At 39.7% G+C, this 263,038-nt stretch overlaps 3 protein-coding genes across 12 annotated transcripts; all 3 read left to right on the forward strand.

The window, feature by feature from the left end:
* Nucleotides 1–1,076: 1,076 nt before the first annotated feature.
* LOC129204024 (protein scribble homolog) lies at nucleotides 1,077–21,206 on the forward strand. Its single transcript, XM_054819232.1, has 7 exons — nucleotides 1,077–1,220; nucleotides 1,356–1,562; nucleotides 4,286–4,516; nucleotides 6,444–6,533; nucleotides 7,210–7,287; nucleotides 9,039–9,134; nucleotides 20,622–21,206. The coding sequence occupies exons 1-7, from the start codon at nucleotides 1,077–1,079 to the stop codon at nucleotides 20,772–20,774; spliced, it is 999 nt and encodes a 332-aa protein (XP_054675207.1). The 3' UTR covers nucleotides 20,775–21,206.
* A 6,892-nt stretch (nucleotides 21,207–28,098) lies between these two features.
* MLIP (muscular LMNA interacting protein) lies at nucleotides 28,099–149,253 on the forward strand. 7 transcript variants are annotated; one of them, XM_054819058.1, is made up of 15 exons: nucleotides 28,099–28,280; nucleotides 77,784–77,942; nucleotides 79,954–80,322; nucleotides 85,603–87,231; nucleotides 92,684–92,755; nucleotides 103,247–103,312; nucleotides 103,395–103,478; nucleotides 103,574–103,633; nucleotides 105,336–105,380; nucleotides 110,558–110,602; nucleotides 119,177–119,302; nucleotides 124,038–124,226; nucleotides 138,520–138,573; nucleotides 146,772–146,806; nucleotides 148,912–149,253. In XM_054819058.1, exons 1-14 carry the CDS (start codon nucleotides 28,218–28,220, stop codon nucleotides 146,796–146,798), a joined length of 2,988 nt encoding a protein of 995 aa, XP_054675033.1. In that variant the 5' UTR covers nucleotides 28,099–28,217; the 3' UTR covers nucleotides 146,799–146,806; nucleotides 148,912–149,253. The 7 variants fall into 7 exon arrangements, with proteins under 7 accessions (XP_054675033.1, XP_054675034.1, XP_054675035.1 ...); XM_054819059.1 differs by having other exon boundaries at nucleotides 92,687–92,755; XM_054819060.1 differs by lacking the exon at nucleotides 124,038–124,226.
* A 7,409-nt stretch (nucleotides 149,254–156,662) lies between these two features.
* Nucleotides 156,663–207,909, forward strand: TINAG (tubulointerstitial nephritis antigen). 4 transcript variants are annotated; one of them, XR_008576224.1, is made up of 12 exons: nucleotides 156,663–157,147; nucleotides 162,551–162,614; nucleotides 164,743–164,832; nucleotides 166,456–166,570; nucleotides 173,241–173,364; nucleotides 175,531–175,681; nucleotides 184,277–184,457; nucleotides 184,940–184,985; nucleotides 189,966–190,071; nucleotides 205,697–205,731; nucleotides 206,562–206,607; nucleotides 207,689–207,744. XR_008576224.1 is itself a non-coding variant. In XM_054819066.1 (11 exons), exons 1-11 carry the CDS (start codon nucleotides 156,778–156,780, stop codon nucleotides 207,797–207,799), a joined length of 1,404 nt encoding a protein of 467 aa, XP_054675041.1. In that variant the 5' UTR covers nucleotides 156,663–156,777; the 3' UTR covers nucleotides 207,800–207,909. The 4 variants fall into 4 exon arrangements, 1 of the variants encoding a protein (XP_054675041.1); XM_054819066.1 differs by lacking the exon at nucleotides 205,697–205,731 and having other exon boundaries at nucleotides 207,689–207,909; XR_008576225.1 differs by lacking the exons at nucleotides 205,697–205,731; nucleotides 207,689–207,744 and having other exon boundaries at nucleotides 184,940–184,990; nucleotides 206,562–206,593.
* Nucleotides 207,910–263,038: the final 55,129 nt, after the last annotated feature.

The following is a 263,038-nucleotide window of genomic DNA, read 5'->3' on the forward strand; positions in this document are numbered from 1 at the left end:
CAGAAATCCTGGCTATTTATTAGTGAACAGTCGTATCATTGAGTGTCAGTGCAGTTCAAAATGTAATTTAACAGCAGGTTTCTTACAGAGGCCAATCACGCCTTCTATGTACGATGCAAATAATCCTTGGTTTGGGCTATGATCTTTTCAAGACTCACAGAAAGGTCTATAATCTTTTCCAACGAGACTCTGAGATACTCTCCTTGTCCCTTCCCTAGTCTTTTCAGCCATCCTAAAATGAAAAGCAAATGAAGAATCCCATAGGGAGTTCCTTCGGCAGCTGAAGATGAATCAATATGTCCAGCATGGACAACCGTGTCCTATCTCCTTTTCTTTCTCAACATTAGATCTAATAGAGGTCGTGACATCTGGGGTGCTGATAACAGCAAGAAATCTGTCTGTGTGAACATCACCATTTTGCATTAAAAAGGGAAAAACAGAAGCTTAATGAATCGTTAAATCTGAATCAAATATCTGTTTAAACAACGTGAAAGTCACTGTGTGCTGCTGATTGTCCCACCATAAACATGCTGATAATTTTTTTCATTAGTTTATGTCCTCCATCTCTTTGCCTTGTTGGAGCATGTGTGTTAATGTATCTATTGAGATGGTGTCAGGCTGCTTTCTGCCATTCAATTTGTATCATTTTAATAAAATTTAAAGGCAGGTTTAAAATAAAGTTTAAAAGAAAGATAAAGATTACTGTGGAAAAATAACTTCAGTGAAATTAAGGTTTGTAGGCAGCCATGAAACAACTTGTATATGAAGAAGAGACGTGGGGTTTTTTGATGTGAGTAAGTAATGGGTGTTTGGGGAAAACTGGACTATAATTACTTTGAAAGTCAGCAAACCTGAAAATATCAATTTACTATTGTACCTTCTATTGGGGCCATTCAATAAATGGAACATTTTATTTAATGAATAGTGAAAAAGGGGGAGGTGACTTGATAGGTTTTGTAACTTGGGACATGAGATGAAACGATCACTAAAGGTCTAAGTGCTCTTGTTTGTTTTCTTAATAGTACAGAATATAACATTATTGAAGACTGTTGTTGATCTTTTAATTCTTCTTTACAATGCTGAAGGTGGGCTTGTTTCCACGCTCGTGTAAGTCCCTGAAGGCTTCCACTATTTTCAGCAGCCTTTGCTTGCTCTTTGTATCACCAGTATTGCCCATTGTCTGGCAAAGTGTGTCTCTGGGACTAAAGGTACCTCTCAAGGTAAAAAGGGGAAACCCAGTATTTACAAGATACTAAAAGACCTTGCAGAACTTGCCAGACAATTTCTGCACATACTTACTTCTATCACTTTCTTAAAATCTATTCATTGCCTTTTTTTTGTCATCTTCCTCTCAGGACTCTATTAAGTGGCTTCCCAAGTCTCCTAAACTGTACAGTGGCCATAACTGGAGCTCCCAGGGCTCTCGCTGGGCCTCGTTGAAAGGAAAGGAAGGTTTTCATGGTGGTAACCTGTACAAATTCAGCTCTGCTAATGGAAAATGGAGGGAAGGAAGGATCAGTCCTGAGCAAGAAGCGGAGGAACTGGAGGATCCCGATGAGGATGTAGGTAGTTTCCTTGAAGTCAGGAGGGACAATGTTGTGTGTCTGTCAAGAAACTGTAACCTGCTCAAAGCGGTATGCTGCCGAGCACTTTGGGTTAGCAGGAGACCGCACTGCCTGTGCTTTCATGTCCCTGCTTGTGCAGAGGGTTCAGAATCATGTTCAATGTTTTATTTGATTCTGCTTGCAATTAAACAATCCATCCAACCCCCAAGAGTACAGTGCAACTTGCAGACTAAGACAAGTAACCCGAGCAAGGACAAGATACAAACATTTTTTATTTTACTCCTACTTATATCCTGTTACCAACATCCCTCCGTCTCTTTCAGGTAAGCAGGTTGTTAGCAGTGCTTGAAGCTCAATGTCTCCCAAGGACTGGATGGTAGAAAAGTGAGGTTGCAGTGCTGCTCCACTGCATGTTTAGTTTTTGGTAATGGTCTTTCAGGGTGCTGATGTCTGGGAAACCCTGGATGCTGCGGTTTCTCTAACCTGCGCGCTTGGCTGTCTTCTCGGTCACAGTCTGGGAAGAGGAGGCTGACCGCACTCTCAGGCTTTCAGGGCATTGCTCACCAGTCTTTTCTCCAGATGTTTGCTGGGAGTTGTGGAGGAATGTGGGGCTCCTGCTCCTCTGCCAGGACCTCCGCTCCCTTCCTAGCCCCCGACTGCTGCTGGTTTGCTCGCTCCTTTGGCCCCCACTCCCAGCCCTTGCTCCTGGCCTTTCTCCCCGGCACCCGCGGCACCACAGCATTATGATGGGTCCGGGTTAGTCAGCCCAGCGCCGTTACAGAGGAATCTCCCGCAAGAGAGAAAAAGATAATGAAAGTTTTATGTGAGTTAAATTCCCTTTTAAGTGAAAATAGGGAGCGATCATGCCTTGCTTGCTCTCCCCGGGGTTGGTGATGCTTCTTTCCATCCCAACCGAAAAGAGATTCTGAGAAAGCTCTGAAATAGATTGAAAAATAAAGTGTCCAGTGGGGTTTATGCACAGCTGTTCATGGTAATGTCACTGCTTTTTATTTCTGGTATTAAACTTCTAAGCTTAGGAAGACATTTATGGGGTTTATTTTCAAAGGTGTTGACCTTTGTTTGCTGCATCATTTTACTGCCAACAGAAGATATAATGATTATGGTAATATGAAGATCTGATTCAATCTCACCCATCAAATTAAGGAGCAAAAATCAGCTAAATATAAATAAAACATCCATAAAATGTGAACAGAATTTAGACATCACGGCTGAATTGCATTTAACTACCTTGCCGAGCATAACTGTGTCCTGGTTTAACCCCAGCTGGCAACTAAGCACCACGCAGCCATTCACTCAGCGCTCCCCACAGCGGGATGGGGGAGAGAATCAGAAGTGTAAAAGTGAGAAAACTCATGGGTTGAGATAAAGACAGTTTAATAAGTAAAACAAAAGCTGTGCGCGCAAAGCAAAACAAAACAAGGAATTTGTTTGCTACTTGCCATGGGCAGGCAGGTGTTCAGCCATCCCTAGCAAAGCAGGGCTCCATCACGCCTAACAGTTACTTACGAAATCAAACACCATCACTCTGAATGTCGCCCCTTCCCCCTTCTTCCCCCAGCTTTATATGCTGAGCATGACATCATATGGTACGGAATATCCCTTTGGTCAGTTGGGGTCAGCTGTCCCGGCTGTGTCACCTCCCAACTCCTTGTGCACCCCCAGCCTACTTGCTGGTGGGGTGGTGTGAGAACCAGAAAAGGCCTTGGCTCTGTGTAAGCACTGCTCAGAAGTAACAAAAATGTCTATGTATTGTTATTATCAACACAGTTTTCAGCACAAATCCAAACCATAGTCCCATAGTAGCTACTATGAAAGAAATTAATCCTATCCCAGCCAAAACCAGCACAACTGATAACTGGAAAACATCATTGTTTTGCAGTCAAACTTGTCTGAAGCTTTAATTGTTTGGTGGATGTGTGTTAATTGTGTATTTCTCTTTTCAAGCCCTTGTGGTTTAGCTAAGCATAGGGTGACGTTGTCAGTTCCTTACTACATCTCAAGCCTGGAGCCAGGCTTCAAGGCAAGCTTTGGGATGCCTCACCTTTGAGGCTCCATTTCCAGTGGATCACTAAATCACTAAGTTTGCAGGTCTCCACTCACTGCCATTTGCAGCTAAATACAGTCAATCCAATTACTTAAAATCTTCTCTTAGAGATGTAGATGCAAAGTAGGGACTTGCCTTCCCTCTCACACCTGTGCTCCCCAAAATAGATTGTGAGCCTTGAGAAACTATGAGAAATGTTTTATTTTCTGTGCAGAAAGCCCTTTCCTTTGCCTCATATGTGCTGTTCCTTGCCCTGGGACAGTGGATTCGGTGCTACTGAGCTGCCAGAGGCTGCCCAAAATAGTCTCGTTCCCATGCTCCATCCTTTTCATAGGGCATCACAAGATTTGGTTGGGTATATGTGCTTGTGTGTGCCAGGGCATCTAGAGAAAGGCCGTATGAATCCCAGTTTCCCCCTGTTCCCACAATTTCTACCCCTATATTGAGGGAAAACTATGCCCAGATAAATAACAAACAGTAAAAAAGATGCTTGTACATTTGCTTTTAAGTTGTAGTTTTGTTTTCAGTGAAATAAATCCTAATGTACAACAACGTGATAGAAACAAATCCAATTTACCATGGGTCGGGTCTGGGTATCAGAGAGGTATTCTCCTTGCTGTCGCTGTGTTTACCTTTTTTTATCTTTAATCCCCAGGAACCTATTTCCAAGTTTTCTGGCAGCCTTTTTGATACTGACAATAGCATGAGAGAGCAAAGAAATACCAGAACAGCTCTTCAAGAAAAGCACAAGTCAGCAATGAAAGGGAAGACTCTTCCAGGGACTAAGGCGCAGCCACCCGTTTTGGCAGCGGGCAGCTTCCTCAGTGAGAGCAGCCGGTTCCCGGAGGAACTGAGAGCGGTGGAAGTGCCGCAGCCCCCGCTGAAGGTATTGAACTGCTGCGTGGGCTGGGCTCACCGATGGCGAGGCTCCGCGTGTCTGTGGGGAAGTCCGTACGTCCATGGGGAAGTTTGCTTCTTGTGCGAGGCAGCTTATAAAAGATGCAAAGAAGGGGGACGTTGCGTGGTAGATATCGTGAGACTTGCCTGTCACAGAGTGTAAGCTGAGGTTTGTCCTTGCTCCCACTGACTTATATGGATAATGAGTTTTCCATTAAAAAACCCCAAGACTTTCTTTGTAGCCATTTGATGCTGTCTCGTTTTGTATATCCAGCTTTGCACTATTGTAAGGTCAAGCCCAGGGTGCGTGCAGGTGGGCGTTCAGCTAAGTCTTCACTTAGTCCATGGTTTAGGAGCAGAGGCATGGCCTTACCCTCACAGCATGAGAAAGCCTCAATGCAGGTGAAAATTTATCAGAGAGAACTGCAAGATTTGGGTTGAGGTTTATGGAGAAAGCTGTACTCCGAACTCAATGGATATAGCCCGTCTTGGTGTGCTTTGGAGCACATGAGGAGGAAACGTGCCTCGTGGGCTGGCTCCCAGGGGTGGCCCAGTGCAGATCGCACCTCTGCTGACTGCCCGTGGCGGGGAGGGAGGGGGCTTTGGGGCAAACAGCCATGGCTCATCAGCCGCGCTCTGGCGATAGCGGAGATGCGGAATTGTGCTGCATCCCCAGGGTCGCAGATGCAGCGCCAGGAAAGGTGGCTTGCCCGGTGTGGCATCTGTGCTGGGACCTGTCACCAAAGCACGGCTGGTAAGCACGGGCTTGTGAAGTCTCCAGCGTGCAGGTAATGCTAAGTCTAAGCTGCGTTTGGCAGGGTGGTTTTCATTTGACTGACAGGGTATTTTCATGCCTTTTTAGGAATTTCAGATGAGTATCTTATATGTGCAAGGGTAACTGCATACGTTTGTTAAATTTCATAAGGCAGCTGTGTTGAAATATTCTTAATTATAAAATATAAAAAGTTATTCGACCCTGAATTGTCTCAGAGTTATGTGGTAAATCAATGAAAATAAGAGCATTTTGCTAATGTGATACGGTGAAATGCAGTTTGCATTCAGATTCAACTACTTGAATCCTTAATTCCTTAAATTTAATGTGATTGTTGTTTTAGCAATTAGCAAATTATTATTTACTACCAAGCATATTCTATGCTAAAGAAAAAACCCCAACAACTGGGGGGAATAATTCTTAAATGTAAGAAGATGTTTTTGGATCTTGAAATGAATTTTATTTGGCCTTTGTTGTGAATTATGTAAATTCAAAAAATTATCTGAGATACTGAGCAGTTGTACTAAATTGTCACCAATACCAGCAGGAGAATAGAATAGACAGATTACAATTTATGCTGCTTTTTCAAAAGCTTCCAGATATTTTTACTTTTCAGTCAATAGTTAGAACACTGTCAGATCTTTTGACAGAGTAACACATACACACAGAAAGCCTGTTTAAAGAAAAAAAATTACTGTAATAGTGCTCAAATTCAGTTATTTGTTCTCAAAGGAGTTGAGAGTAAGCAAATCAGACTGTAGATGAGGTTCTAAAGCAAAGGTTTTTCATAAACTTATAAAAAAAATACTTACTTTTCACTCCTCCTGTGTACTGGCATTCCCATCATGAATGCTCAGTAAATCAGTGGGTTTTATGAAACAACTGGTTTGGTCAGCAGCCTTATAAACAGCTTTATACAGTTTTGTCATGGCTCTAAAACCTGGAGAAATAATGCATACTGAAGAGTAAAGACTAGTCTTGCATGTGCCAGTGTGGAAGAATAGCACCATTTTTCTCTGGGTTGAACTCTATAGGAGCAAATCTGCTGGTGTTCAGAGCGGGAGGTAGATTTTCATTGCTCATGTAATTAATAGGCAATGTTTTTGATTAATCAGGCCACTTATCCATTATAATTCTTTTCCAGATAACCATTACTGTGTGCAGTCAAATGGGGAGTCTTGGTATTAGCATTGCTGGTGGAAAGGGCTCATCTCCATGTAAAGACAATGATGAGGTGCATTTCATTACTCAAAATTTATCTAGTAATCGTTAGAAAGAGACTGACGAGCAGTTCTTTGAAGCTATTGTGTTTTGTTGTTTGCTTTCTGAGGTTGTCCTCAATGTAACATTGCTGTCTTGTTAATAAAGCTAACAAGGGGAAACATGGGTAAATTATTTCCCAAAATTAGAAGCTGTCAGTAGATTTTGATGGAGAAGCTCATGGAGGGATAATTTTGAAGAGAAAACCTGATGTAAGCCAATGATTTTCCAAAGGCAGCCTGATGGCTGAAACACTGTTGGCTAGTTTCCACTTCCTACTTTAATTTGGGGTCGCTCCCTTGGCAATCCACCTGCCTCTCCCATCCCATTTGCTCATTCCCAGGAGTTAACTTGATTTGAGAGAAGTATTTCTCACATCTTCTAACTTAATTATCATTTAAATAAATCTTTGTTTTCCAGTCTGTCCCCCATGGCACAGTGTAAACAATTAATGACCTGTGTTCATTGTTATATGTGTCAGCCATGGAGGCTTTTTTTTCTTCCTAATGTTCTAAGACACTTAGTTTTTATTTTAATAGAGACAGCAGAACAACAAGTCTTGAAAATTAATTACTTCCCCTTTGCTTTTTGCATCTAAGAACAACGGAAGAAACTGTGTCAGGTCTGACACCTGTCTTTTGTGTTACCAGGGGATTGTGATCGCACGGCTGCCGAAGGATGGTCCAGCAGACTTGGCTGGGGCACAAGCAGGAGACAGAGTGGCAGAGGTAGATGGGTTGTTTGTCAATGTAGAGCTTGTTGTCATCTTTAAATCAAATCACTCGGAGTTGGGGAATTTGAGATCTAGATCTAGGCTTGCTGTAGCTTTTTAGACACTTCCCAAACTACATTATAAACAAACTATAATGACATTAAATTGCTGTATTCCTTCTTATTATATATTCTTATTATATTCTGGTTTTCAGATCTTTATGTTCAAAGTGCTAAACAAAATATTATTCACTTAAATGGAAAGGAAAATAATGGTCTTAGTAAGCAGTTATGTAAGCATAAATGCAGTTGTACTTGGTCCAAGAAGCTTTCTTATGACATTTTATTAGATTTACTAGATGAGTTCATTGCAGATGTTACAAAGAAATTTAAACTAGATGAGCTTGTTGCTCCAGGGTAATTTTTTGTTGGGAGAGAACAGCTCAAAGTCACTCCCCTGATGGAGTGTCAAGGGCCAAGGGATAAATGTGTGTCTCAGGCTGCTCCACTGCAAGCCTTGTCTCTCCTAGCAGAAGCCACTCTGTTGAGCTTCAGATGTTCCCAAGAGCAGTGGTGATCACGTAGTTTTGTGATACGTACTCTTGACCTACTGTTTGGTTTCCACCTGCTGAGAAACGTAGAGTGGGAGGAGAGCCTCTACAAAATTACTTTGAGGTGAAACTGGTACGCAGTTTTTTTCAGCTCTTGTTCACTTAAACTGTCATTTATACTTGCTTAAATTAATAGTTTTTACTCCAGTATACTCCTTGTTAAATTAAGGTAGAGTAGAGCAAGCAATATTGTGTGTCCATTAAATTGCCCAGAATAAGGCAAAGACAAATTAATTATAAATTAATCTACTAATTTTGTAAAACTATACTATAGGCTTATTAATAGAGGATTGTGTCCTACAATCCACATATGGAATTTAATTTAACATTTTTTAAAATGTTAATTACGGATAAAATTCTGTATCATTTTACCTTTTTTCTTTTATGAAGGGATTATCCTTATCTGATTTTTGTATTTTAACAAATGTGAGAGAATTTAAATAACTCTCTATATATTTCACATTATCAGATCATTAGGGAAAAAAGAATCAGGATTTTTAGTTGCTGTACCTTTAACTTCTGAGCGGAGTTTCTGGTAAAGTCAGTATCTTAGAAATCAACCACTTTGCTCACGTTCCTCCATGAGGCTGTAATTCATTCTTAGTTTTGGGGCTATTTGAAATATACTAGCTACTAATGTCTGTTCGTTGAAGGAATAGTGAAACAAGTAAAAAAGAAAAGAAATTTCTGTTCCATACTCTTCTGTCCTGCTGTTGTTATCCTACAAAGAGTTATGATTTCTCTGTCTCCCACAAGATGGCAGAATCATTCATCTATTTGAAGAATGTAGAAGAAAAAAAAAAAAATCTCTGCTTTTTGTATGTGTGGGAGATGAGAAGGAATTATGCATTCCAGTGTGCTATAGGAGTCCTAATGTTTTGACCACAGGACTAATCTGTGTACAAATAACCAGTATTTTTCTTTTGATACCATGTGTTAGAAAATTCTTATTCTTGAACTGACCATTTCAGCAGTTCAAATACACAGTGTGTTCATAAAAAACAAGGAACAGCAAGAATTGCAATTTTATTTGCTTTCATTGTGCAAACATATATAATGATAGCGCCAGGCATTTGTATACTAACCTGAGAGGGAATTGCTCTTCTTAAACAGCGTTCAGAATAAAAATATGCATTTCTGCTGCTTTGTTTTTAAAGGCATCCCTCGTTTCAGAACCTGATGCCCTTGATGCTGTTCCTACTGAAGCTTCAACCAAGGGCAGCCCCTTCCCGACAGTAAACCACGTCATAACAGTAAGTAAGATGGCCCCAGCAAGTACCAAATCACGCTCAGCTTTCTGTCGCCTGTCATTAATGCTAGCGAGGATGGTAAAGACTGGCACAAAACTTGTGAGTGGCTGTGTAAAAGGAGAACACGTACCAAAGATCAGTGACCCCACCGTGTGTTGACTTGGCTGTCACTGCAGCCAGGACATGGCTTCTGGAGGAGCTCAGCTCCCGGATGAGCACCAGCATAGCAGACCAGAGCTTTTGAAGCACTCTGGTTTGGGGGCTTTAAGCGTGGTCTCCATTCCCTCCAGCTTAAGTGTTTATTCTGTTGTCTGGACTCCCCCTCTAGCTAATGGAAGGAACAGCATCTCCAAGGTGCCTCTTTTAGGAGGGAGAGGTTGAGCTGCTAACTGGAGGTGACCATTTTTATCTTTTGACTCAAGGGGAACTTGCGTGACAGGCTAAGACTGCATGTCTATATTTTAGGTGACTACCTAAATACCTATGCAGGTGACTGATGTCAGATGTCAGACAAGATAAAGCCTACCACACATGTCACTGAAGGAAATGACCAACCCCGCAGGGTGGCTTTTAGAAATCTGATCCACTTTTGTGAACTTCTCTAAAAAATTCAACTCTCTGAAGACCTACCCCAATCATGGTCACCTGCCTGCACACCTGCAATTACGGCTTTACTAGGAAGATAAAATAAAATCAAGGTATCTGAATGACTAAGGTCAGAAAGCACCCTACTTACATTAAACATGAAGTATCAGGAAGCAACAACTGTTTCTCCTACAGTAAATGCCAGGGGAGTGCTTTGTTCGATTCCTCTTTTTCCAGCCTTTTTTTATCTTTTTCCAGGAATACCATTCACAACCCAGCTAACAGCAAAAAATTAAAGTTCATCTACTATATAAAAGACCGTAATCAAAGACCACATTCAGTTTTTATTAACATTTTTAAAAATAATGTGATTTGTTAGTTGACTGAAAAATAAGCAAATAGACTGTGCAAATCTGGTTTCCTCTGGTTTCCCATGTGGATTACTGTTTAAGAAGGGTTGAGCTGCAGCTTTTGTCTATAAGATGGACTAACAAAAGTTTTCTATTCAGTTGCTTAAAGAAACTTATTTTGAGGCCTCTGATCTCCAACATCATCTTGTGAAAGATGATTCCAATTGAAAATTTTTTTTTTTTTTTTTTTTTTGTCCAGCTCTACTTGGTAGCTGTTTCTTACAGTCTTGCATTGCAGGAAGCACGAGGCTTCCTGTTGGAGGAACCACTGTTGAAAGGGTTGATTCACATGTTGCTGGAGGCCTGGATCTGTTGCAGTACTATCTGACTCTTAGTGTTTTCAGCCAAAAAGAGGAAATGACTTTGTTTTTAATGTTCTATGTCTCTTGGAAAATAGTACCTCCCTCTCAAGTTCTTCAGCTGCAAGGGGAGGAGGAGTCAGATTAGACCAAGCTACTTACCTTAAAGCAGAGTGTGCAGGAGGAGTCAACTGCCTAAAGATGTTCCAAGTGTCAAAAGTAGCCAATGTGCTAGTTCTTTCCTGGAGAAACATTTGTATTGCTCTTTTTTGGGTTGTTTGGTTTGGGGGTTTTTTTGGGTTTGTTTTTTTTTTTTTAATATCAAAATCTTTGTGCTGTAGCAAATTTTGTGTATTATTGCCTTTAACTTAGAGCAGCATTTGTCAGTCTTCGGGATTGTGGGCTTTTGAGGAGTATCCTGCTGACTTGGGAACTGGTCAGTATCTCATCTAGTGTCGCTCTGGCTTTACTCTGGTGAAGGTCCTCTTACTCCTCGGTAACTGTCTTATCTGAAAAATGTTTACAGCCTGGCTTCTTATGGAGGACACACTTTGCATGTTCATATACGCAAATGGCAGTAGGACCTTTATACAGAATCTTCGTCTTTGCTAGGAGTCTAGGAAGGTTTGTTTCCTTTGTATTTCTACCTAGGTTTCAAGAGAAGATGGGTGCATCTACATCAAGGGAGGGAAGGAGGGAAGCATGGTGGCAAAGCAGCCAAAAGCTCCTATTATTCTTCTTCCTGCAAAAGCTGAATTATGTGCTGGATGGTGCTCATCTTCCTTCTCCCTCTCTTCCATGTCATCACTGCTTTCTGCCTTCCAGCAGAGACTCTGTCTTCATCTATTTATTTTTATAGAATTTTAATAAACATCCTCTTTGCTTATGCTATCTGTGATAATATTTGTCTCTTACTTGCTAGCCATAGCCCTGCAGCCATCTCTTGCCATCACCCATCCCGTCTCCGAGCCTGGTGCTCTGACATTACAAAGGGCGATGCTGCTGCCAGATTCGAGTTTCCTCTGTTCTCCATTGCCCTGGTGGCTCTGACTTCTTCTAAAAAGGCTCATTTGAATTGTTAACTCATCCAGCCAAACTTTGTGCTTTAAGATTTCTTGACAGTGTGAATGATCATTAATTAATTGGACAAACATTGAAAAGTTCTTTCACTCTGAATTATTGTTTTGCAAAGGAAAAATGAGAATTGCCTTTGGTTTTAATTATGATTGAGTATTTTATTGAAATGTAGAGGCCCCAGAACTTTAAGTGCAGTTAGACACTTTTTTTGCATACCATATTTTATAGACTTGTCTCAGTTGTGCTAATCACAGCACAAAAATATGGAATCTTTGTACTTTGTTTAATACGTATATATCAAAATAAAAATATTTTAATTGAACTTAGACCGAGTCTTTGGATTTTAAAATGGTAATCTTAAAATAGGAGTATCTATATAAAGATGTACATCAAAATATAACAGATTAGAACCACAACTGATATGGCAGTCTACATGCAGACTGTGTGCAAAGTATTGCATGTCTAACTACAGAGGAAAAAAAAAAAAAAAATCAGTGATACAAACATTGCCAGTAGTGCCCCATGCTGACTTTTACAGAAGGAACTTTAACTTGGTTTCCGGACTCATTATTTCCAGTTCTCTATTTTTTGATCTTCTGCCCTCTGCTCCTTATTTCCTACTCATCCTCTCAAACATAGAACCAACACTGCACAATCTTGCTCCATCAAAAATATTTTCATTCAAGTTCTGACTGAAATTCCCAGTGGATTTTGTCTGACTGAATTGAGAACGTTGACAGGTTTCAGCATCTCCTGTCACTTCATGACATGCATCATCATGTCGTCTTCTTTTCAGGAAAAAGTCTTGATGCATTTATACCAGTTAAAAATCTTCAGAAATCGAAGTATCAAATCATTTATCTAGTCATCTGAACAGGTTAGTTCTAGCCATATCAGAAAATTGTAATCATACAATTTAAACATAATAAAACTTCTTTCTTGTTTCTTTAGTCATTGTCCTTTTTTTTTTTTTTTTCAATTTTAAAAGCCAAACCAGTAGAATACTCAGGTCAGAGAAGCACTATAAAAGATAACTAAAGTGGGATTCAGAATTTCCCTATCATCAACAAAGACAGATTTCTTCTGAAACTTGTTTCAAACAATAAAGACCTTGCTCACAGGCAGTGTTTGATTGACATGTTCCCGTAACATCATATGACCTAATATTTCAGTCTTCAAGGTTTTTTATTAAGAACTGCTTTATCTCTTCTCCAAAACATTTTCATGACTCTTAATCTTGTCGGGTAAGGGTGTTGGTATTTGTACGTTATTATTTTTTGTTCTGACAAGGTAAGTTAGTTTTAGAAGTCAGGAGTCTGACTCCTCACTGCCTGGCCTCTTGCGCAGGTTTATACACGCTTGCAAGGAAGCCTGCGTGCACCCGCGTTGGCTTCGCTCGCCCTGTGCTGATCGTGTGGGCTTCAGCGGAGTGTAAGCACCCATCTGCCATGGGATCTCCTTCTCCATTTCATCTGCTGGTTTGATCCTGCTTTTATCTCAGTAACTGAGTGTTTCTGAGTCAGGAGGAAAGATAAAAGGTGTGTGGTGTAGGCACTGTATTTACCTCCATAGTGTAGCGGTTAGGGAACTTATTTTGTGAATTTGGGATTAAGTTCCTGTTCCCAGCAAATGCTGCTGTTTGCACAGTGTGTCTTTTTTCCTCTCTTCCTTTGAAGGAGTTTTCTCACAGGACTCAGTCAGAATTGACTCACTTCAAACTTTAAATTCTTGGATTTTGCAGAGCTTGTAATTAACAATGCTAAATAGGAAAGACCTTTAAAAAAGAAAGTCATTAATTGATCTTTTCAAGATACCATATTCAAACACCTCAAAGTTAAGTTAAAGGAAAAAAACCTACAAAGTAAACCTGTCATATGGTAGACAATACAGGAACTGCAGACAATATAAGCACAAATACATACAAGAGACAAGTAGACTCAAGCAAGGCACCTGGAACCACGCTGTAGGACATAGCATACTATTTGAGAATAAAAGAGGATAAATATTTGAACAACCACACAAATGATCAGCAACATCTCCCCTTGTGAAAGGCGTCCTCATGGACTCCGCAGGAATTCAGCGGGGGGCTGTATTGAATGCAGCAGGCGTTCAGGTACGACGGCCGCCTTTCACAGGGGTGATGAGCTTTCTTCAAATTCGAAGGATTGGTAACTTGGGCCGTGGGTAGCACTGCTTATGGGGGCAGTACCTTTTAAGTCTCCCGATGAAGAAAATGCATTGCTTTGATCACAATGTTTTTACAGCATCAGGCCATAAATGATTACACAGAAAGCACTTAAATGAAAATCTATATCAGGTTGCAATGTCAGGGAAGTCACTATCCAGTGGTACATTAGAAGATGAAAGAAATGGAGCAGGGACCATTTTCATAAGCAGTTTGAATCATATAAAAGCTTTTCGTGTCTGACGCCATTGCAGATCTGACACGATGGACATTGATCTTTCACTTTCGTCTACTATGAAATGCGATGGTGAGTTTGAACTCCACCTTCCTTGCCTTGTGCATTGCCCTTGGGAAGGCACTGACCTGCCAGGTAGGAAGGACAGAAAGGGGCTTTGCTCTATATGTGACATGCCCAAACATTATATATACTGCACGCTGGGAGACAGATAAAACATTCTAGGTGTTCTCTTGCTATCCCAATAACAAGTGGAGAAAATACCTAGTTTCAAACCTGGCCTCTGAAAGATATCAATCTTCAGAAAATTCCCAGAGGAAATTTTAGGAGAAAGCACCTGGAGCAGCTTGTCTGGTGCATCAAACATCCAGCAAATGACACTGAGCCGAAATAGACACCGGAGCAGATCACCAGGCACAGTGTGGGAAGAGCAACGAGCTTGGTGAAGAGGGATGGGCTGGTGGGGTACCCCCTGCTCAGGGCCCTCACTGGGCTGCTGCACGCAAAACTGGGGCAGCGCCTTCAAAAATGTGGTGCCAAAGCTCACGTGCGAGTCTTCGGCAGCGCGCAAGAGCAGTGTGGCTGCTCCGAGAGTAAGGCTGAACTGAATTATGTGCTGCCGCCTCCCAACCCCGAGCAGCGACAGGCGCTGTCACAAGCCGGCTGCTCCCTGAGCACAGTGGCACGGGCCACCCTGCTTTCCTCATGCAGAGGTCTTCTGCTGCCCTGCGTGACGAGGCGCTTCCTACGTGCCTGACCATAGACTTATCTTCCCCAGGGTGCGGGAGAGGTTTATACCTCTCTCTCCATCTTACTTCACAATTCCTGGAGTTTGGCCGCAGGCCTTGAAAGCAGTGAAATATCACTGTAATGCACCCAGGAAGGCGATGCAGCCAGGGATTTCTGAGACCAGGAGCGTTGAGGATGCACCATAAAACCCATGCAGGTTAAAATATTGCTAATAACATACCATAAAAGGAAAGCTGTGTTGAATGCCCAGATGGGGTTTGCAAATTCATATGGTTTTGTACACATGGCTGTATGTTAGGAAGTTTTTGTCATGTCCCACTCACCCCCCTGACGCACCCTGGCCGGCTCCCGCGCTTCCGCCGGGCGCTGTGATTGCTTGTGGGTAATAAATTCACAGGGAAATAATTAGATCTCTTTCTCCCTCTTTAACTTGTATTTCCTGTACGTTTTCTTTTGGGGAGAAGGTTGCTTTTATCTGTTGTCTCTGTCTTCGGGAGCAACGCATTGCGTTGCTTTAATTAAAAAAAGCCAACAGATGCCAGTTTTGTCTGAACCGTGCAGCAGTTGATCAGCCTGTTCTCTGCTGTTCTTGATGGATACATTTTGGCGTCTTCTTTTTAAACCTGTTATTTAAAAATCCAGCTATGTAACTTTTTTTTTAGGCATGACTAAACACCTTCTTCACTCAGACCCAGAGAGGAAATTTGATTTAGGCAGTTTCTTTTATGAATACAGTCATTATCAAATGCGACCTTCTGCATCTAGCAAAGGCATGTTTTCATTGTGTAGCAAGAAGTCTGAATTTCCTATTTTGCAAGTCTAAAATGCTGTTGCCATCATCAGTGATGACAAAAAACGTAAAATCAAATATGAAATCATAACATTATTCATGAGGTTTATGCAAACCCCTGCAAATGCTCTCAACTGGGTAGATTTCTACCCCATGCTCCCGTGTTTCCACCAGCTGAAGGGTACCAGCCTTAGCACTGGTGTCAGTGAAGATCAGATGTTAAGTCAACTTTCAAAAATATGTGCTATTTAGATATAGGGAGTTGAAGTAGGCAGGCTTCCCTATGAGAGGTATTTTCTAGCTGGGGAATATTATTTTCTTTAGAATGTGATCTGTTTGAACTAGGGTTAAAAGTATGTCTGGTTTCTTCCAAAAGGCCAATCCAAATCCTGTTCCCCTACCCCTATTCTTTCAAACTTGGGCATTTCGTGTGTCGTACCACCTTCTGATTTGTAGCCTCTGTCCCCGGCAGCTGGCCTTGCTCTCAGCCATGCTTTGCCCTGCCGTTGCTGGTTATGCCTTTCGTGCAAAGCTCGGGCTTTAGCCGTGACACTTCCCTTGAGAGCTTTCTTCTTCTGCTGAGATTGGAGTATGGACCTGCGAGGGGGGAGGTCAGGGGAAGGGGAAGGCTTCTAAAAGAGAAAAAAGATGATAGGGTTTGTTCTGTTTGGTTTTGGTTTTGAAAAGGTTATAAAAAGACATAGTGAACTGTCCTTTACGGACTGTTCTGTAACTTTTTGGACAAACATTTTTATTAGAAGTGGAAAAGGAAAGCATATGCGTACAACTGGAAGTTAAAAATTATTGGATGTTAACCTGTTGGCAGGACGTCTCATTTTTCATGCTTTAAGAAGATACTTTCAACTGAAGCATCATAGCTAGTTGTGCATTTACTCCTATCCTGTTTCGATATGAAGAAATATTTGCAGCCAACACGGCAGCTGAATTGCCCCAGGTTATTTAGATGGGTTTGTTTTACTGCTTCTTGCAGCAGACTAGGAGTGCACACACGTGCCTGTGCTTCAGCTGAAGGACTCCAACTTTCAGTGGAGGGTGGTAATTCCTTTAAGTGAGAGTGTCTGAAATAATTTGATTTTTAGCTATGCCTGATTTAAACAAAAATGAATTTTTTTAGTGAATCTTTTTAGTGTCTGAAATCTTAGTGTTTATGTTAAAAAAGTGTAAGAAAAACTCAAAGAAGGTAGTGAAAGAAATTCCCATACCCATTGGTTTTGGTACAGGACATGTCCTTTGTGAAGTTTACTTTTCAGGGACTGAAAATATAATCTCAGGAGAATAAAGGAAAATAGTAACCTGTTTCAAATGATTAATCATACATTTTTCTGAAAAAGTATTCTACGTATTTTGATGGTTTGGGATTGCCTTGTACTTCAGGTATTATTTTAATGAGTGCATGATGATGGAAAGTGAGTAGGAGGACTTTGCAATTTCAACAGAAATATTTTAAACAAGTTCAGACACTATTCAGTAAAAACTAGTGGAGTAAAACAATGGTACAACACAGGATCCTGGATAATCTGTCCTCCTACACCAGGATCAACAACTTCTGAAGAGGTACTGGTAAAAGATGGAAATTCCCCACCTTCCTGCATGCCTTAGAAAAGTGACTCTTGAGCTCAGCTGCCTGTGCTGGAAAAGTTTTCCTTGATTCCACCCTAAATGCATCTGTCTTGCCCTGTCCGTAATGGGCAGTGGAAATAGTTTGCTTCCTCTTTGCTGTGACTTTTTTTGCACATGAAATCTGTTCTGTCTTCCCTCAGTCGTGACGCACCAGGAAATGTACATTCAAATATGAATATTAAAGAAAAGCTCCAAGAGCAAAGCTTGCCTACTTAATAGGGTGAAGCTGCAGGCAATGAAGATAAGAAGATAAGCACGGAAATCTGAAAGCAAGGGTAAAATCCCCCTGGGATTCTGGGAAGAGAAGCACTGGATTTGAGAAAAGGAATGAACACACGATAATACAAGTTTAGAGTTGTTGAGTTTTGTTACTTTGGTTTGTTTTTTAAAAAACAAAACCAGAAGAGGAAAGGAAGCTGATAAAGCTTACATTGTGATTTTCCCAGAGGCAGGGTGAATTTGAAGGCAGTGCTGGAGAGTGCGGGGTTCCTAGGGGATAGTTCGGTGGGAACGGAAAGGCCACTGGTTAGAACTATGATGTGTGTTTCTTACATCCATTTTGTGCCGTGTTTTTTACAGGAGATTAATCGATAACTAGAGAAAGCAGAGCCCTGAATCTCTTTTCGCTGAATTAGATCTTGTACAAATGCATGCTCTATTACTTAATTGGGTTTGCTCTCAATCTGCAGTTGCGTAGGTGGCACAATTCACAACGAAGAGTTGTTTTGTCATCGGTACCTATGATTCAGCTGTGAGGAAATCGGGGCTCCTCCACATCCCACTGGGGAGGTGGGCGTGGAGCAGGACAATTGGCCACAGAGGAAGGAGCAGCGGTGGGTTTGGGGACAGCAGCAGTTGGTCGGTCATTTGGTACTGGTTCTTTATCTGCAGCAGCATGAAAGATTAGAACAAAGACTTCCCCCAACACCACTTATCTCATGGAAGCGGTTGATACCACAGAAATGGTGAACAAACATGAACCGGTGGACAGGAGGTCATCTAATGTGGAATCTAACTGGGGGTGTTGGTAGGAGAGTCGTGCTGCCGGCGAGGAGGGGATGTCCTCCAGAGGCTCAGGCACTAGAGGTGTGCAGGCTATCAGACCGTGGGCGTAGGAGAGAGCGTGTCATCGAGGAAATGAGATGAGTTTTCGGGAAAGTTGTGAAAGCCTAACTACAGCTTGCAGCATATTGAACATAGGGAGAAATGTGAAAGAGTATTCGTGCCAGAATTGAGCATCCCATGGGATTCATTCCTCTAGCAATATTGTTACAGTCTCAGATTTATGTTTCTTTCAGATGTAGGTAATTAATTAGAAAAAAAAAAGGACTAATTTTTTTGTGATAATTAAAATGAATAATGGTCTCTAAAATAAGAGGTATTGCAGAGTGCCTAAAAAAAAGTCTCCAAAGGACCTTCAGGCCAAATCAAAACTCTGAGTGTGTATGTTTGAGGGTGGTGGTGGAGTGGAATAACCCACAAGAACTTCATGGTATTAGTTTAAATTTTTAGGGTTATGCCTCACCAACACCTAGATTTTTTTTTTCTATTTTCCATTTCATCAATGAAATTCACTTTGTGATTGTTAGACCTAGTCCCATCATAATATTTGAAAGATAGTATGCAAGAAACGGGCTCCAGAAGTCATGAAACATTTGAAAAAAATCTTTTTTAGAGAATTAGATTTGATTCCTTGCAAGTGGGATTGCTGGGGAGTAGAAACCATGCTGATAAAGAGTATTTCAATAACTGACATTCAAAATGGCTAAGGGTTATTCTTCAAAAGGAAAAAGAAGTACTGGCAACTCTTCCTTCATACTTGCTGATGCAGTGCATGCCTGGTCATGGGGAAATGTGCACGTCTATTTTTGAGTGGCACAGTATGCAAAGAAAGGTCCGCCCTGAGCTTTGAACAGCTCAGTGAAACGCAAAGCCTGGTCCTGGATATTTCTGCAGGTAACTTCAGGTAGAGCACAGACCTCCACCCCAGTTTTTCAGGTGGCAGCATTTCAATATATGACCCAGTACACCACCTGTATGTATAGGGTGTGCATTTGCTGTAGCACAAAGCAGCTGCCTGCTGGCTATCGTTAACAAACAAACATCTTTCAGCAACGAAGGGAGCCAAAAGAAACATCCAGGGCATGGAAACCTTATCAATGCTGTCAGGTGTGCATGGCAGAAGCAAATCTTCCCAGGAGTTATTAGCTTGGCCAGTACTTAGGATCTATAAAGATTATTTAAAGCTTCCAGAAATGTGTTTTTATTAGTGTTAAGCAAAAGGAAAAGATCAAAAAAAGAGATATAATTGGGCATTCGGTACACCTGGGAACATAACTAAATTTATACCTGGTTTTAGAATTAGTTTACAGCTATCATGGGTGAGATTCAGCATTTTGGTCCCTACGTGTAGTGTGCCTGCCCGTGAGCCGGGGGGGTGCCAGGGCCCCCAGTAGTCAGTGGAGCTGGAGCTAATGCAGTCGGGGGAGCCTGGAGAATAATTCATTTTATTTCAATGGAGAAACCTACTGGCTGGCTAGCTGAACAGCCACACAGCATCTATGTGCTTGTGTAATTTCCGAAATCAAATAATGTACAGCAAGGAAATAATATGTAAGCAATTAAATTGTGCGGTGTCAACATTAAACATTCTTATAAAGTGTGAAGAAATGCAGTGAAGTAGCTGACAGATAAGAAATACTACCTTTCTCTAAAATTTTCAGACTACTGGTAAGATGGACATTTTATTTATTACACATTATTATATTACCTACTTGTTAGATGTATTGACTTACTGTAATATCTGTTTTCATTACATGTTAAACTTTTTGGGAGAAAACAGTAACAAGTAGGGTGACTGTGCATCAGAGTTAAATTTGTAATAATCCATTCGTTGATACAAACCATTGACTGATACATTATTTGTCTATACATAAAGAACCTGACATTCTTCTCTTTTCTCAGCTACAGCATTTAAATTAACTTTAAAACATTAAAATACAGCTCTCAAAGAACACAAAGTTCTTGGCCAAAAAATTGGTATGAATCAAATCCACGTATGCATATTTATTAGCTAACGAATTTACACATTGATATTTTGTCTTAATGTTTCCCTTAAATATATTTTGTCAGTAGAAAAGCCAAAACATGTCATTTTTCAAAGCTCAATAATTGATATAATTTATGGTCCTTAATTAAACCTTTATTGCTTTCAGGTGCATGAATTTAATGAATAATGAAGTTAAATAGAAGTAGATGTATATTTTTCATATTTACTTTTCTATTTTTTAAAGATCTTTTTTAGCTTTTTTTTCCTTTTTTTTATATGGACTTTTTTTTTAATTAGCTAATGAAAGGAAAAGGCAATTGATCTCAATTCTGCTTTAATTATCAATGCTACATCTCTCATGTATTTTTCTCACCATCTGCTTCCCCCGTACCTTTAAAATATCCCCCTTAAACACTTCCCTGCTCTTCATCCGACTCTTTTCTCTGCAATCTTTCGCATCGTGCTGAAGATACCTCGGATAATCCTCACGCGCCCCTCCACTTCTGACGAAGATACCGACCAGTTGCCCCCAGACCCGGACGACTTTGAGCCTGAGGAGCCCGACAGCGCAGGTGGCTGTGCCTATTCGGACTGTCTGAACAGTGCTTTTTATCCTCCCTAATAAAGTACTTTTCTGGAAAGTGTTCGCGGGTTGTTTTCTTTCCCATTGTTCGATTACATTTTTATGTAGTATTGGAACCGCTATGCCTTATTTGTAGGGAAAACCATTACACGGAGGATGGATTTGAGCTGGGAGAGCTGAACCTGTGTTTGTATTTCTTTGCCTTGAACTTTCCTGCGGCCAGAACTTGTGCGCTTGCAACAAACTGTTCTGGGTGAGGTTGTGTGAATGTCACCACATACTTCAGTAGCCACTTGTAAGGGCATCCCAGAGCACCTAAATGCAATGGTGAAAAGAACAGGTGATTTTTATTCAAAAGGTACTAAACCCATTTGGAAACCCACTGAAAACAATTGTATAGATGTTTCTTTTTTTTAATCTTTTGTCTATGTTTTGTCTATGTAGCTCACCCTTTTGTCTACCACCAGGTTCCTTTGAATTGTCCCTTTTAATGTCATTTTCTATGAGAATAAAAAATCCTCTTCTGTCTTTTAAATAGTGCTGGCTTTTTTCCCCGCAGAGAAATGTTATTTCCATTGGAATTCTGTATATCGTTGTAGCATAAAAAAGACTAGTTTCTCCAGATATACTGGGAATGCAAATGTATATCAGGTTTGAACAGGACCTGTAAGTTACATTTTATTAGATCTAAATGCAGAGGGCATCTTATGCAACTGTACACCTGAGAGTGAACAGAGAAGCAATTTCTTACACTTGAGGAACTGTCTGAGATTCTCTTATTCCTCCTCCCGATTTGCATATAGCAGAACACCTTAAATACGCCTTACTGTGATATACCAGTATGTCATGTATATACGTATGAGGTAAGCATTTAAGAGCAAATGTTCTTGTGCAACAGTGTTCAGTCCTTTAATTCTCTTCACTGCTATTCAGGTCTTAAATGCATTTTGAGGTGCTTAAGAAGAATCTTTTGGGATTGATCTTTATTTGGGGTTCCGCAGTGCTGCCTTAACTCAGAGGTGGGGTCTGGCCCTGCTAGGCTGGGATGTCGTGGCTTTTTTTTCATGTGCATAAAGTGTTCATTGATGGGTTTTATGATGTGTATACAGTTTCTTTTCCTGTAAATACAATATAACACAACTCAGTGACCTGGTAAATCCTCATCTTTTATTCACATTCTGAAAAATTTCTTAGGCGATCTTTCATATATGACTTGAATGAATGCCGGTAGCTGGCTTTTCTGGAATTAGGAAGTTCCCAGGAGAGTAGGGCTGTCACAGAGCTCGAACAGTATCTCCTACCAATAAAAGGGATATTTTATTTTGGAAAAAAATAGGTTTGCAATAACACTATGATATCAAGTTTTCTCTTGACTCTCAACTGCATGCACTGTATCTTTTTCATTATCTTATACATCAGCATTGTAATTGAAGATAATTTATCAGCAATAGGAATATTAAACTAATTTTCATTCATTTGCAAAATGAACATTACTTTAGAATCTGCTATGACTTTAATAATAAAGACTGTATTATGTGAATAAACATTCCAATATGAATTAACTTAAATGATGTCGATAAATGAAATTATATTTAAAAATATTTGCTTCCCATCCCTTTGCTTCCTCAAAATTACACAAGGTTCTTCCAGCATGACTTAATGTTTGCTCAATGCATATTGCAACACTATCATCAAACTCAGAACCTAGAAATGCTTTGGCAATCCAGCTTGTAGCATACGATTTATTATTGCTTTATTATGTCTTACTAGACTGCAGAAAAAGTAAACTCATTGTGCTGTTATAAACCAGCCCTGGGCTGCAGAATAAGTTGTAGTTGAGAGTCTGTGAAATAAAATAGGTGTCCTGTTGAGAACTCTGTCTTTTCATTCTTTTTCCTCCTCATGCACAGGTATGTGTTTTAGATTCTTCATTAGGTCTTGGGAGTCAAAATGTTTGCTATCAAAATTACGCATTCTTAACCAAATGCTGTCAGCTTTCAGATAACTTTTGAACAATTGGACCTTTAGCTGTCCTTTTCAACTGAATTTGGTTTTGAGGCAAATTTCATACTGCGGTGTAGAGAATTTTGCTGTGGGTATAAACTTACAGAGGTAACACTCTCTATGGAAAAAACTGAACAAATGTTGACAAATGAACCCAAATAGTTTCGTAAATGAACATGCAACTCTACAAAAATCTGTCAATCCAACCCTCTGCTACACATTTATTCAGGCTTCGCTTTAGCAAAAAAATGCTGGGGCAGGTGATTATGTTTCACTTTTGTTCTGCAAAAGAGAGGCAGAGGTGGAGGTCGGATGTTGGTCTCCTTATCAGCACTGAGTAATGTCTCTTTTGAGGTTTGGTTTTTGATAAGAGTGGGCAGAGACAGAAGGTGGAAAAGGTGCGATGGGAGTTGGTCTGTAATGACAGCTCATGTGCTCTTGCTTCCTCCTGACCTGGGAGGTGCCTAGAAAAAGCCCACTGCCTGACTACAGAGCAGTCGCTTGTTTTCCGTAGGGAACTGGCTTCTCCTTGTTCCCAGCTGCCACATCAGTTAAAAGATAGCTAAGAAGGTATTTAATGCTTTCCTAATGTATTTCGTTAGCCATGTCTCATCATTGCCACATCCATCTTTGTGGAGGAAGGCAAGGCAAACAGTACCACCCAATATGGGAGGGAAGATTTTTTTTTTTTTTTGGTGATGCATCTGTTGAAATATATTTTACAGACTGGAATAATTTAGTTTGCTGGGATATAGCAGTGATATTCAGGGGCATCATGTGTCTATAGCTGAAACAAAGGATATCCAACAGAAAAGAGGTCAGTTGTTCCACTGCTGTCTGAACTCCTGGAGGACAGCAGATTTAGGACCTTGCCAGCACAAGGATAGTGCACTTTAACACAATTGACTTAAAAGACCCATGGAAGGAAGAAAGCACAGCTTCCATGGACTGCCATGTCAGAGAAGGCTCAGAGCCCTCAGAATCAATTTATTGTAATGTTGAAATAACTTTGGTTTTATCCTCAAACGTATTCAAACTTACCCCTTTGGAGAAAATTTGTCAGGGAGCCTCCTGCTCCCCATGCATGACATGTAGGGCTCTGCTTCCTCATATGCCAAGCAGGGACTTGCCGTGCCTGTGATGTTTCCCTTTTTCCACGCCTGCCACCTCCTGCTCCGTGAGTGTTTGCAGAGCCAGCGGGGTGGACCAGGGAGCGACAGCAGCAGCTGCCGGGTGCCGTGGCAGGAATGTGGACCCACCTCTCCTAAGGATCAGCTTCCCTCTCTTGGCTCCCGGCCGCCTGGAAGGTAAGCCTGCTCCATAGACAGCCCCCGTGGCTCCAGCGTGCTTTTCATTTCTGCAAGGAACATGCCATGAAATACTGGCTAGAAACGCTGCTGAGGTCCTGACGTTTCCAGGCATGTGCATGTGACATCGGGTGGATGTGCTGGAGTAACGTCGGGATACTTGCTGGCATGGCGTGCTGGGGCTGAGAAGGGTGGGCACCATAAAGAAGCTGGAAAGCTTAACGTGTGGCTACAAGTAGTGAGGGATCCTACTGAGTTTTGTGCTTGTTTTTTTTTAATTTTAACTTTTTTACTGGTTTTAAGTGTGGGACAGAAACTGTCTTTCCAAATCAGACCTCTAAAAATGACTGTGGATGTGATTTCTGTATTAGTCTCAGGGTCTTTAACTGATATATGTGACTTAAGTAGGTGATTTTCAACTGACTATAATACAATTGAGCACATCATGGACAGAATTATTACTTCTGACTGTTGAATGCTTATGGTGTGTCTGATGCTGAACAAATAAAAGCTACCAGCTTAGGAAAGAAACGGTGCAGGTGTATGACATGTGATACAGTCGTTGGCTGGCAGCCCTGGGTGTCAGCCATGTCAGGCTGAAAATGAAAATGTGCAAAGTAAAAGAATTGCAGTAGCCACATGAGTGAAAACACAGCTGAGAGTAACACACAAACATTATGATAGATAGTCCCTTGCTTCCTTCGCCAAGAACAGCAGATCAAGTGAGCAGAGAAAACACATCTGCCTAAATGGTTTATTTACACAAAACTACTATTTTGGATATTCAGCACTTGGTTGTTACAAAAAAAAATAACTACAACCCTTCCCCTGCCATCAGCTTCATCTCTTGGCCTCTTGTTAGATCCTGCTCTGAGAAGAAAAACAGGTGTCAAGAGACCAGTAACTGTAATACAAAGAAGTAATTGAAAATAGCGCAGTAATTTAGGCAATGTCTATAACATGCTTTTTACTTAACACCTGTTTACTATGTTTTCCCTTGCACAGTAAAACAGGAAATATACAGTTGCTAACAGTGTTTTAGAGAATCCTCGGAGTAAAATAACCATTATTTCTATGTAGGAATAAGAAATGTACTCCCCTAATTATATAAACCCAAATTCTCATATGGTTAGGATCATGGTCTTTCCTCAGGTTTAGTGTTGAAATGCCATGCTGAGCAAGGTGTGGTAGAAAACAAGATGATGTCAGCCTTTCCTTGCTGTCTCCAGGGTCCTTGTATATTGGCATCCTGGCTACGGAAGAGCCCTGCATCCAGTGTTTCTTATGCTCCCTGATTTCATTGTGATGGCATGAAGTTTGTTGTCGTATTCTGTTGCATTCTTAGCTTTTTGCTTCCATTCCTATCTCCCATGCAATCTGCTCCAACTCCCTAGGACTTGCACAGTCAGCAGTATGATGCAGCCGGAATACAAATTTCCATTCACAGGAAACGGAGCAATTAGGTTTTAATTGCTTTAATATTGTTTTAATAGTATTGTTTTAAGAGTATTTGTATATTAATAGTATATTGTTTTAACAGTATTTTAATTTTCACCTTTTTTTTCCCTTTCTTTTTATGGAACCCAGTGTTTGGGCTGTAGGAGCCACACAGTGAAAGGGGAAGGTGTCATTTTTTTTTTCTTGTGTTGTTAGATATCTTTACAAGAATAATGATGGAAAACCTGCTTGTAAAACTGAATACTCTCATCAGAATCTTATGTTGGAATTATTATGAATAAAGTCACTTCATAGTCACTTCCTTGGGTTTTTCTGTAATGATCACCTTTGATGTTCACGTGGGTGAGCTGACACATGAAAACAGTATCTGGAAGTAGAGAGTGTGAATGTGATTGAAGATTTAAGCTTTAGGGTAGTTAGTACTAAGTTACACATCGCATAAACTCCAGACAAAATGCACCAATGCTGGTGTAAGTCTGTATGGACTTACATATATGTTGGGTCCTACGTTGCTGGTTCGTTGCACCACTGACAGCCTGCTCTTTTACCGACACGGGTATCCATTCCCCAGCACGAGGAGGGAGCGACTCCCCTGGGAGCTGCCGTTTGGGAGCCTGCCGAGAGCCGGGGTATCCCAGCCACCGGTGGGACAGGGCTGGGGAGTCACTGAGCTCACGCAGCTGGTCGTGCCACCTGAGATGCTCTGGTCCTTGTCCGTGATTTAAAACCTGTGCAAACGGACAGGTCAATGGCAGCAGAGGTGCTTCAGGTTTTTCACCTGCGCCGCAGGAACGGTCGGTAATGTAAGCAGCAGCGTAATGTAAGCTGCTGTTTGGATCCCACTGAAGACCTCCTTTGAGGACGTTAAGTGGTACAAAGGCATTATGCAAGTCCCTGGACACAGGGATAAGTTTCAGCCTCACAGAAAAGATTTTGGAGATACGAACTTCTTCATACTGTTTGCCTTCCTGCTGAAGAGCAGGGAAGTACTACAGCTTTCCTCTGGGTATTATGTCGCTTACTCTTGTTCCTTTTCTTCCAGCATTTCCAAGAGATGCAGTGAGGTGTATTTTTACTCTTGTGACATCAAGCTCGTATTTATTCCCTCTACTACTGCAGCCCTTGTAGGTTTGACTGTTTCTTTGTGCTTGCCTTGCCGCACTCTCTCATCTGCTGGCTGCCTTACACTTCTGAAAATGAAGGTAAAAGAGACACTAAAGAAAAATAATTGTCAGTGGAGTAACTTTTTCTTTGTTCTGAAGAGTGTTTTAGAACAGGAACACTCTAAGATTTGTGGGTTTTCTGGTCAACTTTTCATATGTGAACTGTATAGACTGTTGTGTGACCACTTCTTTGACTGCCTTTTCTTCCTATCCAAGGCTCTAGAGATCATGTGCGCATAGCATCTAGCAAGAAACAAGCAGAGTGGAAAGGAGTGTGCCCAGTTTGGGCTGTTATTTCCACAAAGATGACTGAAAAATGATAGATGAAAAAAGGTTTTTGTAGTTATCTATCTATCTATCTATCTATCTATCTATCTACCTACCTACCTACCTACCTACCTACCTACCTACCTACCTATTTATTTTAGAAGAGTCTTCTTTTACCAATGTGTTGAGAGGAAGAGAGGGAAAGGAAGTGTGTTTTCTTTACCAGGGATTTAGTGAAGTGCTTAAACTGCCAGCATTACAAAGGGTTACATGTTTCTTAATGAACCACAGATTGACCAGAGAGCATCTTCTCATTTAACAGTAGCAAACATTTTCTGTGTGATTCTGTCACGTCATGCTTCCCCTTCCCTTGCTGGTACACGGAAAACCAACTTTGCGCGTGAATCGCCCCTGAGAAACCGCAACCCAGTTGATGTGGCAACTGGCGAGTGTGTTATAAACTGTGGCATCCACGGCAGAGCCGCTGAGAGATTCCCCCCGCGCCACAGTTTCTAATATTGGCCTCTTGACTTTGTCGTTGTGAACTAGAGCCAGGTTATTCTTCTACAGTCAACTAACAGACTCCACGACCACCAGCTATATGGGTATTAACTCCATTTTAGATGCTCACTGGTCACTTCTTGTGTTTAGGGGTGCTCATAGTGCCCACTGAAAGTTTTGCAATTTCTTCTACGTTTTGAAAATCCAAGATGTTATATCCTGATATTAGAAAAGGAGAGTACACTCTGCATGAACGTGTATTAGAGTACTCAGTCCCAAACGCTCAACAGGGAAAGATGAACAGCCAGGCTAAAGCACCATTTTAAAATACTGTTCTGTACGTTGTCTGTCTCTGTGTAACAACATGTGGTGCCAGCTAATCATATTTGTCATTTTATTTGCTCAGTAATCTCCATGAACACAAGCTAGTGCTACAGAGACATAGCTATTGTTTGCACGGACTTTTTAAGTATGAGCTTTCAGGGTAGACGGGGTGAGGGGGGAGTGAATGGGGCCAGTAACCAAAATCGCTCTTGAGCAATTTGCTGTGATGCCAAACCAACATTTATTGTTATCGGAGGCAGCTGCCTGCCCTCTCTCCACACTTCTATTTGTGGATTTTCGACGGCTATAAATGGAAACACACGCTGACCAGAAATCACCACCAGTGCTGCCTGACACTTCTCTCTCCCGGCTCCAAAAATACAGAGATATCTAACATGTAGTCAGGTTAAATCACTTCTGCTTGGGATATTAGGGTGTTGGGTTTTTTTCCCTGGGAAATGGAGTTAGGAAGACATGAAAGAAAAGTCTCAGGAAGAGGAGCCTTAGAGGAAAAGCAAACGGTAAGACTTGTTGAGAAATGTTGATATTCTTTTTTTTTTTTTTAATTTGATGATAAGAAGGAAAGACAAATCAGCTGTTGTACTTTATAGGAGTATTTCCCAGCTTCCTTCAACCACTGACCTTGAAGATTAAAACTCCATTCATGTACGTTAAATTAATTACGATGATACATGTCTGTGGAAATTATGGAAATTTGTGAGTGCATTTTCTGTGCATGTGAAGTCCAAAAACTGAAATCCAGTTCAACGTCGATTTGTTATTGTAACCCAGATTGATAGCTAATAGTCTTTAGTTTGCTTGAATTTTTTCTGAGGGACTATTTCATGTCTTTGCACATTATTTTCCATAACTTTGGATCAGTAAATGGCAGAGGAAATTGTTGGCTTGTGTCTGGAGATTACTGAAAAGAGGTGTGACTAAAACAAATTAAGAGAAGTGAAAACAGTCAAAACACAGCTTATATCTAATTAGTGTAGACTTGAAACACGAATCATAATTTGCCTTGCATTACCAAGGTTATTTTCTTGATATCACAAAAAGGACAGTTTATTCTTGGCTTTGCAAAGCTGTGAAGAAAGGAGGCCATCATTTTTGTTAAGAAACAAATTAGCACTGAATTTTTCAGCACCTGTCTTAAATAGTGGTGGTGTTGGCATTGGTTTGGTTTCATGGTGCACCAACATTTGCTCGTTTAATCATGAAGTTCTCCCCTACTAGCCTCAGTTAAGTGAGAATTGGAAAGCTTGTGTGTTAGTTAATAGTTTGAAATACAACTTCACCAAGGCAAGGTACATTGTGTAGCAAATATGGGAAGTGCTGAAACAAAATAATGACCTGGCTTTAAAGTACTTATTTTTTAAGAAAAGAAGTATTTATTTAAAGAGTAATATCTGAAAGCATTGCTGAAACTTCAGCATGAAGTTATAATATTATATTATACATATATATATTATCTAATATTTTACTTGTTCATGTTCTTATTAATAAATTAATACTTTAGACAGTGTCCTCAATTTCTGTGTTTGTGGTTGATATATAAAATATGAGAAAAACTAAAATTAAAAGCAATTATAAAACTAACAAAAGCTTCAGGAAAACATTCAGAGGGAACCTATGAAATTTTATTCTAGCTCATGTTTGAGGGAACTATATAGCAAAGTAATTAGATAGTATGATTATCTAATTGTGGACTGCATCCTGATGCACAAAGAACTGAGCAGGCAACCTTAAGTGAGGCTTTTCCAAAACTCAGAGTGCTTCATTTGGAACCCTAATGATCTTCTGATGGCTTTCTCAGCGTGCATCATTTACTAATTTTAAAAATGGCAAACTGGAGCAAACAGGGACCCTGCTGATGGGGGCCATGTTAACGCCCATGCCTGGTCACCCGCTGTTTGGTTGTTTCAAAGCTGAATCCCGCTAACACATCAAGCTGAGAGAGTCCCTGTTAGTGGTGGCAGGTCACATCCCTGTGGGTGCTCGGCGAGGGGGATAGAGGAGGCCCTCGCTTGGCGGGTTTCACCTTGCTCTGCTGACAGCGGAGGAATGCCCTGGCCCTCACCAGTCCTTCTGCCCCTGTCCCTGTCCCCTTCCAGCCAAGCCCTAGCCTCCTCTCCATCCCCTCTCTCTCTTTTTGCCTGTTTAGTCTTAGTGCCTTTCCTTCTGATTGCTAGATGGATTTCACTGCGCCCCCACTTTTTTCTCCTGGTTTTGTACCTCCTGGGCGTTTATTGATTCTGCCCTTTTCTCTTTGTTACATGCAGGTCACATCAATATTCAAACACTGCATGGGAGCAGTGTCAGTCTGTGGTACAGATACTATTTGTACATGTTATTGTTGCTGTCTCCTCACATATTTAACTTCAGTATAGCAAATACATAAGCTATTTAATATTATAGGTGCCATGAGGTGTCCATTGTCAATATTATATCCTATAAACTGGATGATATTTTCTATATGTATAACTGGATTTTTTTTAAAAAAATATATTTCATAGGAGCATAGGATAAGTTGGGTGCAAAGGGAGCTCTCTCTAGCCCAACCTCTTGCTTGAAGCGGCTATGGGATCAGATCAGGTTTCTCAGGGCTTTATCCAGTCAGGCCTTGAAGACCTCCAAGGGTGGAGACCACACAAACTCTCCGGGTAACCTGCTCCACTGCTGGGCTGTCCTCATGGGGAAAAGGCTTTTTCCTTTTATCAAGTCAAAATCTCTCTTGTTTCAATTTATCTCCATTTCTTTTTCCTCCTGCTGTGCGTTGCTGCAAAACACCCTGGCCCTACCTCCTTGATAGCCTCCCACAAGGACTGGGGGCTGCTGTTAGGTCCCCCCCAGAGCCATCTCTTCTCCAGGCTGAACAACCCAATCATCTCCCTCAGCCTCTCCTCACAAGGCAAGTGCTCCAGCCCTGACCATCTTGGTGGTCTCCACTGGACTTGCTTCAGTCCTTCAAAGTCTTCTATTGCAGAACCCAGAACTGGATGTCATATTTTGGATGTAATCTAGTGAGTGCTAAGTAGAGGAGGATAATTCCTTCCCTCGGTCTACTGGCCATGCTCCTGCTAGCACAGCCCAGGATGCTGTTGGCCATCCTTGCTGCCAGGCCCAGCTGCTGGCTCAGGCTCAACCAGGACCCCCATGGCCTCCTCAGCAGAGGAGGATGGCTGACGAGGCCCTCCCTTCCCAGGTCCATAATGTTGGCCCATTCCTCCAGCCTCCATTCCTCAGGCCCCTCTAAATGGCAGCCCTGCCCTCAGGCAAGACTCTTCCCCCTCAGTTTGGTGTTATCTGCAAACCTGGTGAGTGCCCTGCATCATGTCCTCTGGGTCACTGATGGAGATGTTAAACAAGACAGGTCTCAGGACAGAGCCCTGCAGCACTCCACTTGTTACTATCCTCCAAGAAGCGTACAAAGCATTAACCATGAACCTGATTGTCCTATAAGCTTCCAACTGTCTACTTGTCCACCACTCAGGCTGTCACATCCTACCATGGATCTGAGAATATTGTGGGAGACAGTGCTGGAGACGAGTCAGAGTAAATGACATCTGCTGTTCTCCCCTTGTTCACAAATACAGACACTTTATCACAGAAGGCAATCAGGGTGGTCGGTATGATTTCTCCTTGGTAAATCCATGTGCTGTTCCCAGCCACCTTCTTCCCACAGGTGGGTATAAGTTGAATCATCTCAAGTCATCCCTGCTGGATGCTATCCTCGTCCCTGACCTCTGCTGCTAAGCACAGATGCCTGGGAGACCTTGCTGTTGAAGGCTGAGGCAAAGACATCACTGAGTCACCCCAGCCTTATGCATACCTGTTTCCACCTCCTCTGCTGCCTTTTTGCACTGGAGCCCAGTTACAAACTCCCTGTTTAGCCACACTGATATCCTGATAAATCTGCTTGTCTTCCTGAATATCAGCATGGACAGTCTTGCATGTGGAAGAGGCTGTTTTCATAGACATGGCAGCTTTCCTGAGCTCCTTGTGTTTCCAAGCTGCCTGCCATGAGATCCCACTTACCAGCTCCTGGGTAAGCCAAAGTCGGGTCTCCTAAAGCCCAGGGTCTATGCTCCAGTACTTGCCTTCCTCACTCCCCACAGGAACTTCAGCTTCATTATTTCATGGTCACTACAGACAAGGCTGCCATTGAGCATCACATCCCCAGCCACTTTTTCCTCATTTCTGACTAATACATCCACCTGTGCACAACACTGGTTGGCCCATCTGGTGCCTGTATCAAGAGGACATCCTTGGCAAATCCTGGTTTTGTGTACCTTGTTACAAATATTTCTCCTTATTTTCAAGTCTCTAGTCTGTATTATCCTGACAATATTCTGATTGCAGAGTGTTAATTAAATTGAGACCAGTTCATGCTCAAAGTATAACCTCCATAGAGGACAACAACAGACAGTTTTATTTATTAAGTGGTATTGTACCTTTACATTCACTGCTTACTGTGGATGAGATAAATAATATAAATTCTCTACCACTTCAGGCTATTTGTGAAATTTATTGTTGAAGAATTCTTGTCCTTATTTCCTGGAGGAAGACTCCCCAGTGGCCAGAATCCTGAAGAGAGGCTTTGTGTGGATCTGTCTGTGGAAATGGAAGATAATGGAGGGCCCATTTTGTGATGGGAAAATAGAATGACTCACTATAAAATAGATTGAACTAAGCAGATGGACTCCATTTTCCTTTTCATCATTTTGATTTTAGCATAGCTCAGAAGACAGAGTAATTCTAGAGTTTCCCTATTGAAATGATGGCTCAGCTCAAAATAGTCTGTTTACATTCTGAACTCATCTGCCGTTAATGCATACTTCCTCTGTTATTTGAAATTATTTTAATTATATTTCACACTTGTCTTTTTCCTATTATTTGATCTATTCTCTCCCCATGAAAATACAGCACATGAAGTATTGTGTTTAAAATAATGTTTACATTGGTATGTTTAACAGGGAACATTCAGTCTCTGTGCTTTAGTTTGTGTTATAAGGGGTTTTTTTTTAACTGTCTTGTTACATTAAGTACTGACAAAAGAAAAGTTATATCGAGAAAATAAACCAAATTAATATGCAGATCAGAAATAATGCCACACACTGCTTGAAATGGCATTAAGGTTAGTTTTTGGATGAGAGGGTGTACTCTGTAAGAAAGGGCTGCAGGATGTTGTTCAGAGAATTAGTGTTTGTTTTTCACAAACAATACGTGGATACAGCTCCTACAGAGCGAGGCAGTTCAGATCAATCCCACCCAAGTGAAACAACGATTAACCTTTTTCCGCTGGCAGCAACAGAAGGAGTCCTGTCAAGATCTCTGGGAAGTGCTGTGGTAAAGACTCCTGGGAGAAGACAGCCCATTTCCTGAAGTTTGCCACCTAAGGGAGCCCAAACAGGATGGAGGGTGGTGACTGATATGGTGATGACTGGCCCTGCTCGCAGGTTTAGTTGTTGATTTAACAATGGTGTAAACCAGGTGAGAAATGAGTATGGGATGGGAAGGGTTGTCTGAAGAGCAGAAGTAAAGAGGAGGAGAGCTGGGTGGAGTCTGGTGGGAGTGGGCATGGCAGGAGGCACCGGGTCCAATCACCCACCCACGGGGACCTCTTCTACCAGGCCACTCTTGCTGTTGTGCTGGTGAGGGCTGGTGTCAGAGAGGCAGAGATGGCAGCACAGCCTCCTGGCTCAGGCTGTCCCTTCTTTGCCAGGGGCAGGACCCCGCAGCCAGTGCTCTGTCACGCTACCTCCTGGTATGCACGGGCCACTCCGAGCAGGCACTGCCGCTGCCCTATAGCGGCCATGGTACTCAGAGCGGGCAGTTCAGTGAGCAGGGCTGGCCACAGTACTGGTCGAAGAGGTGTAGTAAAAGCTCTTAGTGAAAAGCAACAGGGAAGGAAGAGGAGCTGAGGGAAGAGCACGTGTTTCTTTGTGCAGATACAGGGAGTTAAATGGACAGCAGGATCATCTCTGGCAACAGCAGAAATCTCTATGGCTGAATAACGATGGAATAGCCGATCCTGCCCACAGCATCCGAGGGAACTGTGCTTACACCTGTGTGACACACCAGCCTGTGAGCCTCTCCTCCTGGTGCCCCTCCAGATTCACTGGGGCGGGTGGGTAAAGTCAAGATGGGAAGGATGTGCTTGCTGCTCAAGGGAGGCAACTTGCTTTAGCGTCCTTGAGAGGGGCAGGTCCGTAGATTCCTTGTGCATTGGGCATCTCAAATCCATGCACAGCTCAGGGTCTGCATGCTTGTATGTGTCTAGCCAGGACAGTGGTGTAAGATCACAGAACAGCACCTCTGAGGTCAGCTGGGCATCATCTTTTTCTTTGGAGAGAGAAGGTGATAATCACTGTGGGTGAGGATGGCAGAGATTCAGAGGAGGTGAAATACAGTGATACAGCCCAGAGTGCAGAATGTATAGGTGCTTCAGCAGGTTACGCTCTGTGAGAGCAGTGGCACGTATACAGAGAACTGCCAGGCACAAACCCGTTGTCCTCTTTGCCTGTCCTCTCCCCTAACAGAGGACAGGCTGGTGGCTGCTAGGCTGCTGATTTACGTGGTTCAGACGAGAGGGTAAAGGTGAGAGGTAAAACGAGATTTTTTTTTTTTTTTGTTTAATCCTCTTTCTTAACTGGTTTACTTTACACCTTGATGTTTCTACTTCTGTCTCTTGTAAGAACACACCTACCCAGAACAGAAACTCATAAAAATACGTTGCCTGCCTGAATCCATTCCTCAGTTTGATAATTCGGTACTGAAGTATGAGCATTGTGCTCATCTCCAGCATAGCATATGAAACTAAATAAGCACACAAACTTACTATATAGTCAGAGAAGGTTTTATGTGTGTATACATTTACATGATTCCTGTTTATCTAAGAGGAAAGCTTCATTTCTTGCTCTGGAGGTTGTTTGTGACCTCCTCTGGGAGCTTCTGTCATGCCGCTGAGTTCAGCTCGCACTTAAGGCATTTTGTACTACCTTGTCCCAAATTACAGCATCCTCAGCTAAAAGGATTGGTCATGGGAAACACTTTCAAATATCCCTGAGCTTTGAAGATCAGGACTGAGGCTTTGTAGTGGCTACAGCAAGAAACTGATAAGATCCTAGCATGGAGGCAATCACATATCACTGTGCAGGTACAAGGAGGTGGCCAAGGTGGCACCCCAGTTAGAGGATCAGCATTTCCTCTTGTGTACCTAGAGATGAGGCATTCCTGCCTAGATGTGAGGAGGCATGGATTACTCCAACAAGTGATCACTGAGGAGGAAGGAATAAACTTGGAGGCTGACAGTAGCAGCATATTTTTAGCACTGTTGATGTGACATTAAACAGGACCAAAGCAAGCGGGAAGCACTGAATCCTGGTCTGCCCTCCTTTCTAATCCCATCACTTAGCTCCAGCCTTACTTGAGTTTATGCTACCTTTTCTTTAACCTAACAGCAGTCATACAGAGGTGCTGCTAGAACGCTTGAGGTAGGCTCTGGTTGCATCAGTGGAAAAAGAGCTGTGTTGGAGACATCAGCACATTTTTGGCCAGAGGTTATGCAAAACATTACCATGTAATCTCACCCAAGGATTCAGAAGGGGAAGGCAGCAGAATCCTGCAAGGATGTGAATGTGTTGATAAAAGAGCCTTTCTAGGAATAAGTAACAGTTGCATATTTGACTTTTTGGCATGAGGAAAGATAAGAGCCCCAGCTGGATCAACTGCTGCAACAAGTCATACAGGGCAGTTCAAGTTATTGCATTATGGGGGAGGCAGCAAAGAAAGGAGTATTAGCATGGAGAGACAGCCCATGCTGATGAATTAAAACAGTTTTGGGAAATATTTCTAGGCACTGGAGCTCTCTTAATTCAGTTAAATCAAAAGTTTGGTCTGCAGTATGGTATTGGTTTGGTATTTGCCTGTATTGAGTTTGCATGGCAAGGTATTGGTAGTGGTGGAGCTACAGAGGTGGCTTCTGTGAGAAGCTGTTAGAAGCTTCCCCTGTGTCTGATAGAGCCAATGCCAGCCGGCTCCACCTCTGGTAGCACCTCTGTGGTAACATAGTTAAGAAGGGGAAAAAAACCCACCAGGAGCAATTGTAGTCAGAGAGGGGAGTGAGAATATGTGAGAGGAACAGACCTGCAGACACCAAGGTCGGTGCAGAAGGAGGGGGAGGAGGTGCTCCAGGCACCAGGGATGAGATTCCCTTGCAGTCCCTGGAGAAGACCATGGTGAGGCAGGCTGTCCCCCTGCAGCCCATGGACGTTCATGGTGGAGCAGATATCCACCTGCAGCCCATGGAGGACCCCACGCTGGAGCAGGCGGATGCCCAAAGGAGGCTGTGACCCCATGGGAAGTCCACACTGGAGCAGGTTTGCTGGCAGGACTTGTGACCCTGTGGGGGACCCGTGCCGGAGCAGTTTGTGAAGAACTGCAGCCTGTGGGAAGGACTCACGTTGCAGAAGTTGGTGGAGGACTGTCTGCCATGGCAGGGACCCCACGCTGGAGCAGGGGAAGAGTGTGAGGAGTCCTCCCCCCGAGGATGAAGAAGCAGCAGAGATAATGTGTGATGAACTGACCGTAACCCCCATTCCCCGTCCCCCTGTGCCGCTGGGGGGGAGGAGGTAGAGAAATCGGGAGTGAAGTTGAGCCCAGGAAGAAGGGAGGGGTGGGGGGAGGTGTTTTAAGAGTTGTCTTTATTTTTCATTACCATACTCTGATTTGATTGGTAATAAATTGAGTTAATTTTCCCCAAGTCAGGTCTGTTTTGCCTGTGACAGTAATTGGTGAGTGATCTCTCCCTGCCCTTATCTCGACCCATGAGTCTTTCTTTGTATTTTTTCTTCTCTGCCCAGCTGAGGAGGGCAGTGACAGAACGGCTTTGGTGGGCACCTGGCCTCCAGCCAGGGTCAACCCACCACATTGCCTTAATGGTACCCACAGGAAGCTTGAGAGTTAGAATGGGCCAGAGACTAGTTCCAGAACTAAGTCTGGATATAGAGACCATTACTAAGAAAAAATCAAAACATATGTTTTCAAAACATATCCCTCAGGAATGTGGGGTGGTACTTGGGAAGATGTTCACTGTCCATTGCTGCTGCTAACACTGAAATTCAGGATGGACACTAGGAAAAGCTCCTTCATTAGAAGTGTAGGGCAGCACTGGAACAACCAGGGAATTTGTGGACTATCCACTCTGGCAAGTTTTCAGGACTCAAATACACAAAGCCATGGCTGACTTGACCTTGCTATGGCAGTAGTCTTACTTTGAGCTGGAAGCTGGAGTGGATGACCTCTCAAGGTCCCTTCCAAGAAACATTTCTTTCATTCTTTCATTTCGAAGCTGCATGACTGCACTTGTCAGGAAACACGCTGACAGCTTTTTCCATCTGCAAGAGACTTTTAACACATTTAACGTGGATACAGAATGAGACGGTGCTTATCATTAAGACCTCCTCATTCTTGCATTATAACCCTACTGCTTTCAATTCACTGTCCTTTGAATTCTGAAAGCACTCAATAACACAGCAGTGGCATTAAATTTGTTACTTTGATATGAATTCTTGGAAATAGAGCTACTTGACAATGAACAGAATAAAAGGAAAGAAGTGATTAGTGAAAGGGAGAGAGAAGGTGGACCTTAACTGAGCTAAACTTTCAGGTCATCAGGTAGACAAGCAATAACATGCTTCCATGTTTGCTTTGTATCAAGTATGAAATGCATGACATTTCAGTTTGTTTTGCCCATATTGCCCTCCCTGGATACACCATTAGATTATCTTTAAAGGCTGGTAATTAGTGATTGCTTCTCACAATAATTTTCCTAAATGCATTTTAGACATTGAGTCTAAACATCTTAAGCACTAACTTACCCAGAAAAAACTAAGTCTTCTGAAGGAAAATGATTGAAATATCAGGGCATCTGTTTTTCTGCTTGTCTTTGAAATAATGTTGCTTTTGTGGCAGAAATGACACAATAACTTCATTGATATTTCTCTAAAAAGTAAATTAATTTCATCAGGGCATTTTATCAAAAAAGTCTCTCCCAAGGAAGGCAGTGGTTACTTTTTCTCTCTCTTTTTATACAAAATATGGTCATACCATGTACTGATGCCTGTTAAAGGAACTCTAAATAATGCATCAAGTCTCTGTCAAGTGAAGTTTGTTTTTTCATCTCTCTTTGAGGAGAAGATTCCATTGGATGAGGAGAAGTGGGAGTAGGGTGGCTTATATTTCACTTTTAAAATACATAGTCTGCTGCACTGGACAGTTAGCAAATGCAGGTTGAAGAAATGCAACCTGTGTGTGGAATGAATTTGTGCTACAGGCAAATGATGATGTGCTGGTGAGTACCTACCACTTCCTAACAGGATGGAAAATGGAGCATTACCTGGTGGTCCTTAGTTTCTGGGACCACCCAAAACCTTTGATTCCCATTGTTTCTCCTTTAGAGTTGAGCCTACTTGCCTAATTAAGTTCTGTTCTATCAAGGGAGCAGAGCTGCAGCTCTTTCCTGAGTGGTCTTCTGGATGTCTGATCTAGGGGACATCATGATGAAACCTTTCCCTTGGGCTAAAACTCAAAGGAAGTCAGAGGGGTGCTGTCACGCTTTTGTGGTCGACCTTCAGCTGAATCAAAGCCCATTCTGAGATGACATTTTTGTCGTTATAAAGCCCTTATGCCATTATCAGTGCATCTAAGCATTAAAGCTGGGTGAACAGATATGGAACAATCATCATCATTCTCCTTGTATGATTTTATCAACATCTGTCATTGTTAGGATGGTCTTCCAGAGAACACACATAGCTGGACTGCTCTTAGGGCTGTGATCCTGTAACACGTGTCTGTTATTGTATTACATTTCCTAGAATCACTTAATAGTACAAGAGTCTCAGCTTTCATTTTAAAACATATCAATGGTCTCACCACTGTGGTTGCAAAGAAAAGGTTCAGATTGAGACCTGAAAGCAATACTACAGTGAAACTGCCTGAAACTATGACATGGTTGGCACAGTGGCTCCAAAAGGTGTGATATGTCAGTGCAGTTAGGAGTCGGGCTGTGGAGATGGTGATAATTTCATTTTAGAACAGTTTTCAAGATTTCAGAAAGTTCTTTTTAGTCTTCTTGAAAATGGAATTGTGTCTGCAAATCTCTTTCCCTTAAAATCTGGAGTGTGTTGAATGAAGTATGATGCTGCAGGCAGGGGATAGCCAAGGCACTGGTTTGGGATGTGCCCAAAGATCTGAAGGGCTTTTCTCTTCATATCATCATGGACTCAGGCAGAATAGGGAACTGGACCTCGATAATCTCTCTGAAAGACTGATTTCTTCTCATGAAGCTCATGTAGGAATCCTCAAGAGCATAGTAGATTCAGATGAACATTAATTTTTCTATGGATATTTGGAAGATGCCCATTTTTCAGCTTGGCTTACATTGGCACAAAGGCCTTTCTTTGTCCATGACAGCTGACCAGAAGACTCTCTATGGCAGAAAAACAGAAGTGTGCTAGCTTGTCAACCCGCTGCATTGCATCCTAAATGCTCTAGTAAGCACTCTGCAGCCTTCCTTGCCTTTCTAAGGGTCAAATGCTGTGCCAATCCAAGTGGACAGTGACCAGGGAGCATATTTTGGTGTGTCAAGGCAGGGCAGTTACTGTAATGCAGCCCTGTGAATGCCATCACAGCATACACAATACTGCACAACCAAATGTGCAGGTCAACGTCTGTTCAGAAGCAGAAGGCTTTCCACGATGGTTCTGTGTTTTCACAAGAACTTTTTGTTCACAGCTAATTTGTTAATGTTTATTGTGAAATAGCTGAACTATCAGATGTCTTGTCCAGTAGCAAAAACTGCTTCTTATGTTTTGGCAGCGGTCATCCTGTCATCAGATCTATTTAACAATGTTGTTTTAAGACAACATTGATCTTGATTGAATGTGATGGTCATACAGAAAACCTTTCTGCATTAAATACTTCATTGTTGAGAGTTAACTGGTAGCTTTTTCTAAAAGACTGATGGTAACATCTAGTACGTACTGCAAAATACTTTCTGATGGCATTTTTATTATATCCATCCCTACCTGGTAGGCTTAAAAGGATTAATTAAATATAGATTGAACTAATGAACATCTGTTCTTGAGGAAAAGGGACAAAAGCAGATTTGCTGAATTTAGATGAAAAATTTATTTTTCTCAACAGCTTTTAGTTTGTTCAGGATTCTGAAAAGTGGAAAGCAGCAGGCTGAAGCTTTTCACATCTTGAATTGTACAAAAATGAATGTATTCATACTCCAGAACTGACATATTTACAGAAATCCAAAAAACAATTTCACATTTGTCTCTATGAGGCAGAAATTGAATCATTACCATTCTGTCTTTGCTGTTTCATGTTTCTTATCTTGATGATGAAGAAAATTGGGAAATCAAACATGGGAAAATCATAGGAATTTTTAAATGTTATGTTGTTAAATGATGTGAAATACATCATGTGGATTCACGTGAACCACTTAAAATTGAAGATTCTGGAAAGGGCCATCAATTTTTTTCTCCCTGTTGAATACATTTAAAATTGTTTTCGTAGTCATTCCATATATCTCATAAAAAGTTAATGACAGCGCATTTATCATCATTTTGCTGCTTCTTACAAATATAGCTGTTGGTGATGATTTCATATAACAAACATGCTAGAAAAAATCAGTAGATTTTTCAGCCTCAAGCAAGAACTAAAAGTCATTTAATATCCTTCTTTAGTAAATGCACCTTGAAATACGTCCAGATCAAAAGCCAGACATCAGCCGAACTAAGTGATAATCTAGCAAAGAGATGGTAATTCTTAGCAAAGCTCCTGAGCCAAAACCCTGCTCTCTCTTTCAGTCTGAGACAGCAATAGCAAAATGCAAAGTATTTGTGTTTGAAATCCCAGGAGACAAAAGGACATGATTTGTCTTTGTTTTTCTGCAACATTATCATGTTTTCACTCATGTTATGAAGCTGATCTCAGTTGAAAATAGAGCAGATTTCATTATAGTTACGTTATTTGCAGTCTATTAGGTGAACTGGCACTGATATTTGCACATAAAAAACAATTCCAAGAAACTGTCAGTGGTTTATTTGTCAGGAGAGGAGTAGTATCCTAGTTTATAGTGTCTTTTTCTGTGACAGAAGGTCTATGTGCTGAAGGATTACAATGATAAATTATTCCTGTAATGAAGTCAACCTTCAGTTCCTCCCCAGTTGCTAAGGAGCGAAAGTCAGGGCTGAGGGGCTCCAAGGTCGCAAACCTTGCCAATGACTTGTGGTGACGCAGTGCCGCATCATGTGATGGATTGCCTGAGGTTTTCAGGAGCTCCAGTATTTGTTGCTTCTGATAATCTACATCTGAAATAATGTACTTTAAAGTTTGGAAATTAGGATTATCAGAGGAAATTTAATTTTCCCTTTGTTTTATTCATAAGTGCTATGACATCAACATCAATAACAGGATTATGGGCTATTTCTTTCTTCTTAAATGGTGTTTGTGCTTAGGAATCACCACCACCAGCTACATCAGGATATGATGTGATCAGAACAAAAGAACAGTTACCCTCAGTGATCTTATAAGTAAAATGCAGTAAAATAAAACCTAATATTTCATCCTGCTGTTTCCAATTGAATATTTTTGCATTATTCAGAACACATGCTTCCTGACATATGCGGAAAATGTAAGGCAAATGGTTAAGATGTCCAAAGAAAAGGAAACTTGGCATTTCCAACCTTCCACACAATGGCAGTCAAAGGAATGAGTTCAGAAAACGGTTCTGCACACTGCAAAGTGCTCTCAGAAATTACCCACTGGCAGGAAGGGGTGAGGGTTACACTCTCAAAATTACTAGGGACAGTTTAAAGCTGTTTCTTACAAATGACACATTCAAAATTTGTAGGTATTAGTCATTTTTTAAAAGTAGAAATGATCAGGCCACTTGACTTCTTAGGAACACTGTATCACTGTCTCTGTGAAGTGCTCAAGTACTGCAGATGTGAGTGTCATGAAAAAGTCTGGAAATTTCCTGATGCTCTCTGCAGTGTAGGGCTTGGGAGGGGTGTGAGACCAGGCATTGCAGTGTTAGGATGTGCTTTGACACATGTTGATGTTGATTTTCAGAACATACTATGCTGTAACAACATTATTTTAGAATTCAGAACTTAATCTCACTTGAAATTTTGACCTTAGTATTCTGAAAGCATCTCTTTTCTGTTTTTATGCATAACTTTCTTGATAGGAAATGCTCTTCAGAACAGGATTACTTATATAGTCTTATTTTTGTTGTATATTGTAGATACAATGTAAAACATTATTTGTCTATGAAATTGTATATTATAATGTTACAATTCATGTTCCTGAGTTCTGTTTCTATTACTATTTCTCATACAAAATCTTAAAGATGTTGGTGTTCCCTCATTACTGATGCAGGAGAAGGTTTAAATATTTCAGTTGTCGTCTTTCAGATTTCTTAAACAAGAACAATTTGTTCCAGTAGTGGAATTATTTTTTGAAATAATGGCTTTTGCATAAATATAAATAGTTACCAATATGTACTGGGTTTGCATGGCCAGGTTTTGGTAGCAGGGGGGCTACAGGGGTGGCTTCTGTGAGAAGCTGCTAGATTCCCCCGTGTCCGAGGGAGCCAATGCCAGCTGGCTTCAAGATGGAGCCGCCGCTGGCCAAGGCCGAGCCCATCAGCGACAGTGGTAGCGCCTCTGGGATAACAGAGTTAAGAAGGGAGAAAAACCAGCAGGAGCAATCATAGTCAGAGAGAGGAGTGAGAATATGTGAGAGGAACAACTCTGCAGACACCAAGGTCAGTGAAGAAGGAGGGGGAGGAGGTGCTCCAGGTGCCAGAGCAGAGATGGAGCCCATGGAGAAGACCACGGTGAGGCAGGCTGTCCCCCTGCAGCCCATGGAGGATGATGGGGAGCAGATATCCACCTGCACCCATGGAGGACCCCACGCTGGAGCAGGTGGATGCCCAAAGGAGTCTGTGACCCCATGGGAAGCACGGGGAGCTGGAGCAGGCTCCTGGCAGGACTTGTGGCCCCATGGAGAGAGGAGCCCACACTGGAGCAGGTTTGCTGGCAGGACTTGTGACCCCGTGGGGGACCCACGCTGGAGCAGTCTGTTCCTGAAGGTCTGCACCCCATGGAAGGGGCCCATGCTGGAGCAGTTTGTGAAGAACTGCAGCCGTGGGAAGGACTCACATTGGAGAAGTTGGTGGAGGACTGTCTGCCATGGGACGGACCCCACGCTGGAGCAGGGGAAGAGTGTGAGGAGTCCTCCCCCTGAGGAGGAAGGAGCGGCAGAGACAATGTGTGATGAACTGACCACAACCCCCATTCCCCGTCCCCCTGTGCCGCTGGGGGGGAGGAGGTAGAGAAATCGGGAGTGAAGTTGAGCCCAGGAAGAAGGGAGGGGTGGGGGGAGGTGTTTTAAGAGTTGTCTTTATTTTTCATTACCATACTCTGATTTGATTGGTAATAAATTGAATTAATTTTCCCCAAGTCAGGTCTGTTTTGCCCATGACAGTAATTGGTGAGTGATCTCTCCCTGCCCTTATCTCAACCCATGAGTCTTTCTTTGTATTTTTTCTTCTCTGCCCAGCTGAGGAGGGCAGTGACAGAGCGGCTTTGGTGGGCACCTGGCCTCCAGCCAGGGTCAAACCACCACACAATATTTATCTCAATGAGCTATCTCAGGGTAGCAGTAATTCAGTTCAATAGTTGTCTGTCTTCCTTTGTAAGTGCAGACATATATCATAGTCTTATATTGTAGCTACCTTATTTTTAATGTCTGTGAGAGCATCCAGTTTCTAAACATATCCAGCAGCTTACATGTGTAGTCCAAGAGTTTATCGAATATCCATTGCATGTAAATGATTTAGATGGTTAGTCAATGACCCCCAAAATATTTAACTCCCTTCGACAGCAGATTACCCATTTCAGTCAATGTCAGTGATTCCAGTAAATGTGTTATTACTTACATATATGTATATATCCTCTCACATAGGGACTATATTAAGTGATGATCTGTGTGGCATGTCTGAAATACTGCCCTACAGCAGAACAGATGCCAAACCATGAAGAACAGTATTTTTGTATTCGGCTATGCAGATATGGGACAGTATTTGTGGAAGAAAGTGTGAATAGAGCTGATAAGATGTTTTGTAAACTAGCATTCACTTTTGAAGCAGAACCCAAAGGTATTTTGAAGCATTATTAGGTGTTTCTGAGTTCAGTGTGTTAGCTTTTGCTCTCAAAAGAGGAGACCATGAGTTGTTTGGAGCGTGGCTGTGCCTTCTTCTGAAAGAATCTGGCCATTCTGGGACATCTCCGAGCCACATTTTCTTTTTTTTTCTGCACTGGTGGAAATTGAGAGAGATATTTTAGTGCTCCAGCTTATTGAATGCAGAGTAAAATGGGTCACATAATATTCAGGATTCAAAATGGTTGTTCTGAAAACCAATGGAGACTCTACATCATCGCATAAATATTAATAATCTTTGCATCATCATTAGCATTACTAATATTGTAATTTTATATGATGTATGTTGCAAGTTCATCCATGAATCGTCTACACGAGGGCCTCTTAGCTCAAGGTTAGGAGCAAATACGTAACCAATGACTACTCTTGTCTCCAGAACACATTGCAGATGCTATTGTACACGGAATTCTTCATGTGAATTCTTTGTAAATGTCTTTCAAGTCAAGTTAGATGTTTATTTTAAGCTGCTATTGAATATATGGAAAAAGAACTATTTCAGGTGATCTTGAAACGATCTTCAGAAGATTGAGAGCAGCTCATTTTTCCCCTCTAATTCATGACGAACCATCCCAACATTTGTAATATTCTTGAATTCAATAAATAGTTCTGTAATTAAATGTGTGTAATTTTAAATCTGTAGATTTTATAATTGCCATAAATTAAAATTTATGTGTATTTTTATGCTGGAAAATGAGGTACATTTTAAAGCAGTTTTAATGAAGTTTTAAAAGTAGTTATATCATAAGTTTAAGATGTTTTCTTTGCTTTTGCTTTCATTTCAAAGGAATGAACATATCTGACTTTTAGAGAAAAATCATCAGAAAGTACATTTATGTCTGTCAGCCTTTTGGTGAAATCAGTTATTCAGAAAATGACTAAAATGACTGGCTAGGTATTATGTGTCATGGGGAGTACTTAGGGTATTCGGAACTATTAACCCACAAAGAAATTGAAAGCTACTTTTTAACATTCAAAAATAGACACAGAACAACCATTTATTTCTCAATGAAGGCTATTTGCAACAGCCAGTTACTTTTCAAATTTGTTTCATTATATTCTCACCAGTTAAGTTTACATTTTTGGTCCATGAGTGCGACGTTTCATCCCGCTCTGCCCTCCTCCCGCTGAACAGCAGTGCTGCACTGTCGGGAACGCCTCCGGAGTGTGGGTGCGCTCCGCGGTGCCTGGTTTCGTAATGCGCTATCCCTCCTTTTCCTGAGAATTGCGTGCTGCCTATCACGAGATGTGGATCTCTGACACCTGATGAATAAATCATAGGCTGGCTTTGGGCATGAGATGAGCACCTCAATGCTGAGCTGAGCCAAGGCGGTAGCACCTCTGGATAAGCCATAGTGGTTGCATAGGTACCTAAGGACATTTTAGTCCCCAAATTTAGGTACCCATGGGTTTGCAGATGCTGAAAAGGGCTGGACAATGAAAGGAGGAGGAACAGGAGTTGAAAAGTTGAACCTAGGAGCACTTTTGAGGCATAAGCGTTGTTTTGAATTGTTAAATTGGTTTTGGTGGGAGCTTCAGCACTTAGTTGTTTCCTGACGCAATGAGACTTGGCTAAATCATTTTACTCCTTCCCTGCGTGGGCCAGTGAAATTGGTGTTGTAGGGAAAAGTACTGGTGAAGTCAAAAGTGGGGTGAGTCTGGGGGGTCTTTGCACTCAGCAGTGCTGCAGCAAAATGTGAAAATTGCAGTGTCAGTGGCTGCATTAGTCCGGTTGAAGTCCTGCACAATGTGGTGTGTACACCGCAAACATTGCAGGTTGCAGATGTACCTGTAATGCAGACATTAGACAAGGCTTAGGAAGAAAGCTGGTGGTAAGAAAGGAGAGGTAGGGAGTCCTAAAAATCATTGTGAGAAGGTGGAAAAAAAGTGATACCAGTCAGACATGGGAGAAATGAAAGAAAATAAAAAAGCGAATTAATACAGAAAAAAAAGAAGTAAAAACACTAAAAGAGAGAAGAGATGGTGGGAGTGAGAATTAGATAACTGTGATGAAAAAAAAGTTCAAGAAACATTGGAACAGAGAAAGAGAACAAAAAATAGGGGATGTGATGGGCTGAATATTCCACAGGCTTATTCTTTGTAATAATTGGCATGTGTGAAGTGAATAGCTGCCTTTTATTGATCAATCTAATACTTCATCTTTTGCACCTAATACTAAGTTTCCTCACAGTTTTGGTAAATAATTTTGTAGAATTCACAGATTACTTGCCAGAACACCTGTAAGGAGCTTGTAAGCTTGACTTAACAGGAGAAACTCCTTCTGCTAATGTGTTTATAACAACCTTTCGCATTGATGAAGTGATTCTCCCAACATCTGTTAATTCCCCACTGGACACTTAAAAGCCTCTTCCAAGGAAAAGTTTAGTTGTGCTTTTTCACATATTGCAGGATAAGGAATTTTAATAAGGAGACCAAACCTTCCTGCTGGAAGGTTTTGCTGGCTTCATTAGCACAACTTTCCATGTAGGTTGATATGCAAGAGACAACTCTTTTCTTTCCGTACAAACAAGTTTTGCCATTGACTCCCGTGCCAGAGCCCAGCTGAACTGTAAACAAGATTTCCCTCCTTTCCCTCCAGCACTTTTATATAAAGCACTTGACTGCACTTGTTACTCAGTCTTACCCAAATGATTTTATATTGATCTATATAAATATAGATAGGTATAAAGAAGACTTTTATATCCCAGGATGGCTGTATAACTAGAAGATACACTTCTACTCAGGAAGCCAGGAGTGATACTTCTCATCGTATCTTCAAGTGAGAATGCTTCAGCTCTTTGCTTGATTTATTTTGCTGTTATTATTTCCATGGTTAATATCTCTCCAGCATCTGCAGACAATCCTCCTTTGCTGCTGCTCTTTCAGTGCCGAGGTTGCCTTCTCACTCATCAGCGTGAGGCAGTATGTCACATTTTTGGTTGACCTCTTGTTCTCCTGTAGCTTCTGAAGTGTTTACAGGATTTGTGTCGCTCTGGCTCGCTGCACGCCAGGCACGTGAGGCAGCCGTTGTGCTCCAGCCTGACAAGAGCTTTGGGCATAATCACAAGAATTGTCCTTTCACAGCTTTGCAGCGCTCTTCAGTCCCGTGGTTGGGTCTTTATTTGAGTCTAGAGATAACCTCACTTTTTTTCAGCATTAGGAAGCCTGGAGTAATATCAGATAACATAAATTAGATTGTGCAGTTGCCCTGGTTGTTTGTGGGATCTCACAAGGTTATGTTTTGGTTCCTTTATTTTTCTTTCAGTTGTCTTCTGTCACTTACAGCATCAACAGACTGACTGTTATTAGTCTTTCATTTCTGACATATTATTTATTTTTTTGGCATCTGGTCACCAGCCCGATTCCTGTCTGATAAACACTCGGGGCTAAGACTTTGTGTGGATCTATGCACACACTTCATTAGAAGCACTCCACTGATTTTGTTTGGATTGCTTCTGTGATTTAATCTCCATAGGGATCAGAGTTTGCGGTTGAAAAATTTGATAACTCCATGGCAATGATTGTTGTAAGCACTGTGTGATTGGCTGCTAATACAGAGATGAATGTAAGCCCTGACTGTATTTGCCATTAGAAAAAGCACTCACGCTGTTATTTGCTAAAGCTCAGCTTCATGTGGCTCCCTTTCTACAAATGTAGCCAGTTTTGATAATATACTGCCGTGTTTTGATTTTAAAAAAGCAACAAAACCCAAAACACTGAAACTTCAAATATTTTTCTAAAGCTTACCGCTGCCGAACACAGGTTTACCCTAGCCAGCTGGCTTGCATATTGAAATAGTCCCTGGTCCTGGTGCTGTCTGTGCTTACGGGCTCTCTATACAGGCTTGGTTGCAGTAAACACAGGCAAAATTTGGAAATAAAAAAAAATAAAAGAAAACATTGAGGGTTTTTTGAGGGATTTTCTTGTAAACTGCTGTAACTATTTCCTGATTTTAGCAGCATTTGAACATTACTGTTTGGAGGGGGTGTGTCTATTTCTACCTAGTTTCGAAATAATTAATTTACACTGCTTGTACTGGAAGATAATAGTAATTCATTGCTCTCTGGATTAGTGTGGGACAAATGGAATGGTAGTTATCTAGTGCAAAATATTTTTAGGATTCTTGTGCTCATTTGGATTTTTTTTTCTTTTTCTGTAGAGCCGATTTAAAATGGCTCAAAAGAGATTGTCTTAGCTTAATATGACAAATTTTCTTCCCTAACATACTTCTCTCAGTTATCTAGGAGAAGTATTTAATGTGAACAATATGTGTCCATTTCAGTTTGTCATGAGTTCAGATTTGGTTAGGCATAGCAACAGTCACTGCTGAAATACAGTAGTTAACTGGATGGCTAATTTAAAAGAAAAGGGGGAGAGGTGTGGGAAGAAGAAAGAATATGCCATACATCAATATTTTTTATCACAAACACGTCAGAGCTTATGTGCTGTTTTGTGTTGCAATGATAGCTCTCCACTGAGATCCAGAGTATTGTTGGGAAACCCCTATGTGACTGGTTCTTTGGAAAAATAGTTGCAGGGGTTTTAGGAGATGGTTTTGTGTAATGATTTCGTATTTCACTACCTTGAAATGAAGAGACAGGGACAATGCAGTAGAAAGAAGGATAATAAAAAGCAGCCTTATCTCTTACTGTTTGTGTTCTTTCCTAACAAGATGGAAGTAAAAATTCAATTAGCAACATTAGTCACAGTCTAAGAGTTGAGTTCCCCAGAAAAAAACACAACAACCCACCTCCACAGTCAAGTTCTGCTTCTATTCTTACCAATTTTTCAACCTTGCTCAAAAGGGTGGAAAGTGAGACTACTGCTGATGAGTCATATTGATGACAAACAGAATGGATAATGTCAAGTAGGTGTTTGGCTCCTACACTAACTGTCCTCACCGGTAAATATCTGTACTGAAATTATCAGGAATAGAGAATTGGAGAAAGCACAAGTGTTTCAAAGTAGGATTTTAAAAGCAGGTGGGGTGATGGCTTGCATTTTGTGTTTGTGCTTTGGGTGTGTTTCCTGGTGTAAAACAGGCTTAACCTGCATTCAGTAATTCTAGGAAAAATGGTATGTGTGAGGCAGGGTTATAATATTCCTTGCTTGGCTCTCTGCCATAAGGAACGTGTTGGCTGTATTAGGTCAGAAAATGAGAATGGAAATACTGATTTAATTGGAGGTCCATCTAGCCCAGCGTGCTGTCCCTGACTGTTGCCTGCAGTTCAGGCTTAAAGAAAAAAGGCATGGGGAAAAGGATGGATATTCCTGCACCTTCCTGTTCCTCCTGGCCTTAGTGTAAATGAGTCGATCTATTCACCATAGATGTATTTTCTTGGTTTTTTGAACTGTTTTTCTTTTTGGCACCTGGAGCTTCCTGAGGCAGTGATGTTCATAATGCAATTATGTGTTACATGAAACCCTACCGGTTTGCATTGTGTGACAAATTCATGTGGTGCCTCATGGCAATTTCGATCTTATACCAAGAATCCATGACATTGTAGTGAAAACTGACCTTTATACATATCTGCTTTTCTACACGTTGCAGTAGGCATAGTCTTCCCTAGGTACCACTGGCCCACGTTTACAGGGAATCTTGTACATGAATGATCCAATTAATGTTGCTTAAGCAAGATTCATAACTCCTCTTAGATGTCTATAATTTACATCTGAGTGAAAAACTCATCTGAGTTTCTTTTACAGTCAATTAAAAAAAAAAAGCACAGGAACTGTAGAGCATGATTAATCTGATCCATATTAGACATTTATCTTTGAGTAGGATGAACTGCTGATTTCTCTCTATGGCATATAAATGAGCACAACTCAGATGGAGATTTCTAGTCTGGAGACCTTTGCGTTTGGTCAGATGAATATCGGTCTTAGTGAGGTCATTCACTATGGAAGAAGGAATATACCTAATCCTGGGAAACAACTGGGCTTTAGGAAATCAGTCACCAGGTAATAGGCTGGTAAAATGTATTTTACTTGCTGTCCTTCCTCAGACACCCTTTGGGCAGGGGGTAGCTAGACCCTTTGGGCACGAGCTAAGGTGCTTCTGCTGTAGAGAAAGAAATGGTAAGGAAATTTCATCCAATTAAATACTCTTTAAACTATTTTATTTTCTTAATGCCTCATGGTGTGCCCACACTTCTTTTGTGAAATTGTCTATAGTCTCAAGAGAGTCCATTCCTGGGATGTATGTGTTTCATTTGGACTGTAAAAAGGGTTCCCAGCACAGTGTTTTTTAAAAGGTCGCCCAGAACTTTTTGATTGTGTTTGACAGCTGGCAAAAGAGAGGAAAAGAGAACATGAAAAAAGCAAGGCAAGCTGAAAAAAACCACTTTGCTCCTTTAACTAAAACAAGGTGGCAGGTAAATGTTATCCTCACAAGCACATGGTGCACGGTGGGTTGAAGAATAAGAGATAATCCCAGGGGCGGTGGAAGAGGAGAGTTGGTCCCTGCACCCGGGAGATAGCCTCAGCTTGCAAATGCCTTGGTGGTGTGCCTTTAGCTGAGAGCTTGCCATCTCAAATCCATTCCAAACATTTGATCTCCCTGACGGCTGAGGAATCTGTCGCTGCCATACCGCACGTTGGCACAAACATACTGCCTTGCGATTGATGTTGCCCTTTTGATGTCAAGTCTTTCCTGATCCTGATGCCAAATCCATAGTGTTTGATTCCACTAGGTAATTGGAAATGATATTTTGATTTTAACTATTTTCCAGTGAAAAGATAGGAGAGGAAAATTGATCCAAGGACATAAACCATCCTAGACTGAGCCAATAGGTAAGCATTCAAGAACCTCTAGCATTTGACTTACCCTGGTTTTGCAGTTTCTGTAACTAACATCAAATGACATTTAGTTTCTAGTAGTGCTTTCTGGCATTTTTGTGCTGTGTTTTCTTCAAAACAAACAAAAAAGGCATTCATGCCCACTTCTTGGTTGTTCTGGCATTCCAGCATTCCTTCCCACAGAAATTTCAGGTGCCAGCATGTGATTTCAACACAGAAATTGCAAAGAAACTATCAGTGTACAATTTTAAGTTTATTTAAGACCTATGCTATGAACTTTGTATGTGGAAGTCAAGCTCTAGTTCTTTGAGACCTACAGGAAATTTCAATATTCTACTTGCTAGTCTTCAGGAATAATCAAAGAGATGAGAGTGGGTAGGCCCCCAATTACAATCCTTTTTCTCCTACTAATTTAGAGTCTGATCTTGCTTTAATTACCCACCCTTCATTGCCTAAAATAGGAAATTTGGAAATTCTCATTTTAATAAGCATGGCTAGTCAATAGGTTGTGATTCGTCTCTCCTGAGTTTAGAAGCTGCATTTACATCTGAACAGGTTGTCTAGACTCCTGTTGTAGTCAGTGGATGGAAATAGGGACTTCTTGGGCATTGTTTTCTGATGTAGTTTAGATACCTATCTTATGGTGAAATGAATCATTTACAAAGATGTGCCTATTTTCTCATCTTTGGCCATAATGGAGCCTTGAACAAACTCAAATGTAGATGTGGTAAGTACTTACATTTCCTTAACTGTCTGTGCAGGAAACTGCAATTTATGTCTGCAGAAACTTTGGCTTTTCGGATTATTGCAATGCTATTTTATTGCCTTTCAAATTATTTCATTCATCACTCAGAGTTATCTTTGGTGAGGAACAGAGGTATCAGCTGACACATCAAAATTTTATACGGGTAGTTCAAGATATACACAAGTGAAAATGCGGAGAAAATGTAGAGTGAAATATAGGCAAAGTTCTAAGAAAGAGCCAGTGACATTTCTACTCCTGTGAAAAGTGTTAGACTATTTTAAGAGCCACTCTTTTTGACTGATAGCACAAAGCGTTTCAGTCTGAAAGAGGACATTCACCATGTTAAGTATGTCAGTGGCATTTATTGTTTTACATACTTTTGTCTTTCTTTCATGTTTTCTGAAGTCGTTCTTTCAGACAACCTGGTTAAATATTCTACTACATCCTGAATATTCTTTCTGATACATTTGGCAAGCTAACAAGGCTCTGCTCATGTTTCTCACTTGAACAATATAGGATAAAATGATTAGGAAAGTATTCAATTTGTGTTGTTAATTATATGAATTTAAGTACTGCAGTTTCCAATTTGTAATAACTATAACCCCTTCCTGGTAGGGCATATTGCCATTTAGACGTCACTACCACAGTGGGCTTGACCCACACAGTTTGTATACTCCTTTATTGTCTTATCAAAGATAATAGACCAAGAAGGTTACTCTTTTTGCTGTATTTGTGAATTCAGGATGGTCTCTATGGTTTAGGAGTTACTCGTGAGGAAAGAGAAAAATGTGAAGGGACATGACATGCCCTGAGAGAGGGCAATCACATGTTCAGAAAAAAATTGGCTGTGTGATAAAAGGAACTATCTGGTTTTTCCTTGGAAACTCTATTCTGTTTTTGAAAAATAGAATTAAGAAATACAGATAAAAGGTCTTTATACTAATGGGATGAATTACATATACTTAATGAATGTTTTTCTCCCAGTAGTAATTTGTCAGAAGGAGATTCAAAGTACTTAACTAGTAGGTATTCACAGATCAGACAGGTCAGTCCATCTTCCTGCAAAGAATCAAGGAAAGTTTAACTTGGGCTGTAGAGAACTTTTCTTCTTTTTTTTTCATGAACGTGAGGGACAGAAATATGTGGAAATGTCCCACTCTCGTTGCTTGAATTTTACTTGACTCCGTAGTCTATATACTCCATTGAGTATGAATTGAAGTTAAATTATGCAGGAAATCTGCATACTTTCTTGCAAGAATTTACTGGAATTACAGCAACAGAAGATCCAGTTGATTGTTCTCATTCAGCTTTCTATTTCTGTTAGAAAATCATAATGCAGAACAATTAATTTCTAGAAAAAAGTGCCTTGCAATATAAAATATTTACCGAAAGAGTAACTTTTCTCATTTAAACAAGATTAACTTCACAAAGGGCACTCTATCCACAAATAAAGAAGTAAGGACATTCCTTTGTAGGAGGGAGAGGGACTGGGTTACATCTCACTTGATAGACATTATTAGTGCACACTGCCATGCAGTGTCACCAAGAGTGATGGACTCTACGAACCTGAAGCCTCCTCGACAAGAAAAAATCAAACATGTTATATGCAAAGCTAAGCTGAAGTGTGACTTGCCACATAGTGACAGAGACAGGAATGAAATCCGTGAAATTTGTCAAAGATATCGAGATATTGACCATGGTACCCATAGCAGGTGAACCCATTTAGTAGCTGTATAACTTAACCAGATACTCTGCCTCATTGCAGCTGGCCTAGGATTCATCTGATTTCCTTCATGATTTATACTTATTGGGATGAAATCAGGAGTCATTGGCAGTATTTTTTTTTTTTTGGTAGACTCTTGTGCAGAGGAAACTTAATTCTTCAGGGGAAAAAATATATTACTTAACGAAAGGGAGAAAGCTGGACAGTTGCGCTAAGGAGACAAAGCACATCATCTGCAGACGTGGAGTCGGCCACAGGGGAGCTGCAGGCATGGCAAGAAGGGCAGGGAGGTTTTGGGGAGGGAGCTGCTGCTTCTCTCAGCTACATTGCCCACTGGATTGCAGCTGAGCAATTACCTGAAGTTAAGTAGTATGAAGTGGAAATAGCGTATATTAAACTGTTAGCGTCAGTTTGCTTTGCTCAGAACTTATTAAAAAAAGTTAATCAGTTTTACTGAAAGCTGACGTCAAGTTATTCCAGGCTCTCTAGAAAATTCTGTACCTCCACTTGACCCTAAATGTGCATGAGACCATGAAGCTGGCTCCCTTCTCCTCCCCATGCTGCCTTTGTAAAAAGACATCTGCATTTATTTAATTCACAGACCCAAAGGGAAGTCTTGGAAGAGCATCATTTTTGTCTGCTTTCACAACCTGATCCTTATGAACACAAAGGCTTAGCGTCATGCGTGCTACTGGCAAACAGTAGGGACAGTTGGGACAAAAGTCCCAAACCTTTGCTAACGTCAGTGGAAAGCAGCCATGTGCCCTGCAGGGCTGGTGGAGGTGTCGATGGGGTACATGACTTCCCAGAGTGCTGAAGGGCTTCCCAGCATGACCTTCCCCAAGCAGAGCCTGCGCATTCAAATCCTTGCCTTTGGTGATTACATTCAACTCAACATTACAGGAGCAGAGACAATAGCCATTTAAGGAGAAAAAAATATTTAAGAAAGGAGGGGGCACAACCCATGGCAGTAAATCCACAGCCATATCAGTTTTGACAGTTAAAGCCAAGCTGTAAGTGAATAAGCATTCACACGGCAGCTGGCATAGGGTCCTTGGTGGCTGCGTTTGAGAATTACTTCTTTAGACAGACACATAGGTTAATGAACTTGGCCATTTTTTTTTCTGAGAGGAGATTCATAGGCATGCAAAATCTCCTGCTAATGCTTTCATAGATAGGTAAGATGAAAACAAGCAAGTGCTATTTAATAGCCTAGGCTGGCTGAACAGCCTTTCTGCTACCCGGTACCACAGCCCTTCCTCTGCACAGTGCATACAGAATAGCTATTACATATTACATATTATTATATGTACAAACATTTATCTCAAGTTTTCTGACTGACCAGGGGTACTGAGCATCTCCAGGGCCCATTGTACACCAGTTGGCAGAAGCGCTTGGTACTATCATAACAGAGCATCATATGTTCATTGACTGGCTTGCTGTCAGGATCAGGTTGCTCTTCTTCTCCACCCCAAAACCTCCATTCTGAAGAACCTATGAACCTTAGGATAATATATCAGCAATGTATCAAATCAGCCCCTGTAATATTATGGCATGTAGATTATTTTTAGTCTGTTTAGTCGAAGCCAAATCTGGTGTCTTCCTATTTATTTTTGAGATTTATATCACAATTCTTTAACTCGAGATGGCAGAAGACAAAAAAGTAAACGACTCTGACCGTAGCTGCAAGCTGGCTTACTGCAGTGCAAGGCAAGGAACAGTCTCCTACTCTGGGACTGGAGCTGAAAAGCCTTTCACATCCAGAGTAGGATTCAGACAGAATTTAAATGTTTCAGTCAAAATTCTGGAATAGCTCATTTTTAATTCCTTGCAAGTATCCATGTAAGGGTATTCAAGGCTTTTTCATATTAAAGTTTCCCCAGCACATAAATTTCAGCTTCAATGACTTTGTTTTACAGTATAGCCTGACTATTTTGGTGCCTGTCTGAAACTGTAGCACCAGCACAAATGCAGAACGCAGGTCCTCTGATCCTATGGGTTTGATCTAAGCCCACTTCACAGGATGGAGATGAACAGGGTGGCCATTTCTGTTTAATGCAAAGGAAAAGGAAAAGTCATTGGCTCCTTTTTGAAGACATCCTAGTGGGGTGGCACTGGTGGGTGGGAGGCCTCCAGCATCCTGGAGACCCAGCCATTGCATAATTTGTTTAAACGAACCTTAAGATGCATCCCAAAACCCAAATTTCACCCTGTATTAAGAATGTGTCCTAAATGTCAACAGACAAAAAGGAATCATAAATGATGACTAATTTGTGAATATAAAGAGCTGTAATAGCAGAGTGAATGATCATTACCTCTTGCAAGAATGGCCTCTTGGTTGGGGAATACACAGGTTTAACTTTCTTCAGACAGACTTTATTCAGAAAGCGTGTTTTAAAAGGAAAACCAACTGCCTTTATTACACACTCATCTTACTGTTTAGCACTGTAACCATCTCTGTTTTACCAGCCTTGTGCTGTAATGGAACGAAAACTTGAGCATTGCAAATACTTATTGAATCAAAGAAGTTATAAATAGCTTATGGAGGATATTAATCGGATCATAGAATCATAGAATGGTTTGAATTGGAAGGGACCTCAAAGATCATCTAGTTCTGACCCCCCTGCCATGGACAAGGACACCCTCCACTAGACCACGTTGCCCAAAGCCCCATCCAGCCTGGCCTTGAACACTTCCAGGGAGGGGACATCCACAACCTCTCTGGGCAACTTGTGCCAGTGTGTCACCACCCTCACAGTAAAGAATTTTTTCCTTATATCTAATCTAAATCTACCCTCCTTCATCTTAAAGCCATTATCCTTGTCCTATCACTCCATGCCCTTGTAAACAGTCCCTCTCCAGATTTCTTGTAGACCCCCTTCAGGTACTGAAAGGCTGCTGTAAGGTCTCCCTGGAGCCTTCTCTTCTCCTGGCTGAACAACCCCAACTCTCTCAGCCTGTCTTCATAGGAGAGGTGCTCCAGCCCTCTGATCATCTGCTAAATAAGATTTAGGAAGGTATTTAGAAATGGGGTATATGCTAAAGGAAAACATTTTAAGAAATAAATAATAGTCCTTACTATAGATTCATAAGTATTTGAGATAGGAAATACCTTTTTGAGCCTTACCTACTTTCCTGTGTTACTAAAAACCTGATATCTGAAGTTTGGCACAGAATTTGCATTACTGTCCTGGGTAATAGATGGTACTGGGAAATATTTCCTGATACACAGCTTAAATATTTTCATGCTCCATTTTTTTCCCCACTGCTGCTGTGGTGTGGACCAGTGAAGCCAGGGGGACATACAAGGAGTGGTGCCAGTTCATACCAGCTGAAGCAGCAGCCCACAGTCCCTTAATCCTCCCTCAGATGAGTTTTACCTCTTTCATGAATTCCTCCTCAGACACTTCAGACTTTTATGTCTTTCTGAAGCCATAGGAATCATTCTGTCCAACAGCACAAATTTAGCTCTTTATCAACTTTGGCCCATCATTACTTTGATGTTTTCTCCTAGGAAAAGTGGTGTCAGATTTAATTTTTTTGCTTACTACTGCCAGTATATCTAGACAGCTTTAAAGAAAAAAGAAGGGGCTTGCAATGTTTTGTAGCATCCTGAATTGCTGCTCTGCAGCAGAGTATTCTACAGGAATGGTGCAATATGGTATATAGTGTTTTATATGGGGTTATATGTCAACACATAGCATAGAAGATAAAAAGGCTGAATTTGACCACTAGGTGATCACTAGCTTAACCCAGATCTCATCAGATATTCTCATCTGTGCTAATGAACAAAGTTTTTCTTTTGCGATTATCCCTCCCAAAGGAGTTAATATTATGGTGATTTTGTGGTCATTTGCTACTTTCTTTCTGTATGATGTTTGATGTATAGTTTAGGACTTGCCTAGAAATCATGGAGACTGAATCAGAGTACAACATCATTAGCATTTCCATTCTGAGTGCCATGTCATTTGTCAGTTTTGAGGTTATTTTGTTTAATTTCAAGTTTTCTTTCATTACGGTACTTATTGCATGGATCAAGTATATTTTCTGGAAATGCTTTTAGAGAATTAAGGTTCAATAAGGTGCCGTAATATTTATACATATTTACATATCTATAAACATGAAATTGATTCTGTTTGGCGATAACGGATAGACAGATCCCTGAGGCTATTGCCTTTAGACCATTGGTATTCTGTATCACTAGGAATGAACTTGGCTGGCTGTCATCAAAAAACTTCACTTCCATAACAGGCAGAGAAATGTAATTGCTTTTGCAGTAGTGCATACAGTAAGCTCAAGGGCTCTCAGTCTGTTTTATTACAGTTGCGGTTGACTGATGGAGATTAACCTTATGCTAATCGCTGTAAATGTAAAACCTGGTCTTAGATAATACTTAGTACAAAGACTACTGATGTAATTCCTTCCTACAAACTTAGTGGTGAAGCAGCCATTTTAGAATCTGAGCAATCAATACATTACTTCTGACCATCTGTAATACTTATGGTGCACTTCCAACCACCACAAGACATGCTGCTCCTGATTTTTGACAGCATAGAGAAAATATATTACAAGTTGACCACATTTAAACTTTTTAAAACATCAACTTCTTGAGATAAAATATTGTTAGCACCTTTATCAGCAATTCTTCAAATTTTTTAGCACCTATCATGTGTCTTACTTAAGGAAATGGATAGTCATGCAAAAAATAATAATAAAAAAGGTTGTTTTTCTGGAGTCTCGTGTAGAGAGTAAGCTATAATGTATATTGGACATTTAGTGCCAAACGTTGCACAGTAATAATGTCTAACTTTGCTTACAGTGTAGTCTTCTGTGTATGACTTGGGAGGATCTTAACCAGGATTTGACTAGGTTTCCGTTAGAAGATCCCACTACAATAATTTCATAGTTAAAGGAGAATTCGTATGTAAGTAGAGAGAAATCACAGTACAGAACACAACCCAAGTCCAGTCTATGCTTTTTTTTTTCTCATTAGAGAAAGCAAGAACAACAGATCTCCCTTTGACCTTGCACATTTTCATTAAAGTACTTTGGACAATATTGGAGGACATGCTCTTTCTTCACTGAAATCAATAGTGAAAATCTCAGAGGCATTTCTGTCCCACCTCTCCCTCCCTCAGGATTCATACATTTATTTAAGCAGATACATCGTTATGTTGGCAGCCTTCTATCTGAGTGACACACAAACATGCTGGTTAGTGACCATGACATGAGCATCCACTACCACCACTGCAGGCAATGTTCAAGTAGAGATGAGATACCAAGGACTACTTCCAAGTCGTTAGAGATTTATGGGCTTGTCTTTCCTGAAGGTGATACCTAGGCACAGAAAAGTTGCTGTTATTCACATTAGGTTTTTTAAGGGGTATTTCTATTTTTATTTTGTGAAAGCTGTCACAGCTGGAAAATGGTACTTAGGCTAGAATGATGGTACAAATGGGTTTCTTTGTCTCCTTTACTAACAATGAAAAATGTGACATGTCTCTTGCATACTTCTGCTGGGGTTCTTTAACTCTTATAAAAACTTCACTGGGAGTAAATCTGTAAAAAGATTTCAAGGTCTTGTGTAGACAATAAAATATTTCTGTTATACTGCCATTATCATATTAATAGGTGCTGTATGCAGCACTATGAAGCTGAGGTATTTTCCTAATATAAAAATGATTTGAATGTCCAACTGTGATCATGGTCAGTCTTTTATAATATATACATGCGGAGTAATCTTAGTTTGCTTGTAATGCTTGAAGGTTTATTATTTATTCATCAGCTTCTTAAGTTAGCCTCAATATCTCAACTTTCTGTAGCAGAGCATGTTGATTAGTGTTTTCTAGAAAGATTTGACATGTTAGGTTGATGTTGGCAGAGAGGGGTGGGTAGCATATGTAGTGCATTCTCACTATACATTTTAGCTGTTGACAGTGACAGAAGCAAGCTGACATTAATGCATCTTGATAAGTGATACTGCTATTACTAGTGTCACTTTTATCATCAACTACTCAAAACATTGACCTAGGACTTTGATTTGACGTTATAATAAATTTGGCATGTATTAACATATATATCACGTTGACTTCTTCATGACCTATTCCTTGACAGGAGTATGATTATTGTATATTGCTTCAGTTCACTTGTTAGCATTGCCCTTAACATCTCCCTCAGAAGGCAATAATCTGATATTTATTTTTGTGCTTTTTTTTTTTTTAAATGATAGAGATAGCATTTATTGGCTTGGATATGAAATGCCTTGTAGGTAACATTTCTTATGAGAGACTGTCATACAATTAATTTCATTGCCAGCAATTCAAGATGTGAACAGATTGAACACCATTCAAGGCTTTTTCTTCTTTCAAAGAGTACAAACCCATTTTGGATGTTTCCGTCAAAATTAAACATCTGGAAAACCATACATTTGCTGTTGAAAATGGAATTCTCTTATTACTTGTGTAATGACTGATGTATCTTTAAAATGTGCTAATTGTTTGTTTGCAATTTAGATTTAGAGGATGCTAACTTCTCAATGTGAATGACCGGTATCAAAATAGTAGGCTGATTTAGCAGGGATGTTCTGGAAAAAATGCACTGCAAACTGCATGACCCTCCAAAGTACAGGAATTTGAGGGGAATATAGCTGGCATGGACTCTGAATGCATGGTGGGAATCTGAGCTGTGAGGGTTGAACTTGCAGAAGTCCATGATGACTTACCACTCTGGATCTCACTGGAATTCATTTGGCCATAGATTTTTAGCCTATTTTCACCATATAGGTACTGTGGAAGGATAAAGTAAGCGTGGGACTTTCTCTAGAGCATAAACAGTCCAGGAGCGCAAGAAATTTGAACAGAAAAATCTTTTGTGAGAACTGAGAGGTGCTTGCTGGGACCTGTGAGTCATTCGGGGTAGAACTACAATGGCGCTTAGCCCAGCGTTGCCTTTGCAGCATTAACCTTCAGGTGCTTCGGGGTCTCTTGCAATCCCGGGGCAGTGCTCTACGCATGCTCCCTCCATAGCCTGTGGGGCCATGTTTCAAGAAAAGGACGCAAGTGCCTCCCACCGTGCTTTGCACCATCTGGGTGGGAGCCACTTTGGTGTGGAGGACGAGTCATTTGGTTAGCACAGCGCTCTGCTATACGTATTAAATTAAGTGATGTGTTACACGATTAGCTTGGGCTTTGCGTGGCTGCTGACCCAGACTGGCTCAGGTCTCCCGAGCTCAGGAGCTTAAGCAGGGGTCACTTGGGTCTGCTGCAGCAGTCACCCAAAAAAGTTATCACCCCGAAGTCATGATAAGGAGCTGCGTCGGGGAGCCATCAGGAAAATCCAGCTGTAGAAAAGAGCCTAAACCCTGGCCTTGTGAGCATCTGACGCTGGGCCACAGGGAAGCCGGTCGCCTTGTTCAGCATTCTCAGCTGTGACACTTTCCAAATTTAGGCCTCTCAACTAGATATCGGTTTCTTACGAGAATAAGGCTATAAAAACTGCCATGCTGGGTCAAGCGGAGTCCCGTCTTCTCTCAGGCTGTGGCTGGTAGCTGATGCCTAGAGAAAAGTGTGAGAAAGGGGCAAGCATTGTGAATTGAACTCAGATCTCTTCGTTTGCAGGAGGATTACAATGCTTTATCATTAGGCACAGAGCATGAGTGAGTTTCCCCTAATGAAAGTCTTTCATGTTGTTTAACTAATTGAATATTTAGGGGGACCTCAATTGTCCTGTTCATTCCCATGTCCTGATGATCAGCTAGTCCTTAGCTGCTTCTGCATTGCCCTAAATATTATTTACATTGATGTTTTTGTAGAATTTCTATGTATTTTTAAATAAATCCATCTGTGCTACTTCATACTAAATTAGGGTGTTTTTTGTATTTTAACATTTTTTGTTTCTAAATGTTCTTATTACGGGCTTTTTTTTTCTTTTTCTTGAATGTTTCAGTTTTCCTCTGAATTATCTGCTTTTAATGGTTCTTAAAATATTCTTAATTCTGAACAGTATTTAGTTGACTGTTTGAAAATCTTTTACATTTGATGGCAAGAACTAACAGCAGACTAACATTTGGTGGCTTTTTTTGTGCACTCTCTTTTGCTGCCACATGAGCACACTGCATTCTTTGCTCTCACCTTTGTGTGCTCAGAAATGTTGCGCATTTATTTTATTTTAGATTTCATCTTTCAATAGTCATGTTGTTATTTTATAATGAAAACCAAAAAAAGTCTGTGCATTGAACCAGCACTGATTAGGCTCCCATAAGGTCTGTGTTTGATAACTTGGTTAGTAGACATTGTGCAGCTGCTGCAAAACTGTGAACTTAATCTGAATAGAGAAGAAACATGAAGCCTTACCAGAGTGCTTATTTTGCCAATCTGGTGCTATGAGGAATACAGTGTACAAAAATTCTTACCCAGAATATACTTTCTAAGTCTGTATTTGTATACTAGTTGTTTTAAAGTGTTGACAAACAGCAGAAAAAAAGCTAAATATATTAGCAGTGATGCAGAATTCAGTGCTGCTAAGAAATCTGGCAAAAGAGGTTTTTTGTGATGTTTCAGGCTTGTTTTACCAGATATGAGAGGTCACATGATTTCAAGTTCTTGATTAACACATTCAAACTAGTTATCCCTTGTTAGTGGAGACACATTCTCATGCTGCCCAGGGAAGAAGTGATGGTGGGCTATTTAAATAAACCTATTTACTTCATGGTGATTTTTTTATTTTGCAGTTGCAGATGTCCAACAGCCCATAGATGGTTAGTTCACTATCTGTACCCCTGCTGACAGATGATAACTTTTTAAAATAGACTCACAATCATATGCACATGCTCCGAAAGAGATAAGCTGAGTTTGGATGAGAAAAGCAACTTCTGAAGTGTGCCACTTAGGTAATTATGAGGGCTGAAACAAGCTGATCATTCAGAATTTGATTTTTTGACGTGATATGGCATAATTCTTGTGGGACTGTGCCTTTAATTAGTCTTCATGGGATGAAGTGTATTTTTAAATAGGCAGGTGTGAACGTATCACAGCATATTTTATTTTTGTTTTTACAGGATCTCAAAAACTTCATAAAAACCGACTCAAAATCTAAATTTTTCCTAGGTAACCATTAAAAACTCCAGAGTTTCATGTGAGCAAGGTCTAATTTCTTTTAATAGGACAAGTATATAGTCTGCTGCCATAGCTATTTGCAAAAGCAAATCCCAAATTCTTGACACTTCACCTCCACCCACGTAGCATTCTCCTGACTTCCATTTTACAAATACACACACAGAGACACTCAATTTCTACAGAAAGCACGCCAAAATCCTCTAAATCCTGAATGCTCTAATGAATGTTTGAGGTTCTAGCAAACCAGAGGGAAAGTGCAATGAATAAGAAGTAGATTGTGCCCTATGAAGCAGACAAGGAGCTCTGAAGCAGACCTGGTTATGTTTTTGTAGCAGAAATCGTCTGTATAAGCCTTTTTTGCTGTCAAATTCTTCCAAGAACAGCTATGGGCCAGTGCAGCCTTAAAACTTGTGTTTATTTATCATTAATAAGAAGCCAAACAAAAAATGTCTGGCAATTACTTCACATCTATCTGTGACCGTGTGCGTTTCTCAAATGCTTTATTTTGGAAGAAGAATAAAGGCTGAGACAACCCGTCAGTCCAGACCCTGCATCTGCAGCCTTCTGGTGGGTTTGTGAACTTCAGGTGCTGCAGTGCGTCTCAGCTGCTCTCTGGAGAAAGGCAGGTGCCAGTGAGTGCTGCAGAACAAAAGGTGTCCTCTCAACGTTCCCTGAAGCTCCTTGTTTGCTCCTCAAATCCTTCACCCAAGGTCTTAGCTTCAGGTTTTATGTGCTGATTGCTTCCCTGACCCTGGGAGGTCATATCACCATTATAAGGTTCAATGACTGGGTTTAACATTTCTGGCTAGGGAAAAACTTTATCTGAAGGAAAGTTTCAACCTTTGGCAATTTGTTTTCTGATGCTAATGGTGGAAGACATCTTTCAAACCTTATGCTGAAAAACACATCTGAGAAAGAGACATCTGAAAATAGCCTGGTAGCTGGGGCATTCATCAGCCCTGTAGGAAACTTGGGGTGAGTTTCCATCTTGTCCTTCAAAGATAGGCATATTCAAAAGCAGTTCTGCCTCTCCATCCTGGTCTTTCCACTAGTCAGTTCATCCTGGATTCAAGGAACCTTCCGGATGAAAAGTGAGTAAAAGCAAATATATTCTGTTAAAAGTTTTTGTTCAAGCAAACTGACTTTTTAATGTGGAAGAAAATACTTAAATGAAAAATTCCTGGTCCACTTCAGAACTGCAAAGGAGATGAGATTTCCTATGTAAAATGTCAATATAGAGTCAGCTGAGGCAATGCTATATGCAACAAACACAGCCTTTGACTTCATCTACCGAAATTAAAGGCAACCTTTTAAATTAATGAAATTTTACCGGTATATTGGGTAATTTCCTACAAGGATCTTTTCTGGGAAGCAGAGGAAAAATAAGTGCTTGATACAAGAGAGCTTTTGAGTCACTTCCAAAAATAACTTTCTTCCTTAACTTTCAAACTTTTTTCTCCATGCCAGTTTCTGGCTAGTTAACAAACAAGACCTAATAGGCAGCAAAGATGCAAAATCAGAGACTGGAGCTGTAAGACATATATCGCATGAGGTAATTGCTTTTTTGGTAAAATTACACTTCTTTTAGAAGCCAGAGAATGAGCATTTCAGAGAAGAGGACCGATCCTGCAGTCACATCTGCCTTGTGCTTTTCTTGAGTGCCTGAGCTCTCCCAGTGACCTGTAGTCTCTGCTGTAATCAAAACCTCAGCTGGATAATGATGGCAAGGCTGAGCTCCTAATCACCGTTTTTCCTGAGGAAACAACTGTAGTCAGTAGGAACATAAAATCTAACACCATGAATAAGACAGAATTTGACAGAAATAGTACAGCAATGCCCTTTTCTTAAAAACTAAGTTAAGACAATTTTAAAATAACCTGAAGCTTTAGTACGAAGCGTGCATAAATGTAATTAGATTGGATTGCCAATACATTGCTGTTAAGATGTCCTTAATGCATGATTTACAGTTTTAGGGGTTTTAATTTTTTTTTTTGTTGTTAGTTTGAGACTAGATATGCTTCTGCATTATGTAAACCTACAAAGTTGTTCAGAAGACATTGATTATAAGCTTTCAGATTGCATGATGCCTCATGCATACATATGTGAAAGCTTTATTAAAAATGCTTATGATTTCTTAATATTGTTCACATGACTTATATAATCTCTGGAATAAAGAATCCTAGCAAGAGTTATTTGCTGAAACATAAGAAGGAGTTTTATTAAGTCCAAATCTGTTATTATCAGTAAATCTTCTAACTTGTCACAACACTGGGTGAAAAAGTAGTACATGAGTTATAGGGTCTTTCCCGTTGAATTTAAATGAGGGAAATATATTTGATGTCTGGTTTAATGATCCTTGCTAGTGGAAGTTAAAATTTTGACTAATATCTCGAAACAACAAAATGGTAACTGAAACACTAAGTTTTTTAACTTTTATATTAACCTCCTAATTCATATAATTTGAATTGCAGTCTTCATTTCTACCTGAAACATGTTTTTCAGGAGATTGATGAAAAATAGAAAGCAGTCTCTGTTGGTAGTGGTAGCAAATTATGCATATATAATAATATTTTCCGGAGCTTTGAAGTTGACTCTAAGTCAAAGTTGAGTCTCTTTTTGAAATAATGTACATTGTTATAATTGGGAGCATGCTGATAAATGGTGCTGCTCTATTACTAGTAATGACAGAAATAATGTTTAATTGACATCCAAGATATATTTCTTCCCTTTTCAAAGCTAAGACCAAGTTCAGAAATCACATCCATTTTCACTAATTTTTCAAAATTTGCCTTATTGCAAGTAACTCAGCACAGAACAGTCTAAAGCGATAAAAAAAATTTAGCAGTTCTTCTGAAGTCTTGCAGGACTCTCCTCAATCCAGACATTTTAGAATATTGCAGTAAGAAAGCAATGTGCTCCCTAAATCTGGCAGCTCTGCTCTTGTGGGACTGCAGAGTCATCTGCCACTAAGGCAAAAGGAACAAAAGTCCTTTTAAGAGGCTACAAAATTTTGGAATATAAACCTCATAATTTGAAGCAGAAGGTATGTGTCTTTAGCTAGTACAAAAACATAGCACAAGATAACCTTGACTTAAGAACACTCTTAACATAATCAAAATGCTCAATTGCTGGACAGGAGGAGAGAAAGAATACATCCCATGTGGCATATGTTAGTTATATCCTTTAAAGCACAGCCTGAAGGTAACCTATTCTCCCTGGTGATGAAGGTAGTTTAAGGATCTATATGGAATATACTGGAATTACTATCAGGGTCAGTCTTGATTGTACTGAGTTTATTTTGGGGTAGGTTATTTTCTAGCCCATAAGAAATATGGGCTTTGAAATATTTTAAGGTGATAAAAATGTTTATAAAATCTCTGAAACTGTACTTCTGGTAATAAACTAACACAATTGCTTCTTTAATCTAAAACTAGGATTATTACACCCATGCCTTCCTCCAGTTGCTTAGAATGAAGATGCAACATGAAAGTACAAATACATAGGAATCAACTACTGAATCCACATTCTTTGTTTCTACGTGCAAAAGAGTTTTATACTGCATTGTCACCTGTAGCCTTATACTGGGAAATTCTGAAGAAAATCTTGGTAGGAAATAAATGACAACATGCAGATTTTTGTTCATTAAAATTAAGTCACCCGACCTTTTTATAATACTGTCCTTTAATAATTACTGCCCTTTTGGTTAGTTCATAGTCTCTAGAGAGATGGTGTTATTTACACATTTTCAGCTGAAAGTCTAAAGTATTCTTTATAACCTTGACAGGGTTTTGTTTAAATTTGGAAGATTCTTCTTTATAAGCCTGCTATTAGTAGCATACTTGATCATGAAGCCAAACCTAAACATACTGTGTTTTCTCACTTTTCTAGAAGTCTGCTTCAGATGTTGTAAACTCTGTTTGCCATAACTTAAAGGTAGATTGCAAACTGGAAGTGGAGAGGACAGTGACCAAGAGAAGCCTGCGTGATAAGAGATTAGTAAGGACAACATGAAGGAAGGAAAGAATCACTGATCAGTAGATGTGTTAATTGACACTGAAACATAAAACCAAGAGTATAAGTCTAGAAAGAAGGAAAATCTGATTTTGAAAGTAAACAATATCATTTATATCTCTGTTCTGGCAGGAATATGAATTGTAGGGCAAAACCATAACTTGACTTAGGTGAAGATGGCCATCTGAACAGGAGAGTCCCAGTTATGAAGAGCTTCTTGGCTGGACTCAGATGGGAGCTTTGATAGATGCCGTATGTCATCCCTAGGTACAGAAACCAGAGAGTTGTCCTAAGTTAAGGCTGGCACGTGCTAACTACATGTGCTACCTTCACCAAAACTAGTCAAATTATGTCATGTGGATGTAGGATACCTGGGAATATATGGTGAAGAAGTTGCAGTTACCCATGAACTGTCAGAATATTTTAGTAGAGACAAGGTTATAGGCACTTAGTCAGGGCTGCACAGGAAGCCTGAGGCAAAGTATAGATTTCAGTTTGTAGGCTGCCCAGATTTGTTGGCTAAAGAAATTACGCTTGTTCTTGGTACAAAATGTACAATCTGCTATGGAAAATCTACTCCTATTCTTTCTCCTACACTCTGAAATATCTGAGGAATGGTACATGACTGTATTTAGCTGTGTGATTATGCCAGAGTGCAACTCAAAATGTTTTGGGGTTTTTTTTTGATGAGACAAAGTCAAGTTTGTAAAATGGCAGTTCTTCACGCAAATGCTTTTGTTGGAAAAAATAAAAATAAAATAACTTAATTGGGACAAGTGTAGCTATTCTTCCAAATAGATAAAGTTGTATGAAAATGACCTTGGCACTGTAAAGACGCAGTATTCTTGACATCTGGGAAAGCTCAAGTTAAATGTTTAAAGACAGCTGCTTTTTAATTATTAATTATTAATTTAATTATTAATTATTATTTAAAATTATTAGCACAGAGAAGAAAATGAGATCCTAAGTTTATCATCCTGCCCTCCTGTGAATGTGCAGAAGAAGCCAACAGCCCTTCAGCTTTACCTTTTTGTTTGTTAGTAGCTGAGTGCCAGAATAATTAGTCTTTGTAGCCAGCATTCTTCTGGGCCCACACAAGGCCTACTCAGAAAATAGTTTGTTAAAAGGACCTCTGAAAATCCTTGCTGAGAAGGGAAAAATATGACCTCTTCTTCAGTTTCATCACACACATTTCTTCACTGCTTTTTTAAGTTCATTTTTAATTTATCTTCCAACTGTGCTCTACATGCTATGGACAGCAGCCTGGGGAAAGAGACATCCAAATTATCAGTCCACTGAGTTTTATTAGCAGAGGACAGGTAAGAATTTGTGGATGGGCTCGTATTGATTATTTGTTAAATCCCTTGTGCAGATGACTGTAGAGGATGGTGCGGCTTCTCATGGGAAGCCTGATCCTGATTATACAGGATGAAATAATCCATTTTGTAATGATTAAAATACCAACTGCCTCCTCCTATGGTTGGTTTAAAAGCTGAAAATTTCCAAAATACTCTGTATATCCCTAATGTACCATCAATGAGAACTCTGTTCCCTTCCTTATGGAAAGGAGCTGAAGGATTTGGGCTAGCTGGTATTGTAAGACTTTCACTGGGTGTGACAAGACTTTCACTGCTGTCTGCTGGAATAGCATCAGAAAAAAATGAATGACAGCAGAAACTAGAAGTCCTCAGTCTGCTCATACAGAGAATGGATAAAGACTAAGATTTTAATTTGCACTTCATGAAACCATCTCTCTCTCTCTATTTTTTTTTTAAATACCTTTTTCTGATTGATCAAAAAACTTACAAATCCAGATGCCAGATGGCTTTTTGGATCTTGAAAATCTTATCTGAGAGTATGTCATGATCAATTAGTGAGATAACTCTAAAATGTGAAAGATATGCTATTATCTGTCATTGATATGTGGGTGCCAGGTGTATAGTCTTTGAAAATTTAAGCTGTACAGCTTTATGTGTTTCTTTACATCCTTTGGATCCCTGCTCCAAAAATACAGTTCCTTAGCAAGACAAATGCCCGGACACAAGATGTAGCAGTTTGGGAAAGGAGGTATCTATTGAAAATGTCATGCTTCAGAGATTTAAAAGAAATAAAACTGAAAGTTTTATAATAATAATAATGGAAGAGTCCAAACACAGGAGACAACTTGATAGAATCTGTGCTGCTAAGAGGAAATCACATCAACCTTTTCTTTCCACCTGTCGGATCAATTATTTTTAAATGAAAAGTTACTTTCCAATTAAACCAAACTCAGCCAAAATGTTTTAACACTCAACCCCCCTTAATTTTTACAATTTTAAAAAACATGAGAGTATTTTTAAAAAACTAACCTGAAAAAGCTATCAAAAAATTAAATATATTTTTAACATAGTTGAGCTGAGAACAGGCAGAAGTAATAAAAGAGGGAAAGGAGAGGAAAGGGACACTTTTAGGGAACCAGAAACAGTCAAAATGAATGAGGATAGAGCTGTTAGTGGAGAGCATATGCATATGGTACCTACAGGATGCGCGTGAGTAACAGCATCTCCCTGCTTTTTGGTGTTCCGGTGAGAGCAGGTGGAGCCGGGTGTTCGTATCTGGAGGCAGCAGGTGACGAGGGGAGCTGTTAATCTGGGGCAGAGAGAATGGGCGTATTTGGGTGGCTGAAGCCTCTGGGCAGGGAGAGAGAGACCTCCCGGTGTTTGAAACTGTCTTGTGTCCTCTCCTGGGAAGAGGTGGTTTTCTTTGCTGAAAGTGCTGGAAGTGAGAATGAATTTGAGCCTGAACCTGTGGTTCTTCAGGTTTGAGGAGAGGTTTTTTTTGGAGTAAGTGCTACAATACCAGGTGACTGTGGTATGAAGGGCCATGGTTGTTCATTTCTTGCTGTTGGATTTGGATGATAGGGGTGTTCACACTCTCTGTTGGAGTGTTTTGGATACAGTTAAACCTGGGAAAACATAGACTGCTGGTACTATTGCCTATGCCGAAATACTGCTGAAGTGCTCTTGCTAACAGCAGGTTCACAGTGAAGCACTGAGAGCACCAACATCCAGCACATCCTCATCAGAGTCCATGATGGATTTCACACACAACTGTTAACCTGGAGCTGTTTAAAACATAACTCAGCTGCCAAAGTGAGTCCTCCTTCAGTTGTGTGTAAACAAAGCAGGAAGGCGTTTCTTCAAAAATGGACAGAAAAGTTGCACAAGTGGCAAATGCTCAATCTCATCTGCTGCATCTAAATCACTACCAAGCCTCAAGGGTGTGGTGAAGACCAGATACCTTGTGCAACTTTTGTGAGCTAGAGAAATACACACAGAGTTGCAAAAAATCTGTAGTTAGTCTAATTGAAGTATTAGCAGTCTAATCACAGCGTTATAATGTTAATTCCCTTTTCCTTGGCAGGGGGTCAAGTTGGAGGAGGCACTCATCACAACTAATATTTATCGGAACACTTTTTATTAGCCAAGCTATTATCATTAATAGAATGAAGCTGTTCTTATTAACAGCGGATAACTATTCACATGGCGCATTTAGTTACTCATGCAGGTCTCTCGTACACTCATGCACTAACTCATAGCTACCCAGCTGGAGCCACAGCAGGGAGGGCAACCCTTTGTGCAGAAGCAGAAGGTTCTACTGCTATGCCTTTGGCTTCTAGGTGAGGGATCAGAAAGTTATGTTAGAGGCCTCTTGTTTCTTTGTGTGTATAATCCAGCAGTCTTTGTCCATGTATAGCAGCTATGGCCTTCTCGGATGGGGTCCAACTTGTTCACTGCTGATGCCAGTGTGTCCTGGTGGCTTTGTGCAGATTGGGTTGATTCTTGGTATTCTGAATTTATAATTTCTTGTGTATTCAACAGGACCACTAACGCCCTGAATTTATCAGGTTGGGAGGGACTTTCATGCACTACTTCTCATACTTATCATCTCTTCAATCTACTGTTTTCTCTTAGCACCTCCTCATTGTACTGTTCACAAAAATGCACACAAATTCACACATACTCGGGCCTTATATGATGACTGCTAGTCCTTCTCCAGTGCTACTTTCACTTAAAGTCCAAATGGGCCAATTATTACAGCTCATTCCCAATAATTATACAGTTAAAACTGACCTAGACAAACTTGCTCATTTCTACCTCTTCTTTTTTTTTTTTCCTATGTATTTTTATGGAAGCTGCCAGCATCTGCAGTTGTTTGTAGGAAAGTGTATGATGTTGATGGTGGGGCTTACTGTCCCTGCAATTTTAGCCAACTTGGAGTTATTTTTATATCTTTGCTAACAGTTTGCTTGTTTGTTCTTCATTGGCCAGCAAATTCTACGTTATATTGAAATTCTGCTGTGTTCTATATGTTTTACATATCCTGGATACTGGTTCTTTGGTTCCACTGTTATCCTTAATACTAGCACACAGGGCTGCATTCCTGTAGTGAACAATAACTGATTATTAATGACTTGTGCTTGTAGCCCTGGGGCCCCTATCCTACGCTTGTACTTTCAAGGCTCCTGCTATTATCTTGTGCTTGTACTGTTGGAGGCATCTGTTAAAATTCCTTTGTTTTCTTCAGCAGCCTTCAAGCTGTGGTTTCCTGATAACATGACATATGTTTTATTAGCACATATATATCCTTTTTCTGGAGTCAATCAATAGTTAGTTCGCTGTACAAAAATAATGGTCCGTTAGAAGACACATGCAGGGATATATATAGACACAGATGTGATGCTGGGCACCACTTACTCCCAAAATGTATTGCTTGCAACGATACCACTGGCGTGTTACCAAACTTGCTTTGCAACGCTTCGCGGAAAGGAGAACTGCTGAGGCTTGATCCTCCTGCGGTGGCGAGGGCAAGACCACCAGCGCTCAGCGGCGTGGTGGGGAAGTCTTACCACGTGTGAGCCTCAGCTGCATGGCAAGGGAGCTGGTCTGGCTGAAATCCCTCCAGCCCTCAACCACTCAGACATCTCAAGAAACCAAAGGGCAGATGGCTGATGCATGCTACTGTAAAGTTGAAGTTTCTTGCTAGCATCATCCCACAAGACTGATCTCTCAGCTCTGACAGATGTAAGCAGAGATTTATCTCTATTCCCAGTGCTTGATTTGAAAATTACACCTGCTTACTGGTAGGTGCAGCTTCTGGGAAAAGAAAATAAAGGGACATTCATGAGATTGTGCTCCAAGTCTGCTGTGAGGACAACAGCAGCATCCTGGGACTCTGTTGCAGGCCTGAAATGGCAAGGAACTTTTACAGGAAAAAAAGAATAAATTCAGGTTAACTTTCAATTTCTCACTGAATAATTGAGATGGAGTTATTCAAAAAAGGACTGGAAAATTTGGATCTGTTGTGCCTTGCTGCTGTTATATGACTGAGCAGCCTGCAGCCTTTTCGTTGGGCAGAAGTATCGTGGCGTTGTATAAGCATATATTATGTGTGTCAGTATGTGTGCATGTCTCTGTGTATACACTAGTATGGATACTCTACTTATGAACTCGTAAGTCCTATAACCTTGTAAGCACATAAGTTTAGATGCAAATATTTTTATGTATCTACAGGCACTGGACTTGGTCTGAAGTCTCCCATTTTCCAGGGAGTCTCCTGACCATTAATGTATTTGATAAGCGGCCTATGTGCATGCTAGACAGCACCAGGTTTGGGGTTTTTAATTTTATTGTATTTTTATTTCATTTTGCAGTCAGCCTTCAAACTTTTCCTGTCTACTTTTGCCAATCCTTGACTGCCTTCTATGCAAGATTGGATGGCAAGCCTGGCCATACTACAAAAAAAACCCCCACCCTGTGCAAAATTAGCAGCAATATTTCTGTGTCATTTCTGATTGATCCACACAGTATAATGAATGCAGGACAGACAGAAGGAAATGGTGATTACCTGGAGGCAGTCTAGGTGTGGGACTGCCTAGCTGGAGGTTTGCGTGCGGGTGATGGACTAGAGAAGCTTGGGATGTTACAATAGAGGTGTTTGTAGCTTGGAAAATGTTGCTTCCTAGGAGATTTAGGAGACTGTGGCAAATAAGGGCTTTAAGGATGCCAGTGATCCTAAAATATGATATCAAGACCCAAGTTACCTTAGGGTCTAATGTTTTATGACTGTTTAGTGAAACTGCATTTAATTAAATCAATAAAATGTAGCAAGGAAGGCATTTTACTCCCTCTTTGCAAAGGAGGAAATTAAAGGTTATCTTTTCTTACTTTCCACCATGCTTAGCTGCGTATGTGTAGACCAGTATGAAAGGGCGATTACAGTTGTATAGAGTTTGCCGGGCTGAAGAGCTAATTAAAATTATTGTTGAAAGAAACACTTCAGCTGAATGAGCTCTTGCATTTTGAATAATAAATTACAATTTCATACTATTATTCATTTGCTCTTTCTAGTGCTTCACACACATAATTTTCAAAAGATATTTGTCTGCGTGTGCGTTTTGGTGTGTGTTGCTGTATTGAAAGAAGCAAAAGTGATTTGCTGAAGGTGATGCAGTGGGCACATCACAGAGCCAGGCGAACAGCTTGGGGAAGTTCCTGGACCACAGCTGTCGCCGGGAATTTTGGCACAAACTTCAGCTGGGCTGTAATTTCATCCTGGACTTTTGGAGTGGATTTAGCTTTTCCCCTGAAGTTTCACAGATATAAAGTTGGTGTTCAGATGATCATCTGCTGCTGTTTGTGAAAGGTTTTAGATAAGCCGGAGCTCATATTACCCAATAATCAGCTAATCCTTATTAGGTTACTGTGATAGCTATAATAAGTCTGGATATGAAGATACGCTGAAGATTCTTACATCTCATTAACTGTTAATTTTGTCTGTAGTAGACTAGCCTTTTTTCTCTGTCTTGAGGAGGAGACAACGTCTCTTTGTGGTTTGACTTTAGACTGAACGCAGAAAAGGAATTTAAGGAGAGGTTACACAACCCGGGCCGTGTTTTCGGATGGCCCCTCTCGCTGGCTGGGCGCGCGGCTTTAGCTGTGCTCTGTATGGTAGAGCTATATTTATCACGTAGGAATGGCGGGCATGTGAATTTGTGCTCTGACCAAAACAGTGTCAGTCAACATGTTTCTATGATACCATGCACATGCTTGTTATTTTGCTATTATTTATGCATATGCTTCCTTTTCTGTCCTTTAAACAAATACATGAAGAGCCTCAAAAGGAAGTGCATGATATTTCAAGAGCGAGGTTTTCTCAGGGTGTCATTTTGTTAGCGAAATGACTTAAATTAGCAAATCAGTTCAAGAAGTGGTAATGTGAACCAGCATATTCCATTTCACTTTAGCAATCTGTATTCCAGAAGGAAATCCTGGGAAGCAATCACTGACAATGGGACCTCAATTTAAATTACAAAATAGGCAGTATGCTGAATGCATATAGAACATGTGAGAGATTAAATAGAAGTGTTCATTTGTCTTCATAAGGTAACCGAGACAATAAAAATGTGCTCTACAAGTAAGGACTGTGGAAGCTGTGGTAATGAAAACAATAATTAATATAATTTAAGTTACTATCCCCGGGGCAGTTGTAAATTGATGTTATTAATTATGCCACAAACCTGTTTGTAAATTGATGACATAGGAAGTCATGGAAGTCATCTAGAATAAGTTTCTCCTTTTTGAAGCTATTCGGCAATGTATTATGCAGCAGCCTATAGCCCCCAATATATAGTCAAAGGTTATTTATATTAAACTCTATAATTTATATTCTTCAAAGAACTAAGTAACATGAAAGGATGCAATTAAAAACAATCAATTATTTCATTGTGCATAAAGTTGATTATATATTATAAACCAGAGTTCATTAGTATTAACTTGAGTAGACATCACATATGGTATTTTTCTGCCACTGTAACTCTATTGATTCAAATGAATTACAGCAGCAGGGAATGTATGGCATTGAATTCCTTCTGCAGTTACTATTGGGTCTAGAGAAAAGATGATAATCTGCATGGAAGTTTCATATATATATTAATATATATTTGAATTTTAAGGTTATTTCTTATTTGCCTCTACATCTCAGAGTCGCTTTTAATAGATGTAATTAAATGCTGAAAGTCTACCCTGTTCATTTCTTTCAGTTCTTCAAGGATAGAAACATCAGCCAGAGAGATATAGTAAATGAGATGAGTATATGAAAAAAAGGTGCAAAAATCCTTTCTCTAACTTAAAAAAGAAAGTATGTAATGGTTCCTTCTGCTGCACATTGAACAATTAAAATTTAAATTTTAAAATGTCAAAGTATTTTTAATTATTTTTTGAAATCTGTAAAATGAAAACAACCATTTAAAATATATTTTTAAACAAGAGTTTTTTTCTCTTTTGTTTTCCCCAGTGGAAACATTTGGGTTTTCTGACCACTCTTGTGATATTTGCTCATTGTCTAGGTTTCTGTGATGCAGCCTAGATTGCATGACCAGTTTTACCTGCTAGAAGTTCCTGATTCCCACTCGCTCTGAGTGAACCTCAGTGGAGCACATTCCTCTACCCTGCCTCACACAATATCTGACAACTTGAAACTGTCTGAAATGCAGTAATTCTATTTGCTGGTTTCTACTTTCTAAACTCCAGGAAAAATAAAATACGCTAGGGGAATATAAATAATACCATGCTTTAATGGCATCCTCCACCTGAAAAAATATTCTAGCTTGCGCATCTTTATATGTATTTTCCAATCTTAGTTTTAGCTTGCAAGCAGTTTTGATCGTTATTTCCACAATGTGTTTAGGCCAAATACAGCAAGGTTTTCTTCATGTATTCTTTATTTTTTCCACTAAAGCAATAAAATTGGAGAGACAGTACAGAATTAGGTGCTGGCAAGTTCTCCCTGTTACTTTGAAATGGTCTAGAGCCTCATAACAAAGCTTTTCATTTGTATTTCCTCGTTACAAATATGCAGATAAAGTACTGGGAGTTTAGCAATGTCAGCACATTTGATTGATTGAAATTTTCTATTAATCTGTTTGTGTGGGGTCTTTCTATTTGCAAACCTTTTCTTTCTCTCTTTCTTTTATAAGGAGTATTTTGTGCTCTGACACAAGAATACCCACTGATACATACCAACTGATGTCAAGTGTCAAACGAGAGCGTGACAAGAGGGTGAGGTAGAGGGGGAAAATGTTAGTAAAGACGACCGAGGCAGTCAAAGTCACTAACTGCATTTCCTAATTAGAGAGAGAAGATGAAAGCACAGCTGCAGACCTGCAGGAAAGCAAAGGTCATCTCTAGCTGATTTCAGTGGAGACCCAGGTGCTGCGTAAGACTGTAATGGACAGTGTCAGCTGTACAGAAATGGCTAATGCCAATATGATGGCATTGCCTGTGTGCAGGTAATCCTGCTTCTTGAAGAGCACCTTTGAGTGCATCAGGAGCTTGGGTGGAGGCTGCATCCCTGGTTGCATTGTAGGGACTGGCGGCAGCTCGTTAGTGACTAACGTCCTTGAGTACTGATGTACTGCTGACTTCTGTCAGGAGCAAGGACCAAGTGTTTAATGTGCCAGCTATTAATATTTTTAAATTGTGCTGCTGCTTTATGAAGAGCAGTGATCAGACTTGGGTACCTTGGCTGCTGAGAGGGACAGAGCTATGTTGTTTCTCCGTCACACGAGATAGCATCCAGAGCTCCTGACGTGGTGGAGCAGTTAGCAGCCACCCTTTTGCCACTGATTCAGGCTATTCTTCAGGTGCTCGGGTGCTTGGCCACTTCTGTGAAGTGGAAGGGGGGGGAAGTAGGAGACCACCTTGTCCCTCCACCCTTGCAGTGCACACCTCTAACTGGATAGCAAGTCTGCAGTGTAACGTAACATACTTAGTGTGAGATTGTGAATAGAAAGGTCCAATTTCAGAACCGAGATGTCTGCCATTTATTCAGATTTTTCACTTTCAAACATCAAAACACTTTATTCTTTCAGAATTAGAGGTGGACATGAGGGAATTTATTCTGGGTGTGTCTGAGAGCATAGTTCTACTAAATTCTAGAGAAAACAGCAGTTGGCAGTGTTTGTGTAAATAACCTGCCTCTGTTTTTCTCAAGCCCTCCAGGAGACAGCTGTCAGTGGAAGTAACATTTGCTTAGATTTTTTACAAACTGGAAATCCATGTCTATCATTTTTAATGTTCCAGCCACGAGAAGGCTGACTCATGTGAATGTATTCCATAATCCCAGTCTGTTCTGTAATTGCTATTTACTTATGGATGCAAATTACAAAGAAGCGTAATGAGAGCCATAGCTCTCCAATTTGTTTCACTTTAAACAAGTAAACCAAAAAAAGAGTCAAAGCAATGGCCCTGTTTTTCTCTATGATTCAATGCAGTTGAAGGTTCTGCATATTAGAGTTCATTGAAAATACAATTAACTGTCATAAGCTTTAAATCAGATGATAAAACATGGGAAAATCTATACATTCCGTAGTTTTGAATCAGAAAGAAGGATTTTCTATGCCAACAAGTAGTGGGAAAGTCAGCATATCAGGTTCAGTGGTTTGGGATGTGGTTCCCTATATTTACCTTGCCAAAGATTTTGGAGTTCCTCTCCCTGATAACTGGCAAAGCAACTGAGAGCTTTACCATGGTTTGGACTTCTTTTTCCTGTCCATTATCTCCTGTGAAGGAGGTGGAAATGATGGGAAATGAAAGTTTAGGAGAAATTGCCTTCTCTTAGTTTCTCTTCTCTTCAGTGCATTCAGGCCCTACGTACATGGTCCTAGTGAGAATGCAAGTTGGGGAGGGAGAAATGAGAAGACAGACACAGAATTATTTGGTATATGTGGCTGAATGGTCCAAAGAAAATGGGAGAAAATCCTTTTCTTGAATCAGAATTCATCCCAGATGTTGTTCAGAATTAGCTGCGTTTGCATTAGAAAATGTAAACATGTTTTGCTTTCTTTTTGCAGAGCAAAGGTTCTTCCAATTTGTTATAAGTTGTTAAGCAAATACTCTAGAGGCTATATTATGTCCACATACAGTGGGATAATTACATTGTTGTTCTACTAAAATGGAGTTAAACAAAGATAAAAACAGCCTTGAAATGAATTGAATATGGTTTTCTGTTTCTGGTATGGAAAATAGAAAGAATAACAAATTATTGAACAAATTTTCTCCTGTCTGCTGTGCCACACCATTAGAACATATAGGATGAGGATGAATATAATCAAGGCAGTATTCTGTCTGTTAAAGAAGACCTTAATATACAATAACCTGTTAAAAAAGCAATGACCAATATAGTTAATCATAGACTTGTAAGTTATGTAGACGAAGTAATTAATGTTATTTCAACTCTGACAAAAATAACTTTTATTTGGACAAAAAAATTGAACTAATGGTGTGTTTTGTAGGTCACTTCTCAAGAATCTGGAACCAAACCATTAACCTTCACCTTTGTACCATCCATTGGAAGACTTCCAACTCATTTTGAGGTTGCAGACGTCTCTAAGTTCCTTGTGACAATTCCAGAGGAGCCAAAGGATCTGAGCAATCAAGAAATTATAAATAAGGTAGATTTTTCTTTGTGCTAATTTTTTTACTCTTTCAAAAGATACAGAAAATTGTCCTGAGCATCACTGAACTGAAGTCCTTTCCCTTGAACTGTTTCTTGGCTTCCGCTTTGCTTTAATTACCCAGCCTACCAGAGATGCTGAATCGTTGCGCAAGAGAAGGCTGATATCTGCTCAACAGCCTGTTTTGCCTTTGGCAGAGTTTATATTGGAAGGAAACCCTTGCCCATCTCAATACTGTCCTCTGTCAGTCATGCAAGGGCTATATTCTTGGCAGACAAAGGGGGATTCCTTCCTGATCTTCACAGGAACGAGAGTGGTGTGTGAGGAGTGTTATCACATGGGAATCGACCAAGAGCTGGTCACTGGATCCTGATTTCTGCAAATGCCAGTGCTGCGGCTTCCAGCAAAGGTGCCAATCTCTTTCATAGCTGTGTAGTAACACATCAAAATGAAAGCTTGCTTTTAATTTTTGCAAGCTTGTCCCCACGATTTCCTGTGATGGTGAAGCTCGCAGCACAACATTCCTGGTCCTCCTGCCTTTAGCCAGCCCATAGTGTTTGTTATGCCTTTCCTGTCTCACAACGCTTAACAGCCTCTTATTTTATTCCATGCTGCTTGAGAAGAAACTGGAACCCTCAGATTAGTAGTAATGCTTATGGTGATTCTGCTCTTGTGCAACAGCCCCTTCCCCGGGACATTGCTGGGGCTGCAGTTCCTGGTGCTAATAGACTTTTCACAGGAGTTCACAGTCCTCTGACCTGAACATATTCCAGGATTTTCAGTGACTGTACATTATCTGACTAAAACAGGGGTAGGTCTGGACATGTTTGAAGAGACGTGCATTGGAATGTTATCCTTGGGATGTTTAACTCATGAGTTACATTTCCAGCCACTCAGTATTGGTTTTGCTGTAAGTAGTGCCCTGGGCAAGGCAGAATCAGGTATTCCTGACCTCTGTCTCCCTGTGTCTCTCTGTAGGCAGAGAAAACTTTCCTGGCAGGTGATGCAGTACTGAGGCCTTCATAGCACTGATTACTGCCTTTTCTAAAATGTATGGAACCTGCACAATATTTAAAAAATCCCGACCAACATCAGATAATGAAAATAACACCTCCAAAGTCATACTGGTGGTATTTCCCTTTATGGCCCAATATTTTTTTAAAGAACTGAGCTACAGGGACTCGTGGAGCTGCCGGTGGAAATTTGTCATTACTATATTCCTCAGGCAGGATTCAAATATGAGCCCCATCTACAGGCTATGTCTTGCCGTACACTATATTTCTATTATTTTACCTGATTCCTCCTTTGAGAGAAGTATGATTTACCGTAGCAGTTTCAATATTGAATGATTTGGTGATGTGCGTGTTGTATGCCCATTTTGCACTACTCCTGCTCTCATCCAAACCATGCTTGAGAAGTTACATACTGGAAGTGGAAATTGCAGAAAATACTAAGAACAATTGTGGTCTGTGCTGAGAAGCTTGAACATACAGTAAAGGTCTCTGACCTCAGATTCTTTGTCTGCTCTCTTCAGAGAATGCCCTGTCTTAAAGGCCTTTGTTTCTTCATTAATATGTATAGGTTTTGTCCCAGATTTGTCTGTCAGACTCCTCTGAGGAGCATTGTCCACTCCCGTGGATCCTGCGGTCGGGATGCCTTCCCATCGTGTCTGGCGTAGTGGGGTCTGACAGCTCATTCGGCTTGACTGCACCCTCCTTCTCGTTTCCCGCGCCAGCCACGGGCTCAGGCCATCGTTGTGCTCACAGTCCCCCGTTGCTCTGTGAGACGCTGGGAAGGTGGCCCCCGCAGCGTTGGCTGGGGGGCTGGAAGTGGGGGGCTCCCTGGGGAGCTGGTTTCTCCGGGGTGCTTGTGTCCAAATTCTTCATTCACCCTCTGCACTTTTGGTAGCGCAGTGGCGGCCACCGCTGCAAGCCAAAATTACTTTGCGTTTTGGGGAACACAACTAAAATGCAGCTAATTGGGATCTTTTTCCTGGTATCTTTTGCAGTCCCACGCAGTTTCTGATGAGCTGGCCTTAAAGAGCAGGGCCAGACGAGACCGTGTGTCTGCCATCTGTACAGACGGCACCCGAGCAGCTTTCCAGTCCCTGGGCTGTAACTCGAGCAGAGGAGAAATGCAGGAGAATGACCTTTTCAAGGCTGAGTTTATCCTGATTACAGACTCTGGTGATGAAGATGAAGTAGCCGCTGCCTCAAACAATGTTCATCGGCCTTCCAATGGCTACGGTCCCATCAGCGCTCAGCTTCTGGCCATGTCCCACGTTTCCCCTGGCACCGGGGCAGGAAAACCTCCTGGAGATGGGCACGTTCCAGGTGCTGCACTTCCCCACAGCACTGCTGATCCGCAAAAACATCAGGTAACCTGCTCTTTAAACTCTAGAGCTAACCTTTGCTTTCTAAAGCTTTCAGGATATGGGCACTGAATCAGTTTGTAAAGCAGCTTGGCCAATTTATTCTTTAATTAGCATTTTTGTTGGCCATCCCTGTAATGTTTCAGCTCTAAGGAGTTGTCCCAACCCTTCTGACTTACTGCCTCTCCCCGTGGCTGAGGTGTATAAATGGAGCAGGTAATGCAGATCTATTGTTCTTTCCTTTAAGAGCAGGTCATCATGACAGCAAGTTAATCAGAAGGCTTTAGATTCCTAGCTAGTCTAAATTGGCTGAGGTTGTTGAAATCAATGGAGCCTGTAGATCATTTGAATTATTAGCATCAGACTTCCCAGGCCTATTTTTATCTCAGCACCCGCTGCAGCCCTTTATGCTAGAGAAAGAAGCTGTAAAAATCCTATTATTCTGATTGTTAGTTAGCACTGACTTTGCACAGGTATAACGAGCTAATGAAGTTGAAAGGTCCATTTTATGTTGAACATTATAGGGCACATTTATTGATTTATTCAAATTTTAAATTGTCAGTGGGAGAATTCAAAAAAGGGCCTTTGAAATGTTTCATTTCCTTTGACCTCAACAGGGTTTCCATCAGTTGAAAATGCCATTCTTCATTGATAATTTAAAAAGAAGTTGAGTATGGCTACTTTGTCTCTGAAAATGAATAGGACTTCCTATCTTGTGTTGAAATACTTGTGCTACTCAATTTTTCATCAATTTCAGTGTCAATTTTTGATTGAGGAAATTGTGAATGAGAAATCCAATCTGATTTGGACTTTACAGCATTATGAAATATTCATTTCTTCCAAGAAACTCCCAGTGGTCAGTGAGAATTTTAACTGAGGGAGGTGTAAAGGCATAGATAAATCTACGTAGGGAAAGCAGCTTGTGAAAGAATAATTGTCCTAGGGAGATACAAATTTACTTCAGCAATGTTCAGTATGTGGATTCTGCCAGGCTTACTTCGGTGGTTTCTTTAAAAGTTAATACAGAAATTGGGTGGATTTTTTTTGTAAGACTATGCAGAAAAATCCGTATGCTGTAGCTTTCCTAAGCTTTTGATGACTTGACAAGTAAAGAGAGATTTGCCTGGTAAAGTAACAGAAAATACAGATTGCACAGAACAAGGAATTATAGCCTGACTTTATTAGCTGTTCATCCGAGTGTGAAGAGATAGTATCTAGTATGGGCAATGCATATCTCATCATTATTCTTAAGTCACAGTTTTTCAAGACTGTAAGTACTTCCTCAGTCTTAATTCTCTAAGTATCTCTAGCTGTCTGTATCTCTTCATAAGACAAAATGTTTTTTACTAAGTTGCTTTTCACTGATCTTCTAATTCTTTGGTGTTTCCTTGGGCATCACTCTTTCTGGCTTACTATCTAATGAAGTATCATCAGTTCAGAAGTGAAGGAAAATTATGAAATTATTAAATATATGCATTATTTATCTGTTGGTAGATTTCCTGTGTTCAAAGGATTCCATATAGGGGCAACCTTGTCAGTTCTATCATTATAATGGCAGTATCATGTCCTACTTAAGAGTTATCGTATATAATGTGACGTTCATTTAAAAGCATAATTGGACTGTGGGTTTCCAGTCAGAGATGAGAAAAACAAGAATCAGCATCGGGGACTATTGTGTTGTACAGAGCATCACTCTAACTGAACCAGAGGGCTCCTACAGTTTCATTTGTTTCTGACTTTGTTTAAATGAAAGAAAAGCAAAAAGAAAAAAAAGAAAAAGAAAAGCATGGAAAAACTGGAAGATTCTGTTGTTCTTTGAGATGTAAAGGTCTTGACTGATGTTGGAAAATGCTATGCCATATTTGAAGTCTGAAAGAAAAAAATCAGTTATTCTGGTCTTCTGGTCATATTTGGAACTTTTTGGTGATAGTTTACTGTTTATATATTGTACTTTTTTTTTTAATGTTAGAGTCTAGTCAGGCATATCTCTCTCAGATATGATTTTTGCCTTTTGGGCTCTCCATTTGTCACACTCTTTCCCTTTTCCTGTTTGACCAGCACATCTCTCATGGCCTCACTGGTATAATAACCACATTTTTTGTGCCCTTCCAAAACAATGTGATCTCACCAGAAAGACCACTTGCCTTGTGTCCAGCTCAGCTCTGCCATTTCAAACGTGCTGAAGGTCTCCTGGGCAAGGCTCAATACTAAGATTATAACCTCTTTGATATTTCTGGGATCATCATCTATGAGGCAACAAGATCTTTTTCAAGTTCCTTGATCCCTTCGTGCCAAGGTAACCTTGCCACCTATTTCAACTTTCTTTATATGCTTTTGGGAAATGTATATCTGAGGTGGTCCTGAGAAGAGAAGGCTTGCAGTTGAATCACAGACCAAAGGAACACAAATCTACTTCTGTCACTCACTTCCTCTACACTAATCCGTTGCATCTACAGCAGTGTTTTAAACCAGTAGAGAAACTGAACAGAAAAAAAAAGCCAAAACAAATCCCATTGATCAGTGGAAGTTTTTATATCTCATCTGCTGGCAACGATGAGGCTGCACCTGTAAACCCCTGTTCAGTTTGGTGGCCCCTCACCTCCAAATTCAAAATAGGTGTGAAGAAGGGAATGAGAGTCCATCACAAAGCTATAAAGGTGGCCAGAGCACACGTGGGCTAAGGCTGAGGGAGCTAGCTTTGTTGACTCCCATCAAGAGGCAGTCAAGGAGGTATCTAGGAACAGCCCACAGGTACTTGAAAGGCAGTTAGATGATAGAGCCAAACTCTTCTCTGCAGTGGCAGGTGAGACAGCAATGGCTGCAAATAGAAGCATCTGGAGATCTGGAGAAAGTTCCTCACTGGGAGGTGGTGCAACTCTGACACAGGCTGCTCTGGGGTGCTGGAGCCACCTCCGTTAGGGGCATTAGAGACTTGGTGAGACATGGCCACAGCTGACCTGACCCACTGGTGTTGGTGAGAGCCTTGCTTTGAGTAGGAGGCTGGACTAGATGATTTTGAGAACTCGCTTCCAACCAACTTTGATATGATTCTCTGATCCTGTAAATAAGAGGGTGATAATCTATAGATGTAGTTAACACTGTAATAGAATAGCAAAATCTTTTCAGAAGATTTGAATAATGGCTCAATTAGCTTGGCATGTAAATGTTCAGTGGTGTTCAGACTGGAAGAAGACAATGGCAAACCATCTTTATCATACTTGCAGGAGCACATTTATCATCTGTTACCATGAACATTTTTGTACCTGCTTATAAGTCTTTCTTACTAAGTTTTAGCTAATTAGAAGTCATTGCACATCCTGCTCTTTCATTACAGAATTTCATATTCATTCCTCATTTTCTTTTAATCTGTTGTATTTGTAAGGGAAATTTATCTATTCTATTTTGAAATACAGAGATTTCATTCCCCAATTTTGTTTTGGTAGTTGATCAACTTCCAGAACTCATTATTAAATTCATCATGCTGTTCCAAATTATCAGATGTATTACTATGCTGCTTTTTACTTGTTAAATATTTTTATGTTTCATGACATAGTTAATAACAATTTTTCATAATGCTTAAATACTGGTAAATTATTCTCAATTTCCAGTATTTTTTCTTATTCTTAATTAGCAGCTTTTTCAACAAGAGTCATAATTTCTTAATTCAATAGAATAGATGGCATAATTGTATCAGGGATATTAATTTTTATATTCTAATATTTGCACTGTATACATCCATTGACTTTCCACTTCAAAATGGGACACCTTAACACACGTATAAAATAAGGGGAAGGTAGTGTGGTTGTAAAGGCGTTCTGATGGCTGGTGGTTTTTTTATAAATCAAGGCATTGCCTTGGCTTTTCTGAAGTTATTTTATACAGAAAGTATCTTTAGTTTACAAGGCTTGCTATTTGTTTGGTACCATTTAGCAGGAAAAACTCTTTTTTTTAAGTTATACTGGCTAATAGGTTTCTGCTGTGCATATTTAGCCTATATTTAGCATTTTAGATATAGTTTAGCCTTTTAAAGCCTGTAAGTCTTTCTCTCCCGTCACAGCTTCTTCCAGTACGTGACCTCACTTGAAAATTATATGTTTTGTACTTAATTTTGTTTTGTGATGTATCAATACTATATGATGGAATAATAATAATAATTCCTCTCTCTTATGGGGAAGATATTTGTATTAAAATACATAATTCACAAGCTGAACCAAAGCCATGCGCAAGTCATGTAGGTAGAAACGGGATGTTATAACTGTCTTTTATAGAATTGCGTAATCTTTTCAGGATATCAGACAATAGATAAATAGATGTTCTTATATTTACATGAAGTTTATAGGGATTAGAGTAATTTTCCCTGCTTTCAAATTGTTCAGTCAAAAGTTAGGTGATAATTTGTAGCCTTTTGGTTTTACAGTTGACTTAGCTCACTATTTCATGCTGATATGTTTTATTCATATTGTCTATACCCCAGTTTTTAATTTCAACATTATAATAACTTGGAAGATTTTGAAATAATTTATTTCTTTAGAAGCATAAAACTGAATAAAAAGGTTGATAATATACTTGTATGCTCTAATTAGTTTTGACAAATCCTAATTAGAATAGACCTAAGAAAAAAGACACTCATGAAAGAGCTCATTACTGTTTTATTAGTGTATTGTAAGACTGTGGAGAAGGGGATAAGGACTCTTATATGCCTGCAAACTGTCAAACGCACTGCTCTGTGAATGACGAGAAAAGTGAAAAACAAACTGGATGTCTGATTTAAGTAGTTCTGAGCAAATTTCTTGTTCTGATATCACAGTGCTGCAGAAGGTGTTGTTTACTGAATGAGAAAATGAGTACTCGACTTGAATCTCATTTACAGAAAGGCTACTTTCCACTGAACTGCTAAAGTGAGATGGGACAGTATTGCAATTTTCTCACTTTCCGTTGTGTTTGCACAACGCGAATGACGTCACATGGTTCTGGACACTGATGGCACAACTGCCTTGGATTTTACTTAAAATGAAAAATACAGTAGCCTTGAACCTTGTTTATGCCAACAAAACTGAGGTCTCATAAAAATAAAGCAACGTGTAACTTGTCTGCACTCAGTCACCTCCCTTGAGAGCTGTATCCATCAGGCTGTATCCCCAAGTTGAAGGCAGCCCTGTGCTTTTAACCCACAGAGCAGTACTAATGGAAGCACTAGATGCATGACCACAGGACTGAAATATGGGGTGCTTTACAGTTCCACAGGTTCCACCTATATTAACATTTCTGTTTTTCTTTTTTCTCCAGTTAATTTCTACTCTTTCCACCTCTGATCATCTTTCCTCTAAACCACCTGCTGTCCACTTAATTTCTCCAACTAATCAGAAAGTAGTGTGTGGTGCCATGGTTAACCTGAATCAAGCCTCTTCGCTGGAAGACTCCCGTAACAACTGGCAGTCAGCAACTGGGTTTTCTAAGCAAGATTCATCTCTCTACTTTCAGTCTGCTTCCCCTAGTTCACCCTTCTCCATGTCTAAAATATCCTCTTCTGCATCAAATAGTTGTTACTCCACTCCTCGACTGTATGATAACCTACAAACACCAAGTCTCTATACCCCTGGTTGTGTTTGCAAAATGGGAGACTTTACCACATGCTCCGTTCCAGCAAAGAGCCCGAGTCTTTCCCCTGATCCTCCACGTTCAGCTGACATTCAAGGATCTTCAGCTCGACCTTTGTCCCCCAGTTCCTCCAAAAGTTTGAATGCTTTATCTCCTGTCCCTGTACGCATAATAACACATTCATTATCTCCTAGCCCTAAACCTTTGTCTCCACCCTCTCTTTATGGCTCCTCTTCAACCATATGTAGTATAAATGAGCCTTGCACACAAATGTCATCTAGAGGAAATTTAGCAAAGTCAGGGGTGAGATCCCCTCTGCCAACCAGACTGACCCTTCTAACTGCTATTTTGAGATCAGGCTCTTCTCAGCGGAGACCACTTTCCCCTGCTTCTTGTCCCACATTTTCACCTAGCTCCCTTGGTTCCTCAACACTCGCAGTAGATCAAAAGTTCAAAACAACTCCCCCAACCACCAAGAAATCTATTTCAAGCCCTCCTATAAGGCCAGATTCTCCCAGAAGAGAGGAATATTGGCTTTCAGGATGGGCTCGGCATCTGCCTTTACCCTCCAAGCCTCATCCCACCCCTCAGGCAAAGTCTCTTTCTCCTAAAAAGCACCGTCCAGTCGGAACACTTTCTCCAGACTCCCAAAGTCCTCTGTCATCCCCCGTCTCCTCCCATAGAAAGTCAGGTGCCTCTCCAGGTTTGCAGTCTACATTGCCTCCTCCTTGTGCCCCAGCACCCTCTTCCCTTGCACATCCTACCTCTCCTTCTCCAGAAGGCCTGCAGTATGCTGACTCCAGGTCCCAGGCACCTCAGAAATCTCAGAGAGTACACACTTACTCACCCATCTTTACCTGCCGTTCATATCCTTTGCTTTCTTCTACCAGTCTTAGTGGTGTATTCTCTCCCACCCTAGAAAAACACTCATCTCCTTCCCCAAGTCTTTTGCATTCAGCTTCTAGATCTAAATCAGATTCACCCCAAATGTCTGCTCAGGAGATGAGTGACTCCTCTCCTACATCTTCAAGTCTCTCAAAGCAGTGGTCTCTCTCACGGCCTCATTCTACTCCACCGGTTCCACAAACTGGTAATATTAATTCCTATCCACTGCAGCTTAATTCTTCATTGGTGCACACAAATCGTGGGTCTAATTCCTCCTCTCCAAAACCCGAGCAATTTGCCACCTCACCGGTGTTAAAGTGCAGATCTCCTGTCTCTGACAAGTCACCAGGCACACTACCATCAAGACCCAGAGAGCTGACTTCACCACAATCTTTTTCCCTGCCTCCTGACCATGAAAACATCAAACCCAAGGTACTCTTGGTGCATGCTTATTTTCTAATAGTTCTTTGTCCCTGTGGGAAACATAACATCTGTGTTGCACAATGCTAGTAAAATAAATGAGCTGTGGAAAAAATCTTTAAAAAAGAACTGTTTTTGTATTGATAGAGAAGATAGCAGAGACTAAACCTAGCATATCAAATTGCTAGCAATATGTTCTATATTATGGGGAAGCTGCTGTAGGAATCCTTTAGCATAGAAATAAAATACTTTATTCATGAGTGGGAGGAGATACTACTAAAGATGGATTTGTGTCCAGTGGCTCTGAAATACATTTGGTGCACTTATTTTTGAAGCTCACTTAAAACACTGGTGTGTCAAAAATAAACCATATGTTCTATATGGTTTATCTATATGTTCTATACAGCATGGTCTATACACCCCATGCTAATGTATTCCCACTGAAAGTAATAGGAGTACGGTGATCTTAGGTGCAGAGCTGAGCTAGAAGCAGCCTAATCTGATTGATGTGACAACCAATTCCCAAGCACCCCATCCCACCTGTCCTCCCTGTCCCCAGGAGGCTGTACTCACCCCAGCCCTTCTGCACCTCTCTGGGACCAGCCCAGAGGCATGGCTAAGCTCAGCCTGAGCAAGCACTATAGGACCAAGAGCCAGAGAGGGAAGACAAGGACAGTATCCTGCTTTTTCCCTTTCTTTGGTACTTCTCTCATGTTGTTGCGCTAGACAGAGGGCGAGGGGAAAAAAGAAAACAAGCTTCCTACAACATGGGCTACTGCAAATATGAAAGTCTCACACTTGAGGGATCAGTCACGCTCCTGCTGTTTGTCATTCACCCAAAGGCGGGAGAGTCCCAGCAGAGTGAGAATGAGAATGATGGCGATTGCTGCAGGAGGGCTTGGGAACCAGTCACACTTTAAACCTAAAGATAAATCTCAAGAATGGGAAGGGGAAGGAAAGCTGATCAAAAAACATGCAGCAGGTAGCTGAAAACAAAAGGAACACATGCAAAAAGGAAGAGCTGGTGGCAGAAGACATTAGACCTGCAGAAGGCTTTCCAGCCTCTTTTATCTTATCTTTGCACTCTGTGCTTCCTTTGTGCCTCCTCTTGTTGATATCTGAGCTCTGTCCATCACAGAAAGGCTATCATAGTTTACTGATTTATTTGTTCACAGCACAAAATTACAGCCTAGTCTGCCAGATCAAGTTGTGTCAGATGTTTTCCTAACAGCTTGACCATGGCAGGGGTGACTTGAACTGCTTGGAAAATGTTAATTGAAAATGAGAGGTTTAAATCAGCACAAAGTAGTAATTGTCATGAATGGTTCTTTTAAAAACCAAGCGACCCAAGAGGAATCATTGTGCCAAGTGCAGCTGTACAGTGTCGCTACACCCTGCCAGTATTACTTAATGAAACAAAAAGAGAAATGAAATTGTAGAAATTCCAAGAAAAATGCCCCTGAGACAACACTGGAAGGCGTGACTGAGCCTGCAGATTGCAAAGCAGTCGTGGTTTCTGCTAGTCAGTGCAATGAGCACTGCGAGCGTCTCTGGGGGTAAGGAAATTCTCTGCTTGTGACATAAAGCTATTGCCTGGGTTTATATTTGCAGAGGTTATTACACCCTTTCTGTCCTCCCTGCTGTTCCTTTTCCTGCTAATTCTGTTTTACTGTGTGGTATGGTGGCACTTTTGAAACTGCCTCACCACCCCACTGAGACTGGGAGAGTGTCCTCCAGCTTAACAGACTTGGACCGTTGGTCTGGTGCAACTTTTAATCATGCAGACGAAGCTGGCTCCACTGGGGATGTGGAAGATCTGAAATCTCTAAATCAAATGCAGCTGTGTGTTCAGTGCAGGAAAGGTCTCTTGTGGCTTTAAACTGTGAGGCTGAGACTTCATTTATAGTTAATAATAGTGTGCATTCAACACCCCTTTTCTCCTGCTCTCATTTATTTCCATACCTATTTTACAGCATAGCTCAGTGAACTTTACTGATGTGTTAATGGTACCAAGCTCTCTGATAAAATTTCACTCACGAATCTCAGTATATTTCCAGAGAAAAAAGGAAAAGATTGAGGAGAGACAACATTAACATCCTAAGCAGCATTTAGGTCTCTTTAGTACTGATCAGCTCAACTTTAGAACTAGATCAAAAGCAGGTTGCTCCATCTGATCACTGCTGATGCGTGACAAAATTTTTGCATGTACGAATGTGCTAAGTGAACATCAAGGAAAAAGCACAGCATCTAGAAGTGCTTGACTTTGGCATGTCTAATTTTGCAACCTTAATGTTGCTTCAACCTCTTAAACCAGAATTTTGACATTAGATGTTCTTTTCATTATTCACATCAAACTGTTTCATTAGCATGATATCAAGGCAATTATGCAAAAAGGATTCTTTAATGCAGAGCTTTTATGTGTCTATGCCTATGCATGCACCAATTCATGCAAATCAAAATAAAACATGAACTTCTTTAACTGTTTGCACTTGTATATATAAACACATGTGCTTTCCCATTCTTTATGTATTTGTCTTATGTTTTTAAATCATTGGTGAACATAGACTGTTTTGCAAATTGAATATAAACATAAATCCGCAGATCAGTGTGAAGTGTGAACTGTGGGTGACCACAGGAAGTAAAAACCCTCTCCCTGGACTTTGCAGGCACTTTAATAGTGTCGTCATGGACCTAATATAGCAAAATGAACACTAGGATGGAGTGGAGACAGATAAAATTGCTGATTCTGCAGGAATGGATTAGAATAAAAATGTCTGGCTGTTGTTTGAAAACTCTTTGCAGTGGTTTCATGGAGTATCATTCCTACATATGCTTTGATTTTTCCTGTTTGAATGTAGCACAGGAATGCATGTAGATCTACCCAAAACAGCTGGGGAACAAACTAACTGTAGCAGCATGGAGCACAGCACAGCTGCAAAATCTACCACAAAGCAGGAAAGATTACTGATGAGGAGGACTACACTCTCATGGTTAGTCGCTGATTTTAAACCTTTATAGGTATCTGTCTAGCACACTTTGCAATGCCCTGTGGGTGCCCTAGGTGATCATTTCAGCAAGAAAAGTAGGACATTTCCCCCAAAACTCCCCAGGCTGATATTTGCCAGAGCTTTTATGTTGGAGTTGGTTTGCTTCTGACTAGACCGTGGTGCAGGCCAGCAAACCTAACTGCCCATGGCTGTTTAAAAATACTTCTAGATTCCTGTGTATCAGATTATTAAATGTATTTAGACATTGAAGAATAATTTAAAGTAATGCAAACTAATATGTCAAGAAACATATTCACATTGACGAGAAACTGAATTTAAGACTTTCCACTCATCTCAAACACTGTGACAATAGCACATCGCTCACAGCTTCTATAGTATCTGGAGGTGATAAAGCACATTAAAGCAGTATAGAAACTTTTACATTTTAACAGTCTGATATGTCTTTGTTTAGTTCATATAACAGTACAGCTAACTTCAAAGTGGTCAAAGAATTCTTATCATATATGACGTCCATCTCATCATATGTAAAAGCCCATGGGCTTTTCATTTACATGTTCAATTATATAATTTCCTTGATTGAATATAAATTACAGGCAAACAAGGATATGTTTTGTGGATACGCCAATTTTAATATTTGGAATTTTGGTCTTCCATCTTCAGTGCACAGTATTTTATGTCTTATCTGGATATAGATTTTGTATATACATAAATATATATATATGAACATACACACATTTATAGCAGTGTTGCTGTCTAAATGTTCAAAGAGCAGGATTTACCTCACATGACTTTTGACATTTGAAAGTTAGATATCCAAGCACAACTTGGGCAATTCTGTTAGAGCTAATGAAGATAATATGGTGAATTTACAGGATGATTTTATTTTACCTTTCTAGGTGCCTATTTTGGGATGAGATGAATTATCCTGTAGAAATGTCTATGACTATAAAAGGCATTAGTTTTGACTGAAGCACCTAAATGGTAGACATCCAAGTTACAATCACTAAATCTCATATAAATTACTAACCCCCCCCCCGCCAAAAAAAGGAAGTGCTTTTCCAGCATTTGCATTCATCTGCTTTGTCAGACTGTTCATTCAATATGATTATCGTGATTATTAACTTCTTGAATGTTTGCCAGTCTCCAACTTCTGACTAAGAAATATGAGTAGAGTTGAAAACAAACATAATAATATCTATAGAAAGAATTAAAAGGTGGTGTCCTACAATATTTCAAGAGAGGTGCAAGGATGATATGTTTCTCTTATCTGAATTAAATTTTGGCCTCTCTGCTGTGATCAAGACTTTTATTAGATATAAAGAAAAGGAAAAAAGTGACAAAAGAATGACCCAAAGTACAGCATGCTGCTCGGTCCGTTATCTCATAATCACCAGTATTCACTGTTGCAGACAGCAGTACATTAATAAACTTGAATGGATTAACAAGTAACTTTATTTCTGGGTGTTGATCACAGAAATAATCATTCAATAACTTAAAACTCTATTAGCGTGTGAATTTCTGATTTTTTATTAGAATGTTGCTGAAAAGGGAACTATGTTTTAATTGTTAAAAAGAAATAAATTCCAGCACTCACGTGATTAAAAATCCTAGCTCTTGAACTCATGTAAGTATAGAAGAATCTCATCAATCATTTAAAAATTACTGAATTCAACCTCCTTAATTTCAAAGAAAATATAGAAAGTATGGTTTCTAAAGAGTTTATGGTCTAAAATATAAATAATTTAAAAAGAATAATTTTTAAGGCTAATCTTAAAATTTTTGTACCTCAAACCAGGCATTTTGTATGGTTTAGATTATCAGTTCCGTATGCTTTGCTAGAGTGTCCTATACTTGTTTTGAAATATTTGTTTGGGTGGAGAGTTACTTATTCAGGAGATGAAAAGCTGTGAAATGACTTAAATGATCTACCCACTCACGCAAATAATTCAGCATTTAAGGATCCTAATCAGTCTCATTAAAGCCAGTTACAGAAATCCCTCTGACTTAGTGGTCCAGGATCACACCACACAGCAGCAGTTGTTGAGGTGTATGTACTGGTAGAAGTAGCTCTGCATTATAATATCAAATCACAAGCATACTTGGAAAAAACTCACAGCCTCTCCTGATATTTATTTAAGGCTAGTAGTCAGCAGAAATTGGTCAAAATCACTTTGGAAGTTATAAGCTGGTACAGGGAATTCACTTAGTCCTACTTAATTCCTAAAACCAAAAAAATGTATATTACAGTCCTTTAAAATCTTAACAGAAACACTAGATTTTCTTTAAGATATAGCTTTCCTAGGTAATACATAAGCATTGTATTGTTGCAACGTGTCTGCAAGACAATTGGAATCATCTTTCATTCTGTCATACCTTCCCCCTCTCTTCCCTCTCTCTCCCTCTCCCTCTTCGACCCTGTTTTACTTCTCTTCCTGCTTTCTGGTTTACCGTTTTAGCAGTACAAGATCAAGACAAGCTACAAGGCATTCGCAGCAATCCCTACAAACACATTACTTATGGAACAGAAGGTTAGTGTTTGCTCAAAGACATGGGAATTGCATTGTATATTTGAGACCATTCAACTTTATGTACATATTCTGACATTTCTGTGGGCAATATTGCAGTATGTAAACTCTGGGAACTAACTGCTCAGGATTATAATTCCAACCATTTTTCAGGGTCAACCACTTTACACTGAATATCAAAGCTGTCACTAATCTAAATTTCTGCAAATAAATTTACTGTAAGAAAGAAAAAGTGTCCTAAAAGAATTGCCATTTATGGCAACATCTCAAAGTCTGTTTTGTTATTGGAAAGGGTCTGGAGCACTGCTACTCTGGGACCTACCAATCAGTAGGTGTTGGTCAGTTAATGATTATTCAATGGCTATACTTACACTAGTAAATTTAACATCCTAAGATATGTAAATATTGTTAAACTGTGAGAATGGCCCTGGCCATTCCACTGGCCTCTGTTAACTACCATTCTCAAACAATTTCCCAGAGCACTTCAACAGTTAGCATGGGCCAGGGGTCCATTCCCAGTACATAGTTTGGGGTAACAATCCTTTTCTGTGGGGTAGGATGATAGATCCTAAGAACACTCTTCGGTGCATGTATTTACTACCAAAGACACAGCCAACAAAGGCAGGGCTGTAGAGTCCTTATTTAGATGATGAAACTTTGGAAGTCAATTGAAAATTTCAATTTTACATGAAGGGTTCAAAGTACCCACTGATATATTTTTTAATTTTTTTTTCCCAAATTAGTTTTGCACAAAAGTATAGCCCACTAAGTTTAGCAAAAAAAAAATTCTATGATGAGCAATGAGCTAAGTGTCTTATATGTTTAAAGACACGCTTAATCACTCTGACATCCACTTTATAGCTTTATCAGAAAAATGTTTCTGTTCAGGACCTAGTTCAGGAACTTAGCCTCTGATTAATTTCTGTAAGATTAAGCATTCCTAACTTCACATTTAAATGTACATTCACATACACGGCAGTTTGCAGAGCCTAAAGACATTGGATAGAGTGAACTTAACTGTGTAAAAATTTTGAAGATTAAAATTTTGTCCTTGAGATATTACTGATTGTGATCTAGTAGTTATCTGTCAACTGCTATAAATAAGATTTTTTTTCCTAAAAGAGACATTCCTTTCTTTTCCAATGTTATTTTAATCTTGAATGATTTTTTAATCATTTGCATAAACCCTGATCCTTCCCTTACTTAAATCTAATGAAGGTTATGTTTCCTTTAGCATGCAATGTGGTCCAATAGAAATGGCTCTGTGGAGGAAAATAGATGATGCAGGGGTTTCTACACCCCTACAGAATGTATTTTGGGAGGGTTTTGTTTGGGCAGAGTGCCTGTTAGTGGCTTGAAAGCATTTGGTGGAAGTGCCACTTCATGGTTGACTTCATCTGAAAGGCATACAGTTTGTGCACTCTAAGACTGCACCACTTTGCAAACCAAGGCAGGTAGGTGGCTTTGAGAAGGGTATTCACAGTAAGAGCATGCTCCTGAGGTGAACTAGTGGGTTAATGTTAGCCATCTGACTGCACTTTTTGAGAAGAAAGGGGATTCCTTTCTATGGTCTTGCTGATGCTCTCCAGGGCTTTGACACACAACCTGCATGTTACTTATCCCCAGTAGATAAAACAGAATTGTAAAATCAAATGCCAGTATCTGTAGAAAAAGTAATGACTCAAAAGATATCTGTGTTTAGATACTTTTGGTTATCCACCACTTCATTGGAAATGCTACCCTTGTATCCTTCAGTAGCGAAAGCAGTGTCATGTAAAACTAATAAGAAATCAATTTTCTGCTACAGAATTTGCCTTCAGGAGAAGCTCATGACTAATTGACTTTGTAAACTGTATGTTTCTGCATGACCTGACTACGTGCTTTTTCTCATCTTGGGAATTATGGACAATTATCTCCTATTGTTCATAGAATCATAGAACTATAGGATCATAGACTGATTTGGGTTGGAAGGGAATTTAAAAATCATCTAGTTCCAACCCCCCTGCCATGGGCAGGGACACCCTCCACTAGACCAGGTTGCCCAAAACCCCATCCAACCTGGCCTTGAACACTTCCAGGGAGGGGGCATCCACAGCTTCTCTGGGCAACTTGTGCCAGTGCCTCACCACCCTCACAGTAAACAATTTCTTCCTAATTTGTAATCTAAATCTACCCTCTTTTAGTTGAAACCCATTACCCCTTGTCCTATCACTCCATGCCCTTGTAAACAGTCCCTCTCCAGCTTTCTTGTACTCCCCTTTAGGTACTGGAAGGCCGCAATTAGATCTCCCCAGAGACTTCTCTTCTCCAGGCTGAACAATCCCAACTCTCTCAGCCTCTCTTCATAGGAGAGGTGCTCCAGCCCTCTGATCATCTTCGTGGCCCTCCTCTGGACTCGCTCCAACAGTTTGATGTCTTTCTTGTACTGGGGCCCCCAGAGCTGGACGCAGTGCTCCAGGTGGGGTCTCATGAGAGCAGAGTAGAGGGGCAGGATCACCTCCCTCGACCTGCTGGTCACACTTCTTTTGATGCAGCCCAGGACACGGTTGGCTTTCTGGGCTGCAAGCACATATTACCGGCTCACGTTGAGCTTCTCGCCCACCAACACCTCCAAGTCCTTCTCCTCAGGGCTCCTCTCAATCCATTCTCTGCTAAGCCTGTAGTTGTGCTGGGGATTGCCCTAACCCACTTGCAGGACCTTGCACTTGGCCTTGTTGAACTTCATGAGGTTTGCATGGGCCCACCTCTTAAGCTTGTCAAGGTCCCTCTGGATGGCATCCCTTCCCTCCAGCATGTCGACCACACCACACAGCTTGGTGTCATTGATTCATACCAGCAGCTAATTATACTGCTCCTAAGCTAGTCCTGTTGCAGTAACTGACATGCATTTGGAGTATGGCCCTTAAAGAAGCGTGAAGGAGTCACATGGCACACACAGGCCCCCTTTTACCAAGCCCTAATATCCAAGTGTTCTCCTCAAAAATATTGGCAAGGGAACCGGAAAGGAACTCATGCCACGTGGTAGCTCAATGACAGTAATTATGTTGCTTCCATTTTATACACTGGGTTAAAAAGAGAGAGATTCAAGACAATAAGATTTTAACTTCATAAGATATTGGTTATGTGGAGAAGAAGTTTTCGAGTGGCTTTTTTTTTTTTAGCAAGGAAGAAGGGCACGTAATATCTGCAAGGCATGGATATTTTGAGCTGAATGCATGATTAGGAATACATCATCTGCCTAAAGGGCTGAAAAAGTGTTTTGCTATGTGATTGAATGGGAAATGCACATTCTCAGAAGTCAACTTTTTCCACTGTGTGAGTAAGTGTTACTTAATTTGAGTGGTCATGAGAAATAAGATTAGTTAGAACTGTGATGTGGTTGATCCTAGTGACAACACATGCGCAGTATTAATTAGATCCCATGATAAAAAACTGTCATTGATATGTCACATAAGGTAAATGCTTTGTCTGTCTCTATATTGTCTCCTTGTGTCTAACTTTCTTTCTTAAGTCATTTTTTTTCTTTTATGTGTGTGTAGATGCTTTAATTTCAGCCAGCATTTTTCAGCTGCTTCTTATGAAGCCATTAGGATATCATCATCTTAATGTTTTTTCTAGAATATGTTCTCATCCTCCAGTACTTTTACTCAAAGTGAGTTCTTAAAATCTGTGCTCATTAGCAGAGAAGAAAAGGCTTATTAACTATACATGCATATACTTTGGCAAACCCAGAAGTGGCTTAATCTCATCAAGTCTCGTAACCTGCATGCTTTCAAGCTGTTTGAATTTGTATGAACCTGACGTTCTTCACACCACCTATGCTCTACTCAGGAAAAGCCCGATCCAGGATTTCTCTGTGAAGATTGGGCTGTAATTTCCTTCTCAGCCAGAAAAGCAAAAACTTAGTTTAGTTTGAAGGGACTTGTTCTCAGCATGGTCAGGCTCTGTCAAGGAGCAGCAAGAGTGGGCTGTTCCCCAGGGAAGATGAAGCAGGAGCCAGAGTGACAGCAAGGCTGGCAGGACAGTGTCCTCACCAGCAAGGGCACAGCTCCACAGTGCCTGATCAAGGAGAGCAGAGATGGTGATAATGAGGCGGTGGTAACCATCATCAGTCAGCAATGCCATCGTGGCCACACAGATTCATCGTGATGAGGCAGGTCCACAGACTGTGATAATGAACTCTTGAGCCCAGAAGATGATAGGATCCACTGGCTAGAAGAGGAAGCTGGACAAATTTAATGTAGGCATAAGGCAGAAATTTAGCAGAAAGAATTAATTAACAATTAGAAAAAATTTCCAGAGACTGAAGTGGGCTCTTTATCATGGAAACTGAAAAATGAAGACAGGATACTTTTCTAGCACTTCATACAGTAATTCCAGGTAGTTCTGTAATTTAAAGAAGAGGTCAGACTAGGTGATCACTGTGTTTCCTTCTGGCCTTATTAATGTTGAGTCAGTGAGTCACCCCTCTACTGACATCCACTCTTGTATATCTTCTACAGTTACATAAAAGTGATCACAATCTAATTCAAAATTCCATTCCTAATCAGATAGTATTTAAAAAATAATGCATCTATTATTTAGAGATTATATTTATCAAATATCTATAAAAATAGCTTTCAGTCAGATAGTGATGAAGAGGTTTTTTTAAGGGAGCTACAGAAAAATTCTTAACTTTAAGTAGACAGTCTCTTAAACCAGATCCTACTTCATCTTCCAAGTTATGTTGAATTTGAGATGTAACCCCAAAACTGTTGGAAGGCTTGAAATTGCAAACTTTGGTCTATAGCAAGGTCTACGCAGGAGAATTTGGGTTTGCTGTGTTTGTCTAGATACACACCTCCTCTGCATGCTGATTGGTGTGAACTTCCCTTACCATAGAATCATAGAGTCATAGAATGGTTTGGGTTGGAAAGGACCTCAAAGATCATCTAGTTCCAACCCCCCTGCCATGGGCAGGGACACCCTCCACTAGACTGCGTTGCCCAAAGCCCCATCCAACCTGGCCTTGAACACTTCGAGGGATGGGGACATCCACAACCTCTCTGGGCAACTTGTGCCAGTGTCTCACCACCCTCACAGTAAACAACTTCTTCCTAACATCTAATCTAAATCGACCCTCTTTCAGCTTAAACCCATTATCCTTTGTCCTGTCACTACACTCCCTCATAAACAGTCCCTCTCCAGATTTCCTGTAGGCCCCCTTCATGTACTGGAAGGCCTCAATTAGGTCTCCCTGGAGCCTTCTCTTCTCCAGGCTGAACAGCCCCAACTCTCTCAGCTTGTCCTCATAGGAGAGGTGCTCCAGCCCTCTGAACATCTTCATGGCCCTCCTCTGGACTCGCTCCAACAGTTTGATGTCTCTCCTGTACTGGGGCCCCCAGAGCTGGACGCAGTGCTCCAGGTGGGGTCTCATGAGAGCAGAGTAGAGGGGCAGGATCACCTCCCTCGACCTGCTGGTCACACTTCTTTTGATGCAGCCCAGGACACGGTTGGCTTTCTGGGCTGCAAGTGCACACTACCGGCTCACGTTGAGCTTCTCGCCCACCAACACCTCCAAGTCCTTCTCCTCAGGGCTCCTCTCAATCCATGCTCTGCTCAGCCTGTAGTTGTGCTTGGGATTGCCCTGACCCACGTGCAGGACCTTGCACTTGGCCTTGTTGAACTTCATGAGGTTCGCATGGGCCCACCTCTTAAGCTTGTCAAGGTCCCTCTGGATGGCATCCCTTCCCTCTAGTGTGTCGTTATTTGGGCATCCCTTTGATGGGAAGGAAGCCTGGGCATATAGACTTGGAGGGGAGAGGCCCTGCAAATGTTTTGTTCAAACTTCCCCCAGTCTGAACTGTGGTGAAACCAGGATAATGGGGTGTGCCATGAAGCACACCTGCTTCACAGTCAAGGCTTACTGCACACTTGTCTAGTCTTCTGAAAAGCACTAGATATAACTGGCTATGGGTGGAAGAGGTGCAAATGAAAGCATTGTTGACTTATCATCTGGCTTGTGTTTATCAACTAATTACAAGTAGAGAACTATAATTTCAATTTTAAATAAGTGTAGAAAAAAATCTTCTGTCTTAAAGAATAAATATTTTGGATTCTTGATTTTGTCTGTTTATGGCTGTTCTTCACATTTTCTCTTGTTGCAATGCAATTTGGCTAACTTCTAAAGAATCTAAAACAATCTTTCTGGATGATGTTACGCTTCTAGAAAAACTCTAAAGACCTAGTAATTGCATCTTATCACCTACACAGTGGACTGCCAGCAGTGGAGTATATTCTCTTTGTGGAGGTAAAAACGAAAAAAAGGGGAAAAAAAAGGCATTTTCCTCCTCATGTAGAAGGAAAATGAGAGTGGTTTTTCTTTTAATGAAAAGAAAAAAAATGCAATTTAGGAAATATAGCAGTGATCTGTTATATTGGAGACCCAGCTTTAAGTTCTTGCTTTGAGGGAACTCTTACCTATTGTATTGTTAAACATCCTTTGGTATAGGGACTGATCATGGCAAATGCAGATTCAAGTTGCTTCTTGAAACCAGCAGGAACCTGGAGGCCACTTTTTCCCCAGTCTCAGATGATAGGTCTAACTGCTGGACAATTGGCTACTATCAAGCATGACCTGGAAAGCACTTCTGACAACATTTTGTTGAGAATATTTTGATTAAAAAAGATTGTATTTTTCCCCAGGTACTTCTGGTGTGCACTTACTAGGTGAATTGCTTGCATCCAGATTATGTGTTCATGTCCAAATGCTTGTCAAGCTAGAAATCAATACCTAGCGGTAAGAAAGAAAGGAAATAATATGTGCAGTTGTAGAGTGATAAAGGATCCTGTTTGTCTGTAATAATAACCAAGCATGCCAATGTAAGAACAGGCTCTGAGCTCCCTCTTTCTTTCAAACACCTTGCAGCTTTTCATATTAATTATTTTATAAGAGGGAAAGTAGTCAGGTCTTTTCAGAATCATGTCCCAGAATCTTTAAGGAATAAGTTTTTTTAAGGAACACATGGTATGTGAAGTTCCATTATACAGAGGGATTTTTTTTTTTTTTTTTGCATATGCTGAGGGCTTAGAAAAAGATATAGATGGGAAAAAAAAGGAAGAGAAATAAAAGAAGAGGAAACTTCTTGGGTTTTGCTCAGCCCAGGGTTTTCACAATAGAATCATAGAATCATAGAATGGTTTGGGTTGGAAGGAACCTCAAAGATCACCTAGTTCCAACCTCCCTGCTGCGGGCAGGGAGACCCTCCACTAGACCACGTTGCCCAAAGCCTCATCAGTGAGAAAGAAGCTGTGTCAGATCCAGGTTACAATATTTGGGTTTTTTTTCCTACTATTGATGTGCTTCATTGATGGATGAAGCTATGTTCTATATTTTCTATATGTTGCCGAGACCTTTTGTTGTGCTAATGAAATATTGGAGATCCTGTTTGGATCATTTACCAGTATCCTTTCAGCTCTGATACAGCTTTAGCAATCAAATAGTTTGGGAGAAAGAGGAGGGAAGGGTTATAGTCATCACTGACATCAATGGGATATATGCATCACACCCTCGAAGTTGCCTTTTGCAAGGAAAAAAAATAGCAGTTCAGCAACTGGCTATTTCATCTGAAAATTTATATTCTGTCACAAATACATTTTCATTCTCTAAATTGCACTCCTGTAAATTGTGGTCCCACTATTTTTTTTCATATATAATTAAAAAAAAAAGTTGATGCCTAAATAGGAATGTTCCACTTTTGATATTGTTAGACCATCAGCATAGGAAGTGAAGCTTGAATATTGTTGATAGCGCTAATCAACAGTACTGTTGATAACACTAATGCTTTAAATTAATCATAACATTAATGCATGATAACTCTAGTAATGAATTCGGAAATGCTAGTTGTACTTTTTTAATCTCACATTTTTCTCTATGTGGAAATCTGAAAAAAAAAAAGACACTGCTGGAAAAAAAAATTAGTTGTGTTTTGAAAAGCTAACAACAGATTAAACAGAAACATTTTTACTTGTAGAGATGATAGGGATGCCTACAATCTAGTTCTCTTTGTATCTTCTCTTTTTCGGACTTGGACTGCTCAAATAGAAAGAAAAAAAAGAAAGAAAAAAAGGAGATTAAAAAACAGTGAAAGAAACTAGATGGACTACTTTGAAGATTAAATTTTTTCTTCTCCAAATCTTCAAAAAGGGAAAAGAACACTGCAGCTTTCTCTAGCATGGCTCCTGCACAATAGCCCTATCTTGGGGGACTATGGAGCGTGTAGGTATTGGTGCTGTGCTCACCTGAATTCTTGAGTCAATGAAGGCTCCAAAATGGAAATATATGTGGGTTCCCAATTTCTACTGAAACTGATGGATGTTTAGTCCTTAAATTATCCAAACTCTTGGTTCTAAACTCCGACTTGTGGATATGGCTGTAGTTCTTCTAGAAAGATTCCTCAGGAGCTTCTGGGTAGTTGTTTCTTACCCCTGATTGTGTTCACCTCCTCCCACTGCTCTATTGAATTTGAAGCAGAAACATGTATTTTTTCTTAATTACTTTATTAATTACCCTACTGATTTCTTGGGGGTTTTGAGAAGCTTAGCAACTTCTCCATTCTGAACACGGGACTGATTAAAATTTATCTTAGTGAAACAGGTTGTTTTTCCTAACTCACATTCCGACTCCTCATCTCTTTACAACAGGCTGCTTTGGCAGTCCTGGCCTAATAGGTACTGGAATGACTCTTCTACTTCATTTTTATCACTTCATTTTATGTTTACCAGGAGGATGTAATCTTGGCTGAAGATGAAGTGGGGACACGTAACTCCAGTGTAGTGCTGAGCCCTCTCTAGCTGAGCCTGTTCTACAGGACTGTCTGTCGGTCTGACAATTTAGCTGGGTAACAGTGATGAGATAGCAGAGATGAGAAAGACTATTTATCTTTTCATCTTCAGTCTTCAGATAAGATTACGTTAATTTCTGTATGTAAAAAATAATAATTCTTTTTACTTTTTTCCTTTTGAACTCCAACTACTCTAAGGCCAACAGGTTTGTCTAAAGCTGGAGGGGAGGGAAAAAATATGTTTGGAAAGAAACTACTCTTCATTTTTTCTTACTGTACTCTCTGATAGAAGACATGGTGTTCCATAAATGTGCTTCTGTGCAGGATCATTTGTGGATGGTATTAAAATAACATCAAAAGTAAATTGTCATTAACTTTTCAGTTACACATACATAGAAGTATGCTGCCAGTAGCTCAGCAAGGAGAGAAAAAAAAATGCTCAGTAAAATTAAACTCAGAAATAACTCCTTAAGTATATGCTTATTTTCTTTGTTTTTAAAGATTCTGCCATTTTCCTTCCAGCTTTATGTATGTCTCCTGTGACTGGCAGCCCTGAAACCAACTGCACTGGGATCAGTCCATTCCCACAGAATCCCACACGCATGAAAAAGTGCTTTACATGAATCCTCTTTTTTTCTTTTATTATTATTTAATGCAAATAACTAGCAAAATGAAACTTCAGAAAAATGTAATGTGTTAAACAACAAAATCCACAAACCCTGCAGGTCCCTCCCCTGAGGTCCAGCTTCACACATCAGCAGGCTTCCAGAGCAATTTTTGGTCTCGGCACGGAGTCTATTTGAAAACTGCTTCAAAGCAAAAATGGGTGATGGCAGTGAGAGTGTGCCCCGCAGACTCTGGACAAAGATGAAAAAGGAACTGAGCGCTGGAGTTTGGCTTTAGAGGGTGTTTTGTGAGTTTCCTGATAAAGCAGAGGGATCAGCAAACTGATTCCCACTGTTCTCAAACCTGCTCCAAGTATGGGTGTAGGAAAGCAGGAGGTATATCCAAGCACAAGAAGCTTGTGTTTTGTTTTGGAGAGATTGCATACCTGCTTAAACCAGCTGTGTTTTCATGTTTTATCACATATGTATAGCACATATTTCACTTTATACACTTCTGATTTCAGGCTAAAATCCAAAAATGTCGAGCACAGTTTTTGTTGCAATGCGGAATTACCATCCACTGTAAACAGGAGGCACTTGTTAAAGAAAATGTCTACTGGAGGAAAAGAAAGGGCCCCAGTGTGCTTGGACCCCTTCCTTGTTTGCCTGCTTACAGCCGGAGGCTTTCCTCCGATGGTGCGTGGCAGGCAGCCCCCCAACACCTCTGAGGCACATGGCGCATGTTCACCACCTTGCATTTACTGCAAAGGAGGACGGCATTGTTGAAGGAGAAGACAATTTAAATTGCTGGTTTTTGATCTCTAAAAGTAGAGACAATTCACCTAGCTTGAATACTTTTTGTCCCTCTCTGCCATCGCCCTCTCTAGCTCAGAATCAGAAGCTGGTAACCTGAGGAACCTTACTAGGCCTGTAATTTCTTCTTTTCCATTTTCCCATGGTGAAATGAAAAGTGCCACATTTGGAAACACAGTATTACAAAAAATGTATGTTTGCCTGTTTTTTAAAATTTTGAACTCAATATCACACCAAAATCTTTTGAATTGCAGGCATTAGAAGAGCCAGACAAGACTGCTAGTGTGACTGAAGGCACTACTTTGGACACCCATTCAGAGGTAATGCTGTTATATCTCTTCCAAATCTCTATCTGAAAACAAAAAGCAAAGGTTAACTGAATGATGTGTCTTTCTTTTGAAGATGTGCTCCCCTGCCCAGCTCAGACAACAAACAGAAGAGCTGTGTGCTGTCATTGATCAAGTCCTACAGGACCCATTGACTATGGTAACCCATCTGAGTGTGGGATTGACTTTTTCTCTTCCTTTCCTTTTGTCTCTTGTCATTAACAAGCCTATTCTCTGTTGAAAATCATTTTCCAGCGCCGATGTGAGTCTTCTCCAAGTTTCCTGCAGATGAGCACGGAGTCAGATGTTGGGAAGGTAGGTAAATAAGGCCAAATGCTCTTTCAGGTAGACACAAAGCAAACAAAATCACAGCAGTAAAGCCTATGGCAACAGAAAGCTTCAGTTAAGAGATGCGACTTCAGTAGAATTGTCTGGTGATTTGAAAGAAATGGAAGGACAGAACTGTAGCCCTGGCGTCAGTGCAGTCTTTGTTGCAGGATGCTTTCCTGAAGTCAGAAGGAGTAATATTTTGAAAGAGAAGCTGTTTATTAAGGTTTCAGAGGCTAGGATCTACGAGAAAGAAATACTTCATACCTTATGTTCTGTATTGCAGGGTCTCTGGCTGTCTCCCAGATTTCATCCCATCTATGGGTCCTTACTACAGAGGAGGCAATGTTTCTAGCTTCAGCAATTGGAAACATCTTTCAGAACAATTTTTTTTTCATATTCTTTATGGGTTTTCAAAAAATTAAATGAAATGACTTGCTCTTAAATGCCGATTTCCTTTCAGTTCCCACCCCTCACAGGAGGGGGATGTCTTCTACATCCATTTACCCTGGATAACTCAAATAGGTAGTGAGAGGCAGGAATAACTTTGTATACTGGTGTTAAACTTCCGGTTTCACTAGGTTATACTGGTATGCCTTCTGGGTTCAAAAAGATGAATAACCAAGGGAGGAGGGTCCTGTATTCAGTTTGCCCCAGGTAAATTTAAGTTGGTATTAGTCACTATAGGAAAGTGAAAATGGCAGAAATCTAACCGGGAACAGGAGGAAAGGGATTTTTTACAGAGGAATACATCAAAAAGTTAATGCATTCAGATTATTCTGCACAATGTCCAGTCCACCATGCAAAAATAGGGCACAGAACCAGCGTTCCTGAGTAGGTATATTTGATATAGACTTCAAATTTCATTTTTTCATTTTTGAGATTACTTCTGTCAACCAGCACGCAGTGGTGAATCAGGCTTCAGGCAGCTGAAGGATGGAAACAGGATAGTAGCTGAAAAAGCAAGCAGAGACTGTTATTGAGGAAATGTTTTCCAACGCCTGCACTGAATCCGAAGTGGTTAAAGTGCTACTAATAAGTTGGACTTTTGAGCTATAGCATCCAAAACCTACTTCCTTGGGCAAATGAGAATTGAGCCTTGACCAAATGGAAGGCATCGGTTAGAAGTCATGAAATCAAATAAAGGAGGCAAAAGGTGAGTTTAACAGGATGCAGCATGGGGAAGAAGCTAAAGACCTCAGAATGAAAGACAAACGTGCTTGAACTGAAAGTAAAAGAGAGTTATAGGAAGGAGAAAAGGCTGTATGTTCTAAGGAAATGGTTTAGAAATATTAGTCAGATGAAAGCAAGTTCTTGCAAATGAGAATATGGAAAGAAGACATTTCAGGTTACTTTGTGAGCAAATCTAAGTTAAATTCATGGGGCAACCACACCTGTGGCAATCTACTAACGAACATTTTGTTATGAGAGTTCTCAGAGATAATTTAAAGGCCAGCTTTGATGATAGAAAGTGATCAAAGTTTTTGAGCAGTAAAAGTGAAATAGCATTTTCTACAGTAAACATATCAAGCAAAACTTTAATATACTTTATTCTCATGTATCTCATTAATTTTTCTGGAAGACTGAAGTTTTCTTGAATTTGATCAACTTGACATGACAATGAAAATCTCTTTGAGTTACTCCTCAGAGTAATTCTTTGCTCTTAATGTATCTATTTATTTTGTACAAGGTGCCAACAACACTGCAGAGAGCAGCTGGGCGTGAAACCAGATATGTAAGTACTTTTAAAATTACTCTATATTTTGCATGCAGAAATATCTAATTTATCTACTCTTGCTACGATACTGCGTGAGTCTGCATGTAGCAGACACAGGCATCTACTCATGACATGAGATGTTGACTCTAGTACAGAGAAGCGAATATGTTAGAACACCTGCAATTGCGACTTGAGATGTCTTCCCACTGCTGTAAATCCATCATGGCTGGAATCTCTTCAGTGTGGTGTCTACTGATAATTCTACCTGTGTGAATATTATGTTAAAATTAATTTATTCAGAAACTTCTTTGTTGTTGTTTGGTTCAAGCATGGGGCAAGAGCTCAGCTGTGTGGCAAACAGATTGTTATGGGTGCTCAAGGATGTATTTGTTTGGACTCAACCTGCACTGTGGGTGATTTGCTTTGGTAGAAGTCCCCACCAGAATTTGGGGTTGACTTTTCGTTCCAAGATACAGAGCTGGCTGAAACCCCACAGTTTAGCCTTAGATGAACAGAAGCTACTTTGTCACATATACACATGTTCCAACATATAAAGAAAATCTCTATATTGAGTCATCTGTTCGATTACTGAAATATTAAACCCATTTAACATTTTAATTCTCACTAGCACACACAGTTACTGCAGGTTCCATATTTTACTTACAACTCACCTAGTCATGTGGTGAGAAATCTCTGCTTACTATTCATCATTCAGCATTTCTATTAAACCTCAAATCAAAGCAGCGCTGGCAAAGTAATAGAGGCATTCCAGTTTTATGCCAGCACAATGCTTGACTGATCAATTAAATTTTGCTTCTTGAATGTGGCAATATGCATATTTTATTGCATACTGTGATTTTTACTTGACAGATTGTGCTGGCTTATACTAATTAGAAAGGATATTGGAAGAGAGCTTTTTCATGAAATAAAAGAGTGTGTTTCAGAGGTAGTCTGTGAGAACAGAGTATATATATACAGAGTATATCCTGGGCTGTATCAAAACAGGTGTGACCAGGAGGTCGAGGGAGGTGATCCTGCCCCTCTGCTCCGCTCTCATGAGACCCCACCTGGAGTACTGCGTCCAGCTCTGGGGGCCCCAGTACAGGAGAGACATGGAGCTGTTGGAGCGAGTCCAGAGGAGGGCCACGAAGCTCATCAGAGGGCTGGAGCACCTCTCCTATGAGGACAGGCTGAGAGAGTTGGGATTGTTCAGCCTGGAGAAGAGAAGGCTCTGGGGAGACCTTATTGCGGCTTACCAGTACCTGAAGGGGGCCTACAGGAAAGCTGGTGAAGGACTGTCAGGGAGTGTAGTGACAGGACAAGGGGTAATGGGCTCAAGCTGGAGGAGGGTTGATTTAGATTAGATGTTAGAAAGAAACTCTTTACTGTTAGAGTGGTGAGGCACTGGAACAGGTTGCCCAGAGAAGCTGTGGATGCCCCCTCCCTGGAAGTGTTCAAGGCCAGGTTGGATGGGGCTTTGGGCAACGCAGTCTAGTGGAGGGTGTCCCTGCCCATGGCAGGGGGGTTGGAACTAGATGGTCTTTGAGGTTCCTTCCAACTGAAACCATTCTATGATTCTATGATATTTAATACCACTTTGGTGCACATCTCCAGGTTCCAAAACTGTGCCTGACATATGCCATAAGTTCAAGCATACCACTTCTATGCCTAGGGATACAGTCAAAGTTTTCTTTGCTGGCATAGAAAATCACCCAAATAAACTCCTCCTTCCTCTGGACCTTTCTAGATAAATGAAGCAAATCAATGTTTCAAAATATATTTGGGAATAATGCAGAAGACTATGGGTATGCTAACCTTTCCTATAAATTGTACATGCATGCTGAATTTTTCTGTGTCAGAAAACAGATCAGACAACTGTGTTAAGAGTGTGTGGTCTCCACGCTGCACTGTGGTGGCTGCAGTTGGTGGGTCCAGGCTCTCTTGGACTCTGCCGTCATTGCACTCTGCAACAGAGTCTCCTGAGGAATATGCCACATATGTCACAGCTCTTCCTCCTCTCTTGGTAGGACATGCAAAGACTATTGATGTCCCAGCTTATAAACCAGGTGGGAGCTTGTCCTCTACCAATCAGGACAAGGGTGCAGTGAGGTGGTTTTCCATAGAGTTGCCTTCTCCTCATCCCATTCCACTTCTCTCCCCTCAAAGTAAGCCCCCTAGCCCAGAACAAGGCCCAAGGTGCCGTTGTCTCTTCAGCCTATGGGGAGCAGCACACACTGTGCTGCCCTCTGGACCACGATGGAGAACTGTCTGGAAGAGTGGCAGCTGGTGTGGACCAAAGCAGGCAAGAGAGCGTCCTAATCATTAACTGCAAAGGACCTGTCCCTGAGCTTGTGTGTGTGTTGACTTTTGTTGACTAGAGGAGATATAGTCCAGGGGGCAGCATTTCTTAATGCAAGATGTCTGTTTTGAAACAAGATGCCTATTTTGAGCCAATCTAACAGTGTCTCTGGTAGAAATCAGGATCTGAGTATTGTACGGACGCTTGTTATCAAAATAACAAATTGTGAGTTACCCCAGGTCTGTGGTGTCTCATGTGAACTGTCTTGGAGTAATGATTTTCAGGTACCTTTTTTTAGCAAATCTTTTTTTTTTTCTTTTAGAAGTAGGCTTTTAGTTTATGCAACTGAATTAATTTTACTAGAAAGAATTGAAAAGGTAATTTAGCAATATAGTTTTCTTAATATTTTTGTATGCATGATGTCTGATATTGAGATGCTTGTCAAAATGTTGCTTTGAGGGTGTTTTTAGTTAAAAGAAAAGCTCTAATTTGTTTATGAGTCAGGGATAGGAAAATCTGTCATCATGCGAAAACATTATTTATAAACGCACAAGCACATATATATGTATACACACATGATAATATTACTAATTATTTCAGTAGGTTACATTCAGTGTAGTAGACTACACAAATATGTTGAAATATCTTACCATTTAACAATTAAAATGGCATAGATTTGCCTTGGCCTCAATTACTCTTTGTCTTCTTGAATACTTCAGAACCTTTTAAGGATGTAAATGATTGCATAAATAGTAAGGGAGTGTATAAAAAGTACTGGAAAAGGTCTGACTTCAGTGAAATTATGGAAGTTTCTACCAAGTATGACAGTTGTAATTTAACAGCTTTTTAAACTGTGTGGTCCTTGATATGATCCCATTCACCATTTTATAATAGTGCATCTCCTTTAGAATCGTAGCATAGAATCATAGAATCTTTAAGGTTGGAAAAGACCTCTAAGATCATCAAGTCCAACTGTCAACTCAACACCACCATGTCTACTAAACCATGGCTTTAGGGATGATACTTCTGGTTTTTAAGAATACAAACATAATAATTCTATAAATAAATTTCTTTTATGGATATTGAGTGCCCTAATATATTTACTTAGTCATTGTGTTTCCCTATAATTACTGTCATCAAGGAAAGCTTTCTTAACTAATTCCAAGTTTTAGCAAATTTATAATTTTGTCATTTAGCCCCACTTACAAGTATTTTAAAATTAATTTCTCATGATTAATTGGAATAATTACTTTGTATATTATTGATATTTTGTTCTTCTTGACAGTTTTATTCTACAAAAATTCTTTTTTAAGTCTTATAGACATGAAACCGAGAAGTGAAAAAATGAGGGAACGTGAAGCAGCTAAAAATGCACTCAGACATGCAGAAATAAGTAGTGCTTTTCTTCATCTGTGGTCTGCTGTGCTTATATACATTTCAGGTAACCCCTTTCAAATGAGATTTACTCTTAATTTGCACCACTGAAGTGAGAGAATTTAATTCCAGCTGCTTGTATCTGTAGATCATTCTGAAATGCTTTGATGTCTTTAAGCTCAAAATGAGATTGGTCATCACACTCTGTTAATGGCATGAAAGAGAGTCCCTAGTAAGTAAGTAATCACTAGTAAAAACTCTAATTTACTCTGGCAAGGGCAGATGATGTACTTCTTTTAGATTTGGTGCTAAATCACAGCTGTCCCTGTGTGAGTGGGAAGGTTTCCTCCACCAGAGGCTGTGTTCAGAGATGTGAGTGCTCTCAGAGAGGAGCTCAGTTCTCCACCATAACTTGCGGTGACGCTGTTCTCTCACCGCTGATGGAGGAGTAGAGCCAGCAGGTCCAGGGAGTGATTAAACATCTCTATTTAGCACTTGGGAGACCACATCTGGAGTCCCATGGCCAAATCTCTGCAAGGTCTGTCATGGGGGAACAAAGGAAGAGCTTATTATTCCCTCTCCAAATGTTCTGGAACTGCTTTTCTGCTTGAAACTGTGAGAAGATATAGTTGAAAAAAATCCAACTGTAGTGGTCCTTCTGCAGAAGGTGCAGGCTGTAATGGTACTGACATGTCTTATACTACAACCATAACATCTAACCATTGTATCTTGTACTTTTTTTACCACCATATTATTTGGACAGAAACACTGTGTTATGCAGAGGAACTCCTACAGAGTTTGAAGATGACCACCAGAAATCCTGAATCTTGCCACAGCGTGGGCAAATAAGCATGTGGCCCATGACTATTTCACATACAAACACAAATATTTTGCATTTAGCACAAATACTCTTGATCCTGAAAACAGGGCGGCTGCTGTTCAATGTATACTCAGAAAAAAATGTAATGCTCGAGTAGGATTGTTCTGGTTCTCATTATGTAAAGTCAGAAGGATGAGAAGGTTGGACTGAGGTCCCCATACAATTGATAGTGTTAATAATATTGATGCTGCAAATTAACAGACAAAGGCAGGTTCAGAAATGTCAGGATTTACTTTTCAAGATTAGATCAAGATGAAAAAGGGAAATGTTGCTGCATTTAGAAAAAAGTATCCCTAAAATTTTAACAACAGGCGTTCATATTTGATTACACCTAGAGATAAAATGGAAATGACAATATTTCAACTTCTCTTACCAATTGCACATCACTGCATCAGTGGTAAAAGCTTCTGTAGCTAAGCATACTGCTGTCCATGTATTTTTCTTCTTCTTAAAACAGGCCTCAGAAAAAATACAAGTGAAATGACAAATGTGAATGCATTACTTTGTCATTCAGGAACTGTTAACAGTGAAACAGTGAACAATTAGAAGTGAAAAAACTTACCCTTTTGGATTTTTCTTCTGGTATTGCTATAATAACTGTGATACTGTATGTAATACTGTATATACTTACCTTTTTTGCAGGCCAACCTTTACAAATCGACACCTACGATGACAGAGAGTCAGTTGGTATGTAATGCACAACTGTGCTACGCTGTTTTTCAAAATTTGCACAAGCACAAAATCTAAAGTAATTATTATTTACTTGCTTAGACTTTGAAAGAAGCTGCAGTCAATATCCTCCTACAAAGCTGCATTGCTTCTACAGAGCTGCATTGCTTTTTTCTGTACTGAATAGACATGCTTTAAATAACTGTAAATCCTGACACTACTTGTGTATCCTAGACAAACTAGCGTCTTGCTGAATCTTGAGGTATATGACAACTATAGAGTCTAGTGATGGTTCTTGGATTCTTTTAATATTCCACAATTTTATTTATATGCAACAACGTTCTGGCGTCTATTTTCTTCTTACACACTGGTTTAAATCAAAGCTGGCTTAACTAGTGAAAAGCAAGGGTAAAATCAAATAAAGAAGAGGAGATTATGCAACAGATGTTCATTTTAGCTCTGATCATAATTTAGTTCTGTTGGAGACAAACTTTCTGAAGAGTCAGAAGAGAGGTCATGGAGCCTGTGACCACTAATGAATTCTTAGGGAAAAAATGAGATATGGATGAGAGATTTTCCCCATTGTATTTCATTTAATGGAACTTTAGGGACTTCCTGAATTAATTTCTTCTGTTTAGTAATCTTTGACCACTTCTTCTTTCATGATTTTTTCCAGTTACTTTTTGAATCTTGTTATTCTTTGCTCTCTACAACATTCTGTAGCAACAGGATTTACATTTTAATTATGCATTGTGCGAAATAGTACTCTATTTCTTTGTCTTAAACCTACTGCTTGACTTCAGTTCTTGTACTGAAACAGCAAATAATTGTTCTTTCTGCACTTTCTAAATAATATTAATGATTTTCTAGATATTAACAATAATACCCTATCAATCACCTCTTTTCCATACAAAAAAGTCAAAATTGCTTAATCACTCTTCAAGAAGTATGGATACTGTCCTATATTTTTGATGATTCTTCTTGCCCTTTTCTATATCTTTTTCAGGTTTTTGTTTTTGAGATTGGGGACTAAACCCATAAACTGCTCTTGTCTAGCTCTGAACACAGCACTTCCTATTTACATGATAAAGTTGACATGATAAGGTTCTTTATTGTTATTTCTATTCATTTCTTAACAGTTCCTAGTAATTTATTTAGTTCTTACTTGTATTGAGCAGTAAGTCAATGTTTGCATAGAACTGTATACAATAAACCCAAAATACTTTTTCTGAGTAGAAAGAGCTAGTTTCTGAGCCAACTGGTTCATCACTGCATTTGTAACTTTAGGATGTAGCTTAGTTTTTCCCTGTGAAATGTATCAATGTTGAATTCAGTTAAGTTTTTTATCATTCACTCACTCAGTATCATAAGATCTGTTTCCAAGTCTTTGCACTGATATTTTGTTTTTACTCTCCTGAATGATTCAGTATTACCAGAAAACTTTGTCACCTTACTAGCCACTCTTTTCTCACTGATGTACATCCATAATTCAAAGCCCAGATTCCATAACATGTCTCTGAGGAACTCTATATGTGACTTCTCTCCTCTGTGAAATGCAAATGCTTATTCCAACTCTTTGCTTCCTATCTTTTAGCTCGTCCACAGGAAATATTCTCTTTTCCTCCGTAGCAGTTTCGTTTCCGTAGTAGACCCTACTGAAAGACCTTCACCAAAGCCTTTGGAAATCCACATGTACCATAGCTGCACCTCCCCTGAAGTTTACAATCTGTGATGCAGCCTCATTTTGTTATCCCTGGTCATACATTTAGGGACCCGGTGGGAAAAAAAACCCAAACGCTGAGCCTTATATAAGATGGTCTGTTGATTCCCACTTGGTTTCATCTAATGTGTGTTCCTAGATGCTGAAAGATTCTCAAATTGCTAGTTTAAACATCTGCTGTATCAACAGCTTTCTTGCATCACTGACTCTTTAAAATAACTGTAAAAGATTTATCAGGCATGAGTGCCCTTTCAAAAGCCAATACCTATTATTTGTCCATTAATATACTAATTCTATTCTTTAGTATAGTTTGCTCCTACTACTTTGCATGGCTTGAAATGTCACACATAGTGATATATGATTCCTGGTCCTCTTCAGCATCCTGTAGTAAAACCTGCCCCGTAGTTGCCACTTCTCATTCTTATGGTGCTGATTCTGTCTGAAGCTAAATACCACAATTCATAGTGTGGGAATTTCATATCGAATTGCTTTACATCTTTATTTATTCCTTGTACTTTATTTGCTTATTTTACTGTTTTCTTCTCAAATGTCTCTCATTGACACTGTACTTGAGACAGTTCCTCCAAATTGTTTCTTTGACAGTGTGAGAACCTTCCTAAATCTTCCTGTGAGGAAAGCTGAAATGAGGAATTCATTTTCAGCCTTGGTCTCCTCTTTGTGCATCTTTTTTATGTCTTTATTATATCTACTGGCCCCACAGACTTTTAGTTGTAAGGAAATTTAGCAAGTTTTTTTTTCAAAGTCTTTCTTGGCCTGACATATGACACTTTTTATATTATGGGCTAGATTTTCTCCCCCCCCCCCCCCCCTTTTTTTTTTCCCTCTGGATTGTATTTGAATACAACTTTCTGTCTTTGGAGCTTTTTCCTCCTTATTCCTTTTTTCACTTTTTTGCACTGCTCTTTGAACAGCCAGAATTTGATGATCTCTTAAACTCTTCTTATAAGCTGATGTACACCTTCTCTGAGACATTACTATCTTAAGCAGTATTCTGGTCACTTATAACCATTTCATCCTTTTGGCAGCTCCTTTGATTTTTTTTCTTCTTTTTTTAAATAGCTATTTTAATTATTTAACTATATAATTTATTTAACCTGTTTTAAATTGGAATCACTACAGTGGAATTCTTGCGTGTGTTTTTTGTTCAGACAGCAATGCTGTCTCTGAACACATTGTGATCTCCATTCATGAATGATGATTCTTCAGTAGCAACATTTTTACTAAGGAATTTTGCAGCATTTATGATTCAGCCAGCTACTTCTCCTCTGACTAGCTCTACCAGGGACCAGTTATTTACGGTGACCAGGTTATATCTACACCTCTCAACTATGTGACTTTTATCCAAAGGACAGGCGAAGCATTGGGCATGCCACTGTGACTCTCATCAACAGATTTTCTACTGTTTTAAAAGATGAGTATGAATGACTCATGATAACAAAGTGGAAAGCCATACCCAGCACACCAACGTGACACACAATATTGGCATTATCATTAACAATAACTTTTTTCTTTATATGTCATGCAAATAAGGTAAAATTCACATTGGGCCAGTCTTGCATACCTTGGTACTGTTGTTGTAGGTGGTTTTGGTTCAGATATTTTAATGCTGCATCAGTCATCCATGGTTTTTAGTGTGAAACGGAAGGTTTTATAAAAATGTATTTATATACAAAAATAGTAGAAAAGGAATCATATATATTTAGAGCAAATAGAGAATGGCATTTCTGTATTTTGTGAGCAGGTTTAACAGAAAGAACACAGTGCAGTTTCTTGCATGAAAAGGATTGTGGACAGTTGTTGTAGGGACTCGAGGCTGGACAGAGGATGAGTTCAAGCATTTGAAAGGAAGACATTAGAGAAAAATAGGTAACAGTCCTCATGGTCTGGTTCAGGAGTTAAATCTGGAGTGTTTCGGTTAACCTCTAGACATATTTCTATGGCTTATTTTGTTCTGGGGTATTTTAGATGTGACTTGGGAGCTTGAAGTATTTTTTCTCTAATTAATTCATTTTGAAGCACATGTATTACTGAGGTTCCTGTATTTTCTACATTTAAAGCTATTGAGCCCAAAGCTCCATGAAATGAATTAAACCATGGTTAAGAATATGACACCTCAAGAATTATGACGTGATTGCTTTAAAGTAAAATAGTGCTAAATTCAGCATCTTTTAAGATCCACTTCATGTCAGAATGACATCAAATACAGCATGGTTGTCAGGTACAGCATAAAATCAGGGGTCATGGGTGCATCTATCGACCTAAAATGATTTCATGGCCTTTGAGGACGGATGAATGACTTCTGGAAGGCAGTGTTTGCTGCGGGTCTGCATCTGTACTTTGTCAAGCACCAAAATGCAGGCACTGCTGAAGTGACATGTGTCAGTTATACTGAGCCATCACACAGCAAAGCAGGAAGTGAAGGAGATTCCTGATGCGCCAAAGGAAAATGTGGGTGAAGGGAACTTAAATGTGCTAAAAGAGCTTCCTAAAGCAAGGGAAGGAAGCAGAGAGGGAAGCAGAGAGCAGCGGCAGTGCTAAGGGCTTGCCCTTAGCCCCCTCCTTGCCACCAGCCTGGGCAGCGAGCTGCGCCTGGGCAAACCTGCTCCCTTTTCTGGTCCCCTTTCCCCAGAACAGCAGCAGAGGTGAGTGCCTCCTTCACACTGCTCTTACTGCGGGGCTGTGCCTTTTCTGCAGTTGTTGAGAAAAAGACTCATCCCTGCACTGATTTTAGCTTTGGTTTAGTTTAGCACAGAGTCAGAGGAAAGCATGATACAGTATAGTATCAGACATCTTGTTAAAAATTCAGCTGTTTCTTGAAATGAAAATATTTCAGTGTGAACCAACATAAAGACATCCTGAATTTCAAACAGGTGACTGTCCTTGTTCTCTGTGCTCTGGTGCAAGACCTGCTGCTGGTTCTGCATGGAGGTGGAGAAAATAATTACCCTTCCTTCCTAGCCTTTTCAAAGTGATGTCAATAATTTACTACTTAGCCATAGGAAGAGGAAAATCTGTTAAGCACAGTTATATGCCTTCACACCTTAAATGTACTAAGGGAGAACTTAATTGTAGACTGATACACTGCCTGGAGTGTTTTATTGCATTTTTGCAAGTGTGAAGTCCCTACAAGGGAAAATAAAAATAAACTAATCTGTTCAATAACATATTTCCCTTTGTGAAGACTAATTTGTGGCAGAAAAGAAATATAAGGGGAATATTTTAAGGTGATTCACAGTTCAAGTAGACAAAGCGTGTATGTTTGTATTGTTAGGGCAAAAACCATCTTTTTGCTGATAGTGGAAACTGCAATGTTCCTTCATGACAATGGAGCCAATTCCTCGCTATCAGAAAACAGGTGCTCTCAACAGTTTAGAGGCTCCTCAGGTGACCGTGGCTTCTCAGTGCTGACAGAAGATGACTGCACTGGCTGGGACATGCTGCGTTGCATACTTGCCCCATCTGCCTCAGGGTCCCTTTCCCAAAAACTAATGAGTTTGTTGGAAAAGACTGGGAATGGTTCCTCTCTGTGAGGGAATTCTTTGGTTATCCCATTTGAAGCAGAAGGCTTCAAAGACTACATGAGACTATTTGTACGGAAAAGTTGGATATAAAGCCTCTGCAGGCAAACAGACTTGGTGCTTGTTATTTGTCAAGCGAGGTCTGATGGACTCGGAGCAGAAAGGGAAGAAAGAGGGGAGCTACCTCTTTTATCCCAAGGCTAGCTCTCCTGTTTTGTTATATATTTTTATCTGATCATGTCACACTTTTGTTAATCATTTGTCTGGTTGTCACGGATGCAGGCTGCTTCAGAACAGCACTGCATCGAAAACATATTAAAAAGCCAATTCCTTGTTAAACATTAAGAGGCAACTTTCTTGTTTACAGGAAAGCTGTTCAGGTATTCAGCACGACTTAATGTCTGTGTAGTGACACAGAGCACTGCAAAGAGTGACTGCGGTCATTGCCAGCTATCAAAGAAGGGTCTGGTCCTACATACTTTGGGGATCTCTGAATACTCTGGATAAGAGGGAGTGACAGTGACTCGGATGGGAGAAACATAGGACTCAGAGGATTTTAGGCCTCTTCTGAGAGGAACGAGGTTGCAGCTGAGACCTTACCAGTCCTTACCAGAGCACGATCTCAGGGAGAACCAGTGTCGTAATGACAGAGGAAAAATTAGAGGTGAACATGCCCATACGCCTGCCAACGAGAAGTTCAGTCTTCTGACTTTTCAGGCAGATATCACGCAAGGCTCATTTCCATACAGGCAAAATATCTTCTGTCTCTGAAGAAGGGTGGCCACGTCCATACTGCCTATTGAGAGGTGCCCTGACCCAGCCTATCCTCCTATTTCTGACTGTGCGCTTGCTGACGTGGGCCAAAACCATGCCAAGGAGCACTCTGGCACCGAATCAGCACACCTGATTATGGGTCAGCTCTGGAGTCTTGGCCATGTATATTTTGCTAATAGGGCTGTAGCTGTATGATGGCAGCCCATTGCTGCTATAATAGCCTTTACCATTTTTCAGTGCTGTTGTATGAAGACTGACACTTTCCTTGGCAAAACAAAGTCTTAGCTTGCTTCTCAACAGTGTCAGTTCTGCCACCTGCTCCCAAAGAGAGTTCAGATTTTTAGTTTTGGATCAAAGATTTTTATATAGTTTGTCAGGGAGCTAATAAAGTATTTCAAATTCTAGTTGCTGGCTGATATCTGCCACTCTGTTAGCAGAGTCAGACATAAACATATGACTCAGTAAGCACTTGAGTGCATGATGTTGTTTGGAAAATGCTTCCTTAAAAGCATTTCTACAGCGTGCTTTTGGAAGAGGCTTCCTACAGAAGGAGAGTAGCTTATCCTTGATGATTTCAGGTACCTCAATGGGCTTTTAATTGCATGGTTACATGGTGTGGAGGAGTGCTAGAAGGCCACAGGTCCTTTGTCTGCATAATGATGACTTGATAACAACTGTAGCTTTCTTTTTATTTTTATATTTACCATTGTATTGAAAGCCAGGAGTCTTTCACTTTAGAAACTCTTCTCAGAAATCTTGGACAGGAAAATTATTTTATGGTGAATCCTACAAAGAAATAGTCATGAACTGTAAGTTCATTAAATGAGCACCATATCTTTCATTAAGTTGACCTTCTTAATGAAAAAGTTTAAGTTTTTAAGGTAATTTGGCAGTCATTACTCTTTTAAAACAGTTAATATCACACCATGGCTTCTTTTTTGCTTTCAGTTGAATACGTTTTTTCTTTGAGAAGGCAGATGACAGGGCCCCAACCTGTGGAAAGAGGGACAAAACGCAAAGCTAAGGGAAGATATTCTGCTGCCCAGGCCTTGCTCTTCCCAGGCGTGTTGTAGTCCTTCCTCCTCTGCCACCTGCCACCCGGCCCCGGGCACTGCTCTGTCCTTTCCCAGGGCAGAGGCAGAAGCACAAGATGTGGGGACGTCTCCTGCCTCCTGCACCTTCCCCCTCTGATGGGCACCCCTCTTGCCCTGTCCTTGCTGGATGCCTGCCAATTTAATGTTAAGGTGATCCATAACTCAGTTTACATGATACATCCAGCAATCTCAGCTGCATCATTTTAAGCTTACTTTCAGAGCAAGCTTCTCTTTTTTTCCAGACAGACTGCTTAGGTGTATTGCTCTTGTAAATAGGCAGATGATATTATTAAATATACATAGTCTGAATCTTAAAAATAAATCTAGTGGTGAATTGAGTTTCTTCTCAGCATTTTTATACCTTGCTGGGTGGTGAGGATGGAGAGCTGTGACAGGACCTATTTCTCAGTTCCGTCTGGGCAAGCTGCCTCTCTGGGCTGCAACCACAGAAGGAGCTCAACAGCAGTCCTGTTGTTATCTGTATCGGTTGTGACAAAGACCGCCCATTTTCTGTGGGGTAGATGTAACAGAGAAGAATGTAACTGAGTTATTGAGAAGTTTAAATTCAATCACAGACCTCCCAGGACTTCAGTACTTACCAAATTCCAGTGAGAATGTACACTTTTTTTCTTCCTTTTCTTTGCTTACTGAACAAGTTGTCTATTTTAAAATTATCCCCTAGTCTCCATTTAGAGTTTATGCCACAGTCCATCATGTTAGACTTTACTGTAAGAATTCTGAAAATCACAGATGTACTAAATTGACAAGTTAATAGTCAGTTTTTTGGTTGGCTGCTAGCTAACCAAGAAATTTTTTCTTGATTAAATAATCTGATTTGTCTGAAATGAGGGATATCACACATCTGTGCTGATTAAATTCTCTAAAATTGTACTTTTCCAAGTGAGCTTTTAAAGATACTGTCAAAAGCCAGCATGCAATCACTGGTATTATTCCCCAGAAAGACTTTCCCCTAATATATTGCTGCCTGGGTGTAAGTTAACAGCATCACAGGTTTTCCTTCCTTTTTTCATAGTTATGTTTTGAGGAGCCCAGAACAAAATTTGCAGCATGAAAGCAGACGTATGGCTGTGCATAAAGTGTGACTTGATGAACTTATCAAGATGCACTGAATGGCTAGCAAAAACATCCAGCAAAACCCACAAACAATAGTTTGACAGCCCAGCATCTATTTTCGGTCAGTAACAAACAGATGTCAGTGTGTCAGTTCTGTGCATAAAACCAGCTCTTGCCATTTTTGTCTGCAATCTGTAATGAAAGTATGCCAGGCAGTATGACACGTGAATAATTTTGTTGGTGAAATATTTTATTAATAAAATAAATAAATAAAATCTAGTCACTACAGCTTCATTGGAATTGACTTGCCTAACAAATATTCTGTAAATTGTAAAATATTTTATTATATTTTTCTTCCATCTCTTTTCCCCGGGGTGTGCTATGATTCAAGACAAAACCTGGTGTTATTCGTCCTGTGCTGGTGAAAGGAAAGAGCGCACAGCAAAAGGAGGAGCCCTATCAACCCAATCCTTTTAAAAAGTACCTTGAAGAAATCAGTGATCAAGATATTGAGCAGGTGAGTAACTCTTTGAAGGATTTTGTAGCCTCAGCTAGTTTCCTTAAAGATGACGAAATAATCTTAGATCCTTATTTTGTCCTGGTCTCTTGTTTTTTGCAAAGTTAGATGATTCCCCAAGGGGCACCTGGCTCCTGGAGAAGAGTCTCCAGGCTGGAGATGGGCAGCTGGGCATTCTACAGGGACATTTTTTGTGGTGATCTAGAAACCCATGTGTTGAGGAGAGAGTCTTTTAATGATGTCCATAGGAAACACTAGACAAAAGTGGAAATCCTGTGCTTGCCTGTTAAGCAGGTGTCTGGATCAGATCTACTAGAAAGAGTTTCCTCCACTTGGGGTCCAGACCCAAATCTTCTCTAAAGAGGAATAAGGACAGCACGGACTGGGCAAGGTTCACTCTTCCATCTCCAAGGGAGACTGTGAGGAGCCCCAGTGAGTTTCTGTGCCATTCCGCAGTGTGTAGCTCCCCCAGGTCAGTATTCGGGTTCCTCCACAGCTTGATGGAACTGCTTTTCTACCACGTGCAAGGGGCATTAACAGGCAGCCCATGGGGCAGCAAAAGTGCTGTCGTCTCCCACAGTCCTCTGCGTAAAGCTATAGGATCACTGCGCAAAAACACATCCTGAACTTTGCTGACCCGTATGAGGCATTATCTCAGAGAACTCCCAGATAAGTGATTCTGTCAGCCTTTTCTTGTGCATTTCTGTTTGTGTGCACTATTGTGAATTAAACCTTAACTGCAATATGTAATCTGAATGTTCCTGTAGGAGCTTATTATTAACCTAGCCAGTATGTTTTGAATCTTCCATCTGGAACGTAGTAAAATGAAGCCAGTAGTCCTCTTGCCAATGAATAAAATACCTTACTAATTGAATTTCTCTTACTTCTGTGCCTTTCTAGTCACATTAGAGAAAGACTTTAGCAATGGCCGTCCTCTCTTCTTCCTTTTATAAGCGAATTTTTAAAAGATTTTAATTTTAGTTCTTTCCATTCCTCCTCATACCTCTGACTTACTCTAGGACATTCCTGGCATTTCTCAATAGTAACGCAGCATTACAAACAGAGAAAGATTTATTTGTAGCAGCAGTGGATTCCACTGGCTAACATCAGAAGGTTTCTCATTCTATAGGTTTTTACAGAATATAGAGTTTCTGTAAAACATCAGAAAAAAAATGAATACAAGTGATTATTTACAATTTGTCTCTGAACTTTTGAGGTTGACAGTGAATATTTGACTTCAGAGACTACCTGTGAGTTTATAGTGAGTTTTTCACGCTTTAACTTACTGAAAACCTTCTGATGCCCAGGCGCTGTGCTGCCATTTGGCTGGTATGAAAGAGGAGGACAGCTGACAGGGAGCTGCTGCTAGAGAACTTCTGGTCTAGGCCACCTCAGCAGGACCTCGCTGCAAAGGCAGGGGCAGCTCATACCTCCCTTTCATCAGGGCTGGGCACTGATTCTGCTGGCTATAGTCTTTGTGATGAAGGAATGATGTGATCACCAAACTTTGTATCTTCAGGCAAATATAAACCTGGGGTTATTGCCATACTCAGAAGCTTTCTGACAATTGAAGCTAATTGTGGAAACAAATCAACTTACGCCTTATAAATTACTTATGGGACATATTACTGAAGTACTAAGGATGTAATAAGTCCATGAATAAATGTGGTTGTTAAAACAAAAGCCAAAATTATTTTATATAAAAGCTATAAATTAAAATGAACTAAACAAGTAGTGCACTGACTTTGATAGATGGAAAAGTTAATTTCACAATAAATATGTTCAGGTTTGCTTCCTTTATTTAAAAAGACAATTACATGTGCTTTTAAGTACTGATAAATTAGTATTGTTATCCTAAGGTAGTTGTAAAATACTTATTATTTTGGGGAGTTCTCCATTAAGACATCTTTGTTCTGGAAAGGAACTAATTAGGCCTGTATTCAGATGGATTCATTGATTTAACAGGAACTGGTTTTGTTTGTGTGAGAAATGGTTATATGATTCTAGTGATGGTCAGATATAATAATTAATAATACCATAGTAGCAAGATTTAGGGAAAACACTAAAGCACATGCTCACATCACAGCAAATGCTTACAATTTCAGCTCTTGCCTCTCAGAGTAGGTTTATGCTGCTGATATAACTCCCTCGTGCGCAGAGGAGGCTTGGGTGCCCACATGAGAATGTTCCCAGTCTTACAGCAGCTCTGAAACTCTCCTGAGGGATTTTGGTGCCTGTAAGAGGGCTGCAGCACTGTCTATGAAATTGGGCTCTGTGCCCAGACAACAGCTTGAAACTTGCAGTGTTGTTCTCTCACCACGCACGGGGTTGTTAGTCTATAAGGACACTCATTCTCTGTCTTCACCTGCTCTTAGTAGTTAGCATTTTTGGCTGCACAGTGGCTGGCTTCTAAAGAGTGGGAGATGCTCCTGCCAATACTGCCCCAAAATCAAGTAAATTGACTGCTTTCATGGGATATGAGAGCTGTGGATTAAAACTAGGAGACTAGCAGCTAGGCTTTCTGCTTTCTGTGGAAGAACGGGTGCTAGTCCACTTCTCCTCGAATAAGAACTTAGCAGGCATCTTCTGTGGCTGAGGGCAAAACCGCTTATACTGTTACTGACTTTCCCTGGTTTTCTTTGGAGATTTTCCCAGTCCTGCTGGGAGGTTCAGCTCTTGTATTTCTGTTCTCTCCCTCTCTCTGCATTTTCTTTTCTTTTCTTTCTAAGGAAATACCATTGCCAACAATACCCTCCCTAGGTGATGTTGCTGCCCCTCCTTCACCCAGCCCATCTTGAAAGGACGGACCCTTTCAGGCTGCGTCTTTGAGGGTGGTACAGACTAGATGAGGTTCAAGATGGCATCGGCTTTATTAACTTCTCTCTTTTGATTTTTCTTAGAACTCTGTAGTACCTCCCCTCCCTGCCAAACCTCCCAGTGTGATACTGAGCGCTGGTGACTATGTGGGTGACATTCAGTTTAGACATAATGATGCAGCCAGCCATAACTGCTGACCTTCAGCTTCACGTTCCTGTGTTCTACACACATGGTTTTTGCACAACGGAGAGTAGCTTGTTTGCTTTGCACTTCATTAAGAAACATCCCCATATGGAAAAGGCCATTTCCCTTGTAAAAAATAGTAATTTTTGCTTTAACAGGCAGCAGTTCTCAAGCAGATAGTCCAAAGTAATGGATGGAAACAAAAAGAGATTTCTAAATTACTAAAGATCATCTGGAAAGGCTGTAGCTCAGCTCACAGATAACTCTTTTTATCTGTGTTCTGGGTACGCTGTATGTAGAGTGACACTGGTGTGCCAATAAAATTTATAAACCAGGGAAAAATCTCATTTTATTTTGGCTTTTTCTCATATTAGCTTATTCTGCCCTTTTGTTTTTTTTTCCCCTGCGGACATATACACCTTGTAACAATGGCTATTCAGTGAATATCCCCCCATCAAACACTTTTAACAGTGCAGTATTTCTGAGGTTCCATGGAAAAAAACAGGGCATTTTGTTACATAGTAATATGAAAACAACTCATAATGAATGTTAGAGAATTCATGCGTTTGCAGATACTTATTAACAAGCATGTACATAGAGGGTCCTTTGTCATTAAAAATAGAATAAACCACTTCGAGCAAGGGAAGAGCAAGATAATGATGAACTAAAGAGATATTAGTTATACTTGGCATGAAGCTGTGAGTCCAGTTTGCCGAGGTTTATCATTAATAGAAGTAGGGCTGCTGGGCTGGTGCCTCTGAGGAGGAGCAGCGGGAGGCAAGGTCGGTGTGGAGCGGCTGTTGCCTGTTCCCTGTCCAGGGGCAGCTCTCGCCGCTGCCAGGCTCCGATCCCCTCGTTTGCTCCCGCTCGCCCTTTTGGCGGGTGATACGTTAGCTTCTGCTGGAACTAATCGCAGCTCTTGTCACAAATTTTCTGGGTCTTGAGCTTACGGGCACAGCACGCAGGGGAGTTTCTGGTCTGGACTCAGCCAGGCAAACGGGTAAGAATTTGGGATGTATTGTCAACGGCCTTGACAAAACCTAAGCACGAGATCTGTGCCAAAAGCTGGGTATGCCTTCTTGACTCTATCCCAAATCTTTTAAAAATCAATTGTTTTAAAGGATTTTATCCTTTAGGTGCAAAAAGCACATACATATTGGGGTTTTTTTAACCAGAAACACTATTAACTGCTGACAACTTGCAGTAGTGAAATTTGTGAGTGCACCTTCACCAATTTAACTCTTAAATGTCTGAAAAGGCTTGTTAGAGTCTGGTCAAAAAACCTGAAGTGCCCTTGCTAGTACATAGATAAAGCAGGCTTTCTTTTGTACCTCTCAGACACTGTTTTCAGGTTGGTTTTACTTCCTATCCATCCTCTCAGAAAACGTCCCAAAATGTGGCCATTTTCTCCTAGCACAAGATCCTTCTGGGCTTTCCTTTTCTGTCACTTGAGCACCAGTGGAGCTGCAGGAGGGAGATGCACTGGACCCCAGTTGGAGCGTAACCGGTTTAATGGGACATCTACAGCAGGTTTTTGTTTGTGTACTTTCATGCCAATGAAAGTGCTTAGTGTAGAGCAATTGTATTGGCCTGAAGGTAGAGTTTCATTCCTAGTTAATCATCAAGCCCTATGAAATGTAAAAAAGGTGCAAGGCAAGCACTTTGTTTTCTGTCCAAAGCTTCTATTTTCGCATCCATTAATCTGTTTCTGTTTACTTTTTTTTTTTTTCCATAGGAGACTGCTCTCCTACACCCTCTGTATCCAACTAAACCGCTCCCTCCAACTAAGTCCCCTTTGCGTCCTTCGTCCCTCTCTCTCGCTGACTGTCTAAACCCTGGACCTTTTAGCCACTTGTCTTCCATCGCGTGTGACATTCACGAGAATCCTTATAGCCCCTACAGTCACAACTCTTTGTACAATAAGGTGAGCATCAAGTGTGGTGTGATTCAAGAGCTTTTTCAGGCTTTTATCCTTTTAATTCTAGGCAGAATTCAGCTGGGTCATTAGGATTCAGTGTCGGCAGGTGCTCTGGGAGATGCATCTCAGGCGAGCCTGTGTCTCCAGCGTCCATGGAGAGAGATATCACTGCTTTTCCTTCCCTCATCACAACTCCTCTTGGGGCTTCCTTTCTCCAGGCCAGCTAGGACAGGGCTCCCACCACTCTTCGTTCAAGCTCTTTGTTCTCTAAAGGAGGAATAATCTATTTCATCCCTCATGCTCAAATACTTTTAACATTTAACTAAACTTCTAACATTTAACTACTAAAGTAACAGGCTATTTCTTTTTTCTTGGGGACTGAGGGAAGGGAGGCTAACCTGAGAGAAATAAAGGCTTTTCTAGTGGCTTTATGTGTCATCCTGACTAGCAGTTGTCTCTTGCCAATGCGAAGGGAATTGTACACTTGCTGACATTTGTGTCTTCTTTGAAACAGCAATGAAAAAGTTAGACAAAATCTCTGTAGTGCAAGGTGTGTGGGTGACAGGGCTGGCTAATGAGCTGTGTAAGGTGAAAACTGGGCCCCATGTCTTAAGTGAAGTCTTTTCAAAGAGCAGCTGGCATGAGGTATTTACAATACTCAAGAGAGCTGCTGTCTGTTGTTAGAAAAGCATCAGTTGTGGAAGTCCATAGAAGATGCTTTTGGACCCTTCAGAAGCATCCCTCCCACATCCTTTTTTTCTAACACAGAATCTGGATGCAAATGCTCAAACCTTGATGCCATCAGAGATAATCCCACTCCAGGATGTACGGTGTGCTTTATTTGGGATGCCAGAGGTTAAACCACTGGCATTAGGTGCTGTTTCTTTAGGGTCTGTCATGGTTTCCTCATCAGGGAAAGCACCAGGGTGAAATCCACATTACTAGTTTCAGGCCCACTGGGAGCCAAGACTGCAATGGAGAGAAGTAGCACCTCCGCAAAGAACGTATGTTGGTCAGCAGTCAGACTGAAGAAATGCCTGGAAATGCCTTTCTATCCCCATTGATTAGAAATATAATTTGGGTCAATAGGCAATGTCAAGAGTGTCGGAAGTTGCCCCCTCTGTCTCGTGGGATTTATAGAGTTTACCATTTTACCCATTTATGGGGATGGATACAAAATAAAACTAAAACCAGCTTTCCATTCTGTCTTTGAGGCATCCTGAACAAAAGCACCTTTCCACATCTGCTAGGCTGGATTTTGTTCTGTTTCGATTTTTACTAAACTAGGCTCGCGTGTTTATTTAGGCAGCAATGATTTTATGATGAAGTATTTTTCAACGAGTTTCCTGGTTCATTGCAGGGCGTTCAAACAAACAGGTCACATGACCACTGATGCCAGTTTTTATAATGAAAATGGGTATTTGCTGTTGCTAATGAAAACACTGCTAGAAACTCAGGAATTTGTATAGGAAGTTGAGTAAGGCAGGGCAAATTTGTCTGTAGATAATTAAGATAGTGTAATTTTTTTGGTATATCATGTTAGCTGTTTTCTCAAACAGGGATATTCTTGCTGAATAATTGCTGAAATAAGGAAATTTTGCTGCTGCTCTGATTTCCCACAGCATTGTGCACCCAGACCTCTTCTCTTGAATGCAGAAGCCATAGGACAGCCCAGCTTGTGTATTTGCATTACCCCCATACGGTGGTGATTATGAGGTCTCTTCATCCACAAAATCTTTTCTCAAGGAACTTCTTTCATTCCAAGCAACCTTTGTGAGCTTTTCAAACTGATAAATGCAGCCACACCTCTCTGATGTTAACAGGCTCTTCATGTACAATGTAAATACGAGAGCTTCATCATCTCTTTGATTTCTTCCAGTTCCCTGTAAAACATAAATTTGCTCTCTTACATGGGTCATTTTTTACTGTCTGCTGTTAGCAAAGGTATTTCACATGGTTTTCCTGTGAGTTTCACACACCTGTAAACAGCCTTTATTTTATTTTTGTATTTTATATATATTTTTATATATTATGTCTATTTTATATATTCTTATTTCCATACTGAACTCTGACTCTCTCTATAAGTTTGCAACTTTCCAGGATTGAGCAGCATCATCCATAGCCCAGAAGTCACTGAAGAGTGCTATATTCTATCAAAGAAAAGCTCAGAGGATCATTTAATTTTACTTCAAATACTTCTGCAGCAACATTTTCAATGGTTATGTCATCAGGGAGCTAATTGGGAGGTCTGTGTTTTAGATGAGGTCATAGTACTGGCCTGATGTGGCAATTTAACCAAAAAGTTCATACATTTGGGCTTCTGACTGAGTTCCCACTGCCATCCCTCTCGTTGTGTAAGTGAAATAGGTTCCTTACTTTGGTCAAGACCACGTGCAATGATAATGCTTGTGTTTCTCCAAATGCATCTCTTAATTTGGTTAATGTAGCAAGTTCTCTCTTCCATCCTATAAGGTTTAGTGAAAATCCATGGGAATCTATGATGTTAACCATGATTAGTACCAAAAAATTCAATAATTAGATCTTCTGAAGCAGAATGGCAAAGATTTTTGTGACAAATGTCTTTTTTGAGACTTCTTTGGAGAATTTTCAGTATAACTCAATTTACCATTGATTGTTTCCTAGTGTTTAAAATAATTTTAATTGTTTAATTATTTGCAATTATTTTAAAGTCTCAGCAAATTAAGATAAGGTTAACTGATATAAAATGAGACAAGGTCAGAGGTAGGTAAGATTTGTAAGCATTACTGGTAGTGCTCGTAAATACCTTGAATAAAATGTATTGTGTTTCTAAACTGACGTCACTCTCTAGATAGGTGTGGCCCAATACTTTGGGAAACAGAATAATCAGATGGCAATACTGGGCTATTTTAATACAAACAGAGATTTATTTACACAAGAAGTAAATATTCACCACTTAAAATAATTTTTTTTTAATGTTTCTGTTTTGGTCTATAGTATTAACATTCTTTGATAAGCAAAGGAAGATTAATTTTGATCTCATTCACATGATCAATATTTAACATTTGAGTCAATATGTGCTGATGAAACCACTGTCAATATTTGCCTATTATTTCTTGGAATAACCCTGTCTTCTGCACCACCCAACTACAGTCTGAGCTATTCATGTTTTTAAAAAGAAATTATTTAATTTGTTATAAATAATTGAAGTAACAGAAAACACAGTACAGTGTTAGGTGTGGAAATTTCAAACTGTTAGGTTTGTTCCGTAAACAACATCCTGACATCATGGGAATTTCTTTTCATTCTCTGCTAAACTTGGACTGTCATCTCTGTGAATTCCCTGAAGTTTCCCTTGGGATAAGGGATAATACGCACTGTCTCTCCAGCCATCCAGTGTCAACCAGCCATTTTGACCCAGTGGACACATGGTCAGTGTCCGCATGGTCGAAATATATATACATATATATATATATGTAACATTTCTAACTCTATGTTGTATTTTGCTTCATCTTCCACTAGAGGGCAAAACGTGCTGCCATAAATACAATCATTTAAAATATGTTGTAAATAGACTATTGAGAATGGACAGAATGTGCCAGTACATGGAGCTGCTACTCTTCACCTGCACTTTCATTAAAAAATCCCCTTAGACAGGCATTCCCTCAGAAATGGAAAATGGGGTGTGTCAAAAATGATCACCTGTGTCTTATATTAGGGAGGCAAGATATGGTGAACTCCTAGAACCAGTATAATTTCATTTGTTGGCTCAGGGCACAATAAAATAGCAGCTTTCTCCATTTGAAATGCTTTATTGAAAGGACAATGTGGTGTTGTTTAGGCAGACTGGACCCAGTGCCGGGTTGTTTTTGTTTGAAGCTCCACCAGGTAGCTGAGTCTTCCTAGCTGATGGCATTACACAGATGAAGCTGAAAGATAAACCTGGCAAGTTTTGTAGGTTATAACTGCTCAGACTGATGAAATCCATAAGCTGTGCCCCAAATAATTTCACAATGTGGTTTTAGCTTTGATGGGAGGAGGCCGCGGGAGTCTGTCCTTCTGCTTGGAGAAGAGCAGAGAAGGCGCTCTCCTCTCATCTGTGCACAGGCTGCTTCTGAAATAAAAATGTTACCAAAAGTGAGCTGTTTCTACTCTCACTGACCGTGTCATCTCCTTTGTCCTCTCCTTCCTCACTCTGCCCCTCAGGCACCAGGCACTGCTGCTCTTACTTATACTCCTTGATTTTGAATAATTATATCAGTAGAACTTTTTATTATAAAAAAAGTTCCTTTCCCTTTTTGTTGGATTAAAACAGCTCAGGAAGGTGGACTTGACCACAACTATTGCAGTGATGGAGAGCCAGAGGTGACATTTAGCTGTCGTTAATGCCAAAGCGTGCTTTTGCTGGGAATCCCTCCAGCCTTTAATGGAGGACTCTGTAGGGTGGAAGAGCACAACTCTGCACCTGGAGTACTCTGTCCAGTTCTGGTCCCTGCAATTCAGAAAAGATGTGGACAGATTGGAGAGGGTGCAAAGGAGGGCCATGAAGGTGATCAAAGGGCTGGAGAACCTGCCCTGTGACGAACGACTTGTAGGTCTTTTCTCCTTGGAGAAGAGAAGGATCAAGGGGGACCTCATCACAGTATTCCAGTACTTAAAGCATGGCTACAAAGAGGATGGAAGGCCTCTGTCTTCACAGGGAGCCACATGGAGAAGACAAGGGACAATGGATACAACTTGCACTGGGAGAAGCTTCATCTTGGTATATGAAAGAATTTTTTACAGTGAGAGCAATCAATCACTGGAACAACCTCCCCAGAGACGTGGTGGAGTCCCCATCACTGGAGGTTTTCAAGATGTGTTTGGACAAGGTGCTAGATAATGTCATCTAGGTTCCCTTTCCCACAAAGGGTTGGACCCTTCCAACCTGGATTGTTCTATGATTCTATGATTCATATGGAGGTACAATCAATGTGAATATCTGTGAGGGCAAACAGCATTAGATTTTGGGAAACTGGTTGTCGTTCTGAAGGAGAAAGGAATGACCTGTCCAAGTGAAGAGGCAGGGGGTGAGGGGATGCATCTCCCACAGCTGAAGGACCGCCTCTCAGTTCCTATTGACTTTCAAACTGCCTTTTCTTTCTGTCAGCAAGGGCTGAGCACACGATTCATGTACATTCCTGTGAAAATCTCCCTGTCAGTTAAGTATTTAGCGGCACAGCCTTAAATAGATTGGAGGGAATTGGCTTTTTGCAAGAGGTATGAGAAATGTTAAAAAATTACTGTACCTCATGAGACGTTACTTGTAAGAGTAAAGGTCCCAGATTTCAGAGGACAAGTTTTCTTTAGTGTCCAACTTTGGACTCAAGCCAATTTATTTTTTTTCCTGGATATAAAAGGAGTTTTCTTGAAATCACTAAATGTTGTTGTGTTGGAAGTATCAGCTTTGCATAATCACTTGCAGGTCTGCAGGCTTATAGGTAAGCAGCATATTTAAAGGGAATTGTTATTATTTTTAAAATGAAATCAGTGGTGTTTACCTCACCATCCAATATCCTACTCATTGGAGTTTGTATTTGATTAATAGTAGCATAGGGGGAATTGACATTCTGTGAACGCAGCAGCCTTTCAAGGTTGCCATGGAAAAGCACTTTTTCTCCCAGACATCATCCCAGCTGCTTTTATTTCTAGAAGAGAGTCTCTTTCTCTCTTTTGAACTTTGATATTTAAATGCTGTACTTGTGTAGGTGTATTGTGGTTGATCAACCTTCTACTATCTCTGATCCAGAACAATTGCTTTAGTGTAGAAAAAGAAATCAGAGGCAAACAAGCCAGATCATTAGTGCTGTGCTACAAATTGGGCCTCCTTACTGGGAAAATACTAATGCTTAATATTGTTGTGTCTTCTTTGTATATTTTTTTATGACATTGCTTGGGCTTAGTGAGCTATTTTAGTCATGTCATACTTAGATGACATTTCTATCACTTTGGACTTGGTTTGATAATGCCTGCAGAAAATGCCTCTAGAGTTCTTGCTCAGCTCATCTTAAAAGAAAGGCAGTTCCCCTAAAGCACTTTAGGAGGATCATAACTTGATAATCAATTGCTTTCTTTGAAACCATCAAATTAGCAACAGAACATGAAGGTAGCTTAGGCTCAACAGGAGACACAAGAGCATGCACTTAACGCAGAGATGTCTTAAGTCTGGCACTGCCTGGAAAGAGCTCTGCTACCCACTCCTGCAGAGACAGCTCTTCCAAAGGATAAAAAGGAATTGATTACTGTGTCACCCCTTTTGGCCTGGGTAGTCAGGCAATTTTGAGAGCCTTGCTGTCTTATTTCCACTAGGAGAAGCTGTTGATGGTAGGACCCTGGTATTTCTTTGGTGTACTTCTGTTCATTTAGAAAACGTATACAAAATGTTGTTTTTTTGAACGCGGTAGGATCAAACCCCAGCCCAGAAGTGCCCAGGTTTCCTCTTGGAACACACTTATAGCCACATCTGTTGCTTTCTGCCTTCTCATTTACACAGGCTGTTTCTGTCGGACAGCTTAAACCAGTCTTAAGCACCAAAAAGTGCTTTAAAATGCTTTGTCTTCATTCTTGGAAGTCTCTATAATATAAAACTTGAGTTCAATCTTACGCCTGGCTTTCTAGAATGATTGCATCTAGTCTTCTGCATAGTGGATTTCAGGCAGACATTTTTAATGCATAAAACAGTATCAAATATAATAGAAATTCTGGCCCTAGCTAACAGCTAATTTCTGAGGTGTCTTTATCTTTGCCTTCTGTATCTGCAGATATGTGAGCATACATCTTAGGGGAACAACCTAAGGAAACACAACAGCCCAAATACTACAACACTCTTAGTATCTGCTTCTGATGTCTCTGCTGTGAAGGGCATTCTATGACATGCCCCGTGGTGATGGGGGCAAGCTTGCCATAGCTTGGAGGATGCTTCTTATGCTAGGATCCTGATCCATGATTGGATTTGGACTGGATACAACTCCATTTCCAGGAGAATTTGTAACCACAGAAAATGGGAATTTAAAAAAATAATCTCTATTAATGATTCGGCAAATGGGAACTGCAACCTGAGGACACGTTTTTGCTTTTAATATAGTAATAAAGGATAAAATTACAAAGAACATAAGCCACTCAGACGTAATGGTTGTTATCAAGAGCAAAAGTAGAAATGTACTATTGAGTGAAAAATATCAAACAAAATTTGGTGAGCATGTAATCTATATGAGAAAGAAAAATGATACTTGTATGCTTTTTATTGACAGTGAGAAAACAAAGTCTGAAGGAAAAAAAATCATAATTAATGGAAACTGTGCCAAAACACCCAGAGCTATAGAGAAATTTGTATCTTAGACCTCACTGAACACAGATGTTTCGAGAGAATTTCCTGCTGCTTTTTTAGATTGTAGCTAACTCTTCCAAGGTATCAAGGAAAAGTAAACAATGGGCTAATGAACCTTTGGAAACTACACATTTTAAAGGATAAATTGGCACAATTAGAATTCACTTAACTTTTATTGCATATATTGATATAATGTGTACTCTGAAATATGGCCTTAATTAACTCCACTTCCAGTTATATTAGAAAAATGTATAAAACATAATTAGTTCTGGTGAAATTCCAAGTGTGTACTTAGAGCTTGAATTAAAGAAGCCAGTATTTACCTGTGTTACAGAGATGTTATGAACTGCAAGGCATTTTCTCTTTGGCAAAGTGTTCTGAACTTTGATGAAGAGGTCATATATGATAAACTGTAAATTATAGTACTAGCTTTCTCTTTTTCTTAATTAAACAGTGGCTATCATTTTAGTAGTTATATGACAGGCAGAATATGATCATAATATAAATTTTAATACAATAGGTGACAGTTACACCTGTATATTTTTGAAAATGCAGTCAGTTTGTGCTTTGGATTTAAAGTAGCTAAGGTGAAAGATCTCTGTTGCATGAGAAGCTGACTCAGAAAATGGCTTATTCGGTTTTGTAGCTAATCTCGGAAGAAAATATGGAGGGGAGGGGGAAGGTCAGCTCTGAAAATTAAATCCATTTCATTTCACGCTCTCACCTGGAAAGCAGTTAAATGTCTTTGTTATCAGTCAATAAGCAACGAGCCCCTTCCTGGGACAGGGAAGCAATGTCTCTTCTAAGCAATGACTCAATTTCTGTGAGTCCCTTGCTAAGGGAAATTTCAAACACTTGTGTTGCTGGAAATTCTGAAAGATTTGTTTTCTTTCTAATACAGATGAAAATTTGAAATTGTTTAAATACTCCAGAAATCAAAATGTATCATTAGTGTGTGCATCATATGACCTGATTCAAAGCAGATAGTACTAATCTGTGTGACTGGAAGATGTTTGTCTACTTTGCTGCCTTGCTCTGTGGGTGTGTAGGTTGTGGTTCTCATGCCTCATGTCTTTGTTACGTGCCTGGTACCCTTGCTGGCCACCAGCTCCCGTAATCACCTATAGTGAAATTAGCCCCGTGAGGAACTGCAGAGCTCGATTAGCCCACAGCAGAAAACAGAAGCTCTTATCATGATTGCCACAAAGTGCACTGATGATAGTGAAATACATTTTAATATTTTATGGAAGTGATCCAAAACAAAACATCCAGGTCAGAAACCACAATATTCCAGTTACGGACAGGATTGCTTATGATTAAACACTTAATTATATATTTCTGAATGACTAGTGAGAGTTTTCAAGAGAGATCAAAATGTTTAGCAGAAAGCTTCATTTTTCTGTTGCTACTATTTTTCATTGAAATATCATTTTGGCAGAAAATCCCCAGCCAATTTCATCACAGGCTAGCCCCGCATGAGAAGTTGAACTTGGCCTGGGAAAAGGCAGCCCAAGGAAAATCAATGCACTGTTGGGCTTGCGTGCATCTCCCTCCCTCCAGCTCCACTCAGAGATAAGGAATTCCTACTGCAAAGCCCTGTAACTCTTCCAGCCTCTGGTAATCAGATAGAAATCTTCCAGTCTCGCCCCACGCTGGTGCCCTCCAGGGCTGTCCCCTGTGAGAACCTGCCAGGGAACCACACCTGCGTGCGAGTTGTCCCTCTTGTGCAGGTACTTATCAGTGTCTGGAGAGAGTTTTGAAATATTCAGGTTAGAAATGCACAGGTACAGTAGTGTATGATAACGATTTGCAGGTCAGGATGTTCTGTTGCATATGTGGCTGAAGGCACATTAAAAATCTTTGTTTACATTTACATTTCCTTTTAAAGAGAGGTGAAAGGTGCAAAAGGATTGGGTGCTTAACCAATCTTTGAATTGGATTTTATACTGTATGATTTCAGAGAGACTATAGACATCATAATTATAAATTGTCCCTTTACATTATATATTTTCTCTTCCCTTAGTTTAAGGTAGTCCTTGCTTTGCTGCTGTGGGTGTTTGACCATTTATTGGTACCCTAGTTTTCATGTTATTGTACTCAGAAAATTGGTTATCTATAAAATTGTTTTATAAAAAAAGTTTGCTTGTTATGCATGTATAAATAAACATTTTTAGTCTTTGAGAAATTAGTCATTTTTCCTATTGTGAAGGAATGACTCTGTTTCATAAGAATCTAGAATACCTAATTTATTTCCAAAGTAGATTAAAGACTTAATGGAACAGTTTGAAAGAATAGTGTATACGTGAATGTTCTCTGGTTACTGTAGTTGAAACATTCTTATTTCTTACGTACATTATCTCTCACTGGTTCCAAATAGTTTTAAAACTGTGTCTTAATTAGCAAAGATTGCAGACCCTCTAGAGCGACTTAGATTTATGAAAAGGTCTTACATTGAGAACACCTCAGAAAGCTTTATATTAGTTCAGAGGCAGCTGTGATTCATAGCACAATAAAGATAAACTGACCTTTTAAAGGCAAATATGTCTTGCTGATTACTTTACAGATCTACATGAACAAAGGTCTAACTGAGATGTTATATAACCACCTCTTTTCTAAGCCTTGACTGAGTCTGTAAGAGGTTATTTTGGCCAGGTATATAATTTCCCTTTGAACTTACCTGCTGCAAATACTTACATATTGTCAGGATATTCTGCTCTCCTCAGTACAATTTTTTGCAGCTGCAAATGCAGATTTGTCTAGTTTGCTCTTTCACTGTTCTTAGAAATAATAAAGAAAATGTCACATTACCAGAAAACTGAGTGACATCTGGAAAAGTTAAGAATTATTAATTAACCTTGTAAGAGTAATGCGGAATTTTGTAACTGGCAAAGGAAGCAAGAACAGAAATTATAAAAGCAATATTGTTATCTTCCACCATCAACAGACGCAATCCTTTTACATTTGTAGAAGAAAATGGGGCTTCTTGCCAACTACGTTGACCTGGAGATAAAAGGCAGCCAGTGACAGAGCTTGATGAGGTCTCACTAAGACAACACACCTGTAAAAAGTACATAGTCCAAGTTGCATTCACACTTCAGATCTTGTGGACATGAGGCACATTTCTATATGCCTCTGAGGGATGATAGTCACACAACGTCTAGTAAGGAAGGGTTAATCCCACCTCATTCTGCCTGCTTTGGGTTCTGGTACTTTTAAGTTGACTGTCTGGCACTCTGATGTTGATAGCTCAGCTCTGCAGAGAGATGACCACACTCTATGAGGATCTTTCTCCTGTGCTTAGGGCCATAAGTTGTACTATGATTCAGGTACAAGGCTGAGTTTAATCAGGTAGGCTACCTGTCCTATTACGTGTCCTCTGAACACTCTGAGCTGACCACCATGCAGAGAAGACAACATGGAGATGCCAATGCCCTCCTTTAGTACTTCCCAGACAGTGAGAGACTTGATTACAGTGCTCATCTCACCCTGCCAAGACTCAGACTTCTCTCTTTTCCAAAAGAGTCCAGTCCTTTGCCATGAGGCTGCAGAAAACAAGTGCATTGGGACAGTGAGTTCCATCCTGCTTGTGAAACTGGCCTGGTGTGCATTCAAGAACACAAAAATCATATTTGTAAGGCAAAATCAGAGAGGAAAGAATAAGACTCTGTAGCCTCTTGGTTAAACTGGGAGGACAGGCATGGGACCTTTTCCACAGCAAAGCTGACACATTTGAGATTACATTGACACTTGATGGAAATAACACAGGGAACAGGCCTCCAGCTCGCTAGGATGAAGTCACCCAGGCCAACGCATTCAGCTCCTTGCAGCTGGCAGAGGCAGAGCTGTACGATTCCAGGGAGAAACCCAACATCCTCCTTTCAGGGACCTGCAAGACTAAGCATTATTTCAGCAGAAAGGATGCAGCACTTGGCTTATGTGCTCCGTATTTGCTATAGTACTACTTAAAGTTCTTTATAAATGTAGCCATATGTGACTTCCTTAAGGCTAGACCCCATGTCATGGCAAAATCAGGTCTCCAGACACCTGGCTAGTAGAACAAATAGACTCTCCTACAATAGCTTCATGTGTTTTATGTCAGCCTTGGGAAAAGAGAGAACTGTATATTGTTCAGTTTTCTCCAAGTCTTAAGCCTGTATTAACTTTTTTCACCATTATTAATCAGTGAAATCCTTGTTTGCCTTTCACTTGTCTTGTTTCAATTAAGCTTCTTCAAAATAATCAATATTATGAGTGCTGTCCAGAAAACACAAATAGTTTTCCCTCGCTATGGAGACTGTTATACATGCTGGCTCTTTAGTTTGAAAAGAGATGCTATCAAAATAAAGGAAGCAAATATATTTCTTGGACAAAAAATATCATTACTTTTGTCAGGTCTAAGGAGGGAACTGAAATCTCATACTCAAGGAACAAGGTAAGGTAGAAGCATGATTTAGAGAGGCATTTCATGTTAACATGGTAGGCAATGAACACCAGCAAGAAAGGCCAGGATGAAATAACACAATAAAAGTGCATTTTTCATTGATTGGCACTTTGCAATTTGAGAAAAAGACCTGTTGCATTCTCGGATCACTGCCTGACTAGGAAGCCTTTCTTTCTTGCAAGCAGTGGGCAATTCTCAGAGAGCTTAGCTGTACATCAGAAAGTAAACAGAAAATGATTGATACTTTCCCTCTTCTCTTTGTGATTCATCCTTCTTATTTTGCCTGGAATACAGAGATGCCATATTCTGGTGAGGCAATAGGTAACTCAACTCTAGGGTTTATTTCAATGAAATAAGCTTGCCAAGATACGTCAGGTGTTGCTAGAATTTTGTACCTGTGTATCACCAAGGACTGCCCACCCTCAGTAGGTGCAGGATGCCAGGTTTGGAAGCAGGACTTCTGTGTCCCACACAGGCTGTCGAGCACCTCCTGTGTGTGTTGTGAAGAGCTGTGCTGCAGCAGCGGGGTGCTGTAAGGTCTGGGGGCTGCCTCAGTGGCTGTGCTGGCTGAAACCGGGAGCCAGGTGTGTGGCAGAGGGAGGTATCTTACTGCTGAGAGGATCTAGGCTCCTTACCCTTCCTTTCCCTAAAATTATTCCCTTGTCTAAATTTACTGAAGAAATAAATAAACTTATTGCCTAAAGTTATTCACTTGCTTTTTCATTTTTGGGGAGAAAAATTCAATTAAATGCTTCAAAGCTTCTATAACTGCTCCTGTTGTTGCTAGAGTTGATTCCTGTTTCCCTGAAAATGAATCAGGCCAAATATTCAAAGGGAGAAAGCAATACACAGTAGATCCATAACGTAATTGCAGAAAATTAGAGTATATGCTTGTATATACTATAGAGTATATAGCTTGTATTAGGAATAGTGTGGCCAGCAGGACTAGGGATGTGATCGTCCCCAATTACTTGGCACCGGTGAGGCTGCACTTTGAGCACCGTGTTCAGTTTTGGGCCCCTCACTACTAGAAAGACATTGAGGTGCTGGAGCATGTTCAGAGAAGGGCAACAAAGCTGGTGAAGGGTCTAGAGCACAAGTCTTATGAGGAGCAGCTGAGGGAACTGGGGTTGTTTAGCCTGGAGAAAAGGAGGCTGAGGGGAGACCTTATTGCTCTCTCCAACGACCTGAAAGGAGGTTGTAGCTACATGGGTGTTGGTCTCTTCTCCTGAGTAACTAGTGAAAGGACAAGAGGAAATGGCCTCAAGTTGCATCAAGGGAGGTTTAGATTGGGTATTAGGAAAAATTTCTTCACCAGGCATTGGAACAGGCTGCCCAGAGGGGTGGTGGAGTCACCATCCCTGGAGGTGTTCAAAAAACGTGTAGACGTGGCTCTTCGGGACGTGGTTTAGTGGACATGGTGGTGTTGGGTTGACAGTTGGACTTGATGATCTTAGAGGTCTTTTCTAACCTTAAAGATTCTGTGATTCTATGATTCTATGATATTACACTTCAGTATCCTTCTTTGTATGTAGGACCAGATTAGCAGATCAGTTGTGCTTCTCAAAAAGCACAGTTTCAACATTAATTTTCTTAGGGCAAGAACAATATTTTTTTAAGCAACACATAATTTGTTATTTATCTACATACCAAAACAAAATAATGCCTTTGATACGTTGACAATATCAGGCTTCTTCCAACCTTGCTTTCGTACAATTCTAAAATACCCAAACCCCAACACTTTCAGCAACCTCTGCTCTAAAGAGGATATCTCTGTGTCACTATATAGGAAAGCCTCACAAGCTTATGATCTCAACATTCCCTTTATAATCTCCAGCTTATCTGTTTACCTGTATTCTAATTGAAGTCTTATTGAAATTGGTATGGTTCTTCACTTCAGTTACATCCATCAAACTTCATCACTCATATGCAAGTCATATAATACTCAAAGCACTGGAAAATTACTGATATCTAAAACTCCTTTCTGCACATACTAATTACTGTTATACAGCATTTTTTAGTTAAATGTTTGTATGATTTATGTCTATAAAATTTAAGATTAAGGAGAACTCTTTTGGAGGAGATTTAAGAAGGCAGATATTCAAAGCGACAGAAATACGGTTGCAGTTCTAAATAGCTTTATGTGCATTATCTCATAATAAATGTATTGTAAGGCAGGTGCCCTTGCTGTGATTTTTACTTGAGATGCCCTTTTCAAATTGGAAAGTGATTTATCCCTTCCCGACACTTTTAATTATGGGAATATGATATAATGGAAAACAGGCCATACCTTGAAATAGATTTTCTTATAGGCAAGGAGTAGTAAGAGAGTAAGTAGCCTGTTAAACACAAATGGGATCTCATTGCCTTGCTATCCTTTGCATGACTGAGTGCATTGGCTTTTATTATTAAACTTTAGTGATATTTTATATAGAAATTGAACTGATAACGGATTTCTTTTTCCTGTTTTTAACCTCATGCTCTCTCCAACCTGTGACATCTTGGCTCGGCAGCCCAGTCATCCCATAGTGCCTATTCCAGAAAATGAAACACTCAGCTCTAAGGAGGTAATCAGTTGACATTTAATGGATTTAAGCATTTGCATGCTAGCTTTATCTTTTATTTATGTAGCTTGTGTAGAGTTGATGAGCAAAAATATGCTTTTGTCCAGTGCACCAACTAGATAAGCATTAATTATTCTTAATGATTAATGAAGAAAAAAAGACAGAGTTGTTTTGCAGACTGTGTTGCTTATGTGAATTTGGAGTAACATTAAATTTATACTAAAAGGTTCCTGATAGATGCTGTTTCGATGTTAGCAAGCAGGATTTGTTAAATTATGCAGTTAGCCGCATTTAAATGACACATTCCACAGTTTGCAGTCACTGGTATAGCTTCTGTTTTAAATACGAGATACAACAACTACCAGAAGCACTTAGGATAATTAGTTATTGAACATTTTGTAAAGGACTATCAAGAAAACATAACACATAGTGCAAGTTTGCCCAGTATCAAAATTCAGTGCCAGCTTTATTTGGCTTTGAAGGACACAAATCTTCTTGAAGTCTAAATTCAGTGGCCCTACTACTTTCACATATCTAAGCTCTAGGAGTGTAGTGGTTACCACCCTAGATAATTCATTCAATGAGAGCTGAAGTGATCTGCTATGCATCATCAATTTTCTCTTGAGACAGAGCATATAAAAATTAAAAAGGTTCTGCTGGCAAAGGCAAGTCTTTTTTCCAATAAGGTCATGAACATGAAGCTGAATTATAGCTTCAATGTTGAAATAAACATATGTAATTTAATTAACTGTAATATTTTTTACTGTAGGCTTTGGAATGTAATAGAACCTCTTTAATTAAGGGACATTTTCAATATTATTTTAGAAATTCACGTATGAAGGCATAACTTACTACCAATAATAGCATTATAATACATTTATGACACAAGAATGAATTTTTTACTACTGAGGCCTCTTTCGGTTACCAGGAGCATGCTCATAATTATTTCACAAGTTTTCTGATGAGTTTAACAATATAGATAGGAATAACTACATTTTCAAAACAGCTTATTTTTAATTTATTATTTTAAAATTAGATTCTACTCTTGCTAAAAGCAGCAAAATGAGCATTTAAATAAATGAAACGGATGTTTGCCAATAATTGCTACCAAATGACTAACTTTCTTGTTGTTTTGAAAAATATTGAGGGAGTTCTGAGGTCTAGCCTTTCACATACTAGAAGCCCAGGGTTTGCCTGGATTCTGAATTTGTTCACAGCCTGTCGATATATCCTCACAGTTTATCTCAGTGTCCACTGAAAAAAAAAAAGGTTAAAAAAAAGTAAAGGAAAGAAAGAAAGAAAAAAAAAAGGTAGACATCTCATTTGTTGGGTGGATCAACGGACTGCTGTTCTGCACCGGGAGTATATGAGACATGAACATAACCTCTTATTCTCATGTGCATCCCTGGCCTCTCTGTGCAGGGGGGCATCGACTTCGAGCTACTTCATGTCTATTTTTGTTTGAATCTGCATCACAGCCTTCCAACCTCCTCCCTTTTTCCTTGCCTTTGACCTTTCTGCTTGTTTCTACACCATCAATTCCCTTTCCTCTGCCTCCCAGGAGCCACTTCGTGGTTCTCTTGAAAGTGGTTGTTATGGTTTCTGCTGTGGATCTATCCAAAGTAAGCCCCAAGATGCCTTCACAAAATGAAGTTAGACAACAAATACCTTGCTGAGCTTCTCAGATAGGTTGGTTTTTTCCCATCTCGTCTGTAAAGTTTCTAAAATAATATTGAAGGTATTTCATTAGAGGGCAGTGAGAGGGACTGAATAGTTAGGGGATAAATTTTTTGTTAAGATGAAACAGATTTGCACTAAATTCTAAAATGTGTGTATATATATATTCTAAAATGTCTATATATATACACATATATGTATATATGTGTATTTGCATAAGTGCATATATATGTATGTATGTGTGTGTGTGTGTATATATATGTGCAACCTCTGATGATGCAGCTGATTCTCCTGTATTGGAAAATAAGAGGAAAGCAAATGGCTAGATCCCCATCTCTCATCCTCCTTTAAAATTTACGCATTGAGGGACAACTTAGCAGATCTAATGGACAGACAGATCTTTTCAAAGTGAACTCTTTAAAGAAACAAGACACATAATTTAACTGACACATTAAGATCAGTTCAGAAAGTGAAGCATCTCATAACGACATAGTGAAGTCAGACTACTGTGACTGAGATATTCTTGTAAACATGAGGTTGTAGCATATTCTGAATTGCCAATGACAACAAAAATGCAAAATTCCTTTGGTTAGAGGCCAAGTTGGTTTGTTCCAAGGCAGACAAAATATATAGCACTGTATTCTAAAAGTTCCATTGTATTTTAAACAAACACTTTGAACAGAATTTCTATCAACCAATTTATTAAAAAGCTTAAGTGTACTCCAACAGTTGGAACATTTGTTTCATGACCTGTAGAATAAAGATCTCTGATGAAATTGTGGTTGCGTTTATAAAGACCAAACATGATCAATTGGAAAGATGAGGATTTATCTGAGCTATTATCAGTACACTTTGTATTTCCCTTGATTAACACCTTATTGGGTGACGGTCATTCACCACTTACAATAATGTTAGCTGCAGGCAAATAGCTTTAAAGTTAAAAAAAAGTGTCAGATACCATTTGGTACAGCTGAGCAAGCTGAGTATTTGTGCTGGTTCCCTGGGGCCTGTCATTAAGGTGTATTTTGTAACTGACTATTACTATACAGGTGGACTCTAGTCCACATGTAGATACAGCAGGAAGAATTATGTCAGGCTCACCACCAGCTGATCAGGAAATAATGTCAAGAGATGACACATTTTTTGTTTTCTCTATTACAAATCAAAGGAAGTCTTCTCCAATTAACTCTTCAAAATACTTGTACAAGGCATGTTATTTATTTTTTTCCCCAATTTTTAATCACATTTTTAGCAGAGGGAGGTGACCAGGGGACACCATGCTGGCCATGTTGAGACTGAGCAATGTCTCTCCATGTTTAGGGGGTGGCAGAGAAGACACAAATACATCTAGAGATGACCCCCTTTGCTCATTCTCAGTCAAGAAGGACTGAACAAAGGCATCCATTTCCCTTGAGATCTATTGCTGGAGATGGAAGTACACAGCACTGATGCCTGGAAGGAGATCAACATTTGTGCTATCTTGGAGACAGACAGTAGAGCAACATAGAGTCAAGACCATCTCAAAACATTTGGAACACTCTTCTTAGCTGCCCTGAGGGTGGTGACTTCTTTGAGATATGTTGTTGTTGAGCTATTTCTAAAGAACCACCAAATTTTCACCATTTTCTCTTTTATGTGGTTCTTTCTTAAAAATTGTGTGTTATGCTGCTTTCCCTTTTCAGTGCAGTAAAAAAAACCAAGATAAGCCATAGTTGATGATTTTTAAAATCACAGCATCTTTCAGGCACCTGTATTGTTCCTTCTTATTTAGGAACTTATCTCGTCTCTAGGAACTGTTTGTACTGAATTCACACTTTATGAGTTTATATAACCCACCTAATTTAAAATGTTTTCACCTAATTTAAAATGTCCTTTTTATCAGTGAAGTCCTGTTTGGATGCTGAACTGATTAGGAAAAATTCTGTCAAATTACAAGCCCAACATTACTCTTACTGCTGTAATAAGAACCTTAGATCTCTATTCTACAGTCTCTGCCCTCATCAAAATGCTCTTCTGTATCTAAAATTGTGTATAGGCTCATACTTAACTTCTTCTCCCACAATGTTCCTCCCTCAGAGCTAACAACACAGTGAGAGAAAGTCAGTGTGATTTATGCAATTCCAAAAAAGAATGGGTGGGCAGATGCTCTGCGAAATGTAAGCACCTCCTTGACCTTTAGGAAGGAGTGAGGGAGGGGAAGAATGGAAGGTGCTGCTGATTTCTACTTAGTAATTCATATTGTTTTCCTCAAAGCAAACTATTCACTGGGGGGAAAAGAAAAGGAGCTACCTTTGTGTTCAGAAGAACAGCATTCTATTCTTCATGCAACTTCAGCTTCATTCTGTAACAGCACGAAGCAAATTAGATCTGACGCTTCCCCGTGAAAGCAGGAAAGCAAATAAGGGACATTCTCCTCCTTGCACTTGTTCTCTACAACCAGTGCCTTTTAGTTGGAAGAGATCTGAAGGATATTCCTTTAAAACCTAGCCAAGAGATATACCAGTAATTTCCGATACCTATTGTCTTCCTTTCAAGTAAACCTAGTGTTTGCCCAGGTTATGATGTGTGATTGATGTTACAGTCATTCTCAGAATTGTACTGAGTCAGAATCTTTAGAGAGAACACGGGGTGTATGTACCTGTATTGTCACAAAAAGACATTGCACGCAGGTGCTAAAAGTATGTACTCATATATGACTTGCAAAATCCCAAGTCTGTTATACAATTACTTTAGCTTCATATAATCTTTTGCTTTGGCTGTTATTCTATCTCATCTGTTTGTTATTTCTAAAAGGTCTGCAGTAATTATTTGAGACAATAATAGCATCTGTAAGGTCAACATTCCTAAAAAGACCTTATGAGAAAAAGCTGAATCCATTGACTTCAGTGGTGGCAGGATTTCACTGACTGTCTTTTGTGAAAATTTGTGGGAGTTTTAGTAAAAGAAGCTCTTTTTTTTTTTCTTTTTTTTTATAGACAAGAGGAAACAATTAATCTGCCCTGCTCCACTTTAAACAACTTTAATAGCAAAAGTTCTTGAAATTTGAAATTCTATGAAAATGTCAATGAGGTCCAAAGTTCTGTTATACATTGCTCTTAATCTTTATTTACTTAAGGAGTGTTCCTGGTCAGAGGTCAACATTAGTATTAATCATTGATAGATTCTACATATAAGAAGAAAATGCACCCATTTTGTGAAAGAGTCCTTGTACTAAAGAATTTATGTAAGGGGTTTTACATTAGACCAAAGCTCCAGCCCAAATGTCATTACCAGAGCAGAGCGATGTTCCTCCTGTTAAAAAACCTGCCGTTGTACCCTGGGTTTACAAATAAAATCCCAGAAATGCCCCCAAAGCTGCTTGACATCATGATCGCGTGGATGGACGAGCGTGGGCTGTGCCCGGAGCGGAGGCCTGCCGTTCCCTGTCTCCGGTGGGAAGGCAGGAGGGCAGGGCACAGCTGCCTTCTCCTCCAGGTTATCCTGGCAGCCTGAGGGAGGCTGCTGGCGGTGGGTAGGTATTCTGTAAGGAGCCAGCTCTCACGTACCGTGCAACACCTTTTCAACTTGTAAAGAAGATCCCCGTCAAAGCAAGAACAGGGGTATGGTAGGTACCTAATGAAACTAGAGGGAACTACATCAAAAGCCGCTCCCATTCAAATGTCAACTCCTTTGTTCAAGCACCTTCTTCTTCCATTTGGTGCTGGGATAGGTCCTTCCCTGCGTGCAGGCATATTGGGGCAAAAGACTGCGTTGCTCCTCGTGCTTTCCTTGGAGACACAAGCACGGGCTCCTCACCTCTCACATCACGGACACAGTGTTCGCTTTTTACTTTCAGTCTCGTGTAAAATTATAGCCCCGTCCTCCGGACAGTGGAGAGCTGGTATACACTCGTATGGCAGAGCATCGCTGCCGGCTCTGTAGCTAGCCGGGCTGCAGAGCATGCGTGTGTTACACCGTGGTACAGTCAGCATCTCTTCCCTTCCCACACCTGGGATGCAGGGTCAGAGTGGTCTTTGCAGCACTGCTGATTTGCAGAGTTTTATGAATTATCTAGTGAACTAGGGGGCATTAGGCAATCCATAAAGAATGCTGCACAGACTGAGACTAAGCATAAAGATTAAGGCAGCAAATAATAAAGCAAAGAGCAACAGCAATACATACTAAAAAAAGCTCTCAGATTACACAAATTAGAAAATTCTTTGATGTCGCTCGCTTCCAAAATGAGAACTGTTCTGAGCTGACCTGTCACCTTCCAAAATATTTTGGAACAAAATGAACAGTACCTCTCTGAAGCGATAGTCTCACCACCCTTAGTTTATTTTGAGCAGGCCCAGGACTGCAGCCCTAGGCTCTCTCCATATCATCATAAAAGTTTATTTAACTGAAAATTTAATGACCCTGCAAATGAGCATTAAAAGTAGGAATAACTACTGCTTTTACTAAAGGAATAAGAATTTCAGGTGTTAGCTGTGACAAATTCTTTAACCTCCTAAATGGATGGACCACTAAAAGGGAACGGTAAACTGCAGTCTTCTGGTATTTATAAATACAAAGGTAGGTCCAAACAATGCACTTTTGTAAATTCTCAAATAAAACCTTTCAATATCAGCAGACATACTTTCTATTTACTTTGTACTTTAGCAGTGCTTTAAACTTTTCAATTTTTAGTACTTTATATGTACAACAGGAAATTTATACTTTCAAAAGGTATTTGGGCAATACTTTTGGCCAGCTTCAGTGATATCTTGTTTTAAGTAAAGTGTTTCATTTATAGCCTACTGACATCAAAGGGCATATTAGATCACCATGCATTAACAAGGAAAAAGCATTTTATGCATTTTTAGCATTTTATTTCTAATATGATCACTATAAAAAGAATTACTGTAAATGTAACTTACATGGTAAATGTAACTTATATGGTAAATTTACGTTAGGAAGTCTGAAAGGGTAGTAATATAAATGTGATACAGAGAAAGTACAAAATGTCAGTATGTCATTTAAACTGCCATTTTAATCTAATTCTATTTGGCTTTAAGAAACAGCTGTTGTATTTGATCCCCTTTAAATAATGGCAGGAGTACTGTGTAATAGTTTAGAGGAAAAGAGCTTGCCCTGAATAGGTATTCAGAACACAGCCGTAGTTTGAAGAAGGCTTTTTTATTATTCAATACTTAAGTAATGCATAATTAATTAGAATCACAGAAACAGACAAAAATTAGTTATATTGTTTGACCACTCTTATGATAAAAAATATTTTTCCTTATGGCTAGTTAAAATTTCCCCCCTTGTTGCCTCCTTTCCTTTCACCATGCAAATCTGAGCTGTCTATAAATGCTGCTTAAACAGCTGGAGAGGGAAAACAGATACCCCTCACCCTACTCTTCAGGTTAGACAAGCCCTGTAGCCTCCCCTCATATGTCATATGCCTTTTCGAGAAGTCAAGGAACACTTACAACCCTCCTGATGGTTCTCCATCGGGGTTTTTTGTTTGCTTGACAACTCATTTCTATTGGGAGGGCTCAAAAATGGAAACTATGTTCCAGATGCAGCTTCAGTAGTGCCCAGCAGAGGGGAATAACAACTTGCCTCAACCTGCTGGCTATGCTCTAATTAATGCAACTGTATATGAGGTCATCTTTCATCACAACAAGGCTGGACAGACACATGTTCGGTTTGGTGTCAGCCAGACCGCAGGTCCTTCTCTGCAGAGCTGCCACCCAGCCAGTCAGTCGCTGGTCTGTACCGCTGCATGGGGTTGTTCACTTCCTCTGCCCCTCTTGTCCTCCGTCAGATGCAGGATTTTGTATTTGCCTTTGTTCACACCGCTCCTGCTAGCCTGTTCCTCCAGTCTGGCAAAGTCCTCCAGAATGGGAGCCATACCCTCAGCATATCAGTCTCTCCCTCTCCTCCAAGGTAGTAACATCCACAGACTTCCTGGACATGTAGGGTCTCCTACCACCCAGGTTCCCAGTGGAGATGTCACCCTAGCATCCTCTGAAATGCCACCTGGAACAGAGACTTTGAACTGTTGACCACTATCTTTTGAGACCAGTGGGCCAGCCAGTTATTCAATCCACTGTAGTCCACCCTGCTCCATGGTTTGGGCACCAGGTGACTGTAGGAGACTGTGTCGAAAGCCTGGCTAAGGTGGAAGAAAACAACATCCATGCTATGTGAATGCAAGGTTGGCCACATGCTCTGTCCTCCCAGCATGTGGTCCAAAAAAGAAGTGGAAACCCAACATGAGTCTGAAATGTCCTCTAAGGTACCTTTATGCGTTGATGCTTGTCTGTTGAAATTTGCTGTGTGCAGTACACTTCCTCAAATGTGTCAATGCATGAAAAATCTTCCCGAGTCCAGTAAGCATAGTTATAAATTAACAGTGCAGGAAACCAACATTTTTAAAATACAATGTGCTATATGAAGCTGTCCACCAGTTTTTAGAATTGTGCCTGCTTAACATACTGCAGTTTTTATTCTCCTTTCCACTTTGTTTTCACCTTTTATTTCCCTTTTTTCTACAGGTTGCCAATGAAAGAGGCTCTGTTTAGCTATGATGGTGAGTATTACTATTTTTCTGACTTGATCACAGTCACACTTTGAATATGTAACTACTTCTTCAGTGTTACTTTAACAATTTTTTATGATTTTGTTTAAAAAGATGATAGGATGCTTTAGCTATAGAATTTAGCGTTTGGATAATAATCTGGCTTTGTTTGGTGAATGATTTACTATTGATAATTACCAATGCAGAATAATTCCACTTCTTAGCATCACAGAATAAAGTCACAATTGAATTAATTTTAAGTGGGATGCAATCAAACAGTTGGAAGAACTTGAGGTATGGTCTGGAAGTAGATTGTGAAGTAATGTCATTGAAATAAGATGAATATTATTTTATATTTGAGTGCATAACCATATAGTGCCATTGAAATGAATGGTTTGCTAGCGTTAAAAAAAAACTATATTGCAAATAATGACCTATGCTTGAGAGCAGATATAACATAGTACTTTACTTAACAAGGGAGGTCAGCAAATAGGTGATATAGAAAAGGCTGAAAAGTTCAATGCCTTTTTTTTGTTTCAGTTTTCACAAAAAATGTTAATTATGACTAAAAGTTTATTTCACTTAGTATTAAGCATTTGGGGATAGGACCATGGAGAGAAAACAAAAAGAACACCTGAGGGAATACTGAGGTAAATCGGAGTATTCAGGATGGCACAGCCTAATGAAACTTCCACTTAAAATACTTAATCAAAGCAATTTCTCAAACAACCACTAGTGATTAGCAGGATGAGTAAGTTCCCAGAAAACTAGAGAAAGGCAAACACAGTGTCATATCTGACAAAGGAAGAAAGGAGACTCTAAAGAATTACAGAAAAATCAGCCCCAATGGCATTTCCAAGAGACTGGAACAAAGTATTAAACAACCCATTTGTAGGCATCTAGAGAATAGTAAGGAGATAAGAGGACTTGCACAGGGACACGTCAGAAACAAATCCTATCAAGCTGATCTCATTTCCTTCTTTGACAGCAAAACAGATATAGGGGATGTGTTTGATACAGTGTATCTTCGGTGCAGTCCCACATGACATTCATAAGCAAGCAAAGCAGACATAGACTAAATTAAATTCACATAAGGTAGATGTGCAGCTGATTAGAAAGATGGACTCTGAGAACAATCGTTTGCTGCCAAAGTGGGAGAGCATCTCACACAGGCTTCCACAATGCTGTCTTCTAGCTCTAGCACTATAAAACATTGCCATTAATTACTTGCTCAATCACATGGACAGTATGCTTACCAAATTTACAGGTAATGCCCATTTGGGAGGACTTGCAAGCAATTTGAAAGGCAGGATTAGAATTCAAAAAATGTCACTTACATTAGAGGAATGGCTTGAAATCAATAAGATAAAATTCATTGAAGACAAATACAAAGAAATATGAAAAGCACCGACAGAAAAAGAATGATAACAATACTGCAGGAGAGAACCTGAGGATTACGGGGGACCACAAACTGAATCTGAGTTGAAGAGGTGATGCTTTTATGAAAAATGCCATTACAGAGGGATGTTAAAGGGAGTGCTTATAACATGATGGTGGTAATTACCCATCTCTGTTCGTTCATTATTAGTGAAGAATCAGTTGCATGGGATGTGGGAAACAAATGGGGGATTTAGAAAAGATGTAAAGGTTTCACACAGAAGAAAAGAAATAAGGACAGAGTAGAGGCACAGCTGTTTATATCTTTTCATAATGAACTGTTATAAAGGGATATTAGTCACTTCTCCATCCTTCCTGAGAGAAGGTGAAAAAGAAAAGGGCATAAATTTCAGGGAGAAGGATTTAGTTTAGAATTTGAACAGTTGCAGCTACATGGAAATTTAAGTGCTAAACCAGTTTACCTCAGGCTGCTGCAAAGACAGGGAAGCATCTCACAAGGTAGGTTTGGTTTGCCAGCTGTCATCTTCTCCCACAGCTATAGCACAAACGAGGTGCCTGAATATATCTTCAGGGCTTTTTTCTGTGAAACTATGAGTTATGTTTTTTAGCCAGATCATCAGGTTGTGTACATTAGGAAAAGTGACCTCAGTGCATGTTATATAGTTTATTAATCTGTATTTTTGACAGCTTTTTTTCATGCGAAAAATCTTCTTTTGCAGCCCTGAATTAGGATCACGAGCTAAAACCGTGGAGTATTTTGAGGCCTGTTTCTATACTGAGAAGGAATCCACAGCACAAATGTTATTTAAAGCACCGTTTTAAAAAAAAATTGCTTCCAGAATACTAATTGCAAAGCAGTAATAACAATCAAATATTCTTTCAAGAGATAATCTTATGTACTAGCATAATTAACCCCAGAGATACACACATGAATGTGCCATGTTGAAATATCATTTCCTGAAGTGCTTGCTGGTTTAAGAGATGCCCAATACAACACAGCATATTTTCTTTAGAAATAATATCAATGTTGAAATTAAATAAAGCTGTATTTTTGTTGCAAAGTGCTTGTTGTGATTCTTATTTTTACTCCTGTAAATCTAACTCCATGTATTTCAAATAGCTGTGAATGAATGCCAGCATTGTTGGGAAAGGAATTCTCCCACGCTCTTAACCTTGGTCACATTTTGCCACCACACAAACACTTATGTTTTGTGAAATACTCCAGGAATTATTCACGTTTGTGTCAGCACCCACAGCAATCAGCACGTTACAGTGATTCTTCCCTGCTGTGCGATATTGATAGCCCTTTCGGCCAGGCAGTGTCTGTGCCAGCCAGAATTACCAGCTGCACGCGTGGAAGAATCACTACTTTCCTCTCTTTTTTGACCCTGTGCTCCTTCCACACAATCTTGCCCGAACTTGAGTCTTAAACAATTTACTTCCAAAATGCATTAAAAAAGTCTAAAGAAGCTGACTGTCTATGCTTGCATGAGTCAGCTGCCTTCTCCCTGATCCCTTGATCTTTTGAACAACAGTTCACCCCACAGGTACGTCTATGTTCAGGACCTTTGCGTTGCAGCCCTGTCCTGGTGTGTAGGAGCATTTTACCTCCCTGACACACTGCTATTTGTTGCGGTTAAGATATTAATATTTTAATAAGAATTGCTGCTGCTTTCATTAAAATTAATGTGATGAACTAATTTATAAAATATTATCATCAGTTAAAACATTAAAATTAAAACCAGATTAAATGGAATAGTCCTTAGGCTACTCAGCCTCTAGCACTATTGGACTCGATTTCAATCCAGCCTGCATTTAAACTGTTGAACTCTGGAACTGTGAAAACAAAGAGAAGTTTGGCAATCAGTGAGTCTCTCTAGATAGGTAAAATATACAGTTTTCCCTTGATACAGGAGCACACACATCCTTCAGGATGTCATGAACAGATTGATGGATATATAAGGTTTGGTTTTGTATTAGTTTCTTTTCTCAATGGAAAAATAATAGAAGTTAAGTGTGTAAATCTTGTGGACAGCATACCCATTAACCAGATGGTGGGGAAAAAAAAAAAAAGACAAAAGCATTTCAAGGAGTTCAAGGGAGAGTTCCTGTGGACAGAAATCAACACATATAGGTAAACATAACAAAAAAGTATTGAAAACTTTAAAAAATAGATATAAATTCATACATATAAGCACATCTATAACTACAAATGTGTTATAAATATTGTACAAGATGTAATAGGTCTACCCACCAAGGACCTGATAGTATTTCTTGTTTTCAGTAGAGCACTGAAGTGAGCAAAATTCATATTTAGAACCTGTGATCTGTGTGATTCTCAAAAGTCTTAGTAAGCTTTCCTGCCCATTTTTTTCAAAACATTTGCTTTGTTCTGAATTTGTTCCAAACCCAACTTTCTTGTCCTCTTGAATTTCATTTTTGTAAAGCCCAAATCCCATCTAGCATGTCTAGCCAAGAGATTTACTCACTAGGTATGGTTTAGGTTTAAATTAGCCCAGGTAATGGATTGAAGCCCATAGGTGGAAGGAACACAAGCGAGAGAAAGAACTACTGGGATTATAGGAAGGGCAAAAGAGGAATCTTTTTGTTGACCTCTGGGTTTGTGAGATTGTTCATCTGTGCATACTTTAAAAAACAGTTTCCCTATCTGCTCAAACAGCTTCTGTCTATGAATGAAAAATGAGAGTATATTGACAATTACAGTCTAGGAAGTCTATCCCAAGAAACTAATGGAAAAAGTATTAAGAGAAAAAAATCCTTTAAGGAGAGATTATAAAGAGCAAAACTCAACAGGAAAAATTGATTGCTTTTTCAGTACTACTATAAAATTAATGGATGCTACTTACTCAATAGTGTAATATATTTAGTCCAAGTTCCGATGCCTTTACCCTGCTTTTATTCATTATTTTCCCAGTAAAATACACATTCCCATCAGGATCGCAATGACTGCCTATGTTTACTGAGGGCTTATGGCCCCCTTTTCCCCTCATCCCCTCTTTCAGTCTGGTACACAGTGCTTACCTCATCCTGTGGACGCTTGTGGTGTTTCTGTTGTTGCTATGTGCTACAACTCAAGCTGGCAAAAAAAGACTTATTAAAGTTGGCTCAAGTGGTCAGAAGGGAGATTTGCCTAGCACAAGGGATGTATCTGGGCAGGGGCAGCCCTTGGCCCAAAGGTTCAGCTGTCTGGGATCCAAAGCCAGGTTTGGTGTGGCACAGCTCTGTGGTCTTGACTGGGCTTTAGTGAGAAAATTGCTTAAATATCAGGAAATTCACAAGATGAAGCTATGCAAAATGAGAAAAGTGAAAGCACAGAGAGAAGCAGTTTGTTAAAAGGGTAACAGTAGCAGCTCAAAGGATACAAAAGGAAAATTTCTATACCTTAAGCTGTAAAAAAATCCTTAAAAATGGAATCAGAAAGTGGCAACCCAGCAACACTGAGGATCAGCCTGTTATGAGGATCAAGAAGCCTGGTCCTTCCCCACGTGACCGATGCTTGCCTACCCTGCAGAGGCTCGCCGGCTGCCTTACCAGGGTTGGTGAGCATGTTAACAGTGGCTATCTAGAATGTGCATAAACCAAGGCATAATGGTTTCATGTGAATAAATTGCATGTATCATTCTCGCAGTGTCTCTTTGTACATTGTAAAAGATGTCTAAACAAAAATGAGCTGATGATTTCTGTGTAAGACTGCTCTCACTTATGCAAAGAGTAGTATCTACTCCTAGCATACACAGGGCAATCCTAGCCTATTTCTACACTAGTCAAGTCATACACCCCAAAGAGAGTAGCTTACAAGTTAAGGGAAGAACCTGCTCCGAGCTGGCTTCTCTAGAAGTGACCTGGTGACACTCACATCACAATAATGCCAAACTTAATATGTATCCAAAGCACCTCTAAGCCTGCTTGGTGGTAAGACTAATGGTAGGCACACGTTCAGATTTCTGGTATTGGTTTGGGAGGCTACTTCTGCCCCTGCCCTTGTCAGTCTACTCACGGTCAAGAGAAGAGTTTAGACTTGGGATGCCAGCATTCACTGGTGGGGTCAGATAGGGCCACACGTTTGAGATGAACACCAGTAGGTACCCATCTGCCATGCAACACCAGCACAACACCTTCAGAGAGCTCACACTGACATTGAAATACACCATGTTCCCCTTCTCCTTCACCTCTAATTGGTTGGTAAGGTTTGGGATTGGCAAGCTCACTGCTTGAGCACTTGTGTGCGTGCATCTGTGTGTGTGAGGAATGGGATTTCTTGGCACGGGCAATTGGAGTCAGTCTCTCTTCCTGTACCTCTGACTTTGACCCTAAATCTATTGATTTAAATATCTGAGGAGCTGTGTGCGTTGGTCCCAGAGGCTGTGTACAGCAATCTGATGAAATTTTTATTTTGTGTTTTGTGTAACCTGGCAGCCCTGAAATGTTTGAATTAAAAGTGGAACTGCTTGATACCGTGCCAACAGCCCACAGCAGTGAGCTGCCACGCTGTTGCCAAACAGGGTGAAAGCACCCCCATTCCTGCACCTGCTCCAAACATACGGAGACCCAAGTGACAGTGAGAAAATCACATTAACACACAGCTTTACTCTGCATAAACACATCTAGGAGCTAGTCACTCATAGTTTTGGAGGGTGAATCCTGTTCTGTCCTTAGTACATGGGAAAGAGAAGACATTGTGGGATAATACTTTTGGTGAAGTGGATTTGCTTAAAAAGCTGTTACTGCATTGCAGCCGTTAATGATTAAGAGTAGTAGGTATAAACTATTGGAGCCATTACAAATCAGTGATGTATTTTGTGCAAGGAGTCATCAGTTAAGTTTCCATTTAACTTCAAAGAAAGGGATGGCCTGTATCACTGCAGAGTTTAAACTGGAGATCAGCAATTACACAGGCTCTGTGGAGCATTGAGTTGTGTCTACTGGCAAATGGCTGAATTGGGGTCTGGCGTCCTGGTTTCTTCCTAAACTGGCCGAGAGTCACTTCATTTTCCTGGTACAAGGTAGCAGTACTGCAATTCTCCCTCTGGGTCTGGGCACAAGGCTTGACCCCAGCCCACTTGCAGCAGCCAGGAGAAGGAAAGGTGCTGTGGTCTTCTGATGGAGTGGGCTCTGCTGTCCATCCTGGGAGGCACCTTCAGCACCCAAAGCCTCACCAGCCAGTGCTACTGCCTGTAATCTGAAGGTGATTAGCAATGAGATTTTATGGTATCTAATAGGGTCATTCAGAAAAATCAGGAAGACTTTTGAAAGAAGGCTGTGGAATAACCCTTCTCCAGCTTTAAAGAGATTCTTGGACATTTTAAACCATTTTTTATCTGTTACTCCACCAAGTGTTCAGTGATATTAATACTTGAATTCCTGCCAAATGTGTGGTGTTTTTGAAGCTCAAGGGTAGATATCAGGTAGAGCTGAAAAGTTACAGGTCAGATATTTTTGTAATAATTGTGAAGACTAGAACTAGGACTAGGACCCTAATTAACAAGCTTAGCAGAGCTGTTATGCTTGGAATAGGTTCATCTTCAATAGAGAAAAAGCAGATCCCAAGCAAAACTACAGGCTGGGCAGAGAATGGATTGAGAGGAGCCCTGAGGAGAAGGACCTGGGGGCGTTGGTGGATGAGAAGCTCAACATGAGCCGGCAATGCACACTTCCAGCCCAGGAAGCCAACCGTGTCCTGGGCTGCATCAAAAGAAGTGTGACCAGCAGGTCGAGGGAGGTGATCCTGCCCCTCTACTCCGCTCTCATGAGACCCCACCTGGAGTACTGCATCCAGCTCTGGGGGCCCCAGTACAAGAGAGACATGGAGCTGTTGGAGCGAGTCCAGAGGAGGGCCACAAAGCTCATCAGAGGGCTGGAGCACCTCTCCTATGAGGACAGGCTGAGAGAGCTGGGGTTGTTCAGCCTGGAGAAGAGAAGGCTCCAGGGAGATCTAATTGCAGCTTACCAGTACCTGAAGGGGGCCTACAAGAAATCTGGAGAGGGACTGTTTACAAGGGCATGGAGTGACAGGACAAGGGGTAATGGCTTTAAACTAAAAGAGGATAAATTTAGATTTAGATATTAGGAAGAAGTTGTTTACTGTGAGGGTGGTGAGGCCCTGGAACAGGCTGCCCAGAGAGGTTGTGGATGTCCCCATCCCTGGAAGCATTCAAGGCCAGGTTGGATGGGGCTTTGGGCAACGTGGTCTAGTGGAGGGCTGGAACTAGATGATCTTTGAGGTCCCTTCCAACCCAAACCATTCTATAATTCTACGATTCTGTAAATAGTTACAGGTAAGTCAACACGTGCTTTCATACAGTGAACGCAGAATGACTTGCTTACAAAGAAAACAACTGACAGAAATATTTGCTGAAACATAACAGAATAGTTGTGTGTGGGTTTTTTAATATTTGAACACATGCCAACAAATGGGAATTGGATTTTATCAAGTATTCTTGTGTCACAAAACAAAGCTGTTTAGAAGCACAAGTTACATTTTCACATCCCTTTAAAAGAAATCTCATGCCTGTGTAAACTAGCTCACATCATTTCCATGCCTCTGGTTTATCATCAGCAAGTCTTTAAAGTTTAAAATTAAAAAACAAAACCAAAACCAAAACACCACCAAACAAAACCAAATGAAAACAGAGGTCTGTAACTTAAAACACAGTTATGCCTGTTCTCTTAATCTGGCCAGCTGGTAACATTTATCACATATGTTAGATTTTTTCCTTCTTATGCTTCCAGAGCAAGGATATAACTTCATAAAATTATTTCCAAGGATCTGTAATAACAAAAAGGATTTGCATTTTGGTAATGTTAGTGCAAATCGGGAGTCATTCTCTTGGAACTGATGGAACAATATAGAGATAAGAAAAAGAACTGGGTTATAATTTCTAGTGAGCACTTCACTGGAGTTTCCATGAACATGTCTTTTCTCATTTTCCTCATGTTATATTTGATGCATTATAGCAGTCAGTGACAGACTTAACATTGTCCAGATTTTTGTCTCATAAACAAAACTTAATAAAAAAACCAATCTGAAGCAAATCTGAAGGCTAAGATTTATGTCCTATTATGTGATGTAGAGTGAGTGCATGTTGCTGACCTTGGCCTTTCTATTAACTTCCACACAGAAGATTGCTTGCAACAAACCAAAGTAAAAATCCTATGGGCTGATGCAATTATCCCTCATCCGCAGTTCTTTAACTGTGGTGGGGACAGTGTGGGAGGCAGGTCCAATAAAAGCACTGCTGGCAAGAAACTCTATTAAAGGCTTGACCATTTAGATTACAAGCCCATATATACAAACATACACACATATTGCCTCTTAACGTCTCTGCCATTCATGGCAATGCATCCAAACCAGCTGTGCTGCCAGCTGTGCTTTCAAAAGTAGCTGCCCTTTGATGCTATGACTTCCTGCAGCACTGAACAGCCCAGTTGAAGTCCAAAGGGAACGATTCCCTTCATTCTCTACAAAACAGTCTGCCATTAACTTCTCCAGGTTCCTCTCATTTACTACAAAATGGAGACAGAAGGGTGACTGGTTTTTACATCTGCTTGTTCAGCTTTGGAGACTTAAATTTTCTTGTAACTGTTCAGATTTCAAACTATGATTTTTTTGCAATTTAGCCTTACGTGCTACCTCTGCTAGGAATGTCAAAGTTCTTTGCTGCTTTTTTATGAATCTTTTAAGTTTTGGCAACAGTACCATGCATATTTCTTTAGGTCTGCTGTTCAAAAACCTTCAGACCATAGATCAGGTAGGAAAGGCTGTTAGACTTATCTTTTGATATCTGCTCTCTTTTTCTTTGTGGTTTTATTAATACAGCAATTTTCTTTTTGAATAGCAATGAGCACTTATCAGTGGGTATTTATTACACTATTTACAGAGATTGCCGAGTTCATTTGACTAAAGAAATGCCAAACTTAAAAGAATATCTTTGGGCAATAGTTTATACTGAGTATCACATGACATTTTTTTAATTTGCCCACAATAAAACAACACAAAATTAAGCATATAAATCTAAGCTAGATCACTGGAAACAAGATTGAAATGGGGGATGCAGGATAAGTTTACTGCAGTGATATAGCCCTGTGTATCAGGAAGGAAAATGAAATGCAATCTGAGTGTTATATAGTTTCCAGTCATATGGAGAACATATAATTTACAGGTAAATGAAGCCCGAAAGAAAGAGAGCTTCCTTTGACACCATGTGCTCATTCCTCACGTTGTTTTGATTTAGTTAAAAGTATTTGGAACATGTCTATTCTGTATATTCTGAAACTTTTACTATAAACTTTCTCACTTGCAACAAATGCAACCAATATTTCATAATGATGAATACAGTTGTGGCTCTGTTTCTAGTATCTCTGCATCTTGGGCAAATAAATCGGTTTACAACATGTCTGACTAATGATTAACATATACAGAGTCTTCCTAGAAAACTGTAACCTGCAACTTTCTGTTCAGATTTCTTTCTGAATACTAACTGAAGCTATTGCATCTACAGTACAGGGACATTTACCGATAAAGTGAAGCACAGAGGGCCTTAAAAAAGGCTGCTAGAGGCAGAAGAATGTGGCTCAAAAGTCAGATTTTGCTTTTATATTGCATTGCAAGTGAAGTTTGGATGGCAAAGCAACTTGACTCTAGAAGAAATTTCCCCCGAGGACTTTACTCTGTTGAAGACGGCAGTTCTGCAAAGTGGAACAGGCTAAAAAGGAGTCTGTATCAGGGAAGGTCCTGCAGGGTGCGAGGCTGCTGCACAGGAAGAAACGATGACTGCAGCTTCAACATCATCTCCAGAGCAGCTATATGTTACTGTGACCAGTTCTGCGCCTCGGGTTCTCCTGGTCCTGTAGACTGTTGTGGTGACTACTGGGAAGTCTGTGACAACCCTGTTGAACCCACCAGGTCAGACGAGCCTTGGCCACCTCCAGCATCGGGTACGTATAGAGAAAATGCTCAGTTGGCATTAGTGCATCACGATAAAAATATACTTGGAAGTAAAATTTCTGATTAATCTTTGGAGTGTATACATCCTAAAATTGTGATTAAAGACATAGTGGACAAATACACTGAGTATGAAACTGGAGTAAGAATTATGCGTGCTGTTACTTTTTTGTCTGTAGGTACATATTTTTAGAATTGGCTAGATCATATTTCTGTTGGACAGAACCTCTGTTTTTCCTGAAACTTCTCAGAGATAATCTCATTGGGTCAAAATTAGTGTAATCTCATCAATTTCAATAGAGTTTCACAGATTAACATGAGAATAACAGCAAGTTCTAAATTTTTGAATCCATTAGTACAAATAAATCATCAAGAAAACTGAGGGTTATCCTGAATGATACTGCTCTGGGGTATTCTGCAACAGTTTTGATGCAGCGTAGCTTTCCTGTGGGACACCATTTCTCCTGCAACAGCTCAGGTGCAGGAGTAGGTGAAGGGATGTGGTTAGAACAAGGATTTCTGGCATATTTTAGTTTCTTACTAGTCAGTTTGTAGTAGAAGTTCCTCTGGGACTACTCTATACTCAGTCTATTTTTTTTAGAACTAGAGATTGTAAAAAAATTATCTACAAACAGCTGGTCCTTCCTTGGCTCCTGCATGGGCCAGATCTCTGCTGGTAAGAAAATTTTACAATTCTGGCTTTTAAGACTATGTAGCTTCTTACTGTTCGTAGACCAAATCTGCCTGAAAATGTGGAGACTGAACCAAACTGTCAAAAGCCTAAAATCAACAAAAATACCACCACAACATTTAAAATTAACTGTTTCTTTGCAGTAACCCTGCTGCTTGCATTCCAGCACTCGGACCACAAGCTCTTCAGGAGGCTGTGCTCTTAAACCAGGCGTGCAGCCAAAATCTGATAAGTGGGAGTGACAGAAATGCTGTAAAACAAATTTGATCTTCCAAAGTGTTTCCAATCATCTAAAAGAATGTTCCCTGATTTATGTAAATAAAGACATTTGTTTCGCATTTATTTGTTGCAGCGGTGCATAGTATTTCCAACAGATCAGGGGTTTGTTGTCGTAAGCTCTACATAAACATTTAGCAGCGTTTCTTGCTCCAGAGCTGACAGCCTGCGAGTCTAGTTTGGCAAACGGCTTGATGGAAATGAATCACTACAAAACCTGCAGCAGTTTGCCATGTGGGCCCTGCCGTAGGTCTACCTCTAAAAGATAAAAGTGTAACAGAAGGTTTAGATAAGGGAATAGGTGAGGGGTAATATTTTTACTGCCTCCCTTAATCCAATTTTTGTGTTTGCGTTCACTCTTTTGTAACTCCTGGACTGTACATGCCTGCCAGAGGTAGCAGTTATATTTACTCTATTCAAGCACCTTTGTTTGTCCTATAGGTGAGCTTATATCTTTTTTTATTATTTCTCATCTCAAAATAAGCTCCTGTTTTTCTGATCCTTGAAGTGCTTCCCTGATAAAAAGTCTGCAGCTTTTTAAAATGTATTTATTGGATATTTGTTATATAAGTAATTTAAAGGGTAAAAGAAGAATAATCAATGAGCCAAAATATAGCATGGGGAAAAAAAAAACAACCCTCAAAAAGAATTTTCTAGAACAGATGTCTGAGAAACAGGGAAGAGAGAATTAAATTGGAAGGAAAAAATGGAGAAACAAAAAGGACTGAATGCTTGAAGATTAAATTATGAAGCATTTTTAGAAATTACATAAGTATATTAGCTGACTTTTAGTAACCAAGACTACACTTCGGCCTTTGGCTAAGAACTATTTAAGCACTAGAAGACCACATATGCCAAGGTACTTTTCACCTGGAAGATTTTGATCTTCAGGTTGCCTGTGGTTTTACTCTCAGTGCTTTCTGAGTCATCTTTCTTTAAATAAACCAATAAACTGAAATGCTTTACATGGGGTGGAATGAACAGCAATGAAACTGCTCAGCGCTTTATTTGTGGGTCTCCATCTATTCACTGACTTGGTGCACAGCAGTAGTAAGCTGTGCTGTGACTTCTCCCATGAGCGTGCACCACGCTGAGGGCCAGCCTTGATTTAAATATGGGGAACTGCTTTAACTTTGTCTTTATGAACTCAGCATTCAGCATGTTTTGATGGTTTTCCTGTGTAGTTTCAGAACAGAATTAGATATTAGGAAAAACTTCTTCACTGAAAGAGTGCTCAGGCATTGGAACAGGCTGCCCAGAGGGGTGGTGGAGTCACCATCCCTGGAGGTGTTCAAAAAATGTGTAGACGTGGCACTTTGGGACACGGTTTGTAGACATGGTGGTGTTGGGTCGACGGTTGGACTTTTCCAAACTTAAAGATTCTATGATTCTATTAATAGGCTGTGCACATTAGATACCAAATAGAAGTTCTGGATTTTAAAATTTTTATTATTTTAATTTTTGTTATTAGAAGAACTGTTAGAGTTTTATTTATTGATTATAGTTATTTATTTTATCTATTTGTTTCAATTATTTTGATGGTACAAAAAGCCGTGTCAGAATAAACACACTGGATCTCATCCTGGTGAGGGTATAAAAGTGACATCCAGAGATTTTGCTAATTGCTTTTACACTACACAGTCAGGATCTGGCCTACAAGTGAGTAAACCTGCAGACAGTTCACTGACAAAAGTAATTGCATCAATACTGGTAGCAAATTAAGTACAGGCTATAAGAATGCAGGAATGCTGGACTGGGAGGAAAATCCTGGTTTATCAAATCCTCTTCCTTCTAATCATGATTTTCACATCATATAATCCCATTCATAAAGTCATCAGGCTGCATCTTCAAATTAATTAATTTCCCACTGAATATATTAATATTCTGACCTAATACATTCATGGCCAGACAATCTCACTGTGTTCATATGCAAACAGGGTCTTTTAGCTTCAAGATACCTGCTTTCTGCTGCTAATGCCTTGGACACATTTACAGGCAGCACTCCTGGCCTTCTAAATCTTAATTTGGCTAGACTAAAGAAACTGTGTGTTTTCGATCTTGAATTCCCTAAGCATACATTATTAGAAAGCTTCTATAAGTGTCCAGGTTTGCATTTTTTCTTGGGCATGAGTGGTGATACCTGCCAGCAGAGTTCCAGTGAGGCTCCATCGTGTCACTCAGACACTGCATCAGTACTTCCTTCCCTTGATCTATTTGAAATATCTTGCTTGATGCCTCCTTCCAGCTACTGTCTGATGCTGACTTTGTGGCAGACTGTGACAAACCATGACACTTAAGTAATTTGCCTTGGGTATTCTCTGAAAAATCATAGACTCACAGAATATTTTGGGTTGGAAGGGATCTTTAAAGGTCATCTAGTCCAACCACCCCTGCAATGAGCAGGGACATCTTCAACTAGATCAGGTTGCTCAGAGCCCCATCCAACCTGACCTTGAATGTTCCAGGGATGAGGCATCTACCACCTCTCTGGGCAACCTGTTCCAGTGTTTCACCACCCTTATTGTAAAAAATTTCTTATAATCCACCTTTAAGTACTGAAAGGCCGCAATAAGGTTTCATTGAGGCCTTCTCTTCTCCAGGCTGAACGACCCCAACTCTCTCAGCCTGTCCTCATAGGAGAGGTGCTCCAGCCCTCTGAACATCTTTGTGGCCCTCCTCTGGACTCACTCCAATAGCTCCATGTCCTTCTTGTAATGGTGACCCCAAAACTTGACGTGGTACTCCAGGTGGGGTCTCACAGGAGTGGAGCAGAGGAACAAAATCACCTCCCTCGACCTGCTGGTCACACTTCTTTTGATGCAGCCCAGGACACGGTTGGCTTTATGGACTGCAAGCACACACTGCCGGCTCATGTTGAGCTTCTTATCAACCGACACCCCAAGTCCTTCTCCTCAGGGCTGCCCAGCCTGTAGTTGTGCTGGGGATTGCCCCAACCCACATGCAGGACCTTGCACTTGGCCTTGTTGAACTTCCTGAGGTTCACACAGGCCCACCTCTCCAGCCTGTCAAGGTCCTTCTGGATGGCATCACTTCCCACCAGTGTGCCAACAGCACCACACAGCTTGGTGTCATCAGCAAACTTGCTGAGGGTGCACTCGATCGCACTGTCCATGTCCTTGATGAAGATATTAAACAGTCCTGGAAAAATGCCTCCCATCCTAGCAGAAGCCGAATTAGAGCAGACGCTTTGGGCCTCAGACTGCTTGGATTGAATATATCTCACCTATGCCTGTGCTAGCTAACATAGCCTGCTGTATGACCAACAGGGGAAAACAGGCACTTACAATTAATTCATCAGCTCTAGTCTGTTTCCGTACTTCGGTATGAAATTAGTTATGGCTTAGAAGTGCATACTTTTCTTCTACTACTAAAGGAGACCTAGGCCACTGAGGCATAATAATGGGTATGTCTGGGTAGACAAACTCCATCCCTGGCCATGAGAGAAGGGATGGCCTTCCTCACACTTGTGTTAGGAAAAAAAAGGTGATATAACGCAAATGCAAGTCAACACTATACTAATATGAAATACGGTTTAATCTTCTTGAAAATGGAGGAGGAAGGTAAACTTGGGGGTTCCTGGCTCCAAACCCTTTCAGTGGGGGAAGAAACATGATCTCTACCTGTAGGCTCACCAGTGGAGGAAGCATGAGAAAAGGCTGGAAAACAAAGACCCATGTAATAAATGTACAATGTTTGTTATTGGCTTGATCCAAAGCCCTGCATAGGTGTTCTAGATCTTCCTTTTACTGAAGTTGTGACAATCAAGTGCACTGAAGAGTCAGTTCATGTGGAAAATCTTAAAACATGCACAAAGTCTTTTCTCAGTGAAGTGGTATCAAAGAAAAAATTTAGGAGGCATGTATTTTTTTGGAAAAAATCATCACTCAGTTGAATTTTTATACTGGGTTTTGAAGAGTATATGAAACATGCATTTGCATTGAAACATAATTGATCTGTCTGTTTTTCAAAGAGGAATTAAACTATTTAGCAAGGAAAAACAAGGCATTACAATAGTTTTGGAATAGATATTAATTTTCTATATTCTATAGCTAGAAAAAAATTTCTGTTTTAATAGCTTATTACAAAACTATTCTTATTAGAAACATATTCTTTTTACATTTATTACTGGAAAATAACTTTATTTGAAAATTATTTTTATTTACATGTAAAACAATAATTTTTAGGGGTGATTTGAATCTGTTGCTGTGAATGATAATGTACCTGGTAAAAAATTAAAACATATCAAACTGCCTTCATTACCTGGACAAACTGGAAATAGTTGTTGCTGACTTTCAACTAAATTTATGTATACCACATAGAACCAATTAATTGAATAGTAGCAAGAGTTTTGAGTTAATTCACTTCAAAATGATTATTTTTTTCACATATCTGTGTGTTATGTTGGCAGGTTGTTATAAAGATGGCCGGTATTACGGAGAAGGAACAATAATTAAAGACAACTGCAATTCCTGGTAATGTTTCAGACAACAGCAAATTTAATTTTACTTAGCATATGACATGAAACAGGAATTAAGGTAGTGAGCTTCCTTAAATTCATATTAAACATATAAACAAATAAAAATGGCTGGAAGAGTACTGCTGTATTAAGGTATTGTAGAACAAGACTACAGCCAGCTTAGAAGAATGACATGAGGTCAACAGGTTTTCTAATCGAGACATGAAAATGAGAATATTAAAATCCACTCCTCCTCACTGGCCTAATTCTGTTCCCGCTCAGTCAATCTGCTGACTCTGACCTGAATGGAAATGGTTTCAGCCTAGACCTGGACATTGTCATAGAATCATAGAATGGTTTGGGTTGGAAGGCACCTCAAAGACCATCTAGGTGCCATGGGCAGGGACACCCTCCACTGGACCACGTTGCCCAAAGCCCCATCCAACCTGGCCTTGAACACTTCCAGGGATGGGGCATCCACAACTTCTCTGGGCAGCCTGTTCCAGGGCCTCACCACCCTCACAGTAAACAACTTCTTCCTAATATCTAAATCTAAATTTATCCTCTTTTAGTTTAAAGCCATTACCCCTTGTCTTGTCACTCCATGCCCTTGTAAACAGTCCCTCTCCAGCTTTCTTGTAGGCCCCCTTCAGGTACTGGAAGGCTACTATAAGGTCTCCCTGGAGCCTTCTCTTCTCCAGGCTGAACTGGAGAGGTGCTGGAGCCCCAACTCTCTCAACCTGTCTTCATAGGAGAGGTGCTCCAGCCCTCTGATCATCTTCGTGGCCCTCCTCTGGACTGGCTCCAACAGCTCCATGTCTCTCCTGTACTGGGGTCCTCAAAGCTGGACGCAGTACTCCAGGTGGGGTCTCACAGGAGTGGAGCAGAGGAGCAAAATCACCTCCCTCGACATGCTGGTCACACTTCTTTTGATGCAGCCCAGGGCATAGTTGTCTTTCTGGACAGCAAGCCCATATTGCCAGCTCATGTTGAGCTTGTTTTCCACCAACACCCCCAAGTCCTTCTCCTCAGGGTTGCTCTCAAGCCATTCTCTGCCCAGCCTGTAGTTGTGCTGGGGATTGCCCCAACCCACTTGCAGGACCTTGCACTTGACCTTGTTGAACTTCCTGAGGTTCACACAGGCCCACCTCTCCAGCCTGTCAAGGTCCCTCTGGATGGCATCCCTTCCCTCCAGCATGTCGACCACACCACACAGCTTGGTGTCATCAGCAAACTTGCTGAGGGTGCACTTGATCCCACTGTCCATGATGCTGACAAAGATGTTGAACAGTGCCGGTCCCAATACCAACCTGTGAGGAACACCACTGGTCACTGGTCTCCACTTAGACATCGAGCTGTTGACCGCAACTCTTTGAGTGCGACCATCCAGCCAATTCCTTATCCACCAAGTGGTCAATTCACCAAATCCATGTCTCTCCAATTTAGAGACAAGGATGTTGTGCGGGACAGCGTCAAATGCTTTGTGCAAGTTCAGGTAAATGACATCAGGTGCACTTCCCTTATCCACCAATGCTGTAACCCTGTCGTAGAAGGCCACCACATTTATCAGGCACGATTTGCCCTTAGTGAAGCCATGTTGGCTGTCACCAATCACCTCCTTTATGTCCCATGTGCCTGATCATAGTTTCCAGGAGGATCTGCTCTATGATCTTGCCAGGCACAGGGGTGAGACTGACTGGCTTGTAGTTCCCCAGGTCTTCCTTCCCTACCATTGACCTGGTCATTAAAGTTCATGGGATTATTTTATAATGTCTTCCTCTGTTTCTCTTTCCTTGGACCAAGGTGTCTATGGCCACGTGATTCCTTTCTGGGTTTCCAGAGTGAAATTTTCACAAAACATCTAATTTACTTTAGATGCAGGACATTGCATTTTTTTCCCCCTTGAAGAGAGAAACAAAATTTTTCAAATACAACCTTTACCACAAGTCGTAAACCTTCCCATCTTGCTCCAATTAGGGTTCATTAGGTAGTTAAGTAGCGAGAAGTGGCATTGTTTTCATAAGTACTATCTGACATTTATATTGTTTATGCTTTTTTTCTCCATCTTCCTTCTGCTGTTAAAGTGCATATGTTTCCTTTGACAATTCATTTTCTTCTACTCAGTGATATTCTTACCCTTTCAGCAAATGCTTCCGACGTCTCTGGAAGTGTTCAAAAGAAGTATGCCTTGTTCGCCAAGACTTAATTCAGCAGATCAATTCTGGAGATTATGGGTGAGAACACTTTTATTTTAAGGTTTTGTTGTAAACCACTGTATTGCTCATTGTAGGTATGTGCAAATTACAAGTTATGCAGTTCTCCCTCTCCCTTCCTTCCTCAATTACATCACAGCAATTTGAGAGTAAATGTACATCTGTGAAACTTTCCTAAATATCTGGCAGATTATAGACTTTTAAATTGAAAGATACTGAAAGTCTCTTGCTGGTAAGAGTTGACATTGTAATCATCTATCTAAAACATTCTCTCAAATTTAGTACATTTTTTTTCTCACAATATGGTATTTAGATCATCTTTCCTTATTCTTCACTTTTATTTATTACTTGGGATAGATATTTAAAGTAATTTTTTCTCCTCCCTCAAGAGCATGTTCCAGATAACAGGACTCTAAGTAGTGTTGGAAGAAGAGAGGATGGGCCACATGGGGACCAAGATATCAGAACTTTGTGGGGCTTGGTGTTTTTCTTGCTACCAGTTCTTCTTGCCTGCAGGTAGTGCCAAGGGATTGGGGACACCCCAGTACCAGAGCGGTGCCTTGGGAGGCTGCTGGCCATTTACAGATAGGGATACAGGGGTTGCCTCCCTAGGAGCTGAGGTGTTACATTCACCAATGAAGCCTGCCCAGATTTGAAACTGTGACTCAGTGTGAAACATTTTGTACCTCGAGGGAGACATTCAAACAACTGAGGTAGGATAGACAGTTAAGTTAGGCACCTGGAACCCTTCACCTCTCTTTTGTCAGTGGTAAGTGGTAAGTTTGCCACAGGGTGGTTAAGCCCACCTGAGATACGAGTGAACTTCTGCAAGTGCTTGCACTCTTCACTGACTACAGGCAGACCAAGAGCAATGAGGCTTCTCATTTGGGCAGCATGAATCCCACCTCCTGGTTCCTCATACACAAGCAAGAAAGAAATGGGTAAAGAGAATGCTCTCCTCTGTGGCTCAGCTCTTTTGCAATAATAAATACAGTTTCAATGTGTTCCAAATATGTATGGCTGCAAGGTATTTTTTTTTTCTGTTGCGCATACAGTTTGCAGGGCTAATGCTACAATCTGAATCTAGTCTACCTGAGAGTAGGGAGGGAATATTTAAAAAGCCATGGAGAGCCCTTTCTCTCAACCTGGTTATTGCTGTAAAACTGAGGCAGCAGGGTGTCAGCTGGGCTTTCTACTGCGATCAACAGTGTCTCACTGCTGGTGCACCAGAGCTCGAAGGCAACATAACCCCCTACACAAAGCTGTTAGTTCTCTGCAGGCAGCTGGTCTGAAGCATAATGTGAGCATAACTTCAAGACCATAGTAGTTGTTATGACTGAGCATCTTGTTTTCCAGTACTTCTCTGAAGCATTGCGTGTTTGTCTCCTGCAGGCTGACACAATGCTGACCTCAAATCACTGCTTTTCATATACTGCTGTGTTGCTCCATCCTATGCTCATTTGCAGAGGAAGAGCTCATACTAAATATTTTCTCATGTATATTGAATACAAGGTTTTGAAATGTAATTTGAAAGATTTATTTCTGGATGTTATTGTTAGTGGTGCTCTTATAAAAGAGCAAGGTATTAATGTGAATGGTATCGCTAACCTGGGTTTTGTTTATTTTTTTCTGCCTGTGAGGAAGATGGAAAGCTGACAACTACAGCCAGTTCTGGGGAATGACAGTGGAAGAAGGTTTCAAAAACCGCCTGGGCACATTGCCTCCATCTCATTCGTTGCTGAATATGAGAGAAGATCCAGTAAGTGTCATGTACGATTGTTAATTTTTTTCATAACTTTACCACATGGAAAAATAAACGTGGACAACTAAAATATTATGATTCAAGGATTTAACACTAAATGCTTCCACATTGCATATGAATCTCCCAGAGCAGTTCTCCAAGCCATAGACTGTGTGGTCCTGTTGGTGGAAATCAAACAAGGAGGAGCAAAAGCAAATGCTATTGGGAAGCTGTGCACTAAAATTAACTTATCAGCGCTGCATCGTAGATCACTGGTGTTTGAAATCTTTGCTTCTTTAGGATGTTTCCATACTATCTTCTTCATTTGCTAATCATTGCACACATAGCTGTAACCATAAATAAAAATAAACCTTGACATAGATCATTAAGGCTAATGGTTGAGACTAAACAGTAATCTTTAAAGAAAGTCTGAAAGCCGATATGATAAACCAAAGTAAAGATGCATCAGGAGGCTGGGGTTTTGACTAAATGGAAAGAAAAATAATGGAAAGCACGGAAAAATGAGATCACTCTCTACTACCAGCTTTCTAAATTTCTTAGCCATGGCCATTTCCATGGCAGCTAAATTAAATTTCCTATCACATATTTATGCTCAAATTAGTTCTGTAGCAAAGCAAATATACTTTAAGTTATGTATGTAGGTTATGCAATTAAAGAAGAAATACATAGTTATTCCAGAGTAGATTTACTAATGCTTTGGATCAGTTACTTAGCTTCTTTCTTAGAAGATTCAAAATAATGAAAATCATAGACTGAAAAAACTACCTACCTCACCATAATGAAATTAGAAAAATTGCAAGAACTAGTAGACAGATCCACTGTTTGTAAATTACGTTAAATACAACAGCTTTTAATCTTTAGCTTCTATGTACATCAGGCAAGAGATGCCATTTGATTATCTAATCTATTTAAAGTCAATTGTTGATGCTGCTTGTATATGTGTATGGTGGAAGGGTTTCCACGTCACGGAAGGCCTTGTGGGGGCAGTAGTGCAGCGCTACCACTCGGAAGGGAATTTGGGAGAGAGGGAGAGGACTATGTGATGCTGCAACAATTTTAGCAATGCTAACCCTTTTGCTTGATGCAGACTCGTTCTTTGTCCCACTCAAAGTCAGCTCCCTGCACCAGCGCGGTGAGGCATTGGGTAGTGGCTCAGATTGCACAGCTTGCTCAAAATTACACTATGGAGAATTATCAGAGTGAGAAGTTGACAGAAATTAAGCTTTGGAGTCATGCTTTGTGTGATTTGCTAGACTTAGACTACTCTGCAGCCAAAGAAGGATCCATTTCAGTTGAAGATGGCAAACCAAAATAAGAAAATGACATAAAAGATTTTAATGCAATATTTAGTGGGTATCTGCCACAAATTACTAGTGAATTGCATTGAGGCTCAAGACACTTGGGACTGATATGTTGTTGTTGGCTTTTTCCTTGAGGAAATGCTCATGATGCTCCTATAGCAGTAACCAAAAGTGGATATCATGTACCTAGCTCAGAGACTGACATCTACATATCTAATTAGGTGAGACAAGATCCCACCTAGGAAAACGAGAAAGGGAAGGATAAAAGAAATTCTTTATGGTATTTCCTTTCTTCCATTCAGTTTGGGGTAGCTGGTCACTCAGTGGTCCTGCATTATGTCCAGCCTATTGAATCATTGTTATTAAGCTTCCTGTAGCTTCTTTGACTGCTGTACCGCTTATGGCCTTTGTTCCACTGACACATTTCTCAGGCGTATTTTCTCTATCTGCTATCTTTTTATGAAATCTGTGAGCCACAACCTAACCATCTTTGGCCTTGCCAGACACCCCAGGAGCTTCAGTGCATTCTTCTCCAGAAATCCAGCTTTGCACATTCGTGTTTAGCCCTCAGGAAGTCCTACAGGTTGCTGGAATTACAGACTTTGCACAGGATTCTAAGAAATCTTTCTCTCTACTTGCAAAAGCTAAAAATATAAAATAATAATCTCTGTATGACTTTCTCAGCTTCTGAAGAATTCTTTGAGCTTGTAGAAAATTGCTCTGAATTGTATATGAGCCCATCTCCTACCTATGGCTTCTCTTTAGAAATAGTAGAACTTTCTTGCTCCTAACCTGGTCATTTCTGTCTTGGCTAGTCTTCATGTAAAAATGTTTTTCTCTGAAGCTTCCTGCTAAGCTCCAAGTCTCTCTGATTCTGTCCATTTCTATAGTTTTCTAGAAGAATATAGCCTCTTTAGTGTCCTTTATCTGCCTCAGGAAACTTCCTATCCACCACATTTCAACACCTCACAAAAACATTTAAAAAAAAAAAAAAGTTTTCTTCACTCATAGCCAGCTCCATATCTACTGTCACTGCATGATCAGTTTCGTAGCATGGATTGGGCTCGTCAGGGGTACATAGACACATTCTTCCAATTGGCAAACCAACAGTAGCCATGGAGTTAACTTCCAGGCACTTTTCAAGATAAGTATCTTACCAGAGTTTAAGAGACACTTGCCCCTGCTTCACATTCCATGAATAATTTTCTGCCACTGGTATTTTGCGAAGCATACTAATGCATTTACAAAGTCCTAAGTGATGAAAAACAAGTGAGTTTTCATGACAGTGTTTCCATTAAGCTTCACCTGTAACTAGGTGACAGCTCAAAAGAGAGTAAAAAGATATGAGTGACAAAATTCAGAAATATGACTTTTTAATGTTTTTCAGAGACATTCTCCAAACCTTAATGGCTTGACCTTTAAGTGACTTCGTTGAATACTAATTCACCCACAGGCCAAGGTACTAGTTGCTTATTGTGGATAAATTGGCACTAATTAAATATTCATGCATTCTCTGGGATTATTACTGTCTTTCCCATTTTGCAGGTGAGAAAACTGCAAGTCATTTGCCCAAAGTCATACATTTAGTTGATAAAAATGCTACAATTAGTGTTCAGGAGCTTTTGGCTCTGTCTTGTGCTGACCTGATTAAAACCTGGTAGCTTTTCTAATGTAGAAACAAAGCCATACCTACCCATTCATTAAATACATCTTTTTTTTACTTTAAATAAAAATTATTTCTTCAGTATGCTACTGATCTACTATTTAGGGAAAAAATGACAGTTTCTGATACCTAAGGGCCTACTGTTCTAATTATTTTCTACTGTATTTTTGGGATGCTTGAAAAAAGCATTTTTGTGTAGAAGGAACTCTTTACTCAATTGCATGGAAAAAAAGATTCAGGAATGTAAAGCCCTTCTGTATTAACTACTTTACATCTGCAACGGAGTCTTAGTTGTCAGCAGTGTTGAAATGTTTGGTTGTGGAGGAGAGGCTTTTTAGTTGTTTGTTTGACTGACATATCCAACCACAAATATGGTTGCAGCTTCACAACATGACTTCAGATACAGTGTGACAGAGCTGCATTTCCTCTCAGGGAAAACACAAGCTTCTTGAAGTTGCTCATAGGGCTTTTTAAAGCTCTGTTATTAATGAAAGACTATACCTGCTCAATAAGGTGGTATTTATGTCTGGGAACAGTAGTTTAACGTGGTGGTACATTAGAGTACCTAAAAGACAATGATACAGAACAAGAACCAAATCTGAACTGAGGACCCTTTGCTGCAGAGTATGGCTAGACCTGAACGTAGACCAACAGCTAAACACACCACTAAAATTGTTGTGACTCCTGACAAAGCTGACGTGTGTTATCTGAGAAGGCATTTTGTCGCGTGTGTTATCTGAGAAGGCAGAAAATGTTTGCCCACTGTAGAAGACAGTGTAATCATTCTTGAAATTCTACACAGCACAAAAATAACCGCCATACCTTTAAAACACACTGTGACACACGTTTGGTGGTGTTCTGTCAGTACGTGTTCCAGCAAGAGGTACGTTGCAATGGTGGGATCTGCACCTGCCAGCAACAAGGTGTTCACCTAAGTGCCATCTTACAAGAAAATGGAATACATAGTTTAGTAATATGGCACCACTTTGGATTAAGTATCAAAGAACTTGTAAAGACAATGTGAAGGTATAAAAAGTACACCAGCTGTTGCCTTATAGTTCAAATGATTAATTTATGTCATGGTTCCTCTGATATATGGCTTTTCCTTGTAAAAAAGCTCAGCAGTTTTACATCTCCCCTTGCAAACTGAAGGGCATTGTATGCCCGTTTTGTCTTTACATAGCGAGTGATATCCAGAAGCTTTTTCCTACATTAAAAAAAAAAATATTGCTTTCCCTCAGAAAAAAATATTTCCACATTTGCAAATTCAGTAATCTTCAGCCTTTTTTCTCTGATCAGCCATCCAACTTTACTGAAGAAGTCTTAGTTGAAGTTTGAGTGATCTATTATAACCCCTTCCCCTCATGCTTTGGCCAGACTGCTAGCTTCACGGCAGAGAATACATATGAAGGTTTAAAAATAGTTTGCCAGTCATTGTTCTGATTGCATTGTGCTGTCTGATGGTGGTCCATGGAGCATACATTGAGAAACAATTGTCTAGACTTACTATTTGTCATAGAACAGCAGTGCTTCTTGACATCAGGGTAGCAATTTCCCAGACAAAAAGCTAATGTTTCTGGCTACAGGTCAATCCTGCTTTTCTAAATGACAAGGCTGAGAGTTAATGAGGGATCTCCTCTGGGATTTACAGTATGGGGCTATTAAATACACTGGCAGTAGTTTAGGAATATGTAAAGTAACACATTGGCTCAGACCAAAGATCTATTCAGAATTTTCTTTTCTCAACTGCCTCATTTCATAGAATCATAGGGAATCATAGAATACCAGGTTGGAAGGGACCTCATGGATCATCTGGTCCAACCTCTCTTCCTTTGCAGCATTGTAAGCAGCCACTGCCCACCTAAGTGTGCTAAACGAGATTTGCCAAATGTTGCTTATTTACTGGTAGATAGTGAGCAGTTTTGGCATGTAAAATAAATGGTATTTGTCTGGGATTTTGTCAGTGTGATTCATCTTCAAAGTAAATCTTGTGTTTGTGCTTGCTCATTAGTATTGAACATAAAGATAATTTAGCAAGATATTCTTTAACTTGGCTGTTGCTTTCTGTGTGTTATTTGAGGTTGCAAGTCCCGTGTATCTAACAAGCTTTTGAAAAAGTAGACTTTTGAAAGCAATTAATCAAAATATCGAGATTAATATTTTAGCAAGATATAAAAGGTTACGGGGTTGTTATGGATGGAGGTAAAATTTTCAAAAGCACTTAAGTGACTTAAGAGCTTGCAGTATACTTTAAAAATCACTAATGAATGGCCTGCATCTAAACTAGTGAACCTCGAAGCACTTGATAGTAACTGGGTCTGGGCGTATGCACAGAATATCAATCTGTCCATTGGGACTGAATACCAATCTAATATCAGATATAGGCCTGAGGTACAAGCTTCTTTTTTCCTTACTCACTTCTTCTCAACCTTGGGTTTTCTGTGGGACAGCAATCCAGGTGTACAAGCTGGATGGAGGTGCTGCTGTTTCCCAGGGTATGCAACAAAGTGATCTGGATACAGCCAAAGTGGTAAAGTTTGGTTCCTCCAAAGAGTCCAGAAATAGTTTGAAAGAACTAGGCTCAAATGTTTAAATCATCTTAGGAAAAGGAAGGCATGTAGTCTTATAGGTCACATAAGCAATTTAGAGAAATGGTGCAGCAAGGACACCCAGAATTAGAAGACTGAGTAAATTCAAATAAAATAAAGGATTTTGAACAGAATAGAAACCATTGTGCTTCAGGGTAGGAGTCTGCTTGTAAGAAAGAAGCATCAGGGAATGTTTTGCTTAGGAGCAGATTATCATATTTTGTGTATTGTATTTTCCTCTGGAACAGATGTTATCAACAATTGTTTGAGACAAACTGATAAACTGGATGGACTAATATTGCAATTCTTTATGGCCATTCCTATTTCCCTGCACAGCATAAGCAATCATTCCATAAAGTTCAACAGTAAAAAAAAAATGGGTCAAAGTTTTTGATATGTTGAACACAGAGTAGATTATTAGCAGTTGTACCAGATGGTTCTTGCATATGCGGATATTTGTGCAAAGCTTGGAGGACATAAATTAAGACTGAGAGATGAAGATGCTAAAAATGTCTGTCCAAATGGCCTTACTGAGCAGACCATGAATTCTCATCAGCTTAACATCAGATTGCAAAGCAGAAGGAAAATCACTGATTTTCACTCTGGAATGAGAGTAAGTGCTGGAGATTGAAAACATTCTGTGTAAAAGACAAATCAATGGTATACCGTACTGATGCCTCCCCTGTGGTAATGAAAATTTCCTACCTGCAGCCACGTGTCAAGGAGAATAGGGTAACAGGTACCTACCTTCACTGCTATTTGTAGCAGAAGCCTTTTCTTTCAAAAAATGCCAGCTGGATAATAATTAACATGTTTCACAGGGAAATGTTGTTTGAGATAAAAATCAGAGAGAACTTGGAGAGGTTATTCAGGTGGCAGCTGTGGAGCTCAGCTTTCCAGCTCTGTGGATGGAGTGCCAGAAGCCCCTGACTCTCAAAGGGTCTGCAGCATCCAGTCACAGGGTACCCACCATAGGGATGTTTGAGAAGCCACAGCTGCTAATGCTTTAGGTTTTCTCAATTTAAAAATTAAGAATTTTTAAAACAAAATTAGGGTCAAACTTAAGGCAAGATTAGGAAATGAAGCATATATAAATCTCCTACATTTTGTTTCAGGGACACTCACTTCCAGAAGAAAAATTTCCTGCATTTTTTGCAGCCACTTATGCATGGCCTGACTGGATTCATGATCCTCTGGATCAACGAAACTGTGGAGCATCCTGGGCTTTTTCAACTGCAAGTAATACTAATTCTTTTTTTCTCCTTTTAAAAATATCATTATATATTAGATGTGTGATGAAAATTTGTAGTGAGTAGTAATGAAGTAATTTCAGCTTGCTGTTCACTTTTTATCAGCGAATAGGAACATTTAAAATTGCTACAGCTTTCCCTCTAAGTTGTCCCAAAGACTTAAAAAGTCAATCTAAACTTTGCTTTTTTGTTTTTCATAAGTTTGTGTAACATAGGTGACAGAAAATAGAGAATGAATTGCCTAAAGCACTTTATCATTACTGAGAGAGTAGCTTGCATCTGCATCCCTTGCTTGCACAACTACATGCTTGACTTGAAAGCTTAAACCAGGTAGGCTTTATTTTTTTAATATATATTTATACCTTTGTGCATTTACCATTGTCCAGTCCTTCCTATTCAGGTAAATTAAGTACAATCTTTTCAATAATTTTATTGAAACTGCTCAGATATTTGTGGAAGAAACTATTTTTAAATTCTGTAAGCAAAGAAATTCCATAATGCAATTCAACCTCATGTGCTACAACCTCTGGTTCTATGAAAAATGGATGCAAGTGGTTTTGTCACTTTCTCCAAAGAAGCTACAGCGATCAGTTATGTTCATTTTTCTTATGCTGCAACAAGTTTCAGTACACATTGGGATATATAAAGATAGAGAAAAAAATTATGCCATCAATCTTTATGACTTGATCTGGCCAGTGGGTCCTCATGGGTGCAGGTTGCTGCAACTGCTTCTTTAAATCACAGCAGTAAGAGAAGGAAAGAAGCATTTAGGTCAGTTAATCCCAGGTCTCTGCCAAAACCAGACTGAACACACTCTGTTACCAATATGTCTTGTCCAGTGTAGTTTTAAAAGAGAAGACCAAGACATCTTCTGACAGGTCTCACTACAGATTACTGCAGAAATGAACAGAGCTCACTGAGGGAAAGACTTTCCGGATATTCAGTCTAAACTTTCCCTTTCATAAGTGAATCTTCTGATTTTAATTCACATAATTATTTTCAATGCTAAATATCATGAGATGCCTTCCCGTGTTGTCTGGGTGTATTAACATTTTCAATCCTCATTGTAAGATTAATTGTTGCTGAGTCAATAGGCAAGCACTGCTGTATCATTTCTTCTTATCATGAGTAATTCCTATAAATATTCCAAAACTCTTCAGTGAAAAGCTTTTACACCTATGAAAATAAATTCATTATCATGGGACACCTCACAAAACCACAAAATACAGTCATTGTCAACTGCCATCAGCAGATTCACTCTTCTGAAGTCTTGCCCAAAGTTCACTGAAGTCAGTGGTGGTTTTGATGGGACTTTAGATTTTAATTATTTTTTTCAATTATTATTTTATTTTCAGGCTCAAAGATAAAGTGCTTTAAAGATAAAAAAAATAATTTAAGCACAGGTAATGACTGTGATTGAGACTTAATAATTGTTTCATTGTCACCCGTTAAAGAAAGGAGAAGGTGCTTAATTTCACCTACAACTTAGTTAACATACTCTGGCTTTAAATCAGTGCATAAATATGTAAGAACTTAGAATTATGACTATTTGATTGAGTTCAGACATCTAATGAGTCTATCTCAGAAGAATTTTGTGTGACAAGGGAAGGAGGTCCAATGAATCCCACATTTACATATTAATATCAGCAATTCCAAATATTCTTTCCAGTAAAACCAATACATACTTTCAGGTTTGAATTTTCTTTTTCATAGAACTGTTCTTTTTTGCTTTTCTTTTTTCTCAAATAAAGGAAGGAAAGGTAGGGAAAAAATAAAAAAAAAGAAAAGAGATTTGGAGATTCAGCTGCAGATAAGTGGGAGAGTATTTGCATCTTCTGCTGAAGTCAACCAGAGATGAATATGGTAAAGACTACCAGACTAAATGATATAAATGCCTCATCTGGTGTTTAGATATGTGGGATTTTATGATAACCAGTAAATCTATGGATTTAAAATATTACAGCAAAGTTGCTCATGGTGCTTTGCAGTTTCACAATCCTCTCTCTTGAAAGTCTGTACAGACTATATCTGTATTGTTTTGTAAAGATATCTGCACAAACAGAAAATACTGATTTTAGTCCCTCTTTCACAATAACTAGCATGAAGTTGTGAGTAATTATTTGGTTTTGATAACAGAAAATTTATTTCAAAACAGGTGTTGCAGCAGATAGAATAACTATTCATTCCGAGGGTCAGATCACAGACAACCTTTCTGTTCAGAATTTGATCTCTTGTGATACCAGGAATCAACACGGATGTAATGGTGGAAGTATTGATGGTGCTTGGAGATATCTGAAAACGCATGGGTAAATATTTTATCTATCTGTTAAGATTATTTTAACTTGAACCAGTTGATTAAGTTACAATATTGCTTGTGTTACAATGAAGATTTCAGACCTTTCAAAAAAGAGGCATTTAGCTCTGTCCTAGGTCAGATTAACTGTATTACTTCATGAAGACTATCACTATCTCCCATTCACACCTTCTTGAAATTACCTTCATGAAGCCCAGGAACTATGAAGCATTCCCAAAGAAAAAAAGTGAAGACTATTTTGAACGAGAGCTCTGAGAAAACTCTGCAGCCACCTAGCTCCCATTTAAGCCTCGTTACATCTAGATGTTGTCATTAGCTGTAATACAGCTGGGGAAATGGTAGCCTCTCTAACAGCAAAGACGACAAAGACGAAAAGATTTTTTTATGTTAAAGGCAATAACATAAGTGGGCTCAAAACTTCTGTGGTTATTGGGATACAGGCTCTTCATGTTAAACAACCCTGAGGAAACAGCCAGTTGCACGAGACAATATTTTGAAGATTCAAAAGGGTCAAACATTGTCTTTCTATAAAGCAAATTGTAATGATCCTATCCCAAGACTGTGCCAGAATGCAACACAGTAGAAAGGACTATACTATCCTTCTTCCTTCCAGTCGGACTATGCAAAGTTAACAGCTCTCAAACTCCACATGAACAGATAGAAGCTTTTTAAAATGACACATAATAATTTATAGAATCACAGAATGATTTAGGTTAGAATGAACTTTTGGAGGTCACCTAATCCAACACCCTGCTCAAAGCATGACTAACTGAAATTAGATCAAGCTGCTCAGGCCATGTCCCTGGTCGTGTTTTGTGTATCTCCAAGGATGGAGGTTCCAGCTTTTCTTGCAGCAGGTCTCTTTGTTTGACAGCTCTTGTGGTTGAACATTTTTTTCTTATATCTAATCAAGATTTTCCTTGGTACAGCTTGTGACTGGTACCTTTCAGCTTTTCACTGTGCATCTCCAGGAAGAGTCTTGTTCTGTCTCCTCTATGACCTCTCCTTATGTAGTTGCAGACAGTAATTAAATCCCCTTTTAGCTTTCTCTTCTCTGGGCTGAACACATCCAGCTGCCTCAGCCCCTCCTTGGATACCATATGCTTCAGCCCCTTCAGTGTCTTCCACTGGACTTGCTCAGTTTGTCAGTGTCTTTACTGGGGATCCCATAACTGAATACAGTACTCCAGATGTAACCTCACAAGTGACAATTTGAGGAGAATAATCACTTTTCGCAATGTCTTGGCCATGCTCTTGCTAACACAACCCAGTAGTGATTGTCCACCTTTGCTGAGAGGGCCCACTGCTGACCTACGTTCAACTTTCTGCTTATCGGGACCCTGGGTTCTTCTCTGTGAAACTCCTTTCTGCACAGGCAGTGTCCTGCCAGTGCTGCTGCATGGGCCATTCTGTCTCAGAGGCACGATTTGGCTTCTGCCTTTGTTGAACTTCCTGAGGTTTCTGTCAGCTCCAGCACTGCTCTGAACGGCAGCCCTGCATACTAACCACTCCCCATCGATTTGGTATCCTCCGAAAATTTACTGAGGGTGCCTTATGTCACACTGTCCAGATTGTTAATAGAGATGCAAAGCAGCGTTGCCACAGCAGCGTTGACTCCTGAGGAATGCTGCTAGTAAACAGACACCAGTCACTTTGATCCATTGACCTTTCAATGTGCCAGTCCAGTTCAGATACCGACCTTGTAAGTAACTCATCCAGTCCAATATCTCTCCAGTTGAGCTAGAAGAACACCGCAGGAGACGATGCTGAAAATGTTGCTAAAATCAAAGTAAATGATATCCACGGCTTTTCTTATTCTCCATGGAGCCAGTCATTTCATCACAGTCAGATCATCTCATCATTTCATCTCATCATGGTGAGGCATAATTTGCCATGGCATATCTGTCTCACCTATTCCCAGTCAACTCCTTGAACTTCATGTGCCTGGAAATGGCTTTCAGGAGGGTTTTCCATAACCAGATTTTATATACTGCATAATTGAATTTCACTGTTTCTCAATTTATCAAGATATTATTGTACTTACAAAATCTATTTCCTCCCTCGCTTTCATACACTCTCATCCCTTACTCTGTCTTTGATATACCTGATGCTGAGAGACAGAGAGATCTCAGGTGTGCTGTCTGACAACTTTTAATTTTAGTTAAAAAATAAAAAAAAACATGTAAAGAGCAAAAGAATGCCAGATGTGATGCATCAGATGTCATAGTTGTCATGGCAACTTGGGGATCCAGGTAAAGACCAAAGTGCTGTCATTCACATGGACACAGTATATAAATTGATCATTCTGCTTTCTTCAAGTGTACCAAACTATTTCTGATCTGACAAGGATTTTGTATTGTTATGGGGAGAGTTTACACAGAGTGTTCCTTTCTCTTTCTGTCTCAGTGCTTAAACACTAACCTGGTTTTGATCTGGGTTTTGAGTGGGAGACCCTTTAGGTGAGTGATTACAGTGGGCAATAATGGATTCCATCTCAGCACCTCATGTGGGAAAAGACAAAGGCTTCATTCATGAAGAAATGAAAATTACAGAATCATAGAATGGTTTGGGTTGGAAGGGACCTCAAAGATCATCCAGTTCCAACCCCCCTGCCATGGGCAGGGACACCCTCCACTAGACCAGGTTGCCCAAAGCCCCATCCAACCTGGCCTTGAACACTTCCAGGGAGGGGGCATCCACAACCTCTCTGGGCAACCTGTTCCAGTGCCTCACCACCCTCACAGTAAATGATTTCTTCCTTATCTCTAAGTAATAGCTTAACATTTTAGGCAACACTTTTCTGTAACTAGAAGAGCAGGCTCTGTTTAATCAGTAGCTCATTCTCTCAGTGTAAATACAACTCTTTCTCACTGGACTGTTTGCTTGCATACCATGTTAATGATAGGAGTGCAAGAATTGCCAGTGTAGATAAGAGATCCATTTTAATGAGTATTATCTCCACAACAGTTGGAGCAAGCTATTTTTCGATGAAAAGACCTAAAGAATACAACAATAGGATAACCTCCTAGTCTTCTGTTCCCTCTGACTGTTGTCTCTGCATGGGCATAACCACCATGAGCCCATAAGACTCTTCCTATACCAGAAAGATGTATTTTTTTTTTTACCTGAAGCAGTGTGGTTAGTGATGCAGACTGTTCTGCGGAGGCCGTTTAAGTATACAAGAGTTAGCTTATTTCTGTAAGGAAAGCAAGGCAGGCTGAAGCTGCATGAGGTACTTCATTATCAACCTAGCTGTACCTCCACAGGAGCTCGTGCTGGTTGGTGTAAACACAGTAACGAGATGATTGCTCCCTGACTGACCACAAAGTACCACTGTGAAAGTGGTGTGCAGAACAGGCTTTCTGGCTGATGCAAGCCTGGAAGAATACAGACAGGGCACCTCAGCTCACCAGAGCACGCCTGTGAACTGGCCTTTCGCCTCCAAAGTCCCAAGTAGTTGCATTTATTATTCAGTCATCTGAGACACCTCATGGTATTCACCAGCCTCTTGCAGATGACTGAGTAAAGAATCTGCAGGGTAGTTGTGAGAACCATCATAAAATTTTGGAGACTATGTAGATCTCAAATAAATCTCTCCAGTCCCAGACCATTTTCTTAGTCATTCATCCTGCTTTCTTGTCCCCATGGAGCCAGCTCCAACGTGTACAGCATCACTGCACTCTTACAGACCTTTGCCTGCTACCCATTCTTATCCCCGGTCATTGATTCACCAAGAAAGTATCACACAGGAAAATATCTCTACTTACCTATTTTTATAAACATCATTTCTAAATCCTGATTTTCTTTCCTCAAGTTCAAATGATATTTCAAATCCTCTTCCAACAGTTGCAGCCACAAATAAACACCTTAAGGAAAATATCTAAACATCTGTGAGAACAGAATCTGGAAGAATACAAGAACAGCTATGCTGGGTCTGAGCAAGTGCCCATCTAGCCCAATATTTTGTCTCTGACAGTGGCCAAGAGTAAATAGTGTCCAAAAAAAACCCCGAAACCAAAACAAAACCCCAACCTTTTTGATTCACTGGACTGATAATGGAATAATTTTTGTAGCTGAAACCTCATAATCCATAACCTTTTACCTTTGACAATGAAAAAAATGGAAATTTATGGCATAAAAGTCAGAAGTGTCTTTTGAATGAGCCCTGTTAAATACCGCTTGCTTCCTCACACTTTCAGGTGACTTTTATTTTATGAGCTACACTATTGCAATCATTTTTTTCATTATCTCCATGCTCTGCAACAGGGAGAAAGCACATTGATTTTCTGTTTAGGCCTGTAAATTTTCACAGCAGGTGTCCAATGCTGTTTTACAGGTTTTGGTTTTCCGATTTCTAAATTGTGCCTATCTCAGGTTTTTTGATAGATTTTCAGGAAAATCAAGTGCAGGCCTAAACTATCCTCAGTGAAGCCAATGGAAGACTTCCATAAAGCTCAATGAAGTTAGGCCAGTGCTGCGACCTGAGTTTTCAGAATCACTGAGCACCCAATTAACAGTGAAATATGCTGTAAGTGGAGCTGAATCACTGTTTCACTCTCACTTTCTATCTTCCTCCATTAATTGAAGAATAAATCTGTATTCTATTTCTAATTATTATTAATTTTAGGCATTTCAGTTGCAAGCCATAATTTGGAAGGAATCAATGTGTTTTGAAAACATCTATTATATCTGCTAAGGGAAATTAAAAGCTTACAGTCTTTAAGAATAAGGAAGAAAAATTTCATTTTCAGGTAGTAAAAAGACTACACACTTGAATTCAAATACTGTTTCTAATCAGGGCTTGATCTGATTCATACCTTGGGCTCTTAGCAGTTGCAGGGTATGATAAGGATATTATTGTTACTAGTTTTGGCCAACTTACTCATAACATAATCTAATGTTTTAGATTATGTTCTCATCTCACAATTCCAACATATAAATACAATAAACCCACAAAAATTTCATTAGGTTGAACACATAAACATGACTTCAGATTAATTCTACCAAGAATGTATGAACACACTGCAGACTTTTGCTGCTTCTCTTTGGGTGCTGCTCGCTCCTAGTAGTATTTATGTAGATGTGTATGTATATGTGCACAAAACCACATTCACATGTATTTCTGTTTTTCTTCAATGACCCTTCTGGCAAGGTCTTCTCCTTGAAATGTTTTCATTGTTTACTGTTGTGCTAATGCTTCAGCAAAGCACACAAACTCATGTTTCAGCAGAGCGCTGTTAAATTATGTTAATCATGACTGCAGAAACTACGGTTAGTGAAAAAATTCAGAAGTGACAGTTCAGAATGAGTTATCATGTCTGGATTACACACAGCTCCAGTGTGCCAGTGTGTCATTTGGTGCGTCACTTCTATTGTCATAGAAGTAAGAACCATCCATGCAGAACCGGTGACAACTCCAGTGGGACAATCCAACTGAAAGGAGGGGAAAAAAGTCCCTGTGTCAGGAGTGAATTTCTCCTCTATTGTCTCACCCTGAAGTGTTTCTAAGTACACCTGGGGTATAGGTGTCATACCACTCCTTACACTGGATTGCAAACACCGGCTCCTGCCCTGCTGATGGCAGATTGTGCTGAGGTCTCTATTTGCTCACCTTACCTGCCTTGCAGACTGATGGCACTCAGCAACAATCCTTTATTTCTTTTGGAATTCTGTCACCAGTGGTGACTAAAATGATTATGTATATAGGGACAGATACATTTTTTAAAAATTATATATGTATACATACATATATATGTAAAAGTTTTCCTTCTACCCAGCAATAGAAACAAAGCATAATAAATTCTAAAATGAGTAATAGCAACCCTTGTATATTTGGCCTAAATACTTACCATTCCCCATTGGAAATCCAGAATACCTTCAAACACTCAGAAGGGATTGAAAGGGGTTGCCAGTGAGTAGATTGAAGACTCAACCAATACCAGCCTAACAACCTAACAACTTGAGATGGACAATCCCTTTCCATGTAGGCAGAATCATCACTTTTTGCAGCTCCTGGGTCTGTTGGCCTACTTTGGGTAGAAAGAATTTGGTAAGCAAAATTACATTCTCCTCAGGGTCAATTTTTCTGCCACCGAAGGTTAACAGGAAAATGCCATGTCTTATCCAAAGTGGCTGAAGCATATACTTGCTCATCTTGTAAAAATTCTGACAACTAAATATACTCATGCAAACATAATTATCCTCCATATTACATAGAAATATGGTTTTCAGTTCTTCAGGTTCAGGAAGTTCAGTATAATTGGCAAGCTACTTAAATACATATCCTTTTTATAGGACTGCTTATTTTAAAATATTCTGCTTCAGTGAACTATTTAATTATGCTCTTTAAAAGAAACTCTATGATAGGCCTCCATGGCATTATCACAGAAATATGTATATTGTTTTGGAAACATCTCGCAGTATGATGCAGAAAACTAGAAGGTCCCATTATCTCTTTAAAAGGATGAAATAATAAGTGGAACATTCAGAGTGCCTTTATTTGAGTATTTCAGATCGTAAGTGCATTTTAAATATATGCTGTGTTTTCTTCACTTTATTGAAGCAAAAAGGATGTTCACTTAGTTAAACAGTCAAAATAGCTGAACGATTCAGGATAAGCTACTTGAAAGAAACAAACTTACTGTATGAAGAAGCAGTTCATTTGATGTATTGCCAAGGTAAAGAATTAAATCCCTTCCTTACCTTTCCTTGAAACTACTTATTTTCATCACCCTTCTCCATTCTTGGATGAAATGAGGGCTCTTAACCTGTGCTTCAAAGCTCCTTTGATTTAGCACTTTGGAGATTTTCAAATCCAAAATTAGCATGCGTTTAAGTCTCAGGTGACTTATCGCAGCTCTTCCACAATCACTCCACTGACAACATCAGTGTTAAATGCCTTCAAGTCTTTGAAGCCTGCAACTAGAAAATTGTCAAAGAAAGAGATGAAATTTTATTTGTTATTCAAAGATTTGTCTTTGTTTTACTGAAAACAATAAATACAATTCACACATTTGTTGTTGCACGTTTCCCCCCTTCCCCCGCCCCCGATTCTTGTCATACACAGATTTTTATGGTTTTGAAATCTTTCTTAGGATAAAAACTGCACAGTGACTACTGGACTTAATATTTTGAAATTATAATCTGTGTAGAACATAGAATTTAATTTAAAAGTGTTAAAAATTAATCATATTTCCTGTAGATAAAGTCTAAAACCTTGACATTGAAAGCTTTAATGCAAATTATAATGAGTGGTAGGAAAAATTTAATTGGTCTATGTATGAGCAAAAATTCTCTTAGCATTCAGAAAATGATTTGAGGTAGATGTTTTCCTAAGAAATAGTCAGAATTTTTTTAGGAGCTGTAGACACCAGACACATACCCTGTAATATCATGGCACAATCTGCCATTTTAGTTTCCCTGGGATGCTTATCGCTGTCAGCAACGAGGAACTGCCTCAGCATCCTGTTGCTGGGAAGCTGACACTCTGAGTTCAGCCTCAGACAGATACTCTGTCTCTGAGTTTAACCCTGTCAAGAGCAATGTGATGGGAAAATGAAGACAGCAGATAAAGCAATTACTTACCCATAATCACGTTAACTTTGTAAGCATAAAAGCCTGAATATTACTGCAAAATAGCAAAATTATAAAATTGCAATAAGTCCCACCTCTCTGATCCTTACCCAATTTCACCTTTTCTGTCATGTACTTCGTCAGTGCTTCGGCTTGGGCAAAGTCTCTCCTGCCAGCATCACTCCAGAGAATTCATTTTTTTCTCCTTGTGAATCAAGATGGATGAACCAGTCACCAGCCCCTGTCCAAATGCTTTCCCTCGTACTGCTTTACATTTGGATTGCTCATTAGCTTACCAAAAGCTCAGTGCTTAACATCTTCCAAAGCTGTGTGCTCACTTGTACTTCTCTCCTAGGTATTTCAAGTAGTAGGGGTTCAGTTCCCTTTTACGGAGGTATATTCCCCCCAGAACTTTGTTGTTAGTATCAATTAAGCTATTGGTATTAATCACTGAGGTTTATACCTCTCTGGGGAAGAACGACCATATTTACTCATATGCCAACAAGAGACCAATTATTTTTATCCAAATCTTTAAAAGATGAATATAGAAATTTTTTTATCTCAACGAATATTTACAAAAATGTGAGAAAATGTTCTCTTTATTTTGTCAGAAAAATAGATCAGAGACTTTTTTGTTAAAAGAAATAAAAAGACCTGTAGCTTTTCACCAGCATTCCTGTAGAAAGTATAGATAAAACTAGAAAATGGTTCATTTTCCTTAAAAATTTTCTGCTGAAAATATGCCCATTTCACAAGCCATTGTTGCTAAATAGATCCTGTTTAAAATGTTGGTAATTTCTTGATCTTATTCAGTGTAAACTTTCATGCATCATTAATGAGATGAAGGTACTGGGTGACAAGTGCTGAAAGACATTTTCCAGTAGTCCAGAGGACTACTGCATCTGAAACTGAGTCATAAACATCATGCATATGAATTGAAGCAAATGCCTTCCAGCTGAAGATATGAGACATCCACACTTTTTTTTTTTTTTTTTTTTTTTTTAAATCTGAACAGGGTTGTATCCTATGCTTGTTATCCATCATTTTGGAATGATCACCTGGAGCCATCAGGTGAAAATCACTGTTACGTCTCAAGTGAATATGGAAAAAACTATACAAATGAGCCATGTCCCAATGCTTTAGAAGAATCCAATCGGTTATACAGGTGCGCTTCTCACTACAGAGTCTCCTCAAAGGTAAGTTCATGCTGTTCACCCATTGTCTCACCCATTTTTCTCCTTTGGGGCTTGAAAATTATCTGGCACAGGGAAATATGTTCACTTTACTTGAAGACCAGAGCTGTGAATTTCCCTTGTGTTTTCAGAAGAATTTAAATTATTTATAGTTTCTCAGTTTTACATCATCTCTTTAAAGGTGCTGCTTTGTGGTCCTACGGCAGTTAGAGATAGAAAAGAAAGTACGTGGTCGTAACTGTGCTTCTTAAACATGTTTCTGATGGCTTTATTCATTTGGTAAACCAAATATTCTCTAGCAAAAATACAGGTACAATGGTACATTTATAACGTGTATATGGTGTGTGTATATATATATACGCACATATATACACATATATATATATGCACATAATGATAAATTAGTATGAGCTTTAATTTTATTTAACAGAATGTATTATCTATCTTCCCTTGCCCTCTGTGCTGCTGCTCCCACCTCCTCTCAGGAAACCGATATAATGAAAGAAATCATGGACAGAGGACCAGTGCAAGGTATGGTAAGTCTGGAATATGATATTCTTATTATTGAAATAATTAAAGTGTGCAATGTCCTTGTATCAAAATATGAGAAAACACAAATTGCATTCCACAGTGAATAAAACAGACATACGCACTGTAGGCCATCCAGGGATGTTTGGTGGGCAAGCAGCATCCCTAAAGGCAGCTATGCTGCATCAGAGTCCGTAACGAGTAAAAGGACCTTGAGCTAGATTTGTTGAAAATTTGCACAAAATCTGTGTGCTGGAAATGTGCTTTTTTTCCCCATGACAGTTCTTTGCTCATTGATGAAATAGCAATTTGGGGCTGTGCAGGAGGAGTCAGATGTTAGCAAAGCTCTGCTCTCTAGGGCTGGGATGGATTCCTGCACTGGCCGAGGCCAGCCCGCCGAGCCTGCTCTCCTCTGAAGGCAACGCTGCAGTCTATGGGCCCTCCAGCAAATCACTCAGTGCTGGAATACTCCCAGAATTTCCCCCTTCATAGCCCAAAGGCTCTTGGTGGTTGCGGAGGGCTATCAGTTCTGAACCTTACAGTAAAGATCCCAGAGCTCTTGAAGAAATAAAGAGACTTCAGCAGGGAATGAGGGACTGCAAAAGAGTTGTTTAGCCTGAACAGTCTCCGGCTGCAGTCATGGATGCTGCTGGCAGCACCTGAAAATGCAGGTTCCTGCTCACACCCCAGGCCAGCACAAATGGAGAGGCTGAGGGATGTGGGGTTTGGGGCGGTGGGGAAAGGTCACAGTGCAGGATGTCCACCCCTCTTAGATGGAGGGCCAATGCAAAACCAAAGCATTTCACTTCAGGGGACTTCGGCGTTTCTACTGTCCTCAATTATATAACGAATTATCATAACCTCCAATTTATTATTGAAATGGTCTTGGTTATTAGATTTAACTAATTTCTGTGCATCATGGAGTTCAAATTACTTAAAGCTCTTTATGTGGGCATTTGCAATTAATCTGAAGCTCAGACTTAACAAGATCAGTACTATCAGTCTTCTCTGTTCTGCTCAAGTTTGTTTGCTCAAGGAAAATATTGTTTCCCATGCTGCATTTGATCTAGAAGTGAATATAGTATTTTCTGCCGGTTTTAAGAAAATGAAAAAATTAGAATCCTCAAGATAAAATTTCAGACTGCTCTCTAATATTACATTCGTTGTTGATGTATACACAGTTTGCTAGATTAATCTGTTAGTTCTAAATCTTCTACAGAAAATAATCTATATTCAACCATTTGTTAGGTTTTAACCACTCAGTAATTCATATGACTTTTTGAAATGTCAATGGTTTTTCAGAGAAAGTGTCTGTTTCAGGTTAAGGTAATGTTATATGTGGAAAATCAAAATCTGAAGAAGACTGTATAACCGAGAGTGTATATCACTGAGTGAACTCATTTTCCATTTTTTCTTTTTACTATAATGAGATTTTTAAATGAGGCACAGTTATGACCCAATAATTTGTCACTACCCATACTAGAAATGCAATCAGAGTATAATTCTAATTTTAAAACCACATCATACCTTTTTTTTTTTCCCCAAAAAACATCCTGCAAATGATCTTCAGCTACTGAAAGAGATTTTTCCATTATTCATTCACTTGTCATTCCTCAAGAACTTACAGAGTGCTTATGGCTAATCTTATCTAATGTAGTAAGTAATATTTAATAGCTGGAAAACTTTCAAGATCTTTTAGAGATCATGATGCAGAAAGTCATCCTGTTTGATGATGAATGTACCTGGGGTTTTGTGCATATTCAAAGATAAGAAAAATATATATTTTTTAACAATTGTGAAACAATAGGTGTAGGGATGTAATTGAAAACTTTCTGTTATACAACTCTCAAGTTTGAATGACAATTTCTCTGACATATGTAATTGTTTTATATGGTACAGGAACTGAGCAATTAGCATTTTCAGATGCAAAAGATGAAACACTAGTTTTTTAAAAAATTAATTTTCAAATAAACATAGTGAAGTTTCATTAATACTTTAAAAACATTCAAATGGACAATCTGATATTGCTCATTCATCTTTTTTATAAGGGACTTTGGAAATACTCTGATAGTTATAGCGCTGACGAGGAAAATAATCCTTTCTGTCACATTAGTCAGTCTCAACCAAAGAAAAACTAACACACTGTTGGCAATACATCAGAGTTTTGACCCTATAAAACTTATAATTTCAGCTATCATGATCTTGGAACAAAAGGAGTATTTAGTTTGCTGACACAAGAAAAAGATCTGGAGAAAGCACTAGTGCTGCACTTAATTCCTTTCGTAGCAACTACTTTTGGATTTTTTCTATGTTTGTATGTCTGAGAGATTCAAATTATTATTTAAGGATTTTATGCTGAGGAATCCACAGTGGAATGAATCTTATAATCTGCTGCATTTATATGCATAGATCTGACAACTCAGCATGACTGAGGTAGCTCATGCATGAGCTAGAGGCAACCTTATGAAAATTGCTACCTGTTCCGATTCATTAATAAGTGATCAATTCATTTTGGAAAATGCAAAGTCTCTTCTATGTGGGAGGGAACACAGTTGGCTGATGGAGTGTGATCATCTCATCCTGTCCAAGTCATGGTCCGTATCAGGAGAAAGTCACTGAATAAATAAAAATATCTCAGGACTTGATTTTGAATTATCTCTCTGTCCACTCTACACTTCATGTACCCAGCCCACTTAACTCCAGATACTGTACCATTATTTAGCTCCTGATTGCTCTGTGTGTGTATATATATATTTACGTATATATACAAATATATACAAACACACACACACACCATGTAGATATAATATGCAATCATGAATAAAATTCTCTTATGTAGACTAAAGATATTCTGTAAACACACTTCGAAATGTCTTATTTCATTTCAGTGGAAATAATTTAGGTATGGTGTTTCTTCACAGAGCCAAGAACGTGCGTTTGGTGTAGAGTTGCTGGTAAAGAATAAATTGTTTTCTGAAATTGAACATACAGACCTTGATTTCAAAGAGCAATGTGATTTAGAAATGAGACTACCTTCTCCTGTCTCAGCTTGATGATACATAAGATCCCGTAACCTCAAACCTCCTGTGGGAGAAGTGAATTTTGCAGTTCTTGCACTCATCCCTTATTCTTTGCCTCCCTTTGGCCAAGGCATCACAACAAGATCCAGGGAAGCTTCTACAGTAATTTTTTGAATGAGTCACCCCCTTCACTTCTCTGCTGACACCCTCACCTGGACTAAGGCCAGTGGGAGTCTTCTTCTCCTTCTCTGTTCCCTTGTGCCACCTTAAAGTTCTCCCTCCACAGGCTCCTCTGCAGCTCAGAAACCTCAACAGCTGGTATTTTACACAGCGGTACAGGGACATCCAGAGGAGTTAAGCTCCTAGCTCCATGCACTGGTGAGCCTGGGGGCAGAGGGAGCGGGGAAACCTTTGCAGAAAGCTCTAACAGAGTCCTGAGCTTGCAACTATAAACCAAGAATAAAATTTGTGCTATTTTCCGCTTGGTCTGTTGCTGTCAATATGTGTGAGCTCTGGTTCTGCAGGCAGTTCGGCAGAAGCTGTAACATTATTCATTAACAGCATTTAACTTTTTTTCTGATTTAAGTGATATAGCTCTCCCCCAGACTTGCCACCCAGGTAGCATCGTGGCTGCTTATTCCCCATGTGTTGCTATCATCTGCATATATTTTTTATGTTAGCAACCTTGTTAGCAAATTACATTTTTAGCCAAGTTTCCTGGACAAGTGGAACCATTTGACCATGTTTTGAACTCTTCTTTTTCATCCCCTAAAATTTGTGAATGTTTTCTGTTTTCAGCCAAGTATGATAGAAGCCAAGAGGTTGTAAATACAGTTAATTTCCTTCATGTTTATGAAAACATTCAGGTAGGAAAAAGATATTTGAAAGTGTGCCAGACAGAAAAAAACTGCAGCATGAGCTCATCTTACCGGATACTGCAGATTTATACCAGGCACATATGTTATAAATGTTCCAACCACATAAAAATGGTCCATGAAACTTGTACTTTATGGGACTCACAAAGTGCAAGACTTTAGGAAACTGGATTTCACTAATTCTCATATTCCAAGCTGTGTGGCAGTCTAAGACTGTTAATATCATAAGCTAAAAGTAAGTTGGAGTTAAGCTTGTATTTAATGTTTCTGATTCACTGGTAATGTAGACTTGGAAAATAGTTTCATTTCCCTGGATCTGGTAGGCCACAATATAGCAAAGCAAATGGTACTTAAGGTGGCAGAACAAATGTGGAAAAGAAACCCAAAACATTTTTCTTAAACAAGTGAATGATATTCCTAGGGAATAATTAATAGATATAAAATGCAAATTGTAATCTTAATTTTCTTGCACAGTTCATCAGCTCTTTGGCCATACAATTTATGGACACAAAGTTTTTTTTCTCTCCCACTTTTAGCTGAAAGTCAGGATGAACATATATACAGAAAATCTAGTTTTCTATAAGGAGATTTCTGTGTACTTAATGAACTCAATCTGAGTTAAAGAAAAAGGCATACATATCGCTCCCCCGTATTTCACAGGATACATATATTGTCTGTTAAACACTTTTCTTGAATATGCTGATGCTTGTCAGAGCTGAGGATTTTATACATGAACCTCGAGGGGATTTGCTTTATTGAATTAGATTTCACTGGAGTTGAGAAAACTTATGGAAGCCTACATGAGGCAATATTTCTTCTTACTGTATTGGAAGAAGTCCATGATAAGGAGTTTCCATGACGGGGAAACTGAATTAACTTGACAAGAGACCTTTGAGAGATCTCTGTTGGAATATTTCCCTGGGTTCACTCACAGCAGGGAACTTCTGAGCAATTAGTGAATTTACTGTAATTACAAAGTACACTTATGCAGTCCAACACATGACAAAAATCTCACTGGTAAAACGCAAGGAGCAAAGCAAAATAGAAGCAATATTTGCTGACTGCTGATTTTCCCTATTGTTTTTTAGCTATAATGAAAGTGTATGAAGATTTTTTCCTTTACAAAGAGGGAATCTACAGACACTCCCAGAAAGAAGGATCTAAATGGAAAACTCATTCAGTCAAACTCCTTGGGTGAGTAAAACATATACTTTTACTCTTTTCTTCTGCCAGTCATCAATGTGGTAAAATGTTAATGCCCAGTCTGGAACCCAAAGGTTTCACTGTCAGAGGTGGAGCTCTGTTAGCTCTCAACATAAGATTGTTGTTGGTTCATTTTCATGTGTCTGACAGCATTGGAAAGAGGTATAGACCCATGGTCTTTTAATCCACACTAATGTTTGCTCTAAGACTTCAAATATACTGGTTTATAGAATAAAATGTTTTGGTGAGTATTCACAAATATTCCATGTACACATCAAGTACATGATTTCATCCAAATGTGCCACCAAGCAGAATGCAAAAGGAAAGATAAAAATTGCCAGTGGCCTCCTAAGTAACAAGCACAGTTTACCGGCACAGCAGTCTGGGCTCTCTACACCCCAAACAGAAATCAGTAGCTGCTGGAATGCTGCTGATTTTATTTGGGATGCACATCCAGGTCTGAAACTGCTGCAGAAGAGTGTGTATAATACACTAGTGGATTTCCCCTCAATTGTGGACCAGTGCCACTATATTAATATGGCAAGTATCTAACAATGCATACACTTGAATTACAGAACACACCACAGGACTTTACTTTTTGACATGGAGGCAATATGCCTGGATGAATTTATTAAATCACTGAGTGAGTAGTTACATAGAGAAATGACTGGAGAGTCTCAAACAAATATTTTATAGGTGATCTAGACTATCAAATAAATAATGATTCAGGTCTGTGCTAGGAAGATTACTGAGAGTATCTTCAACATGTAGTTCAAGAAAATAAAGTCGCAAAATAAAGTGCATTTTGTGTTTGTGATCTTAGTGAAGATATCCTTATAAAGGACATGGAAATGCCTATGGCTGTGGAAACCGCTGGCTATGAATTACAAGAGTGTGCCTGATAGTGGCACAGCAGCAAAGAGAAAGAGCAGACTTATGCAAGATCATCCTTGACCCTATAGTGTTGCAAAAAGCATTGACTCAGACTACACTACTTCACAACAGAATGTTGTGAAGCAATGAAAGAGAGAAACTGGAACTTAGTGTGGAAAAATGAAGGACTGAATTAGGAAAAGATGTTTATGAAGGACAGCCAGTATGTATCGGTTTATGCGTATGTATGTAAAGTATATCTGAAAGGCCATGAGAAACCAATAAAATTAGACAATAAAATTTGCAATGCAATTTGAATACCTCAGTTCAGGGATGAGCTGCTGTGAGGCTGTCAGCGCAGGTGTTGGGAGGGCTATGAAGCATCCTTGGGGCAAGTGTAGGGTGATGACAGCTATTACCTCAGACATGGTGCCCCAAATATACATTGAATAACCTTTTGAGGGGAGTGGTTAAGCCAGAATGGCATAGAGGGACAAAGTGATGGCTGAGGAGGGAAAGAGGAGGAGGTGCATTGCTGTGCAGAAGTGGATGCCGATGTGGTGACAAATGGGAGCTGACAGGCTGTGCGAGGAAAGGATAGCAGCCATCAGGAAAGGACCCACTTGGGAGCACAAACCTGAGCACCTTGACCGAGACCGGCAGCTCCCTGCAGAGGATTGTATTGAATGGTCAGTGCAAAACATTGAGTAGGAGGAAAGCCAGGTGGTCTGATATACTGAAGAAGGACATGAAAAGTGAAGGAAAAAGAAGAAAACTGAAGGTGATGATATTTAAGAAACCTCAGACTGGTTCAGAGTTTAATATGCACTTACTTACTAACTTTCATTGAACATTGCTGAAGTATCCAATGGATCCAACAATATAAAGAATTACCCATTCTTTCATTGTCTAATGCATAAGTGTTCTGACCTCTGAGATTATGCCAGAATATTTGCTGAGGTGTTTAACTGTAAAAATTGAATTCAAGTTTGACAAGTTGGAGGCTGTTTCAGTCCAAGGCTAGGTGTACTTGAGTTTCTAGCAATAATAAATCCAGTCATAAACTGTGATTCTACACCATGACATCTAAACCACTCTTTTGTATAGATTTTAATGTCTAGAGGATTAAGCTATCGCTTTTTTGTATCATTCATCAGTTTGGATTAATTTGAATGTAAAATGTGTGGCCCAAGTATAAGTTCTTTGCCACTCATATAGAGCTTGGGTGGGGTTTTTTGAGCAAAGGAGAATGAAAAGTCCTTGAACTAAATAAAAAACACATGAGAATCCCATTAAAGTTGGACTTCCAATAGTAAAACAAAAGATGATTATTTGCATTCTGCTTAGCTGAGGTGGTTCCTGGAGAGAGAAAAAGGAGCAGAGACACATGCTGACACATAGGGTAAAAAATGCAGTTTTGTGTGGTTTTATGTTTATTGTAGTCTGATTTTATATTTATAACCCCTTCCGTAAAAGAGATCCAATAATTGTAAAAGGCATCCCTAATAATGAATGACCATATTGAATTTATATTTGTAACCTCTCAGAAACATTTTTGAGAATCCCTTAAACTGCCCATGAATTGTACAACATATAAGGTGATGGAATGATAAAATGGAAATAAATTTTGGTGAAGCTTGCAAGAGCTATTTGTACAAAACCAGAAATGCACATATAAACTGCCTAATTGATCATTGGATCATAGGGACTGTAAATGCCTTGACTGGCTTCCCTTGTTCTGCAACTTGAAATTGCCAGTTGTTTTCTATCATTTGAAGACTTCTTATTTATAAAATCAGCTCTGATAGGACTATAAGTCTGTCTCCAGTGAGGTACTGTGTGACCTCAGGTGCAAGGAGAGAATGGGAAAAGACAGAACAGCATGGAAGCAGGAAAGGAAAATGTGGCACAGCCAGGTGGAGGGCGTTGCGGGTAGCAGACCACTCGGGTTTGATCACAGTCTCTATGGACAGTGAAATAAGGCTTTCAGCAATCTGATGGGCTGACCCCACTGACATTTAGAGAGAGTAGGATCTCTCAAGCAGTTTCTATGTCTGTATTACAGAGACAGGGAGGTAAGCAGAAGGGAGTAACGGAGATTGGGATTCATGACAACTAAGTTTAGGTGTGTGAGAATTGGATTCTTATGTCTCTGCTAGGCAACTATGGTTCCCTTATCTTCCATGGTTATTCATCTGCTCTATTCTAGGTATCTGTCTTAAGGTGAGCTGAGTTGCTTTGTTGGATCATTTCTCTTTGATGACTGTAAAAGAACCTGTGGGGTAACATCAGACTTACATAGCTAACATTAAAATGTCTAGGTTAGACTACAGGAATCTCACTTGTAATGGCATCATAAAGTAGCTTAAAAACAGAATGACCATCTGACTGGTACATAACATTTATAGTAAGATAGTATCTTCAGAATGTCTTGCATATGTATGTTTGTGTATACATATACAGACACATGTGTGGATCTATGTGTATATACACATACAGTTACAACTCTTAATGACACCAAAATGAAAACAAGTTAATGAGGTACAATGAAACTGCAAATTGTAAGTGGGACTAAGACAGACAAATTGGTTAGAGTTTGGTAATTTTCACTTTTTCAGCTGCACTCTGTTATTTTAGAGAAGACTAATGACTGAAAAATGACATGTGAAACTGCCATCATTATCTCAAGATCTCTTAAAAATAGACTGAATTCACATCAAAGATTAACTTGGTAGCAGATCTATTTCTCAGATCAAAGAATCCTAGAATCCTAGAATCATAGAATCATAGAATCATAGAATGGGCTGGGTTGGAAGAGACCTTAAAGATCATCTAGTTCCAACCCCCCTGCCATAGGCACAGACACCCTCCACTAGACCACGTTGCCCGAAGCCCCATCCAACCTGGCCTTGAACACTGCCAGGGAGGGGACATCCACAGCTTCTCTGGGCAACCTGTTCCAGTGCCTCACCACCCTCACAGTGAAGAATTTCTTCCTAATATCTAATATAAATCTACCCTTCATCCTGAATTACCCCAACTCTCTCAGCCTGTCTTCACAGGAGAAGTGCTCCAGCCCTCTGATCATCTTCGTGGCCCTTCTCTGGACTTACTCCAACAGGTCCATGTCCTTCTTATGTTGGGGGCCCCAGAACTGAACACAATACTCCAGGTGGGATCTCACAAGAGTGCAGTAGAGGGCAAGAATTGCCTCCCTCAACCTGCTGGTCACACCTCTTTTGACACAGCCCAAGATACAGTTGGCTTTCTGGGCATTCCTTCCCTTGTGTGCCAACTGCACCACACAGCTTGGTGGTGTCGGCAAACTTGCTGAGGGTGCATTCAATCATACTGTCTGTGTCACCAACAAAGATGTCAAACAGCGCCTGTCCTAATGCCAGTCCCTGAGGAATGTCACTCATCACTGGTCTCCACTTGGACACTGAGCCGTTGACCGCAACTCTTTGAGTGCGACCATACAGCCAATTCCTTATCCACCGAGTGGTCCATCTGTCCAGTCCATGCCTCTCCAATTTAGAGACAAGGATGTTGTGTGGGACAGTGTCAAATGCTTTGCACAAGTCCAGGTAGATGACATCAGTTGCTCTTCCCTTATACACCAACGCTGGCACCCCAGCCAGCTCCTCCCAGTTTATATGCTGAACATGATGTCATATGGTATGGAATATTCCTTTGGTCAATTTGGGTCAGCTGTCCTGGCCGTGTCCCCTCCCAGCTTCTTCTGCAGCACCAGCCTCCACACTGGCGGGGCAGTATGAGAATCTGAACAGTCCTTGACTTGGTATAAACACTGCCCAGCAATAACCAAAATATCAGTGTGTTATCAACATTATTCTCATTCTAAATCCAAAACACAGCACTATACCAGCTACTAGGATGAAAATTAACTCTGTCCCAGCCAAAACCAGGACAACTCAAAAAGCTGTATCTGCTGATCCCCTGACACTGAAAAATTCAGAAAGGCCCCAAAAGCCGAAGTCTTTGGCTACAATCAAATCCATGGACAGTCACCCTAAGGCTTGGAGGGGACAAGAATAATTTTATCAAAAGCCTTAGATACTATTTCATGAACAAGATAGGGTTTCAGTTGTTTGGAAGGTGCTCAGAATGACAAAGAACTTTCATAAGAGGACGTTGAGAGATGTACAGTAACTGGAAACACATTTCCCCTCTATTTTTATCAATGATTCACTGGAAGCTTTAAATTCAATAGTGCAGCAGATGGCACTGAGTGGCCTTGCAACATCTGTGCCCTGAAAAAACATTGGTTGAATGTTTCTTAACACAAAAAGCCATACTAATGGAGATAAAATTGACACGTGAGGCAAAAACTTGTGTTGTAGTGTTGAGAGGACAGCCAGACAGAGCAGCAGCACTCTAAGATTTAATACACAATTAAATGACTCACCTGTGCAAAGTCCAAAGGCTTAAAAAAGATACCGGTGACTAGTGTTAGCAACATCGCAGGTTTTGGCTTTGAAGACACTGCTTTTCTCTTCATTTTCCTCTTCATTTGTCCTCACTCAAGCTTAGACTCAGGATAACAACAAACAAGCAACAACTTAAACAACCAAAAGTCATGCCCCAAATTATTTTCTTCCTGACTGAAGAGATCTTGGGTTGAGTTCCCTTTTTCTTTCAGGAAAAAACTTTACCTTATTATTGTCAGACAATCAACATTAGATATTGTAGTTAAAAATTAAACATCAACACCCCAAAATATTTTGCATCAAAGAGAAATACATTAGAAGATCATGAGGAAAAGATACACAGTGTCTGATGATTCATGCAGTTAAATTCATGAGACTGTCTCCCATACAATTCATTACAGTAGATTTGTGGGAATGATTTAACTATTGACTCACTGATAATTTGACTCATCTCTCATGCTGAAAAGTCCAGGCAAAACCATAGTTTCAAGTTCCAGCAATCATTTTCTAAGTTTTATCTCATGGAGAGCACTAGTCAGTGACCCCAACCTTCTTCTTATGAATAAAAGATTAAGAACTAAACTTTTGTCTAATTGAGCAGATGAAAATCCTAGTCTTTGAAAGGTACTAGGATTTTGTGTTACAGCACTAAGAATAGGACATAACCTGTAATAGTTATAAGTTTTTTGTCTGGTAGCATTATGACAGCTACACGACCAAGTCCAGGGAAGAAAGTGAGATGAAAAGTTTTAGACCACACGTGTTTCTGTCCCACTCTCTTTTTGTCTGGAGAAGGAGGTACTGTGAGCCTTTTACAAAAGCAGAACTGTGGTATTAAAATAAACCAGGCGAAGATGAGAGGGACGGAGTAATCTTTGTATCCTGTTGCTGTGTATATATAGTCTATGGGAAGACTTTTTTGCCCAAGAGATTTCATTGTTTGTTTGGCCAGTGTGGTGACAGCAAATTTGCAACACCTACATAGAAAACATGTTAAAGAGACAAATGTGTCCAGTTTGTTAGCACTGATTATTGTCAGCACTTAGATGGGATGAATTATCTTCAGGAGGTACCTCTCTCTCTTGATAGCAGAGAGTGGTTCTTTTCCTAATCCAAATGTCTCAGTTTCCTAAAGTTGAATTGGATGAATTTGGACTTCACCAAGTCTTGTTTGATCACCAGCACTTTTTGTCAAAGATGGAAAGGGTCAGAAATAGCTAATTAAATATGTAACTGTGGAAATCCCATGTGCCCTGGCAGCCAAAAGTGCAAACTGCATCCTGAGGTGCATCAAACACAGCATAATCAGCTGGTTGAGAGAGATGATTATCCTGCTGTATTCAGCATAGGTGTGGCCTCACCTTGAGCACTGTGTGTAATTCTGGGCCCCACAATTCAAGAAGGATGTGAAGGTCCTTGAATGCATCCAGAGGAGGGCAACAAAACTGGTGAAAGGGCTGAAGACATGTCCTGTGAGGAGCAGCTGAGGACTTTGGGTTTGTCTAGTTTGGAGAAAAGGAGGCTGAGGGGTGACCTCATTGCTCTCTACAGCTTCCTGAGGAGCAGAAGTGGAGAGGGAGGTGCTGAGCTCTTCTCCCTGGGATCCAGAAGGACGCATGGGAATGGTTCAAAGCTGCACCAGGGGAGGTTTAGAATGGACATTAGGAAGCATTTCTTTACCTAGAGGGTGGTCAGACACTGGGACAGGCTTCCTAGAGAGGTGGTCGATGCCCCAAGCCTGTCAGTGTTTAAGAGGCATTTGGACCATGCCCTTAGCAACATGCTTTAACTTTTGGTCAGCCCTAAATTGGTCAGGTAGTTGGACTAGATGATCATTGTAGGTCCCTTCCAACTGAAATATTCTATTCTAAGTTTATGCTGTGTTTGTATTGGAGGTTATGTAAAGTGTTCTAGTTGTCTTATTTGACCTGAAGATCCTTGTGAATGCAGAAGTTAATAGAAATGAAAAATTTTAAAAAACAAGAAAATTAGGAAAAAACTGACAAAGCAGAATATCAGTAAAGACCATAACCTTAAAACCACAATAAATAAGTTTCCTTTAGACATCCTCTATGTATGCTGTTTTTTAAAAAAAATTCATTGCTTCAGTCTGTGAAGATAGGATGTGACGCAATCCTATCTTCAATGCACCCCCCACTCTACAAAGACAGGGAGGAGCCATTGCAAACAAATAAACAAACAAACCAGAGATAAATCTTATCTTTATTGCTGTAAATCACTGGACTTTTGTCAGTGATGTCAGCGAATCCAACATTCAACCTACAAACTATATAACTTGGAAATTGCAACCATGAGTTGAAGTGGTTGAAAAAAAAATTGCAGGAGTGATTTAAAACTGTATTTTTCTATTTGTGGAGTTTTGATTGGTAGGTGGGGATTGTCAGTATGTGAGAAGAGTCTTTTATAAATTGTTGAATGGCAGAAGTTAGAAAGATGATGCAGAACGCTCATTCCTAGAGCACTGGTGTACAGTAAACTGTTTTACTCCTTGGTTAACACAAAGCACTGACTTCTACTGACATCGACAGATCTGCAGGAATTAATAGCTTGAAATCTGAGACCTGTCATTCCTCTTTGCTCTTAAGGCCTTATTTCTTTTTAGTTGACATTCTTCAGTCTTAAGGAGTCAGTTTGTGTAATATTATTTAGCACACTCTTCAGATGTCTCTGCTGAATTTGCTACTAGCAGCATTTTACCTACAAAGCTGAATGTAAGCACACTAGAATCTAGTTTCTGTTCTCCTACAAAACACCTACAAGCCACTGCTGATAATCCTTTTTGTTCTGTTAGGTTGTATTTCTAGCTTTTTTACTGTTTTATTCAATGATGTTTAAGTATCAACTCTATGTTTTTTTCTGAAAATTTTCTTTATACTTCTCTTGTGAAGTCCATCTGTATCACCTGTAGTGATACAGTTTCTTGAAAAAGAAACTAGGAATTGTTCAAACAAACCCAATTTACATTTTGTGTGAAGAATACTGTGGTGGGTTGAGCCTGGCTGGGGGCCAGGTGCCCACCAGAGCCGCTCTCTGACTCCCCTCATTCACCAAACAGGGGAGAAAAGGCATAACGAAATGCTTGTGGGTCGAGATACGGACAGGGAGAGATCACTCACTAATTATCGTCACGAGCAAAACAGACTGAACTGAGAGAGGGAATTCATCTAATTTATTACTAGGCAAAACAGAGTAGAGGAATGAGAAAATAAAATCAACTCTTAAAACACCTCCCCCCACCCCTCCCATCTTCCCGGGCTCAACTTCACTCCCGGCTTCAACCTCCTCCCCTCCTCAGCGGCACAAGGGGGACGGGGAATGGGGGTTACGGTCAGTTCATCACACGGTGTTTCTGCCGCTTCTTCATCCTCAGGGGGAGGACTCCTCTCATCGTTCCCCTGCTCCAGCATGGAGTCCCTCTCACGGGGTGCAGACCTTCAGGAGCAAACTGCTCCAGCGTGGGGTCCCCCACGGGGTCACAAGTCCTGCCAGCAAACCTGCCCTGGCGTGGGCTCCTCTCTGCACGGGTCCACCGGTCCTGCCAGGAACTTGCTCCAGCGTGGGCTTCCCATGGGCCACAGCCTCCTTCAGGTGCCTCCACCTGCTCCGGCGTGGGGTCCTCCACGGGCTGCAGGTGGAATCTCTACACCCCCTCATCCTTCCTCCATGGGCTGCAGGGGGACAGCCTGCTTCACCATGGCCTTCACCACGGGCTGCAGGGGGATCTCTGCTCCGGCGCCTGGAGCTCCTCCTCCCCCTCCATCTGCACTGACCTTGGTGTCTGCAGAGTTTCTTACATCTTCTCACTCCTCTCTCCGGCTGCAAAAGCTCTCTCTCTAAGTGTTTTTCTTCTTCTTAAATATGTTATCACAGAGGCGCTGATTGGCTTGGCCTTGGCCAGCGGCGGGCCCGTCTTGGAGCTGGCTGGCATTGGCTCTATCAGACACAGGGGGAGCTTCTAGCAGCTTCTCACAGAAGCCACCCCTGTAGCCCCCCGCTACCAAAACCTTGCCACGCAAACCCAACACAAATACTGAAACAGTCTGCATATTCTAGTTTTTTAACTGTCAGGCAGTGTTGTGCATGCAGGGTCTTCTACAGAGTTCATATCAAGGGAAAGTTATTAAAAGGACAGCTAAGGTGCCTCTTCTATATAAAACTGGACACAAAATTATGAAAATCCTTCTGTGGAAGCACACATCCTTTTATCTGAAAAAGCACCAGAATTCTCTTTACAGAGTCAGTTGGAGCTGGTTTCCCAGGAGTAAATGGAAATACCTTGCTCACTTTTTCTCTTGAAGGGGATTGAATGCAGTTTGGTGAAATGACTTCCTTTTATTCAAGGTTATTTTTGATTGAGGATCATGATGGTTTCTTTTGGAAAAGCTAAGTGGTGTATTTCTTACAGAATATTTTTGTCTGACAGAATAAAACTCCCTTTTTTAAGTAATTTTCAGTAATTGATAGACCTTCTCATAATGATTCCTTAAAATATCTTCTTTTTCTTCTTAATAAAAATAGAAATTTTGGACGGGGTAAGGTTGAAAGCTTTTCCTAAAAGTACCAAAGGTGGGAACATTAGTGGTCTAAAGCTTTGTAAAAATAACCCTAATAGATTCCTCGTCTCTGTGAGTAATGAGGTCCAGCATCTGTTTGCTTTTGAAATGTCATTCATTTGGAGTAAATATCAAGCTGGAATAATCACAAAAGCAAGAGACAAAAAAATCCTATTAGATTATTTTGGTCATCTTCCAGAAAATGTAATATTGTTCTCCAATGGGTGTTGTCCAAGAATGTGTCAACTCACTTTTAAGTCTCTGTCATTTACACTTGGGAACTAATTCCACTGGGAGTTAAGTTACTTCATTGTTGGGATATTTTTTCTTGATATTTTCTTTCCTGGACTTCTTCCCCCCTATTCTATCTATAGACTAATATATGACATTTAATTTTCTCTTTCTGCTTGGCATTTGAGCCCTACACACATCTAGGTTGTTAGCATCTATACATTTTGACTTATTCTTTTCTCAATTTGTCACACAAATACCTGTTACTGTTGCTCTTTTTGCTCCTAGCAGTGACTTACCAGATTTAATGTAGTGCTCCAGTCACACACTGTATAATTCTTCATTCAAAACATGCATGATCTTGCCTACTTTTAATCCCAGCTTCTCAGGTTTTCTTTCTAATGTTAACATACCTAAAGAAGAACATACCTAAAGCAGACTCTATGTCTAATTTCCTGCTCACTATCACATCTACTAGCTTCCAAGGCCTTGGCTTCCTTGAAGACACTTGAGATCTCTGATTACCTTCAACAAGGTCAGGATATCGTTAGTTAGGAATATGTAGTTTGGACAGGTTGACTTCAGGAAAAAATGGCAATGACTACATTGGCTATATGAAACAGGAGCAAGAACTGTCAGAGAAAGAAAAAGAACTGCAGGAGGAGATACAATATTGACTGTCATAAAGAAATTATATCAGCTAACAGCTCTGAAAGTGTCATAGTTTTTTTATGAAGTAGTGACAATCATTTATTAATTCCCATCGATTTTCACTTGCAGTCAAAATATTGATACCCCTCAGATTCTTGAATAGATTCCCATTTCTTTTCTTTGAAGATTACTTTCTGAAAGCAGATACTGGCAACAGGATTTGCTCTTCTACTAAATCATTTTCACTTACAATGCACAGCACAAAGGGGTTCTCTTCCATGTTTAAAACTCCAAGGCACAGCTGTTTTACAGGAAATATTAACTAAAGTGTCATTTTCCCTTCCAATCTGTTGGTCCCTAAACCAGCTCTTGCTCCAAGCCATGAGGGAACATAAAATGCATCCCAGATTAGTTTAACAACCTTTTTAGCACAATATATTCCTGGTTTAATTTTGTTCAACCAAACTGTAGCATCTATGATTTTGTGCTATATTGTGAAAAACTGATATATATCAAAACTGTAATTTCCATGTTGTTTATTATGATAATTTTACCCTCTTCTCTAAATTCTTTGATTTTATCCCTGTTGGTTTAAGATGGATAGAATCCAGTCCTTCGGTCTGTAATGTCTTAATTCTCCTGATCATTTATTCTGAAATCACGTGTTACAGTTTTGTAGTTCTGGAAGCTGATACATTCTATTGTCTGCTAATTCCCATTCTAACACTTTATTCACTGTGTATTTCCTAATAATTTCCAGTCTTCTCCTTTGCTCATCTCACATTTCAGTAGCAAATTAATTATGTCAGGATTCAATCTGAGATTCAGGCAGGTGTGATGTGCTAGGTATCCAAATTCTCATCAAAGAGATGGTGATCTAGTCAACAAAGTCAGTGGAGACTGGAGGGCAACTCAGCTACAACTGCTCGTGGATCCATTAATTGCCCCCACGCAAATATTTGGCGGTACCAGAAGTAGGAAGAGCTTCCCTTCTGGCTGTGTCTTCAAAAGGATGTGGATGTCTCATAGGTCCTCTGTCTGCCAGAAGCATGTGGATGTCTCAGGCATCCCAAGGCATCTCAAATAGCCCTACACACCTACATTTAGGCAAGTGAATGGATCCCAATATACTCTGTTTGCTACTGTGAGACACATACATTTAGATATCTTAAACTTGAATTAAATCCCAGAGTTTTACTGTCAGGAAAAAGACAAATTCTAATTCCAGTTCTGACATTAACATTTACATTAAACGATAATAATGCCAACGTACTGCTTAAATCTCAGAAGAGACCAGTAAAACGGTAGTACACTTTATTAACTACGTTTTTGAAAATATTGTAAAGGTACTATTTTTTATTCTATTTTTCCACAGTCTACCCAAAGCAAAAAATTACATTGATTAATAATATCTTCATGTTACTGGCACCTTTCATAATCTGTACAGATCTTTCATTGTTCTGGGACAGAAGTGGGTCATATGGGTTTCACTTTTAAATCTTGATGGCTTATTTAGCTCCTTCAGGATTATACTTCTAATAACTCAATTATTTTTTTTAATATGGGTTTTGAAGATTTTGTGGGACCAATCAACGCTTTCTCTGAGCTGCCACTCTCCAGGAAAATGATATGGAATGCCATAATTTTCCACAGTTGCTATCAATAATATACCAGGTTACTTTTTACTCTCATAGTGTCTTCCATGAGGGCACCTTTTTAATTTATTAATGAATAAACTTTTGCAACTAATGTTTATTTTAAAATGTGAAATAAATAAAGAAGTCATATCTGGATGATTACCCAGATTCAGGAAAAGATCCTTGTACAGAGTCCTGTCTACGTAGAGAAACATACAGCTTGTGAATTCCGTCAAAACAAGACTATTTTCTTAATTGTTGAAATAAGATGCCATCCAGTTTCCATTCAGCCTAGTGGATGGCTAAGAGCTTTAGAAGGTTAACATGTCTTCTGAATTTATTTTCAGATTACTAAATATTATCTGATCATTTTAACAATTTCCTCTCAGTCAGTCTTTGTTCATGTTTCAAGGAGTAGTACTTACAGCAGCAAGTAGAAGAGCAGTTAAAATTCAAGCTGAACTGAATATTATTCACTTACATATTTCTTTATAAGTCTGAAAATTCACCCTTAGATGCCTGGCTTGGCAACAGAAAGGATATTTAGAGATTTATTTTCTCTGAGGAATCTAAACTTAAATTAAGCTTAAAGTGGAAGCTGTGCTTGGATGCCATAACATGTTTGTTAGGTGCAACTAAGGGATAAAATGCAGAATGAATTTACTCCATCAGTAAGGCTGAACTCATGAAAAATACTGAAGTATAACTTTATAGGCAGAAAAAGGGAAGAAGAAAAATTGCAAAGATCAAATGCAATACTTATGCTGAGAAATCTATTTTAGAAAATTGAGAAATCTATTTTAGAAAACATGCCCTCCTTTCCTGAAGATACTACTGCAGAAACACTTTCCATTTAGTATTTTTTGAAAGAATTGCTTCCTCTTTAGAAGGTATATTACTATGAATAAGCCAAGAAAACCCCAGAAATGCTCTTGATGGAGCTGGCATTCATTCCCAGAGGCAAAATGTCAAATCAAACTGGCATGTGGCTACAAATACTGCATCATTGAACAATATATATAGAGCATGGTTCACAAAACAACAGCTGTTTCCATTACAGCAGAGTGCTTTTTCAGACCGAGAGAAGCGCTTTAGCCTGGGAGAAATGAGAATTGGTGAATCTCAGCCAGTCTTTGGAACAAGCCATGACAAATTTGGGAAAGCCTTGGTAAACAGGCCTAGGACCTCATGCCACAGTTGCTGCCAGTAAAGGTCAGCATCTATGGAGATGACACTCCATTCCACCTTTCCTGCTAAGTCCTGCTCCTGATTCATGCACTAACCCCAAGATTGGTTTTGATCAGTAAATCAACCTTGTTATCTGCTCTTTACACTGCAGCTGTAAAAAAAAAAAAATTGGCATAATCACTTGCCCCATCACGATTTATTAGTATACTTAGTTATTTAACTGTTACACAAAATCTATACATTGAATACAAAATTTAATAATTCATAGAACTGTAGACTAACTGAGGCTGGAAGTTGTTTGGTCCAACTCTCTGCACCCTAAATTGGCAGGGCCATCTTAGATCAAGTTGCTCAGATCATTGAATACTTCAGATTAGAAGGGATCTCTGAAGGTCATCTACTTAGTCCCCTAGCTTGAAGCAGAGCCATCTTCATAGTTAAGGTTCATGGGGATTCTCAGGCTGAGTTTTGGATATCTCTGAGGACAAATATTCCGCAACCTCTCACTTCAGTAGTGCCTAACCACTTTTGTTGTAAAATACTTTTTTTTCCTTATGTCCAATTGCAAGTTCATTTCCTGAAAACGGTGACTGTCATCTTCTGAGCACTGGCTGTGCATGTATCATGCTCTGTCTTCCCTATACCCTCCCCCCCTTTGTAAAGCAGAAGACAACAAACAGATCTCCCCTGAGCCACCTCTCCCAAGGGCTGAACAAAGCCAGCTCCCTCGGCCTCTCCATGTACAGCGTGTGCTCCAGATCCCAAACATCTCAGTGGACTCCTGCTGGTCTTGTTCCAACCTGTTAAGGGCTTTCCAGTGTGGGGAAGCCCAAAACTGGGCACTGTGCTGTGGATGCAGAATAGCAGGTTCCGAATAAAGGGGATTAGTCACTTTTCTTGACCCACTGGCTGCATTCTTGTATACTTTAATTTAATGTATTTTAATTTAGAGTATTTGAATGAAGGCCCATGGGCATGGATTACTAAGTAGCTCCTCTTTCTAAACTGTAAGATAAAATGCATATGTCAAGTACCTCTGTGTCTTACTATGATGGAAAAAAACCTAGGAAATTAAATTCATGGATATTTTACAGTCAAGGATAAAAAAATGACCCTTTTCCATTTCTGTTTCTAGGTTTTCTTCAATTTAGAAGCATTTCTGAGAATCAGTAAATTCCTATCATTGTATGAAACTAGAAGTTAACTTTTTTTTTTAGAAAATAACAAATGTTAGAAAAATATTTAATTGCAGAAATGTGAGTCTGCAGCAACTAGTCATCATCCTGCTCAAACAAGTGGGGGAGATAATGTGTAGTACTGAAGGCAGGAATATATGAATATAAATTCAAGGCCTTTTTACTGTGTCTTTAAGATTGATGTAAATATTGGACTTTCACACTGCAGTTGATGTAATGGTAAATAAATAAATTGTAAAATGGTCATGAGGAAAGAAGTATATCTGAATCAGATATGAAATCAGATAGGTTTTTTGTTTTTTTTTTTTTTTTTTAGAATTTATGGTCATGACAGGCTGTATCTGAAATATATTTGGTCATTGTGACCAACATTGTTTTTATGATTCCTGGCATTTAATGAAAAGTAGCTACAATTTGTTCTTTCAACTGTAATCCAGACTTCACGTCTCTGCTAGTCACCAACTTTCTTGGTTTTTTTTCCCTTTGGTTGGAAGTGTGGGTATTCCACATACATTAAGGCTCACTGTTAACCAAGGAGAGCTGATGTCACAGTGGCTGTTCAAATTGTTTTATAAACATGAAACAAAATTCCTAATTTCCCCATTCACAGTGTGGAATTTCTCATATTTTTGCTGCTTGCTTTTCAAAGTGAATGGAGCACTGCAAATACAGCTCAAACTCATGGTGTTGGTGGGATATAGACTGACAAACACCCTGTCAATGGCACTCTGTACATTCTAGGATTAACTTTTTACTGTGGTAAAACCTGTAAAATCCACATCTTTGGTTTTCTGTTTATTTGTGTCCTCTTGTAGGCACCTGGGCGTCATGACCTGTGAATAGTAACGAGGCAAGCATTCATTTTATAAATGCAAAACAAGACAGAGTTCTTTAAGCAATCAGTAGAAATACCATACATACCTAGCTACCTAAGGTATGCAGTGCAGCTTTTGCGCATTGAACTACGTCCAGACGATGGCCTTAGAACTTCTTCTGCCCCGTACATATACAAAGTGAGGCTTAACAACTCAGAGCACTGTGCAGTTCATCTACAACTACACAATTATGAAAGTCTTATCACCTGGCAGGTGGGGACAATCTTTTGTGTGGTTTCATGGATATTGCCACAACATTTAGCATGTTCTCAAAGATGTCAAAGAAACATCAAGTAAGTTTACAAGTCATCCTCCCCAGTAAAACAGATTAGGTTGTCAGCAGTTTAATTTGAACTGAGAAAAGCTGGGAACATTTTCAGTCCCAACTCACCAGATATTTTTGTAAAGGTGTTGGATGAGATCTTTAACAAAAATGTTCCTAGGGATCTTCAGCTGAATTGAAGAAATGTGTTCACATTAATTTCAATACTCCTACACAGTTCAGTTCAGTTCAGCTGATAAGCTCTCCAGAGGAGAGATTCTGTCAATGGAAACAGGTTTTTGCAATGACAAACTAAAACTACACTTGCATTAAGTTTTTGTAGTCCCTAATGGCAATGTGGCTGGTGGCTATCAGGATACTTATCTTCATTTTTATCATCAGCAGAGTTTGTTATTTAAACATGAAGATGTCTTCTGGTATTAGGACAACTAAGACAAGCTTTTCTTTTCTAGTTGCTTGTTTAAAGCTACGAAATGTGACCATGTGCATCAAAGGTCTCACTAGTACCATCTCTTGCAACAGGTGGGGAGCATTAGCTGACAAAAATGGACAAAACCAGAAGTTCTGGGTAAGTGAATCCTAAGCACTGTTTTCAGGCAGAAGAAAAAAGCTCTACAACACAGATTATCTAAAACCAACTTCCTTCCTTTCATTCACTCTCTCTGCATCTATTTTTTTTCCTTCACCTTTAAGTCTCTTGCATAGTTCTATTCCCTTTCTGGCAACTTTTATCATACTTACCCTTGAACTATAGCATCATCTCCCTCAATTTCAAAGCTTATTTTATCCAATCTCCCACCTATATCTGTGTTTTTTCCTACACTGTCTTTTCTGTCTCAAATCTTATTCAAATTCTCAAATGTTATTCACATTTCCCATGATGACTCAGTTCTTTCTGATGCCTGCAAATGAGACTTGATAAAAGTAATCAATATTATTTGTTAAAACATTTGGAAAAGACAAGCTATCTATTTAAACAGCATTGGCAAATGCTATCCAGCTATCAGAAAAAAAAATAAAAAATTAAACATTGGCTTTCAGCCATTTAGAGTAAGTCAGATTTTATCACTTTGATTATGATTAACAGCTTATCTCATTATTCCTGTGTTCAGCAGAAGGTAATTTGAAGTTTACATAGCTGATGGCAGGGCTTATGGTAGGTAGTTTCACTGACATCTAGGGCAGAACTTCTACTGACTTCATTAGAAACTAAATTGCTCAATATGTCAATAGATACCTGAATGAAACCTAATATATTAAAAGTCAGCTTTTTTGTATCTTGGGTCTCTTTTTAACAGATTAGTTGTAATTGGAATTTTTACCATTATTGTTTCAATGACCACTTTCTCCAGCCAATAGTTGAAGTATCTAAATATTTCTGCTTCGATTTATCAAAGTGCTTTGTGGAAATAGTATTCTATTTTTATTAACCCTGGTTTTGGAACTGAAATTTTGATCAAAACAAAAAGGAACAAATGATTAGCAATCAGAAAAAGATGTATTCTGATTCTCAGTGCATCAAATCTGAAAAACTCTGTTTCTTAAAAAGGAAACTATCACGAAAGTTTAATTTGGCATTTTACACCTTGCACTTTTAAATAATACTTTAAAATTTAAATTGATTTTTTTCCCTCTTTGTTTTTCTTTAGATTGCTGCAAACTCCTGGGGAAAATCTTGGGGAGAAAATGGTTATTTTAGGATTCTACGTGGACAAAATGAGTGTGATATTGAGAAGCTGATTTTGGCTACTTTGGGATAGCCACGGTCTTCTACTCTAATTGTACTGTACCGTAATCTGCTTTATGTATCTATTCTTTCCATTGTTGCATATTGAGTCTTTCTAGAGAAATAAAAATGTCTGCTCTGTAAGTTATCTTTCTTTCTATTATGGCTTATTAGGGCTTCCTCACTCGAACACATTGCAGCCATCGCAACACTCCCAAATCTCACCTGGTACAAACACTCCTTTATACTAATAGCAAGTTGTATCCAGGACTACTGAAACCCCCGGTGTCTCATAGAGCAGGAAGTTCCCTCTTCTGTTATTTACAACTCACCGCTGTTTTCTTATATTACTAATGGCTGATTCAGCAGTGCCTGAAATAAATGGAGTTACATTATTAGTATTAATCTCTTTACAATGCATACTCTGGTCACAGTTCAGTTTAGAAATATTATTTCCTCTTCCACACAGAATTGGCTCAGTCAGCTCATGGTTATACTAGTAAAAAATTCCAAAGAAATGTAAGTAGAGTTCTGATCCTGTTGCAGAATAATTATTTCCTATCCTGGACTAGGTAAGAAAATTAAGAACTTGCTGTCTAACATTGCCAGCAAAGGAATAATAGCTTTTCCTTCAAGAACTTTTCATGGCAGTGGTATACACCGGATGGCTTTGCCACTGAAATGATGTCTCTTAAACTAAACTTGGGTCACAATTTATGTCGCATTAGTATTGAAAGAGCAATTATGAAAGTGTTAGTATCACTGCTCCACAACAAGCTCTTCTGTGGTCTCCAGTGTCAGGCAATAAACTGAATTTAGACACAAAAACCTTTATCGCTTGAAATTTATAGCAAATTTTAACAAAAGCAATTTCAGAAGAGGTAAGTGCTCTGAGACAAGTAACTTTTCTAGGTTTAGTGAGCTAAACCAGTACTTGAGAGGAAAGTGTACTGAGCCATCTACACAGCTACTTCCCATCCTCTTGGTATGTGTATTGATTCCATCAAGATTTCAAAAGAGTAGAATTTAGATCTGAAGTGAATGATACTGTAAAAACATATCCAGTCAACTCTGGGGTTTTTTGTTTCATTCAACTCCAGCTGACTTGCACTGCTGTAGCTCTTACTTTTGTCAATGGTTGTTGCTACTCCTGATTTACTTGCAAGATTTTTCTAGGATCTGAGCTGTCACATTAAGTTTCTTCAAAGTTGAGAAAGCTCAAAACTACTCTCCTAGATCTTTACCTGATCAAATGGTCATCTTGCCTTGAATAAAACACCATATGCAAGTGAAACAAATCTAACCATGCCAAAGCAATTTGTTAGTTTGCAAAGTAATACTGCTCTACCCAGCTTTGGTGCTCTTAGTGATGTACATGCTCAGCACCATCTTCAGACTCCCTTAGTATCATAAAGCTGCTGTCTGTGGACATGCCAGAGTACCTGGAATTTAACAGGCAGGCAAATATATCTGCACCTGGAAGCCAATTTGCTCTTTGAAAACAACCTTGATGCTGAGGCAGCTGTTCTGCTTCTATTCAGAGCACAGGTAAAAGGCCTCCTGCCAGCGCTGGTCTTCTCACTCACAGTGATCAAGAGATACTGGGATCTGGGAGCCACCAGTGCCTCTGCTTCACACAGACTACCTGGAGACAGATCTTAAATGTCAGAAGGACTTTGAGCTTTTCTAGTCTACTATTTGGTGGGAGTATGAGGAAACTTGCTCTTCATTAAGATGCCACCTTTTTCATTTCTCTCCTTTTTTTTGGGCTCTCCATCACTAATGCTCAGCCATGCCTACTAGCTTGGACTAAAAGTATCATCTAGTGTGGAGCTTTTTCCTGTATGAATAGAAAGCACCAATGTGTGGCTCAGGTTGAGTCAATAGAGAGCTCATCAGTTTTAATCACCAGTATTACTAATGGTCTGTTGGAACTGCAGCAAAGGGTGGTACCAGGAAGGGAAGGCAATGCAGGAATAGCCTTTGTGTTTGTGACATGGTGTAACTTTCCTTTTCCATAAAAACAGGAAGGCAACATTTTTATGGCAAGCAAGAAAATAAATCCCCACTCAGATTATGCATTACAATATTTCTTGTTAACAATATGCTATATGAAGTTTTGATTAGTTGTCAGTATAACTGTGAAACATTAAAACTGGGTATAGAAATAGCTAGAAGAATATGTGTCTTGGGACCTGGTACATGACAGTATTCATAACTAACGGAAAAGTCCCTGTCTAAATTCCTATATATTCAGGAACAGTTTCCGATAGAACTCTGAATAGAAATATCTATGGACTTTGGGAGAGTTTTAATCTTCCAAATATTAACTGAGCAGAACAGGCTCCTTTTACAGTTTATATTGATCATCCTTCAGGGCTTTTCCACAATCTGATCTTAAATGTTACTGACAGTATCTAATAGATGAACACTGTTAATGCCCTTTGAGAAGGCTTTAAGTGGAATTAAAATTTTAAAATTAAAATGGTTAACAAGGTAATAAAGGAACCCAGTTATTTTCACACTGTTGTTACCCTTTTTCCACCCTATTTTTACAGAAATATTGCCCATCTGCTAAATGATAGCAAATCACACCCTGAAGATTGGCTTCCTATTCCATGCAAAGCGCTATCAAGCCTCGTAATATTCTGAGTGAATCATTTTGTTTGCACAGGGGTGCCTGGCAAGCATTGAATTCCTGAAGGCAATTGCTCTGCTGAGGGGTCTGAGTCACGCACAGACGCCTGAGTCACAGGGAGCTGCCTCTACACCTAGCTCCGTCAGAGATTTCGGTAGGGCTGAGAAGCACAGAAAACTCCTTTCCTACCTCACTAGCAATCACTACTTGGCAAGATCAGGTTTCTCTAGTTCTGGAGTTTGCTCACCATCATTAGGAAGTCTGAACATTGATGATACATGCCATAACAGGGATTTTCATTTCATGTTACTATTTCAGAATCATGCCTGATGAAAATGCTTTTACAGAGCCATACAATAGCATTAAAGTGCGGTATGTGCATAGTCCTGCTAAAATTAATTGAGTAAACAGAAGCGTTTGAACATCTCGCCTAATAAGCACAATTGCTTGAGAACAAAAATCTGAAGGCAGCCAGGCTGCAAAATGAGGTTGGAGCAGAGGGAAAGGTTTTGCCATTGTAGTATTTGAACACTTCAAATTAGGGGAGAAGTAGGGCATATGGACATCATCCTGAATGCCGTCTTCAGAGAACCAAGAAGATGCTGTGCCAGCACTGCGTTGTTGCTCCCCTGCCTTTAGCTGGGGAATGTAATATGTGGCTTGGATTTTGCCTGCCTGCTGTTTATTGCCTGTGCTTTCCCTTAGGAGGCTGCGGTTAGACAAAAAAGAAGGTGGTTTTCAGGTGCTTTCTCCTGGATGCCTGAGGTGAAGTCCATCTAGCAGAGCATGCTGAGCTTAGGGAGGCTTCTGGGCTTCAAGCTGGCAGCCAGCACTGGCAATGAAAGCTGCACAGCTTTATGCATAGTTTAGTACTACGAATGCTGTGTTATGGGGGAATGCAACCTAAAGCAAGCAGAAAGGGAAATCCAAGGAACATAAAGAACTTGCATCTGGAGCAGGGACTAGATAAGCCCTGAGAGGAGTGACAAGTTTTCCTGTAGTTCCAAGGGTCAAGGAAAGTTACTAGACTGAGAACAAGCCTGAAGAAAAGGAGCTACACTTGTAAGAACCAGAGATAGAGGGAGATTTGCTTGTGAATCTTTTCAGCTTAATGTTTTACTAGAGACGTGACAAGAGCTTGCACCTGGGCACTTAATGCTGCACCTACCGCTTGGTAACCATTTGCTACGTGAACAACTGGCTGACATCTTTGCACCCATTCCTCACTGCAAGGATTAAGCCTTTAGCAGGATGGAGACCCTGTCTTTGCCTGAGTTAACAGGAAATTGTGAGTAATATTATTCTGTAACACTCCTATGTCCCTTCAGCCAAGATATACCTGTATCCAATTGTTTGGGTTTTTTTCAGACAGATTCAATGTGGGGACTCCCAGCTGCTGAAATTTTCTTGGTCTTTTACTCCTGGCCCCATGTGTTGTTCAGCAGTCACTCAGAGCCAAGGAGGTTGGCAGATGTCAGTGAGTGAGGGCTGTATAGTGTGAACCTCTGCTTTGTATGGCAGCAACTTTTTGTTAGGGCATATTAAAGCAGAATGAATGCAATGAAAGGAATCAATTTTCGCTTTTCTTTATAACAGCGTAGCTGTCAAATACACGTACTGTATTACTTACATCAGTGAACGTTATTACTTCATCTATAACACTTTATCGCTGTGTCTGGAAATCTTGCAGCACCACGCAAAGCTGTTCCCGGAGAAGGCAGCTGAGGGAGAAGCCTGAGGCAGGAAGTCATACTCTGCTCGCCACTGAAATCCTCGGTGCTTTAAAGTTTTTGGGGGCACTTGAAGCCACGGACTGCCTCAGGCTGTGTACAAAACAATTTAGGGTTATCTGAAGGTTTCACTCAGCTGTGCCAACAGTGACAGCCACATAAACGCATAGATAGGAACTCATGAATTTAAACTACTGCCTTAATCTAAGTATAACCACATTTCCATTGCAAAACTCTGAAGACTATCCTCTTTTCTTTTTCTCTGCAGCAAAACCAGCACAAAAGCACTGATTTAGTGCACTGCATCTATCAAATCATGATACGCAGCACAATGTTTTATCAAAGAAAAAATTCTAGAAAACTTATGTGTAAAAGACAAGTATTTAGCCCTAGTGTGCTGTACTGACATAGTGTGAAGGATCCAGCTGGTGGTCCGAAGTCATTGGCAACATTGCTATTCAATGTAACAGTAATACTGTTCTCATGGAGATGGCATAAATTAGCTTCTGTTTGTCAAGAAACTTGCGAGCAGGGAAACTGGACAATCAAGGCTTTAGAACCTGCATATGTCTTCTTTTTTACTCTAGACAAGCAGTTTTTTAAAAGTACTCGATTCTCCTAGCTGGCATGATCCACAGCCTGTGGAAAACCGTATTAAAAGTGTGTGACCTCAATAGAAGCCAAATTGTTGAAGTTTGTGAAAGACTTGAAATTAGGAGCAAGGCAAAAAGGGTGGAAGGAGAGGGAAGGGTTGAAGTGGTTTAATAACTCTTTCTGTTTTCCACCAGGACTGGAAGTAAAAACTAGTTGTACTTTTGTCTTGGAAACAAAACTCAGCAAGTTTTGCTGGGTTTCAGCTCACTCTAAAACAATAATTAAGGCCATACTTACCGATTTTTCAGCAAGTCTGGGCCAAGCTTTGAGAAAGTCCAAAACAAGACTATGTTTCTACTGGAAGCTGCATTACACATCATCTTGTAGCAGTTTTACTCCACCCAGCTTGGCTTGGAAGTCACCCCCATTTCACTCTGATTTCCGTGTTGGAAAACTGTTCAAATCCAAAATGAACTGTGACAGAAGATTAACACAGCTGCACTGAAGGACGGCATCAGGATTTAAAAAAAAAAAAAAACCACAACCCAAAAAACCCCGTGTTTGATGTCCAGTGAATAGATCCTGCCAAGTTTCATACTACACTGCTGCAGACAAAATTAGTGGGGCACCAGGGGGGAGGTTGCCCTAGCTGCACTTTCAAGGTAAATAATTGCATAATGATTCATGCAATAAAAAGGGCCGGAGAGAAGGGAAGAAAATTACAACTAATCACTATTTTTTCTAACCCCTGAAGAATTAATCATGCCATTAAACAGGAAAACTTCCTGCTTTTGAGTGAAGTTTGGATGAACAGATGGCATTTCACTAATTGGCTAGTTTTAATGTGGATTTTCATTCACTGTTCTGATGCTTCTCTGCCTCCTCATGGCGTGTTGCCTCTTCATGTGTTTGCATTTCTGCATTGCCTTTGTCATTACTGACATGCTTATGCTTTAGACAGTGACATTAATATTTAAATAAGGTTGCAGGCAAGCCATCTGTGTACGCTTGCAATATCCTGCTCCCACAAGTTTCCACGGTATTTCAGAAAGGTTGCTGGAATTTACTTCAGGAGAGCAGGAGAACAAGAAATTTAACATAATTCCTGGGTACTGAATTTTCTCAATGGACAGACCACCCAAGTGGCAATAGAGGAGAGGAAAAGAATATAAACGGGCATAACAGCAGTTTTGCTATCACCCATCAGTCTGATGCAGTTGCACCCTTCTTTCAGCCTGAGTCTCTGCCAGCTTCCCTTCTGTGCATGGCAGTGCATGCTCATTCTTCATTGGGCTACTCTGCTTACTCAATATACAGCTCCAACAGCGGAGGTTTTTTTCCAGCAGGGACTTACCCTAAAAAAGAGGTAAACTATTAGTCATTGGAAGATAAAATCTTGATAAACTGGGGACGCTTAGGTAAAGATGTTAAGAAAAGCCTTCAGTTTAAGCCTGAAAGTCCATGCTGACTTTGGGAAAGCAAGATGCTTGAGTAGTTCAGACTGATGCCCCAGGACAGTATTGTGCATGTGTGGCTTTTAAGGCTACTTACAATTTCCTCTGCGTGATATATCCTGAGTTTTCACATGCGTAAGCATAGCTCCAGGGAGAGCTAAAGGCTTTCTGGGGTGTGTGTGCTGCAGAGAACAAACAGGGATCTCGCTAATTGGCATGACAATAGCTACAGTACACGTGTGCATCTGTGGATAAACACAGCGAGAATTTTTTCTTGGTAGCACTGTCTTAGGTCTAGAGTTTTCCTGAAGCAAAGGTAAATCCCAATGACAGGTAAATCAGGTAGTCAGGTTGTTCAGAGCTGAATAAATCTCAGGAAAGAGAATAAAATTTTCATTCTAAAGGCAGGTTACTCAGTCTAAAGACCATGAAGGTATCTGTAGAGAGCAGGTGAATTTGCTTTGCTGAGAACACTGACTAGGCAAGATAGGATTGTATAATCACCTCTTCCTGTAATATTTTTTTTTAAGGCTCATTATACATGAATTAATCTGTGGCCACAGGCCAAGAACTTTACCTTTTCTTACCACAGGGACAGTTCTGCAAAAGTATCACACCCATCAGTATCAGTGGTGATGCTCTTTCACACAGGGGGAGAATAGGAGGGAAAGGGAAAAGGAATCATGCATATACTCTTTATTCATACGTGTTCTTGAATACAAAGACCTGATCTCTTGTGATGTTGTAATGAAAGAGATTTGCACTGGTTTATTTTATTCACCAGCTTCCTTCCCGCTCTGCAAATGCGTGCAGAAACCCGGAGGAGCAGTGTTGGCATACTGAGTGTGCACAAAGATTATTCTCTGCCTATGTTTTAATGAGACTGGTGTCCTCACTGCAGACTTTGCTGAACTGGGGAAAAGCATTGTTTTTTCCTGTTTTTTAATTTATTCTGAAAGTCTCCCTCTTTCTTCAAGCCCTTGAAACACTTTTGCTCAGTGCTGCTCAGTGCTTACGTTGTTCTGAAGGGATTCAGCTATAATGCCCATGGAAGCGTTCAGGATGCTGTCAAGATATGGCTTTAGAGCAATACCAGTCTGGGCGATAGTAGTTGTCTTTATTCAGAGGGGTCAAACTCTGTATCAGAACCAGGTGTAACCATCTGTGTAGACCTGTGTACATCTACACATATGAAAGCTATCTCCAGGGGAATTCTGTAAAGGTATGTGGAAGTGTTTATATGATCAAGGAAGGTGATGCCTTTGTTTATGCCTTTTTTGGGGGAATAAAAATAATTTCTTTGCCTTTATATTTTATTTCCAATAGAACAGAATATAGCAAATTTCAATATATAACTACTATTTTTAAATTATGATGCAACTCCTAAGAAAACACAGTACCATTATCACAGTATGGCATAAGTAATGTCAAATTGTAATCGCTGAAAAATAAAACTGTTCCTGACTCTTCACTGAACAAATGTCTTTTAGTGTCTGCTTAACATTTCAATTTTCACAGAATCATGGAATATTTCACATTGGAAGGGACCCATAAGGATCGAGTCCAACTCCCTGCTCCTCGCAGGACCACCTAAAATTAAACCATATGACTAAGAGCGTTGTCCAGACACTCCTTGAACTCTGATAGTCTTGGTCCTGTGACCAGTTCCCTGGAGAGCCTGTTCCAGTGTGTGACCACCCTCTCAGTGAAGAACCTTTTCCTAATGTCCAGTCTGAACCTCCCCTGACACAGCTTCATTCCATTTCCTCGTGTCCTGTCGCTGGTCACCAGAGAGAGGAGATCAGCACCTTCCCCTCCACTGCCCCCCTTGAGGAGGCTGTAGATTACAACGTGGTCACCCCTCAGCCTTCTCTTCTCCAAACTGAACAAACCAAGGGACCTCAGCTGCTCCTTGCAAGTCTTGCCCTCAAGACCTTTCACCATCCCGGTCGCCCTTCTCTGGTGAGTTTTGCTGATCAGTGGTTATTTGTATGTAAGAAAATTATGGTCTTTGCATAAGGTCATTATTGAATGTGTTTCTTACTGGTAGCAGGTAAAAAATATTGTAAAGAGTACTACTTTTGCCCATGGAAAAAACCTAAAGACCAGGATATATTGGCTGTTTAATTTCTTTTAAAGAAACCCTCCCTTCCCAAATAAATTCTTTCATACTGCAGTCCATGTGGATTTTCTCCCTTCTTTAAGTGAAGTAGGCTTCTCTGGGTATCAGCCTGCCTTCCTCGGGCTGACCTGCTCACTGTAATCCGCTCCCCTCCTCCCAGGATTAGGTGTCCGGTCAGGATTTCCAGAGACGTAGGAAAACTTTGAACCATTCAAAGAGTAAGCAGGGAATCAGCAGTTTCTTTCTGTTAATTTGGTTTCCAGGGCTAACATTCACCCAAACAGAGTAGGATGAAGCACTGCCTTTGCTCAGCGCCCGAGCCAGGACAACCTGGCCGTGGCTGGAGTCCCCCTTTCAGGCGTAAGTGCTGGCCCCCCATTTCATGTGTTTTGTATCAGTCTAGGCTCCAGGTCTGTTGTGTTAAAGCACCTTTTGGAGTTTGAGGGTTGGTGCATATGGCAGTGTAGAAAGAGGTAGCAGACCCAGAGGCATCCAAACATGGTATCAAATTGGTCAGAAGTTCTTTTATTCAAATACGCTTTCAAACCATCTGCTTTCAACACACAGAGAAATGCTCTGTGAGTTACCGATTGTCTTTTTTTTTTTATTATTTTTTTTCCCCCACAATGCTGTTTCTATTGCTGCTGTATTCAGAAACAAACGGGCTGTCTGTATAACTTAGTCATCAGTGGGGCATTCAATACCAGACATGCAGGTAAGGTTTTTTGAAAGTGCTTAAGAAAGCTGCGAGTCAAGTTCTATTGATGCACAGGGAAGTTGGGTGAATTATTTCTGGGTGCTTATGAAAAGCCCACTTACGGGTATTAGAAAACTGATTTATGTTCATAAAACTCCACTCTTTGCAGACACAATATGACTTAAAAGAGCATCTTAATGGAGTCTAGCTAGAACCTAAAATCAATATTTCATTTCTCTTAAAGAGAGCCTTTGCTTTCTAAAAGGCACAAAAAATGGTGCCTAGAATAAGGAAATAAGAGACTCTGCTTGATAAGGTCATGCAATCCTTCATCTACTAGAAGTACCACGTGATACCACTCTTTTTCTTCACTTTGCACTTTACACTCTGCTTTCTTTCGATATGAACAAATTGATATACAATTTCCAGCTCATAATTAAGAGCCTGATTTAAAGTTGTAGGTACACAATTTTGTGTATGAATTTACATACAGGTTCTCGTATTGATGGTGGAAACTTACACAGGGTTGCTCCAAGGTCAGCTAGGTGAGTTCACCTCTCAGATCTCTTGTGATCCATTAGAAGAAGGGTCTTCTGCTGCAGAAGGTGGCAGATGATTATGTATTGTGTGTTCACATGCGGAGGTGTATGTAGGACTGGTTAAAATGAACACAGAGCACACACTTTCTGTTTATTCCCACTTTGACTTTGCCAGGCATAGTCAACCAGTATGTCTTAGATTTCTCCACCTCGTTACTAGTGCTCTTGACTTGCCAGATGCGTACATCTTAAAACCATGATCATGCCTGCTTTTACAAATTTTTGTCCTCAGAAGGGCTCTGATTTCAACACACGTGTAGCAATAGTGTACATTCATCTAAGCTGTGTGAGGCTGGGAGAGAAGATGAACGTGTATGCAGAATCCATAGCAATTCATAAGGTCCTGATCGAGATCTAAGAGGTTGAAACCATTCATTCTATGAGCCTGAAGCAAAAATTAATTGTTTAAAATTATAACCATTCAGAAAAAATATTTTCATGCAGGATTTTCTTTTCCAGGTGAAATGAAACTTCCCACAAAATGAATGGAATACGTTAAAGTAAAAAGTAATGTTTTCTAAGCCTAGCGTAGCAATTTGCTCCCTTTGCAGTTTCTTTGCATTTAAATTTTACATGTTAAATCCTACATATGCGATTCCCACATTGCAACAGAACACAGGGATGCAATTTCCTTTTTCTTTTTTTTCAACAAATAAACCTCCTTATCATAGAGAGGTATAGAGAGTCCTTCAAAAGGGCTAATATAGACTTACTGAATACCAGCAAACATTGTAACGCAGTGATGTCCTTCCGAAAATTACTTATAGCTACATTTCCATTTTCTTTAGAGTTACATTTCCATTCTCTTTAGACTCCACAGAGACACAGGCATTAGATTTCAAGCTGGGATTCCTATTTTTAGAAAGGCAGTAAGTTTCATTAGCAGTTTCTCCAGGCTGGCTGTAATTCTGTCTGAGCTGAATGGAATGGAAAGAATGGAGTCATCTCATTCATTAGTTTCTTTAGATGTGCATCATTTTAAACGGCACTGCTTTGCTGGGCTTTATTTAACTTGACTGTAGCTTGCACTCAGTCTAGATGTAATGGGAAGACAATAATCAATGTCATGTTTCAATGTAAAAGCAGCATTCACCCATTGCATTCTTTAGCAGAAGTGTCTTGCTAAATCCTATGTCTGAATAATTGTAAATGAGACCTCAGATAGTCGAGATTGATGTAAATCATAAATAAATTTCAAAAGATGGTATTTTTTTGTCAGTTTCAAGGATTTTTGGTTTACATACAGAGCACATACTTCAAACCCTTTCTCTGTAGCTATGTGGGCTTTGCAATCCATTTAAAAATGGTAAAATTAATCGAAAACTCCTCCATGTTCACTTGAAATCAGGAACATAAAATACTTACTAAGTGTCCAGGAAGTGAAATTTAAAATTTTTTAAAAATATAACACTCTGTATCTAATAATAATGTGTGTATTTATTATATGCATATTTATTCCTTACATTCAGTATAGATAGTATTCTGTATTTTAGTGAATTTGGTGTGTGTGTTAGGAAATTTTGCAGTACGCTGTGGCAATTTTAAGTTGACTGCTATCAATAATTATTGACATTTCCACTTGTTCTAGTATTAAAAGATTGCATAAACAGGAATTTATTTTTCATGTGCTTCCCTAATTTGAGTGGTGTCACATCACCCTTTCTCCAAGACCAATTAAATGTGACACACCTCTATTAGGAGTTCTTATATGCTTCTGCTTAGTGGAAGGCTTCTTACTGGAATAGAAAAGGTCTTTTTTAATCACCATGATCATATCTGGTTCACACTTTCCTATAAAAATGTAATAATCACTGAGAGCTGGGAGTTTCATTCCCATCTCATTGTAATAACATTATCCTGTGACAGCTGGCTTTAGATGGCAAGCTGAGTTACGTTTCAATTTAGAAGCAAAATATATAGTCCAGTATCAACCTGCAAATCTTGGAGTTCATCTCTGTCAGTGCTGTTTGTGTCACCCTGAGGAAGTTTCTGCATTCTTCTGCACTTTGGTTTCCCATGTACAGAAGGAAATTGTTATTCTTCTACCTCACAGTGCACAAATGTATCCCAGGTTATAATCCTTGCTCACAATAACAGTCCTGGATTCTCTGATAGTGGTAATACAGGACTGAACGATTCTGCTGCCATCCAACTGAGCATAATTTTCGGTAGCCTGTATAAATCCAATGGGTCTGACATCTATTAAAGCGAAGTGTTTCTTGTTTAATATATATTTTAGTATTAAACATTTGAAACTTAATTTTTATCTTACATCAAGGTCTTACTGTTCATACTTATGAAATACTCAAAATAATTAATGAAACAGGGGATTGCCAAAAGCCACTAAGTGACTTATTAAGATGTATATCCTTTAACTTTCAAAATTCTTAGTTAGGAGCATAAATTCAAAGTCCTGAAACATGTAAACATATTTCATGAGAACAGCTGTACTGGGTCAGATGGATTTTGTCTCTGGTAATGGAAATATTATTATGCCTGGGAGGGATGTATAGCAATATATATATTTTTAGGTATATATATTTTTGAGAATTTATTGACTGATATTTTTGGATGTAGAGTTGACTATCTAAGTATTTAATAATCAGAAGTGGATTTCTTCATTCTGACTTGCTACTTGCTAACAAAATGCTACTTTGGTATATTTAATTGGTCAGAATGAAGAAATCCAGATAATAACCAAATGCTACTTACATAACCTTCAGAATATCTTGAAGATATTTAAAATTATTGATGAATTAATCTTCATAAGGTACAGAAACATTAATATGATTTTAAAAATGGAGGAAAAAGTGAAAAAAAGTGACTCATGGCCCATCATGTAGAAGTTCAGTAGAAAATAGATGATTCTGTTGTATTGATGCAGGAGAGTACACTGTCAGTAGAACACCCCTAGAATTGATCTGGCAATTAGAAGAGAAATAGTCAGACTTTATCATGGATCCCTGAGCTTTACCATTATTAGTGCTGTGTTTTCTTAGATAGTTCTTACTTCTCTAAAATGCCATTCTCCTGTTACTGATTTTTACCCTGGTTTCCTAAGGAGTGAGTTTGACTCTTTCCTTAATAATTTATTGCCAGCTGCAGCCTAATTCAATGGTAGAAGACTCAACAGATATTTTAATGAGATACTGGAACTTCATCCAGAGATGCAGGTGCGGGCAGACCTTATGTGTCTCCCTGCTAGGGCTGAAGCACCCCTCACTGCACAATGGGTAAGCCACATGGGGGGAAACTATTGAAAATGCCTCAAGATCTTTCACTGAACATTTGCTGGACCTCACACATAGTTTAAGAACAAGAAATTTAAGGGGAAAAAAAAAAAAGAAGTTAAATGTCCTTCATTCTGTTGTTAACAACCAGTCCACCTGCACAGATGTTTTTGGGAGTTTCTGAAGAAAGAACATGAGGCTGAGACACAGCTCACTGAGGTGTTACCCAGGATGCTAGAATTTGCATTTAAATAATAAATCACGGTGTAGTAATTCTGTGGACAGAAGCCTGTTGCTGGGTTAAGCCCAATCAGCTGCCTTGTTCCTTCTCATTATACTGTTTCAATCACTTCTCATCCTACCAGTCAGGCATTTGCAGAAAAATCCCAGAGCCATTTTAGTAACCTGAGCAAAATTATGTTCAATAGACTTCTCTCAAATGTCATTTGCTTTTTCAAGCCATGCACAGCTTCAGCCACAGTGTCCTTTTTGAAAGGTCTGTTAATCCATTTCCATACAGATACTCTTCTTGCTGGGTTTTTCCCCCAGCCTTCCTTAGTTCAGCATTCACCACGTAGCTGCTGATCTCTCTCTGCTAAGCAAGTCCAGTCGTGCAGTAAATAAGCGCATCATGGAACTGAACTGATGATTGCACTATGAGCAATAATATTTACTAAAGTTCATTCCTGTGTTACAATCATTATTCTAGTGAGGCAGTTTCTAGATGAATAACATCATGCACTGCTCATGCTACGAGCTCTTTGTCCACCTTTCTTCTAAGAGGAAGTGTTGATAAAGACGTTCAGGTGTGTAGGTGTGAGGTTTTCAAATGGGGTAAGGCAGATGTGCTTTTCTATGTGGTCACTGGTCAATGTGGCCAGCGCACTTACTAGTGTGCATCAACAGTGCTGCTGCTTCTTCCTAAACTGTTGCCTCAGGTCTGTGAAAATTATTTGCATTTAGATCTTTGTAGTTTTTCTGGCATCTGAACAGTAGTTAGATCTGTACCACAGGAGTGTGAAAGTACAGGCGTCTCTCTTCCAGTCTGGATCTGGAGGAAGCTTGGAGGGTGTTTCAGAAGTGTTTGTTTTTTCTTGTAGACATGACCAAGTGACACTTCTAGTCACTGCATTTCCTTCCTTCTTGTTCAGTGAAGTCTGACTTGTGTTGTTGCATCTGTTGCAAATTCCCTAATGATCCCAAATATTCAAGCGTCCATCTCTCTCTCGCTGTGTGCCAAAGAATTCTCCAGGCTAGTGACAGTGAGCAGAAGACTCTTCTTTTACATAGCACCCTGTTGCAAAAAGCTCCTAAGCTAACCTGAGCATCCTGGCACGCACTGGCTGCCCTGAAGAGTACTACTGGCTAATGTGAGAACTTTCCCCTTTTGAGTATCTCAAAATCAGTGTCCTGCAAGCCATTTTATGGCAAGTACAAAGGATGTAGCTGCAAAAACTAAATACCGGCAGCTGCCCGGAGTGCGTGGGAGATGGCAGCACTTCTGCTCAGCTGGTGGGTCCCCTTCCTGGGGCGGGGAGAAGGTGGGCTGCTGCATGGTCTGCAGGCATGATCTGTGTGTCCAGCCAGGCTGGGCAGCTCTGCTCTGCCCACCTCCAGAAAGAGCAAAGGGCTGTCCTCTGAGAGGTGCCCACCAGCCAGCAACACAATTAAGTGCTGTCCTTGTCAGGATTTGACCAGAGGGCTAGGGGTTGAACACCCCTCATTGTATTAAAAGCACAACAAAAAGAAACTTTTGCTCTCTCTGTTCTTACACTGGGGAATATGGCTTTGATGCAGATGATATTCCTCTCCTTTCCAGTAATGAGTAATATAAAAGATGAACATTTTCACGGGGTCATCTTTTTTTTCCCCTACTGTATAGTAACAATTACATTATTACTTTAGAAAGGATGTATTTGACCACCAATTTTTAAAATAAATATTGCTAAATATAACTATAACTTATAAAATTTATAAGAGAAGAGAGTACGCTAAGGAGGGATCATTCTGTTTATACTGTTTCTGACATGTCTTCCTAATGCACCTGTACTAATTCCTGCCAGAGACAAGAAGTTGCACTAGGCAATAAGTTGGGTCCATTAAGAACATAAAAAAAAAATTAGCATACGGGATAGTTAAGTGATCTTCCATTATGCATTTCCTGTGGCTAAGGGAAACACATGCATTCACCCTAAGCACTGTTTTCTTTTCATACCTATTAAAGCTGCATTATTCTTTTGAATAAAATGTGAGTGGGAAAACTTCATTGGCTTGGATTATACTATTTTCTGCAGAATGAAACACAAGTCAAATTATGTCAGTGAATAATAGTCTAAAGGGTTTGAATAAATGTGGAACATTATTCTTCCTAATTTAAAAAAAAAAAAAGGCATGAAGGTCTTTGTTTCTGTAATGAAATTGCCATCAGGACAAACACATTAGAGGTACAGAAGCAGAATTCACATTCAAAAAGCAGTAGCTGCCTGCATGCTATTAAGATAAGGAAACAATATGTTTCCAGCTGAGTGACCATACTTCCTTGTGATCCATTAGGCAAGCAGAACTTACAGATCATTCCAGTCTACATGTAATTCCAGTAAAAAACCCAAAACATGATGTCAAAACTGGGGAGCCACACATGTCCTTAGCCCAGCACAGGAACAAACTCAAATGGGACTGACAGTAATAGAGAATTTGCTTTAGACCTCAAGGATCTTTAATTCAAGGAAAAAGTCTTTTTGAGAACATTTTGGCTGGCAGTACGATTCATTAGTTACACTGTACAAGCACTATGCTGTACTGCCCGAGAAATATTATCCAGCTTTCAGAACCACAAACTTGTCTGAGCTGAAAAGACAGAACTGAGCAGCTGGGAATAGTGCTGGAGACCAGGAATAAATGCTGGATTTGAAACTATACGTAAGATATCTGTAAAGTGCACAAATCTTAGTGGAAAAGCAATGCAGGAAATGAGTATTTCCTACAATGACACTAGCTATTCAATATAGCCTACTGATATTAATCTGTGCGGTCTTTTTTTTTTTTTTTAAAATAGAATTTTGCTCAGAATAACAGAAAATAAGCTGGGAATTGGGAAGTCCATCTCATTTTTCCTCCCCCATTTGAGACAAGACTGGCTGTATCTAAACTATTCCTGATGGATCTTTGGTCAGTTCTTAAAACCTGCAGAGAAAGACGTTGCACATTACCCCTAAGCAATCTACTCCGGTACTTACCTGTCTTTCCCATTAGAGGCTTTTCCACCTGCCTGATGTACACCTCCATTGCTGCAATTCTAGTCCATACTACTTGTCTCATTCACAGCAGACATGAAAAAAGTTTATTCCCTTCCTTTTTTTCAGCAACTTTTTAAGCCTGTCATCCCCTACATTTTTCTTTTCCCTTAACAAACCAAATCACATTTTCATGTTTCCACATTTGACGTCTCTGATAATTCCTATGGGCTCATCTTTCTGATGTGTAACATTCACAGCTGGAAACAGTAGTCCTGGGGAGGCCATAACAGTGCTGAGGAGAGCAGAATTATTACTTCCTGTGATTCACTTTAAACAATTCAGGTTTTATCTTTCAGTATTTCAGTAACACTATTTAATTATGATTAGTCTGTAAACAATCATTACCCAAATTCTCGTTTGCACTTACACTACATGTCGCTGACTGCTATGTGTAACTGATTTTTGATTGTCATTATTTCCTGTCTAGGACTGGTATTTCTTTTTTGGGGGTTTGTTGTTGGTGTTGTTGTTTTAATGACAGTTTCTCCCATTTGTCAAAATTTTTCATTCTCCTCTTCCTTTTACAGTAAGCTTACAGACCCTCACCACTTCTTGCACATTTAATGCACAGTCTTTTGTTCAGGTCTCTAATGAAATTATTTAAGATTATGGAACCCACAAAATCCTTCTATAGTACTTAATTCATCCTTTAACTTTTGGCCTCTTGAAAAATTTTTCTCCAATTTACTATCCATTTTGTGGTAAGCTAATCATGAGTGTACTTTTGGAGGAAGTCAAATGAATATCTTGTTGGACAGGGTCAAATGTCCTATTCAATTCAAAATGTCTGGTTTCACCTAACTACCAGGTTTGTTGTCATGTCATAGAAATTGAATTGGTTCAACAGGATTTGTTTTTGACAAACCCATACTATTACTTACCATTTTGGTATCTTCTAGATGATAAGTAGACTTTTTCAGGTTTTTTGCTCTAATATTTCTTTGAGAATTGAAGTTACATTGATTTCAGTAGCTTTTAAGCCTATCCTATTGTTTGGTCTCTTTTTTTCTCTAGGAATGAAACACTGCATGATGTTGTGATTACTGTCTCCCATGCTGCCAGTTTTTGAAAGTTGTTCAGAACTGAAGAAGCCGCTATTCTTTGGGTGCTGTCTTTACTTCCTGGATCTAAAGGTGCTTAGCCATGTCCCACTTGCCTGTTGTATAGTCTTGTTCTCTTTCTTCAGTGGATCAGGAGTTAGAAACCTGCCATTAGTATCAAAGCCTATCTGTCAGATGATTGTGCTAACACTTTTTTCTTTTTGATCTTTTCTAAAGGCTTCTTCCACCTGAGCGTGCTATTTTAGAGGCCAGCAATAGACCATACCTGACAGCAATACTATTGGGTTTTTTTCCTTCTGTCATTGTGCAGAGGTCTAATGAGTCTAATTACCATTATATTTTGGACTCAGGGAAAGTGGATATACCCTTGATATACAAAACTCTATCTCTTCTTTCTGTTCCTTAATAGGTGGCATTATTCTTGATCAGCATTCAGGTTAAATAAATGATCAACTGAGTGATAGCTTTGGTGCAGCAATAATGTTGCTTACATATACACATTTTTGTTTCTTCTTCTTTGTTTGCCATAGTTCTTTTTTCAGTGTAGGTGTATCTAAATGTTCAGTACATTGACTGACCTGTTTGCTCCCCTTACCATACTTCATCAGTTTTTCAGGGTTTTATCTAGGCTACCTACCTCCGAATTTGACATGAGCCGCCATCCGTCCTCATTCTAGCTCTCCTCATCTGGTGAGAAAATCCAGGCCTGAGATCTTTTCTTCTCCTTTCTGTGTGAGAAAGACAATGCCAACTGAACAGTTTGCTTCTTGGTACACTGGCATACAATGAAGAAATAAAACCAACCCAAAACGCACAAAGCTTCCCAAGCAGCCACTACCTATGCAGCTATGTTTTTGTGGCTCTGTCCCTGTGTGGCTGTTTTGCTGAGCTAGAGGGGTGGAAGATCGTTGTCACACCCAGATCTTTGACTCTCTTTCCCTCAGGGTCAGAGCCTGTTGTCACCTCTGCTCAGGTGTCATCCATGCCACAACTTGGCAGTCAGTGAGCCTTGCTGAACCTTGGTAATTCTTCATACTGTCATGGGTATGAGCTCCTGGCAGGGAGGACCCTGGTGCATCCATCCATTTAAAGGGAGAGTAGCCAACCATCACCATTATTTTATTTCCACGGTAGTCATAAATCTCTTCAGGGGCAAACAACTTTCCTCCTTGTCCGTCATTGTAAGTAATCCTTTGGTGGTGTGATGTGGATGCTGGATGGGAAGCAAGTGACCTGTTGAATAGCAGGTTCATCTTCCTGGTTCTGCTGCATCTTTTCCTACCTCACCAGTTTCCCCTCCACTAGAGATTTGTATGTGCATTATGTTGATAAGCTCATGGTCTTCCTTGAAACTCATTAACCTTATGCAATCATCCAAGCTCTCCCACTTGATTAGTCTGACAGGAGACACCTCTCACACCAGGTGATCTTGCTGACATTTTTTTCTTGGCAGGAAAGTGGAATACACATTGTGTGGAAACCTGGACCAGGATGCAGTCTGAAGATTTTCACTCTGTGAGACAGAAGGCTTTTTGACAATACAGCAGTACGTAGCCAATTTGCTGCTTCCTCCTGGAGTCTTTGCAAAAACTTGAATGATTGCTTCAAACGTTATTATTGTGGAATCAGTACATGGAAGAATTTAAATGCATGTTCTCACAACTACTGAAAATGAATTGAGGACAGCCTAGGTTAGCATTATGACGGATATGTGTAACATCGTGAACCACATTGTAAAGTGTTATGGTCAAAGACTGTATAGCACATGGGGGTGGGGGGAAGGATCATTTTTTTCTCAGGAAACTATGGTTAAATTTTTTTTTTTTAGACCAAATAGTGTGGGAAACACTGATCCAGAAAACAGTTCAAATCCCAAAGCACAAAAATTAATTTCTGCAAATATGTAACATTCAAATGAATGAGAATAACCAACAAACATTTAACAGCTGCAAGAGATAGCCGTTAGTCATGATTGACTATCAGCTAGAAAACTGACCTTCCTTATCAGTTAGAACTTCATGGCATAAGAAAGAACATCTCTTTACAGAGAATATCATTACTCTGTTTTGTTTTCAGACTGTAAAAAGCCTTACTGAATTAATTTGTACTAAAACTCCCCCAAAGAGAATACCTATAAAAAATACAATTTATTTTAATTCTTTTTTTTCTGAGGGGTGTTTTAGTCTCTAAACTTATGGGAAATACCTTTAGGACTTCTCCATAATTTTAAATAATACAAACAATAAAATTTCATATTGGAGGGCTGATAAAAGCTTCTTTATTACAACAGTACAGATTAGTGCATTAAAGTGAAGTAAATTTTGGTTTTGAGAACAAAACAATGAAAACAAAATGTTACAGAACCCGTGGTCTGTGCATGTTCCACTCCTCATTGTAAAATAAGAGCATAATATACACAGCAGGTTTGGTTATCATTTTTTATGTAGTAACAGATTTAACACAGAATATAGCCAAGGGAAATGTATATTAGAATTAACAAGAGCTAGTTGTTACTGATGAAGAATATAATGTAAAAAATTCACTGATATTATAGCATGCAGAAAATATGCTTCATCATTGGAAATAGAGGTCACTGCAATAATAATTTCAAACAAGTTAACATATGCCTGAAAACCTCTGGGATCTGTCATGCTTTCATTGATGCCAAGGTCAAAGATGAGGGCTGTGCTCAGCAGGCATACATCAAAAGTACAAATTACTGCAGCCACTTATTGTAGTGGTTTCTGAAAAACTGCTAACATCAGTGGGATACAGGTCAAAACAATTATCATTTTGAGCCCCTCAGATAGCTGTTATGTTACTAAGTATGTCTTGGATATCTAAGAGCCAGACTCAAAAGTATACTTAGGACTTAGAGGAAAAACAAGGAAGGAATATGAATCAGTGAATTAGTGGTTAGAGCTCTCAGATGGTAAGGTTGAGGCTTGTACGCAGGTCAAGCTCCCATAGTTATTACTATTTCTTGTTTCTCATCCAGTGCTAATGTGAAATGTGTCCCAGGGAGAGGATCAGGGCTCCTTTCTTCCTGCTCCCTCTCCCCGGTATCATTGCCACCCACTTTTATCTGAAAGCTCTCCAGGACAGGATCTGCAGTTGGGAGCAGAGATCTCTGACTGCAGTAACTTCTTGAGGCTCGCTGTAGGCCACTGAGCACTTTCACCCTCCTTCATCCAGGGATCCCAACAAGAAGGATGAAATATGCACATCTTTCCTCTAAAAAGCCTACACGCTTCTACTCCAGGAGAGCCGGGTAGCTAGAAGTTAGGTATTGCAAAGTGTTTGTGCCTGAATCCTGACTTTAACAAGGAGGGAAATATATCAGTATAGAAGCTGTCCAAGCACTGCAGGTAGTTGAAAAGCATTGGTTTGTTATAAGCTCTAAAGGTAACATCTCAATTTTACAAGTAATGTTAATCAGGAAACCATTAGGGGAAAGGGCCGAATTATTATTAAAAATCACTGAAGCATAAGCAATTTAATTTGGCTTACTGAAATCAATAAAAAGACCTCTAACTAACTGTAGGGCTTTGACACAAGCCCTTACAATGGTTACAAGCTGTGGCAAACACTTTGTGTCTTCCCAAAATGCAGAGGCATAGCAAGGACTTTTCTCAGATATCACGGAAAAGAATAAAGGAGGCAAGCAGTAACATACACTAGGGACCAAGAGCAATACAGGATTTCAGCTGAATTTGGAGTTAGGCTCCAAAACTGATCCTGAAAACGTCTTTTTCAGCTGCTGCTGAACACCGAAGGTACCTAGATAAGATAGACACTTTGACTTCAATGGTCAAACCAAACTCTTTAACCAGCCACTGGAAGGTCTCGTTCTGGTCACTTGTGGTATTGCTTTTGCTGACAGGACTGAGAGGTTGGGTGCTCAGATCCACTCATCCTGCTTTGGAGCTGTAGAGAAGGGGCTCTCCACCACGGCCCACCAGGTCACCAGTGTTCGAGCTGCTGCCAGAGCCTACCCTGTTGCACAGATGCACCGGACTAGCTTTCACATGCAATTGAATAATATCTCCACCTGGCGAGGGAAAGTTGGCCTGACTTTAAGAGAAAAGTGTGACTTTCTGTTCTAACAGTTTGGACAGTCATTCAAGAAAAAAACAGCCCCAAAACCCAGTCCCCATTCCCACAACTTTACATACCTTATCTGGTGTCTTTTTCAGTCACTGGCCAGTGGAATAGTTTCAAGAAAAGCAGAGGAATATAGCAACCATCTTCTGCTAAAGCCTGATGACAAAAGAGATGGAAAATAATTGCTAGTTTCCTTTTCAGTATGCAGATTTTAAGTTTCCTGCATCCTTCATAAGTTCTAAGTATATACAGTCTAAGTAAGTGTGTTAGAGCTGATCCCTTCTTGTTTTATTCTTTTTTATTTGTTTTTGAGAGAGACATTTATCTTAGCACAAGAATTCTGCACTTGAGTGCAGGAAAACATCTTCCTTATTGGACTTAACTAAGTTTTCAGTATTTCTTTTGGGTTTTTGCTTTCTCTTTTTCATTCAGCTTGTCTTCTGTCTGGAGGTATCTTTCTTTTCCCATTCACTGAATAGAAAGCTTATGTCCCAGTTTAGCATTTTATACCAAACACCTAAAGAGTAATTTAAAAACATTTGTCATTTTTAGGACCTGGTAGAAAATACTTCTAAAATGCTAAAAGGAGTTGATTATCTGGTTGATATTTTTGTTGGTCAAAACCCCCAAACTCTCAACCCTTTCTGATAAACAGTTTTCGATTTTTATTGCATCCTTAATGGCATTTTGTTGTCTAAGAAGTCTGAGGAGATTATATTGCACCGAAAAATAATTACTTGATTTTCTGTCCTAAGATGTGTCTCTCATGCTGGCTTCTAAGCAGTAAATAGCACAAACCCAAACATTATTTGATGACCTATTGCCAGAAGAACAGGAGTCTAGAATCCTGGATGGTATTCACTAGGCTGCCATGTGACCTTCAAAAGGTGTTGGAAATCTTGCATGTATAACTTTTCCTCTGTAAAGCAGGAACGATTCTGTTTTGACATGATTGCAGAAAGCAGGAGGAGAGGCATTTTCAAGGGCTGTTCTTTCCATGTTGTACCTCATTAAAAGCAGAGCAAAGAGTCCTGCTGAACCTTTGCTGGCACCAGGTCTGAGAGAGGCAGTGAAACCTTGCTGCCTCTTCAGGGTTTCCTGGGTTCTGCAAGGCACAATGAGAGGATGCTTTGTGAAGCATTTCATTGTCCTGGCTCTCAAGGGAGGCTAGCAAAATCTGTTTGCTCTCTGTGAACTTCCATTCCTTTCTATAAGGAAAACCTTCATATTTCAGAGGTACGGTATGTAGCTAAGTTTAATAAAGCTGGTGAGGTCTTTATACAGATATGTCTGTGGTTTGGGAGACTGTAACTGTTAAAAGTAATGTAAGTGGAATGGAATAGGGTGGGGTGAGAGTATGGGATGAGTGACAGAGTCACAGAGAAATTTAATTTAACAAAATAGATGGAGGAATACAGACCAACCTGCTCAGTTCAGGGAGTTGCTGGCAGCTTGCTTACCTCATGCTGAATGCTGCTTATTGCTTAATCAGTCAAGATACAACTCCCCAGACTGTGTTTGGGGAATTGAGGGAAGAAATATTGAAAAAATATCCCTCTGGATTCATTCCAAGGCTCAATTTTGACACCTTTTTACTACTGTCATGTGCAACTTCTATGTCAGCTCAACAATAGAGCACTGTTTTTCGGGCTCAGTGTATTCCTCGACAGGCTTACAAACTGAAAAGGGACATTGCAAAAGAGTGGAAATAGGGAATCAGTCATAGGACTGGCCGAGCAGCAATTTTCCATCAGCAAACACGCACTGCAGCAGTAATGGTCTCCCTGTTAGCACATTCGAGCAGAGTGTTTTAGAGTGGGATCCCAATGACGGCATCAGTTTTGGGAATACGGTTGCACTGGCCAAGTCTCATGTGCTAAGCATGCAGCCAACACTGCTGGCTCCCATTAGGCTTGCACTTCCTACATTTGAAGTATAAAGCTGTACATTTTTTTCCATCTCTGAAACACTATATACATTTCACTGCCTCTGCAATGGAGTTCAGTGCACAAAGGATACTGGAAGGCATATTAGAAAGCTCTCCGACAGCAACCCAGCATGAAAGGGGCTCCCACTCCTTGTGTTCGAACTCACTGGGAGGGAAGAAAGTGATCCATTAGTCATGGGACATAAAGGAATGAAGGGGGAATGGAAATTACATTTATTTCAAGCTAAAATTAAACCTCTGGATAATTTTGTTTCACATCTGATTCATTTAAAACTTTGATTAACCAGGCCAGGCTTTTCTTCAATAGAGATCGGAATTACATTTTCTTTGTAACTTATTTATGCTTATTGCTGTCAAGCCAAATGACTTGATGTGGTCTCTTAAGTCCAGGTCTTTACACATACTGACAAAGAAATGCTTATGCAGATTTCAGCCAACGTATTCCCATGCTGGCAAATTCTGATTACTTCACCTTTATATCCTCTCTGATCCTATTGACTGTTATATCTCACAAATGGAAGAGATACATCTAATGAAAACGTAAATACCATCACCCTGCGTCCCAGTGTTTTCCTCCCCCTCCAAAAAGAAAAGACCAAAGGCTCTTTCACTGAAAGGCTACCAGGATTTTAGGTGAAATCCCAGTATTATTGAAGGCAATGTCAAAACTCCCACTGAGTTCAATCAGGTCAGGATTTCACTGCCTGGTTTTGTAAAGTTGATGAATAAGAGGACATGGGATATGGATATATAAAGCAATCACAAATCACAGAATGTGAATCATACACTGTATGAGCTGGGCTTTTATAATACAAGAAATAGGATCATCCAGAGAAACTGAGAGTTGCAAATCTAAAGCTCATAAAAGGGAACTGGTTTTATCCCGTGCATAGTTACTTCTGGAACACTGTGGCACAATCTTCACATCTCTGACTGAAGCGCTTAGACAGAGTCAACATTAGCAGCTGAATAAAATTAAGCTTGAATTACAAGGGGTGAGCATGGACATATGTAGTAGGAAATAAGCATTATAATGTCTATGTATCCATAAAAGAAGAATAAAACAAAAATAGATGAATCACAAAATGACAGATCACAGATTGGTAGGGGTTGAAAAGGAACTCTGGAGACCATCTAGCCCAACTCCCCTGCTAAAGCAGGATCACCTAGAGCACGTTGCACAGGATGGCATCCAGGTGGGTTTTGAATATCTCCAGAGAAGGAGACTCCACAACCTCTCTGGGCAGCCTGTGCCAGTGTTCTGTCATCCTCAAAGTAAAGAAGTTTTTCCTCATGTTCAGATGGAACGTCCTGTGTTACAGTTAGTGCCCATTGCCCCTTGTCCTGTTGCTGAGCACCATTGAGAAGAGTCTGGCCCCTTCCTCTTGGCACCCACCCTTTAGATATTTTTAAGTGTTGATCAGATCCCCTCTCAGTCTTCTCTTCTCCAGGCTAAACAGACCCAGCTCTCTCAGCCTTTTCTTGTGCGAGAGATGCTCCAGTCCCCTAATCATCCTCGTAGCCCTTTGCTGGACTCTCTCCAGTAGTTCTTTGTCTTTCTTGAACTGAGGAGCCCAGAACTGCACACAGAACTCCAGATGTGGCCTCACCAGGGCAAAGTAGAGGGGGAGGAGAACCTCCTTTGACCCGTTGACCACACTCTTCTTAATGCACCCCAGGACACCATTGGCCTTCTGGGCCACAAGGGCACATTGCTGGCTCATGGATAACTTGTCCACCAGGACTCCCAGGTCCTTCTCTGCAGTGCTGCTTCCCAGCAGGTCAACCCCTAACCTGTACTGGTGCTTGGGGTTACTCCTCCCTAGGTGCAGGACCCCACACTTGCCTTTGTTGAATTTCATATGGTTCCTCTCTGCCCAGCTCTCCAGCCTGTCCAGGTCTCACTGACTGGCAGCGCAGCCTTCTGGTGCGTCAGCTACTCCTCCCAGGTTAGTATCATCATTTGCTGAGGGTACTCTCTGTCCCCTCGTCTGGGTCATTGATGAATATGGTGAATAAGACTGGACCCAGTACTGGGGCATTCCACTGGCTACAGGCCTCCAACTAGCCTCTGAGCCACTTATCACAACCCTCTGAGCTCTTCCATTCGGCCTGTTCTCAATCCGTCTCGCTGTCCACTCATCTAACTCACACTTCCTAAACCTACCTATGATAATGTTATGGGACACAGTGCCAAAAGCCTTGCTAAAGTCAAGGTAGACAACATACACTGCTCTCCATCTATCCAGCTAGTCATGCCATCATAGAAGGCAAAAGCTTTGGCAAAATGCTTAGTTGCAATCACACACTTCTGAAAGCCAGGGAAGTGACAATTATTGCAATACTTTCTCCTAAAGTATTCCTATTGGCCATCTTAGCTGAAGGAAGAGACTTACACTATACGGAAGAGATTCCATATGTTCTGTTGAAAATTAATGTGGACAAAGAGATGATGTTGTGAAACTATTAAGATATTAGGGTATAACATTGAGTAACCTGATGTTTCCTGATGTGGATGGGAACTGCACTCTGTGCCTTGCCACATACTGTCCAATCTTTGTAGTATGGCAGGAGCTTAAATAGAAAACAATTTATTTGTGGCAAGCAAAAAGCCAAGCCCTTAATTACAGACTTAAAAAGACAGATAGAAAGAAAGCACAAGACAGGAGCAGGGGGTTGGAGTAGGTGACCAGAGGTCCCTTCTGACCTGTATTATCTTTTGATTCTACAAAAACACAAGATGCTGCAAACTCAAAACACACCAGATCTCAGTCTCCTGTTCTCATTGTGATAAGGGATTTCTCTGGTGCCTTTCCGGGCTGCGAGTGCCCAGTTCGATTGTACTGCTCCTTACATCACATCTGTAGTTCATCCTTATTAATCTGCTAGCTAGGGGGTATCTGTACTGTTGCCTTCATTTAGATATGTGGCACTTGTGAAAATTTTAGTGGATTGCTGTTCAGTTTATCTGAAAATTAGTGAGATTCTCCTCTCCTTAATGCTGATTCTTCTACTCATATAAAGCTTTTTCTCCTAGGAAATCAACTGAGTTAAAGTTACAAATCCACAATTGCAATATTTTTTAAATTACTTATCTGAGAGGTATGGTTTTTTCTTCACAGTGGTCTTTATGTCTGCTGGCTTTTACAGAGACTGTTAATGGCACATGAATTCATATCTTCTACTTTAAAGGGCACCCTGTCACAATATGTTATTGGTCTCCAGATCAGTAATATGTTAATAAATTCACCCTGTTAAAAGCCTGAAAAAATTGGACAAAACAAAATAACACCTCCCCCCCCCCAAAAAACCAAAACCCAACCTTTTTCATTTTCACATTTTTTAAAAACTTGAAAATCCCATCATTTTTCAAGCACTCTAATTCAGAACAGATTGCTGAGGCCACACGATAATGTGTCAGTCACCTTAATCAGTGATCACAGCTACTGAGTAGCAACTCACAAAAATTTTCTCTTTCCATTCTTGCTGGATTTGTTTCATTCTGTCAGAGGAAGAAAAAAAGACGAAGACTTTATCTTCGTTTTACTTGCACTTAGCAACTGAGATGTTTGTCCAAACTGGATTCTCTAATGTTTGCTCCTGCCATGTATCACTCTACAAAGAAAGCACCAGCACTGGGATTTTACCTAAAGACCTTGGACCAGATCCTGGACCCCACTGAGTCTGTTAGAGCAGGTTTATTATATAACTCATTCAGCTTTGATTTAGTTCAGAGTGTCTGGCTTTTAATTGTACAGAAATCCATAAGCCAGGAGGGGAGGGAAAAGAATCATTGTGACTCATCTAAAGACTTAGTTAGCAGAGTATTTTTTGGGATCTTTTCCACATGAAATTAATCTTGCAAACGTGATGTAATACATTTGCTAAAGGAGATGCTCCTCTTTTAACCCTGGGAGCACCTTATGGAATTATAGAAAACATCTCCACAGCAGATAGATAAATTCAGTAATCAAAGCTACAAACCATGGTTCCTTTATGGTTTAGGAAAGAAAATGCTAATGAAGAGCCAAACTAAAAGAGCAGATAATAAAAATGGCTCATTTGGCTACAGTCTCATTTTGGTACTTCTGCTTTAAGAACTTTGATGAAGAATACTCCTTGAGGATGGCTCCCTGCTGAAATAGGATTAAAATCACTTATGTCATAAATTAATGGTGAGTGTTACCTTACTGTATTACAGGTAGGGAAATTTGGGCTGTATAATTTCATGTAAAGATTGGGAAATTCTTCTTAGTATATTTATGGATGATTTAAGAGAATTTGTAAAGGGGAGAACTATACTGATCTTACCTGAATACATGACATCAAAATAAGTATTAAAAAGCCATTATTTACAAAAACTCCATTACTGAGATTGTTCAGGAATAGGCAAACCATTCATATCAAGAAACTAAAATCTGATTAAATTTCTCTCTTTCAGAATATCAGAGTATTTGTCAGAAATCAGTTCATGCATAATTTTTTAAAGTAAGTTGTTTAAAGTAAACATGATTTAGCACCTTAAGACAAAATTGTTAAGGCTAATTTTATTCCAGAATATTCTGGAGCTATAAAATAATGTCAGATGAGCCATGCTTTTCTATAAACCTTACTTGTTATCACTTAAGACATGACCAAAATTTATCATTTTGGCATCTCTTACCCTCACAAAAAAACCCCAAACCAAACCAACCAAAACCAAACCAAACCAAAACAAAGCAAAACTAACCAAAACAAAACCCTGAATAATTCATTAACATCTCTATAAGAAAAAAAAAGAAAAAGTAAATTTCAGCATTTGGCAGAGCTTTATAACCTTATCTCATCACCATCTGTTGAGCTAGATATCTCACATACATCCAGTGTGTCATTGCTTTGGTGTCTTGGGACATGTCCTTGCTGTTTGGTTGACAGCTGACAAAATAGTCCCTAACTGTACAAGTAACCACTTGCAATGCACTGCAATTTGCAGTGACATATATTACATATTCATTAGAATAACCAACTAAGTTCTCTAAAACAGTAGACAAAAAATAAGGCAAAATGAGAACTATAAAACCTGCTTTCCTGAGTCTTTATAAATGCATTTTTGAGTATTTATGGCCAAGAATATTAACTCCATTGAAACCTAAAATTGGAGTAAAAGATATCATAAATGAGACAATATAATTTCCCATGTAATCTCATATAATAAAGAAATAAAATCCCAGTAATATCAGCACCGGCTATTCTCTCCCGGAATACTCCTTAGCATCATGGGTACAAAAAACAATAGATGCCATCTGAGGTTCAGTAAAAGAGCAGGCTAATTATAATAACCTAATGTTATAAGAATAATTATTAACATTTTATAAAATAGTGATTTATAATTACCTTGCTGATAGCAACTATCCAGGTGCTAATTTAATGTGGGATCTCTCCTCGGATAAACAAGAGGTGGAAATGGTCTTTTGGGAATTAAGGGTCTGGCACTCACACCCCTAAAGCCTGATGTAGCAAGGACGAGGCTCCCTTTCCTCACCTCATGTGCTCTCAGATCAGGCCTCAACTGGCTGAAAAACTCTCTGTGCTATGTCGGACTTTTTTTTAATTATTATTCTATTGTGCTTGAAATGTATCAAGTGCAGTGTATAAAAGTTATAAACAAGTACTTAAAAAGCAAAAATAGAACCAAGATTATAGAATCATAGAATGATTTGGGTTGGAAGGAACATTTAAAGGTCATCTAGTCCAACCCCTCTGCAGTGAGCCAGGACATCTTCAACTAGATCAGAGTGCTCAGAGCCCAGTCCAACCTGACTTTGAATGGGCATCTACAACCTCTCTGGGCAACCTGTTCCTGTGCCTCACCACCCTCACAGTGAAAAATTTCTTCCTTATAACTAGTCTAAATCTATCCTCTTTTAGTTTAAAACCATTAGCCCTTGTCCTATCACTACCTGCCCTTGTAAACAGTCCCTCTCCAGATTTCCTGTAGCCCCCCTTTAGGTACTGGAAGGCTGCTATAAGGTCTCCCCGGAGCCTTTTCTTCTCCAGGCTGAACAACCCCAACTCTCTCAGCCTGTCTTCATAGGAGAGGTGCTCCAGCTCTCTGATCATCTTTGTGGCCCTCCTCTGGACCTGCTCCAACAGGTTGATACAAGAAGTATTCTAGTGGAAACAGTGTTCCATTGGTGACTATTCTTCACTTTTTCTCTTTTCAGTGCTTATGTGGCTTTTCTGTGTTTAGGACTGTTGTATGGCTGTTAGAAACTGCCTCAGTTCATTAGTCCATGACTGTATCATTGCACACAACAATAGCTTTCTGCAATATCTATTGCAAACTGAAATCAGTTACAAAATTTCATTTTAAAATTATTTTAACAGAGATATTGAAGTTGTAAATTTACTTAAAGAAAGAGAGAAAAAACAAGAAGTAGGTTAAGTGGTTAAGACAAACAGAACAAAACTACACTTTCTCTTCACCTTTTTACCTAGGCCTTCATCTGGAATCACATGCAAAATTTCTTTTGCGTTCACAGGTTACATATGTGTTCAACAAGCACATAAATGCCAATAGTCTCTTTTATTTCTGTCTGAGGTACAGAAGGCATGATTCTTTTTGGAGAGAAAGGGCACCTTGAAATTATTTCCTTAATTTGATGTCTTCTAGATCATTTATCATGGTGTTATCTACAGATATTAATATCATTATCAACAAGACAGTCAGCAGTTTTTTAACTGAGATATTAAAAGGTCTTTGACAGCCGTGTAGCAGTAGGTTTGCAAAACCAAGAAACTGTTCTGTTCAAAGCCATATAACAAGTTCGTAGGGAACCTGTGCAGCACTTGTCCTTGCTCCAAGCCTTCTCAGCATTTGCTCCTCTTGTGGCCAGGCATTATTTGATACTGAAAGAAGCTAAGAGTACATTATGACCTCCTAATTTCTCTCTATTTGAATGCTTTGTCACATATGATATAAAATGAGAAAACAGACACACATCCTTCAGTCAGTGTTTCTATTAACCTTGTTTTCCTTCCACTTTAACCACCTTTTTACTACCCATGCTTTCTAATAGGAAATGGAAGGGCCTCTGATATAGCAATAACTAAGAATCTAAGTGGGAGGGTGGTTATACTCTGTTTTATTCAGTATCAGGTTTTTAAATGTTGATGACTTTTCGGCTACATGCACTAGAATTATCTTATAGGATTTCATTCAAATAGAGCTATCTTTTTAAATTGTCTTTACTGGTGCTTTCACACTTTTGATAACAATTATTGCATCACTTTGTAAGGCAGATTCAGGTCGTGCATGTTCCTCTCAAATTTAACACGCTTTTCTTCCTTTTTTATTATTTTAAGTATTTCCTTTTAATCCTTATTCTATGTATTAGTTCCACTGAAATCTCATCACTTCTATCTTGCTTTGATGACTTTTCACAGCTCTTCATTCGTTTCCTTTTAATTTTGAAGCACTAAACAAGGTGAGATACTGTCATCAGCTAGAACTACAGCCATTGAACACATTTCTGATATAACCGCATTCACTCAATATATACTTTCAAACAAAGTTATAATGCTATTTACGGTAAGTATAGTATAAACACCAAATTTGTATAAGACTAAATTGTATCATCACATGGTCTGAAATGAATGGAAAACTGTGTAGACTTCATGGAGTTGTGAATGAAACCATTAATCTTAATTTTATCTAATCACTTAAATCATTTAATCCTCTCTCTCTGTTTTGGGGTAGGTTGTTTTTTTTTTTAAATGACCTATTCTTTTATCCTCTTCTGCAAAGAATGAAACTTTGCACTCTAAGTGACTGTACCTTCTGGACTGATACAAAACATTTTTTATGTTGTTGTGGGCTTTTTCTTTGTTTGGTATTTTAGCCATTTTCACAGGACAAACTGACTCACAATTTGGGCAAATATTAGAGGCTTATTTTGTTTTCACATAAATATAATGTCTGAATACGGAGACAATAGTCACTCACTGTCGCAGAAGAGTGGAATGCACCTCACTCAAAAGAGAGAAGCAGCAATATGTTTTATTGAGGTAAAATAATAATTTGACAGAATTCAATACATTCAATGGAATTTAACAAAGTTTAACAGAGATTTACTAAGGTTCAATAATTTTGGTGGCAAGGTTCACCTTATTAATTGCTGCATGGAAGAAATACACAAAGAAAAGCTGAGTTAGGGAAGCTGACAAAGTTTAACAAGCTATTAGCCACATACTGAGGATCTGTTGCGCCAAGGAATCTCTCAGTGTTGAGGAATAAGGGATCTCTCAATGTCGAGGAGTAAGAGATCTCTCCGCCTTGGGCAAGGAAGGATCTCCGAGTCTCAGGTGAGGAATCTCAAACCTGGAGAGGCGTCCCTGCTCAAGAGGAGAGTCACCTGGGGCAGTCTAGCTGCAGTTCAGGGGGAGCTCAAATCAGGCTCATCCAACAATCTGCCCTTGGTAAAAGGTCCCTCTGCCCTGAGGAGCAACCTTCAGAAGTGTCCCAGCTCAAGGGGGGTTCACCACCATGCAGCCACACTGCCTAGCAGGGAGAGCTCAAAAAAGGCTCACTTATGCTGTCATATTTATGGGATAAAGTGGTTGGCTCGTAGTCAAATTACATGCGATGGAAAAAGTAGGCATGAGACTCCTTGTACCCACAACTTTGTTTTTGATAAATGAGTTTTGGAAAAGCAACCTGCTATTTATGCATTAATTACATGATCGGTGTTCCAAACTCAGATGTATTGATGTTTACTGTGTCATTCTGCTTCTTTGTGGGTTTTTGGAGAACAGGTTGAAGGTAGAGGAGTTCTTGGCCTGGCTACAGCTCAGGCCTTTACCTCCTTTGCAGCCTGTACCAAACTACTGCGAGTTTGGTTAAGGGGTCAAGCACACCTGTCACACTCAAATATCCTTGAAACTTGGGCAAAGTGTTTGTTACCTTTTTTTTTTCTAGGCTAAAATGTTTGCACAGTCCTTTTTTAATGTTTATGACATGCTGGTAATCATACTGTAACTGATGCCATTAAATATATAACACTGTCAGCTTCATTTTTTTCTCTGATATAATCATTGAATGAATTTTTCATGGAAGTCACTGTTTTTACATTTGAGGTGAAAAGTTATTAATATCAAAGCCTTCGTAGGCTGGCTGAATGTGTCTAAAATTATAAATACCATCTTCAACTTGAATCCATGTTGAACAGTAGAAGTAAATATTGCTTCAGGCTCTGGAAATAGCTGGAAGCTTCATTTCCAGACTCCTGTTTTCCTGTATCTTTCTGCCAGCTAGGGTCTTGAGGTAGAACACACTGTCTCTTAAGGATTTGATCTTTTAACCCTTAGGAACCAGTTCATGCAAGAATTGAAGCTTGCTCTCCAAATATATGTCAGATATTTGTAAACTATATTGCACACAAAATCGGAGCATGGTGTTCTGCAGACTTCAAATCCAGGTCTATAAAAATCCCTTTTTTAACTGGACTTCCAAGGGTCTTCATCCTTGTCAGTGAGCACATTCAAGTATGATCTGGTAGGGATTTAAGCAATGCAACAGCATAGGTAAATTACTGATTTCTAAGGATATGCCAGTCATTGCTGCCCTCACAAAATGAACCTGCTCTCTCTCTGCCTTAAAGTTGCCTTTTTCCTCATGTACATTGCATTTCAGATGTTTATACATTTAAAGGCCAAATTGTGCCTTGACATGCCTTGACACACAGCTCGTACAGCCCTGGGCCATGAGATCATAGAGTATGACACATTTACAACTGTTTGCCTGACTTGCTAAAGAATGATGACAAAAAAGTCACTATTTTAAGGTGAAATCTTGCATTTAGAAAAAATCATTACAATGTGCAGACAATTTGCCACTGGTATTTGGCTCACCCATCAGGGAGCGTTAGCTGAATGGCAGCAGTGCTGACTGACACCGTGTCTCTGCCAGAGAGCACAGAACCGCAGGAAGCAGAGGCAACCTATTCTGAAAGATTATACCGCACCGTAAAAATCCACCTTTCCAGATGCAGAAGCAGAAGGGAGGTCAAAGTAAGCTATGTTTTTAACTTCTGTTTGTTCTCAGTGGTGCAAAGGCTGCAAGATGAGATATTTTCTGAAATTCCCATGGCAGACTGGCAAGCATAATGAAAAAGCAAAACACCAAACAGGGGATTGAGCAGAAAAAAGGGGCTATGAGTGCCGGCTTTCCATTTGGAACAAAGCTGGGCTCAGTCCGACAGCTGGTGGAAATTATTCACACCTGCCAGACTCATCCAATAGGTGTGCACAGCACAGGAAGGAGAGGTGGGAGGGTGCACAAGGGAGAATGAAAACGCTCTTGAATAGCACACTGGGCAGTGATTGCAGGTTGCATTCCTTAAATACACTTTAGAGACAAATGCCCATACTTGGCAAACAGGATGCAATTTCAACTCAATGAGAATTTTAAGGTTGAAACATCTTTGTGTTCTTATGACTAACAGCAAGGGCTATCAAAATAATGTACGATTGGGAAATTTGTATGGTTTTCTCTGAAATAACTTACTCTTTTTTAAAAGCCTTTCTTACAATTTCTAGGCAAAATGAAGCAGCCACCATGTGCTTAAAGCCATTCTTACATGCGTTTTGCTCCTTAGCCAGGCACAGTGTCTCATTAAGAGTTACTATTTTAACATTTTAGTGTTAATGTGCAACCAAGGGTGCAGTGACCACTTTTTAAGCTTTCTTCACTGTTCTGAAATGTATCCTCTTTCTATATTTTTACTTAAAGTGTTTATTTCAAATCCAAGATTTTGCATTTGACTATAATTAGTCTACATTTTTGTACTGTATGTCTATAGAACACATTTTAAATGTTGTGTTATACTGACAAACTTCTATTCTCTCTGATTTCCACCAAACATGTATCTGCCATCAAGTATCTTGATATTGGAACCAATAGCTTTGTACCCTCTTTTGTAACCCTACAGAAGAGAAGAGTTTCAAAAGAGTAAGCTAATAATGAATGTAGGAGAAACAAAGATATTTCAATTTTTCAGGGAATCAGATGCTACCTTGTAAGTCTTATTTCATAACTGTACTTAAGACGAATAATATTCTGTGGCTTTATAAGATGTGCTTGGTAAGTGCTTGTGCAGGACCAATGAACATGATTTATGGTCTAAATGTGCTATGATTTACTAATTCTTTAGGTGCAAATGCTTGGGATTTCTATTTTCCTTTATACATCAGCAAAAGACAGGAAGGGAAGAGGACAAAAGTAGAAGCTGAGAAGAAAAGAAAAAACAAGAAGAAAAAAAAATGCTGTAGTTTCTGGAGCAATCCAAAGATAGTGAGTGTTATAAGGAAAGTGAGAGTATTGTTATTTTTATGATGTTTCACATATTACACTTTTTAAAAATTAGGAAACAACTTGGAGGTGAAAAAGGAAAAAGATTAGATAAAGATGCCCAGGATCTATTGAATATTCTTTGATGACTGATGACCTGGAAATCCTACAGACTATTTTATCTGCATTGGTTCAGTCGCACAGTACTGGAAAGCCAATATCTGTGTCCTAATGCAGCTTCTGTATATTGCTCCCCTTTGTGCTCCCGGGTCTGCAATAAGCCACTGCATTTTACAGCAATATATATATAAAAGAAAACCCAGACCCTTAAGTGTATCTCGTTGCTCTGTAGAAAGACGTATGTCAAAGCAAAGCAGGTGTGTGGGTTCATTTTATTTTCCAGATAATTTATTTGTAAAACCTGACGAGCATAGAGAGATAAACAGTAATATTTTTAGAGGGTGAAATGTTATGCAAAACCAAATTTGCACAGAATTAACATTCTGACAATCAAGAAATGAAAAGAAAAAGAAATTGAACGCAAGCATAAAAAACATATCATACTTTTAATGTCATGACACTAGAAAAAAACTGAAGGTCATTCCAAAGATTGGGATCTCACATTCTTAAATATAACTGGATTATTTATTTGAGATGTCAACCTGACTGATGTTCTGTACAAAACCTTGTAGTAAAATTTTCATTAAATCTTTTATCATCAATTCAATCATTCTTCAGAAAGTTATATTGATTTCATTTTTCTTTTGTAAATTAAATTGTACTTAGAGGAATGCTTTGAGATATAAATGTTTATTGTTTTATTTTAGAGAATGTCATTTTTAAGTGGGATTATCCTTTCAAAATCACTATTTTTTCTGTTATGTTATTTTATTTGTCTGTTTTCCAGTGACAGTACTGAAAAGTGCATGAATCAGCTGTAATTCACAATAATATAAAAATATTGCTAGACTTTATTACATGTCTCAAACTTTAAAGGGCAGCTGTTACTACAGATTGAAACTACTGATTTTCTAGAAGTGAATGTCTTCTGTGTTTACTGTAATAAAACACTTTGGCTCTTCAAACAGAAAAGAAGATAAACTCAAAATATCCTAATTATGCGAACCGTAACTTTCAGTACCTTTTGTTGGGAGATATTTTTTATTTTTATAGTGAAAACAGCTCAACATCTATCTCATTTCCTTCAGGATAACTGGAGTACTCATGCCATGTAGCATTAAAAGCCTGAGTTATAAGTCTCTCTTTCTGTCAATATAGTTTATGGACAGAGACACATAACTTCAGAGAACCAGTAAGAGCAGAAGCTTGAAATTCTCTGTATGCTCCTAGCTCACTACTCACTGAAAAGAGATCTTAGGACAACCAGGCTGCTAATTTAGAATCCTAAACTGAAATGCTTAATGTAGGCAGTGTAAATACTCACTGCCTTCAGGTAGTATTTACAAATAGTTACCCAAAACCATTAAGAAAATTAGGAAAAAATTATGAATAATTATATTATGCCATAGTATAGTCTAGCAGGTATAAGGATATATTGAGCTATATTGCTGCTGATACAACATGCCACAATGTAACAAAACTTAATGTGATAGTAGATGTCACAATAATGCTTAATACCATGAAATATTCCAATAATAATTAACATAAAGATGAGAAATAAATTTCAAAAGTTGTATATTCTTCTGATGCAGAAATTTTTAATTTTTTTTTTTCCCTGAAATGAAGTATCTTCAGAACTCTTGTTTGTGAAAAGCTTTTGTGGCGGGTTAGCCTTGCTAATAGCCAAACACCCACCCAGCTGCTCTCTTGCTCCCCCCCTCAACAGGACAGGGGATGAGATGGGATGAGAAAGCTCGTGAGTCGAGATAAAGGCAGGGAGATTGCTCACCAGGTATTGTCACAGGCCAAACAGACTCCACTTGGTGAAAATTAATATGAATTGTTGCCAATTTAAGTAGATTGAGATAGTGAGAAATGAGAAGACAAGCATTAAAACACCTTTCCCCTCAGCTGTGCCCTGTGGTGGGTGGGTTGGAGCCGGCTGGAACCGGCTGTGTCTGGCACAGGGCAGCCCTGGCCTCTCCTCACAGGGGCCGCCCTGCAGCCCCTGCTGCCAGCGCCTGGGCACCCGCACCCAATACACCTTTATAGGAATAAAACCAGATTTTGTGCAATTAATAGTGTTAGAAAAGTGAAAAAAAAAAGCAAGATTTCAGAATTATCCATATATAGCAATGATATTAAAAAGGACATGATGTGCAGTCATGTCAACCATAGATAGCTCAAGCAGGACTCAGACTAAAATATTCCTCTTTGGCATAACATCAGTTAAATGCTGGGAGACATTTTATAAGGACAGTGCAGTGGAGTTCCAGAGTAGACTAATTTTTTATTGCTGTTTAAAACCAGCACAGCTAAACACCTGGTACTGCTGGTCAGAAAATATATTCTCCAGATTCAAAGTGGCTGGTGCAGTTATTTGAAATCCCTTCAGCATCACAACTCTGATTTTAATCTGGTTTATGGCTTTTGATGCTTCACAGGCACAATACACATTCAAATCCACTGCTAGACATAGTAGATGGTTTACAATGCTTTACCAGGTAAAGGCCACCCGTCCTCTTTAAGAGTAGGAATAGTCACTACTTTTCAATAAGTATTAATATTTATTTTTTATATACTTTTGAGTGGGTGGGTCTGCTCCTCCAGATCTTGTTTTAGGTTACTGATTAGATGCACCAATAAAAACGTTGGTGTGAGGAGTCAGAGAGAGGATGTCACACCAGCTCACACCTTGGTTGTTATGATCTGGTGCCATGAACACAGTCTTTACACTGTATTTTCATTTTAACCTGTACCCAGTGGATTTCTCTGATAGCTGTTACTCTGTAGACGTGGTCTTGAATCATGGTGACTTATGTGACGAGATGGGAGCATTTCCAAAAAGAGGTGGAAGCATTTATTTGTTCTCAGTGTAACACAATGTTGGGAGGCTTTTTGACAGGCACTTCTATTGTTTAGTCAGGAAATAATAAAATCTTCCTTTTTTTTTTTTTTTTTTTTTAGCAGAGCTATCCATGGCTCAACAAGTGTGTGCTTTTCACATTTTCTGAATAAGCAAAATTAGTTTATTACCTTTGCTACATACTGTTCTTTATACCACATGACTGATCTGTATTGACTTGTAATTTCAGAAAATAAAATTCATTCCCTGTCAAGCATCTCAAATACATGCTTTGTAATGTGTAATATGAAAGGGTATTTCTTTTTAACATGCTTAAAAAATAGAAACCTTACATTAGGGTATTATATGAATAAATGGTTGCTATTGTGTGGGAAAGCAATATTGGCCAATACCTAGCAGGATCTTAGATGTTTTCAAATATGTCTCATGCCATGATAGCCTCACAGGGTGAACTTGGCCGTGTCTTTTAATTCTTCTGTGTCTCAACTTGTCCTTTTGTAAAGTGTTGCTTTTTATAAGCCTTAAATTCTGAGTGCAAATCCGTTGGCATAAATATTTCTCAGAAGTCATATTTGCTAATGTTTTCTTCCACATCTAATATCTTATTGAAGATACAATGATTGCCAGTTAACGTACATTTTCTGCAACGATTGATGGTTATGTATATTTTCAGTCATACTTGTATCTTTTATGAGCAGCAAAAGTGATGGCTAACGTCAGGCTGTGAATATTACCTCTCAATCCCAATTTGAGCAGGTGGTAATGTTTTACAGGAGAAGTGTGAGATCAACTCAGGAAACACAAAGCAAGTAATTATGATAAGCAGTCCAGACACTGGAAAAAAGCTGTAGACATAGCTGTCAGATTGCAGAAGAAAGGAAATTGAAGATAAAGTGGTTTATCCCAGTTTGGAAATAAACACAATACTGGGACCAATACTTGTTTAATGTCTTCATTAATGGCTTGTGTGAATTGAAGGGTTGCCCTGTTGGCAAGTTTGTGGACAACCCCAAGTTAGAGGGAATGGTCAGTACATGGAGAAATGGGCTGACGGGAACCTTGTGAACATCTTGCAGCTTGGTAGTGTGGTGGGTTGACCCTGGCTGGAGGCCAGGTGCCCACCAGAGCCGCTCTCTCACTCCCCTCCTTCACTAGACAGGGGAGAAAAGGCATAACGAAATGCTTGTGGGTCGAGATACGGACAGGGAGAGATCACTCACTAATTGTTGTCACGAGCAAAACAGACCAAACTTAGAGAGGGAATTCATCTAATTTATTAACAAGCAAAACAGAGTAGAGGAATGAGAAATAAAATCAACTCTTAAAACACCTCCCCCCACCCCTCCCATCTTCCCAGGCTCAACTTCACTCCCGGCTTCAACCTTCCCCCCCTCAGCGGCACAGGGGGACGGGGAATGGGGGTTACGGTCAGTTCATCTCATGGTGTTTCTGCCACTTCTTCATCCTCAGGGGGAGGACTCCTCTCATCGTTCCCCTGCTCCAGCATGGAGTCCCTCTCACGGGGTGCAGACCTTCAGGAGCAAACTGCTCCAGCGTGGGGTCCCACGGGGTCACAAGTCCTGCCAGCAAACCTGCCCTGGCGTGGGCTCCCCTCTCCACGGGTCCACCGGTCCGGCCTGGAACTTGCTCCAGCGTGGGCTTCCCACGGGCCACAGCCTCCTTCAGGTGCCTCCACCTGCTCCGGCGTGGGGTCCTCCACGGGCTGCAGGTGGAATCTCTACACCCCCTCATCCTTCCTCCATGGGCTGCAGGGGGACAGCCTGCTTCACCATGGCCTTCACAATGGGCTGCAGGGGGATCTCTGCTCCGGCGCCTGGAGCTCCTCCTCCCCCTCCATCTGCACTGACCTTGGTGTCTGCAGAGTTTCTTACATCTTCTCACTCCTCTCTCTGGCTGCAAAAGCTCTCTCTAACTGTTTTTTTTTTCCTTCTTAAATATGTTATCACAGAGGCGCTGATTGGCTCAGCCTTGGCCAGCGGCGGGCCCATCTTAGAGCCAGCTGGCATTGGCTCTGTCAGACACAGGGGAAGCTTCTAGCAGCTTCTCACAGAAGCCACCCCTGTAGCCCCCCCGCCCCGCTACCAAAACCTTGCCACACAAACCCAACACAGGTAGGAATAACTCCCCACACCACAGCAGGCTGGGAACCAGCTCTGTGGGGAAGGACTGGGGGTCGTGGTGGGCAGCAAGGTGAGCCTGAGCCAGCAGCGAGCCCTGGCAGCAGAAATGGCCAGCAGCACCAGGGGCTGCATCAGCAAGTGCAGCCAGCAGGTCTGGAGGATGATTGTTCCCCTCTGCTCAGCGCTCTGCTCAGGACTAACACCCAACTATGATTCTCATCATGATTTCTCAGTAATCTTTAGAGCTCCAGATCTGTGGTACAAACAACAAAGTCACTTTCTTTAGTAGACTTTTCTCCATTTATTTAAATGGTAAAAATTTTGCTTTCTTCATAAACCCTTATCCAGAATTCTGATACATTAGCTGAGTTTTTATTTAGGGTTTTTTTCCCCCTTTGTCACTGCAAAGACAAACTTGTCACTCTATGTTCAGTTCTGAATTGGGTTATCCCACCTTATATTCAATCTTCTCTCTTTTGCAGTCTGACAGCTATGTGAAGAGCTCTTTTTCCAGTGATTTGACTGCTTGTAGTGATTACCTGCTTTGTGTTTCCTGAATTTACCTCATAGCACTTCTCCTATAAAAGACCACCACCTGCTTAGATTGGAAGTAGTCTCCCATGAACCACTGAGTGTGGGCTCAGTCTGGCTGTGGCTCAAGCAACAGGTTCAGGATTGTCTGACGTTTAAATGCGGAGATAAACTTCCCTAGCCTGTATTCATTGAACAAGTAACAGATGTTACTGCTGGTTAAAATGAAAACAAAAAGCTAAGGATTCAGATGAAATTTAAATATCCTCATCTCTCTTTCCTTTCAGTTATTAACAGGCTTAGGTGTAGCCCTCTTGCACTGCAGTTCACTCCTTTAAAGCACAAAGCAAATAATGCCCCATTCCCAGTGCAAAAAAGGAAGAAGCAGCTGGCAACAGTCCAGGAGTTTCCAGTCATTGGTGACTTTTTAGACATCTAGCTGTTTCAACAATAGTTCATTTTCATATCATTCAGGTTAGGTTTCCATAATTTGACTGGAAATTACTCCCATCAAGACTTCTCAGGGTCAAAGGATGCAAAATAAATATGCTGGTATCTAATTGTATGGCATTGCTATACCTAAAGGAACAATGTAGTCCTAAATACTTTGTAAGATTTGATTGTTTTCTTGTTCTGAAAGGCATGTGCACTGTAGAAATTAAATTTAACAACGCAGTGGAATAAGTGATTGTACCGCAACAGCGACTACAACTATTGGAACATTTAAAAAAAATATTTTGATATTTCCATTTTCCATGATACACAGAAAGTCACCCAGATTAGTAACATTTCTCATGTTCAAGCCTTGCTTCATACTGGCTGTCTAGTTCAGTGGAAGCTGGACTTCACTTCCATTTTTGTCGTTTATCTTACAGGTCAGTGATTGCTCTGCTGTAGCTGATCATGTGGAAAGCTTACTAGCTAAAGCCTCATTTTTAATATTCAATAATTGATGTGCATTTTCAAACATAATAATCAATTACGTACTTAGAACACAGTAATATTCATTGTACTTTCGAAAGGCTGCCTCAAAACCAAGCATTTTCAATACAACAGGCTGTTTCTGAGCAGTCCCAAGATAGGAGATGGACAAATTCTCCAAAGGGGATGAATGAGAAGAATATGGATACTGACAGTAGAGGTGAAAAAAAATTTGAATAAATCCCAACAGAAAAATTCAGCAGTGGAAGATGCTACTTAGTATACACTGGTTCAAAACTGTACAGATCCGTACAGATGACAAGTAGTATTACTTGTTAAGGTCATGTTGCTGATATTACTCAGCTGTTCATCAACTTTAAAAGTTTGAAAGAAACATCTGCAGTTACTCCTGTGATAGGTAGAGCACTTCAGAGATTGCAGGGCCAGGAGGGACCGCTGCCATCAAGTAGGCTCAGCCCTGGGGCTCTCAGCCCATGGCAGATACCAGCCCATGAGACAGGCCCAGAACTCAGCGTACCTGCAAGGCAGCCCAAAAAACAATAGACCTCTCCTGGTTCATCAATAACAGGAGCATTGGGTTTGGAAAGAAAATTAATTTCCTGATCTGGAAACTATATTAGAACTGTATTTTTAAGCTATAAACTATGTAGACAAACACTCCAAAACTAAACCTGGAACAATCACATGTTGTTTTGAATACCAAAAGCTACTGTAAAAAGCCAGTCTTCAAAAGAAAATGAGTGGTGTGGATACAAACTTAATAATTCGATATCTATCATCACATTTTCCAAGATACTTGTTATTCCTGTTTGCACCACATCTTCTTCCCCACAGCTGTCCCACTACCTTTCCTTGTCTCAGCTGCCTGCTAGATCATCTCTTAGATGCTTTGCACATTCTTTGGGGGCGGGAAAAGAAATATTTCTTACCGCCAGACCACATGACATGTAGCTCAACAGAACTTCAGTGTGATGGGAGTCTCTAAGCACTAGTGAAATGTTAGTAATAAGGTATACTGTCTACTTTTTAGTGTCTCTGGTTCAAAAATCATTGATTCCATTTTTATCTTCCAAGTCTCTCTTCATTTTCCTGTGTTCAGGATTACATTTTTCCACAGAACTTACTAAAACTCAAGCAGTTTTCTCCTTATCTATCGAATGTCCTCCTCTTCTGCAGATGCTCCATTTGCAAAAGCTGCACAAAGCAGAGGTACGTAGTGACTTATCTCAGTGTGTCTTGTATTTCTTCCCCTTCACTGCTGGCTGGTTTTGCCTGCCTGTGCATATCATATTTTAGATGACACCTGAGAGGGAGTAGCTGCACTTGCCAGGACTCCGCGCAAGCCCTCTTGCAGGACTGAAGCCTGCAATGCAAAACCCTAAGGAAAACAACTCCTCTCAGGCTATGAGACAGACAGGGTGCAGTAAAGACTTCAAAGATGGTAAAAGGCTCCAGTGGTAATATCAGTTTTTGGCAGGACCAACAAGTGTTTGAATTAAAGAGGGATTTTGAGGAGTTCATAGAGGAAGCTAAGATGACAACAATTAGTCTTTTCCCTCTACACGGAAGTGTGTGACTAGCAGCTATCATATGCAACAGAGTGAAATATAATGTAATGATAATAGCTCTATTTTTCTTCCATGCTCAGTATTGCAAGTAGTGTGGAAGAAATTGTACTGAACACTAGTGTTGCTTTTGCAATATGACATATTGCAAAAAAGACATACAGAGAATATTATATTACCATATAATCCATGTTTAAAAATTCAGATCTTAAAGATAAAATTTAAGGCAATTGTAGAAATATTGCCTTTCAAAAAATGCCTAATTTAAACATAGGTATTACAATTTTAGCTTTAACCTTAGTCTGTTCTACAAAGCTCAGACTAGACTCCTGTATGTCTATGGATAAGCTATAATGCCTAGATATTTTCTGTTTAGTTTCTATTAGCACAATTTAAAGCTTCTTTCATGTATAACATTAAGAATTGTTAATGAACAAAGCAATTGCAACTAAGCTCACATTACAGAACAATTTAATTTCAATAGTGGAGTCAAGCAATCTCTTCTTGAGACAAAGGAATCAGCAACTGATCACAGGAACATATATCCCTTTATAATCCTTCTAAATCACTGCCTTCTGCAAAGTCCACACTTTCAGAGATCATAAAGGTTCTAAAAATGAGGAAACCAGAAATTTATTTATTTATTTATTTATTTATTTATTTATTTATTTATTTATTTATTTCTGAATCCCTGTGGGTCTTAGCTGTTTTTTGGCATTGCAATATCTTCTGGAAGAATGACTATGTTTACAGAGACTGCATTTTATCTGCGAAACCTTACACATTGAAGAATTCTAAGTGCATCAAGAGTTAAATGTGCTGTACAAGTGCATAAATGTCAATGATATCTTAAAATTGGGATTAAATAACTAAGAAATCGCCATTTCTGCTCTAGGGATTATATGAACACCAATGACCAATATTCATGTTGACTACCAGTATCTGTTCTTAAAGTGTTTCCTGCTTCTGTTCCATGACACCATATTTCCATTTGTCTTCTATGTACATCTTTCTACTCAGCTCCCTGTCATACATATTGAAATAACATGAAGGGAAAGGGAAAATTATAGAAGCAGCAGGAACAATTTCAGGAATGCAGATAAAGATGGACTTTGTTCAATAAAGTATGACAGAGTGTTTCTGAGTGTGAATAGTTAGGTTTTCCCATTTGCAAGTATTAAATAATCACATTGTTATGATAGAGAATTGTCAGGAGGAGGAAGGAAGGAGGCAGAGCTCTGCTGGAAAGCTGCAGAAGTCGAGGTGTACTGAGCATAGTCAAGAGCAATAGGACAGAGGCAGAGAAGTAAAAGATGGAAGCTTTGGCACGTATTTGCCTTCCTTTTTGAAGTGTCTGAGGTCAGTAGTGTCTGCAGCCTGCAGCAAGAGGGACTGGAGAAGCCGTAGCAGAGACAGAAAACAGTCTTCAGCCAGGCTGACGGCAAATCTACTCAGCACTCTCTGCAGACCTGATTGTCCAGGCAATCGAGGGAGGTTTATAAGGGAATGGATTATGGTTTCACACCTCGTGGAAAAGGACAGCACATCATATTTCACACATTGCCTGCTGTGTCATCTAGCTGGAAAATGACAGCTGCTTACATTGTAAAATGCCCATTTGAAAAGAGACCAGAATGGTATCAATCACAGTAGGCAATTTCCTTCATTCAAGTAGACAATGTATGTACAAACACTACAAAGACAGTTCAAATTTAAATGAAGGCTTAGTTTCATATGCTACCCATGCAATCTTTTGTTAATGTCCTTCCAAAGCTACAAATCTCTCTACAGGATAAAAGACCAGCTGAATATTGCTTTGTATTTCTGCAAGACAGAGTTTGCTGTCCTATTTTCAACACAAACACAAAGTAACAGCGAGTTTGTCTTTGCCCTGTACTTCATTTTTGTACAATTACTTGACAACTATGTATCAAGATGTGTGCATAATCTCTTGTCTCATCTAAAAAATCCCAGTCATCTAAAAAATCAAAAAGCTAGACTTAAAAAAAAATAGCAGATTTTGGTTTGGGGCAGCATAAGGCATTTAAATGACAGTGTCCCGCTGAACCAAATTCCTGAGGTATACCAATTTCTTCTGTAGTTCTAATGCTTCTTTATATTCATTTAAATGCTTTGGAAAAAAGAGCTATGTTTATAATTTCTTTTTTAAATATAAACTTAATATATACAGTCATCAATTAAACAAATCCAAGAATATAAAAGGTCATAAATGTCCAAATCTCACCCATTTGGGGGGAATATAACTGAGATAATTTTGATCTGAAGATACCAAACAATACATATGCGAGACTGCTTTCAACATCTCAAATTAATCAGAACATTGTCTGCCTCTTGTCTTCAAAACAACCAATTAACCACCAGACTTCACTATGAATAATTGATACACATTAAACATGGTGGTCAGAATACAGATCAGAATCTTTTAGCAAAACTTATTTGTAGTGTTGCATTGAAAGCAGACCCTTTCTTGTGATAAAGCACTTCAGTCAATATTTGAATATACAATAACCATAGGAGTCTTGAATACTGATGATCAGAGTATTGATTAAAATTTTTTTGCAAGGCGTATTTCCTACTGAGACGTTACCTTAATATGTCACAAGTTCTTGCTGGAAAGTTTATAGACTTTGATAATTCTATTGAAAAAAATATTTCAGGTAAGTACATCTAGCCATTTAGATGCTTCTATGGCCACATCACAGCTGATCATCTCATCATGTTTATATGTCTGTCTCTGCCATATTTCTTTGAGACAGAGAAACTACATCCCTTTTTACCGACAATGCTGAGTACTTTAAAGAAATAAAGGGCCACATCCAAAGACTTTCAATGATTACAGTAGATCTTAAAAATATTATAGGAATCTATGTCTAAAACTGTGCTTCAGAATAATAATTCATGAGCTGCTTAACTTAGAACTTAAGTTTTTTACACAAAACTGAATGAAATTCTCAAGTGTTCATAGTTGTATACATGTCCAGACCAAGTCTGGCTTAAGAAATCAGTCTCATTAGACCCTATAAACTTAATGGCACGGCGCCTAAATTCCCAAGGGACTGAATTCATCCCGCACATTCACAGAGTCACCACTCTTCCTTCCCAGCTCAACCAGTCTTGCTCTCTGCACAGCATAATGGTGCACCTTCGGCAAGAGAGGGACGACGTGCCTAGCCAGGGAGTGACTGCCGCTTGCACCCATGGGGCATGTGCTGAAGAAGGAGAAGGTGGGATGTGACTAAAGCAGGAAAAGCTGAGGTCCTGTGCTTCCCCTTCCCTCCAGCTAATTACACAGACTAATCTGAAAATAGAGCACCTCTGGCTAGTTCTTTCAAAGAATCATTGCTGATATTTATAATTTTTGATTGGCTTAGGGATTCGAGAACTCAAATTCATGTGGCTTTTATGCAGAGAACACTTCAGTCCTTGACTGAGCTCCAGAACTGGGCGACAGCTCAGGTATGCCATTGAAGAGCATTTCCTAGAGCAAGCTACAATAACGTCAGTATGATCAAGGAGGGGAATGAACATGGTCTCCCATAACTACCAAGAAGTGATCTCACACCTGGGTATATTTGAACAAGGGTGAAGCTATTCCAGTTAAAAAGCCAGTGCAGTACTTTTAAAAAAACAAATACTTGCCCAGAACTTAACTAGAAGTGGAAAAAATGAGTGCAAACCAGTCGGCTTCCAAATAGAGTATTTCAAACCACAGCAGTGGTATCGCATCTTCTTTCCCTCCTTTGTCTCAGAGAAATGAGGTCTTATGGAGATACAGACAATTGGGGTGAATTTCATGTCTATTATCTTTTGAATGGACTTATGGCCACATCATTTAAAAAACTATCAATTGGCATTGACTTTAAATTTGGGTAAGTAAGTAGGCTACATACTACATTGTGTTATACATACTGCAGGCAGTATATACTGGACAGGCCTGCTGAAGCTAATGCTGAAGCTCCACATCCATCTCGCTGATGACAAAAATTGCAATGTGTCATTTTTTTTTTCATCCTGTAGCTAATGTAACCTTTAGTTTTGCATGATTTAACCTAACAATTTCACATAACAGAGTAGTTTTAAACTCAGCTGGCAGGGACAGAGCCTCTTAGTAAGAACAGCACAACCTCATGAGTTACAGATCCTGTCTCTCAGGTTGAGAAGTAGCTGGTTCACTTCCAAGTCCCCACCATTAAATCACACCAGCAATGGGTCAGATTAAACAAACAAGAAAACAAAGAGCAAAACCGAGCAAAACCCCATTTTGTACCAGAATTTATTGTGCTAACAAGTCATTGAAAACTCACATTGAACATCTAATTCTTTAGATAAAAAATAAGGATCTTAAGCTGTGCCAATTAACAGAAAATGTCATGGATTTTCTTGATTTTGCAATGTGGAAAAAAAACCCCAAACCTTTCTGTAGATTTTTCACCTCTCATTCCTCTCAGCGTTGCTCAGTGAACATACTGCCTTGCACAAAATTACCTTAAAAGTGCCCTTACAAGAATATTAAATCAAAAGCTAAAATCCAGCTGAGATGATTTGGAAGATTTTTTTTTTAAAGACAAAGAGTAGTGTTCTCTTGTTTCTCTCTCCAAAACAAGGTAGAAGCTGACCTTGGCAATTACAACCTACAGAAAACACTTCTGAAATTGAGAGCAGCTGGAAACAATGGAGTACAAAGATATGAAATGTAGAAAGACATGCCTTTCTCCACACACAGTGTTATTTGCATCATACCTTTCTTCAGTTCCTTCAAATCACTCACGACCTGCAATACAGCGAGTGGATAGAACCACTGACACCTTGTCTCTTCATTCACAGCAATGCCTGTGAAAAGAAATCCAGTCTAAGAAAAGGAAATGGAAAGGGAATGCAGAGGCAGGTTTGCAAAGTCCTTTCAGCTGAAAACTGAACGGCCATAGCTATTAATTAAGCTTTTTAAAAAAGATTTGGAGAATAAAAAAGAAAGCCTTCATGAAAGATGAGAGGAAGTATTCTATTCAATTTTTGTATTTAGATTTTTTTATAGTTCTGTCATTTTAAGTGGACAGATATTTGTATTTTTAAAGGCAGCAATGAGTTTTAAAATTTATATCTCTACCAAAATGTATGCAGAGTAATGATTGTGTTCATGCTCATCCATGATTTTGAGCTGAAAAGTGGTGATATTTGTACTACAAGACACGAGTTTTCTGAGAAATGCACTAAGTACTAGGAGCTTTTACTGACTCACTAGTTCTCACTGTATTACCATAGGAAATTACTAGAATAAAGATTTCCTGGAGGTTATGATTCTAAAAGAATACAGCCAGATTTTCTCAGGTACAGAATGACTTCACGAACTTTTCAGAGGATTTGTTTTATTATTTTTTTCCAGCTTTTACCTGCTGATGACAGATAATTCTTGGAGTGAAGTAGATGGGTGGAACAAAATATGCGACACAACAGAAGTGGTCCTGCCACATCTGCCTCATTATCATCTCTACCTCTGAAGCATCTGATGCCTGATTTGTGTTCTAGGTGGAGCATCTCAGTGCTAAATGAAATGGGATGTTAGGAAACATCGTAACAGAATCAACATCTGTATCAATTCTCATAGTCACAGTGATCATCTCATAAGCAACTCCCAACAGTTTTGTGTTAGCTGGGAGCCTGTCCCAGTCTTGTGTTCAAATGAAAGCAATTAGCTGTTTGTATGCATTCAGTTTGCAAGCTGTCATATAATGATTCATACCCTTGATGTTAATGAAACCTGCCTTGTAAAACCAATTTTGATGGCAAACCCTCAGCTGTCATCCCACCCTTCCCATAAAGCTCACGCAATTTGTGTCATGCCATGAAGTTGATGACCTCAGGTATCATGAAGTTAACTGAATTATGCAAAAAATCCTAGAAGGTAAGCAGAGATGTTGCAGCCTTATGTTGTACTTCCATATTCCTTAATAAGGTGAGATTCTCATGCACTCAGCTACAGGGCTCAGACACTGAGTCAGGTCTCAATGCTGCTTTTGCTGTATTAGGAACCATGCGAAATATCTGAATCTCCATCCAAGTGTTTCCGTATCATTGACTTCTATCACTTTTCTTTAATAATAAAACTGGAGGTAGATATTTCTTAATGTGTGTTTTACGGTATTACTTTTGTGGTCAGTTAAGTCCAGAGCTGAGAGGAATAAGAGGGAGTGTAAACGTACTCATCCATTTTAGTACCAAACCTGCAGTTCAGAGTGTCTTCCCTGAGTGGATGCTTAAGCGTGTGGATGCTTCATCTCTTGCTGATGTCCTACAGCTGTTTCCCTCTGAGCTGCTAGTGGGTAAACACAGACTGGCTATTTCTTTAAAACACGAGAAGAACCTTCCAGTGTATTGAATACCAGTGGTCTTGATAGTCCACAAATAATCTTATATTTTAGTGATTTAGTCAACCCATCATACTAAAAAGAAGAAAATTTGTACTTAGTAGTATATAAATGAACATTGCCATTGTTAAATTTCATTCCTCTTTAGTAAGACAGAGCATAGTTCCTCATAGAACAAAAAGGATATTTAATGCCAAATAAGGAGTTCAAGAAGTCCGAAAAGCTTATTGTATTATTGTATATGCTATCTCAAACTTGAGCAACTTTATGCTTTTTAATACAAAAAGAAAAAAAAAAAAAGAAAACCCAACAACTTTTAGAAGTAACATTAATTCTCACAGTAGAGGAATAGCACAAAACTACTGTTTCCCTATAACAAACTGTTTTGTAATGGTACAAACCAAAATGTTAAAAGTAATGGCAGATAATTGTTATGCTCCAGGAGAAAGTCTGGGAATAGAAAGGGCTAGTTCACTAAAAAATCAGTTCTGCCTGGCAGACTAAGACTTTCACTGAAGAGGAGAGGAGGGGAGACAAGGCATGAGAGCTGTAGCTTCGCAAACATACATGATTCTTCAGGTCAAAGCAAATGCAAAAACTGCGCATATATAGCAGGAGAGGAAGGTGAGCAAACAACGCAAACTATAATTCAGGCTGCCATATGAATGAAAAAAATTTAGTCTTAAAAATCAGTGGTTGGAAACTAATAAAATCAGAAAGTCCTACATGAGAAAGGCTTATATAGGCATATAAGTGAATGAGGAAGGAAGGACAGTAGGTGGCAATAAAGGGAGGGTGAGGAAAGTGGCTAAAATATTAGCCTAATTTGAATCTCTTCTATGAGAAAAAGTTGTGATTTGACAAGATAGCAAGGTTTTCCTGTCTGTACATGACAGCGTGGCTGATGTCTGCAGGCAGGAAGTTGAGGTCATTGGGAATGGGCAGCAGAAGCGTCAGAATCACCACGGTGTTTTCTACACCTTGCTACACAATGTAGCAATGTGGAAGGTACTTGTGGAAAATACTTTTGGTAAATCACTAAAAGCCTAAAGATGACCACCATCCTGAGAAAAGGTAAGCACATACCACACAAACAGGTGGCCCTTACGGCTAACCTCCCAGAAGAGTAAGTCAACTGGATCATTAATTTTGTGACAGTCATATCTGAAAAGTCAAAATGTCCATGGGGAGCAGAAGCATAAACCTGTACAAAAACGTAGCCATTGTCATCAAATATAAAGAAAGCTAGAGGTTAAAATTTATCAGAAGCAAGTAAACAATCTGCAAATCTATGACAAAATTGCTTTTTTATTTGGGAGAACAGCTCTATTGCAGCCATTCCTGCCTGCATGACCCTCACATGGGGCAGTAGTCATTACTGTGGCAAATAGTATGTTTTCCAAAGAATGCTATTTTAATCATTCTGAAATTTGCCAACACCATTTTGTTTTACCAGATATTCTTATCTGTATGTTTTCTTTTTCAAGGAACATTATTCTTGACCACAGCAGCCCAGAAGCTCAGCTTGATAGGCATTTTAGAACAACTGTGAATTAATTATAATCCAGGTCTGCAAAACCTCTTCTTATTTTTTTTTTCCTCTCTTTCTTTCCTTTCAACTAATTTTCTGTGTTTCTGGTTTTTTATTGCTTTCAGAAGAATCTTAAAATTACAACTAAAGTATCAGTTTCTTGCTTTCAAAGGTGTTCAAAATTTATTTTTTTAAATACAAAAGTGGGCTGAAACCAAAGTTAACTTTTATGTAAAAATATATTAGTTCAATTTACAAAGAATTGCAGATATAAGGGGAATGAATATTGTGTGTGTGGCATTAGGCTTGCAATGTAAGCAAGAACCCTTGCTTAAAAAACTTCAGATGTGTGTACCAATGTCACCAATCTCAACAGGTTCCATTTTTTTTTTAAACCCAGTCTATGAGAATAGCATAGTCTCAAAGACTATTGCTTATTCCTTAACCTAATTATGATCCTTAAGAGTGAACAAGTTTTTCTTCATTCCATGTTATACAAATCCTAAACTGTAAAAATAGCTGTATATGGTCTTAGAAGCTGCATTCTTAAACTCTTTGTGAAGCACCTTAGTTAGTTCTGCTGGAATATAGACCAGAACTACTCTCTCACCAACAGAATGCACCAAATGACTCAGGCTAAACGTGCATCGACAATTATTATACACACAAGCGTAGTGATGCATATGATGGCTTTAACAGATGACGAACAGAAGGCTTAGCTTTCCTGATTAGAAAATATGCAAAGCACTGATTATTTTTTCTTTTTATGTACCTGACAGCATTACATAGTTTTATTTTAGCTATTGATTACTGGACAGAGACATAGGATGAGACTCTATAGAAAGCTTATGTTGGAACTAGAGATTAGAAGAGTAACTGAACATGCATAGATTTAATATATTGGTAAAAATTATTATGAATATATTACTCATGCCAAGTATGCCTGTGGGATAAGTGAATAGTTCAGATTGGGTGGGGATAACTGGCAGGTAGAGTTAATCAGATGCATATGGAAAAGTCCTTAAGTATCTGAAATTCCCCATTCCAGGAAGAACTATGCAATGGTATTTATAGAATTCACATATCTGCTTGGTAGTCAGTTTTGAGAAACCACACTTAAGCATCTGTATAACCTGCTTCCAGTCAAGAAAATTTCTATTGGCGTTCAAACTCTAACCCTAAAGGAAAGCAGGTTAGGAGTAAGCAGAAATGGGGAACTGCTGGGGAAACAGAATGGCTCCAGGAGTCCTGCACCTCCAGTAGATCTTTGGAGACATTGAAGGATATCTACAAGAGAGGTACCAAAGCAGCCAGGAAGGATTCCTGTGGGATAAAGTTGTCTCTTATTTCTTAATTTTAATATTATTCTTGCACATGTTGCTGTTAAAAGAGTTACCTCAAGTAAACAATTCTATGTTTTACTGTTAAGCTTGTTAAATGCCAAGAAAGATAAGAAATAACTGTGAAAAAAAATATCTGGGTGTGAAAGCTGGTGCTGTCAGATCCCCGCTTTCTTATGGGTACAAACTAACAACCATCTGCAGAAGCTAAGGGGTCTAGTAGGGATTGTAATAGACAGCAATTAAAAGATTAGAAACTTTTTAATATTTAGTTTAATCTTATTCATGGGCAATTTATATTTATCTATTCTTGTTCTAGCATTGTCCTTTGGCTTAAATTGTTCTCATTACTGTTACTAACTCTCCCTTGCTCTTTCTGCCTTCCTAGCCTTCTGCCTTCTCAATAAATGGACTCTGTTATCCTATATGTAATGATGTAAATTATTAGAAAAGGAGAAGAGTACTTAAAAATAATGACCTAATGTTTTAAGCTTGTTAAGTGACCAATAAACTTGTACATCTACTCAACCAGCAAATAAGTGTCAACAGAAGGACAAGAAAATAATAATAAAAAAAGAATTACTGAGTCCTCAAAAATCTATGAAGGAGCACTGATCCATACTACACAGTTAAAGATTGTGAAGAATCCAAGTTAATTATCCTAATGACAAATAAGAAAACTCCAGGGCACAATTACTTATAACCAAAATGCCTTGGAAATCTCATATAATTTTTGAGGAAAACACTAGTATTAGCACTCAGTTACTTAATTTCCATTATGTGAATGTATAAAGAGAGAGAAAAAACGCGTGAGATCATTCAAGAACAGTAGAGTTAGAAGCTAACTTAAATATGGTAAACTAAATAAATCTCATTAGAAAAATGCATCTTAAAAGCTTTTAATCACTATCCATCACATCTAGTATCAGCTACTAGCAGCAACCTAAGTAAAGTCTGACAACATTGTATAAACTCATCAGGTAGCCATGTTACAAGGGAAATGGGCTCTGTGAATAATTCCTCGATATCAAATACTACCAACTGACTGTGATCCTGAGAAAAGATTTGTGGGTGAGTATCACTGTTCACAGAACAGGATGTAAGGGGAGGCATTTTAAAAGCTTGTGCAGCTACAAATAACTGTTCAAGCTTTCATGTCAGGGTTCAAAGAGAAATTGGTGAGAGACCTCTCAGCTTCAGGAGTGCCTGGTGTGGACTATATACCATGAAAGACGACTGTGGTGGAAAAAAACAGAGCATCAACACAAAGAATTCACATTATTAGGCCAGGCTGTATGCTCAGGTTCACACCTCCAATGCAGTAGTGAAAACTCACCCTTTGAGCTCCCCACGACATCTGCCTGGCCCGAGGTTTTATACAGGCAGCTAATATTTCTTAGATAGTATCTCCGGGCTATATTTTATAAATAATAAAATTTTAAATAGTTTGGCTATAATATTAGTTCTGCTTTTGCTTGGTACTGATGGAAGGCAGGTAATGTCTAGGAAAACACTAATAGACTTTGCTTGTGTTTGACTGAAGTCTGTTATCAATACTGTGGATCAGATAATGAATCAGTTGGCAGGAGAATATGTAAACTGAACTCAGGTAACTATTTGCGCTCCATGAGATGCAGCCACAAGATAGCTTGAGAAACTTTGTTTTACGCTTTTGGAGAGAGAGTATTGAAAGCATGTTAGGCATTGATACTGGCTTACACCACTGCAAAACAAATACCTTGATGAAATTTTGTCTTAGCTATTGTTGGGGAAAAAAAAATAGTCACAGGCTCTGAGGATTTGAACTAAATTATGTATTAATAAAGCTTCTCCTTGTTTATTTTCAGTTCATTATATAAGGTATACTTGGGTTTGTTCCCATGTGCATCACCATTTTACATTCCTCTAATATGATGGATAACGTTCCTTTCAACATATATTATAGAGTGAATGGAAGAATCAATATTGGCAGGAGCTTAAGCTTTTATAGTAGTATGAAGATTAGTACTACATTTATCTCATTAATACAGTGAAGAGAAAACGCCTTAGTGCAGTTTGTGGAACCTAACTCACCTTGACTTCCCCCCTTCCCCTTTTTATATAAATAGAAGGGAATAAGCAAGCAAACATACTTGAAATGATAATATTTTGGTTGGAACTGCTGGTTAAAGCACAACTCCTTTTTTAGGGGCTTGATAGCAATATAATTACTGATCCTTCCCCAGCTCCTTCAGGGGAAAGGCTTCAGATCCATGCCCCACCTCCAAAGTCTTTGGGTAGATCTGCTGTATTTTGAGGGGAGATGAAAGCTGAGGGAACCTGCATGGACCTTGCCCGTGGTTAATGCAGCCGACCTTGGGTGAACAAGCTCTGCAGAGGTTTGACAAAGGCAAGTTCCTTGTCAAACACAGACCTCACAGCACTGCATTGCAGATGGAAAGGACCTAAGAAAAAGATAAAATGGAATGAGACTCTGTGTGTATTGTTTAGGGTTTCAGTGCATCTTGTTCACATGAGAACAGGCACACAGCCCGATGGCACCCCTTAGATCCATTTTGGGCCTGCCCCTCTTTGCTGGTGTTGCTCTTTCCCATCACGTCATTGAGTAGCTTAGGCTCTGGCAGGGCACTGTGGCGAGACCCATCATGTCTGCAGCACCGCATCCCCCTACACTCCTCCCTGGAAACTACAGACCATTCATCTTTGTCTGTACTGGCCCCATGCTCAGCCTTGTGCTGCATTGTTCCCGTAGATGGGTGACGAATTGCTGCCTTCCTGCTCTCATATGCCCTCTGTCCCAGGCATGGTGCTCCTCCTGGTGCTCTGGTCCCCAGGGCCTCCCTGGCTCCAGCCTTCCCAAGCACTCCTGGCAGTGGGGCTGAGAGATCCATGCCGGAAGCCACCACGCCTTCCTCTTTCAACCTCCTTTCCCTGCCTTCTGCACACCCTTGGGGACTATCTGTATAGAGGTCCGTCCTTCAGAATAGAACAGAACAGAACAGAACAGAACAGAATAGAATAGAATAGAATAGAATAGAATGTGTATATATATACA

Source organism: Grus americana, chromosome 3 (genome assembly GCF_028858705.1).
Source record: "Grus americana isolate bGruAme1 chromosome 3, bGruAme1.mat, whole genome shotgun sequence".
Lineage (NCBI taxonomy): Eukaryota > Metazoa > Chordata > Aves > Gruiformes > Gruidae > Grus > Grus americana.

What these genes read in the sequence shown, in the direction of transcription:
- LOC129204024 (XM_054819232.1), top strand. Translation starts at nt 1,077, where the DNA reads ATGCTGAAGGTGGGCTTGTTTCCACGCTCGTGTAAGTCCCTGAAGGCT. An exon ending in GACTAAAGGTACCTCTCAAG is followed by an intron (nt 1,221 to 1,355) that starts GTAAAAAGGGGA and finishes TCTTCCTCTCAG; the next exon opens with GACTCTATTAAGTGGCTTCC. An exon ending in CATGTAAAGACAATGATGAG is followed by an intron (nt 6,534 to 7,209) that starts GTGCATTTCATT and finishes TTGTGTTACCAG; the next exon opens with GGGATTGTGATCGCACGGCT.
- MLIP (XM_054819058.1), top strand. Translation starts at nt 28,218, where the DNA reads ATGGAGTTAGGAAGACATGAAAGAAAAGTCTCAGGAAGAGGAGCCTTA. An exon ending in CGGAGTCAGATGTTGGGAAG is followed by an intron (nt 103,634 to 105,335) that starts GTAGGTAAATAA and finishes ATTTTGTACAAG; the next exon opens with GTGCCAACAACACTGCAGAG. An exon ending in CGATGACAGAGAGTCAGTTG is followed by an intron (nt 110,603 to 119,176) that starts GTATGTAATGCA and finishes CTATGATTCAAG; the next exon opens with ACAAAACCTGGTGTTATTCG.
- TINAG (XM_054819066.1), top strand. Translation starts at nt 156,778, where the DNA reads ATGTGGCTCAAAAGTCAGATTTTGCTTTTATATTGCATTGCAAGTGAA. An exon ending in TTGGCCACCTCCAGCATCGG is followed by an intron (nt 157,148 to 162,550) that starts GTACGTATAGAG and finishes TTATGTTGGCAG; the next exon opens with GTTGTTATAAAGATGGCCGG. An exon ending in CTGGGCTTTTTCAACTGCAA is followed by an intron (nt 173,365 to 175,530) that starts GTAATACTAATT and finishes ATTTCAAAACAG; the next exon opens with GTGTTGCAGCAGATAGAATA.